At 52.2% G+C, this 279596-nt stretch overlaps 5 protein-coding genes and 1 long non-coding RNA gene across 27 annotated transcripts; 3 read left to right on the forward strand and 3 right to left on the reverse strand.

Annotated features, from left to right (window-relative positions):
- Window positions 1–4535: 4535 nt before the first annotated feature.
- On the reverse strand, window positions 4536–10500 carry ATP5MJ (ATP synthase membrane subunit j). Of its 7 annotated transcripts, none has more exons than XM_070249882.1 (6): window positions 10365–10481; window positions 9568–9686; window positions 8276–8352; window positions 6407–6530; window positions 5631–5654; window positions 4536–4931 (listed from the first exon to the last, which is right to left on the reverse strand). In XM_070249882.1, exons 2-6 carry the CDS (start codon window positions 9590–9592, stop codon window positions 4897–4899), a joined length of 285 nt encoding a protein of 94 aa, XP_070105983.1. In that variant the 5' UTR covers window positions 9593–9686; window positions 10365–10481; the 3' UTR covers window positions 4536–4896. The 7 variants fall into 7 exon arrangements, with proteins under 7 accessions (XP_070105983.1, XP_070105985.1, XP_070105982.1 ...); XM_070249884.1 differs by having other exon boundaries at window positions 8276–8377; window positions 10365–10417; XM_070249881.1 differs by having other exon boundaries at window positions 8276–8417; window positions 10365–10417.
- Window positions 10501–14656: 4156 nt separating this feature from the next.
- TDRD9 (tudor domain containing 9) lies at window positions 14657–134119 on the forward strand. Of its 5 annotated transcripts, none has more exons than XM_070249352.1 (36): window positions 14667–14969; window positions 33187–33293; window positions 39611–39708; window positions 41016–41237; window positions 41768–41890; window positions 45456–45536; window positions 48106–48270; window positions 53608–53711; window positions 69450–69514; window positions 72209–72263; window positions 72421–72505; window positions 73946–74003; window positions 77247–77351; window positions 81652–81749; window positions 82388–82519; window positions 83661–83826; window positions 83916–83979; window positions 84056–84119; window positions 84626–84670; window positions 85379–85432; window positions 91958–92074; window positions 93130–93237; window positions 95470–95570; window positions 98799–98972; window positions 101057–101168; window positions 102119–102331; window positions 102589–102678; window positions 103213–103473; window positions 104432–104587; window positions 105304–105374; window positions 106985–107094; window positions 107647–107743; window positions 114236–114374; window positions 123837–123955; window positions 132921–132993; window positions 133391–134119. In XM_070249352.1, exons 1-36 carry the CDS (start codon window positions 14758–14760, stop codon window positions 133487–133489), a joined length of 4143 nt encoding a protein of 1380 aa, XP_070105453.1. In that variant the 5' UTR covers window positions 14667–14757; the 3' UTR covers window positions 133490–134119. The 5 variants fall into 5 exon arrangements, with proteins under 5 accessions (XP_070105457.1, XP_070105453.1, XP_070105454.1 ...); XM_070249353.1 differs by having other exon boundaries at window positions 14694–14969; window positions 69453–69514; XM_070249354.1 differs by having other exon boundaries at window positions 14699–14969; window positions 39574–39708.
- Window positions 24595–26791, reverse strand: RD3L (RD3 like). The gene is made up of 4 exons (XM_070249357.1): window positions 26629–26791; window positions 26365–26471; window positions 25669–25974; window positions 24595–25303 (listed from the first exon to the last, which is right to left on the reverse strand). Exons 3-4 carry the CDS (start codon window positions 25965–25967, stop codon window positions 25003–25005), a joined length of 600 nt encoding a protein of 199 aa, XP_070105458.1. The 5' UTR covers window positions 25968–25974; window positions 26365–26471; window positions 26629–26791; the 3' UTR covers window positions 24595–25002.
- Window positions 134120–154071: 19952 nt separating the features above from the next.
- Window positions 154072–182539, forward strand: ASPG (asparaginase). 7 transcript variants are annotated; one of them, XM_023628513.2, is made up of 16 exons: window positions 154072–154499; window positions 161297–161405; window positions 162163–162274; window positions 164334–164459; window positions 165493–165576; window positions 166160–166286; window positions 170771–170883; window positions 173514–173696; window positions 173786–173899; window positions 174438–174554; window positions 175797–175892; window positions 176167–176330; window positions 178913–178999; window positions 181136–181235; window positions 181595–181675; window positions 181955–182539. In XM_023628513.2, the coding sequence occupies exons 1-16, from the start codon at window positions 154418–154420 to the stop codon at window positions 181964–181966; spliced, it is 1707 nt and encodes a 568-aa protein (XP_023484281.1). In that variant the 5' UTR covers window positions 154072–154417; the 3' UTR covers window positions 181967–182539. The 7 variants fall into 7 exon arrangements, 5 of the variants coding, with proteins under 5 accessions (XP_023484281.1, XP_023484280.1, XP_070105256.1 ...); XM_023628512.2 differs by having other exon boundaries at window positions 182309–182539; XM_070249156.1 differs by having other exon boundaries at window positions 154098–154499; window positions 161297–161411.
- Window positions 182540–184995: 2456 nt separating this feature from the next.
- Window positions 184996–186476, reverse strand: LOC111770479 (uncharacterized). The gene is made up of 3 exons (XR_002803759.2): window positions 186305–186476; window positions 185566–185714; window positions 184996–185205 (listed from the first exon to the last, which is right to left on the reverse strand). It is a non-coding gene; the product is annotated as an uncharacterized lncRNA (long non-coding RNA).
- A 15027-nt stretch (window positions 186477–201503) lies between these two features.
- Window positions 201504–247025, forward strand: KIF26A (kinesin family member 26A). 6 transcript variants are annotated; one of them, XM_070250295.1, is made up of 16 exons: window positions 201504–201721; window positions 204325–204570; window positions 217625–218059; window positions 225536–225726; window positions 232790–232979; window positions 237585–237797; window positions 238347–238440; window positions 238753–239015; window positions 239158–239341; window positions 239526–239688; window positions 240021–240183; window positions 240842–243716; window positions 244619–244824; window positions 244932–244952; window positions 245335–245485; window positions 245754–247025. In XM_070250295.1, the coding sequence occupies exons 1-16, from the start codon at window positions 201584–201586 to the stop codon at window positions 245933–245935; spliced, it is 5715 nt and encodes a 1904-aa protein (XP_070106396.1). In that variant the 5' UTR covers window positions 201504–201583; the 3' UTR covers window positions 245936–247025. The 6 variants fall into 6 exon arrangements, with proteins under 6 accessions (XP_070106396.1, XP_070106398.1, XP_070106399.1 ...); XM_023628515.2 differs by lacking the exon at window positions 201504–201721 and adding an exon at window positions 203753–203973; XM_070250297.1 differs by lacking the exon at window positions 244932–244952 and having other exon boundaries at window positions 201531–201721.
- The last annotated feature ends 32571 nt before the right edge of the window (window positions 247026–279596 follow it).

Here is a 279596-nt window from a genome sequence, read left to right on the forward strand (position 1 = left end):
AAGGCATGTCGGTGTCAGGCTGGTGCCAGCGGGGTTTGGTGAACTGTCCTGGGAACCTGGCATTGCTTAGGGTTATTCAGGCACTGAATAACACCCTCCCTGAAACACTCTTTTTTTGCATAGCGAAATCTACTTCTTCTGTGTGCTGGAGTGAGATTTGCCTTGTTGGATGTGGGATCTGGCGGCTGCCGCCCACCTTGTCCTAATGCGGGCAGCAGAGCTCCCAACACACTGAGTGTGGCTCAGGAGAGTGACATACCGCCATGGCCGTGGCTCCTCCCTGCAGCTGGGAGCTGTTTAATCCTTTGGCTTCTCCTTTGACGGTTTCTAGGACACTCAATGATCAAATGTTCAAATTTGTTTAACTATTTGAATGTTTCCTTTAAAATAACACATAAATTCAATTTTTTCAGCCCAACGGCATTCACCTACGATGCACTGGAAGTTTTTCGAATGGCAATATTCTACCTTTGCATTATGGAGAATATCTTTCATTAACATAAAGATGGCAGGAAAAGACCAAATATATGTCATTTGACAAAAAGACAGCAGACCAAGCTGACAGCACAGCAACACTTATAATCATGAACATTTCAGTTCGTAAGTTAGTGCCCCTAATTACAACGTGTGTTTTCTGACATTTTTCCCATCTGGACTTAGGCATTTGTTAACTCAGGCCTACACTCTCACTCTTCAAGGGGGAAACAAATGTAAGAGTTGGCCCTTTAGTCACTTCAGTGACAGCCCTAGTGGACAGCTTTCTCCTAGAGCAGTGATGAGACGGCCATCGCCGGACGCAGGGCCTGGGAGTGCGCGGAGACGTCTCGGGCCTCAATCCCTGGGGCTGCGCAGTGGCCGCTGCTCAAACAGCTGTTAGGATGTGGACAGAGCTTTCGATCGCATGGCTGGTTTTTTTTGTTTTAAAAAAACGTTCACTGGGAGAAGTTAAAACATGTGTGAAGGTAGAGAGCCTAGTGTGATGATGCCGGTGCAGCCATCACCAACGTCGACACATGGCAGCCAATCCCGCCTCCTCTACACCCTTGCTCCCCAGTCTAACTGGGTTGGTTACTCTCCGATGATGTATTTGAAAGCAAATCCTAGATATCATTTCACCCCACATACTTTTATCTGCATCTCTAAAACCAAAGATATTTTCTTCAATAACTACAAGGCCAATATTGTGGTAATTAACAAATTAACCTAATACAAGGAACAATTCTTTGCTATCAATTAACATCCAGTCCGTGGTCAAATTTCCCCAAATGAAGGAGAAACGCCTTTTTGCAACCGTTTGTCTGAATAAAGATCCAAGTTGGAGTCGGTTATTGAGCAGGTGCTGGCTGCTGATGCCCAGGTCTGATGCGTGCAGCACCCACCTGGCAGCGTCTGTAAGGCACAAACGCCCACTGCGGTGTGAGCTGTGAGCGCTGTGGTTATTTGCTCACAAGTCTGTTCTCTAGACTCTAAACTCCAGGAGGAAAGGGGCTGTGTGCTAACATCGCCATATCCTCAATGTTAATGTGTAGTCCCGGTGCAGGTGAAGAAGCTACTGGAAGCCAGACTGGAGAACACCAAGTCCAGGTCCCGATTCTGAAGCATACAATAGGATTATAAATCCTGGCTCTACCAGCTAACTAGCTTGTTCGGTAACCTGCTGGTTCTCCTCTAATGCAAGCTAACTGTGCTGCCTGGCCACCTACTTCTTCACCAGTGCAGCGGGGTGACAGTAGGAGCTCACAGGGTGTTGTGCAGGTTCAGTAAACGTGAGGCAGATGGACTGGGCCTGGCACTCCGGTGCTCAACCCCACGGAGAGCACGGGAACCACACCCTCCAAGCTCTCCAACTGGGGTGCACATGCCTGGGGTCTACAGTGACAGGAAGGAATGTGGTGGTTCCTCGCAGGGGCTGCCTGGAGGCTGAGTTAGAGCACATCATTTCAAGTTACACCTTCAGATGCGGCTGTGTTCTCTTCCCTCTGCCTTTCGGCTACTCCACAGTACTCTGAAAAACACCGCCCTGAGGAAGGACCGGGTGAGATGTGCGCACTTTAGGACTGAAGCGTCCCTGGGGTTCCTCCTGGAAACTGCTGTTCCCCGCTGTGGGCAAGGCCGCGGGGTCTGCTTCTGCAGCATGCCTTTCATCGTCGGCACCGTTCCCTAGTGCTCCTTTGAACGGGGGTCCCCTCTGTCCCCCAGAGCCCAGCATGGTTCCTGGCAGTCACCGCCTTAGCTGCATGTGACAATCTTTTGGGAGCATGCGCTGTCTCCACCTACAGGCCGCCTCAGGACATGACTAAGAGCCGTGCTGGCTCCCAGAGCCGTGAGGAACCGAATGTGCCAAGAGTAAGCAGGCTCTGGCTTGACATCGAAAGGCTGCTTTACGCTTTGAAACACACTGCCTCCGCTTAGGATTTCAGGGACAGAAAAACATTTTTTTTTTTTTAAAGATTTTATTTTTCCTTTTTCTCCCAAGCCCCCCGGTATACAGTTGTGTATTTTCAGCTGTGGGTCCTTCCAGTTGTGGCATGTGGGATGACACCTCAGCATAGCCTGATGAGTGGTGCCATGTCCGCGCCCAGGATTCGAACTAGTGAAACCCTGGGCTGCCGAAGTAGAGCTCATGAATGTAACCCCTTGGCCACAGGGCCAGCCCCCAGAAAACCTTTTTTTTTTTTTTTTGAGTAAGATTAGCTCTGAGCTAACTACTGCCAATCCTCCTCTTTTTGCTGAGGAAGACCTGAGCTAACATCCATGCCCATCTTCCTCTACTTTATATGTGGGATGCCTACCACAGCGTGGCTTTTGCCAAGCAGTACCATGTCCGCACCCAGGATCCGAACCAGAGAACCCTGGGCCACTGAGAAGAGGAATGTACGCATTTAACTGCTGCACCACTGGGGTGGCCCCCAGAAAACCATTTTTAAGGCATGGCTGATCCCTGACAAGACCTCCTGGGGGGTAAGGGGATCTGCCTATGTCTATCACTCCCTATACACAAACTGCTGCCTACAGCAGGCAGCCCGCCCAGACTGCTGTACCTTTCAGAGGAAACGCGCAAGCTGTGTAAGTTCCCCTCCACCCGCTCTGCACAAGGTGTGGTCTGGGCACCTGCAGACATGGGTGACAAGCCTCTTTTACAAAACAGTCTGTATTTACCCAGATGATCCTAACTGAAGGAACCCATAGGTTGTAAGGGGGATGCGCTGCTGGGCCACACTAGCCCCTCTATCCTCTCCAGGGGTCAGTGTCCTCCGTCCTCACCTTCTCTCTTTCTAGATGAGAGCTCAGACTCCGGGAGTCCAAGTCCCAGCCCTAGCACTGGCGAGGTGACCTTTGGGACATCACTGCCCCTCTTGGTGTTTCCTCTTCTCGAAAATGGGACTGTAGCTCCACTTCGTTCGGTTCTCAGGACTGAGTGCTGAGTCGCGCAGCAGAGCTGGCGCTGGGGCGCGCGGTGGGCGCGTGGGTGAACGCTGATGTAGTGGCCCTAAGGGTTGGAGGGCACTGTTCTTTATGGATCAGTGGTTTTCGAAGTGTGGTCCCTGGGCATCAGCATGTCTGGCAATTCGTGAGAAATACAAGTTCTCAGGCTCCTCCCCAGACCAGGGTAATTAGAAACCCTGGGCCCACGCGCCCTACTGACAGCCCTCCAGGAGATTCTGATGCACGCGCAAGTCTGAGAACAGATGTCCCAGAGGAATAACGTTTAAGATAACGGTCTTTCTGAACCACAGGATTGAGTCATCCTCTGGAGGCAGAACAGAACAAATGCTTAACAGAGAAAATGTGACTTCTGCGTTAGACGGAGCCCTCCCATTCCCCGGGTCCAACGCCAGCTTCCACTGTGGCTGTACGATGCTGTCATGCCAATTCCTTGCTGAGCCAACAACCGTGAGGCAGTGAGGCTGACAATGCAGGTTTTAACCCCCTTTTACAAAAGAAACCGAGGCTCAGAGACTCCACAATAAGTGGGAGTCATTTGTTGGACACTAACCATGAGCCAGATTCGACACTACATGCTGGAGACACAGACGAAAGACAGGGATGGTCTCTGGCCTTAAAAGGAGAGTAAGACGGCCAAAGACCAGGACCTGGGCCATCATTTCTACTCCACAGCTAGGCTCCCACTAACCTGCAGAGTACCAGATTTCAAACTGGACTCACTTCTACCCCATGTTTACTGCCTTAGAATCTTTTTTTAAATGCAATTCCAGGGATTTTGGTAATCGTCTTACATGGAGAAAAATATGTAGTATTTATTTGATATTAGCCGAACTAGAAGAACCATCAATTGATTTTTTATATTATATACTTTGTCTTATAAGCGACTTCTTGATAAAGGCTTCTCCCAGAGCTCATTGCACCCAGCATGTGATCGAATGCTGCCTTATTCTAAAGTATTTGACAGTAAGTTTCCAGACCCTTTCTTACTGATCTTCACAGTTACTATAAGTTAGAACTAAACAGTATCATCTCCATTTTCCGAAAGAGAAAATGGAGGCTGAGGGGTCGTGAGAGTAAGGAGCAGGATCACCTGTTTAACAACTATTTATTGAACATCAGAAGTTTGAGTGCCTGGGTCTGACCCCAACTCCCACGGCAATCGAGATATTTATCCTTCAGTTCCTCAGGTTTCCTGAGGGTGGACGGCTGTGAGACCTGACTGCACCCGCTGCGCTACAGAGCTCTACTCAGGGTACGACGCACACGCAGAGGAGCCGGGGGAAACCCAGGGCAGGCAGGGGTGCATCTCACAGGTACATTTATTCAGGCCTTGAGGAATCGGCACTCCTATAAGTGTACAGCGATGTTCCATGTGTTCATCTAACATAGCTTGTTGAAATTTACAGCCAGACTGACATTCCATCTGATGCGCACTCCAAGTAAAGCTGGTTAATGATGACCATGCGCAGGCACAGGACTCGAAGCTTTTGAAAGAGAAGCATAACATACATACAATTTAGGAAGGCAGGAAGCAGCAGATGTAGCTTGTTATCTAACAAGTCAGAAAGTGTATGGGACAATTTCCAATACTATGAAGAAGCATGGAGAGTCACTTCTATACGGAACGCCCAGCATGTTTACGGGTTTGTAAATCAACTCGAGCCCGTGACAGCTTCCCCACAGGGGCAGGGACGAAGGGGCGGGGAAGCGTCTCCTTCCCAGAGGCCAGGAGCCTGCCCTGGGTTTGAGTAGGACTCAAATGACTACAGTTTCACTGTCATTTGGGACACTGTGAAGAAACACCCAGCACTAGGGAATAAGTTTATGTGGTGCTTTCTCTCAAGATAGCCGACAGGGCAGCGCGGCTGCAGAGCTAACTGGCGCGTCCCCATCCAGGGCATCGGCTGCCTCTGATTAACCCATTCTTCTACTACTCCAGGAAGTTTTACTTGGCCGGAGGGGGTGAGCAATGGTTTTTAACATGCAGACTATAGGAAGCAGAACTTCAGAGTTCTAATTTCCAGCAGGCACAGTAAACATCATGTTCTGAAGGATTCCTGTTGCATCTTATGCATTTACTGAACCATGTGTCGGCTTCAATTCAGAACAGGAATACGCCTTGTCCTGAAAAGGTACGATGGTGGTTTTCCTTCCGCACCCATCTTAAGAAGCAAAAATCTTACCTTTCAAAGCTTTACTTCTTTTGTCTAAAATAAACGGAAAGAAAAAATGGTCATATCAATGCTTTACAAAAATGTTTTTAGTCAATTCATTGTTGAAATTAACATCCGGCTGAAAGGTTCACAGCTTAGGTAAAGCTGTTACGGGAAACTTCCGGAAAATAGGAGTTACTACAGCGTCCCATAGCCAAGAAGTCATAAAATTTACCAAAACTGTTCTACGAACAGTTAAATGGCCCTTCAGGGTCTGCAGGACTCTTGACATCCTCCTATAGCCCAAACTCCAGTCTTGCAGTTCCAAGTTTTCTCCTTTCCTTCCTCTGTGTACCCAATTGCTTATTAATACGTGATTGGGCCTCGTCTCTGCTCCACTAAGGGCCAAATGATCACCTTGCCCCGACTTCTATGATGAAAATATTTCAAACATCCAGAACAGTGGAAAAGGTACAGGAAAACACCATATACCGTGACACTTCACCCCTAATTATTTTAGCCTGCTTCTCTTTAAAACAAAGGACATCTCCGAGGCATTCAAATACCACGGTCACACCTAAGAAAATTCACAATTCCCTGATATCAAGGTCTTGTTCAAATTTCCCCAATAGTCCCCAAGTGTCTCTTATAGCCGGCGTGTAGTCCCCACATTTTAACAGAGGACCACCAAGGGTTTGATGTACACTCCGCTTAAGAACCACAGTTCCTTTACAATATGGATTCTGATTCCTTTTGAAAAGAATTTTCTTCCTGACCTCTAATGAATCAAACATAAAGACACTTACCAGCACTCCTGATTTTATAAACGATGAAGCCCATCAACCCCATTCCTGCCCAAATCTCCTGGTAAACTTGGGTATAGTAGGGCTTCATGGGGACCCAAACATTTTTGATAAGGCTTTGAAGCATCTGAAAAGGGACACAGTGATAAATATTAGCACGACGGCTGTGTTAAACCTAACTGGTAAGAGATTTCCATTTATTCATTAAGTTAAACCCTATTTCCCACCACCACTCAACAGGGAGCTGCTCTCTTGCCAGACCTGCTCCCCTGCAGCCATTCCTACATCCGCAGGTGGGCTCCTGCTCTCAGGAGCTCTTCAAGCTCCACACACCCCTCAACACCCCCTGACCTCGGCCATCCTGGCGCTCAAGTCACCTCCTTCTTGAAGCCCCAGAGCTCTCCCAGCCTGTGCCATCCTGAACCGTCATCGAAAGCTCCTCCTCTCTGATGGCTATCCTCCAAAGCTATGCCCAAAATCAGACACCACCTTTTTTTTTGCTGAGGAAGACTGGCCCTGAGCTAACATCTGTGCCAATCTCCCTCCACTTTATATGTGGGTTGCTGCCACAGATGCCTGACGAGTGGTGTAAGTCTGCACCTAGGGTTCTGAATCCACGAACCTGGGCCGCCAAAGTGGAGCATGCGGAACTTAACCACTACGCCATGGGGCTGGCCCCTACACACCACTTTCTAACTTTTAAATTGAAAAACTAGTATGTTTGCATCATCGTGTTAAGAACTGTTGGCATTCAAAGCTGAAACAGAGCACGGTCAAGGTACGGTGATTTCCCTATGAGACCAACACCCAGACCTGGGCACACGCTGATCAGCTGTATCTCAGTTATTTTTTCAATAAAATTTCAGCTTTATTGAGGTATAACCCACATATAAAATTGCAAGGTATTTAAAGTGTAGACCATGGTGCTGAGTTAATATACACGCACATGTGAAAGTATTTCCCCCATCTAATTAGGTAACATAGCCATCACCTCACATCTTTTGTTTAGTGAGAACTCTGAGTTCTATTCTCTTAGTAAATTTCAACTCTTCAATACAGTTATTAACTACAGTCACAATGTCTGACACGTATCTCAGTCTTGAAGTCCATGGCCAAACACAAAGCAGATAGCACAAGACAAGGTCACTTCATAAGAGCTGCAATGATGGCATAACTTGTTTAATTAACAGAAATATTCAACCAATTACTGGATTTGACTAGGAAAACCCATCAAATTCTGAACTGAAACAACTCACTTTTATGTGCAGGTCTCAAAGTAATACTGATTATGTTTACAATTTACTACGGACTCTGAAATTAGATTCGTTTCATTTTCATTTTAATAAGGTTTGTAACATCTGAAGTGCTCTATTAAACTACAGCCATTCAAACCACTGCCAGGGGTAACCAGATCTAAGAACTTTCCGTTTTACTTGAAAACATTACTTTGGCGTCAATTGTAATGCTGCCTCGTCCCCTCCCCACCAGAGCCTCGTCTATTGTTCCTTTCACATCTGCTTGGGCCACACAGAATTTTACTTCTCTTCAGTTTCTATGGTTTCCCATTACAGAAACCTGGCCTGTGCGACCACTATTCATTCAGCAAAGGTGAACCAAGTGTGTACTAGGTGCCGGGCACTGTTTCAGGAGCTGAGAAACTGGCTCCTAAAGAGAGGATATCTGGGAGAAAAGTGTCCTCAGCAGAGGCAACTTATGTGCCAAGACCCCGAGGCCAGAACGAGCTCAGAGCGGGGAGGACTGGGAAGGAGGCCACTGTGGCTGCCCAGACTCAAATCCTGGCTCTGCCACTTTCCAGCTCACTTAACTCCTCAGTTCCCTCATCTGTAAAACAGGGATAGAAACAGTACCCACCTCAAAGGGCCGCTGTGATGAGGATGAGGTGAGCTCCTCTGCATCAAGTATGCACAGCGTCTGCTGTCCTGCACTCACTGCTTGATACAGAAAACACCATGGCTGGGCCATGGGAGGGAAGACAGGCCAGCTCATTTAGGGCCTGGAGGCCACAGTAAAAACTTCAGCTTTTATTCTAAGAATGTCACGCAAACTTAACAGCATTCACGATGTGCTTTGCGTTATTTCCTGCACTTCTCCTTAACCCGTGTAGGGTGGGTACTTGGAGGAAGTTGCCCGAGACCAATAGCTGGATCTGAGTCACTCAGGCCCCTGCTCCAAGGTCTGGCTTCCAGCTCTTCTCAGGAGAGAACTTATGCAGGCTGAGGCATGGTCCTGAAGGCTCACCAGCCGCCCAGGTGTGACCCTGGAGGATGTGGCTGTGTCCTCCTCCTAGAACCTCTTGTAGGTATGTCTGCCCTCAGACTTCCTGTCCTCAGACTATACCAGGATGATCTGTCAGAGTACAAGCTTCCAAGAAACTACCAGCCCTGCCTTGAAAAGGTGTCTGAGAGTGGTCGACCAGACAGCAGCCAGAGAAGGCCTCTGGAGGTCCCGCATGGGAAGACTGCAGAGGCGCTGAGTGCCTTCCTCCCCTCTCTGTGCCCAGCAATGACTGGGGAGAAAGGAGGTCCAGAGGCCCAGTGGGGCTGGAAGCCTGGGAATCGGGGTTCCAACACCAGCTCTGCCCTGGACCGCGGGCAAGTCTGGAAGCTGTTGTTTCAGAGGTTTCCCTTGCTTGGAAACGGGGGTGCCTCCACCTGCCCTACAGGGCTCTCGATGGAATTCAAGGAGGAAACGTAAAGGACCCAGCCTGATGCGTGGTGTGGAATAAGAATTCAGTAAATGATCACACCAACAGCAGAAAGAAATGCTACAAACTCCCAGCTGATGGTCACAGTACTGAGCTACTGGGATTCTAAGAGGACCTAGGAAGATGCATTCACTCAGTGAGGCCAGGTAAGGGCGTCAGAGCAAGGCCAGAAAAGGATCTAGAGAGAAAAGAGCAAAATCAACTGGCAGGGTGAAGAGGAGCTAACAAGGGGCCAAAGCCACTTGAGTTATCTTGATATTTTGCTCAGGGCCCCGGCACCCCACACTGTCTCCTCACCTAAAGTGATCCTGGACTGCTACGTAGGGTCCTGCCAATACCTACCCTTTCCCCTCTGACTATCCTTTTGGCCAAGGTTGCCATACTTGGCTGGACAAGTGACATGTTCCCAATGTTAATAAATTCCTCCTGCTTCACCCACCTGAGTCCCCTCTGTCCAGCCACATTTCCCAGCTCTGTGTGTGGGGTTTCTCGCCCGCGTTCCTTCAAAGCCCCATCCTATTCAAAGGTCAAATGGGTGCCCAGTGCGTCCGTGTAAGTCTGCAAAGGTTTTGGCACATTACATTAACAGCAGACTATCCCCTGCCCTTACAGTGGAGATAGGGAACGTCTGCCCCGCTGAGCCCGAGGCCGGGATTCACAGGCTGAGTTCCATACAACTGCAGTCATCCCCTCTAATCCCGTTTTGGTCCCGTTTCCCCTCTCCCAAGGCCTCGCCATATGCACAGCATAACTTAGAGATCAAGCGTGTTGCAAGGGAACTTGAGGTATAGACGAGATACGGTGTTAAGCAGGGGGTGAGAGTTCTTGGTTTGGACGCTGGCTCCATCACTAACTGGCCGCGTAACCTCCGTTAGGGGACGGAACCTCACAGCCAAAGGAGCCCCTCATCAGAGGAGGACGATGGTGCAGGTGCGTTAGATGCATGAACGCAAAGGAAAAAGGGTAACGCGGCCGAGGCCCTACTTCCCACTGACAGCTGATGCCTGGACCGCCTCGCTTCGCAGTTCGGGGGCCGGGGCGGAAAGGCTCGCGTGGGAGGGGAAGGGGTCGCATCCAAGGTCAGCGGGGGCCGCGGTGGGGCCAGGAGGGTTCTCGCCCGCCGCCAGCTCTCCTGGCGGGGGCCAAGTTCACCCCACGACCCCTGCCGCCCCAGCCCCCCGCGTCCTGGCATCCCCGCGCTGAGCAGCTGGGGCCGAGCCGGCAGCCCCCACTCACCTCGGCGCAGGACCAACGGCTCAGGCCACCACAACCCGCACAGCCGACGACTCGGGAAGGTCACCTAGCGCGCAGGCGCCGCGCGGGGCCTGCCGGGAAGGCGGAAGGAGCGGCGGCACCCCAGCGCTTGCACGCCTCCAAGCCTGCGCCTGCGCACCACAGCGCCCCCAGCGGCCGCCCGCGTGTTGTCGGTGTGGACGCGGGCCGGGGAGGCCAGGCTGGCGGAGCGCCTGGGGAAGGGGTCGGGGAGGCGGCGTTGCGGGTGTGTGTCGTGATACGGCGACTAACCTTCCGGGTTTGTCCGGGACACGGGACTTTCAGTGCTGAAACCTGAAGGTCCTGGACGAAGCGGACCAGTTGGTCAACCTGAAAAAGGGGCCATTTTTGCTTGCTGTGTTAAAGGCCGAGCAGTCGAGTCTCCTGTCCCTGTGGTTTTCTTGCCGTTTCTCTTTGTATTGTCAACTTTTCGCTCTGCGTATTTTTATCCATCTGTTCTGTGCATAGTAATTCTACTCAATGGACAGTATGAAAACTTCTACAGGGGCTCCGGACGCTGGACCTAACAGACACTGACTTTAAAAATAACCGTGCTTAGTATGTGCAAGAAAATAAAAAATAAGACTGATAATTTAAGCAAAAAACTGGAAATTGTAAAAAACGAAACAAAATACCACTTAGCCGATTTGAGCTAAATAGAAATTGGATGGGTTTAGCAGCAGATTAAACAGATGAGTTACTGAATTGGAAGATAGGTTAGAGGAAACCATTCAGAAGCAGAGAGAGACAGAAGAGGAGATGAGAGAGGATACAGTCAGAAAGTCCATCATACATGTAATTGGAGCTTAGAAGGAAATGAGAGAGAGATGGGGCAGAAATATTCGAAGAGAGAATTGCTGACTGATAATTTTCCAAAAGTGATGGAAAACAAATCACACCGAAGATTTAAAAACCATTATAGAAACCAAGCAGGCAGCTAAGTGAAAATATACTAACACTTTGAAACCTCATAATAAAACCATAGAAAACTAAAGACAAATAGAAAATATTAACATAAATGCCAGTCTAGAAATCTATGCATACAGAAATTAGCATTCAGTAAAGAATGTGAAATGAAGACATTTCAGGTAACCTAAGATTGAGGAATAATCACCAGCAGATCTACAGTTAAAAAAAAATCAATGTTCATTATTCAGGCAGAAGGAAAGTGAGCTGAGAAGGAAGATGGGGATGCAGGAAGGAAGAGAAACGAACATAGTCCCGCTTCGAAGGGAAAAAAGCCTGGGATCAAATGAAGCTGCAGGCGCAACTTGAAACGCTTGCCATTTTAGGGTAATGGTTCTCAAAGTGTGCTTTGGGGGTTTCGAAGGCCCTCTGGGGGTCAAAACTATTTTTGTAGTAAGGGTAAGATGTTATTTTTCTTTTTAATTAGAATTGTCTCACAAGTGTACACTGGAGTTTTCCAGAGGCTGATGTGTCACGTCTCAACAGAATGAATATAGAAACAGATAGGAGAATGTAGCTGTCTTCTATTAAGGCAGACATTAAGAGATCTGTAAAATGAGAAAGTGTTACTCTTCTCACACACACAAATTTTGGAGGGTAAACACAGTAATTTCTCATAAAATATTCTCTTTAACACCAAATGGTTTTATTATTGATATTTTAAAATTAATAAACAAAATGTCTCAGTTGTAATCCCTAATAAAGTAGACATAACCCACATAAACAAAAGCTCTCTAGGATCTTCAGTAATTTTTAAGAGTGTAAAGGGGTCCTGTGATACGGACTGGGATTGAGAACCACTGTTTAAAAAGAATGTTTTAAACTTATAATGAGTTAGAAAACTGCTGAGGACAACAACAAGCATTTAAGAAATTTAAGAGCATCATTGTAAGCTATTTCAGGAGAAAGTTTCTGAACTTCAAACACAACTTGAGCTCAACAGAATTTTAATGGCTTTTAGTTGCTAATCCAAAAAATCCTATGAAAAACACATCTTTGAGGAAAACAAAATATTTAAAGAAAGGGCCACTCCAGCAGATTTATGCAAAGTGCAGAATGCTGCATTTTGTGGGTGAGAGGGTCAGGGAAGACATGAAGGTACTCTGGGCATGGCTTTTCGCACTTTATCAAGAGTGCTGCTTAATGGCATCAACATCGTATGTAATTGCTCTCAGCTGTTTGCTTTTCCTTTAGGTCTGCAGCTCTAGCTGCTCTGGGAATGCAAATACGCAAAATCTCCACCAAGGCCCGGGAGGCCTTTGGGGGCCTTTCCACATACTCTGGCCTAGATGTCTACAAGCCTATTAAGAACTGTCAATCTGTCTCTTTGAACAGGAATGCAAGATGACCTGGGCCAAGTGAGCATGGAGCATCAAGAGCTACTGAATCACATGAAGGGGGGCAAAGCCGTTCAGTGACACAGAATGTTAACTAACGTTAAGTCAGGAGAATGGCAAGTGATGAGAATAAACTTAGAAACTGAAGAAGCATCAAGACAGTGTCCTTAAACTGCAGTTAAAAACTCAAAACCCAACAGGACTGAGGGAGATAGTAACCCCAAAAGATCAAAGAACATACAAAAAGCCCTATGGAAAATATCGCGTGAGAGGAACCCTCTTCAGAAAAACAGCAACTTCCACTTAAAAACATCTTCATTGTGACATCAACAAAGGATGATAGCATGTGGGAACAGTAACGTTATTAGGAAACACAAACGTGAGTTCCAGAGTTGTGTCAAGTGGTTTCAATATATTTTGTGAAATTAAGAACATGTGCTAGCATTCACATAAGGTATGAAGCTGCAACATTTTCCAGTCAATGCTCAATGACATACTAAGAATCTCAATGACTTTATGATTACATTTTTTATTTATTGAAAAACAAATTCTTTTTCTCTGCCAAAAAATGTGTGTGTGAGGGGCACTTATGGAGGCTGCAGTATCTGGAAAATATGAGGTCCAGAACTCATAATACAAATTAGTGGTTTGGACAGGATTTGGACCTGGGACTCCTGGCTCAGTGCCTCGATCCCCGCCTCATTTTTTGTGAGGCACAAATAGCTCAACCCCCACCTAGTCTGACTTCTGTTCACACCGTTCTCAAGATGACCTCTTATTTGCCACTCTCCGGGCATTTTCCAGTCCTTAACTGGTTGGACTTCACAATGTTAGTCAGTGCGATGCTCCGGATGCCCTCTTCACATTCTTTCATAGGGCTCTTTCCAAGGAGCCCACACTGCACTGGGCACTGACCGCATGCTGGGGGGGGGGGGGGGGGTGGAGCAGGGAGTCATGCCACTCTTCTGATTCTCCCTGTTGCCTTCCTTCCTTTGTATACCTTGCTGTATTTTTTTTCCCCTCTGCCCTTTCTTTCAGGCTGTTTCCTAGGGTTCAGTCCTCCACTTCACTTTTCCAGAGCTGGGTGTGGACCATTTCAGCTGTTCTCAGGGTATTAACCACCATCCTTTTGCTGACGACCTCCACATCTGCACCTCTGGCTGCCTGTTTCCGTCCAGCTGTGTGTAGGACACTGCACCTGAGATGCAGGTTTAGGAAGGAGGAAGATGAATTCAGTTTAGTTGTCTGGCCCGGCAGAACTTCCTCCAGGCCCTCAACTCAGGCATTACGGTTACCTGCATCTCGACCACCTTCCCCTGTGACTGTCTCTCTGAGTCCTCCTTCACTGGGCTGGTTATCCTGCAGGTGTCCACTCAGGTGCCATTTTCTCCACGAAGGCGTCCCTGACCTCCTGGCTCTCCTCCCCCAAATTAGGTGCAAGGTGTTCCAGTCCAGCCGCCAGTCGTTTACCCCGACAACACAAACTCAAATCCCTCCTGTGCTTTGCCTTTCAAATGCCACGCCAAGGCCTGTCAGCACGGTACCCCGCCGCCCTGCGCTGCGATGGGCACACCGCAGGTGCTCACCAGATGCCCGTCCCTCGTCGGCTGAAGCGCCAAACCTCAGATGTAGCAGCTCTTAGAGAGGACAGAGAGACTCGAAGCCGTACTCTTGCACATCCAGGTACGCTGATGCCTCGGCCTGGCCGTGGAAGGCCGAGGGGCTCTGAGGGGCTCCTTTCGCTGACCAGGAACTGGGGCGGGATAAGACTCAGGATGTGCGCATGCAAGAGCAACACTGCCAGGCCTTGCTACCGCTGCTGCCCGCCTTGCGCTCCCGGCAGGCTTAGCGCGGAGGGGCGGGGCCGGCGGCATGAGGCCAGGTTGCGCAGACTCGTAGCGCGCTCTGATTGGAGGGCCTGGAGCGGGGGCGGGGCCGTGGGCACGCCGTCGCACGTCACGCCGTCGCACGTCACCCCGTCGCGTTCCAGTGGTCGCCTGTTCCCGCCGCTCTGAGGGCGGTTGGTTGAGGCGGCGCGACGCCCAGCCGTGAACATGCTGCGCAAGCTGACCGTGGACCAGATCAACGACTGGTTCACCATCGGCAAGACCGTGGCCAATGTGGAGCTGCTGGGCGCGCCGCCCGCCTTCCCGGCCGAGGCGGCCAGGGATGAGGCGCAGCGCAGGGCCGCGGGCCCCGGTGCCCACCCTGCGGCCCCCGGCTCGGCCCAGGCCCAGGCCCAGGCCCAGCGGGCGGTGTCCGGAAGGTAGGCGGTGGGGGCGAGGCCTGGGGCAGCTGCGGGGCCCGCACCACGAGAACTGGGCTGCCCTGAGACCCGGCTGGACCACGTTCCTGGACGTGGCCACCCTGGAGATGCCCGGCCATCCCAAAGCCGGCTGGCCACCAAACAAGCCCCATCCCGTGACCTGGACCACTTAACTTGGCCCCACCGGAAGCAGAGCCGCTCTGAGAGCTTGGTTCCGTTTTTAGGTTTTTTTAATTAATGGACTTTATTTTTTAGAGCAGTGTAAGTTTACAGAAAAATTGAGAGGGAAGTACAGAGTTTCATGTACCTCCTGCTCCCCCACCAGTTTCCCCTATTGTTAATGTCTTGCTTTAGTGTGGTACATTCGTTCCACCTGATGAACCAATATGGCTCATTATTATTAATAATAATAGTTGAGACTAGGGTTCGCGCTTGGTGTTGTACCGTCTGTGGGTGTGGACAGATGTGTAATGACGTGGGTCCACCATTAGTATCACACAGAGTAGTTTCACTGCCCTGAGAGTTCTCTGTGTCCTGCCTCTTCATCTTTTTCTTCCCCCAAACCCCCTGGCAACTACTGATCTTTTTATCATCTCTTTAGTTTTGCGTTTTCCAGAATGTCTTACGGTTGGAATTGAACGGTATGTAGCTTTTTCAGAATGGCTTCTTTCACTTAGTAATATGCAGTTAAGGTTCCTCCATGTCTTTTTGGGACTTGATAAAGCATTTCTTTTTAGTGCTGCGTACTATTCCGTTGTCTGGATTGACCACATTGTGTTTTATCCATTCACCAAGGATATCTTGGTGGCTTCCAAGTTTTGGCAGTTATGAAAAAAAGTTGCTGTAAACATTCCTGTGCAGGTTTTTGTGGGTTCGAAAGTTTCCAACTCCTTTGGGTAAATACCCAGGAGGATGAATGCTGGACATTTGTTCAGTTTTCTTGACATTCCTCCTCCCACTATTCTTTGCCTTAAGTAGCTGCTGTCAGTTAATCTTTTCACGTGATTTTGGTGGAAGTAAAAAGGCAAGAGGATGCCTTTTGTTTTTCGGAGACCTAGATCTGGTGAGTAGAAACACCTGCTGCCTGTAAAGCAGGCCTGTGCGGAAGTACCCACAGCTTGGAGTATCGGCATTGCTGCTTGGTCCTCCTCCCCCCAAGTTCCATACCCTCTACAGTTGAGAGGGTGGTTTTTGTTTTTCAGTTTTTTTAAGTTACTCTTTTTCGTTGGCCTCATCTGACCTAGTCGATGGGTTTGGAGTATAGGTCAGGTTTTCTTGGGCTGTTTCAAGCCTTTGTAGAGTCAAGCGCAACTTGGGATATTTGTTAAATTTGTTTCTTGGAGGCAGGGAGAGGACAAGGAGACCCTTGTGTAGCTCTAGAGTGGTTGTTTTGTTCATGTTTTGCACACTCTGTTTCCTTGAATTACTCTGGTGAATGATCTCGCGGCCACCTCCCCTCCTTACCTGCTTGCTCCCGAGACTTAACGGGCAGAACAGTGTTGCTTTTGAATAACTCGTTGTGGTACTGGAAGTAAATTATTATTGACCTTGTCAGACATGAAAAGTATAGATTTAAATGTCTTTTTAACTACGAAAGACCGGTTTTCTTTTTTTTTAAGGTTGGCACCTGAGCCAACAACTGTTGTCAATTTTCATCTTTTCTTCTTCTTCTTCTCCCCAAAGCCCCCAGTACATAGTTGTATATTCTAGTTGTGAGTGCCTTTGGTTGTGCTGTGTGGGACACCGCCTTGGCATGGCCTGATGAATGGTGCCATGTCCACGCCCACGATCTGAACTGGTGAAGCCCTGGGCCGCAGAAGTGGAGTGCATGAACTTAACCACTTCGCCACGGGGCCGGCCCCACTAAGGACCAGTTTTTAAAATTTCCAGTCCTTCATGGATGGAGACTTTTGTTAAATCAATGAAAATGAATTTCCAGGATAATGGAAAAAGACAAAATACAAGCCCTATTTTCAAAATTATTACAATCAACATATATAGAATTACTTTGTAAAATAGCCATAAATATTTCAACTTCTGTACTTAACAAGTGGCAGGCAAACAGTGTTATGTTTGCCTATCTGTGAGTCTGTGATTAGTAATTCCTGTGGAAGTACCTTCCTGGGCCCTTAACACCTGTATATCTGATGTCAGAGGTTCTAGCATGTAGTAGGCACTCGATTAAATACAGTCATGTGTCACATAATGATGTTTCGGTCAATGACAGACTGCATATATGGTGGTAGTCCCATAAGATTAGTACCATAGAGCCTAGGTGTGTAGTAGGCTATACCATCTAGGTTTGTGTATGTACACTCTATGATGTTTGCACAAGGACAAAATTGCCCGGCAAAGCATTTCTCGGAGTGTATCCCCATCGTTATGAGATGCATGACTGTATAGTTATGTTATTTAATCCCTGAGACAACCCTTTGAGGTTGACGGCATTATCTTGATGTTATAGATGAGGAAACAGACTTGGGTGGTAAAGTGACGTGCCCGCTTTCCTGTAATAAATGGTCATCTAGGTAGAATGACCCCCCAAGATGTCCTCTGGAACCTGTGAATATGTTATGTTACGTCGTGAAAGGGATTTTGCAGATCCTAAAATAGGGAGATTGCCTGGATTATCTAATTGAATAACATGAGCCCTCAGAAGTGGAGACCTTCTCTGACTGGTGTGAGGGATTTGAAACATGAGAAAGACTTGACTGGTCATTGCTAGAGGGGGCCACATGGAAAGCATGAGAAGGAATGTGGAAAGCTAAGAGCAAAAACTGGATCCCGGCTGACAGCTGGCAAGGAAATGGGGATGTCAGTCCTACAACTTCAAGGAACTGAATTTGGCCAACAACCTCTGGCCTCTGGCAGGGAATGCAGCTCTACTTAACACCTTGATTTGGGCCTTGTGTGACCCTAAGCAGAGGACCCAGCTGAGTCCATCTGGACTTCTGATTTAAAGAAACTATGAGATAATAAATTTGCATTTTACACTGGTGAACTTGTGGTAACTTGCTGTGGCAGCAACAGGAAACTAACACAGTGGGAGAGCTGGATTCAGATTTCGAGTGAGCTGACCATGCAGCATTGTCAGCCACAGTGCCTGCCACACGGCAGATGCTCAGATACTTGTTAAATGATGTCTTTCCAGTAAAGGAGAGTTTTGGGTGTGGTTTTGATGTTGGTGAGAAAACATTTGACATAGGGGAAGGCAGGCTTTACAGGCGTGGGATATCACATAGTGGAAACGTATTTGGGAGGACAGTCGCTCAGTGCTAAGATGAGCTTGCATTGAGTCGCTGGAATCCCATCTGTGAGAGTGTTGTTAAATTGGCTTAGTGAGTCATATGAGTAGTTACCACCTGCATTAAAAAAAGAAGAGAAATAGAAAATACCAGAGTGTATCGTGGGTGGTTCAGATGAGGATTGTTCTGTGAGACGGACGTGTGTCTGTGTGCTGAGTACAGAGTCACAGTGTGAGTTCCTTTGTGCTTGAGTTCCGGTTGTGAGAGGCTGGAGAGTACAGTTGTCCCTTGGTATCTGCAGGTTCCCCAGCTGTGGCTCTCCTGAGCATAGTACAGGGTTGAATCCGTGGATGTGGAAGCCGCGGATACAGAGGGCCGACTGTACTGGGAGTTGGGAGGGATTGGTGAAGTACAGGTGGGGAGTCGAATGGTTCGTAAGGTGTATTTTCAATGATGTTATGGATTTCCTCCTTGTTCTCCACACTATTTTACTCCTTTTGTTTGATTGTGGAGAATGCTTTCTTCTATCTTTACGTTCCTGTTTCTTCACCTTAGCATGTGATAAAGAAAAACTTAGCGGCGGTGTTAGGCCATTTTGAGCGTTTTCCTTCGGTGAAGCTTTCCTTTGGAATGCCGTCCACAGCCCTCCGCCTGTGGCTGGGGGCCTTGCAGCGCTCCCGCTGTCTTCTGCCAGTGTTTCTTTGCGCTTCTACGTGCACTCTCCTGTCTTCATAGCTCACGGGAACTCCTGGCTCCTGACAGTCTGGCTTCGTTCTCACTTTTGTGTCTTTGATCTCCAGCACCTGACAGTGTACTTTGTCCCAGAGAAACTTCACACACAAAGCTTTCAGGCTGCCGTTGTCTGCTGGCGCTTCACCTGGTGCCTTTCTTCTGAGTGTCACTTTTCCTTCTTGGTGAGTCTTGCTGTAAGGAGCATGCCTACTGTGGTGGGCGTTGTATTGGGTGACGTGGGCAGTACAACCAGTCTCAGTCCTCTTGACAGATGGGAAGTCCCATTTTATAGCTGGGAGAATCAGGGATCAGATAAGTTGAGAAACTTACTCCAGTCCACACATCTGTTTATGTTGGAAAATGGATGTGTTTAACTCCAAAGCATATTACTTTTTCCTTGTTGCCTTTCAGTATTTAGGCCTGGGGTACATGTTAGTGTATGGTTGTGTTACCCACTGAGGATTCCTATTTTCTATTTACCCACAAAGTCCATGGTTTGTTTGTTTGTTTGTTTGTTTTTGGTGAGGAAGATTGTCCCTGAGTTAACAGCTCTGCCAGTCTTCCTCTGTTTTGTATGTGGGATGCCACCACAGCATAGCTTGATCAAAATCAAACTCATTTTTAGCTCTGAACCTGGCATCTGAACCCTCGAGCCTTGGGCCACTGAAGCAGAGTGTATGAACTTAACCACTGTGCCACCGGGCTGGCCCCTAAGTCCATGTTTTTTAAAAACCTTTTTGTCTCTTTAACAAATTTAGTTATTAGGTAATTTTCCGATTAATTAAAAACATCTGACTTTCTCTTCTCTGTCTCCTCCCTGCACTGGAGTAGAGTGACTGAGAGGGGGATGGTCGATGAGGTCAGGGAGGGAATGGGGAGCTAGATCCAGAGTTCTGTCTTACACCTTGGTGGGAGCTCTGCTGCTTTGTCTGAGGCAGTGCGGGAGCCAGTGGGGTGCTTTGGGGTTTTGAGCGAGCTGTGGCATGATGTGACTTGCGGCTGTAACAGGATCACTGCTGTGTGGCATGGATTGAAGGGGGCCCAGGTAGGAACAGGGAGATCAGGCAAGAGTCTGTTGATGTCATCTGTGATATCAACTTTATGTGTCAACTTGGTAGCACCATGGTGTCCAGATATGTGGTCAAGCATTATTCTGGATGTTTCTGTGAAGGCGTTTTTTTGGATGAGATTAACATTTAAATTGGTGGATTGTGAGTAAAGCTGATTACCCCCCATAATGTGGGTGGGCCTCATGCAATTAGCTGAAGACTTAAACACCTACGACCTCCGCTGAGCAAGGAGGCCTTCTGCCCTTCTGCGTGCTGACTCCCTTTAGACTTGGACTGAAACTGCTGGCCTGCCCTGCAGCCTGTGAACTTGCACGTCTACGACTGCATGAGCTAATTCCTTAAAATTAGTCTCTCTCTCTCTCTCTCCACATCCTGTCGGTTCTGTTTCTCTGGAGAACCCTCAGTAATACATCATCCAAGCAAGAGAGGGGACAAGGGCTTAGGCCAGGATGGTAGCAGTGGAGGTGGTAAGCAGTGGTGCAATTTAGGATATGTTCCTAGGACAGAGTCGAGGACTTTGTAGCTGGATTGGATATGGAATATGAGGGGGGAAGCAATCATGGGTGACACCAAAGTTTTTGGCTGAGCATCTGGAAGGTGTTGCCATCAACCAAGAAAGGCAAGACTGCAGGAGGAACTAGTTTATGGGGGAATACCATGAGTTTGATTTTGAACATGTTAACTTTGAAATTCCTGTTAGACAACAGTAACTGTCGGCAGTCTGGAATTGAGGAAAGAAGTCTGGCTGGAGCCTAGGCATTTGTGAATTTAAGGTTCTCAGCCCGATGAGATGAGATCTCCCAGACTCTGGGTGATAGATCCCAGTGGGTGGATGCAGAGAGAGAAGAAGTCCAAGGACCCAGGCCTGGAGCACTTGGATGTTTAGAAGTTGATGAGGTGGAATGAGTCCTTTGAGACTGAGAATGGACAGCTGGAAGGATCAGAGGGAAACCAAGCACTGGCTTTAAGTTGTGAGCCCACTTAAAGTAAACACTTGTTTGCGTAATGTCCCGTATGTCATCTCTTAGTACTTGTATGGAATTGTTTTGTGTTGTTTTCCCCACCCAGGAACTTCTTGAGGGTGTTCAGTTTTATTCTCACAGAATCTCCACCTGGTAGTGCAGCACCCGGTGTGTGCTGGGAACGCAGATGGTTGTGTGGATGGATGGACTGCCTTAGTAGGTCTGCACTGTGTGTGCTTACAGTGTGCTGCGTCCTTACTCTAGGAGTGATGGGAGTTGCTTCCTCATCCACTCCTGCCTGATTGAACCATAAAATCTGCCTTACTCCTCTGACCATGGCTCATTTCCCTGAGGGGGGGTGTGTGTGTGTGTGTGAGTGTATACAGTTAATCCAGTAGAAATCAGAATATCCTGCCAACTGTACCATAAAATATTTCCAGAATAAGAGTGTGTGTCACTGTTTACACTGTCACTACCCTGGACTAAATAAACCACCATCGTCTCTTGCCAGGATTATCGCAAAAGCCTTCTATTTTGGTCTCCTGGCTTCCAGTGATTTATTCTAGCACCTAGAAGAATACCTGCGTGATGTAGATGCTCAGTTAATATTCGTTGAATGAACAAATTCTTGAGTAAACATTCATACCTAGGGTTCTTTGAGCACATATTTGTCTTTCTGTGGGATAGACGGCTGTTTGAACAAAATACAGGCTGTATTGTGGGCTGCTGAGCGTGCTCCATCTGGCGTCTGACTCATCTCCTGGTGCTCTGGCGCTGCCCCCGGTCACACTGGCATTTCCCTGTGTCCTGAAGATACCAAACTCATTTCCCCCTTGGGCTTGGGGCTTCTGCATCTACTCTTTCTTTTGCCTGGAGTGCCTGCCCTCTTTCTCCTCCCTCTGCCCTGTTTCCTCCTTTGCCTGACAGGCTCCATCCATCATTCGGGGCCCTGTGCAGATGTCTGCTCCTTGAAGAAGTCCCTGATGGCCTCGGCCTCCATGGCTACAGAAGTCCTCCCCCACCTTCTTTCCCAGTCTCTCTAGTCTATTTCAAGTTTTTTTCCTCCTCTAAAGCACTTTCACATGCCCCAGGTCTTGTCTATTAGTGATGTGTTTTGGCACCTCCTCCATCTCAAAGGGCTCAGAATGTTCTTAGGTTTCTGGCTTGTACAATTGGGTGAATTGGCAGTGTTGGCGTTTACTGAGATAGAAAACGCTAGTTGAAATGTTTGAAGAGTTAAACACTTTTTTTGTGTGTGTGTGTTGATTCCTTTGTTCCCTTGTGAATTTTATTTATCCTTTTAGAAAACAAACCTCTGTGACTGGTTTGGAGCATGTTGCTTTAAGTTGCCTCTGGGCATTGAGGAAGAGGTGTCAGGTGGGCAGTTGGCTCTGGTTTGGAGCTCAGAGGGTAAGTTGGGGCTGGAGGCCGTGCGGGGGCCTGACAGACTGATGTGAATCCCAGCTCTGCTGTTTACTGTCTCTGATATTGGGCCAGGCATTGAACAGGTCTGAGGCTGTTTGCTCATCTGTCAAATGGGAATAACATCACCTACTTTCAAGGTTAGGATTAAGTGAGAATATACATACAGTGTTTAGCCCAGTGCCTCGCATGTAGAAGAGTGACTTTCATGTTATTAAATGGATTGGGCTGGTTAATAATGCTAACTTTTGAGAGCTTACTATGTGTTAGGTATGCGGAATACTTTTACATGGATTAGTATATTTAATCTTTATTATTTCCTAGCCAAAACTTTTAGCTACTGTGCCAATACTGCTTTCTCTTTATAAAACATACCTGAAGCTTTCCTATTAGTCCTCTCCTCCGTCTGCACCCCCCTTTTATTTTTAACCCTCACTCCTTTGTCAACTTGAGGTACCGTAAACAGCCCATGTATAAAAGCATGGATCTCTTAATGTTCAGGAAGTTATTTGTGTTAAAACTTCTATTTGATTTGTAGATTTTCTAGATACAATTATAGTTTTAAATTATGTGCACTGATGCTGTCACAGGAAGCATGGTTATAGGTTATTGCCAAAAACAAAGTGAGAGGTAGAAGCTCAGAAGGAATGCTAAAACTCACTGTATTTTTCCACTCCCTTTTGAAGTCTGATTGTAGAGTTAACTGTCTTGTGGTGACCTAGAGTGGCCCAGGGTCACTTTCAGCCTGTGTTAGTGGGATGGCGTAACCGTCTACAGCTTCTTCAGTCAGTGGAAGCTTTCGGATAAGAGATACTTAGAAAAATTATCTTCTTCCCATCTGAACCGGGAGAATGGCCCTCCTTTGAAAGTGCTGTGGGCTTAGTCATTTCTTTTGTTCAGTAGCTATTTGAGGTGCCTTGGAGGGAGAATGAAATGTTTTCGGCCTCTTTCTGGTGTATATTTCCTGATATGCACGGCGAGGTTGCCAGTTGTAGTACTGCATTTCATAGACAGACTCCAAGTTCTGTTTAAAGCAAAAATTTTGTTCTCACCATTAAGGCAGTATTGAAACTCTTGTTCGCTACTTTCTATATCCACTGAACAATAACCAGTTATGTACTTTTGGGGACATTTATGTCTCTTACAAATAGTTTCCCTCTAAGAAATCTTACAGTGATTGAAGAAGCCATAGAGAGTTGTCATGAAAACTGAACAAAAAGGGAACAGGAATGAGAGGTGTCTTTTATTTTAGACCCACTTGGGGCCATGTTTCCGTTTACCTTGTCTCATTAAACCCTGGTTAGATTGACACCATTTATTACATGGTTAGGATTTAAGACCAAATTGAGGCCGGTTCAGAATTGTATAGAAGTTGGCGAAGAGGGCAGAGAAAAAATGAGTGAGAAGGGTCTTTTTTTTGAGTGTATATTTAGTTCCAATCTTGAATTTCTTTTTCCATTTTATTTTATTTTTTTTTTGAGAAAGATTAGCCCTGAGCTAACATCTGCCACCAGTCTTCCTCCTTTTTTGCTGAGGGAGACTGGCCCCGAGCTAACATCCGTGCCCATCTTCCTCTACTTTATAAGTGGGACGCCTGCCCCAGCATGGCTTGCCAAGTGGTGCCATGTCCACACCCGGGATCCGAACCGGCGAACCCCAGGCTGCCGAAGTGGAACGTGCCAACTTAACTGCTGTGCCACCCGGCCAGCCCCTCTTTTTCCTTCTTAGATGAAAAAAGCGCCCCCCAAATCGCCAAATATAAAGTTACAGACATTAGATTCTTTGGACTTACCTTTAAGAATGGTAAAGATTCTAGCACTTTATAATAAAAATAAATCTGACTAATGAATAGTTTCCTACTTTACTGAAATTATGGAATGTTGAATTTTATGTATTAAATATTTTGCTATTTTAAATGAACGTAATATCAGTTTAAATGATATGTGAGCACTGATTTTTTGTTTTTGAGTGGCAACTATAATGTTGTTAAACCAGTCCATTTCTTTTTACTGTTATAATATAGAGCTGCGTTTTTTATACTTTCCCTTATTTTTGGTTGAGATTAAGAGTGAATCTGAGCGTTGGGCTGAAATACCGCTTTACTTTCCAACTGCACATTATTTCCTCCTTTGCCGCTGTCTTCCCCTCCCCCTCCCCTTCTGAGAATGACTGATCTGGAGACGATTCAGTGTTATGTTGTAAAGATAAGATTCACATTAGTCACTTATTTTATTCTATATTTAGCTTTCTTTTAGAATAAAAGTCAGGGTTAATATCTAAATTTCATACAGAAGTTGTCAAATTTCATATTAAATAAAATGCCTTAGTTCCTGTGAGATGTGTTTGAGGTATAAGAAAACACTTCAAACCTTTTTTCAAAATATTTAGGAAACAGTTAAGAGCATACTGTTCAATGAAAACATTGCATTTTTAGAGAGGTTAAAAAAGGAACACTGTTTAAAACATAGGCTTCGTCCACGGGAATTCTAACTTCTGACCTTGCAACAAAGAGAAACATGAAGTCACATCACTTTTTCTTATCCTTAATGTTAAGAGTTCTGGTACTAACATGGTCATAAAAACTCCTCTGGTTATAAGTAACTTAACTTGATGGGTAATAGTATGGTAGGTTCCATATTCTGTGTGAGAACGTCGGGAACCTGTTCTTTGTGTTTTTGTCTACGTAACTTGAAATAGTGGGTATTTCCTCTTTGTCTGGACTCTTGGGGCTTTCACCTGGGGTCGGAGAACGAGCCGCGCAGGCTGTGCTCCGAGGCTCTTCCAAGCCCTCTTGCTGCTGCCCGCCTTTGTCCGTACTGCTTAGGAAGTCTTTCAGAACTTGCTTGAAGATGTAGACTATTTCCCATGGCAGTACATCATTTTCTGCCAAAACTTCTCGAAATCTAGAGGGAAAGCAGTAATGAGTATTGAATTCAGAAAGTTTCTTTTGTCATATCCCTTTATCTCCAAAGTATAGTTTATAAAATGTAATCATATAGTAGTTAACCACCTTTTGAGTAATCTGCACGTTGCTTTAAAGTTATGCTTCTAGTAAAGAACTTTTGAATGTGGTGTAAAAACATTTCCTAGCCAGTAAGATAACAACAGATATTTTTGTCCAGCTTCTCCTTAGGGATTTAGGTTGCTGGGGATTTGATACATGTGATTAAAGAATTTATATGATAGGATACAATTTCCAGTTTAAATGTATGGGGCGCTTAGACTTGACAGTAGCAAATATCACAAGAAGAGAACATAGTATTTTTACCTGCTGAGAATGGTTCCAGTTTGACAAGGCTGAACTTGTGAGCAAAGAGCTTCAAGTTGTCTTTGTTCAGAAGCTGGGATGGTCATGTGGGGATTCTGGTGGTTTCTCAGCCAGTTGTAATCCACACTTGTTTTTTTCACTTTTTGTTCATTTTCAATCTCTTGTATTAATCTCTCTCGCTCCTTTAGATGCCACTTCAATTCTCGAAGTAGAGTCTTTGTTACTACATCTGAGCCAGGATAGTGTGTGGGTTTGTAGGAATCGTATTTTGGCCATTTCATCCAGCTGAAAAGTGGCATTTTTAGCCTATGGAAATATTCTCACTTGTTTATTTGCATAAAATGTTATGGTTCTGATGAGCAAATATGTTTCTTTACAATAATTTTGCCAGAAAAGTGCATGAATTTTTCACTGGTTAGATATACTAGGTCAAAATAACATTAGAACATGGATTAAAGTCTTTTAATTTCTAACTAGGTCAGTGCCAAAAACCAAGCTTTGAAAATACTAAATAGCTAAGCAGAAATGAAATATACAAAGTCAGAGACAATCTACAGACTGAACATTTTCTGAAAATAACACTAACACTTGCTGTTAAAAGTTCTTAGGAGGCTTTAAAATATTAACATATAGGAAAGTGCTATCTACAAACGTACTTTTGACTTTTGTTTTGTACAGAAAAGGTTTAAAGCATACCTGTTATGTGGTTGGATCCGATGTCGTGATGTTTCCGAAGAGTTTACTTGAACTGGTGCTGAAGGTGTGTTTTACTCAGGCGTATCTTGTTCTCCTGGATGTGTCCCCTGTTGAAGGAATGAGCGTCCTTGTTTACCCACTGAAACTGTATTTGAAATAAATAACTTTCTATGTTAGGAATGAGGTTGTGATGTCTTCATTTGGAGAGAATTCTCATTAATTCACCTTGTAAGTAAGCTAGAAGAAATGACAAAAATAACTTACTATTTAATCTTCACAAATTATATAATAGTCTGCCTTTTGAATGTGGCTCTGTCTATTTGAAAAAGATGCCGGCAGCTACGAATTCTGGTCCTCAGTGCATTTAGACATCTCTTTGGTAATGAAATGAAGCACCACAGATGCGCTCCCAGCTGAGGTGAAGTCTGTCGCATGATGTGATGCTCTACTGTGCATAGCTGCGGGTCACAGTTTAGTGCTGTATTTTTATGCCTGTAGAGCTCTAAAAATAACCATGTTGCTTTTAGTCTTCAGCTTAACTTTCAGGCCGTTTAGAAGCCGGGTCACTGTCCCCTTTAATGAAAGCAGGAAAAATACATCAGATTTGACTCTTTGCAAAATATCCGTTCTGAGAACGCTTGTTATAATTGAGCAAAATAGACAATGCAGATATCAGTCATGTGTGAAGTATGTAGTAAATGTTGCATTCTGTACTCCTTTTGTTTTTCTTTCTAAATAATAGTTAAATTTGTATATTTAAGCAAGTTGTAATGCTAGAGGACGTTATATACGCTTAAGTAGATCAAGTTTAAAATATACTTTATAATCTCTTTAAAAAGATGGTGATAAGGCAATAAGAGATTAAGGTCAGAAAAAAATAGACATTGAGAACATACAAAGTTCAAAACAAAATCTTATAATTCATGATAGGAAATCATTTTAGTGTTTTCTTTTGGAGCTGAAGGTGAAATACTTATACGCACTATTTGGGCGAGTACTGCTGTGTGATGGTGTTTACTCTGCTAATTTTCTATTCATATGTTGTGTGTCTTCTACTCAAGAACAGACGGTCTTTACTCTTTAGTTCTGTGTTAAATGACTACATAGTGGTTTTTCCTTTTACTGTATAATATTTGTTTCTTCTATTACTTTTTCCTTCAAGTGAACTGTGAAGAACAGACATCGTTTACATCAGACCTGCATGTCATGCATGATAAAGAGTGACGTGTGTGGTCATCCTACAGCTCCTGTTACTTATGCGTTAGGAAAAGCCAGATGTCGGCATGCATTATCTTCAACTAGCAGGTTTTCATGTTACATTGTGGTTACTGCTATGAAAAGGAAGGGAGTAAAGTTTATCGTGACAGACCGTCCTCCCAGATTTTCTACTAAAGTTACGACGAATCCTGCTCCCTCTTCCTTTGAATTACCTCCTCAATATTGCTTTAATTTTTTAACTTTTTGCTCCTGAAATGGTAACAAAAATATCAGAAATAGATTGGATGTGGAACATAAACCGGCTTCCTGTTCCAGGCGCCTGCAGTCTTGCATTGTCTCCGATCCAGCTTCCCTCTTGCTCTCCTCAAGAGTCTGTCTGCTTTTTCAGCCAGTCCTGGCTGCCCCGACGCCTCCTGTGCTCCTCTCACCCTCAGCTTTGGTCACACTGACTCTGTCTTCTGAGGGGCTTATTTTCTCTCTTTTCCGTGTACCCACATTGTAGTTTTCTTTTTCAGGGCCCAGTGTAAACTCCAACTAATTTTTTTTTTTCTGTCTGAGGGAAAACATCACCTTGTTTTCCTTGGTCCTACTGTTCCTTTGAACTCTCTTGTTAAACATATGGAGAGACTACTCTGTGTTCCTCTTCTGTCTTCTTTCTCCCTGTTTTCTCATCTTTTCTGATTAGATTCTGCTCTGTCTTCCCCTGTAATTGCTCAGCGGATGTTTATGGACTGTGCCATGGCCCTGATGCTGGTTAGGGCCTGGGGATGCAGCCGTAAACAGGACAGTCCTGGTCTCTGCCCTCCTGGAGCCCACCTTCTAGTGGGAAAACAAGTACAAGTACACGAGTTGTCCAGTAACGTGGTCCTGGATCACCAGGCGTGGCATACTGTACTCCAGGCCTCCCCCAGTGAGATGCGGAGGTCAGGGAAGGCCTTTCTGGGTAGGGGATGTCCTTTAAGCGGAGACTTAAAGATCAATGAGCCGGCCACACAAAGAGCTTCTTGGAGGCAATCTCCCTCCTCCCCTTGACTCATTTAGCACCCAACTTGCCGTTGAGACTATTGCTAAAGTCTGACCCTCACAGAACTTTTCTTACCACCTCGGCTCACATTCAGTACACTGTCCTTTGATCTTATTAGTGTAAAGCAATTTTTCTGGTACTCAGGGTGTGCTATGTATATTAATATGTTTTATTTTTTCTGTCCTATTTACTGAGATTGTGAGATTGAAATAGAGCCCAAATATCATTCTCTGATTATGGTAGTTCTATACTGTGTAGATACAGAACATAAATGTTTGTAGGTCAAGATAAGGAAGGACCTTTGCATTAACCTTTCCTGTTTATCAGGGTGTAGCTGAGTTCACATTGGATTTTATTTATCAAACATTTTAGTGAGTCAAATAAATGAATTGTTTCTAATGAATTACAGTCTTATTAGGATATTTTGTGTAGAAGACATAAAGCTTAAACTATGAAACAATTAGGTCCATTTCTTTTCGGTCATTGTCACGGTTTTCCAGGCTACATCTTGTTAGTTGAATGAAATTTTTTTTTTGAGGAAGATTAGCCCTGAGCTAACATCTGCTGCCAATCCTCCTCTTTTTGCTGAGGAAGACTGGCCCTGAGCTAACATCCATGCCCGTCTTCCTCTGCTTTATATGTGGGATGCCTGCCACAGCATGGATGGCCTGCCAAACGGTGCCATGTCTGCACCTGGGATCCAAACCGGTGAACCCCAGGCTGTAGAGGGGGACCATGCGAACTTAACTGCTGCGCCACCGGGCCGGCCCCTGAATGAAATTTTATAAGACTTGAAGTGAAATAGGACTGTATCATTCATAATGTGTGTATGTAAAATTTTAAGATATGTAAGGAAGTACGTAAGATAATTTTGGAAAGATAAACTTTTGGAATTTTGAAGGGCAAGCTAAGGAGCCAGGCACAACTTTTACGTATTTACAGTCAGGGCCTTCTAGTATGGCACTCAGCAGCATTTCATTGCAATTTAAGGAAGATTTTTCATTGTGAGGAGATTAATATTCTTCTGTTTTTAATTCCTTAGCTACTGAATTACAAGTTCTGCATTGTTATTTGTGTGTGTGTGTGATTAAAGATGCAGTTAACATTTGAGGAGAAACTGTGATGTTAAATGTCTTTTACCAAATTATTTCCTCTTTAAAATATTTTAATTAAAGGACACTAATATATGTGCTTTTTAAAGTTAAAAATCACATTTCTGTTGGGTTGTTTATGTCTTACTGATTTATAGGATTTTTCAGTGTGCTCCTATGTTATGTACTGCAAATGTGTTCTTTCAAGTGACCACTGTTCTTGCTCTTTAACATTTATGACATTGTTTGCAAGTTTTAAATTATAATTCAGATAAGTTTATTGATATTTCCTTTCCCTTTTTTGTGCTCTTGTTTGAGAAGGCCTTCTCTGCTTCCAAGTTATAGTTACAGGAGAACGTTAGCTTTATAAGGCTTAAAAAATAAGTATCTGGGTGTTGGGTTGATTTGGAATTGGTTTGACATGGGTGTGAGATGTTGGGGATTGGGCTTGTTTTGTCCTCATTTTGGGTAGCCGGTGTCTAAAGTAAGTGGTCATTGCTGCACCCAGGAGATTTTCCTGGTTCTTCCAATGCTGAGTAATTGTGGTGTGTATCCTGGGCATTTTAAATACTATATTATGGGACTCTGAGTCTTGTTTAAATCCTGTGTAGAATGTAGCTGACCAGCTGTGTTCAGGCCGCAAGTTCCAGCCAGCCTTCTGTGGGCTGTGGTTTCAAGGTCCATTGGGTTTTAGAGCCTTTGTCGTGCCATCTGGATCTGTCCTCCACTGTGCCACCTAGTGGCCATTCTGTAGCTCAGGTCTCAAACTCTGTGATGGGCTGTCTGCAGTCAGTGCATGCCCACCCAGCCCAGGGGTGTGCCCAGCTATTCATAAATGGCTTAGGGTCTGTGATTTCCCAAGTGCTTTCCTGTCCTTGGGGCTTCCCCGTTTTGGTCCTCTGGCCAGAAGGCTGGGGCTTTATTGCCCTGCTCTGCCATGTACTTACTGCAATTGCATCCACGTGCATCCACACCCCAGGGCAAGCAGTGGGAAGATAGAGAAACAAAAGGCAGTAAGGGTTTGCCCCATCCTCTTAGAGAGGGAATTCCCCTCCTTCAGAGTCTGAGGCACCTGCTGTCCCTGGAACATGAGAGAATGGAGAAAAGAAAAAAAAAACCTGGAGACTGCCCCCGTTTTGAGCGTTTGGAATCCACTTTCCTGCTCCCCAGGGCACAACTAGAGCTGCTCCTGGGGTTGCTCTGTTTGTTGGCTCCTGCTTCTGCATTCTGCACTGTGGTGAGTTCGGGTCAAGGGATACCAGTTAAAAAGTGGTAAACTCGCTGCTGGTTTGGTGGGGTTCTGAATTCTCGTCTTCTTCCCCCAATCTACCTGTTGGCGTTTCCTTTTCAGAGTCATCAAATAGCTGCTGGTGCATGCTGTCCAGCGTTGACAGCTTCATTCTGTGGGAGACACAGGGTGCTGTGTGTTTACTTGATCTTACCAGAAACTGAAACTTTGGAATCATTCTCGACGACTCTTTTTCTGCTTTTTCATACCCAGGTCTAATACGTCAGCATATTCTGTGGGCTCCCCTTCACTGCTGCCTCTCCAGTCTAGGCCACATCTCTGGCCGTGGTTATTGTGGTGGTCTGTTAGGTGGTCTCCCTGCTTCTGCTGTGTCGGTGCCCCTGTCATCCCACCCTGCTTCACCTGGTCAGAGGGATCCTGTTAAAATAGGAGTCAGATATTGTTATTTCTCTCTCTGCTCAAAACTCATCTCAGAACAAAAGCCCACCTCCTCATAATTACCGCTGCCAGTCCTGCAGGACCCCACCCCGCCCTCCTCTGGAAACTCCGGCTCTTCCTCCTACCTCTAGGCAAACCCCCATCCTCTTCCTGCTCCCTCTCCTGCAGCCACATGGGCCTCCCACCTCTCCCTGGCGTACTCTTACCTCAGGGCTTCTGTTTTCCTGTGTTCTTGGTCAGGAGATCTTCCTGCTTACGCAACTGCATGGCCCTTCTCTTACTTTCTTCTGATCTTTGCTTGAATGTCACTTATCCTCCTATTAACATTGCAACCCTCCTCACCCCATCTCTTCTCCGGGTTCCATTTTCCTCTGTATACTTATGACTGTCTGACATACTCCATGTTTTACTGTGCTCCTCTCCCCAGCTAGACTGTCCACTCCCTGAGGACAGCCTGCCAACTGCTTTATCCCAAGTGCCTAGGACAGTGCCTGCATGGAGCCAGCCCTGAATTCTTAATGTGTTGAGTGAACTGATGAGTAAATGTCAGGTAAAGAGTAAACAGAAGAATGCTGATACAAGTATTAATATTAGGCAAAAGTAGACTTTTATAGAAATAGCATTTTATTAAAGTAAACCTCAAATTTCAAGAATTGTTATTATACATTCATTTTTCTGATAGCAGTGCATTTAAAGTAGACATTGGTAACAAAAAGATAGTTAATTATAATTGATAGGAAATTTTGCATATCACACTGCAGTTGTCTTTTTTCGTGTAATGTTATGGATATTTGTTTGTATTAGTGTGAATATAGCCATGGCATTCTTTAAGTGATATATATTAAGTAAAAGTTTGCTATAGTTTAGCTTGTCCCTCTGTCAGGCATTTTTTTCAGGTTTTAACTATTACAAATATTATGAAAAGATACCCTTCCTCCCTGGAATCCTTTATGCCCTTAGCCTGTTTTATTTTTCCTTTGTATCACTAATGAGTATCTTATATGTCTGTCTCCTTCACTAGAATGACGGTTTCCTAAGGGCCAAGACTTTGTTGGTTCACTGCTATCTCTGTGTCTGAGACAGTGCCTCTCATGTGCTCGGTGTTCAGTACGTATTTGCTGAATGAATGGACGCTTCTGCACGTGTCCTTGGTGTGCTTCCTTGTCTACGTGTGCAGATATTGCTCTAAGGAAGATACCGAGGGAGGAAGTGTTGGCTTGCAGGAGATGTATGTTTTAAGTTTTAATAGATACTGGCAGATTGCCCTTCAGAATAAATGGTTGTACCCATTTATCACCCTCTTCCTATAATCTAAAAATATTTGTTCTTTTTGCCGATTTGAAGGATGAAAAAATGATTTCTCATTTTAATTTGCATCGACTTGGTAACTATCTAAATTTGAACTTATTTTCATTTGTTTGTTGACTATTTGAATTTTTTCTTCTATGACAATGTAAAAGTAACTATTCAAGAATTCCTCTAAGGGGCCAGGCCGGTGGTGCAGCAGTTACGTGCACACGTTCTGCTTCGATGGCCCGGGGTTTGCCGGTACAGATCCCAGTGGACATGGCATCGCTTGGCACGCCATGCTGTGGTAGGCATCCCACGTATAAAGTAAAGGAAGATGAGCACGGATGTTAGCTCAGGACCAGTCTTCCTCAGCAAAAAGTGGAGGATTGGCAGCAGATGTTAGCTCAGGGCTTATCTTCCTCAAAAAAAAAAAAAAAAAAAGGATTCCTCTAGCACATGGGGATTTCTTGGCTTTTTGGAAACAATATACTAACTTTAAGTATTCTTTGCAGGCCACTTAGCCAAAAGAGCTCAGAAATGGAGTATATTAACAAATACAGACAGCTTGAAGTACAACAATTTGATATGTATGGCAGTGAACAGTCAACCAGTGGGCCAGGTAAACAAGTATTTGAATATCGTGAAATATGTGTGAGTTGTTCACATGTTAAAACACTGAATTCCTAGAAGTCTTCAAGAAATGTAATATTTTGGTCAATAAAGAATCCATACTGCTTGTTAACTCGGGACTGTTTTGGGGGGTGGTGAGTATATGATACGTTGTAAATTGCTCATTTTTTCTCTTTTAAATGTAGTTCCTGAATTGTCTGTTCTTTGGAAGACTAAGAATGGTTTCTTACTTTACTCTTAATTAGAACTACTTAAAATTTTTATTTAAAGAATCGTTATAGTTTTTTTAAACAATAAACATGTTAAAACAAAATTTTAAGCAATGTATAAATGTATAAAATGAAAGAGAAAAGGTCTTTGTTAACACCCCCCCACCAAGGGTGGCCTGTTCAAAATTCGGATCAGACTGGTTACCTTCTGTGAACGTGCAGTTTTGCTTTCCTGAGCTGATTCTTATTAGCATCAGGCCATATTCACGTAAGAGAAGTCACCGTTTGGTTTTTTGCTTTATAAAAGATTACATGTCACAGACTTCCTACTAATTCAGCCGAGAAGCTCTGCCTCCTGTCCTTCTGCCCTGAGTGCTATGCTCAGACTGAGGGGTAGAAGTTGGGGTTAGAGGAATACTTTTCTTTGTTAGCCTTTTTAAAAATTATGAAATACATTAATCCTTAGCCTTCTGGGGATTTATTTGGGCTTCTTGATGATACAGAATATTGATGTCTTTCATCAGTTCTGGAAAATTCTGAGCCATTAATCTGTACTCCACACTCTCATTTAGTTTTGTACTTTTCATTTTTTGTCACTATACTGTATTAAGGTTAATTTCTCTTTGTTTGTCTTTCACCTTAGAGTAAAAGCAGCATTGAGTTCTTTGCCTTCCTCCCTGTGTTCTTGCCTTTTATAGACTTCAGCCTCGTGTTTCCTCATTATCTCATCGACCCTTCAGTTCTTTTAAGATGATGTTTGCAGGGGCGGCTGGGTGGCACAGCAGTTAAGTTTGCATAGTCCGCTTCAGCGGCCCGGGATTTGCGGGTTTGGATCCCAGGTGTGGACCTACACACTGCTTATCAAGCCATGCTGTGGCAGGTGTCCCACATATAAAGTAGAGGAAGATGGGCATGGAAGTTAGCTCAGGGCTGATCTTCCTCAGCAAGAAGAGGAAGATTGGTGGCGGATGTTAGCTCAGGGCTAATCTTCCTCAAAAAAAAAAAAAAAAAAAAAGATGATGTTTGTATATTTCACCTAGCATCTTTGGTTGCCCTCAGGAGAAATATTTGTCTGAACAAACCAGTGCATTATTATCAGAAGTGATAGTTCAAAATGTGTGTGTCTTTGGTCCACTTTTTACTTATGCTAAGAAAGATACAAAGTTGTACATATAAGCATGTTTATTACCATTGTTGCTTATCTGTGGGAAGGCTTAGAAGTCTCTCAATGTCAGTAACAGAAGATTGGTGATTTTATCTGTATAGTGGAATACTCTGCAGCTTTAATAGAAGCATGAAATAGCCATATGGGTTATTGTGGAAGGACATCCATCATCTAATATTTCCGTTTGGGGAGGCATGTTAACTTTCACATGACAAATGATATAATCCTTCTTGTTACACCCGTATATACTGGCCCTGGGGCACGCACACAAACCCAGCGCACACCACCTGCTGGTCCTGGGGCATGCCATATGGAATTGCCACTGTTTGAAAGTAGCTGGATTACAAATGAATGCCTGCAATTCGAGATGTCTGCTCTTATAACTTTTGATTTGGATTCTCATTCGAAGCTGCTATTTTCTTTCTCTGGCCATAGCATCTTAGTATATTTGGAGCTTTTCACCAGGCAGTCACGTAAATTATAGCTTTGGCTGCAGTTGGAGGATTTATTCAGCAACCAGTATTTATCAAGGTGTGTGCCAGGGACTGCACGAGGCAGTGAGAATATGATAAGTGAGAGGACCTGGTCCCTTCTCATACAGAGATTATTGTTTAATCATGTAGCTACACAGAGAAGTACTTTTGGAGATAAATGTTCTGAAAGACAGCTTTCTGGGCCCTAAGACAAGGGTTTCTCACTTGAGCTGGGCTATCGGGAAAGTAACAGTGGAGCTTGGAGCTGAAGGATGAATAGAAGTTACCTAGGCAGTGTGGGATCGGGGTGGAGGGGGCGATGTGTGCATAGAGCCTGTGGTGGGAGAAAGCCTGGGTCTCCAGTCCTGGAAGAGGACCAGTATGCCGGGGAGTCTAGAGTCCGGGTGGGTGGGCCTGGGCAGGGTCACTTGTAGGCTGAATAATAGTGCCCCAAAGAGGTCCCAATCCTAATCCCCAGAGCCTCTGACTGTGTTCCCTTACGTGGTGAAAGGAACTTGCAGCTCTGAGTTAAAGAGCTTGTCCAGGTGGGCCCGGTACAATCACAGGGCTCTGCTAAGGGGGAGGCAGGAGGATCAGAGGTAGTAGTAGGGGACGTTAGTAGGTGACGTGACAACGGAAAACATAGGTTGGAGTGATATGAGAAAGGGGACATGAGCCAGGGAATGCAGGCCACTTCTAGAAACTGAAAAGATACAGATTCTTCCCTACAGAACCTTCCTCCGGAAGGAAGCAGCCGTGCCAACATCTTGATCTTAGCTCAGTGAGACTGATTTTGGACTTCTGACTTCCAGAACTGTAAAAGAATAGATGGATGTTGTTTTTAAGCCACTAAGTTTGTGGCAGTTTGTTACAGCAGTAATAGAAAACTAGCACAGTTGTATTGGTTGAGGCTGGATGAGTTAGAGGCATGAGCGGTAATGACCATGGGCCATAACTAAGAATTTTGGTCTTAATACTCAGAGCATTGGGAAACTTTAAATGTTCTATGTTTTTCTTGGGATGAATGTGAAGGGAGGAGAGGAATGTCATGTGATTAGATTGGTGTTTTGAGAAAACCGTTCTGTTCATACTGGAGGGAATGGATTGGGGGGTCAGAGCAGATTCGAGGAGAAGAGTTGGGAGGAGTCGCCCTAGTCTAGGCAAGACTTGATGCTGATGACTAGGGCAAGGCAGTGGAGCTGGGGAGGCGAGCCGGTCCGGGGACAGTCTTACAGGACCCGGTGATGTGTTGCGTATGGATGTGAGAGAGCAGGGGCCACGGGAGGCAGGGAGGTGCTTTGAAGTGCTTTTGGAGCACAGAAGAAGAGAGATGAGGTTATCACACGTGTGTGTGTGTATATCCACACACAGCTATTTCTGTTTCTATTAGAACCATGAGATCACGCTGATAACCGATTCCAATCCAGCACCTCAGGTTTCAACATGAACGTTGTTTTATCAGGTTATAAAATCCTTTGATTCAAAATACTTTCGATTTTGATATGATAGAGGTGCCATTTCATCTATATAAGTGTTTTTAAAAATTATTTCTAAATTTAAGTCCAAGAATGCACATTCAGTGAATTCCTATAGATTACATTAGGATCATTTTATATAGTTAAAGGTGAATCATTTAAGAAAAGTTGAGATTAATAGCATTTCCTAACAGCTTGAGCTGGTTCCAAATTGTGGACTCCTGCAGGGTTCTGTTGCTTTTGTATGACAATTTCGAATTTGTCCTGGGACCATGTCTTTGGGTTGTGATTAAATGCCACAGTGCTGCCTCCCTTTTGACTTGGTGATATTTTCAGTGGTTGCTTCCATCCTCCTTACAGCTTTTCTCCCAGTTTTAAGCGAATGGCCTCTGTGGAATATATAATAACTGAAAAGGGAAACATTCAAGTTGAGTTAATTTTGTATTCAGAATACCATCCTATACTTGGAGAAAATAATATACAATTATTTATTTTGAAGATTTAATTTTATGGTTAAATCAGTAATTAAACTTATTTTCTATAATGTATGGTCTCTAGATTTTAAGATAGAGAAATATTATGTTCTCCAGTTAAAATCCATTATATACTGTTTGGAACCCCAAACTGCTGAAATTTTTGGTTAGATTTTATATTTGGTTGATGGTAATATAGTGGGGTAGCTTAATGGAGAGAAAGTAGCATTTTTTTATGGTTTCCAGTTTTTTCCAGTTCATGTAAAATATTTTAACGGTAATAACTTAGGATAAAGAGATAACAGGAAAATAAAAATAGCAAATTTTGAGGTTGAGATATTTCTCATGTCACTTTTGGATTATACATTGCCATATGTAGTTTGTTGATTTGCCTTAAATTATCTCTTTTCTTTGAGAACTTAACCATGATGCTTTTCCAAGTCGCCTACCTTTGATTTTGCTGCTGATGCATAGATGAAAGAGCAGACGGCCGTGAACATCTCTCTGGTTTCCTGTCCTCCCTCTGGCGGTAGACATGGAGGCAGGACCCGATTTGTACTGGGTCTGCTTCACCAGTGACCTAAAAACGTCAGACTGTGTTTTGTGTTATGTGGAGGAAGGGCTAGGGTTTAGACAGTACAGTTAGGACTTTTGAAATTTTTTTCTTGTAAAATTTCTGTCTTTAAGTTGCAACCTTCAAAATGCATGTAATCAAGGAATGTAAGTCACATCAATGTTGTCAAAGTAACAGCTTGTTTAGCAGCACTGAACCTGGGCTTAAAGTCTCTCAGCAAAAAATACAGTTGCTCCTTTTGTATTTCTAAAGGAGTCTGTCACCTTCTCTCCCCTTTGCAGAGCTCCTCCCTGAGTCCCTCACTCCCTCTGTCCCCACTGCTTGTCCCTCCATCTCCCAGTGGTGTCCCCTGTCTGTCCTCACTCACAAGGCTGTGTGGATTCTCACCCCTTTCATGTATTATGTTGAAAAGGCCTATTATTGATTGATGAACCTACCAGCATCAAGAATGGGAAGGTATATGTTTGTTTTTTCCCCAGTTCATGTATATATTATCTCAGTTCTTATGTTTGTGGGCTGGCCTGCATACTCAACTACCTTTCGAAGTTCCGAATAATTTAATGAAATGTTGGAACCATGTGTAAGTTAGGAACTGTTCACACATTGAATATTGCTCAGACTCGATGTTTTGAAGGTAGTGTGGTTACTTTTAAGGACTCTGTAGCTGAGAATTCTTCTGGAAGGGCTGAGACTGGGAGTAAGTACAACAATTGGGGAAACAGGAAGGCATCAGTGATTGTGTGTGGTTTTTTTTTTAAAGGTGAAAGGAGTAGTGGAAGGAAAGTGAGATATGAGAATGGAAAGAAAAGGGCATGTTTGAGAGAGTTTGGCAGTCAGTAATGAGGTTGATTGGAAGATTAGAAAGCCGTTGAGGGCAGGACTTAGAGAACTTTCCCCCTAAGTCAGTGGCCACTGATGCTCTAGAAAGAACACTTATCCACAAAGAAGACACTTTTGCTTTGAGAGCTTAGAACACATCTGGCTCCTCTGTTTTTAAAATTCAGAATGAGTGCTGCACACCTTGATTAAAATATGGGAAAATAGCCATATTTTAATTATGTATTATTAGGCTAATTATAAAACTCAGAATATATGTACAGGAAAAAAGCAGGAAAGCACAAGTAAAGCTTGGATACGTGTGAATCAGGCAGGAAGGGATGACGGCAGAAATGGAGGGGAGGAGAGCTTAGGACAGGGGAGTGAGGGCTGGGAGGAAAAGGAAAGGTGGGGTGTTGGGGAGACACCTGGGGAGCAATGAGTTCAGTCCAACATGGAGAGAGGGAGGCTTAACAGCAGATTGACTTCGGAAGTACAAGTTATTTCCCAGGAGAAGTCTGCATCCCAGGAAGTTTGATGGTTTGTCAGTTTGTCAGGTGGTGACCAGAGGTCCAGAATTTGTAGCGTAGCTGGAGAGTAGCATGTCTATTTACAAGAGGACATTGAGTAGGTCAGACTGTCAGAGCGCCACGTCGTGCGTCGTTATGAGTAAAGTTGCCCATTTTTATGATACCCATAGTTCATAAGTTGTGTTTGGTTGTCTGCTACCAATTTATTTTAGCAGCAAGGAATGAACGCTTAACAAATTGATGCGTTCTATTGAAGTTTCAAATAAAAGTTTGTGCTTTAAGCTAACCATTTTAGTATCATTTTCAAGTGACAAGTACTGTGTTTTACAGGTCTTTTATCATAGAAGGTAGCGCTGAGCACATCCTTGATGGCTGTGAGGGAGGGATAAAAATGTGCTCAGCTTATATAAATTATTAAGAGTGGGTACAAAGCAAATTTTCTGCTTGCACTGTTAGCCTGTAGAATATATATTTTTGTATTTGTGTGTGTACATATATGTGCTATACATAGAGATTAGGTAGAACATTGGGTTACTTACCTTCTCTTTTTTCAGATAAGAAATAGCATTATATTGTTTTGTCTGAATCCAGGTCCAAGGCCACCTTTGGCTAAATTAAGCAATGTTACCTGCATCCCAGAGACAACTTATAAATATCCTGATTTGCCTATAAATCGATGTAAAGAAGAGGTAAAATTATTTTTGTCATAATGTAATTTTGCTCTTTGAATAAATACCCAAGGCCCAGCACTTTTGGCTGATAGGTCGACAGTGGTGAGGTGCCAGGTGAGCACACCAGGCGTGTGCAAGGCCCTGTGGCAGACGGTGGAGGGCGTACTGGGCACAGGAGGTGGTTGTATGCGTAACCACCTGGAGAGTCTTCCTTTGACTGGACTTCGTTTGTTCAGCCTTCCCCTGAGCTCGTCTCCTCACTCTGAGTGTGGTGTAGTCTTCCCTCCTGTAGAGGAACTGTGAGGACACCCCTGCTCCTTCCCCGGAGGGCACTATGGAAAGCAGCTCGTTGCCCAGTCTTTTTATAGAGAAACAATGTGCCTCAGCCCCGGGACTCCAGCATTCCGGGGGATTTTCTTTACGCTTTTGCTCGTTTTTCTGCCTAGTGGTTGATTTGGTCAATCATTGGTACATCATGTTATGAACAATGCTGGGCCAGATAAAGCAGCAGGATGATTACGTTTTCAATTATTTACATGTTATTAAACATTGTTAAAAGTAAGCACTGAAACTTTTATTAAATATACTAGTGGAAGAAGCAGTTACAGATAAAATAAAAACTGTAGATGTTTCAAATTTAATTTTTATTTTGCTTTAGATTAAATCACACAACTTTGTAGAATATGTATACTTTGTTAATTTTTAGAGACCAATATTCAAATTATTTTGTGTTCCCGGACCTTAGCAATAGCTAGAGAGATAAGAGCTTAAATACATTTAAGGTGGAGGTAGGGGAGTGTTGGGGAGGAATTGGATTGGAGTTTTAAAAATGCTCCATTCAGTCCGTAGGTGGGACAGTGGAAATTGTTTAAAAATGTGTCTGAAGAATTTCAAATGAAATTTAAAAACCAGTTGAGTGTAGTAGCAACTGTTTTTTCGTGTTTCTTAGGATTTCATGTGCAGTAGAATTATTTTAAAATTTCAAAATGATAGAAATTTAGACTTAGCCAGAGCTATAGAAATCTAGTTTGGTATTTTCATTTTTATAGATGAAGAAATTGAGACCTAGAGAGCTGAAGTTGGTGTGGTTTTTCCATAGTCATAACAGTTGTTTCATAGTGGTCAAATTGGTTTTAAACATAGCAACCCCACAGAACCTTCTTGCTCTCTTTTGTGATGTCAGATAGTTATTAATTTAACTTTTAAAGATGAAAGGAAAATAAGTCCTGAAAGTCTTCCTAAGATAAAGCTTCTAGTTCATAGGTAATACTTTATATCGTTGTTAATTTTGCAGCAATTTTGAAAGAATTGTTTTTAAATTCTAGGTTATTTCTTTGATAGAAAGTAATTCTGTGGTGATTATTCATGGTGCCACAGGGAGCGGTAAAAGTACTCAGCTCCCACAGTATATCTTGGATCATTACATTCAGCGCTCGGCCTACTGCAACATCGTGGTCACCCAGCCCCGGAAGATCGGGGCCAGCAGCATCGCCAGGTGGATTAGTAGAGAGCGCGCCTGGGCTCTGGGAGGCTTGGTGGGCTACCAGGTGAGACAGAGCGCACTCCTCTCTCTCCTTGTTGATTCTCTACTCTGTGTAAGGTGATGATGGGTTGTGATTATTTCTGCTGGAAATTAAAATGAAACCAGTTGCTTGTAGAGCAGAACTGTGACATGATTTTAAAAATAGTGAAACTCTGAATTTCTGGAAAATAACTTTAATTCCTTTCCCAGTTGAATAGGAAAGAAATGAGAATTCTCAGACTCATGGCTTTTATAATTTTGTTCTTCTGATTTTATTTTTTGTATGTAGATGTCTTTATACACAATTGTCTTAATGTAAAAATGATATAGGTAATATGACTAGAAAAGCCAAACTCTTCCCCTACACAAAAAAGGGAAGAAAAAAATCAGCTTAACTTCAGTTTTGATTTGGACCCTGTATTTTTTGATGTACAGTAATTTTTTATTTCCTTTCTTACCTCTATGATTAAATGGACATACCCTTTTTTGGTAGTTAAATGCGAGCCATTTAAACCTGAAAATTTTCTCCTTTCTCTTTTCCTTTACCAAATTTAGGTAGGGTTGGAGAAAATAGCAACGGGAGACACGAAGTTAATTTATATGACAGCTGGAGTCCTGCTTCAAAAACTCGTTAGTGCCAAGAGTTTGATGGAGTTCACCCATGTCTTCATTGATGAAGTTAGTATTTGTTATGCATGGCTCTGCTCTTATGTTTGTGTTCTCATTTCACAAGAGAATACAGTGCAAGTTACTGTGACTGTTCTTTACTTGTAAAGTGTCTTAGAGTACCTAGGGTCTGTATCTGCCTATTCTACTTATGAATGTTGATTTTCTGTTTTTATTCTTTGTCCTTGGTTCCAAAATGCGGGCAGGGAGGTTGAGGATTATGGGAAGATTCCTTGTTTAGAGCAGGCGTTGGCAGACTACAACCCTTAGGCCAAATTTGGCACCTGTTTTTGTAAATAAAGTTTTATTGGAACACGGTTTTGCTCATTTGTTTATGGTTGCTGCTGTGCTACAACAGAAGAGATGCGTAGTTGTGACAGAGACCATATGTTCTGCAAAGCTGGAAATATTTACTTTGTGGCCTTTTATAAAAGGCCTTCCATAGGAAAATTCTGCCAATCCCTGGTTTAGAGTATTAGCTACAGCAGACAGTTAATTTAATTAACTGTTTGGTTAATTTAATTGTCTGAGCTTTAATTGATGTGGGTATTTTCACTGCCTTACATGTACTTTCCGTCTAATAAAACAAGGACAATATCTTTAAAAAAACCCAATAAATATAAGATATTGATTTATTCACCTTTCAAAAAAGAAAACTCTAATAAAGTATTGTGAACCCCGTATTTGTGCCAGTCTTAGCTTTCCAAACTTTCCTCAGTCAGGATGGAATAGTTCATTGATTTTGCTTGTATTTTAAGCAAGAAGTTTTTGAGCTGGGGGGGTGTCGTGTTCAGACAACTTTCCCTGGAGTTTTGGAATGCCTCCACTCCAAACTCTTGAGTTTTAGACCTCATCAGTAACGATGCCTTGAGAGGTGTTACTTATTTCTCAAGGAATTAGAAACTTCAGCAAATAAATAGGATTTGTAGGAGGTTGTGAGATGGGGCTGGAGTGCCTGATAGGGGCTGAAATGAAACCATCTGGGCAGTGGTTTAGGGTAAGTTCTCTCCTCTCTCTTGACGTGTGTGTGGTCATTGGTAATACTGAGACATCCTGCAGGAAAGCTGAGTGGGTGCCTTTGCCATCTTGTGTACATTTACTTGGTTTTAAATTGCTGTGAGGGAGAGTAGAAGGTGGAAAAATGTTTTCTTGTTATTCTTCGCAAAATATGTGATGTACAGTATGGTTCAGAATTTTCTTTATGACTTGGCAATTTTGAGTGTCTTTAGATTAGGTAGAGAGGAAATGCAGATTTAGTAGGCAGTATACTCTCAGGTGGTGTTATGCAGTTCACAGTCAGTATCACTTATAGTGCCTGTTCCTGAGCGCTCCGGATAGGGTTCACCCCTGGCTGGTTTGCTCTGGAGCTCTCCCGCTGACGCCTCAGTTTATTTTCTGGTTATGTGGTCCTTCTGACTGGTCAAGTAGGCTTCCTTGCACACATACACGAGTGATGTGGACACACCCATCCACACTGCGTTCTTCCTGAAGCTACACCGTGATAGTTGAGCAAAAGTTGACTCCTCTCTGCAAGAGCGTGCCCTACGAGGGCGTGGTAGCTGGAAGAGAACTGTCTTGTCTCTGATTCAACTTCCTGCTCTCCCATGGTATCCCAGCACCTAGTAGGTGCTCTAGTCATTATTTGCTTGAGGAAGGAGTAGATTGGATATACCTGAAATTTTAGGTTTACAAACAATATGGTTCCTATTGTCTGGGATGATTTGAATTTCAAAAGAAATCTAACAGCGGAAGTTGAATATGGCCAGAAAGTTGAAAACGGAATGATAATGGTTTTAACTTCTTAGCTCTTGAAAAAGAATAAACTAGCTTCAGGTCAATGATTCATTCAATAAGCATTTCTCGAGTACCTGCCTCAGTAGGTGCTGGGGTTATAAAGACAGATGAGTTGCAGTTTCTTCTCTCAGCCATTTCCTGGGGAGACAGGTGCCTGCCGAGGTCGGTGTATTCATGTGCTACAGAGAGAGCCTGCTGGGATCCTGGAGATAGAGGGGCTGGTGGGGTCCTCAGGGCGGGACCAGGAGGCAGGGCCAACCTCGAGAACCAGGAACTGGGGAGAAGCTGGGTTGTGTAAAGTCTGAGGGTGGGGAGGGTGAGGTCTGAATGCTGAGGAGAAGTCACTTTGGGGTCTTCACTGAGGCAAGCTTTTATTTTTCTTCTTCAAGTCAGAGACAGGAGGTTTGTGCTGAGGAAGTGTAATGCAGTCTGGTGATAGAATGAATAAGAATTAGATTTATAATGCTGTCTGTTAGGATTTCCAGCCATTATCCATGAATGTTAAATACTTTTCAGCTACTAGTTTTTTCTCTTCTTTTCTCTCTCTTCCTTCCCTACACTTCTTCACTGGGAAGAGAGGAAGATGAGTAGGACCTGGAAAGGCATTGGTACAGAATAAATGATCAGGCCTTTCACAGTGAGAAGACCTCTCCCTCTTTCAAACTCAGTAGCTGATCTCTCCACTTTTTTTTTTTTGAGGAAGATTAGCCGTGGGCTAACATTTGCTGCCAATCCTCCCCTTTTTGCTGAGGAAGATTGGCCCTGAGCTAACATCCGTGCCCATCTTCCTTTACTTTATATGTGGGATGCCTGCCACCACAGCATGGCGTGCCAAGCGGTGCCATGTCCGCACCGGGGATCTGAACCAGTGAACCCTGGGCCACCAAAGCAGAAAGTGCACAATTAACCGCTGTGCCACAGGGCCGGCCCTGATCTCTCCACTTTGACAGAGAAGTGTCCCACAGTAGACTCTTACTGTCCCCTTGTGTGGTGAGGTATCCTGACGGAGTGGTAGAAAAGTAGCCCCATGTGCCTTAGCTGGCTCTGGGGCGGGGCAGGGTGGGGGAAGGTGGGGCCAGACTGGGGAGGCTGAGGGGGCTGGAGTCCTTGAGTCGACTGAGCCCGTGAGGTCTCTGAGGAGGGCTGTGAAGCTGTGCTCTCCCCGAATGCTCCTGCAGTCGTCCCTGTTGACCTCAGCTCCTAATCTAGTTCTGCTTTACCTGCTTTTGACTGATCCGGATCCGGCTTTAACGGGGCCAGCGCTGCCCACTCTTGGGGACTGCGGTCCTGTGTGTCCTGGAGCATGTGCTGCTCGGCCCAGCTTCCGCCCTATACTTATGTGCTGAAGTAACAGTGTAGCTGGAGACCGTGCAGAGGTGTGTGGTAGGCAAGGGGTAGGATTAGGAGGTTGGTCCCATGGTTCTTTGTGCTGGGGGCGGTGGGATGATTTTGGTTGTCACAGTGCCCAGGAGCACCACTGGCATTGAGTGGGCAGGGCCAAGGATACTAAACATTACTCTGCCCCAATGCCAGCAGGGTCCCAGAGAGAAGCACTGAGGGACAGTGACCACATGGCCTCTTATGTGCTCTTTGGTTTGTAGGCCAGTGTTCTTTGCTTCCTCTTAACCAGGAGTGATACTAGTCCCTGAGGAACTGCCTTTGGTGAGAGCTGCTTTGTCCCCAGTCTCCTAGGGGCAGCAGTACCCCCTTCCCTCTGCTCAGTCAGCAGTGACATGTGCGGTGCTTGATGCCATGTGGGGGCGCCCCCTTTTTTATTTTGTAGGTCCATGAGCGAACTGAAGAAATGGATTTCCTGCTGTTGGTAGTCCGCAAACTTTTAAGAACAAATTCACGTTTTGTGAAGGTAAATTTGATTTCATGAGTAACAGAAGTATTTATGGTTAAGATGTATTATTTAGTTTTGTTTCTCTTATTTTAACAGAAACAGTTGAAAGCAGTGACTCCTAAAATTTGCTGTCTTGTGTAGTGCTCCAGGTCTTGCTAGGAAGCTGGCTAAAGGACATTGTCTTAGGACCAGAGTATGGAATACTCTTTGGTTATTATGTTGCATTAAATTCTAAAATTTTCTCCAGGCTGCAGAAAATGATCTAATAATAGTTGACGCTAATGAAATGCTGGGTATTAGAGCACTGCTTTCCGTTGAGTCAGTACCTCAGTTTAAAGGCATGTGAATATCCCTGCAATCTGTTTTAGAAATAGCGCCAGAGCGCACTGAAGCCTGAGGCCGTCAGATGCACTGCTCTTTTAAAGACTTAGGTTATGAGTTGACTGAAAGTCTGTGGGAACGGTAAGTATTATTCCCATCTTATTTGAACAAAAAAGAAGGCATGAACTAGGCCAAAAGAGTGAAGGATTTTTAATAATTATGCAGTCAGCCCATAGCTGGGTCCGTCCCGCTTATGCTAACTAGAGGTCTTCCGGAAACAGCTTGACAACGGGTGGCAGTGATTGGGATGTGCATCGCATTATATAAAGGGATTGTGAGGATTTACTGGCAATGGAAAACAATTGCTTTCTATATCATAAAATATTTTGCCTTCAAGTGTTTCATGTATTTATTCATTTAGGGGAACCTTTTTTCTCCTCTCCCCTGCCCTCCAAGGTGAGAAACGTCACTTAAGAATGTTCGCATTCTTACCTGGTGGGCACTAAATACATAGAACCTGAAATTTGCAGTAAGTTGTCTTATTGCTTCGATGAGTGTAAAATGAATGAGAGAATTTGGCTATTTCATTTCTTTCTGGAATTTTAGCTTAAAGATAGCATTGAAGATTGTTCAACACATCAGGACCTTTCTTGTCATTTGAAGACTTTTCTTTTTTACTCTAAGATAATGGCTTGATTACGTGTTTTTTAGTGTTCAGTAGTAAAGAGAGTTAAGAGTGTTGGTGGATTCAGAAAAATCTACCACACTGCTGACAGTGGTGGTCAGGAATTTGTATCTATTGTAGCAGTGGTAGGAAATGGTTTGTCAGTTTCAGCATTTTCATGATTTATTAAAAAGTATATGAAGCAGAATATTTTCTAAATATAGAACCTTATATGGTATGTGTAGTTGGGCCAAGAAATTAGAAGTCCAGTTCTAGATGGTTTAGGAATAAGTTTTTTGAAACTCTCAAAATTTTTTTTTTTTATTATTACTTCTTTTTTAAAAAGAGGGCCACCGTCAGCAACTTAGATGCAGATGGGTCTTAAGGACCCCCTTCCTCTCCCCACCTAAACCTTTAAAGGTCCCTGGATCCGTGCCATCCCCCGGTGACCCTGCTGTCACTGCTGGCTGACTAGACTCAGCCCAGGCCCACCCTGACAAGCAAGTTTCTTGGGCAGACTGACAATTGTCTGTTTGGAGGAGAGGCTGAGGGCCGCCTGGGGGAGGGCACACGATGGCGAGGCTGGTAGCAAAGCTAAATCTTTGTTGCCTTCAGCAGTCCAGATTTGGCCGTACGTTTGCATGCTCCCTCAACAGAACAAAAGCCCTGCAGTTTTCTAGCCTCACTGGTCCCTAGAAGATAGTTTAGGATCATCTCCTGTGACGGGGTGTGCCCCATGGGGCCACTCTTACACCCCAAGTGGCTTCTCAGAGCCTTCCTTCAGGCATCTCATTCAAAGTGAGTTCTGATCAATATGGGTTTTACCATTTGTGTCTAACATTGAAGGGGAAAATACAGATATTTTGTTTATCCAATAACTGTACTGACAATGCCTATATTTTACTTTTCTGATAAGATTTACATTATAGAAATCCTAATTGCTGGATGCGGTGGGTGGTCAGCAGCCCGCAGATAGCCGTGTTCACCCTTTGCTTAGCATTCTGGAGACTGGTGGATGGTGCAGATCCTTCGTAATGCTGCTGCCTCCGCCAGGGCACATCTGCTGGGCTGTGGATGCTGCTGCTGGCATTCATGGCTGAGTTTCTTAAGAATATCATCCTATATTTGCTTTTTGGCAAAAGCGAACCCTGCAGTCAGTCCCTGAGCCTCCACTGGTCCACTCCGGTCTGGACTGGTTCCTCCCTGCTGCTGCACAGCTGTTGTCCTAGGATGGCTCCAGATTCCTGGCCTAGAGCCAGGCTTTTCTGGATCTCTTGTCTTTGTCTTTGCTGCTTTCCTCTCTCATTTTGCTGGAACACAATATCTAGTAACTTATTCTGTTTTCAGTTAGTTTTCTGGTGCCAAGTTTCTGTTTAGAGAAATGGTTATGACTTAGCTTTATTGGAGATAGGGAGTTTCTCGCTTGGTAAAATGATTGAAGAGAAATAGGAAAAGTTGTCATCTCTGAGCATGCTTTATACTGCAGTAATTTGTCTTACACTAGAGATTAAATCGATGTCTTCCATTGAAGTCTCAGAAGTTATTAAAGCAGTTATCATTATCATTATTTTGTTTATTTTAATGGTTTCTCTTATTCTGTAGGTAGTCCTGATGTCAGCCACCATCAATTGTAAAGATTTTGCAGATTACTTTGCTGTTCCTGTTCAGAACAAGATGAACCCTGCATATGTTTTTGAAGTGGAAGGAAAGCCCCATTCAATTGAAGAGTATTATCTCAACGATTTGGAGCATGTTCATCACAGCAGGGTATGTTGGAAGGCATCGTTTCTTTGATGGTGAACGTGCTTTTGTATTTGATGAAACCTGCATTCATTAGCTACAGTTGCCAGGCTCTACTGGAACTTGAAATCAGAACAGAGCGATGGTATGGATCAGGACTGGGGAAGAATAAGAGGAAGGAAGCTCCTGGGTTTATTGTTATGCTCTCTGAGCATCATGAAGACTCATGTTGTATGTCCCTGTGAAAAGACTGGGACTGGTTTCATACTTTGTTGATGCTGAAAAATAAAATGTGAGATTTTAGTCAGCTGTAAAATTGTAGATTCAGTTGGGGGTGGGAGGGAATTTTATTTTGATTAAATTTTCTGCTGTGAGTTGTATTGCTCTAAACTGAAGGAGGATTGTGTTGCGGTAACAGTGAAGAATGATGATAATATATTCTTATGAAAAGTCACAGTAGATTTAATATGGGTAATACATTTAGGGGATTTGAAAATCAGAAAGTATAAGCAGCTTTCTTCTCCTATACTCTCTCTGCCCAGCTCCCTCCCAACAAGAGGAAGCCATTATTGTTATGTCCTGCGTTATGTCCTATGGCTCTACAAGCAAGGAGGGATGTGCTGTGTCTCCTTCACAGACATGACGGCGTTCTGCATGCCCTTGCTTTTTTCACTTCCCTAGTCACTTCTTTTCATATCAGTATGTAGTTTCTTCATTCCCTTTTTAGAACTCATAACATTCCTTTGTGAGAATATACTATTTTTTTTTAATTGAACTCATCTCCACCTTTCTGGGCTTTTCTTCTGAAAAATTCTGCTACAGAGAAAAACTTTGCACATGTCCAAGTATGTCCTGTAGGCCGGGGTTTCTCAGCCTCAGCACTGTTGACATTTTGGGGCAGATAATTCTGTGTGCTGGGGGCAGTCCTGTCCACTGTAGGGTGTTTAGCAGCATCCTGGCCTCCACCCTCTAGATGCAAGTAGGGCTACCCTGCCCCCACTGTGACAGCCAGAAATGTTTCTAGACACCCCTGGGGAGTAAAACGCCCCTGTTGAAGAATCCTGTGTATGCCTTCCTAAATATAAGTTCCTGGCACCAGAGTCGCTGGGTCAGAGGATATATGCATTTGTCATTTTGATGGATGCTGCCAAATTGCTCTGTGTAGGAGTTTGACGTTTATTAAAAACATTTGTAATGTTAAAGTAAACAGTAGTCTCTGCTACAATGAGCTGGTTGAGTAGGTTTCACCTAACCTAAGAAGACATACTTTGTCAAATCTAATTATGTCGGGGGGCGGGGGTGGCCAGTGGTGCCCATGAAAAAGGAACACTTCTTTTTTTTACAACTTTTTAAGTGACAATATTTCAAAAGAACAGACAGTTGAAAGCATTTTGTAGAACACCCATATACCCATCACGTAGATTCCACAGTTAACACTTACTCTGTAGCATTTGGAAAAAACTGTTAGAACTAAGAAAGGAGCGCTGGCACATTGCTGTTCACTATCCTCCGTTTATTTGGATCTCACTGGTTTTCCCCCAGTGTCTTTCTTCTGCCCCAGGATCCCTCGTTGCTTTTAGTTGTCTTGTCTCCTTAGGCTCCTCTGGGCTGTGACGATTTCTCAGACTCCTCCTATTCTTGATGACTTTGACTGCAGGAGTACTGGTCAGGTATTTTGTAGGTTGCCCTACTATTGGAATTTTTCTCATGATTAGATTATGGGGGGGTTATGGATTTTGGGGAGGGAGACCACGGGGGTGAAGTGCTATCTTGTCTCAGGATTGGTGATGTTGCCCTTGATCTCTTGGCCAAGGTAGTCTTTGCTGTATGACATCACTCTCCTCTCCTTTTCTTTCGGTTTGTTTGTTGTCTGTCACCCCCCCCCCGCCCCCAAGATGTAACTAGGGTCAGGAGGGACATGTCTCTCCTTTTCTTACTGTCCTCTTTGGAAATGAGTCACTAAGTGCAGCCTGTATTCAGGGTGGAGGGGAGAGGGCACTTATTTATAACATTTAAAAATTTTGCATTTTCTGATCCACTTTGGAATGTGAGAATAATGATGGTTTACTAGTCTTCTCTTCAGCTGGCCAAAATCTCATTCATTCCTGGTGATATTTATTTTATGTTCTGTGTCAGAGCTCAGAAACCTTAGGTAATTCCTTGTGGATGTGTTGAGGAGTGGAGTCGGGCCTGGGCGTTTGCCCTTTGAGACCATGTGGTCAAGGTAGCCCAGCTTCTGGGCAGCCAAGGCCCCTTGCCATGCGTGGGTTATGTTCAGCAGGCTAAAGAGTACCTGGCGTTAGATTTTTTTTTTGCTGAGGAAGATTAGCCCTGAGCTAACATCTGTGCCAGACTTCCTCCTCTTAATATGTGGGTTGCCACCACAGCATGGTTGATGAACAGTGCCCCGGATCTGAACCTGCAAACCCCAGGCCGCCAAATCAGAACACGCTGAACGTAACCAGTGCACTATGGAGCCAGCCCCTGGTATTAGCATTATTTACCAAGTGTCCTGTCTTTGCTATCTTATAGGTGCTCAGTAAATATTTCAATGAATGAATACTCAAGGCTTAACTATGTATTAATTTTAAGACTACAAAAATAATGTATAGATCCTGTTATATGGTGTTTGGAATCAGAGGACCTTTGTTAAAATTCCAATTTTATTATTGTTATTATTATATGCTGTCATGTGACCTAAGCACACTACTCAGTGTTTCAAGGGAGAAGCATCCTTCCTTCTGTGGAGCATCAGCCTTCCCACCTGTGTTGTACACCCCTTCCCATCTTCTTAGGGGTGAGTTGCTGCTCCCCCACCTTCTTACCTTTAGTAGCTCCTTCTCCACTCTCCCTTTTTGTTCACATTTACATAGAACTGAGTCTCTCTTGTCTTAAAAAGCACCCGCCTTTTGTCCCATGTTTCTTAGCTTTTGCCAAACTCTTTCTGAATGCCACTGTCTTCTTTTCCACCTCCCACATACTCTTTATTCGTTGTAGTCTGGCTTCCACTGTGCTCACTCGGCTGAGACGGCATTGCCAGTGTCACTCCTGGTTATATCAAGAGCGCTCAGCCCTAACTGACCTGACCTCTCTGGAATGTTTGACACTGTTGGCCACTTTGATTTTCTTGAAACTCACCTTCCCTTGGGTCCCATGATGCCCTCCTGGTCTTTCTGTCACCAACTCTGGCTGTTCCTTTCACTGTCCTTTGAAGAGTCCTTTTCATCCTTTATTTTCAACTTTTTTAATAGCAAAAAAACCCATCTTTAGAAAAGTACTTAAAATGTAAGTGTGTGCTATGGTGAAATTGTGAACATCCATAATCTACAACCTAAGTCCAGAAGTAAAGCAGGCCCATCTCCCAGGACTCCCCCTGTGTTATTTTGGACCACATCCCTCCACCCTAGAGTGTGGCTTTCATGTAATCCTGTTTACTGTTTTGCTGTAGTCCATTTAAAGGAGATTTTGGAGGATGATGTGAGATGGGTTGAAATTCCATTTTTTTTCCCTCATTTGAATGCACCATTCATTTTCCCCACCATCTGCAGTACCCCTTCTCTCACTTGCTGCACGTATCTCTTATTCTCTTCTTGGGATGGACTGGCTAGCCTGGGCATGACTGTCTCATGGTCAAGGCAGACACGCAGTGTTCCAAGATCTCAGCTTGGCACAGAAACGCTGGCACTTCTGCCTCATTCTGTTGACAAAGTCATGGTCACTGAACACTATAGTGGTAGGAATGATAGAGTCACCCCTACTCTGCCTGTGTGAATAATAGCACTTCCCTCCACATTCCTGTCCCTGCCCCCTAGTTTGTTTTTTGTCAGAGCATTCCATGTGACATCGGACACTTTGACTTGTCTGCCTGTTTCTTTTCTCGGACCACACTGTGTTGTTCAGGAGAGCAGATGCCCTGTCTGTTGTGTTCCCTCGATTCCCGCACATGGAGGGGACAAGTTCAACAGCTGCATCAGTAGGCCATGACTGGTGTATTTCCTTTGTCACCTGTGTCAAGATTGGCTTAGAGAAAGCATAGTTATATTTGGTAGCTTAGCTGTGTGTCTAAGAAACAGTCTCTGGGCTTAGATTCTAGAATTCAGTGAAATTACTTGTGAGTTGATGATGTGGTTTTTCCATGGCTTGTTTGTTTGTAGGAAAACAATTCTGGATGGGTTTGGACGACAGTGTTGCAGTTTGTGAAAAGTATACCTTTTTTTCTATTTCTTTTTTGTACAATTGTGTTATGGTAAATATTGGTTATTGTTTAGATAAAGAGAGTTATTTAAGGTAAAGGTTGAAGATCAAGAAAGGATTTATTAAGCATGCTTCTGCAAAATTATTGGTTAAAGGGCAATTTGTCATATTTATATTAGTAGAATTGTAATAATAATGAAAATTGGATTATTTAAATACTAGCTGACTTAATTTACTCTATGTAAAAATTGGAAAAAAGTTTGTGTTTATGGCTAACTTCTCATCACTTGAAGGCTTCTTTTGTTGTGTCCTTCACAAAATCAAATGCTATGTCCTGCACACAGTACTTGGTAAGTAAAATTATTAAACAAAAAAGCCTTCTTACACTTAGTGAAAAAAGCCCAGTATGGATATAAGATAGATTTTATGGAAATTATGACATAACTGTCATGCTGGATATTGTAGAGATTCTTACATAGCAGTAGCCTCAGTCCCATGAAAGCCGTCAGCTCAGACCAGTAATTCTAAACTCAGGGGGAGTTTGCCCTTGTGCTTGAGCCCCAGCGTTCTGCAGAGGTGCTTGAAGGCAGTTCAAAGTGAACTGGGCTCAGTTTGGCTCTGTTTTAATACACAATTAAAGGTAGTCCTGTGACCCCCTAAACCTTGGCACATGGAACACCAGGTGGCAGTGTGGTAAACTGGCAGAGGCAGGAGGGATAGTGCCTTTCCCTGGTACTTGTGGTTTTCAAGACTGCTTCCCTCACAGGATCAACGTCACCGTCTGAGGGCTCTTTGAGGTGGCGGTTTGATGGAGAGGAAGAGCTGGATCTGGGATCGGGAACTCCTCCTGGTTCCAGAGACGTTGGGAGCCCCTCATTCTATGATTTCCTGCCAGGCATTTTACCTCTGACTGTGTGTTTGTACTCTACCTCCATCCTTGCTGCAGTCATGGCATCAGGGGAGGTGCTGGAACATTCCGTGTATGTTGGGTGCCTTGAGTAGTGCTTGACACTTAGCAGATGCTTAAATAGTGGCTACAAATGATATTATTTTTATTTGGGGTATTTATTACAGTGATGTACTAAAGGAGAGAATCACCCATTTAACCCCAGAATTTCTTTCGTAATTCTATTTTGGTATTCCAGCCTTTTTTTCTTTTCCTGTTTTTAGCTCTCTCCTCATCTCCTAGAGGAGCCGGTGATAACTAAGGATATATATGAAGTTGCTGTCTCCTTAATTCAGATGTTCGATGACTTGGATATGAAAGAGAGTGGGTAAGAGAAACTCCAACTGGCAATGTACTTTAACATATGTATGATTTAAAAAATATGTTATTCACTTTGAAACTTTGTAGTGTTTTTATAATATTGAGATATAATTGTAGATACTTTTTCAGTAGTCAGTGCATGTATTTTAAAATAAAGTTAATATCTTGTAAATTTTTTACTGGAATTTCCACTTTAAAGTAGTTGAAACCATGCCAGGTATAGTTTTAGGACTGACATTTTCTTTTTGAAGATTTTATTTTTCCTTTTTCTCCCCAAAGGCCCCCAGTACATAGTTGCATATTTATAGTTGTGTGTCCTTCTAGTTTTGGCATGTGGGACACCCCCCTCAGCATGGCTTGATGAGCGGTGCCATGTTTGCACCCAGGATCCAAACCAGTGAAATCCTGGGTCGCTGAAGCAGAGTGCATGAACTTAACCACTCAGCCATGGGGCTGGCCCCCTAGGACTGACAGTTTTGAGAGCCAAAACCACAGCCTGAGGATAGAATAGTTTTTCCACACATGCAGAAGTCATGTCACTCACAGTCCTGAGATAAAACTTAAAGGGCTGTGTTAGGAGCAACCGTGGAAAGCATTTCTTTGTCTTTCTTTCCATTTGCTAGAAAGATACACCCCCGACTCAGCAGTCTCCTGTTGTCATCCAGACATTCATTTGTTTAGCTGGTTCTGAAACCTGGAATGTATTTTCCCTTAGGAACAATTTTAGATTATGTGTGGTGAGTAGGGTCTATAATGTTAAAAAGATTATGCTGTATTATGAGCCTTTACTGTGCTTATTTTGCTACAGCTCCTAGATACAGTTTTCATATTGGGAGAACAAATGATGAGGATGTAGAGTCCGCCTCCTCACGGCAGCCAGAACTCCGTTGCTGGGACAGCTGTTCTCTTATAGGCCTGAGACGCACACACATCCTGGATTTCCCTTCTTTTAGTCACTAGTTGTGAAACGTACCTGAAGTGTAAAGTTACTCATTGTCTTATGTTCCTCCTGTACAATGCCTTGGAACAAGGTGCTGCATTCCAGTTCTGTGCTCCTTGCAGCTTACATGCAATTGTGTACTATCTTGGCTCTGTTTTTAAGCTCCCACAAATTTTTATTTTTCATATCATCAGTGTGCTTAGATTTACCCAATATATGTCATTTATTCATCATTCTATCTTACGTCTTAGGTTTTCCTTCTTAGATAATTTTTATTCTTTCTAAAGTATATCCTTCAAAAGTTTCTTTCAGAGTCTATTGGTAAATATTCTCAGTTTTTATTTAGCTGAAAATGTCTTTATTTCGCTCTCATTCTTGGAATACAGTTTTGTTAGGTACAAAATTTAGGTTGCAATTTAATTCTCTCCATACTTCTACTTTTTCTATGTTTTAATTTAAATAACTTGAGTGACATATAATTTACGTGTATTAAATGCACCCATATTTATCGTTCTTTCTATGTTTTGACAATGTGTTCCCATAATCTTCTGGCTTCTCATGCTGTGGTGAGAAGCCACCTTTTGGTCTAACTGTTCCTTGTGGGTAAGTCTGCCTTTTGCTCTGGCTGACTTTCTGCCAGATTCTCTGTCTTTGACCTTCTGGAGTTGGACTGCTGTGAGTAGGTGTGGATTTCTTTTTGTTGATCTTGCCCGAGATTCCTTGGCCTTAGGGATTCTGAACATTGGTATCCTTGTTGCTACCCAACAACCTCTCATTGATAGCTTTAGCATCCAGTTATTATCTTGTCTGAGTCAATTATTATGTTAGTGATGTTCTAATTTTATCATTTGTTCTTATTTATTCCCTGAGATTACTCTGTAAAGAGGAATTTTCCTTTTATTGCCTTGCCTCTTTTCTCCCCATCTCTCTCTCTTTCTTTTAAGGTCACAATGGACTCATGAGATTTTTTTTATTTTAAATAGAGTTTATTTTTTAAAGCAGTTTTAGATTCAAAGCAAAATTGAACTGAAAGAGTTCTCGTATACCCCCTCCTCTGCATATGCATAACCTCCCCTACTATCAATATCTTGCACCACAGTGGGACATTTGTTACAACTGAGGAACCTGCATTGACACATCATGATCACCCAGAGTCCATAGTTTGCATCAGGGTTCACTCTTGTGTGGACTTGGACAAATTTATAATAACATGTATCCACCATTGTTGTACCATACAGAGTAAGTTCATTGCCCTAAAAATCCTGTGCTGCATCTACTCATCCCTTCCTCTACTGTGCATTTAATGCATCCATGTCTTTTCAGGGCTTGATAGCTCATTTCTTTTTATCACTAAATAATATTCGATTGTGTGGACGTACCACAGTTTATCCATTCACCTACTGAAGGATGTCTTGGTTGCTTCTGAGTTTTGGCAATTGTGAATAAAGCCACTGTAAACATCCGTGTGCAGGTTATTGTGTGGTGGTAAGTTTTCAACTTCCTTGAGTAAGTACCAAGGAACATGATTGCTAGATCATATGGTAAGAGTTTGTTTAGTTTTGTAAGAAACTGCCAGACTGTCTTCCGAAGTGGTCGTACCATTTTGCATTCCCACCAGCAATGAATGGGAGTTCCTGCTGCACCACATTCTTGTCAGCATTTGGTGGTGTCAGGGTTCCAGATTTTGGCCATTCTAAAGGTTGTGTAGTGGTATCTCGTTTTAATTTGCATTTACCTAATGACGTGATATGTAGCATCTTTTCAGATGTTTGATTTCTGTATGTCTTCTTTGATGATGTGTCTGTTCAGGTCTTTTGCTCATTTTTTAAATTGGGTTGTTCATTTTCTTTTTGTTGAGGTTGTTTTTTTTTTAGGAAGATTGTCCCTGAGCTAACATCTGTGCCAGTCTTCCTCTTTTTTTTTTTTTTTTTTAAAGATTTTATTTTTCCTTTTTCTCCCCAAAGCATCCCCGGTATATAGTTGTATATTTTTAGTTGTGGGTCCTTCTAGTTGTGGCATGTGGGATGCTGCCTCAGCATGGCTTGATGAGCGGTGTCATGTCTGTGCCCAGGATCTGAACCGGTGAAACCCTGGGCTGCCAAAGCGGAGCATGCGAACTTCCTCTATTTTTGATGTGGGATGCTGCCAATGGCATGCCTTGATGAGTGGTGTGTAGGTCTGTGCCCAGGATCTGAACCTGCAAACCCCTGGGCCACCAAAGCAGACTGCGCGAACTCAACCACTGTGCCACCTGGCCAGCCCTGTCTTTTTGTTGAGTGTTAAGAGTTCTGTATATATTTTGAATGACAGTTTTTTATATCATATATGTCTTTTGCAAATGTTTTCTCTCAGTCTGTGGCTTGTTTTCTCATTCTCTTGAGACTCATGGATTTTTATTTATTTAAAATGTCAAAGTTAATTACAGTGTTCTTTTTTCATGATCAATTCTCCAAAGTTTGGCCACTGAGAACCTTTTTAAGCCGACTCTGTGTCCTTTGACATGACTCCCTCAGTCATAGTGCAATTACTTGCTTTCTGCTCAAGATGGTCCAAGCTATTTACCTTCTTTCTCTGTCCTAGATCAGGAACCGTCTGTTTCTACAAGGAACCAGATTCCTGTGGTGAAGAATGTTTTTAGAAATCAAGATCTGGACTCTGGGTGCACCCATTGCTACTGGAGTGTCATTGCTTCTAAGCCTTTTCAGTGGAAATAGCTGGAAATGTATTTTTAAAATACTATGAAGTCACGTTGAATTTCAGTTCAGATTTAACATTGTTTTTAACTTTCTTTCATACTTTTTAGTGCTTTTTCTTAAACACAGAATCTCTTGGTTGTTAAGAACATTATTTGTTTTCTCCATAATAATAAAATAAGTTTCAAAAGTATAATAGTGATATTCCTTCTAATATTATTATATTATTATATTATTATAATATAAAAGTATAATAGTGATATTCCTTCTAAAACTAACCCTACTGAGTGAATATAAACTTTCTTGGATGTTCCTTTTGTTCTTAGAATACATCCTACCTGATAGACAGTCAGGGAGATCTGTTTTCAGATGTTACTTGAAATAATCATTCTCTCTGCTTGGTATTTATTTTACCGCCAGGTTAACTTATTTATTAGCTACCTACTCAAAACATTGTAACGAATCAGATTTTAATTTGTTATTCTCTTTCTCTTTCCTAAGTCATTGTTTGCTTTTACGATAATTTTCTTTCTTCTGCTTTTTTGTTTTACTTCGTTATTGTTTTCTAACTTTTTTTTAATTTTTCTTTTTAAAGATTTTATTTTTCCTTTTTCTCCCAAAGCCCCCCAGTACATAGTTGTGTATTTTTAGTTGTGGGTCCTTCTAGTTGTGGCATGTGGGACACTGCACCAGCGTGGCCTGACAAGTGGTGCCATATCCGCACCCAGGATTTGAACCAGTGAAACCCTGGGCCACTGAAACAGAGCGTGCGAACCCAACCACTCGGCCATGTCGCCAGCCCCTCTAACTTTTTAAATTAAAAGTTTAATTATTTTATTTTCATCCTTTCGTTTTGTTGATATACATATTTAATCCATGATTTTTTATCTGGTCACTTTTGTGATTGTCCCATATATGTTGATATGTACTGTTTTTGTGATTATTTTTGAGACAGCCTAAATTTTGGCTTATGTTTCCCCTTTGACCCAAGAGTTTTTAATAGAGAAATTTAAATTTTCTCATAAAAGAGCCTTTAAACATTTTTTATTAATAATGTCAAGTTTGATGGAGTTATGATCATAAAATATTGTTTGTATTATTCTTTTTATTATTTTTTTATTGAGTTAATGATAGGTTACAATCTTGTGAAATTTCAATTGTACATTATTGTCTGTCACTCATGTTGTAGGTGCACCCCTTCACCCTTTGAGCCCACCCCCCACCCCACCTTTCCTCTGGTAGCCACTAATCTGTTCTCTTTGTCCACATGTTTAAATTCCTCATATGAGTGGAGTCATACAGAGATTGTCCTTCTCTATCTGGCTTATTTCACTTAACATAATTCCCTCAAGGTCCATCCATGTTGTTGCAAATGGGACGATTTTGTTTTTTTTTTTACGGCTGAGTAGTATTCCATTGTATGTATATACTATATCTTCTTTATGCAGTCATCTGTTGATGGGCACTTAGGTTGCTTCCACGTCTTGGCTATTGTAAACAATGCTGCAGGGAACATTGGGGTGCATGGGACTTTTGGAATTGCTGACTTCAAGCTCTTTGGATAGATACCCAGTAGTGGGATAGCTGGATCGTATGGTAGTTCTATTTTTAATTTTTTGAGGAATCTCCATACTGTTTTCCATAGTGGCTGCACCAGTTTGCATTCCCACCAGCAGTGTATGAGGGTTCCTTTTTCTCCACAACCTCTCCAACATTTGTTACTATTTGTTTCAGTTATTTTTGTCATTCTAATGGGTGTAAGGTGATATCTTAGTGTAGTTTTGATTTGCATTTCCCTGATGATCAGCGATGATGAACATCTTTTCATGTGCCTATTGGCCATCTGTATATCTTATTTGGAGAAATATCTGTTCATGTCTCCAGCCCATTTTTTTGATCGGGTTGTTTAATTTTTTGTTGTTGAGTTGTGTGAGTTCTTTATACATCATGGATATTAAGCCTTTGTCAGATGTATTACTTGCAAATATTTTATCCCAGTTAGTGGGTTGTTTTTCTGTTTCAATCCTGTTTTCATTTGCCTTGAAGAAGCTCTTTAGTCTGATGAAGTCCCATTTGTTTATTCTTTCTATTGTTTCCCTTGTCTGAGGAGACATGGTGTCCAAAAAGATCCTTTTAATACTGATGTCAAAGAGTGTACTGCCTACATTTTCTTCTAGAAGCCTTATGGTTTCAGGTCTCAGCTTTAGGTCTTTGATCCATTTTGAGTTTATTTTGGTGAATGGTGAAAAAGAATGGTCAATTTTCATTCTTTTCCATGTGGCTTTCCCGTTTTCCCAGCACCATTTGTTGAAAAGACTTTCTTTTCTCCATTGTATGCCCTCAGCTCCTTTGTCGAAGATTAGCTGTCCATAGATGTGTGGTTTTATTTCTGGACTTTCAATTCTGTTCCATTGATCTGTGCACCTGTTTTTGTACTAGTACCATGCTGTTTTGATTACTGTAGCTTTGTAGTATGTTTTGAAGTCAGGGATTGTGATACCTCCAGTTGTGTTCTTTTTTCTCAGGATTGCTTTAGCAATTCGGGGTATTTTGTTGCCCCATATGAATTTTAGGATTCTTTGTTCTATGATTCTGATTGGGATGGCATTGAATCTGTAGATTGCTTTAGGTAGTATGGACATTTTAACTGTGTTTATTCTTCCAATGCTTGTGCATGGAATGTCTTTCCATCTCTTTATGTTGTCGTCCATTTCTTTCAGAAAAGCCTTGTAATTTTCATTGTATAGGTCCTTCACCTCCTTAGTTAAATTCACCCCCGAGGTATTTTATTCTTTTTGTTGCGATTGTGAATGGTATTGTGTTCTTGAGTTCTTTTTCTGTTAGTTTGTTATTAGAGTATAGAAATGCTACTGATTTATGTAAATTGATTTTATACCCTGCAACTTTGCTGTAGTTGTTGATTACTTCTAAAAGTTTTCCAATGGGTTCTTTGTGGTTTTCTGTATGTAAGACCATGTCGTCTGCAAACAGCGAGAGTTTCACTTCTTCCCTCCCTATTTGGATTCCTTTTATTCCTTTCTCTTGCCTGATTGCTCTGGCCAGGACCTCCAGTACTATGTTAAATAAGAGTGGTGATAGAGGGCATCCTCGTCTTGTTCCTGTTCTCAGGGGGATGGTGCTCAGTTTTTGCCTGAGTATGATGTTGGCTGTGGGTTTGTCATATATGACCTTTATTGTGTTGAGGTAGTTTCCTTCTATGCCCATTTTGTTCAGAGTTTTTGTCATAAATGGCTGTTGGATCTTGTCAAATGCTTTCTCTGCATCTATTGAGATGATCATGTGGTTTTTATTCCTCACTTTGTTGATTGGTGGATCACGTTGATTGATTTGCAGATGTTGAACCATCCCTGTGTCCCTGGTATGAATCCCACTTGATCATGATGTATGATCCTTTTGATGAATTGCTGAATTCTGGTTGCCAAAATTTTGTTAAGAATTTTTGCATCTATGTTCATCAGCAGTATTGGCCTGTAGTTCTCCTTTTTTGTGCTGTCCTTGTCAGGTTTTGGTATCAGCATGATGTTGGCCTCATAGAATGTGTTAGGAAGTGTTCCATCCTCCCTAATTTTTTGGAATAGCTTGAAAAGGATAGGTATTAAATCCTCTCTGAAAGTTTGGTAGAATTCCCCAGGAAAGCCATCTGGTCTTGGGGTTTTATTCTTTGGGATGTTTTTGATTGCTGTTTCAATCTCTTTCCTTGTGACTGGTCTGTTCAAATTGTCTGCTTCTTCTTGAGTGAGCTTTGGGAGATTGTAGGAGTCTTAAGAATTTATCCATTTCCTCTAGGTTATCCATTTTGCTGGCATATAGTTTTTCGTAGTATTGTCTTATAATTGTTGTATTTCTCCAGTCTGTTATTTCTCCTCTTTCATTTCTGATTTTGTTTATTTGAGCTTTCTCCCTTTTTTTCTTTGTAAGTCTGGCTAGGGGTTTGTCAGTTTTATTTATCTTCTCAAAGAACCAGCTCTTTGTTTCATTGATCCTTTCTACTGCCTTATTTGTTTCAATAGCATTTATTTCTGCTCTGATTTTATTATTTCTCTCCTTCTGCTGACTTTGGGCTTTGTTTGTTCTTCTTTCTCTACTTCAGTTAGGTGTAGTTTAAGATTGCTGATTTGGGATTTTTCTTGTTTGTTAAGATGTGTCTGTATTGCGATGAATTTTCCTCTTAATACAGCTTTTGCTGTATCCCATATGAGTTGGTATGGCATGTTAGCATTTTCATTTGTCTCCAGGTATTTTTTTATTTCTTCTTTAATTTCTTCAATGATCCATTGCTTATTCAATAGCATATTGTTTAGTCTCCACATCCTTGTGCCTTTCTCAGCTTTTTTCTTGTAATTAATTTCTAGCCTTATAGCATTATGATCGGAGAAGATGCTTGTTATTATTTCAATTTTTTTAAATTTGTAGAGGCTTGCCTTGTTTCACAACATATGGTCTATCCTTGAGAATGTTCCATGTGTGCTTGAGAAGAATGTGTATTCTGCTGTTTTTGGATGGAGCATTCTGTATATGTCTATTAAGTCCAACTGTTTTAGCTTTTCATTTAGCTCCACTGTTTCTCTGTTGATTTTCTGTCTGGATGATCTGTCCATTGATGTGAGTGGGGTGTTGAGGTCTCCTACAATTATTGTGTTATTTTCGATATCTTCTTTTAGGTTTGTTAATAGTTGCTTTATGAACTTTGGTGCTCCTGTGTTGGGTGCATAGATATTTATAAGTGTTATTTCTTCTTGATGAAGTGTCCCTTTGATCATTATATATTGGCCCTCTATGTCTCTCTTTACCTGCCTTATCTTGAAGTCTGTTTTGTCTGATATAAGTGTTCCGACACCTGCTTTCTTTTGTTTGCTATTAGCTTGGAGTATTGTCCTCCACCCCTTCACTCTGAGCATGTGTTTGTCCTTGGGGCTGAGGTGTGTTTCCTGGAGGCAACAAATTGTTGGATCTTGTTCTTTAATCCATTTTGCCACTCTGTGTCTTTTTATTGGAGAGTTCAGTCTGTTTACATTGAGGGTGATTATTGATGCATGAGGGCTTAATGCTGTCATTCTGTCGCTTGTTATCCGGTTTTCCTCTGTTTCCTTTGTTTCTTGTCCTGTGTGTTTTAGTCTACACGTTGACTTCTGCAATTTCTTATGCTGGGTTTGTTAGATTTTTCCTTATTTATGTTGGCTACCCTGAGGTTTGTATTCAGAATCTCGTGTATAACATAGTCCATTTTCTGGTGGTCTCTTACTTCCTTAGCCTAGACTGTTTCAGTCCCTTTCCTCCTCCCCTTCTAAATTATTATTTTTATCTCTTATTCCAACTTGTGTTGTGAGTTTGTGGTTAGAGTGCTAAAATTGTCTTTGCTTTGGTGATTTCCTTCCCTTTATCCTAATGCTATAGTTGAATCTTTGCTATCCTGTTCAGATTCTATCTATTTGTCTCCCTACTCTGTGTTTTGTGACCCCTTACTCCCTTTTTTCTTTTTTCAGGTATGAGAGCCTTCTTGAGGATTTCTTGTAGTGGAGGTCTTGTGATTACAAAGTCCCTTACCTTTTGTTTGTCTGGAAAAGATTTAATTTCTTCCTCATATCTGAAGGCTATTTTTGCTGGATAGAGTATTGTAGGTTATTTTCTTCAGCCTTGCTGCCCTGCGTATTCTTTCTTTGTCATTCATTTTTGCCAATTTTACTACTATATGCCTTGCAGTACGTCTTTTTACATTGACAAATCTAGGAGATCTCAAAGCTTCCTCCACACACATTTCTCTCTCAATCCCTGGATTTGGGAAGTTCTCCTCTATTATTTCGTTGAGCACACTTTCTGCTCCATTTTCCTTTTCCACGCCCTCAGGAATTCCAATGATTTTTAAGTTGCATTTTCACATTGAGTCAGCTATTTCTCTGAGATTCTGTTCATTTTTTAAAATTCTTCATTCTCTTTCTTCCTCTTTCTGGAGCCATTCAGCCTGTCTGTCTTTGATTATTCTAATTTGCTCCTCTATGGTGTCTACATGGGCATTCAGGGAATACGTATTCTGTTTTATCTGATCCATTGTATTTTTTCATCTATAGTATTTCTGATTGGTTCTTTATAGTTTCAACCTCTTTTGTGAAGTAACTCCAGAACTCGTTGAGTTGTTTCCATACTTCCCTTTACCTCATTGAGTATTTTGATGATAGCTATTTTGAACTCATTTTCACTTAGTTTACCTATTTCCAAGTCCTCAGGACATACTTCTGTGTTTTTATTGTTTTCCTTTTGGACTGGAGCTTTTATAAATTGCTGGATGGTAGAGGTGCGGTTTTTGCACATGATGCTATTATTTGGTTGCAGTTACAGCCTGTTGCCACTAGATGGGGGCTGAGAGCCGCATGTTCTGAGCCCTCCGCCTTCAGCTGTGATGGCTGTGTGCAGCGCTGGTTGGGGGAGGTGGGGCACTTTCTCTTGCATGCAGACCTGGATTCGGATCAGCTCTGGCTCTCTGGTTTCCTGGGGCCCTGGCTTGATGGGGTCCCCGCACTTGGAAGCTTTCCCCTGTTAGAGGATTTCTACTACATGGGCAGTGGGAGACCTGGACAATCCCTGGATGCGTGGCCCCTCACCCGCTCCTTCCCTCCCCCACTGCAGCGATCCCAGTCTCTAGGGGACGGAGCGAAGTTCTCTCCTACCCCGTTCCAGATCCTCCAAGGGCGGCTCCAGCCTCTCTGCCGTCCGTTGTTTGGCTGCTGTGGATCTCCCACCATTTCTGTTAATAGGATTTTTTCCTTTGGTTGGAAAGCAATTGCTCTTTTTGGTTGTAATTTGGAGGGGAGAGAGTCCCAGGTGAGCTCACACCGCCATGTTGCTGATGTCACTCCCTGTTTGTATTATTTCTGCTTCATGGAACTTACCTGTTTTTTGTAATCTAACATATGATCAGTTGTTATGAATATTCTGTGTACACTTGAAATGACCATTTTCTATTATCAGAATGAAAAGTTTGACATACGGCCATAAGATGCACCCTATTGATTGTTGTTTAGATGTTTTGATTTATTTTTGACCATATGATTGGTCTTGAAATGAGAATAGTATGTTAAAGTCTCCTATTATTAACGAATTTCTATTTCTTCCTCCATCATAGGTGGTTTCTGCTTCCTGAAGAGGGCTGCTCCATTTTTCTGGTGTGTAGATGTTTCTGTCAGAGTGTTGCTGTGAACCATGGCCTGTGGCATTGTCTTCTGCCCTTCTTTGTCTTGCTTCCTGCTGTTGGTTCTAAATTCTGCTTTGTCATGTGTCAGGACTGCAGCACCTACTTTCTTTTATTTGTCTTTGCCTCCAAATCCTTTGCCACCCCTTTGTTTTCACTCTGTTCTGAGTTGCTGGGTTGTGTCTTTTGCATAGATAGACTTGATTTTGCTGTGTGAGCCAGTCATGTTTTTTTCTTTTGCTCACTGAGTTCAGCTGTCCATGTTTATTGATATGATTGATGCATTTAATCTCAGATATGTCATATTTGCTATGTGATCTTTCCTTTTCTTTTTTTAAATTCTTTCTTGGTATTCAGGAAGGTTTATAATTTTGTTTTAGTGGTTACTTTTAATACTTGTATATAAGGCCTATAGTCTTCTTTTCCCTTACATAGGCTTCTGATATTTGTTATCTTAAGAAAGTATTCTCTGACTTGCACCTATTACCTTTGTGGTTAACAAGGAACTCACTGCACTTGTCCCTAAGTTCTCTCCATTCTCCTTCCTTTTTCCCCCTCATTTTAAAATGCCTGTATTGAGATAAAATTCACACAGTGTACAATATACTCATTTAAAATGTACGATTCAGTAGTTTTTGGTATATTCACGTAGATGTGCAGCCCTCACCATAGGCAATTTTAAAACATTTTCATCTCCTCAGAAAGAAACATCGAACCCTTTAGCTATTACACCTTATCCTTCCTCTCACCCCCAGCCCTAAGAGACCACTGATCAACTCTCTGTCTCTCTAGATTTCCTTATTCTTAACTTTCATATGGATGGAGTTGTATAGTGTATGGTCTTTTGTGACTGACTTTTTCACTTATCATAAGTTTTCAAGATTCATCCATGTTCTAGCACATATCAGTACTTTATTCTTTTTTATAACTGAATAATACTCCATTGTATGGATATACCACATTTTGTTTATCCAATTGTCTGTTGATGGAGATTTAGATTGTTCCCTCCTTTTGGCTTTTATGAATAATGCTTCTGTGAACTTTTGTGTACAAGTGTCTATGTGGACATATGTTTTCATTTTTCTTGTGTATATACCTAGGAGTGGAATTGCTGGATCATACAGTAACTCTGGGTTCCATCATTTGAGGAACTGCCAGCTTGTTTTCCAGAGTATCTGCATCATTTTACATTCCCACCAGCAGCTTGTGAAGGTTCTAATTTCTCCACATCCTTGCCAGTACTGGTTAATATCTGACTGTTTGATTCTAGCCATCCTGGTGGGTGTGAAGTGGTATCACATTGTGGTTTTGATTTGCATTTCCCTGATGATTGATGATGTTGAGCATCTTTTTATGTGTTTATTGGCCATTTGTATATCCGCTTTAGAAACATGTTTCATATTTACTTATTTATATTTAGAGACATGAATCCTTTGTCCATTTTTAATTAGGTTATTTCTTCTGATTATTGAATTGTAAGAATTCTTTATATTTTCTAGATACAAGCCCCTTATCAGATATGTGATTTTCAAATATTTTCTCCCACTCTGCAGGTTGTCTTTTTACTTTCTTGATGGTGTGCTTTGAAGCACAAAAGTTATACTTTTGATAGAATCCAATTTGTCTATTTTTTCTTGTGTTGCTCATGCTTTGGTGTCATAGCTAAGAATCCACAACAAAATTCAAGGTCATGAAGATTTACCCCTATGTTTTCTTTTAAGAGTTTTATAGTTTTTACTCTTTCATTTAGGTCTTTGATCCATTTTGAGTTATTTATTTGTTTGCTGAGGAAGATTAGCCCTGAGCTAACATCTATTGCCAATCTTCCTCTTTTTTTGCTTGAGAAAGATAAGCCCTGAGTTAAGGTCTGTGCCTATATTCCTCTACTTTGTATGTGGACGCTGCCACAACACGGCTGACGAGAGTGGTGTAGGTCTGCACCCAGGATCCAGACCTGCAAACCTGGGATGCCAGAGTGGACCAAGTTCAACTTAACCACTGGGCCACAGGGCCAGCCCCCATTTTGAGTTAATTTTTGTGTGAGGGAAGGGTCCAACTTCATTCCGTAGCCTGTGTGCTATCCAGTTGTCCCAGCACTCCAGGTTGAAAGACTATTCTTTCTCCATTGGCTAGTGTTGGCACCCTTGTCGAAAATCAGTTGACCATAGATGTGTGAATTTATTTCTGCACTCAAGATTCTATTCTGTTGATCCATGTGTCTCTCCTTGTGCCAGTGCCGCACTGTCTTGATTACCATTACTTCAAAGTAATTGTGAAATTAGAAGTGTGAGTCCTCCTGACTTCATACTTTTTGCTTTGGCTGTTCTGAGTCTGTATATTTCAACGTGAATTTTAGAATCCGCTTGTCAATTTCCACAAAGAGTCCAGCTAGGGTTCTGAAAGGGCCTGGGTTGAGTCTGGGGGTCAGTTTGGGGGGTGTTGCCATCCCGATAATGTTAAGTCTTCCAATCCATCAATGTAGGATGCTTTTCTGTTTCTTTAGATTTTTTTTCAACAGTGCTTAGAAGTTTTTAGAGTATAAGTTTTGCATTTATCTTGTTAAATTTATTGCTGTGTTTTATTGTTTTTGATGCTATTGTGAATGAAATCACTAGTTTCATTTTCGGATTGTTCATTGCAGATGTGTATAGAAAAAACACTAGATTTTTGTAGATCGATCTTATATCCTACAACCTTACTGAGCTCATTTATTAGTTCTAGTAGGATTCCTTGAGATTTTCCATATACAAGAGCATCTCATTTATGAATAGAGCTAGTTTTCTTTCTTCCTTTTGAATCTGGATGCCTGTTATTCCCTTTTCTTACCTGTTTGCCCCACAGCCTCTAGTACAGTGTTGAATAGGAGAGACGAGAGTGGATACCCTTGTCTTGTTCCAGATCCCAGTTTCCCCATGAGTATGACATTCACTGCGGGCTCTTGTAGATGCCCTTCGTCAGGTGGAAGAAGTTCGCTTCCATTCCCAGTTTGTTGAGTGTCTTATTGTGAAAGACTGTTGGATTTTGTCGAATGCTTTTTCCACGTCCATTGAGACAGCTGTGTGATTTCTGTTCTAACTCTATTGATATGATGTGTTACATTAATTGATTTTTAGATGTTAAATCAATTTTGCGTCCCTGGGATAAATCCCACTTCATTGTGGTGTATAATTCTTTTGTATGTTGCTGCATTTGATTTGCTAGTATTTTGCTTAGGATTTTTGCATTCATATTCATAAGAAATATTGGTCTGTGGTTTTCTTGTTTATGTCTTTGATTTTGGAATCAGGGTGATACTGGCCTCCTAAAGTAAGTTGAGAAATGTTCTGTTTTTTGGGGGAGTTTGTGAAAAATTGATATTACTTCTTTGAATGTTTGTTGTAATTCAGTTATGAAGCCATTGAGGTCTGGGCTTTTTTTCTTTCTTTCTTTTGATGAGGAAGATTGGTCCTGAGCTGACTTCTGTGCCAGTCTTCCTCTGTTTTGTATGTGAGATGCCACAGCATGGCTTGACGAGTAGTGTGTAGGTCCATGCCTGGGATCTGAACCTGCAAACCCTGGGCTGCCAAAGTGGAGCACTCAAACTTAATCACTGTGCCACTGGGATGGCCTCTGGGCATTTTTTTATGGATAGTTTTAAAATTACTGGTTCAGTTGTCTTTTCTTGGGTCATATATCCATTTCATGTAAGCTGTCTCATTTGCTGGCATACAGTTGTTTATGGTATTCCTTGATAATCCTTTGTATTTCTCTATGGTCAATATTAATGTCCTCTCTTTCATTTCTGATTCTAGTAGTTTGAGTCTTCTCTCTTTTGCTCTTGGTCAGACTAGCTAAAGATTTGTCAGTTTTGTTGATCTTTTCAAAGAACCAAGTTTTGGTTTCATTGGTTTTTCTTTGTTGTTTTCCTTTCTCTGTTTCATTAATTTCCACCCTAATCTTTATTATTTCTTGGAAAAGCCAAGAAATAATCTAGGCTGTGCCTGGGAGCAGCAACTGCCAAGGAGGAGGAGGGGTGTAAAGGGTAGACTAGTAACTGCTCCTCAGGTGCTCCGTGCTCCCGGCTGTTTCTGTCATGGTCCTCTTGCCAAACGGACAATGCCCTATTTGTTTTCTGGTTTCCTGTGTCTCTGCAGCTAGAATGTAAGCTCCAGAGAGCAGGGACATTGTCTGTTTCATTACTGCCGTATCCGCCTGCACGGAGGAGGGCCTGGCACAGAGGAGGGCCCACAGTGCTCGGAGGAAGGAGAGTTCTGATCTCACACAAACTAAATAGCGTAGTGACAGCGGCAGGCGAGCAGATGATTTGAGATCTTGGTTTGTCAAAATGCTTTCTAATAATAGTTTGGACTCCTTAGAGTTTCGATTTTGCCTGTAATTTTTTTTTATTTATTTAAAAAAATTTTTTTGAGGAAGATCAGCCCTGAGCTACCAATCCTGCTGCCAATCCTCCTCCTTTTGCTGAGGAAGACTGGCCCTGAGCTAACATCCGTGCTCATCTTCCTCTACTTTATATGTGGGACGCCTACCACAGCATGGCTTGCCAAGTGGTGCCATGTCTACACCCGGGATTCGAACTGGCGAACCCCAGGCTGCCGGAGCAGGACGTGCAAACTTAACCACTGTGCCACCAGGCCTTCCCCTACCTGTAGTTATTTTAAATGTTTTGTATTCTGAGGTAGCGAGGTTTTATGAGTAATAATGGGAGTCAAGAGGCTTGGGGTCCCCTGAATGATCATGGGCCTTGGATAGTGTCCATCCTTGGGACTCTGTTTTCTTATGGGAAGAAAGGACGTTATGCTGGATGATCTGTAAGAGCCTTTCAGGGTCAGAAGCTGCAGTGTGAAGGTTCTGGAAGAAGAGAGGCTCTCTTAGCTTGATTGATATTTGTGCACTTCACGTTTTTGACAGGAAGAAGACCTGGTCAGGTGCCCAGTTTGTGTCAGAGCGGAGCAGCGTGTTGGTGTTTTTACCAGGTGAGTGTTGTACTTTTGTAACCTGGAATTATAATGCCCTGGACAGAGGCTGAGTCTTTGTCTAGCATAGGTTATGAAAAATGATATTTGCTGTTTGGGTTTATTCTTTCTAGACCCTAAGAATGTGAACAAATGTGATTTTCAGTTTGACTTCTTACTATAACTTTTACGTTACTTAAAGATTGATAATGAAGAGTTTAATTTTTTTGAAGGCAATCTTACCCTCTTCATAATTTTCAAGAAAAGACTTGACTTTGTTAAATTTGGTATTTCATGTATATGATTATAAATGGGAGGTAATTGGGGCCGGCCCCGTGGCTGAGTGGTTAAGTTTGCGCGCTCCACTTTGGCGTCCCAGGGTTTGTCTGGTTCGGATCCTGGGCGCAGACGTGGCACTGCTCGTCAGGCCTTGCTGAGGTGGTGTCCCACATGCCACAACTAGAAGGATCCACAACTGGAAAAAAAAATACAACTATGTACTGGAGGGATTTGGGGAGAAAAAGCAGGGGAAAAAAAAAAAGATTGGCAACAGTTGTTAGCTCAGGTGCCAGTTTTAAAAAAATAAAAAAATAAAAATTTTAAAAAAGTGAGATAATTGTCATAAATCTATTTTTAAAGCTTATTTAATAATATTAAATATTATTAAGTAATAGTGTTGTTATTATAATACCACAAGAATCATCAGAGTCCTCGAGTTCCTTTCTCACTGTTTGAGAAAATAGGCTCTTAAAATACTGGAAAAGATTAATTTACGTTAAATTGTTCTTTTTCTGAATGATTTTTTTGATGTTTTAAAAATCAAGTGGTATAGCTTAATGAAACATTATGACAGTACAAGTGTTTTTTGTTATTGGAAGGTAATATATGGAGCATGTGAGTGTTTGTGCTAATACTAATGGAGAACAAAAGGCATGAATAAGAATGTAACACATGAGTTTAACACTTTGATCATATTGTGCTTAGGTTGATATTGGTTAGTTTTGTATGCAGAAAACAACCATTCGCTGACAGTGGGGTGGAATTCCATTTGCCCCAATAAATATTTATCAAAAACTACTGTGCGCATGATGCCATATTAAGGAAAAAAGGACCAAAGCAGAGCTGTGGTGATACTAGCTCAAGGAGATACCTAAAATGAGATAAATCCTTTTTAAGTGCTAAACATTGCCCAGGTAAAATATGTGTAAGTGATATTTTACCGTGCAGTTTGTCTTTCTGTTATGTGCTTGTGTGAATTCAAGTTTGTTGTGTGTTTATTTCAGTAGGGGAGCTTTTGGGAATGGTTCTGTCTTAGTTTTCTAGGGCTGCTGTAACAAAGTGCTATGAACTGGAAGGCTTAGAACAACAGAAATGTGTTTTCTCACTGTTCTGGAGGCTAGAAGTTCAAAAGCCTGGTGTCAGCAGGGCCATGCTCCCTCTGTGGCTCTGGGGAGAGCCCTTCTTTGCCTCTTCCTGCCTTCTGGTGGTGGCCGTCAAGTTTTGGCCTTTCTTGGCTTGTGGCTGCATCACTTCCATCTCTGCCTCCATCATTACACACATTCTCTGTGCGTGTGTCTGTCTGTCTTCCCTTCTTCTTTAAAGGACACTGGTCCTATTAGATTAAAGGCCCATTCTGCTCCTGTGTGACCTCATCTTAACTGATGATGTCTGCAGTGACACTGTAAATAAAGTCACATTCTGAGTTACTGGGGTTAGGACTTCAACATCTTTTTGGGGGACACAGTTCAACCCATAACAGGTTCAAATACTGATGATTCAGGATGAGGCAAAGGCACTGCAAGCTTTCTATATCAATAAGCATTTTTTAAACCTAATGAAAAAAATTTAGCATATCTGTGTGACCAATACTTTCTTTTTCCTTTCTTTTTTTCTTCCCTGAGCTAACGTATGTGCCAGTTTTCCTCTGCTTTGCATGTGGGATGCTGCCATAGCATGGCTTGATGAGTGGTGTGTAGGTCCATGCCCAGGATCCAAACCCATGAACCCTGGGCCGCTGAAGTGGAGCAAGCGAACTTAACCACTATGCCACATGGCTGGCCCCTGTGACCAACACTTTTTATTTTTATTTATTTATTTATTTATTTATTTATTTTTTGGTGAGGAAGATTGGCCCTGAGCTAACATCTGTGGCCAATCTTACCCTTTTTGCTTGAGGAAGATTTCCCTGAGCTAACCTCTGTGCCAGTCTTCCTTCATTTTGTATGTGGGATGCTGCCACTGCATGGCTTGAGTGGTGCATAGGTCCATGCCCAGGATCTGAACCGGTGAACCCTGGGCTGCTGAAGTGAAATGTTTGAACTTAACCACTACGCCACTGGCCTGACCAATACTTTTTAAATGTTATTTTTTGGTTGTCAAATTTTGCATGCTCATTGTAGGAAATTTGGAAAATCAATGGGAAAAAAAGAGAAATGTAAAGTTACTCATGGCCACATTCACAGGCAGTCCCTGTTGTGGAGAGGAGAACTGACGCTGGAAGAATGTGGCTTTTCTCATGTTTCTGAGTTCCTAATGGTCAGTGTCATGGTACATGTTTACTTGTAATTCTGATATGCTTAGGTGAAGAGGATAAAAACATCAAATAAAATGAGTCGATAGGGCCTTTGGAAAAGATGTCATCTTAATTTAAAGGTTGCTTTTAGCAATAAATACAAATAAATCTATTTTTCCCCTCCATTGTTTTTTCTTCCCTAGGTCTAGGTGAAATAAACTATATGCATGAACTTCTCACAAACATGGTTCACAAAAGGTGTGTTTAAAATGATACAGCTAATTTTTCACTTATAAACCATTGTATGTTTCTGCCTTAAATAGTTTTAATTATCTCAATGAGCACTCACTCGTTTTTGTAAGTTCTCAGTATGTTTGTCCTTTATGGGTGTTTTACTTCATTAATCTGTTTCTAGGTTACAGGTCTATCCACTCCATTCCAGTGTGACTTTGGAGGAACAGAATAATGTGTTTTTAAGCCCGGTGCCTGGATACAGAAAGGTAGGAGAGCTGGGAGCAAGTTCTGAGCACTTTGGTTCACTTTCCTTCGAGACTTTTCTAATTAAAATGCTAACAATTCAGCTTATTTCTCCATGTATTCTGTAGCCAGTGGTTAGGCACCTAAACAAATGCTTGCCTGATGAGCCAGGTGTGTTATTTAGTTTTGTCTTTTATTCTGTAAATCAGTTTGCTCAGGTTTTATAATTTCCTCCACTTCAGGGCATTGTTGCAAGTGGATTTCAGTCCCTTTAACTCTGGCATTTCTCAAAGCACGGGGTTGTTCTAGTGTCCCTGGCCCGGCTCTGGAGACTGTGGCTAGGACCCACTTTCTTATTCCTGGTTTAGGAGGATTTCTTTAATCTCAGGTTGTACAGGAGCGATGGTATTGTCTTATCACAACTCTTCTGGAGCTGCTTGAGATGATCAGGGACCCCGAGTGTGCACCCCAGACCCCTGATTTCACTGAGAGTATTCCGAATCTCCAGGGGCAGCCAAGACCTTGCAGATCTCCCAGGGCAATGCCAGGCTACAGTGGAATTCCTCTGGACTTTAGCCTGGTTGTGCTTTTTGCTGCTGGTTAATTCCAGGACCCCCCTGAAACTACCCTGTCTGAGCTCAGGGAGACCCGTCTTTGCTGTTTCTTGCCTGTTCGTTTAAGCACCTGCTGTGTTGCACGTGCCTGTTTTTTTGTACATCAGGGGCTTCCTGTGGACCCCTGAGAGTCCACCAGGGAGAGGATGTCACTTGACACCGAGATGTAGGAGTTAAGAGCGTGCATGTGGAACTGGACAGGCGACTTAGGTCTCTGTCACCTGTAGTTGTGTGACTTTGAGCAAATGACTTTTCTAAGAATTTTATCATTTGAGAGTTGAATCAGTAGGTACTGTGCAGAGTGGTTAGGAAGCTTAATTATGGTGGTAGATGTCCGTACTTAAGTTGTAGCAGGGCTCCAGTGCCTGACGTGAAGTAGGTGTCCAAGGAAGGGCCGATAGTGCTACAGACGAGAGCTGGGCTCTGTGGGCTACCTGGTTCACGCCGGGAGCAGTTCTCAGCATTTTACGCTTGTTAACTCATACGATCTTCACAACAGCCCTGTTAGGATAGTTTGTTATGACCTCTATTTTACATGTGATAAAAATGAGGTCAGTACTTGGCCCCAGGTCCCACCCTGGTGTGGAGCAGGGTGGGATCCCAGCAAGCTTGGCTGGTGAGCCCAGGCTGCACTGCCTCCTCCTCAGGACCCTCCTGCCCCAGGACCCAGGACCCATGATCAGTTGTGACTTGTGTAAAGAATGAAACGACTGATTTCAAAGTTTGAGGCCAGTATTTACATTAAGAAACTTTTGAATAATTTTTGAGTTTGAGGTTTGTTTTTTAACTTTGCCTAATAATTTCCAGAATATAGTAAGAATATCAGGTTCTTTTTTTGATGTTTGATAGATTATTCTGTCCACCAACATTGCAGAGAGTTCTGTCACAGTTCCAGATGTCAAATATGGTAAGATGCCTCTCTGTTTTCCTCACCACATAAACTGTAGCATTTGTAGATGTATCTTCCCCTCCGGAATTGTTCTCCCCTCTCTTCCCCATCTCTCTCCTGTTTTGGAATAGAGAGTTTAGCAAAGTGGGTTCCTAGGCTTTCTCTTTTGCGTGTAGGTTTCCTTTTCTTCCTCTCAGCACACCACGTCACAGGGCAGCCCTCGGGCCAAGGTTGCTGTCAGGAAGTGTTGGGGGCACTTCAAGGGAGCTTGTGGGCAGGAGAGCTTTGGGGCTGCCCCAGGTGGAGTTCTGTGACTGGAGGGAGGCAGATAGCGGGGGGGGCAGCGTGGGGAATCTGTGTTAGGGAAGGTGGTTCAGAAGGATACCACGTCAACTCAGGAGGGAAGCCACTGCACCCTGGTCTGGGCTTCTATATGTGTGTCCTTTGTGATTGCTTTGTGAGATTGCTGTAGTGAGTTTTCTGAATTCACTAATTCCTATTTGTGCCAGGCACTGTTCTCAATGCTAGGAGTACAGTGTTGAATAAGACAAGGCCCCGTCCTCATGGTGACAACCTTCCGGTGGGAGACAGACAATTGGGTAAAAAAAAGTGTAATTTCTGGTAGAGAGAAATGTTATATAGGAAAATAAATCAGAGAAAGGGGTTTCCGTTACTAGGAAAAACGATCTTTTAGATAGGGTGATGTTTGAACAAGACTTGAGTGAGGAGTGAGCCACGGAGAGGTGTGGTTCCGGCAGAGGGAAGGGCTTTGAGGAGCAGCAAGGAGGCCGTGTGGCTGGCTGGGTAAACCAGGGGAAATGATGGTTAGTGTTTGCCTTTGTGCCAGGGAGTGTTCTCGGTGCCAGGGAAATAGCAGTAAACCCATCAGTCTTTGTTCTCATAACCCATGCAGCAGTGGGTTTTTGAAAGATAGACAATAAATAAGATAAATAAAAATATGTAATAAGTTATGGCATGGCTAAGAGAAGAAAGCAGGGGACTGTGGGTAGGGAGTGTTAGGGAAGGGCACCCGAAGAGATGGAGCTTCGTCTGTGGTCGGGGGAGTGAGTCACGCGCACATCTGGAGGAAGCCCTTCTGTGGAAGGAACAGAAAGTGCAGAGTCCCTAAGGCAAGAGCACAAACCAGCGAGGAGGCCAGGGGGCTGGGTGGGTGAGCAGAGGAGGCAGTTGCTTGGCAGGAAGCCAGGGAGGCAGGGCCTCCAGGGCATTGTAGACTCTGGCTTGGACTGTGTCCGATGGCGGACTCTTAGAGAGCTTTGAGACGGGAGTGATGGAACCCAGTGTTCATTCAACAGAATCACTCAGGGAAGAGACCAAAATGAGGCAAAGGGGAGAAGAAGGTGATGAGTTAGGAGGCTGTCACGGTAATTTGGGCAGGGATGGACGGTGGCTTAGAACAGGATGGTAGTGGCGGGAGAAATAAGGGTTTCAGTTTCTGGATAGAGTCTACAGGCGGAGCCCATGGGGATTGTCTGAGGAATCTGGTACAGGGATTGTGAGAGGCATATCAAGGTTGACTCCCAGGACGTGTGGCCTGAGAACTGGAAGAATGGAGTCCCCTGTGAGATGGTGAAGACGGGGGTGGGGTGGGAGCAGGGCAGATGAAGAGCTTGGATTTGGACGTGGAAGTTTGAGACACCAGCTAGATGTCCAGGGGGAGATGTTGAGGGTGCAGTTGGCTGTGTGAGCCTGGAGGCCAGGGCAGAGGAGCAACCTGGAGTGGTCAGTGGATGACAGAGCTCTGCAGTGAGTGCACGCAGGGAAGGCAGTTCTGCTGTTTAAAGTTGGGAGATAAAGAGGAGCTGCAGAGGGGCAGCCAATGAAGTCCTAGAAAACAAATTAGAAAGCATTTTGTGGAGGATGGGGTGAACAAGTATGTCATGCTGATGTTAAGTCAAGTTTGAGGAAGCCTGAAAACTGGCCGTGGGAATTAGCAACATCGACATCATCAGTGACCTTGACAAGAGCAGTTTTGGTGAGGCAAAGCCTGCTTGGAATGGGTTCCAGAAGGAATAGGAGAGCAGTTGGAGACAGTGAAGTCAGACAACACTCTTAAGGCTTTTGTTGTAAGGGGGAGCAGAGAAATGGGGCAGTAGCCGAAGGGAAGGTGGGGCCAAGAGAGCATTTTTCCCGGACAGGAGACCCAACAGCACTTTTGTTGAGTGATGGGAAGGGTGCAGAGAGGATGATGCAGGAGAGCAGGCCTGATTGCTGCAGCCTTGTCCTTGGGAAGGAGAGAGGGGGTGTGACAGAGGGTGCCAGGAGAGGGGTTGGCAAGGGAGTTCAAGGTACATGCAAGAAGTGATTAAAATGATGGATCATGGACCTGTGGTTTGGTCAGGAGGGAAGTGAGGCTGTGGGGCGAAGTGGTGAGGGGCAGTTAGCAGGTCCTAAGATGGACAGATTGTAGGTCCATCTGTAGAGATTAAGGATTGCTGGGGTAGGTTACCAGACAGGGAGACGGACGCTTGAATTGAGAGGGAGGAGGGGTTGCTGCCACTGGTAATGACAGTGTCCGGTATGGAAGGAGATGGTGACACAGGGTGGAAGAGGAGATCATTGGAGGAGAGGAGTTCATGGAACTGAGAGCCTGGATGTTGCCAGCATTGTTTTCGTGGGTTCTGAAATTACCCACAAAATTATGGTGTTGGAGAGCATCAGAGGGCTGGGGAGCCAGGAAGGAGGGGGTGCTCATGGTGGCCTAGTTAGTGAGCAGGAGGTTTTCCAGGAGGGAAGTGGCAGTGAGGAGCCAGGCGGACGCCTGCTCCTCCTTCAGGCTCAGTGTGGGAGGTTTGCACCCCCGCCTGCAGAACGCAGCCTGCTTTCCCTGTCAGGATGGGGGGACGTGTCCAGAGAAGAGCTGCAGGGGCTGCTGTCATCTGGGTTTTACAAAGGAGGACACTGCAGCACCAAGAAACTGAGCAGCTCCCCCACCCCGGGGTTGTATCCCAGTGATGATCCTCCTATGGGTGCAGTCAGATGGGCTCTTCTTATGACATGTCAGATCTTACAGGGAATACCTTCTTTACACCCAAAGACTCCGGTCCTTAGAAGAAACAATGTGACCACAGCCTCCCTGTCCTGGGCAGTAAGGAATGGCCAGTGCATTTCCAGAGGCTTCTGTGTGTGCACTGATTCTAAAGGCTGCATGTTTCGTATTGTTTTATCACTATGCCTTGTGATTATTACTCAATGATTTCTTGTTAGCATGGTGTTTACATTCCTTTTTTTAAATGACAGTTATAGATTTTTGTTTGACTAGAACTCTGGTTTGTGATGAAGATACAAATTATCAGAGTCTGCGATTGAGTTGGGCCTCTAAAACCAGTTGTAATCAGAGAAAAGGTAAGGCATTTGTGTTCCAGCATGAGAATGAGTCAGTGGCACATTCCAATGTCTTTTTAAAATTTTTGTGTTTTTGTGTTTTTACTCTTATTCAGATATTTCGTTTATTGGCACCAGTTTTAAGTTTTAAGCAACATCATCTCATATTATTAGATTCTCCATTTAAATCCATGGTTCTCTCATCTATTGAATTAGGTGACAATCTTTGTACATATGGATAAGCCTCCTATCATCTCAACACTATCATTTTTCACAACGAATTTAAAAAATTTTTGGTGAATAGTTATGGAAGCGAAGTGGATCACTTTATTAATTTTTGATAATGTTTCCTCTGACTTCTCTCCAAATTTCGGTAGGGTTATTTTTCCTAAACTGGCTCCATGGAGGGTACAGCATCTGCTGCGAGCTGCACATGTTGTTTCAGTGGGGAGACGGAGGCATGGAGCCGTTTGTCGGGCTGGGGGCTTTGGCCACAGTGGAGGGGCAGTCATGACATACTCAGTCACTTGTCAGGGACTGGCTCCAGGGGACGGTGTTCTTGGTGTGGACGAGACGTGGCTTGTGCTTTGTTAGAGAACCTTTTGGGGAGTTTGGGTGAAGGACCATTCCAAGAACACCTGTTGGGCAGTAAAGCTGCTGCATCCGAAATAGGATAAAGGCAGCATTCCATGGCTGCTTCCCACGTGCCAGGCGCAGATCTGAGTACGGTTCGTGCACTCCCTCATTTAGTCCTCAGCACCACCCTGTGAGGCAGAGCACTGGTAATAGCCTCATTTTTCAATCCTGTAGCCAAGATTCGGAGAAGTGACCTGCTCAGCTAGTACTGGAAAGTGAGACTGGGGTTGGAATCCAGAAATCTGGCTACAGGCCACATTCTTTATTTTTTTGTGTGTGAGGAAGATTGTCGCTGAGCTAACATCTGTTGCCAGTCTTCCTCTTTTTGCTTGAGGAAGATTGTTGCTGAACTAACATCTGTGCCAGTCTTCCCCTATGTTATGTGGGACGCTGCCACAGCGTGGCTTGACCAGTGGTGCTAAGTCCATGCCTGGGATCCAAACCTGCAAACTCTGGGCCACTGAAGCGGAGCATGCAAACTTAACCACTGTGCCACTGGCCCAGCACCCTGCGTTCTTAACCACTTTACTCTCTTCCTCTCTTGAAATGAATTCCTAGAGAGGGATTAAGAGAGAATGACTAAGTGGTTATTAAAACATGGTCGTGAAGAGCTTCTCATCACTTTGGAAGAACCTTATGTTGAGTTATTATGTTATAAAGTTGAGTGAAAAAAGGATATTAAACTGTAATCACCTCACTGTGTTTAACCTTCCCCACCCAAAAAACCCTGCAAAATCAAAAACTATGCTTAGAAAAAATGATGAGAAATAAATTTTTGAAAATATTAAATGTGATGTCTTTGGGTCAGTCTTGAGGTTATAGTAGTTTCATCCTTTGTCAGTGTTTTTGAATGCTCAAATATCTGTAATAGAAAAATCTTCTCCTACAGGAAGTTGCGAAAGTAGTCGTACTTAGAGTCCCTCAAACCCTTAGCCGGTGTCCCCCAGCTTGTCAGTGGTGACATCTTAGGTAACCATAGTACAGTGTCAGAACCACCAGTTGACGTCAGTACAATACATAGACCACAGACCTTGATCACTTTCACAGTTTCTCACACGCTCCTGTGTGTGTTTCTGTGCAGTTTGATCCCTTGTGTAGCTTGACGTAACCACCACGATCAGAATACAGAACTGGTCCACCGCCTCGAAGGAACTGCCTGGTGCTGCCCCTTTGTAGTCATATCACTCCCCCAAAACTGCTCTCTCTGTCAACAGCTAATCTGTCCTTCATAGTTTTGTCGTTTTGAGAATGTTGTACAAATGGAATGATAAAGCGTGCAGCCTTTTGAGATGGGCTTTCTTCACTCGGCATGAGTCCTTGAGAGCCGTCCAAGTGTCACTAGTTCCTTCCTTTTTGTTGCTGAATCCCATTGTACCATTCACCTGTTGAAGGACATTTGAGTTGTTTCTAGTTGTTGGTGATTACGAATAAAACCACTGTGAATATTGATATACAGATATTTCATTTCTTTGGGATAAAAGCCCAGGAAGGCAATTGCTGGGTGCTATGGTAAGTATATGCTTAGTTTTATAAGAAACTGCCCCAGACTGTTTCCATGGTGGCTGTACCATTTTATGCTCATACTAGCAACGTATGCGATCCCTTTGCTCCACACCCTTGCCAGCATTTGGTGTTACCGCTGTTTGTTACTTTACCCATTCTAAAAGTATATAATAATATCTCATTGTGATTTTAACTGGCATTTTCTTAATAGCTACTGAGATTGAATATCCTTTCCTGTGCTTTTTTGCCATCTGTATCTCTTCAGTGAGATGTCTGTTCAGTCTTTTGTCCTTTTTGTAACTGGATTGTTTGTATTTTTACGTGAGTTTTGAGAGTTTGTATAACCTAGATACTACTCCTTTGTTAGATATGTGGTTTGCAAATATTGTCTCCTAGTCTGTAGATTGTCTTTTCATTCTCTTAACAGTCTTTCATAGAGAAAAAGTTGTAAATTTTGATGAGGTCTGATTTATCAGTTTTTCCTTTTGTGGTTCGTGCTTTTGGTGTCATATGTGAGAACTCTTCACCTAGCCCTGGGTTGAAAAGATTTTTCTCCTGTGTTTTCTTCAAAAAAAGGTTCATAGCTTTGTTTTGCATTTACGTCAGTGGTGTGTTTGAATTACTTTTTGTAGAAGGTGTGAGGTTTGGATCGAGGTTCATTTCTTTGCCTGTAGATGTCCAGTTGGTTCAGCACCATTGTACCCCTTCCACTGAGTGGCTTCTCTGCCTTTGTGAAACATCACTTGACTACACGTGGGCAGGTCTGTTTCTGGGTTCTTTATTATGTTCTGTCATCTACATGTCTTTCCTTCCCCCAACACCACATTTTCTGGATTACTACATAATAAGACTTACCATAGAACAGACTGAGTCCTCTCACTTTCCTCTTCATTTTCAAGATTGTTTTAGCTATTCTACTGTGCCTTTCCATAGACGTTTTGGAATAAGCTTGTCTGTTTCTACAAAAAGTCTCCCTGTGATTTTGATGGGAACCGTGTTCAACCTGTGGATCAGTTTGTGGAGAACTGATCCTTTGCCGTGTTGTCTTCCGATCCTGAACACAGTATGTGTCTCCGTTTATTTGGGCTGTCTTTGATTTCTTTAATCAGCTTTGTGTTGTTTTCAGCATACAGATCCTGTGCATGTTTTGTTGGATTTACCCCCAAGTATTTAATTTTATTTGGAGTGATTGTAAATCACATTGCATTTTAAATTTCGGTTTCCACATCTTCGTTACTAGTATGTAGAAATGTGATTGATTTTTGTGTGTTGATCTTGCATCCTGTGACTGCTGAATTCACTAATTAGTTCTAGGAGTTGTTTTTGGTTTTGTTTTTTGTCCTTACTTTGGGATTTTCTACTTAGACAGTCCTGTCATTTGCAGATAAGGTGGGGGATGGTGGTGGAGGAAGGGGGGCGGGGGTGGAAGGGAGCAGGAGCCCAGACTCCACAGGTGGGGAAGGAAACACTTCCCTGGGCTGCCTCGTTTTTTCAAAGCTGTCTGTTTATTAAGGACACCCCCTGTCCCCCACTCTCTCTCCTTAGGAGATCGTATCACGTTTGCGGTAAAGGAGTTTCTACTCCACAAGCGATACAGCCCTAAGAGAAGGACTGTTTATATGCTGGTCTCCATGGACCAGGCCTGGTTCTGAGCTCTTTGCATGTAATTACTCCTTTAGTACATACTTTAGTAGGAAGCAGCTGTCTTGAAGGATGTCTTTGCAGAGGCATTAGGGTGGACAGAAGCGGTGAAAAGCTTAGGAGGCTATGACAGCCTCCTGCACGTCTCACTGCACAGCTATTTTCCTGGGGACCGCAGCTTCTTTTGGCGACTTCAGTACTTTTGTTTGGTGACCTCAATGATTTTACTAGTATGAACTATACATTTGCAGGAAATGTGTGGTATTTAAAATGTTTTAATTTTCATTGCATTTTGGGGCCAAGGTTATTTTCTTTAGAAATACCCGTTGGATTTAATACTATAGATCACTGAGTAGATGTCAGCACTTAATCTGTATGTATGAGATGACTTCTAACATTAATTCTAAAGGTTTTACTGACCTGGTCTGGTAGAAGATAATGAAAGTTTTTCTTAATATTTAATGGTTATTCTTAAATAAATCTTTATGCTAATATTAAAGTAATTAATGCCAGATGCTGTTTGAACGTTTCTCCTTTGAAGGCCGTGCTGGACGAGTGTCTAAAGGTTACTGTTATAGACTGATACACAAGGATTTCTGGGACAACTCCATTCCTGACCATGTGGTTCCGGAGATGTTGGTAATACACTCTGGTCATTTTCAAAGTTTATTTTTCATAGACAAGAGTTTTACTGAACAGTCTAAGTAATACAGTTTTAAGTGTTATGTGATTTTGATTCCAGAAAGATCATTGTGTGACCAAATTAGTCTTTAGCCACAGTAGCAGTATTAAGCACGTACCCTTTATTAAGCACCAGGTACTCTACCGGGGGCTCCCCACACATTTTAAGTGTTTCCTGAGAGCAGTGCTTCCTGGTGTCTCTTGGCTCCGTAATAGGATGGTCCTTAAATGCTGCTGCTCTCTGTTTCCTTTTATGAGTCATAATTGTGGATCTGGCTTTTCTGTCCTCTTTCTCTCTCCCCTTCTTTCTCTCCCTCCTGTTTCTGCCCTCTCTTTCTCTCCTTTCTCCCTTGTCCGCTCTTCGCTGCTTCATCTTTCTCTTCTTTCCTCTCTCCCCAGTCTCTCTCCCCCTTCTCTCTCCCCCTTCTCTCTCTCTCTCTCCTTTCTCCTTCTCTTCCTCTTTCTCAATCCTCTAGTTTTCTTCCTCTTTCTCTCCTCCTCTTTTCTGCTTCTCTCTCTCTAAAGTACTGCTCATGGGAATGGGTTAATTGATTTAGTTATTTTATTATTTCTAAATTTAAGTTTTGTTCTTTCAGCGTTGTCCATTAGGAAGCACAATATTGAAAGTGAAGTTACTTGACATGGGCGAACCAAGAGCTCTGTTGGCCACTGCCCTTTCTCCGCCTAGTCTGAGTGACATTGAACGTACCATCCTTCTACTAAAGGAGGTAGGCCTGTCTGATATTTTCCAGTATTGGCAAAAGCCAAGATTTTTTGGGTAAATTTTAAAACTTTTAAAATGTGGGTATCTTTAAGGTATTTTGACTGTTGTAAATGATCAGCATTTGCTTGAAAAAGCATGTATAATTATGACTAAGTGTTGATTCCAGAGTCCATACATGTTGTTTATACCAGCTTTGTTAGCTGTCTTGCTGAAACTTCTGCTCTCTCACGTCTGCATTGCTTCTCCCCATGCCACCTCCCTTCCCCGCTTGCTGTTTGTTGGCACAGTTGAGCAGCGCTGGGATGAGAAACAGCATCAATATACTTAATGGTTATTCTTAAATATATCTTTATGCGAATGTTAAAGTAGTTAGTGCCAGATGGTGTTTGATTGTTTCTCCTTGGAAGGCGGTGCTGGACTACTGTCTGAAGTGTGCTGTTCTGGGACGACTCCACCCTGAGCATGTTCTCCTGCTGTTGCTCCCTCAGTCTTCTCCTCACTTTCCCTTGAATGCTGTTCCTCACCCTCATTCTAGCTTTTTCCTTTTGTTGCTGGAAACTCTGCTCTGCCTACTTTGAATTCTACACCCGACTTGTGCTCGGCTCCTGCTATTTGCAGCCAGTGCCTGGCACACGCTGCATCCTGGTCTACATACTGTTGGTTGGGGTGATGGACCTTCTGCTTCTGCCCTTGAGATTGGGGTGCCTCGTGTTTTACCTTTATTTTGACACCTGCGTGGGTTTCCTCGAAATACACTTTGTCAGGTTAAGGAAGTTTTTTTCCATACACAGTTTAGTACATTTTGTTGTGAGTGACCATCGTGGTATTGCAGTTGGATCTTTGGTTTAGTATTGCGCATGCCGTATTTGTTATTGTGAGTTAAGTAGACCTTTGTGGAGGTATCTTTGAGGGTTATCTACAGTAGCATCATTTTTAAAAAATACTAGAATGTGTTTTAAAATCCCAAAAAGCAAATTAAAAAAAATTTTTTGGTAGCATCAATCTTTCATAAGTCGACTTAGATGTCTTTTAGAACTTTAGTCACCAAAATTTGGTCTTCATTTCCTCTATTAGACTCCCTGATTTAAGGGAAAAAAGAGTTGAATAAATCAGCACTTGCTAATAGTACCATTTATTTTCTAAAGGTTGGAGCACTTGCAGTGAGCGGGCAGAGAGAAGATGAAAACCCCCATGATGGTGAACTGACCTTCTTAGGAAGAGTTTTAGCCCAGCTTCCTGTTAATCAGCAGCTTGGCAAACTCATCGTCCTCGGACATGTGTTTGGATGTCTAGATGAATGTCTGATCATAGGTAAGTGCGACAACAAAGAAAGAGCAGTGGAAAGCTGTGGTAATGCCCCTCTGATAATCTCACGTTCTCTTCTTTTTTTCTGTTGTTAGCTGCAGCTCTTTCTTTGAAGAATTTTTTTGCAATGCCTTTTAGGCAGCATCTCGATGGATATAGGTATTTAACATTCATATTTTAAAAAGTCACTTTATTTTAATGGTAGTGAGTGACACTCTTTGTTATCTGTTTATAGGAACAAGGTGAATTTCTCTGGCAATAGTAAGAGTGACTGTATTGCACTTATTGAGGCATTTAAAGTAAGTTTTCTCCGTGCCAGCTACGAATGCAGCTACCGCAGATTGTTAGTACAGTTTCGTACCATACACCTTTCTCTAGGGAAAGTATTGTTAGGGTAATTGACGTCCAACATCAAATAAACTGTGTTGGAATGAGTAGATGGGGGTGGGAGTCCAGTTTTATGAAGTTGATTGAAAAACTTGAATTTGTAAATTTTCTGTGGCAAAATGTGTTGAAATTGGACTTAAAAAATTTAGTTAGCGGGGCTGGCCCCGTGTCCGAGTGGTTAAGTTCGTGCCCTCCGCTGTAGGCGGTTCGAATCCTGGGCCCGGACATGGCACTGCTCATCAGACCATGCTGAGGTAGCGTCCCACATGCCACAACTAGAAGGACCCACAACGAAGAATATACAACTATGTACCGGGGGGCTTTGGGGAGAAAAAGGAAAAAAAAATAAAATCTTTAAAAAAAAAAAAATTTAGTTAGCCAGTGAAGTCTTTTGACACTCTGGGTCATTTGTTTTTAGACTTGGCAGACCTGCAGACAGAGAGGAGAGCTGCGGCATCCAAAGGTTGGTTAGCTGTTTCTAGACGCTGCGGGAAGATTCCCGAGGCTTCTCCAGCAGCCTGATTGTGGCGTGTGGAACATGATAGCGCTAAGCCTGAGCTGAGGGCCCTGCAGACAGTCCTCAAAGGACTGCCCTCAGAGAGTGGCAGGCCATAACAGTGATGGGCTAGTCCTTGGCAACGGCTTGCATGCCTGCCTTTTGCTGTAGTCGCTTTCCAGAGCCCACTCCCCGGGTCTGCTGCTTGTACAGCCTTGCGTAGTGTGGTCCTCCTGTAGCGTCAGAGCCTGTCCAGCCGGGAGTGCTCAGTGCCTGTGCAGATGTGCCTGCAGGTGTTGGTTCAAAACTGAGAACCCTGAAGCCTCTGCTTTTCCTGTTTTTGGCTAAGTTGTAGATAATATTATGGGCTTAAAAGAACTCAACCTGTTAGCCTTAATTTTTTTTTGGTCAGATTTTGTTGTTGTTCTAAACTGATTGGCTTCAAAAGACTGCTGATAGGTCTGTGTGTTTAAATGTGCCGTGCCTAGATGCATTCTTAAAATAACTGTGAGTTACCCATTAAAGCTACCTTTTAAACAGTCAGCCATTTTATTTTTCTTGCTGGTATATATTGTTTTGATATATATTTTTGGGTGAGATATATATATTATAGTAGCCAAATTAGCTCTGAATTGTTCCATTAATATTGAATATTATACTTTTATGTATTTAAAGGATGAGCTTGACTGGGGATGGTTAAATTACATTCAAATCAAGAGAATTAGAGAGGTAAGTTGTAAATTCTTTGGATGCAAATAGAGATGACTTATGAAATGTTTATCAAGCACCAACAATACACAGGGTAGTAATGAGTATTACAATAAGTACATCTTCCACTTCCAGCTTTAGTAGAATTTATATATTTATAATATTATTTATATAATGATTTATAAATGTATTTATAGTTTATGATATATGATACATAAACATAATTTATATTATGTATAATTATATATTTTAATATAATATATAATTATATACAATTTTAACTAATATTCTTTTTTTAATTGAGGTAACATTGATTTATAACATTGTATAAATTTTATCATTATATTTCACCTTCTGTACAGATGACGTCATATTCACCACCAAAAGTCTAGCTGCCATTTGTCATCATACATATGTACCCCATTACCCCCTTTGCCCTCCCCCATCCCCTTCCCCTCTGGTAACCACCAGTCTGTTCTCTGTATGTATATGTGTGTTTGTTTATCTTCCACATATGAGTGAAATCATACGGTGTTTGTCTGCCTCTGTCTGACTTATCTTGCTTAGCATAGTACCCTCAAGGACCATCTATGTTGTTGCAAATGGCAAAATTTTGTCTTTTTTTTATGGCTGAGTAGAATTCCGTTACATACACCACATCTTCTTTATCCATTCATCCATTGATGGGCATTTAGGTTGTTTCCAAGTCTTGGCTATTGTGAATAATGCTGCAGTGAACATAGGGGTGCATAGATCTTTTCAAATTAGTATTTTCATGTTCTTTGGATAAGCACCCAGCAGTGGAATTGCTGGATCTTATGGTAGTCCTTTTCTTTTTTTTTTGCTGAGGAAGATTAGCCCTGAGCTAACATCTGCTGCCAATCCTCCTCTTTTTGCTGAGGAAGACTGGGCCTGAGCTCACATCTGTGCCCATCTTCCTCTGCTTTATATGTGGGACACCTACCACAGCATGGCTGGCCAGGCGGTGCCATGTCTACACCGGGGATCTGAACTGGTGAACTCTGGGCCGCTGAAGCAGAATGTGCGCACTTAACTGCTGCACCACTGGGCCAGCCCCCACAACTGATTTTTGTGTGTTCATTTTATACCCTGAAACTTTGCTGTATTTGTTAATTATTTCTAATAATTTTTTGGTGGATTCTTTAGGATTTTCTATATATAAAATCATGTCATCTGCAAATAGTAACAGTTTCACTTCTTCCTTTCCAATTTGGATCCCTTTTATTTGTTTTTCTTGCCTAGTTGCTCTGGCTAGGGCTTCCAGTACTGTGTTGAATAAGAGGGGTCAGAGTGGGCATCTTCACTTGTTCCTGTTCTTAGAGGAATAGCTTTCAGTTTTGCACCATTGAATATGATGTTAGCTGTGGTTTTGTCTTATATGGTCTTTATTATGTTGAGGCACTTTCCTTCTATACCTATTTTATTGAGAGTTTTTATTATAAATGGATGCTGAGTCTTATTAAATGCTTTCTCTGCTTGTATTAAGATGATCATGTGATTTTTATTCTTCATTTTGTTAATATGGTGCATGGTGTTGATTGATTTGTGGATGTTGATCCATCCTTGCATCCCTGGAATAAATCTCACTTGTTGTAGTGTATGCTCCTTTTAATATATTGTATTTTTTTTTAAGGTTTTATTTTTCCTTTTTCTCCCCAAAGCCCCCTGGTACCTAGTTGTGTATTTTTAGTTGTGGGTCCTTCTAGTTGTGGCATGTGGGATGATGCCTCAGCGTGGCTTGATGAGTGGTGCCATGTCTGCACCCAGGATCCGAACTGGCGAAACCCTGGGCCGCCAAAGAGGAGCGTGAGAACTTAACTACTTGGCCACGGGGCCAGCCCCTATTGTTGTATTTGATTTGCTAGTATTTTGTTGAGGATTTTTGCATCTGTGTTCATCAGTGATATTGGCCTGTGATTTTTTGAGTGTGTCATCCTTGTCTGGTTTTGGTATCAGGGTAATGTTGGCTTCATAAAATGAGTTAGGGAGTGTTCCCTCCTGTTTAATTTTTTGGAAAAGTTTGAGAAGGATAGGTATTAAATCTTCTTTGAATGCTGTTTGAATGTTTAGAATTCACCAGAGAAGCCATCTGGTTCTCCAGTGTTGTTTTTTGGGAGGTTTTTGGTTACTGTTTCAATCTCCTTACTAGTGATGGATCTATTCAGATTCTCTATTTCTTCTTGATTCAGTTTTGGAAGATTGTATGATTCTAGGAATTTTATCTGTTTCTTGTAGGTTATCCACTTTGTTGGTGTATAGCTTCTCATAGTATTCTGTTACAATCCTTTGTATTTTGGTGGTATGCATTGTAATTTCTCCGGTTTCATTTCTGATTTTGTTTATTCAAGCCTTCTTTTTTTTTTTTTTCTTAGTCTGGCTAAGGTTTTGTCAATTTTGCTTCTCGTTTCAAAGAACTAGCTCTTAGTTTCATTGATCCTTTTTACTGTCTTTTTAGTCTCTATTTTATTTATTTCCATTGATTTTTATTATTTCCTTCCTTCTGCTGATTTTGGGCTTCATTTGTTCTTCTCTTTCTATTTCCTTTAGGTGTATTTTTAGGTTGTTTGAGATTTTTCTTGTTTCTTAGGGTAGGCTTGTATTACTATAAACTTCCCTCTTAGTATTGCTTTTGCTCCATCCCTTAGATTTTGGTATGTTGTGTTTTCATTTTCATTTGTCTCCAGGTATTATTTAATTTCTCCTTTGATTTCTTCATTGATCCAACAGTTGTTCAGTAGCATGTTGTTTAGTCTCCACATATTTGTGACTTTTCCAGCCTTCTTCTTGTAGTTGATTTCTAGTTTCATACCATTGTTGTCAGAAAAGATGCTTCATATGATTTCAGTCTTCTTAAATTTATTGAGACTTGTTTTGTTTCCCAATATATGGTCTGTCTTTGAGAATGTTCCATGTGCACTTGAGAAGAATGTGTATTCTGCTGCTTTTGGATGGAATATTCTATTTATATCTATTAAGTTTGTCTGGTTTCGTGTTTCATTTAAGGCCTGTGCTTCCTTGTTGACGTTCTGTTGGGTGGTCCATCCGTTGATGTGAGTGGAGTGTTGAAAAGTCCCCTGCTGTTACTGTGTTGCTGTCCATTTCTTCTTTAGGCTCTTAATAATTACTTTATATACTTTGCTCCTATGGTAGGTGCCTATATTAATACATGTTATGTCTTCTTGATGGATTGTCCCCTTTATCATTGTATAATGTCTATCTTTGTCTCTTATCTTTTCTGTCTTGAAGTCTATTTTGTCTGATATGAGTATGGCTACACCTGCTGTCTTTTGGTTGCCATTAGCTTGGAGTATGGTCTTCCATGCCTTCACCCTGAGCCTGTGTTTGTCTTTAGAGCTGAGATGGGTCTCCTGGAGGCAGCATATTTTTGGGTCTTTTGATTTAATCCATCCTGCCACACTGTGTCTTTTCTTCTTAAGTGGCATATGCAGGAAGGACTTTCTTTTTTTTTTTTTGCAGGGCAAGATTCACCCTAAGCTACCATCTGTTGCCAGTTTTCCTCTGTTTTTTTCCTTCTTTTACCCCGGTGTCCCTGCCGCCCCCCCCGCCCCCGGCCAAAGCCCCAGTACATAGTTGTGTATAGTTCTAAGTTCTGGTTCACGAGTGGCGTGGTTCTGCACCCAGGAACTGAACGTGGGCCACCAAAGTGCAGCGCGCTGAACTTTAACTGGTAGGCCATCAGGGCTGACTCCACTCTGTGTCTTTTGATTGGTGAAATCAATGCATTTACATTTAGGATGATTATTGGTATATGAGGGCTTAATACTGCCATTTTATCTTTTGTTTTCTGGTTGCTTTGTATTTCTCTTGTTCCTTTTTCCTTGTGTTTCTGTCTGCCATTTCACTTTGGTGGGTTTCTGTGATATGTTTCTCGGTTTCCTCTTTTTTTTTTTTTTAAATGTTTTTTCACTCTGCTCTGAGTTTCTGTTTTGTGGTTGCTGTGTGGTTTATATAAAACGTCTCATAGGTGAGATAGTCTTTTTTCTGCTGATAGCCCGTTATCTCCATTTGCCTGTGCAGATTCCTCTCCCCTTCTGTGTTTCTGTTGTCACCAGTTATCTCTTTTTGTATTGTGGATTCATTACCAAATTGACGTGGCTGTATTTATTTTAATGTTTCCTTTCCTTTTAACCTTTATGTTATAATTAAGTGTATACTATCCTGTTCTGATACAGATTTACAATTTCCTGATTCTGTCTATCTGTTTATCACCTCGCTCAAAGCTTTGTATGCCTTTGCCTTTTTGTTTCAGATAGGAGAGCTCCTTTCAACATATCTTGTAAGGCAGGTCTATATTTATATATTTATGGTTTCAAAAGTGATCACATCATCTTCTCATTCTGAATATTGTGTACTTGTATTCTCTCTTTGGTTCTTGATTATATTTGTGTTCGGGGGGTCCCAAGACCACCTTTAGGTTCAGTGATTGACTAGGATTCACAGAATTCAGAAAAGCTGTTATGCTCCTGGTTATGGTTTATACAGCTAAAGGATACAGATTACAGTTAACAAGGGAAAAGGTACGTGAGAGAGGTGCAGAAGAGACAGGGTGTAAGCTTTCACCTTGTCTCCTCCCAGTGGAGTCTAACAGGTGCGAAGAATTCCCCCAGCAACGATGTGTGACAGCAGGCGTGAAGTATTGCCAGGCAGGAGGCTTACCCAAGCCTTGGTGTCAGAGTTTTATTGAGGGTTGGTTACATAGTCAGGGGTACATGTGTGGCTGACCTTAGTCACTTAGTTTTAACCCCTCCAGAGGTCACATCAATATTGCATGGCCCGAGGCCCCCACCATACGTAGATCACATTGCCACCATAAGCTATTTCTCATGACCAAGGCCTCAGGTAAACAAAGACACTCTTATGATTCAAGATATTCCAAGGGCTTAGAGGTGACCTTCCAGAAATCAAATCTTTCTTTGAAAGGTGCAGGGTGTGGACAGCCCAGGCCTGCTGAATTAGTCTTTTACTGCATGATTTGCAAGATGCTTAATCTGTTTTATTTTATTTTCAGAGAACTTACTCTTGGTTTGATTTGTTATTTTACTGTGTAGGTGTTTTTTTTCGGGGGGGGGGGGAATTGATTGAGTTTTGCTTTTTCCTATTAATTTAGTTCTTCTCTGTCTCTTGGTTTACTTTTTTAGTCTTGCTGAGATGAGAATTTAATTCATTAATACTTTAAATCTTTTAAATAAAGGCATTTAAAGCTGTGAATTTTCTTGTGTGTACAGTTTGGGCCACATCCCATTGATTTTTGACGTGTAGGGATCTCGTTGTTATCCCTGTCTGTAACTTTTTTTTACTGTTGGTTTCCTCCTTGACTCGAGAGTTTTTTGTTTTCTTTTTTTTTTTTTGGAGGAAGATTAGCCCTGAGCTAACTACTGCCAGTCCTCCTCCTTTTTGCTGAGGAAGCCTGGCCCTGAGCTAACATCTGTGCCCATCTTCCTCTACTTTATATATGGGACGCCTACCACAGCATGGCATGCCAAGTGGTGCCATGTCTGCACCCGGGATCCGAACCAGTGAACCCCGGGCTGCTGAGAAGGGGAACATGCAAACTTAACCGCTGTACCACCGGGCCAGCCCCTCGAGAGTTTTTTGGAAGAGTATTTGAGTTCTCAGGTAGAAAGAAATATTTTTGGATAACTTGTTTTGTTGTTAATTTCTAATTATATCTCATTTTGGTCAGAGAAAGTGACTTACATAATTTTAAATTGATTTCTGATTAGAGAACTTATCTGGACCAAAGTCTTATAAAAAAGATAGCAGTCATATGGAAATGAATAGGCTAATGTGCCCGTGGACTGGGCCCTTCCTTCCCTGTCCCCAGGCTTTTCTGTCCTCCTCACAGGGCCTGGCTGTTAAGGTTTTCTGTCCTTCCAGTTCTTTTTACTTGTGTTTTTCCAGTTATGTTCACCTGTGGTTTGTGTGGTTTTTTACTTTTTGTAATTTATTGAGATAATTTTGTGGTAAGTTAATTTATGATGAGTTCATAGGTATTTGGAATGTGTATTCTCATGTGTGTGTACATTTGAAGTTGGGTATTCTGTGTGAATGATTTTTATTGCAACTGGGTGTTTGTTTTGTTCAGGGCGACTGTTTATCCTAACGTCATTTGGCTTATTTTTAATCACAAAAGCAGTACATGTTCCTGGCAGAGGTTTTGGAAGTGTTTAAAGGACTTAAGGCAAAGGATGTGGTCATGGTCACCTCTTCTGATACCCATAGGTGATTGTGGTGGGTGTTTGCGGGGCTTTCAACAGGGGTCGTTGTGTGTTTATAAATTGGGATCATGAAGCGTATACGGTTTTGTGTCCTGGTATTTTCTGTTAGTATTGTATTGAGCATCCTTTCCATTCTTTATTAATTTTTAATAGATGATTCTTAATAGCTGCTGTGTTTCATCCCATAGATGTATTAATACTTTTCCCATTGTGCACTTGTTTTCCAATGTTTTCACTATTTGAATAACATGTGTTTTGAGACATCGTATTTCAATGTTTTTCTTAGGTGGCTGAATTGTATGAAGAATTGAAGAATAGAATCTCACAGTTCAACATGCATGTTGATTCTCGACGGCCTGTCATGGGCCAAGAGTATATCTATAAGCAGAGATTCATCCTTCAGGTGTGTGGGAGTTTCCTGGATATCTTTTCCTGGTTTTTCTGCTTATTAGGTCTTGTGGTTGAGAAAGTAATTACTCCTCCTTTCTGATACAAATCGTGCCTCAAAGGAGATTTTAAGTCCACAATGTTCATATTGCTTTTGGGAACCAGGAAAAACTCAAGTTTTGCATAGTTTAGGTTTTCCGTGTCATTGAGTTGATGATCCAGACCTGTTTCTATTCTCCAGAGGAGTGTTCCTCTAGGGTACCAACTGTTATTACTGCTTCAGGAGAAGTTCTTTTGTTTTAGCTTTTAGGAAAATAAAAATACTCTTAATGTTATTCAATGTATGTAGCTATTCCTTTACACTGAAAATATTATTTTAAATTTGGGGTCATTTAACATGATCAGATTAGCTTGTTGGATAGAACCTTAGAGGAATTGTGTGAGGGAAGTGTAGCCTGAAAGGTGGCTAATGCTTCCGATGTAGGGGTTCAGAGGAGGATTGGGTTCTAGGTAGTTGCCTGCAAACTGGGTGATGCTGGAAAACGGAGTGTTTTTCTGGGTGTCAGGTTGCTTTCAGTCTGGGAGAGTTTCAGATGGGTGTATTTGTATTGAAGAGGAGACTTTGCAGAGTGCTTTTTAGAAGTGAATGTCGGATGAGGGCCTGCTGCTCCAGATCTGAGTGTCCAAACTGGAATTTTACCTAGGTATCTGGGAAAGTGCCTGACGCATAGAAGTAAGTATGTTGGGGAGAAGGCAGAAAAAGTTGGCCAACCTCTGGGGCTGTGTGTGTATTATCATCTGTATCCTTGTTCAACTCACCACTGTTTCCTAAACCTCATTTTGAGAAGTACTCAAGCTCCTTTGAAGAAAGACCATGTATAAAGTGTTTCTATTATGGTGAAATAACCAGAATTGTGACTTTCTGCTTGATTGGTAACAGGTGTGTTTTTTTTCCGTAAGCTCTTTGTTTTACATTATAGATGTCATATCCGTCTTGGATGAGATAGAATATTGGTGAGACAAACTGATAAAATAATGCTGTTACTTTATGAAAATAAGTTTCTCTTCCAGGTTGTACTGGCAGGTGCTTTTTATCCAAACTACTTTACTTTTGGGCCACCTGATGAAGAGATGGCGGTGAGGGAGCTGGCCGGCAAAGACCCGAAGACGACCGTCGTGGTAGGTGGAGAGGAGCAGCAGCCCTCCCTGGGGAGGGAGGGGCCCTGCTTTTCAAATGGAGGTTCAATTCTGTGTGCTAACAGATTTTGTTTCTCCTGTTGTTTCTTTTTTTTTAGTACCAAGTGGATTTTTCCCTGAAAGCAAATATTGTGGCTTCTTTGCCCTTTTCATGTGCATCTTTTTGCTCCTCAGTCTTGCTTCCTTTTGTAGACCCAGCCTTAAAAGAAAGTTATGTGTTCATGGCTAATGCTGACTGATCATGTGCCATTTTGAAGGATTTAAGGCCCTTCTCCATAAGTTTAAGAACATTTAGTTAACAACTTCATTTTACATGAAGTAAAATATTATTGGTTGGCAACTTAGTGCTGCGATTTAAACTGTGGTCCCCAGTCTTGAATGCCCAACAGAATTCCCTTGAGAGTGTTTGTTTATTTTTATATTCAGATTTGAGAGCTCCATGCCACAGAATCTGAACTAGAAGGTATGGGCTGGTGATTAGCATTTAAGTAGCGTGTGCTTTGGGAGAATCTGATAGCAGCCACAGGCACTGACCAGATCACCCTCCACGGACCGTTTGTTTAGCTCTGAGCACATGATAACCTCAGGATATGTAGCTGGAATAAAGCCTTTGGGAATTGGACTTTCGTTGGACTCTTGGGTTCATGATTCGCCTACATCATTTTTTTCTTTTTTTGAGGAAGATTAGCCCTGAGCTAACTGCTGCCAATCCTCCTCTTTTTGCTGAGGAAGACTGGCCCTGAGCTAACATCTGTGCCCATCTTCCTCTGCTTTATATGTGGGATGCCTACCACAGCATGGTGTGCCAAGCAGTGCCATGTCCACACCCAGGGTCTGAACCGGTGCGCCCCGGGCCGCCGAAGTGGAACGTGCGCCACCGGGCTGGCCCCTCGCCTGCATCTTAGTAAAGGGAATGTGAAGCCCTTGGCAAAGTTCCTGGCATACAGTGATACATACTCAGTGATTGCCAGCTTTTATTCCTGTTATTGTTGCCATCACCACTATTACTGAAGAAATAAAGAGTTCTCAAGGAGAGGGTCACAGGTTGCTAGAGCTTTATAGAGTTCTTTGAAGAGCGCTAGAAGGGGTCTGTGCTCACGCTGGGGAAGACAGACAGCTGAGATGAGTTTATACCTAGGGAAGGAATCTTAATTTACAAGGTGGTCATTAGCTTTTTGTCCTGTTTGAGAAGTGTGGCTGGGCCCCTGCTCTTGTTGATCATGGGGTGGACCAAGCTTGTTTGGTCGGCTCCCTCTCCCCCTCTGTGGTGTTCTCCCCTCGTGTGCACTAGGGCAGAGCCTGCAGGACGCCTCCTGAGACCTGGAGCTGTGCTGGCCTCCTTCAACCACCAGCCGGCCTGTTCCCCGTGCTCTCTGGGGGCTAAAAGTTACCTACTGTGTGCATTATAAAAACGAAGTGATGGCTAGTATTTACTTAGCGCTTGTCTGAGAGGGCCTTTAAGTCCTTTTTAGTCATTCTTCTGTGGGCTAACCATTTGAGTTGGGGGTTTGTCACATCCTTATTTCATGACATGGCAGTTGAGTCCTAGGATAGTTCCGTAACTTGCCTAAGACTTTATAAGACAGGATTTGAACTTAGACCTGAGTCCACAGCCCCGGCTTTTCCAGGCACCTTTCGTGGAACTGTGGTGGGCTCTGAGCTAACAGGACCTGCCGCACGGCAGGGGACTCCAGGTTTCCTGCCAGCGCCAGAGCCTGGAACACTACTCGCCCTAAGAGAAGGGGGAGCGCTCCAAGGGTTAGGCGAGATCTGCCCCAGCTCCACTGGGGTTGGCTTCTGGCTCTGGTGATGAGGAGATCCTCCCCTTCTAACGAAGAGCACGTTTTCCTTTAAAGTCCTCATTATTCCATAAGTAGAAGTGCTGTGTTTTAAAAAGATGTATTTATCAGCTTGATTATTTTAAGGTAAAATAAAAAGAAACAAATCTTAATTTTTCTGTAATAGACTTTTGAAGTGTTTTAACAGGGGAAGAATTAGCCTTTATTTAACATATATTTATTATTGAAACTTAGTTATAATTGAGTAATTAGTCATTAAATACACTGATCTAGAGTCTGTATCTTAGAGTTACTGAAGATAGTAAACCATGTTATTGTGAACTAAAATAATGTGTAGCAGCTTTAAGCTTAGAACATTATAACCATTTTGTTAGTTCCTGTGTCTGCTCTAATTAATACCATGTCATGTTTACAGTTGAAACACATTCCTCCCTATGGATTTCTCTACTATAAACAACTGCAGTCTCTCTTTAGACAATGTGGTCAAGTCAAATCCATTGTATTTGATGGTTCAAAGTAAGTACTATATTTGTGTAATCAACTGCAATTATGAAAGAGCCATAACGTTTTTAATGTGTACAGGAGCCAATTCTTAAAACTGAGTGCGTGTGGAAGTGGTTCTTCATATGGGCTGCTACAGACAGCTCTTGATGTAGCTTTGCTTTATCTTGTCAGTAGCAATTTATCTTCTCTTTCAACCATGTGACCTCCTAAAGGAACTAACCTGTGTGGTCCGCGGTCTAATGCCAGGAAGCTTTCGTAAGGTAATGTGGTCCTAGGGTTGATGCTCTGAAAGTGCACTTCACTTTAAAGCGTCTGTCCCTAGATTTCCATGGTGAATGCTAGTAATGTGTTACTTTGTAGGCCATAAAAATGCCCTAAAATAGTTTATCTGCCTCTAATTATTTAGAACTTATATGTTCTAAATATTTTTGGAAGACAAATACTTCAAAAACTCAATTATATTTGACCTTATTTTAGTTGCAGATAAGGAACAAATGGCATGTTTTGGAGTATCGCTTTGAGTTTTTATTTCCAAGAGGGAATGTTTATGCACAGAAAAGACTGTATAATTTTTAAATTGATTTTTGAGTTTTTAAATTAGAAATTTTTTCGTGTTCTATAAATTTTATTTACAAAGCTTTGTAAATCTAGTAAATAAAAACTTCTACTTTTTCTTTGATTAATGTTTAATAACTGAAGTTGAACATATTAAATTCGTTTTCAGTTTGGATTAATTCTTTCAAACGTTTTAAGTTCTTTTCTATGATTAATATATTGGTTTTCTTTGTAAGCTTGTAAATGCCTCACGTGGCAAATTCATAACCCTAACAAGAAATCTTTCTAAGTACTTTAACAGCTGTTAACAGATTTAGCTAATGAGTCTTACTGTGTCTCAAGTTTTCTTAAATACTCTAATACAAACTGCAGACAGTCATAACTGTGAAGTCACTGTCCAACCATGGGACCACACAGCCAGCTGTTTTCTTGATGGTTGGAAGTCGTTTGCCCTGGCTGGGTTCCAGTTGTGCAGAGATGTTCTCATGACTGATCTGAGTGGCTGGCTGGCTGGGCTCTCACTCAGGCTGCAGCAGCGTCTCTCACTAATCTTTACTCTTGGAGTGGAGTCTGTGTTCCATATTCTTCCTGTCTGGGACCTCTTTCTAGATATTTTAATTATATTTTACTCAATTCCTTGTATTTCTGGCTTTTTGGTGACAATATCAATGTCATGCCTATTACTTGGGGGAAGTAACAGTGTTCTTCTGGTTCTTCTGGTACCACTTCTTGTGTGTCAAATCTTTAAAGGCAAAGAAAGAATGACATAAAATAGTACCTGAAAGAGTAAAGCTGTATTCTCCTGGGGCTCAAGCAGGGCCCACTTGAGTGTGGAGCTGTGTGGGGTGCGGAGGGTACACGGTGAGCAGCTTTCAGCTTAGTGGTAGGGCTGAGAGTAGAATTGGTTCCACACACATTTGCCTGTCATGAAATATCATGGGAGGGGCCCAGGTGGTCCGAAGAAGTCATTTTCTCTGAGGCTCAGAAGAGGAGCAGGAACGTTCGCTTGGAACTTGCCAGGAGGTGTCTGAGGTGGGTCTTGGAGAGTAGGAGGCCTGGGGCACGTGGAGGAGGCAGGTGGGGCAGGATGGGGGTGAGCCGAGCGGTAACTGTGGAAAGCGTAGGTGTGTGCAAGGTGCAGCCGGAAGCCGTTTTGCTGAGAGCTGGCTTTTGTGTGAGGTTGAGTCTGTTTTGAGGGAGGTCAGGCGCTGTCTTTTGGATGGTCCATTGTAGCCAACTGATGAGCGTGAGCGTGAATAGATGGGCGTTTGGAGACCTCTGAGTGTGCTAAGCTGAACTGTGTTTTGTGGAATGTAATCAGGGAATGTTGAAGAGAGGAAGACATCCAGAGTCTTCACAGTTGTTCAAACCAGGTAATAAGATGTGAACCAGGATGGTGATGTTTGAAGTGCAAAGGAGGCAACCTGTGGGAGAGGAGATCTCCTGGGTTTGGCTGTTGATTGCATTTGGAGGACAGAGAGAGAGGAACTGAAGAGGGTCAGGTCTTCCAGCCTGGGTGTTGATGAGGATGGGGCTACCAGGAGCAGACGCTGAGGCAGGGGGACGGGGGGGTCAAGGCAATAGTGGGTGGGCAGGGAATGTCACAGGCTTGGCTGTGGAGATGTCCAGTTGTAAACAACTCATGGAAGATTAGAATCTGGAAATGTGGTCTGGAGTTTAGAAGAGATTATTTCTAGGGAGAGACTTAGGAGGCCTCTAGAGACAGACAATAGAAATGGAGGTGAGTAAGTCAGGCAGAGGATAGAAGGGAAGCGCGTATGTTTAGTAGTGAGTTTACCAAGAGGTACGGGGTGTGGAGGGGAGACGAGGGCAGGCAGTCAGTGCACTAGGAGAGAGGAGGAGAGTGCTCCAGGAGGCAGCAGCGTGAAGCCAAAGGAGGGGTGCAGACTGAGCAGGCTGCTCCCTTCCTCGTGCTAGGAGGTGATTCTATACACACTTGATGCTCTTCATCAGCTCAGTATTCTTCCAGATCACTCAGAATCACACATTTTCCTGACAGTAGCTGGAGGGATCTTATGTCTGTTGGCAAGAGTGTGATGTTCGACCTAGGAGCATTCTGACATTCATGTACAAATGAATCTAAACTCAGTGCTTTTTTCCTTTGTCCCAGGAGGTGTCTGGCAGGCACCCTGCCTGCTGCTTGATCCTCATCCCGCTAGAGAAAGGGGTGGGATGAGACTCGGAGATGTGGGAGGGTGGGGTGCTCATCAGCGCGAGTGGGTAATAAACCTGATGGTTTTCTTGAAGGGAGAAGACAAAGATCGCTGTACTACTTATTTGTGTGGTTTTCTCTGTTTATTTTACAATAAAATAGAAAAGAACCCTGAAACTAAAAGACTGTCATTCTCTTCTAATTATGAGAATTAAGATTTCTTAGCTGAAAATTGCATTTGGACTCAGTGTTTGTTCTGCCTTATACTGCGTAATACATCGGGTGATACTGGGTTTTAGTCTAGTGATATGTCCTGGTGACTTTTAGATCTCTTAAGTGAGTAATCTTTACTTAAATAAGTACGTCTTGATTGATAATAGAATAAAGAGTTACTGACATTTTGAGGAGAGTTGTAACTGAAAGTTCCTCTCTGATCTTGAGGGATTACTATGCACTGAGCTCTTTTCTTGGACGCCTGATAAGTGTATGTTTTGTTTACGTCTGTGGAGCAGAGCCTTTGTGGAGTTTGCACGGAATCCGACAGAGAGGTTTAAAACTCTTCCTGCGGTGTACATGGCAATTAAGATGTCGCAGCTGAAGGTTTCCCTGGAGCTCAGCGTCCACTCTGCAGAGGAGATTGAAGGGAAGGTGCAAGGAGGGACTGTGTCAAAGCTCAGGAACACGAGGTATCCTCAGAAGGCAAGGCTCTGTTCACCCCCGTTCACATTTTCAAATATTATTTTTAAATGACTCTTTAACCTTGCTAAGTTCACATTAAAAGCACTGGCTTCGTAGCCAGCTAGAGGTGCCTTGAATCCTGGTTTCATTGTCTAGCCGTGTGTCCTTGGGCATATTACTTGACCTCTCTGAACCTCATTGCTTTTCATCTGTTTGATAGATGTGACACCTGTGGTACAGGCTGTTGGGAGGACTGGGTGGAACCATTTATGTAATTTTCAGTTTAAATAGTGGGGATCAAACCTGTTATTTGTTTCCTTTCTTCGTCTTTACAGTCGCACGTTTTCTCTTTTTAAGCAAAGTGGAATATTCTTTGACCTCAGCAGAGCAGACCGTGGGACAAAATGGAGATGCAGTTGAGAGCGCCCGGTTGCTTGCAGCACAAGCCACCCCTTCCTTGTTGAGCGGGGTCTTTGCCTCCACCCTCGTTTGACAGGAGGGCTGGGCTGCCTGAGGCCTGCTCGGCCCAGAGTAGTGCACTCATCACTTGGCAGCTGCCACCAAGCGCGTGGATTTTCTCCTCTTGGATGGAATTAAATCACTCTTCAGTATTTGTAACAGATTCCTTTGCCTTTTGGTCATATTCTCACAGTACCTTATGTGGGAATTCTCATTTATTATTGGTAATCTTTTTACATGAGGAACTTGACAGGAATTTGAGGACTTGGCGAGGGAGGGGAAATATGTCCCGTCTGCTACATCCAGTGTGGGAGGTTTTGATTCTGCGAGTGTGGGAGTGCAGTGGGCTCGGTCTGTAGCACAGAGAAGACCTGTCCTGCTGGGTGGTGTGAAGCAGCAAAAGATTCAACAGAGTACATTTAAAAGATCAAAGTGGCTTTATCGAACAATTCATGAATCGGGCTGCATCTCCTCTTAGCAGCTAGAAAGGAGCTCCATCGAGCTGCAGAAAGGAAAGGTTTTTAAAGGCAGGGCGCAGAAAAAAGGAAATCATTAGCAAAGAATGTGTTGCTCTAGGCAAGCTTGCCCCTGTAAGGGCAGATGACCTCCTAGTGCTGACCAGGAAATTTAGGTTGGCTGGTTGAAGGTCCCGTCCTGGGAGGATGAGGCTGCAGTTAGGTTAGGTCTGAAGTTTTGGTGGAGCTTGGCATAAGAGATTCCATTTTGGGCCTCTTGTCTCTTTTTTTTTTTTGAGGAAGATTAGCCCTGACCTAACTGCTGCCAATCCTCCTCTTTTTGCTGGGGAAGACTGGCCCTGAGCTAACATCCGTGCCCATCTTCCTCTACTTTATATGTGAGACGCCTACCACAGCATGGCTTGCCAAGCGGTACCACATCCGCACCCGGGATCCAAACCGGCGAACCCTGGGCTGCTGAAGCGGAACGTGTGCACTTAACCGCTGTGCCACCGGGCCAGGCCCCTCTTTTTTTAACAGTAGCTTCGCCTGAGTCAGTCTTATTTAATAAATGGATCTGAAAATTGGAAAGAGAGTTAGATCAGGGTCTCTCTAATAATGCTTCCTCTTCATTTTAGAATAAAAGTATTCGGAAAGGCTACTTTTATTTTTTATCAAATTTTTATTTCATATCCTTGAAATTTAGCATTTAGTATCTTATTCCTTTAAGAAATGAATAATATTTCTTGGGTTTATTAGAAAATCGTGTGTGTTTTCTAACAACATTGAACCAGGCATGGATTCTTGTAATTTTCTGAGAGTCAAAGCCACTCACTTCTGAAACCACAAGTTATGAAACATTGCAGGCCCTAGTTCACAGTTTATACCTTGAAATTAGATCTTCTGTGAGAGTCTTGACCTTTAGAATATTTCTGAAGGGCAGTGTGTAACTGTCAGAGTGCATACCCCCTCCAGGGTAGCTCAGGAAGCCACCAGAAACTCAAGTTTCAGATGAAATCAAATTCATTTTCTCTGACTTAAGGATTTTATTAAATGTTCTTTTTTTGTAGAAACAGTGGAATAGTTCAGGGAATAACTTCACATACATAAACATGTTTTCTTTGTAACACTTGACACTTGACTTTTATTGTCTTTTTTTTAAAAATCGTGTTAACTAGGGTGAATGTGGACTTCCAAAAGCAGACAGTAGACGCTCTGCAAGTCTCATTGGACACATCAGACAGACCTCGGACGACCACAGACCTCCTTTTAACAATCGACGTTACAGAGGTAAGGATGGTGTGACTGAGTCACGAGAGCTCTTCTCTCTTCTCAAGTTAGAATTGTCGTATCGTGTACGTGAAATAATACACATACACAGACACACACGCACGTGCACGCACACAGCCTGTGCACCTTAGTAACCTAGTAATTGTGGGTGAGCTTGAATTACCGTACTTGTTAAATTGGTACGTTGCTGTGATACCAAATGAAACGCAATGTTCATTCTGGAATGAAAGTTTAATTTTTAAAATGTCAGGCACATTTAAATGCTAAAAAATCAATTTTAGCGACAAGATACATGTAAAAATATTAATTGGTATAATGATATGTACTGTATAATTCAGTTTATGTCAACAAACCGGCATTGGCACCATTATTCTTTAGGGTATGGTTTTTACTTCTTTAAAATATCAATTAAAATACGTACATGCTTCCTGGTAAAACTGTGGCTACAGTTCTCTGGAAGATTTCACACAGAAACCTACATTCCAGGCAGACTGGAAAGCTCGAGTAGTGTGGGCTGTGGTAGTCTCATGGCAGCTGCCCAGTGGGACCCTTTGCGATGGGATGACCACTCTCCCATTCCTGCCATTTGCCCCTGTTCTTCCAGTGGGCTGTGCATTCACACCACACCTGCAGGCTCTGTGGGGGTGGCTGTCACCTTGGGACTAGTCAGAGATGAGATGGTCCTGCTCTTCCAGGCCCTCCCAGAGCCTTCGGTGCTTTGGTATGCTAGCGAACCTCATACCTTCAAGAGAGGGATGTGTTGCACACGTTTCCTCACCTTAATTGACCAGGGACACCCCTCCTTTTTTCCTCATAAACCCTGTTAAAAACTTGTGGAATAAAGTTTGTGGAATGTGGTAGGGACAGTATGTCAGCCCTCCAGTTTGAGCTTATGTTCCTCTTTACAGAAATCCTTCCAAGATTTCATCTGTGCCCCTCTTCTTTTTCAGGTGGTTGAAGTGGGACACTTTTGGGGATATAGGATTGATGAAAAGAACTCAGAGATTCTGAGAAAGCTGACTGCTGAAATAAACCGACTGAAATTGGTTCCCCTGCCCGTTCACCCACACCCAGACTTGGTCTGTCTGGCTCCTTTCTCTGAATTTGATAGAGAAAGCTACTTTAGAGCTCAAATCCTTTATGTTTCTGGGAATTCTGCTGAGGTATGTTTTCTGAAACAAATCACTTAAAGGGAAATGAGGCAAATTTAGAGCAGTTATGGAAAGTCTTTTCTAATTTGAAGTGGAAATTAAGTATAAAATAATTACAGTTAGAAAAGTAGTCTACTAGAAAACGTGGATTCAAGCTCAGGCCACTAAGAATCCCACGACCACAGAACTAGTGTGGATCCTGGTGTTGCTGATGGCTGGCAGGCCCCAGGGCTGGCCCTGTGTTGACGTGGCTCTTTCTCATCCTCCAGGTCTTCTTTGTAGACTATGGTAACAGAGCGCACGTGGAGCTGGCTCTTCTGATGGAGATTCCCTGTCAGCTTCTTGAACTTCCGTTTCAGGTAAGGTAGAGGAATGTCTAAAGCTAGAAAGGATTCTGGAGGTCACCCTACAGGTTGGGGACCAAGGCCCAGAGAAGGGACTTGTTTTGTCACACTACCCAAATTTAGTTTCTGCTTTTTCCAAAATATATATTGCCATAGATATTTTTGCCAATATTGTTTTTGGAGTGAGTTATAAAATATATGGAGGGTTTCACACTTAGAAAAAAAAATTAGTTGTTTTAATTCAGCAGTATTTTCTGATACAGTTTCTAAGATTTCTGGTTATGTTAAAACCATACAGAATTTTTGAGGCCTGGAGACATTCACACACACCCTTTCTGTCAATATGAGAACAGTCTAAAAGTTATTCTAAACTTTTGTTGTTGAAAAGCAAAACCAATGAAGTCCTCACTTACCCCGAAGTTGTTTTTAGTACGATTTTTGTGAGAACACTGGTGAAGATGTGTGGACAGGGTCATTTTTCAGTGGTGTTTGGGATGAGTGTTTCAGTTGTTTGTAAAACTGGTTCAGCCATGCTCTTCTGTCCCGTAGGCTTTGGAATTTAAGATTTGCAAAATGCGCCCGTCTGCGAAGTCTCTGGTGTGTGGCGAGCACTGGAGCGGTGCGGCCAGCAGGCGGTTTGTCTCCCTGGTGAGCGGCTGCACTCTCCTCGTGAAGGTCTTCTCTGTTGTGCACAATGTCCTGCACGTGGATGTGTATCGGTACTCGGGGGTCCAGGACACCATCAGCATAAGAGATGTCCTCATCAAGGAGGGCTATGCCGAGCTCGCGGAGGAGTCCTTTGAGTCGAAAGTATGTCCTTTTGTCCTTATTGTTGGAGCATGTGTGGCTGTGTGTGTGTGTGTGTGTGTGTGTGTGTGTGTGTGTGCACACGTGTGCGTGAGAGGGAGAGAGAGAGAATGAGAGGAAAGGGGAGCACTTTTTTCCTCTCTCAGGATATTGAGGGATAAATAGCTGGATAGTGTTCAGTATCTGTGTATTAAGATCTGTGGTTCCATTTTAAATGTCTTCTAGGTTTCTTGAGACTAAATTATGGTGACTGAGTGTTGTTTTTGTTGGTTTCCTATTGTTAAGCTATTTTTTTCCTTCTTGGAATGAAAATTAGTTGTCAAAATGTTCTCTATTTGAGGAGTTTTTTTTTAAATGGATCCCAAGATTTATTTCCCTAATGAAGGTTATTTATAAAATATTTGCTTCAAGTATTTCAAACATTTCAAAATGTCTTTCAACTGTTTCTTTCAAAATCAGTTCTGAAGCTATTTTTCTCGATCTGGAGGTTTCAGAGATGCCACTTTTGAGCTGATGTGGAAGGCCGTTTATTTTCCTGCTGTGATTTCTGCTGGGGATGAGGAGGGCTGGGATTGGGGAAGGACAAGCCAGCAGCAAAATGTTAGCCGGAGAACTGGTGGCGTTTGTATTCCACGTGGGAAAAACGCTTTCAGGAATTCTGGTACTATTCCCAATGTGAAGCCAAAATCTTGTATACAAAAAATTCTTTTTAAAAATATTTCTCACTCTTTTCAGTTCTCTGATGGCTGAAAGGTAGTAAAGGCTAGTGAACTGAGCCTTTAATGAATCCTGTCTTCCTTCTTTTCTTGTACATGATAAAATTATCTGCTGACACCTTAGTGACCTAGAGATCAGCTGAGAATAAGGTCATGCCTATGAAATACTTTGATCAGTTTGGAATAAAGTGCTTTTAATGCAATATTTTTCTTTTAGCAAAACAAACTTTTCTTATTTTGTTCAGCAAAGCCATGAAGTTCTCAAGAGTCTCTTTTCCAAATCAGTAGAAAATGTGACAGACATCTCTGTGCCATCGCCTGTGAAAGATGACGAAAAGTACCTGATCCGGATTTTGTTGGAGAGCTTTTCTTCTAATAAGCTGGGTACCCCAAACTGCAAGGTAATTTTTAAGAGTTGTTTTAAAATACAATTCAAAACTTAAAATCGTTTATATGCTGAATTGTAGTCATGATGGTTTTTCTTTCCTAGTTTTTAATGCTGTTTCTGTCTCACAATGGAGCCTGTATGAATAAGAGAAAAACCTGGGGTTTAGTGCAGAGAAATGCTTTGACTAGTTCTTTTTTTTAAGCCAGCCTTTCCAAAGGCTACCTGTGCTTGTTTATCAGAGTAAAGGAAACAGTATCCTAACCCTGGATTCCTCCTGCTGAGGGTTTCAGCCCACCCGATGGGCGTTGGAGTCGGGGCTGCTGCCTGCCTGGACAAGAGGGCTGGCTGGGGTATCCCTCCTGACTGGGGCCTCTACTTCCACTGTCCCAGCCTTTGCCCTTTGTTCTCAGGCCTGTTCACCGGGGCGCTCTGCTGCAGTGAAGAGGGTAACACTTCTATTAAACTGTTTCGTAGTTTCCTTTTTGGGCCAAAGCCTTTCTTAAGTTATATATATTGAGGAATGTTAATGAAACCATTGGAGGAATCAGTTGTATCTCGGAAAAATACCTTCTTTAAGGCACTTTTTCCCCCACTGAATCATGAAAATGTTATGACTAAGATGTAGCTTTTTTCTTTTTTTTTAAATATGAACTGACTTTTGGATTTTTAAAATGTATGTTAAGTGGTATCTTTTTTATTGGTAACATTCTGTGTATTTTGTGTGTACAGGCAATACTTCATGGGCCTTTTAACCCTTATGAACTGAAGTGTCATAGTTTGACCAGAATATCCAAGTTCAGGTATGAGACCTAAGTTTTCCATGACATTGTTTTCCCTCTACTCCTCTATTCATTTACAGAAATGAATCTATCTTTATTTATATCTAAACTGTTGGAGTATGTTACCTTTTCTAACTTCTAATTTCTCTCCTAGCTCCAAATCTGAGGTACTCTCTTTCTCTCTATCAAAGCCATTCCATGTAAGACATTTTTGAGTATCTTCCATCAGAGACTTCATTTCTTATTATAATTGTTATTCATTCTGAAAATCTGTGAATGCCCACTGTGTTCTGGGCACAGTGTATTTTTGAGGGGAACAATAGGGAACAAAATGCAGTCAGTGTTCTCCCCAAAATCGTGGGTTCAGTGGTGGGGGTACATAAACGAAAACTGGCAATTACAAGATGAGTTGACGAGGGTCTTGATAGGGGCCATAGAACATTATCGAAGCATCTAGGAGGGGCCCCTGACCATACTCAGAAGGCCGTGGAGGTTTTCCAGAGAAATCTGAGACCTGAAGGATACAGAGGAGTTAGCCAAGGTACAGGTGTTGGGGAGGGAGGGTGCAGGCTAGGCGGGAGGCTCCAGCAGCGTGCATAGAGACCTGAATTTCAGAGTTTGCACTTCTGAATGTGTAGTGGGACTGGAGAGTTGGGGGGTGGGGGAATCAGAGGGCACTGCAGAGCTCCTGCAGATGAGGGTGAGCTTCACAAGCCATGTTGTAGACTTCATCCTACGACAGCCGGAAAGCCGTATTATGTGTGTTTCAAAATGATCACTTCGGCTGCAAGGTAAACCCTGGCTTCTCAAAGTGTCCTCTAGGACCAGCAGCATAGGCATCCCCTGGGAGCTTGTTAGAAAGGTGGAGCTCAAACCCCACCCAGACTTTTTGCGTGAGAGTCTGCGTTTTCACAAGATCTCCAGGTGATCTGTATGCACTTTAAAGTTTGTGGACCCCCTGCATGATGAATGCATTGGATTTTGGAGTAGAAGGATCCTCAGTAGGAGCATACTTCTGAGGCTGGGCACTGCTGTAATGCAGGGTGGGAACATTAGGACTGTGCTCAGTCCGTGGCAGGAGGTATAGAAATGGACAGTTTTACGAGAGCTTTCGGGTGTGGATTCAACAGGCTAGTGCTTGATGAGAGTCAATGATGTGGAAAGAGGAAGAGTGGAGGATGCCCTTGCTTGGGCTGTTGCAGAGCCTCTTCTGAGAGGTGAAAGAGGAGGGGGGCAGTGGACCATGCCAAGTTTCCTCTGGACATGCCATGGACGGCCTGCCTGGGATGTGGCCGTTACAGGTCCGGAGCCTGGGATAGAGCATCTGGGATAGAGGTGGAGATTTGAGTGTTAGCATGTGGGTGGTACTAGAAGCCAGGGAATGTTTGGGATGACATGGGAGAAAGTGGAGGAGAGGAGTGGAGGACCAGCTCCAGGACTCCAGCGTGGAGAGGCGGTGGTCTGGGATGAAAAGAGGAGTCACAAAGGAGTTTGGGATGGTAAATACACTTCACCTGTTGGTCATCGCACTGCTTGTGACTGTGTCTTTGAAATATATTAGTTTTGGATTGGGCACAATACATTGCTTAGTCGGTGGATCAGCAGCCATCTCCTGACGACTCCCCTTTCAGATGTGTTTGGATTGAGAAGGAGAGCATCAACTCTGTCATCATCAGCGACACCCCTGAAGATCTTCACCAGAGAATGCTGGTTGCAGCTTCCCTTTCAGTCAATGCAACTGGTGAGTGGAGGGCTCTGTTCCTTCATCATTTGCTCTTCTTTCCCTTGGCTTCGGTTACGAGGAATGATTTATCCTATAATTAGTGAACAAATTTGTGCTTCTGTGCTATATTTTTAGGCTATTTTCTGAGTATATTGGCTGATGCAACTTTAAGAATTGGAACATTCTCACCTTTCCTTTTACACACGGCTGTGGGTATTGATCCCTTGCTCATTCATTCATTCCATCATGCTTGGCTACAAGGAGAACAAATCCAAGTTCTTGGCCCTGGGATAAACCTGGTAGCCTGATGAGGACAAAAATAAGAAAAGAGTAACCAAATAAAAGTCATCCCCAGATAGGATAAAGGCTTAAGCCTCTAATAAGGCTTCTATCTGTAGGGTGCTGTGGGCGCAGAACCAGGGAGCTCTTCACTGTTGGGGTGTGTGGGGGGACAGGCTCAACAGAGGAGGGGATGCCTGAGGATGAGAAGGAATTTGCTAGGAGGGAGTGACGTTCTGCTCAGTGTGAATTACGTGCCTAACGTTGCCTTTTGATATGACTGTCTAACAGGGTCTACTATGCTGCTGAGAGAGACCTCTCTGATGCCTCACATCCCTGGCCTCCCGGCTCTTCTCAGCATGCTCTTTGCACCGGTGATGGAGTTAAGGTATGGGTGCGGCCGTTCGTTTTGTCCATAGGCTTTTGTAAATGAGAAGTCTGTGGGAGAAACGGCTGCCTCCCCCTGGTCCTTCTGGAGAGAAGGCATTTACAGAAAAGCTGACCGTGGCACGTCTGGCTGCTTGTTGGTCCTTCCCTGTGCTTCGGTGTGGTTAAAGCAGCCTTTATTAGCGTTGTCGATATGCCCATACTTGGACTTATTTCAGAGAGTAGCTCGGAGAGCTTGTAGAGCTACGTACAGTATCACATGGCAACCGGAGCTAAAAGTGGGACGTAGGAAATAAAAAGTGGAGCTGGGAGTAAGGCTCAAAGCAAATATCGTGATGACGCGCGTTCTATTGTTAATGGACTCTGAAGGTAATTCTCAGTTTTCTAGCAACCAGTTGTCCACAGGAAACCTGTCAGTCCCACTTACGATGGTAGCTATGAGGTAAGAAGACCGATTGCTCAGCAGATTGTAGCTCTTTTTGGTGCCAGGATCCAGCGGGAATGTCTCCTAGAGACTTTAGTAAAGAGAGCTGTGTAATAGAGTGAGCAGAGCTCTTGAAAACATCCTCACAGTTGGGGTGAAGCTTATGGTGTATGTCTGCTCTTCATATGGTGCTTGTTTGAACAGTAGGGTTTGCAGAATATTTATTGTGAGTGAAGCATGAGTAGGCCTTAGCAGAGGGGTGGGGGCTAGAAAAGAAATAAGGTTTGTCTGTAGGAGCCCGCATTCTGGTGGGCAACTTGGAAATGGTCAGTACAGATACTGCAGTGGGGCCTTCTCGCCCTTGAGGAGTCACGGGGTAGGGTGGTCTTTTCAGTCTGTGGGTAGGGTGGGGCTGGGGAGGGCTGATGGGCCTAGGGCGTTGAGTTTGGTTACAGCAGCTGAAAGGACCCTGCTGTTTACTCAGTCCTCTCTGCCATTAAACCTATTCAGAATCTACTCTCGCAATCTCAAATATTTAGTGCTTTTTCTCAGTTTTACAAATAATTGTGTATGTTCTTTTTTCCCCCACTAAAAATATATGCTACTTAGAAAAATCTGGAAAAAGCTGAATGGAAAAAAATTAACTTGATCATTTTTAACCATTTGGTATACTTATTTTCAGTGTTCTTATATGTATATATATGCATTTTATTTTATTTCTAGATCCTTTTCCACAAATATAAGCAATTTCATATTATTATGACATCTTTGTAAATATCCACTTTAATAATTGCATCATATACTACTGAGTGAACATAAATGGCTTTTAAAATGTTGGAATTTGGCTTCTAATTTTGCAATAATGATGTGATAAATATCTCTATGGGAATAAAGGTATCTTCGAAGTGAGTCCTCATGGGGGAGACAGGTGTGTAGAAACAGTGCATTGCATGTGATTATCTAGTAAGAAAATATCCATGCAGAGGCAGGGAAATGACTTAGTCAATACATAAACGTATGACTTCCCCTCTAATTGCTTCTAATATTCTTGCCTCTTTAACTAGACCAAGCTCCTGCTTCAACTCTTTTCTTTTGAATGTGAGCTTTTTGAGGATGAGTAATAAACAGTGTATTATTTTTAAATCTCCAGAGTGCAAGTGGTTATGTCGTAGACATTCAAGAAATGCTGAAATAATTGGTATTTAAAATACCATCTTTCTAGAAAAAAAAATAAGCCTAATAGGAGAGGGTTATATATAAACAGTACATAGTGCTTTGTACATAGCTGATATTTTATGTTCATTCTGTTGAATTTAGTTTGAATAGGGTAGTTTATGAGACAGCTTCACTGAAGCTAGTTGTCTTTGAATCTGTAGGCTCAGCTGAGTGATCACCAGCGGGGAAGATGGAGCCTGGTGGATTTTCATCCAAAGTCTACTTTTTGTCAGTGGTATGAGGTTTTTTTTGAGTCAGTAGCAACCAGTTTTGAGAAACTTTGGAAGACGAAAGAGGTGTTTGATCTGGGGCTAGCACCTTCCTTTTGCCCCAAATGCTCGGTCTCCTGCGGCTCTTCAGAGCAGACCTGGCCTTGGGGACTGTCACTGTCTCAGGTGTGCTCCCAGAGTGGGCTGTCCTTGTGAGCCCAGCTCCCCTTCCACCTGTGACCCGCCTTCCTCGTGTCCGCCTGCGTGGGAACTGCTGTGCTGCTGGTGCAGCACGCCTCAGCAGGCGCCTGGCTGCTGCTCTAGAGAGGCTGGCCCAGGGCCACTCTCACAAATGAAGCCTGCAGTCTCTGGGCCACTTAGGTCCTCTAGGTCTGTCACGATCCAGTCACAATTGATGGCAACTTGAAGACTAAAAGGTAATTTTTTGCCATCTCCATTGCACCTTTGTGCAATGGTAGGAGGAAAGGAAGATAAATGAAGAATTAAAATATTACATTTTGTTTCAGTTTACAGAGGAAAAGGAGGTCTGTGCTACCCTCCACTAGTAAGTAGAGAGATATAAAGAGAGGCCGCTGTCCCCTTTCTTGCTCCTGGTCATGACTGACCCAGCTGCTATTTATGACTCCCTCTGTTCTTCCTGCCACATCGCTGTGCTTTCAGCCAGCCCCGCCGTGAGTCAGGGTAACCACCGACCTTGGCGGTTCTGCTATCAAATAAGGGCACTGGGTGTCCTTTCATCTTTGCCAAGGAGCTGACCTTTCACGCATCTGACCCAGATGTACTTTGCCTTTCTTGCTGCCCCCCCTTCTCAGGTTGGAGCAGTCTTTGGTGTCGCTGCTGGTTCAGTGGACTCATTATTTAGTACCTGATGGTAATGTTCTTTCCTGGGTGAGTGAAATGCTCCATAGTCGCAGAGCCTGGCATCTCCAGGTTGGGCAGCAGAAATCTGAGAACAAGTTGTTAATGGGTGCAATGGTGAGAATGCGCCCTTCCCTCCTCTCCTTGGTTCTTGGAGGCAGATGCTGCAGCCGTTGGGGAGATGCACTGCGTGTTGTCAGGGTTGGAGGTTAAGTCATGTTCCAGCCTTGAGAGGTAGTGCTTCCAAGCAGGCCACCAGGGAGGTGGAATCTTTCAAAACAACAAAAAATCCTATCAGGTGAAACTGTTAAAAATTAAATGAGAGTGGATTGAAGGGGGGGCTTTCAGTTTGTTACTGTTTGTTACAGCCACTGTGGCTGCATAACACATCACCCCAAATAGCTCTTTCTTATGCTGTGGGTGAGGAACTCAGACAGGGCACGTGAGGGGCAGCTGTCTCGGCTCACGGCGTCTGGGTCTTCAGCTGGAAGACTTGAAGGCTGGTGGGTGGAAATCGTGCCTCAGCTCCTTTGCCCACATATCTGGTGGTTGATTCTGGCTGGAGGCTGGAGGCCTCAGTTTCTCCTCATGAGGGCCTCCCCATGTGGTCTCTGTGTGGGCAGGTTTGGGCTTCCTTACACCATTGTGGCTGGGCACCAAAGGTCACTGTCCTGAGAGACAGCCAGGTGGAAGCTGAGTCACCTTGTATGACCAGCCTCAGAAGTCGTATGTTGTGAGATTTGCCATGGTCACAGTCCCACCCAGGCTCAAGGTGTGGGGTTACATACCCCACTTCCCACTGGAAAGTGTCCACTCCCCATTGCAGGAACCGCTACTGATGTCACCACCTTTGGAAGATACAATCTGCCATGCTCTGTATACTGACTTATTGTTTGAATTGTTCACAGTGTATTAATGTACTTTTTTGTAATTAAAAAAAATCTTGATCTATACCCCATAGTTTTAAGAAACTTCAAAAAATTTGAGAATAAAGCAAAGGTGCCTCTTAAGTATTAGAAGTGTGAGTTGAGGAGAATGTATGTTAAGAAAGGGACACTCTCAAGTCTGGTGGGTAGGCTGTGGCAGTGGACAGACCTGGATTTGTGCTCCAACCCTGCCACCTGCCACCCCACCTTGGGCAGGGTTTCCAACTTCTGAGGTTGCTCCAGCTGTCAAAAAAGGCTCTTTTTTTTTTTTTTTTTTTTTTTTTTTTAAGATTTTATTCTTTCTTTTTCTCCCCAAAGCCCCCCGGTACATAGTTGTGTATTTTCAGTTGTGAGTCCTTCTAGTTGTGGCATGTGGGACACTGCCCCAGCATGGCCCAATGAGCAGTGCCATGTCCGCGCCCAGGACCCAAACTGGCGAAACCCTGGGCCGCTGCAGCAAAGCGCGCAAACCCAACCACTTGGCCACGGGGCCGGCCCCCAGAAAGGGCTGTCTTGATCTCACAGGGTCGTTGAAGGGATTCAGTGAGATGGGCAACGCTCAGCACGCCCCCTGAAGTGTGGCAAGCCCCCCACAGCTGTTGACTGCTCTAATCCTGATAGAAGGCCTGCTCCAGTTGCCCCTGGCGGCACTGATGGGAAGAGGGAAGAGTCAGAAAGTGCTTCACAGAAAGTAGCCTAAGCAGGATTTGGAAATGTCGCTGGACGTTTAACACTTTGCAGATTAATACAATGCACATTACAGAATATTTAACAGCACTTTTTTATATAGAAGTTTCAGATTGACTAACATTTAACTTTTAAGGAAATATATTTCCTTGTTTGGCTCACATAGGGAGTTCTAGAATATTAGCTTGCAATAGAAGTTCCTCTTCTATTGTATTTATTTTCTATAACATAATTGTCTGGAGAGGTTGCCTTTCCAAACATAGCAGGAGTCAGCTTATCTAGACTTCGGCTTCGTAGGCAGGTTGTTTCAGAACGAAGTCCATGTGCAGCCGTCCTCTGGGTGGAGGATGCTCTCCTTTGTTCCTCCCAGGAGTTTTGCGCTTTTTAGTTTGAGTCTAAAATATGCATTATACAGGAAGTAAAACTATTCCTCTGGCCCTGTTCACTGTTTCTTAGGTTCACATAAATATTTAGGATCCCTAGAAAAGAATTAAACCGAGTGCTTTGGTTACCTTTGTTGATTTAAGATTCAGAGCAGGTGAGCAAAGAGTTACTACCCCAGTGTGGGTCAGTTCAAGGCTGAATCTTTTAGGACCGTCCTTGTCGAGGTATATGTGTTATCACACGTGAGCCGTTTTAAGTCTCATAGCAAGTGTCAGTAAGACGGGGTAACGTGAGGTTTTATTAACATTGATGAGGAAGTAGCTATTCCTCTTAATTTTGGTGACCCCTCATTATTACTTATGTTTTGGAAAGGTTTTATATAGTTTGAAATAGTAATAAATTATATTCTACTAAAAATAATGTAGGGAGCTAACTATTTGAAGAAGCATTTTGGTGACTGTTTTGAACAGCACATTCTCAGCACTTAATTTCTAAGTCTGCATTCTGGGTCTCTCTCCTCTGAGTTTACTTAAGGTGGGATTCTCTTTCATTTTCATTAAAGTGAAGAAGTGTGTGCGTTTGTACGGGTGTATGTATATTGTTAGCACTAAGAGGAAAACTCTGTTTTTGCCTAGATTATTTTCATTAAAGCTTTATTGATCTAGATAATGGGAAAAGGTCTGAGTTGATTGAACCAAAGAAAATTAGCAAAACATTTTTAAAGGTATTAAATATTAATGTCTGTTCACTCATTTTATAATAATTTGTTGAGTGTATTTATGGGCTGCAGTACTGACATTTAACTAATGCCTGGAACACTAGAAGGAGCCTCGTGAGCGGAGGGCTCTGGAGGGCTTGGTGGGGCTGGAAGGGTTCCTGCTGGAGGCGCCTGAGCTCCTTAGACTGGAGAGAGGCCTGTAGGAGCTCCAGAGAGGCTGGAGCCTGGAGCCTGGCTGGGGAGGGAGAAAGTGGCTTGAGAGGACGTGGAGGAGCTAAGCATAGACTGGGTTGCACTGTGGCTTCTGGTGTTCAAAATGCAACAGGAAACCACTAGAAGCCCTTAAGCAAGGAAGTAAGATGACTGACTTTGTTTTGAAAACCTAAAACTGTCTGCTATATGGAAAAGAGATTGGAAGAAGCAGGAGTAGATGTGGGGAAAATTGGTCAGGAAGTGATTGCGTGAGTCTTGGTAAGAAGTGACGATGGTTTGGACCAGGCTGGTGGCAGTAGAGATGGAGAGAACTGACAGATTTAGGAAACTGAGAGATGGAGAGACCTGACACGGTGGTGGTTGGAGGGGAGTGGTGAGTTTTTGGTAAAATAGGAATATAACGCTTTATGTTATAAGTGTGTACAGTTGTTTTAGGATGGAAAGGTGGAACAAACAAGCTTTTACTGGGTGCTAGGCTTCTTTTGTGTATAACCTTTTCTCTAGAAATCTCACTAATAAGAATTTAACCCATGGAAAGAATTCAAAGGTAGGGAAAAAACTGTATTTGGTAAAATATTCTTTATGTTATCTTATTTGCTGTGGTAAGAATTAGAAACCTAAATAATGGATTAATAAAAACCTTTAGTTTACTGTCGTTACAACTGTACGTTCTCTGTTATTTCTAATATAAATCTGGAAGAGAAAATGTAAAAATGAAATTAGTTGCTGTACCAGAGTTGGCAGAACTTAGGATGATTTTATTGACCATTTCCTTTAACATTAAAACAGTGGGTTAACAATTTTGAAATATTAACTCTTCTCAAAACTTTTCACATAGGGTTGATCGGGATGGAAAATGCTATACTGGAGTCCTTTGTGGTTTGGGCTGGAATCCAAGTACAGGGGCCCCTGTACTGCCAGAGCATGACATTGAGCTAGCGTTTGATGTTCAGTTCAGCGTGGAGGATATCGTAGAGGTAAGACTGACGTGTTTATTATAGTGTAATAGCTATTTCTCCCTCTTGTTTGGCCTGTACGCCCATTAACCATGAGTGCAGTGTCTGGCACAGTGCTTTAAATACAAACATCCGCTTCTGGTCCTGGAGGTGCTCGCTCACCCTTAACATACCTATTTTCCTGACCTCTCCTGTGCAGAGTAGCTTCATGATAGAGGTAATGCTCTCTGAATTTCTTACTTGGTATCTCCTGGCACAGTGAGCCTTTCTGGCGATGGAACAAAGCACCAGGGCAGTGGGACTGCTGTGGGTCTCTGTCCAGATCTCCTTCCAAGTTCGTGTTGGGAAACAAGGAAACAAAGTCCTGCCCCTCCTCCTCCTTGTCATAGGCACAGGTCTTGCTGAGCTGACGGGTGCAAATGTGGCTCTGCGGGGCAGTGCCTGCACTGGCCTGGGGTTGGGGGGGTAAGTGTTTAGAGACTTTTGAATCGAATTTGGGCTTCTATTTTGTATGCTTTTCTTTTTACATTTCATTGTTCTTGTAATTCAGTTTTATTGCATTTTACAAAGTAAGAAACAAAACTGGTCCTTCACTACATATAGTTTGAGAAGCACTGCTCTGGAGTACTTGAATCCTTTCTCTTTTCAGCAGTTCATGAAATAGTTGAGGTTAGCGTAACGCATTGAGGCAAGTGGGGTAGAGGGCACTGAGGTGAGCCGGGGGGCTTCTCCTTACCCCCAGGGCCTGGTGCTCAAAGTTCTCTACATCTTGTTTTGTTGATTTAACTGCTCTTTCACATCAAGGGGCTTTGGGGCTTAAAAATAGTCCTTAGATCACAAACCTAGAAGGAAATACAGGAGAAAATCTGTATCACCTCGGGTTTGGCATTGAGTTTGTAGATGCAACACCAAAAGCACATCTGTGAGAGGAAAAAAATCAGTAAGTTGGACTTTATCAAAATTAAAAATTTTGCTCTGCAAAAGACCATATTAAGAGATGAAAAGACAAGTTGCACACTAGGAGCAAATATTTTCGAATCATATCAGATAAAGGAGTTTTATTCATAATATATAAAGAACTCTTAAAACTCAATAATAAAGCAAACAACTAAATTGAAATATAGATGGCAATAAACAAATGAAAAGATTCTCACATCATATGTCATTAGGAAAATGCAAATTAAGACCACAATGACATACCTCTAGACACCTGTTAGAGTGGCTAAAATCCAAAAACCTGACGATAACCAATGCTGGCAAGGATGTGGAGCAACAGGAACTCTATTCATTGCTGCTGGGAATGCAGACTGGAACTACTATTTTGGAAGACAAGATTCTTAAAAGATAAACGTATACCTACCATAAGATCAGCAATCCCACTTTTAAGTATTTATAAGAGATTTGACAACTTATATCCATAAAAAACCTGTGTTTGAATGTTGGTTGCAGTGTTCCTAATTCATATTTGTTAAAAACTGGAAGCAATCAAGATGCCCTTCAACAGGGGAGTGGATAAACAAACTGTGGTATAGCCATACAGTGGAATACTCCTCAGTAATAAAGAGGAACAAGAAGTTGATTCATGCAGCAATATGAATGAATCTTAAATGCTGTTACTAAGTGAGAGAAGCCAGGACTCAGGGGCTCCATATCGTGTGATTCTATTCATAGGACATTCTGGAAGAGGCCAAACTACAAGGACAGAAAACAGATTAGTGGTTACTGGGGGTGGAGGAGTGATTGACTCCAAAGGGCCCCTTGTGGATTTGAGAGTGAAGGAGCCGCTCTGTGGTGCTGTGGTGGTAGATGCACAACTCTGTGCCTTTGTCAAAATCCATAGACTGCCCCTCATCAGAAAGTGGAACTCTTATGTGTGTGATCAAAATGCGCACACCAACCAGGATGCAGGGATAGTTGCACTAAAGGAGTGAGGGCAAAAGGAGCTTTGGAAAACAGTGTTTTGACTGGAAACAGGCTACAGTCAAAAAGAAAGTGCAAAGGCACCCCTCCCCCTGCTTGGCACTCCAGCTCTGCGTTTGCCCAGACCGCTGCACAGAGAGAAAAGGAGCTAGCAGCTGGGGGGAGCACACAGGTAAAGGCACCCCACCCACCTGCGCAGTGCTCCAGCTCAGCCATTGGCCAGAGTGCTGCACAGGCAGAGAAGGAGTCAGCAGCTGGAGCTAGGGAGCCACAGACCACGGTGGGCTCAGAATACACAGTGCCTGACCCCCAGCCAGTGGTGGCAGGTGGAAACTGCAACCAGATACTGTCACTATGTGGAGGCAAAAATCCACGCTGTCAAGCAGTATAAAAAATATATTAAATCTCCAGACCAGAAGGAAAATGACAAGTACCCAGAAATCAACCCTGAAGGCCCAGAAATTCATAACCTAAATGACAGAGAATTCAAAATAGCTAGCATAAAAAAACTCAACAAGTTAAAAATACAGAAAGACAGTTCAATGAAATCATGAGTTTCTTCACAAAAGAGATTGAAACTGTAAAGAAGAACCAGTCGGAACTATTGGAGATGAAAAACACAATGGATGAGATAAAGAAAAATCTGGATTCCCTAAACAATAGAGCTGATATTATGGGGGACCTAACTAACAATTTAGGGGACAGAAATATAGACATGCTTCAGATGGAGAAGGGGAGAGAGCTAAGACTAAAAAGAAATGAAGAAATTCTCTGAGAAATACCCAACTCCATTAGGAAATGCAACATAAGGATTATGGGTATTCCAGAGGGAGAAGAGAAAGAGACTGGAGCAGAAAGTTTGTTCAAAGAAATAATAGCGGAGAACTTCCCAAACCTGGGGAAGGAGCTGGAAATACAAGTGGAAGAAGCCAATAGATCTCCTGACCACATCAGTGTAAAAAAGACCTTCTCAAAGGCATATGGTAGTGAAGTGGGCAGAAGTCAACGACAAAGAAAAAATATTAAGGGCAGCAAGGCAGGTGAAAATAACTTACAAAGGAACCCCTATTAGGCTTTCAATGGATTTCTGAGCAGAAACCTTACAGGCTAGGAGAGAGTGCAATGATATATTCAAAATTCTGAAAGACAAAACTTTTCAGCCAAGAATACTATATCCAGTGAAAATATCCTTCATATATGACAGAGAAATAAAAACTTGCCCAGATAAACAAAAGCTAAGGGAGTTCATTGCCACAAGATCCCTGCCCCTACAAGAAATCCTCAACAAGGCCCTTATACCTGAAAAAAAAAAATAGGAAAGGGGCTACAAAGCTCTGAGCAAGGATAGGTAGGCAAGAATCAGGAAATTGCAGCTCTCTATCAGAACAGGTGAGTAGGCACTTAACTATCACATTAAAGATAAAGGGAAGGAAAACACCAAAATAAATATCATCTCGTCATTTTAACTACAAACTCACAATATAAGATGCAATAAGATATGGCAATAATAACTTAGAAGGGGAAGAGGTAAGGGGTGGAATTGGCTTAGTCTAAGGAAATAAGAGGCCATCAGAAAATAGACTATCGCATCTACAAGATTTTTTTATACAAACCTAATGGTAATCACTAAAAAAATAATTAGAACTGAGACATAAATAATAAACAAGGAGAAAACTAAGATCATCACAGAAAACTATCTAACTGAATTGGTAATCTGAAATACACAGGACGAGAAACAAAGGAAATGCAGAAGAACCAGAAAATGAGTGATAAGATGGCAGCATTAAGCCCTCATTTATCAATAATCACTCTGAATGTAAATAGATTGAATTTTCCAGTCAAACGACAGAGTGGCAGGGCGGATTAAAAGGCAAGACTGAACAATATGCTGCCTCTAGGAGGCACATTTCAGCTCCAAAGACAAACTCAGGCTCAGGGTGAAGGGATGGAAGACAATACGCTAAGCAAATGGCAACCAAAAGAAAGCAGGTGTTGCCATACTTGTATCAGACAAGATAGAATTCAAGGTAAAACAGGTAAAGAGAGACAAAGAGGGGGGCAGTATATAGTGATAAAAGGGACACTCCATAAAGAAGACATAACACTTATAAATATCTGTGCACTGAACACAGGAGCACCAAAGTACATAAAGCAACTATTAACAAACCTGAAAGGAGATATTAACAACAACACAGTAATAGTAGGGGACCTTAACACCCCACTTACATCAATGGATAGATCATCTAGACAAAAAATCAACAAGGATATAGTGGAATTAAATGAAAAAGTAGACCAGATGGACTTTATAGATGTATGTAAAACACTCTATCCAAAACCAGCGGAATACACATTCTTCTCAAGTGTGCAAGGAACATTCTCAAGGATAGACCATATGCTGGGAAACAAGGCAAGCCTCAATAAATCTAAGAAGATTGAAATCCTATCAAGCATCTTTCCCAACCATAATGCTATGAAACTAGAAATCAACTACAAGAAAAAAGCTGGGAAAGGGACATGGATGTGGAGACTAAACAAGATGCTACTGAACAAGCAGAGGATCATTGAAGAAAGTAAAGGAGAAATAAAAAAATATCTGGAAACAAATGAAAAGGGAAACACACCATACCAACTCATAGGGGACGCAGCAAAAGCAGTCCAAAGAGGGAAATTTATAGCAGAACAGGCCCATGTTAACAAACAAGAAAAATCTCAGATAAGCAATCTTAAACTACACCTAACAGAATTAGAAGAACAAACAAAGCCCAAACTCAGCAGAAGGAAGAAAATAATAAAAATTAGGCCAGGAATAGATGAAATTGAAACAAAAAAGATGGTAGAAAGGATCAGTGAAACAAAGAGCTGGTTCTTTGAGACAAGGATCAATGAAACAAAGAGCTGGTTCTTTGAGACAATAAACAACATTGACAAACCCTTAGTCAGACTCAGTAAGAAAAAAAAAGAGAAGGCTCAAATAAATAAAATTAGAAACGAAAGAGGAGAAATTACAACAGATATCACAGAAATACAAAAGATTATACTATGACTATATGCCAATAAATTGGACAATCTAGAAGAAATGGATGAATTCTTAGACTCTTACAAGCTCCCAAAAGTGAGTCAAGAAGAAATAGAGAATCTGAATAGACCAATCACAAGTAAAGAGATTGAAGCAGTAATCAAAAACCTCCCCCAAAATAAAAGTCCAAGACCAGGCAGCTTCTCTGGAGAATTCTACTAAACATTCAAAGAAGATTTATTACTTATCCTTCTCAAAGTATTCCAAAAAATTGAGGAAGATGGAACACTTCCTAACACGTTCTATGAGGCCAATATCATGCTGATACTAAAGCAGACAAGGACAACACAAAGGAAAATTACAGGCCAATATCACTGATGAACATAGATGCACAAATCCTCAACAAAATATTGGCAAACCAAATACAGCAATACATTAAAAAGATCATACACCATGATCAAGTAGGATTTATACCAGGGACACAGGGATGGTTCAACATCTGCAAATCAATCAATGTGATACACCACATTAACAAAATGAGGAACAAAACCCACATCATCACCTCAGTAGGTGCAGAGAAAGCATTTGACAAGATCCAACATGCATTTATGATAAAAACTCTCAATAAATGGGTATAGAAGGAAAGAACCTCAACATAATAAAGGCCATAAATGACAAACCCACAGCCAACGTCATACTCAGTGGGGAAAAACTGAAAGCCATTCCTCTGAGAACAGGAACAAGACAAGAATGCCCATTCTCACCACTCTTATTCAACATAGTACTAGAGGTGTTGGCCAGAGCAATTCGGCAAGAAAGAGAAATCAAAGGAATCCAAATAGGCAATGAAGAAGTGAAATTCTCACTGTTTGCAGATGCCATGACTTTAAATATAGGAAACCCTAAAGAATCCATGGAAAACTATTAGAAATAATCGACAACTACAGCAAAGTTGCAGGGTATAAAATCAACTTACAAAAATCAGTTGCGTTTCTGTACTCTAATAATGAGCTAACAGAAAAAGAACTCAAGAACACAATCCCATTTACAATCACAACAAAAAGAATGAAATATCTAGGGATAAATTTAACAAAGGAGATGAAAGACCTGAACAATGAAAACTATAAGACATTACTGAAAGAAATTGATGATGACATAAAGAAATGGAATGGTATTTTATGCACATGGATTGAAAGAATAAACATAGTTAAAACGTCCCTACTACCTAAAGCAATCTACAGATTCAGTGCAATCCCAATCAGAATGCCAATGATATTCTTCATGGAAATATAACAAAGAATCCTAAAATTCATATGGGGCAACAGAAGACTCCAAATAGCTAAGGCAATCCTGAGGAAAAAGAACAAAGCTGGAGGCACCACAATCCCTCACTTCAAAATATACTACAAAGCCATATGATCAAAACAGCATGGTACTGGCACAAAAACAGGCACACAGATCAATGAAACAGAATTGAAAGCCCAGACATAAAACCACACTTCCACGGACAGCTAATCTTTGACAGAGGAGCCAAGAAGATACAATGGAGAAAGGAAAGCCTCTTCAATGAATGGTGTTGGGAAAACTAGTCAGCCATATGCAGAAGAATGAAAGTAGATCATTATCTTTCTCCACACACAAAAATAGACTCAAAATGGATCAAAGACTTAAGTAAGACCTGAAACCATAAAGCTTCCAGAAGAAAATATAGGCAGGACACTCTTTGACATTGGTCTTAAAGGGATCTTTTCAAATACCATATCTACTCAGACAAGAGAAACAAAAGAAAAAATAAACAAGTGGGACTTCTTGAGACTAAAAAGCTTCTGCAAGGCAATGGAAACCAAGATCAAGGTGAAAGGACAACCCACCAACTGGGAGAAAATATTTGCAAATCATGTATCCGACAAGGGGTTAATCTCCATAATATATAAAGAACTCACACAACTCAACAACAAAAAACCAAACAACCCGATCAAAAAGTGGGCAGAGGATATGAAGAGACATTTTTCCAAAGAAGAGATACAGTTGGCCAACAGGCACATGAAAAGAGGTTTCACATCACTAATCACAGGGAGATGCAAATCAAAACTGCAGTGAGATATCACCTTACAGCTGTGAGAATGGCTATAATCACCAAGACATAAAATAACAAATGTTAGGGAGATTGTGGAGAAAAGGGAACCCTCGTACACTGCTGGTGGGAATGCAAACTGGTGCAGCCACTATGGAATACAGTATGGACATTTCTCAAAAAGTTAAAAATAGAAATACCATGTGACCCAGGTATTCCACTACTGAGTAGTTATCCAAAGAACTTGAAAGGAACAATTCAAAGAGACTTCTGCACCCCTATGTTCATTGCAGCATTATTCACAATAGCCAAGATGTGGAAGCAACCCAAGTGCCCAGTGACTGATGACTGGATGAAGATGTGGTATATATATATACAATGGACTACTACTCAGCCATTAAAAAAAGACAGAATCGTCCCATTATGCAACAACATGGATGGACCTTAAGGGTATTATGTAAACTGAAATAAGCCAGACAGAGAAATACAAACACCGTATTTCATTCATTCATATATGGAAGATTAACATGTGGACAAAGAGAACAGGTTAGTGGTTACCGGGGGAAGGGGGTTGAGGGGTGGGCAAAAGGGGTGAAGGGGCACATTTATATGGTGACTGACACATAATGTACAACTGAAATTTCACAGTGTTATATGACCTCAATATAAATATATATATCAATATAAATAAATATTATGACCTCAATAAAAAAAAAGAAAAAGTGCATATAAACGCTGTGCTCTGCTTGGTAAAGTTGTTTCTCATGGAGTACAAGTTGATTCTGAGCCTGCTGTATGCATTACTGGGGCTGGACAAATTGGTAATGCATGTGGGAGCCAGGTTTCTTAGTGTTGGACGGGGGACTTGCAGACAAGCAGAAAAGGAAGGCTGGGATGCACCCTGGCTACAAGGGTAGTCAGAGATGCCAGTCAGTGTGAGTTCATGTGCACCTAAGACATGCACAGGTGGGTGGATGAATGTCTGTGGTGAGCTCACACACATACATAGATTACCTAGCCCTGTGAGGGCCTGGAAACAGCGACCCCTGTGGCCAGTGCCGAGATTGCGGTTTTTGATAGAATTGTCCGATAAATGGAACTAGGGCTCCTTGTAGAAATGGCTTTTTCTAGGCTTGGGGCAGGCAGCGAAAATACAGGATAAGCCTAGAGCTGCGTGTAGTGCCAGAAAGTAAGGAAGTGCTCAAAACACCAAAGGATGGGGGCATGGCAAAGGGATGCAGGAGCCAACTGAAAGAGCTCCCACTGGCCAAAAACAGGCAACAAAATAAATATGTAGTAAAATAATTATCCATGTGGCCATAAGGGTATAGATAAATGATTGAATAAACAAATGAGGAAAAGGGACAAATCTCCTGTACAGAAGAATTCCCAGTAGTACCTGTATCTCCCCTCCAGGAGGTGGAGCTTGGTCTGCCTCTCCCAGCGCCCCCGCTTTGAGGTGGACTGGGCTAGTGACACAGCAGGAGAGCGAAGAGGGAGACTTTGCAGTGGGAAGCCTGGCAGACGCCGTCTCAGCTAAGCGCTCAAGGCCAGCCTCACCGGGGGTCTGCATGGTGATGGCGCGCACCCTGCTACGATGAGCTGAGAAGGGCACCCCCGTCTGTGGGCTTCCCCACAGACCCGTCACCCCAGTCTAATCATGAGAAAAATGTCACATGAGCCAAATTGGGGGACATCCCACAAAATATCCGAGCAGAACTCCTCAGAACTGTCCAGGCCTTGAAAACAGGACGAGGCTGAGAAACTGTCCTCGAGCAGAGGAGACCTGGGGGACAGGATGGCAGGCAGTGTGGCCCCCTGAATTGGATTCTGGGACAGAAAGAGGACATGAGTGGGAAAACTGGTCAAATCCAAGTCGAGCCTGGATTTAGTTAATAGCAATGCCCCCAAGGCAGTTTCTTAGTTGTGACAAATGCACCATGGAAATGTGAGGTGCTAGCGATGGGGGGACTGGGCGAGAGATGGGTGTACTTGACTGTCTGTTGTATCTTGGCAGCTCTCCTGTAAATCTCAAATTATTCAAAGTAGAAAGTTTATTAAAAAACTCTGACAAAGGCTGGTAACAAAACGTGGCCTGTCGTACCTCTGCTCCTCAGGCTTCCATAGAGATGTGACAGACAGAATGAGCATCAATAGGATACAAGCACATTTTGAGCTGTGTAACCCCGGGGGTTAAACCATGTTAAATTTTAAGATAGAAGTTTAAAAAGTGTGCTTATACTAAAAAAATCTGAACCTTTCTTGCTGATTTTTAATTTTTTTCTTTTATTATTGTTTGTTGAATGATGATAGCATTTATTGATGCTGTGTTGTTTTAATCATTTGTTCCAGAAACCATGTTGATGATAGTCATAAGACTATGAGCTCTGAATGCTTGTGAATTATTTAAATGTGGAATGTAATTCAGTTACAGTAGAACCGTGTGAGTATTTATGTTGCCATTTATTTACAGATTAATATTCTCAGGGCTGCTATTAACAAGCTAGTATGTGATGGACCAAATGGATCGAAGTATCTTGGGCCAGAAAGAATTGCACAGTTACAGGATAACGCTCGTCAGAAACTTTTAGGGTGAGTTGTATAATGTCATATGGACTTCTTTCCTTCTTTCATCTTCCTTAGCTGTCTTTTAAAGGTATGCTCTTTTCCTTTCTTTCTTTCTTTTTTTTTTTGGCAAGGAAGATTGGCGCTGAGCTGACATCTGTTGTCCATCTTCCTCTTTTTCATTTTTTTCTCCCCAAAGCCCCAGTATATAGTTGTATATCCTAGTTGTAAGTCATTCTAGTTCTTCTCTGTGGGACGCTGCCACAGCATGGCTTGATGAGCAGTGTGTAGGTCTGCACCCAGGATCCAAACTGGCAAACCCTGGGCCACTGAAGTGGGGCATCCGAACTTAACCACTCGGCCGTGGGGCCGGCCCCTCCTTAGCTGTCTTGATTGTGAATGTTTTAGATTGTTTAGGAGATATGATAGATCGATCATCTGAAGTGGAGTTCCAGTACTGGAGACAGCATCTACAAGGTACCAGAACGTGGGCACCAGCTTACTCTGGAGAGCAGCCACCTTTGTCCTGTGTCAGTCAGTATCCAGGCAGGAAATAGTGGGCACAATCAAATTGGGTAATTTGAGAAAAATGTAATAAAAGGACCCTTTCAAACAGCACAGACAAGGCATAGGAAAACCGCAATGGGTACTGCAGTGCCCACTTTTAGCAGTGCGTATCTTGGGTGCCAGGGGAGAGGGTGGGGCTTGGAGACTGAGAGGCTGTGTGCAGAGGACCACCTTAGAGGAGGCCAGCCCTCTGTTGAGCCTCTCCCAGGAAAGGAGGTCTGGGGGTAAGCATCCGACCTCTCCCTTCATCCCTCTCACCACTTGCTAGACTCCCCCTTGGCCAAACCCAACCAGAATCCTGAGGGCAAGGGCCACTATTGGTGAGGCCCGTGAGCCCGAGTCAGCCCAGATGGCCTAGAGGAGGCTGAGGAGATCGGGCAGTGGTTGTGGAGGAGCAAACAGAAGGCTCCTGGCACATCCAGTCCTGCATTCCTGTCCCAGGCAGCCCTCCCTAGCTAGTGGCCAGTCCTTCCTTGCTGGAGACAGTGCTGTGCTGCTGGGAGTTGAATTGTCTAAGAACAGGTGACACTTGATGCCATGGTGACTTTCTGCTCCTTCTCATGGACATTTTGGGTGGATTTCTTTTAGTTTTACCAGCACTTTAAAAAAGGTATTAAATATTCAAAGCTGCCTTAGTAATTGTGAGAAAGGCTAATTTTAGTTTTCTCTCTTCACTTTTTTACATAAAAATATTTTTACGTAAACTTTGTGTTGAAGTTGAACGTACACAAAGTGCATTTTCACAAAGTGGACGTGCTTCAGGGGCCCAGCACCCAGATGAGAAACAATGTTGTTAAACGTTAGGAATTCTGGTCAGACTGACAGAAATCCACCCAAAATGACTATGGAAGGAGCGGAAGGTCACCGTGATATCAGATGCCACTGGTTCTCGCACAGCTGGACTCCCAGCAGCACAGGCGCGGTCTCCGGCAAGGAAGGACCCGCGAGCCCACGCTCCTTTGCTTCTCCTTGCGGCAGCCGTCGCTCTTCTTCTGCCCCGGCCGGAGGCGCTGTGTCCTGACATGGCCATGGATAGGTGGGGTTTTCTAGTAACAATTCAATGATTTTAGTAAATTTGTAGAGTTGTGCTAACCATCGCCACAACTAAGTTTTACAACATTTCTATCACCCCCAAAAGTTCACTCAAATATTTTAAAACTGAGTTGTGGTGATGGTTACACAACTCTATAAGTTTACTAAAATTATTGAATTGTATACTTAAAATTGATTAATTTTATAGTATATAAATTGTACCTCAATAAAGCTGTTTTTAAAAACATAAGTTCTTCCTGCCCATTTGTAAGAAACTCCTGTTCCCACCCCTAGCCCCAGGCAATCGCTGCTCTGCTTCCTGTCTCTATAGATTTGCTTTCTCTGAAAATTTTATATGAATGGAATCATGTTGAAAAATTTTTTTTAAAATCTGGCTTCTTTCAGTTAGTAATATGTTTGAGGTTCATCCATGTTGTAACATCATTTTTTATTACTGAATACTATTCTGTACATGCTACATTTTTTAATCCATTCACCAGTTGATGAAATATTTGGATTGCTTCCCGTATTTGGCTGTTATGAATAGTGCTACTAAAAATAGTCTTGTAAAGTTTTTGTGTGAACATATATTTTCATCTCTCTTGGGTAGATAACTAGGGCTGGAACTGATAGTTTGCATGGTAAGTTTGTATTAATTATTTAAGAAAATTAAAAGTATTTTGTAAAGTGACTACCATGTTACGTTCCCACTGGCAATGCATGATGGTTCCAGGTTCTCCACATCCTTGTCAGCACTTGGCATTGTCAGTATATTTTTTATTGTAGTCAATGTAGTGGAGGTATTGTAGTACCTCATTGTCATTTTAATTTGCATTTCCTTAATGACTAACGATATAGAGCATCTTTTTTGTTTTTCTTTTTGCTGAGGAAGATTTGCCCTGAGCTAACATCTGTTCCAGTTTCCCTCTATTTTTCAGTATGTGGGCTGCCAGCACAGCATGGCTGCCAACAGAGCAATATAGGTCCGTGCCTGGGAACCAAACCTGGGCTGCCGAAGCAGAGTGTGCTGAACTTAACCACTAGGCCACAGAGCTGACCCTAGAGCCTCTTTTTATATCCTTATTAACCAATCCTATACCTTTTTTTGTGAAGTATCTGTTCAAATCTTTTGCCCGTTTTTTAATTGGGTTCATTGATTATTGTCTTGTTGAATTGTAGAAATTCTTTTTTTTTTTTTTTTTTGAGGAAGATTAGCCCTGAACTAACTGCTGCCAATCCTCCTTTTTTCGCTGAGGAAGACTGGCCCTGAGCTAACATCCATGCCCATCTTCCTCTACTTTATATGTGGGATGCCTACCACAGCATGGCATGCCAAGCGGTGCCATGTCCGCACCCAGGATCCGAACCAGTGAGCTCCAGGCCTCCGAGAAGCAGAACGTGTGCGCTTAACCGCTGTGCCACTGGGCTGGCCCCAGAATTGTGGAAATGCTTTATAAATTCTAACTAAAAGTCTCATTAGATATGTAGTTTGCAGATATTTTCCCCATTGTCTTTTCATTTTCTTAATGGTGTGTTCTGAAGAACACAAGTTTTTAATTTTGATGAGGTCTACTTTATCTTTTTTTTTTTTAATGGATTATACTTTTGGTGTTATATCTGGAAAACTTTGCTAAATCCAAGGTCACCAAAGTTTTCTCCTCTAACTCTTATGTTTACTTCTTATGTTTAGGTCTTTGATCTATTTTGAGGTGTTTGTGTGTGGTGTGAGATATGAGAGTCTAAGTTCAGTTTTTCACGTGTGAATATCCAGTTGTTACAACACCATTTGCTGAAATGCTCTCTTTTCCCCATTGAATTGCCTTGGCACCTGTCAAAAGTCAACTGGCCCTGATGTAAAGGTTTATTTCTGGACTTCTTATGTTGTTCTGTTGATTTTATATCTGTCTTTATGCCAGTACTATACTGTATTGATTGCTGTAGCTTTCTAGTAAGTCTTGAAATCGGGAGTGTTAGTCCTCATATTTTGTTCTTCCTTTTCAAAACTGTTTTTGCTATTCTAGATCCTTTTCCTTTTCATATAAATTTTAAGATAAGCCAGTCTGTTCTACAACAAGCCTTGCTGGAATTGTGAATAGGGATTGTGTAGATCAATTTGAGGAGAATTGCCATCTTAACAATATTGATTTGTCCAGTCCATGAAGATGGAGTGTCTATTAGATATCCTTTAATTTTCCTAACACGTTTTTATAGTTTTCAGTGTGCAGGTCATGCACCTTTGTTAAACTATTTTTAAGTATTTTAATCTTTTTCATGCTATTGTGAATGAAATTCACATGAACACAATTGATTTTTTTTATATATATATTTTTTTGAGGAGGATTAGCCCTGAGCTAACATCTGCTGCCAATCCTCCTCTTTTTGCTTAGGAAGACTGGCCCTGAGCTAACATCCATGCCCATCTTCCTCTACTCTATATGAGGGATGCCTGCCTCAGCATGGCTTGACAAGCAGTGCATAGGTCCACACCTGGGATCTGAACTGGGGAACCCCAGGCCACCGGAGTGGAGCATGCAAACTTAACCGCTGTGCCACCGGGCCGGCCCTGAACAATTGATTTTTACATATTGATCCTTTATCCTGTGACCATGTTAAACCCGTTTATTAGTCCTGATACTTTTTGTAGATTCTTTAGAATTTCCTACATACAGGATCGTACCTGTGAGTAAAGACAGTGTTACTTCTTCCTTTCCCATTTGTGTGCTCACCATCTGTTTTTCTGGTTTTGTTACACTGGCTAGAAGCCTGAGTACAGTGTTGCATAGCAGTGGTGAGAGCAGACGTCTTTGCCCTGTTCCCAGTTTTAGGGAGGAAGTGTTCATTTGTTCACTACGAAGTGCATTAGCTGCAGGGTTCTCCTTGAGGCTCTCTGTTGGGTTGAAGAAGCTCCTTTCCATTCCTAGTCTGCTGGAACCTCCTATCAGGAAAGGATGTTGTGTTCTGCCATGTGCGTTTTCTGTGAGATAATTGTGGGGTTTTTTCCTTTTATTCATATGTAATGTATTGATTACGTTTTGCATATTAAAACTAGCCTTGTATTCCTGGGATGAATTCCACATGGTGTGTAATCCTTTTTATAAATTTGTGGATTGTTTGTTACATACTTTTGTTAAGGATTTTTTTCCTCTGTGGTCATGAGGGTTATTGATTGTAGTTTTCTCGTGGTAGCTTTGTCTGATTTGGTATCAGGGTAATCCTGGCTTCATAGAATGAGTTGGTAAGTATTTCCTGCTACTGTATTTTTCTGGAAGAGTTTGTATAGGATTGGTATTATTTCTTCTTTAAATATTTGATGGAATTTACCAATAAAGCCATCTGAGCTTGGACTTTTCTTTGCGGGGAAATTTTTAATTACTAATTCAATTTCTTGTGTTTTAGGTCTAATCGGATTTTCTGTTTCTTTTTTTGGTTTTTTGTTTTTTTTTGCTGGGGAAGATTTGCCCTGAGCTAACATCTGTGCCAGTTTTCCCCTATTTTGTATGTGGGTTGCTGCCACAGCATGGCCACCAACAAGTGATAGAGGTCTGTACCCAGGAACCAAACCTGGGCCACTGAAGTGGAGTGCGCTGAACTTAACCATTAGACCACGGGGCTGGTCCCAGGATTTTCTATTTCTTTTTAGATGGTTTTGATAACTTGTGTCTTTCTAGGAATTTGCTCATTTCATTTAAATCGGCTAGTTTATTGGTATAAAGTTGTTCAGAATCTTCTTTGATAATCCTCTTATTTTCTGTACAGTTGATAGTTATGTCCTTTTGTTTCTGATTTTGATAAAGTGTGCCTTCTCTCTTTTTACTTGGTTAGCCTAGCAAAAGTTTCTCAATTTTGTTGATCTCTTCAAAGAACTAACTTTTAGTTTCATTGATTTTTTTTCCCCCAAGGGTTTTCTTTCTTTGTTTCTTTCTTTCTTCTTTTTTGTTTTTGGTGAGGAAGATTGGCCCTGAGCTAACATCTGTGCCAGTCTTCCTCTATTTTGTATGTGGTGTGTTTCCACAGCATAGCTTGATGGGCAGTGTGTAGGTCTGTGCCCAGGATCAGAACCCGTGTACCCTGGGCTGCTGAAGTGGAGTGTGTGAATTCAATGTTTCATTGATGATCACTCGCACAATTATTATTCTCTTACTTCTGATTACTTTGGGTTTAATTTGCACTTTTTCTAGTTTCATAGTGTAGAAGCTTTGGTGGTTGTTTTGAGACCTTCTTTTCTCTCACAGGCATTTAAAGTTATGAATTTCCCTGCATTGCTGTTTTGGCTACATCTCATACTTTTTGATCTCTTGTATTTTCATTTTCAATCTTTTCAAAATATTCTTTAGTTTCCCCTGTGGTTTCTTCTTTGACCGGTGGGTTATTTAGAAGTATGTTATTTAATTTTCAAATATTTGGGGATTTTCCAATCTTTCTTTATGTTGTTGATGTTTATTTCTGTGTAGTCACTATACATACTTCGAATGATTTCAGTCTTTTAAAATGTAGGGAGACTTGTTCTGTGGCCTAGCATACAGGCTTTCCTGAAGAGCGTTCCATGTTCATTTGGAAAAGATGTGTGTCTGCTGCTCTTGGTGGGGTGTTCTGCAGTCTTGGTCAGATGAAGCTGGTGGATGGTGTTGTTTGAGTATTCTCTCTCCTTGCTGGTTTTCTCTCTAGTTCTAGGAATATCGAAAGTGGGTTATTGCAATCTCTAGCTGTAATATTTCAATTGTTTCTTCTTTTAAGTCTGTGAGCTTTTCTTTTATGTCTTTTGGGGCTCTTTTGTTAGATACGTGTACATTTATAATTGTTGTATCTTCCTGATGTATTGGCCCTTTTGTCATTATGAAGTGTCTCTTTATCTCTAGTAATGTTTTTTAAAGTCTCTTTTTTATTTATTTTTTATTTTTTAATTTTTTTCCTTTTTCTCCCCAAATCCGCCCAGTACATAGTTGTATATTCTTCGTTGTGGGTCCTTCTAGTTGTGGCATGTGGGACGCTGCCTCAGTGTGGTTTGATGAGCAGTGCCATGTCCGCGCCCAGGATTCGAACCAACGAAACACCAGGCCGCCTGCAGTGGAGTGCGCGAACTTAACCACTCGGCCATGGGGCCAGCCCCTAAAGTCTCTTTTTTCTAATATTAATATAGCTACTCCAGCTCTCTTTGGTTCCTGTTTGCATGGCATATCTTTTTCTACCCTTTTACTTAGAACCTGTTTGCATCTTTGACTTTCCTCAAATGTTTTTTTCTGTCCCGTGTCTGCTCTCCTCTCCTTTGAGATTCCCATTTCATGTGTGTTTGTACACTCAATGTTGTGACACTGGTCTCTGAGGCTCTGGTCATTTTTCTTCAGACTTTTTTCTCTCTGTTTTTCAGACCATTTAATTTCTGTTGATGTGTCCTTAAGTTTCCTGGTTATTCTGCCATCTCAAACCTGCAGATGTTGGTCTGCTGTAAGGAATTTTCCATTTCAGTTGTTGTACTTTTCAACTCTAGATTTTCTATTTGGTTCTTTTGTATAATTAAAAATTTTTTTTGTAGGGAAAGATTGGCCCTGAGCTAACATCTGTTGCCAATCTTCCTCTTTTTTTTCCCCTCCCCAAAGCCCCAGTACATGGTTGTTATCTGCTAGTTGTGAGTCCTTTTGGTTTTTCTATGTGAGCCGCTGCCACAGCATGGCGACTGACAGATGGGTGGTGTGGTTGCATGACTGGGAAGCAAACCCAGCTGCTGAAGTGGTGAGAGCACTGAACTTCAGCCTCTGGGCCGTCAGGGCTGGCTCTGTAGTCTCACATTTTTATTGAGATTATCTTTGAGTCTCTATCACGTTGTCCTTTATTTCTTTAAAGGTGGTTTGCTTGAATTCTTTGTACGTACTTACAGTGGCTGCTCTGAAGTCTTTGTGTGCTAAACCCTCATCTGGGTCCACTCAGTCAGTTTCCCTTGACTGCTCTTTTTTCCTAAGTATGGGTCACACATTACTGTTTATTTGCAAAATCTCTCTTAATTTTTTTTGCTCAAAATCGGGCATGTTAGATAATGTAGTATAAGAAAACAACAGTTTGATTTCCCCCTGCAGAATTCTGCAGGATTCTGTAGGATCTATTTCCCACAATGTTGTGAGGCCACTGATACCTGGCTTCTGGGTTTTTTTAGTTCTCCTTTGCGTTTTTCAGCCTGGCTTGCTAGGGTTTGTCCTTGTGTCTGCATTGCTTAGTGCTCAGCCAGTGATTAGTCAGAAGTTGTGCTTAAGTACCTAAGCTGTTAAGGCGTCTGCCCTCTGCCAGTGGATCTGGGTGTGGGTCAGGTAGTGCATCCAAAGTCCAGGCAATTTTGAACTCTTCCCTGGCTTTTAGTTTTTGCCAGGGCTTTCTTGTGCATACACGCCACCTCCCAGTCAGCTCGGGCCGTGGGGCTGGCTTGGGTCGGTCATTTTTGCACGTGTGTTTAGCCTTCCAGTCAGCTAGGGAGTGTGTGGAGAGCCTGGCTTGCCCTCTGTGGCACTTTCATTTCCAGGATCTCCCTCTCAGGTTTCTGGATTGTCTGCCGGTCTGCTGCTGGCCCTGAGCAAGACCATGACCTAAGGCTGGCACAGCTTTGGGCTCTCTCCATCTATTTCCTCCTCAGTTTGCTCTTTTTACTACAGTGCTGCCAGGCATGAGGTTTTTCACCCTCTGCTCCAAATCAAGTAAGCTCAACCTGGCAGTGAGGATGCTGGTTTTCATGGCCAGCTCAGCCTTGGCAACACCAGGGTGCCAGTGTGAGCTAGTGGGTGGGCGTGGGTGGTGGGTGGGAGTAGCCCCAGGCAAGAACTCCACAGACTCCGCTGCTTTTCCCTGGAGTTCAGCAGTTTTTTGTGAATGGATTCTTCTCAACTTTTTTGCTTTTGCTTAATTTACAGAGCTTTCAAATGTTTGTGGGATTTTTTGACAATTTTATCCAGTTTTTAGTTGTTTTTTTGGGGGAGGGGCAAGAATATTTGCAGACCTCTTTAGTCTCTCATTGCTGGAATTCTCTCTCTGCCTTTTTAAGCTGATGATATTTCCAACTTGTCCTGGCTGGTTAAGAGTAGATGATATAAAACATCCTGTCACACTTCGTAGAACTTGACTGGTAATGCAGCGACGTGGTCATGGAGCAACCTCCACTGGTTGTTGAGGGAACAGAGAACAAGGGCCGTTCCTGCACATATGCTGCTCTCCTTTCTTTTTCTATTTTTGAAAGTGCAGTGGATTAAAATACTCTCTGATCATAACTGCATAAATTTTGACCTTTTCAAAACTTGTAGTTATAATTCTGAGGGAAAGTCTATAGAATTTAAATCTTTTAAAATAAATCGTGGTAGTGTTTTCAATTACTAACATATAATTAAGATGACTTAAATTCTCTTTTTTTGTATTTTAGTTTGTTCTGTCAGTTGAAACCGAGAGAGAGAATTGTTCCTAATTGGCATGAAAAGCCATATGAGTGGAATCAGGTGAGTGAGAAATAGGATGCCATGTGAGCAGCCTCCACCAGGCTGAGGGGAATGGACCACTCGATGGACTCAGGGCTCCAGCGCAAGAGTTGGTGGAGGATGCTGAGAGCACAAAGAGACCAGAGGCGAAGTGGACCGTTCTGTTGCTTAACAGGGCGATGTCACAGACCAGACCAGTATCTGCACTGTACTGGGTAGTATACTGCATGTCACGCCTTGGTGAAAAGTCAGAGAAGCAGTCTGTAAATATTTCTGCAAAACTAAAAGAATACTTTCTGCCATCTTATATGTCTGTATATATGTGTGTGCAATTTTATTTATTCATTTTATGAGTTTTACTTTATGTCTGGAAAAGCCCCATTGCAGAGCCTGACTGGTCTTTTTGTCTGCCTGTTAGGTTGACCCGAAGCTGGTCATGGAGCAGGCTGACCGGGAGAGCAGCAGAGGGAACACCTTTCTCTACCAGCTTCACAAGCTCATCGTCCTCAGTACCTAGGGTGCGGGCAGGCTGTCCCCCTGCCCCTGCTGGAGGAAGCTGCGGAGAGCAGGGCTAAAGGCTCCCCGCAGCCCGACTCCTCTGCATCTGAGCGCTACAGTCTTTGCCCACTGCACATGGTGGTCTTCTCCATCCTGTGTCCTTTTCTCTTTGGGTGATGGCTGGAGAGTGGTGTTTCTGTTAAAGGGGAAAGGGTTGGAAAGTCTAGTCTTTTCCAGAAACAGAAAATCAATGTATTAAACATCTTCTTAAAAATTGTTCTGACGGAAGATTTCGTTTGGAAAAAGAACCGTGTTTTGGTTTAAATTTATTAAGGTGAATAGAAGTAGCTCATCTTAGATGTAAGGTTCAGGGTGGCTTGTGTGCTCTGTTACAGTGATTTAAAGCTGGGGCACAGGAAAACCAGGGCTCCCTGTTTTACCACAAGGGAGAAGTCGTGTCTTTTTCAAAACCATGTGGTATGTTCTAATTTTTTTTCCATGAGGAAAAATACCTAATTTTGGTAAAACTAACTTCAGTTTTGTATATCTTAGATTTTTACTTATGTTACAATTCTTAGTCCACATTTTGGAAATGAGAGAGATTACCTGGCAACTATATCTATATTAAAACATAAAAGCATTAGACTAAGTTTCTGTTTCTGACAGTTTTTAGAGGAGATTAAAATGTATTTTATTCTAAAAAATCTGAGTTTATGAAAATGATAAAGGGATATAGGCCTCTTTTTAAAAGTCAACTCCTGTCACAGGATTTCATCAGAAAAACAGAGCCACTGTAAATATAGCAATAAAAGATATCTGAGTTAGCTCTTCCACGAGTGTGAGAGAAGCTGACGTGAAGGTCTGGAAGGGGCATGTTGAAGGATGGGAGAAATGCTCCACCTCAGCCGACTGTCCCAGGCGGACAATGTGCAGGTTGTGAGAAAACATGAGAAGCACATGTCTTTGGTCACCAGTGTGGGGTCATGAGCAGGAGCTCGTGCAGAGGAGTGGAAAACATCTGGGAGGGCTTCTGTTACCTGGGGCCCAACCAGGCGCTGTGCCGGGCCTCTCTTGGTCAGCGGGCTGGCAGTCAGGAAGCCCGCTGGAGGCCGAGTATGCCGGGCAGCACTGTGTGTGTCTGTCGTTGTTGCTGTTATGTTGCCTGTTTCACTTGTGCCCCCTGGTCTTGCTCAGCTTCTCCTTGGGCCAGCTCTGAGTGAAAGCATTCGAGGTGGGGGATCTGGGGAAGGCCCTCCTGGCCTTAGACAGGAGGTGGTGCTGCCAAGTCGCAGCACACAGTCCTTGGTGATGCCCAAGAGCAGCCAAAGTTGTGTTGAGCTTTCAGGTTATGATCGGCCTGCCTGTTCAGAGGGATGTCTGTGAGGAGCAGCGGGCCGTGCTGACTCTGCCATTGGCCCTTTGCTTTCCCAGAGTGAGTAGTTAGTCCACGGTCGGCAGCGAGCATGGTGGGGGTTAGTGGTGCAGCAGGGCAGTCCTAGGGGTTGAGCACTCTTTCTGCCTGTTTTTTAATCAAAGTTACAGGAATGGTTAAAAAATTAAATAGTAACCTTTTAACAAAAGGTTGTTAAAAACAAAAAAAAAGGAAATCCAGCTCCTTGATTTCTCGTTAACTCTCAAAACCATTCTAACTCTTACCACTTTTTTTCTGGAATTGCCTCTATCTTACATAGCATTTTACTAAGTAAATTACACTTTTTCATGATGTCCACTTTGGTCATTATTTAATTGCTGCTGTAATACATGAAGATCGAGCTCTTTCCATCATTCTCTACCTCCCTTTCCTCATTTCTTAGTATAGTTACATCAGTGTTGCTGGTCAAATCATGCGTCAGTCTTTATAACATTGACTTTGTAAATATTTTCTGCAAAACCAGGTAGTGTACTTTATTGCATCTCCTTCCTTATATAACTTTAATTTAGAGGGTAATTGCCTTGTTTTTCACGTGTTTAATTTCTCTATTCACATATTTTTAAGTTATTTGTGTTCTTAGTCAGTATACATGTGCGTGATATGAAATGACGAAATTTTAGAGTGTGTAGTAAATATCTGCCTGAGCCCCATCCTCTGCCACCAAGTTCTCTTCAGAGGCAGTCGTCGTGTCTTCATTTGTGCATTCATTCAGCGGGTGTTTACTGGGCATGGACTGTGCCCCAGGCACTGCTGTGGACACTGAAGCTCAGCTGGAAACAAAATGTGCCGGGCTTCCTGTGGTCCTGGAGCTGACGGTAGACTGGTGGAGACAGTGATAGACAACCTATCAGGCGGCCGTCAGAGCTACGAAGTCTGTTAGAGCAAGTAAACGAGAGAGCCACAGTGTGCGCTCTCTTCTATAAAGGGCCCGGCAGTACCAGTTTGAGGCTTTGTGGGCCATATGGTGTCGGCTTGCTGCTAGCCATCTCTGCAGGTGTAGCTCCGAAGTCTCCAGAGACAGTACAGAAACAGATGAGTGAGTCTGTGTTCCTGCAGAACTTTGTTTGCAGAAACACTGTCAGGCCGTGGGGTGTAGTTTGCTGACCCTGCAGTAGAGGGCAGGTGCAGGGGGGTGATGCTGTCCTCCAGAGGGCGGTCAAGGAGAGCCTTTCTGATGAGGGCACAGCAACTAGGGACCTGATCAGGCATGTGTGCCCTAATCTGGGGAAAAGGTGTCCCGGGCAGAGGAAAACGTGCCAAGACCCTGAGGAGGAAGCTTCCTGGTGTGTGTGGGGAGCAGCCGGGAGACCTCTGTAGCTGGGGCGAGAATGGTCAGGAGGTGACATTAGAGAGAAGCCAGGGCCAAGGCTGTGGGGCAGATTTTGTCGTTTACTCTGAGTGAGGTGGAGGCCTCTTGGAGGGATCCGAGCACAAGTATCATGCCTTGACTGACTCTTTGAGAAAGACCATCCTGGCTGCTGCGTGAGGCACTGGGTGAGACCACTGCAGGTAGGGCCCAGGGAGAGAGACTGGCACTGGGAGTAGGTGGCAGAGTGGGGTGTGTGCCGGAGCGGGAGGCACTGGCGCTGGGAGTAGGCGGCAGGCTAGGGTGTGTGCCGGAGTAGAACCGGCTCGAGGACGGGGATCAGATTTGATAAATCCAAGATGAAGAGAGTTCTCAGGGGACCAGGGTAGTGGGCTGAATGGTGGTCCCCAAGAACCAATGTCCATGTCCTAACCCGCAGGGCCCCCTATCAATGTGACCCTGTTTGGGAAAAGGGTCTTTGCAGGTGTGATTAAGTTAAGGATCTCAAGATGAGGAGATCATCCTGGCTTTAGGGTAAGCCCTAAAGCCAATAACAAGTGTCCTCATAAGAGACACTCAGAAGACAGAGGACAAAAGCTCATGTGAAGATGGAGGCAGATAGTGGAGTGATGTGGCCACAAGCTAAGCAGGCCTGGAGCCACTGGAGCCTGGAAGATGCAGGAAGGATTCTCCTCTTGAGCCTTAGGAGGCAGCTAGGTCCTGCTGACACCTTGATTCTGGACTTCCGGCCTCTGAACTGAGAGAGAGTAACTTTCTGTTGCTTTAGGCCCCTCAGTTTGTGGTGCTTTGTTATGGCTGCCACAGAAAGCTTATCCGACCAGTGTTTTTGTATCCCTCCAGAGGTGGTCTCTTCCTATATATGGGCACAGATTCAGTTTATTTTCACAAGTGGTTGCGTACCATGTATGCTGATGTGTACATTAATTTTTTCACTTACTATTTGCTGTGGGTCATATTTCTAAATTGTTACACAGAGTTGCCTCATTCTTTTCAAGTGCTTCATGGTATATGATTTTTGTTGATGCTTCACAATTGACTTAACTATTCCCTCACGATGGATGTTTGGACAGTTTCTGTCCATATGCAGTGTTACAGTGAATGTCCTTGTACATATGTATGATCTATTATAGAATAAAGTCCTAGAATTAGCCTTGCTGGGTCAAAAGGTATTTAGTAAATAGCTCAATTAACAGACACCGCCATGTGCTCTCCATCGGGGTTGTGGTGGTTTCTGTCCACTCCCACTAGCAATGCATGAGTGCTGTGTCCCCACACTCCTGCCCTTGCTGCGAGAGGAAGATGTTTGATGTCTGTGAGGCACCGTCTGTCAGGCAGGGGTTGTAGTTTCGTGTCTCTCACGGGCGAGGCTGACCGTCTTTATACACTAGGGGCCGTTGGTTTTTCCTTTTATGTGAACTGGTCAGATCTTTTGCCAGGCTTTCTTTGTGTTATATCTTATTTCTTATTTGTTTTTAAGAACTAATTTTGTAGTAAGGAGTCAGTCTTTCCTGAACTGTTAAATATTTTGCCCTTTGTCTTTTGACTTTATCATGTTTTCTCTTTGCCATATAAAATTTATCTTTTTATTTATGTAGTCAAATTTTTTAATGCCTTTTAATGCCTTCTAAAAAGGTGCCCCCTAGTTTGAGCTTATTATGAATATCTGCTATGTTTCCTTCTAGTCGTCCAATGATTTCAGTTTGTGAATCAACTTTAGTGAGGTAAAATTTACATGAAATAAACTGCACCCATTTTAAGTGTCCAGTTTGACAGATGTATACACTCACGAGACCACCACCAAAGTTAAGATAACTAACGTTTCCGTCACCTGCGGAAGTTCTATGTAGTCCTCTGTGTCAGCTCCCCAGCACCACCGCGGACCAAGGTCACCACCCAGCTGCCTTGTCACTTGAGAACTGAGTTTCTCACGGCTGTCGTTTTGGGCCAGGTGCTTTTGGTCGTGGGAGGCGATCTCGTGCTTTGTAGGGTGTCCAGCACCTTCCTGGCTTCTTCCCACCAGATGTCGGTAACTGTGTCCAGGATTTTCGCTGTAAGAATCTTTGCCTCAGACGTTGTCACTGTACGGCTAACTGGCCGTAGAAGCAACTTTGCTGAAAAAGAGAAAATACCTGGGTGGTTGACAGTTTTGGTTTCCTTTGGTTGCAAATGGTTTTCATTTGGTTCATTTGGTTACAAATATGCATCCTAATATTTGGATGAAACTGATACCTCTCTTAATGAAAGAAGATATTTTAGCAAAAAAAGGAAAAGTGTAATGCCCAACAAGGAGACGAAGCAACAAGCCAAAAAAAAGAAAAACCTATACTACTCTGAACGAAAGACTTGGAAGACAAAGTGCTCGGGTAACAATCCACAAAATCAGTTCTTTGCACACTATTGCCATGAATCTACACACATTTAAATATTAAAATATTTGTATTAAAGTATTTTGTATTTTCATTTTTTTGCAGTCAGGTCTTTTTAATGCTGTTATTCATTTTTCATGTTTCGGTATGAAAACCCTTTGTAACCAAATGAAACCATCATAAAACCAAAACTGTCAACCAGTTGTTTTATCTTTTATAGCAAAATTACTTTGTGGACAGTTGTGGGCAAAACTGCGTGTGGCAAAGATTCAGCGAAAATCCCTAGAACCGTGAGTAACATCCTTCTCCAGTTGTGACAACCAAAAATGTCTCCAGACGTCACACTGGCTGGGAACCACTGCTGTAGAGCAGGGCTGCCCTTTCTGGAACTTCGGGCAGTGGGCTCGTTCAGGGTTTACCCTGTGTGTCTGGATTCCGTCCTCAGCGTGTTTCTGAGGTCTCTCCATGCTACTGTGTTTAGCAGTTGGTTCCTTGTTACACATTTTATTGATCTACTTACCTGTTGATGGTTATTTGGCTTGTTTTCAGGTTTGAGTTAATTATGAATAAAGTGGCAATTAGTGTATTTTAAATTCACAAACACTTTGTCAAAATGGTGTCAGAATGGCCCAGTAGAAATTTTGGAGTCAGAATGCCTTGTAGCTGGAGTTTCCTCCCCAGTCTCTGACTGCAGCCTCCTCTTTCACCATCTCCCTGTGGCTGCATTTCTTTTCCTCAGGTGTGTGTCACCTCAGCACTCTGCTGCCTCAGTATCCGCGGGCGGGCAGGCCCTCCAGGCCGCCTGGACGCACTTTGGCCACCCTGTCACTGCCGCACCATGCAGTCCGGGCGCGGCCCCAAGGGGCTGCTTCTCGTCATTTCCTGACCACTTCACGGTTCTCTCCTTGCACCCACGCTTCCTTCTGCTTGGACTAACTTCTCCCCTTGCTTGCCCCCTTAGTGACATCAGCCTTGTCCTCTCTCACACCCCCTAAAGGCATCCCTTCTATTGCAAAGTTGTCCGTAAGTCTCTGGACAGAATTAAAGGTCCTTTTTTCTGTGTCCTCATGTTTGCTTTATACTGCCAGGATTAAACAGTTTATTTATTCCACAAGCATTTTTGGATTGCCTTTTTGGGGTTTATAGTCCGATTACCCAGCCCCTCAGTAAGTGCTAAGCATCCTAAGAGAGTTTTCACATTGTGTTATAGGTCTCTCAAGGGTAGAATCTATATTCTGTTAATTTCTGATTCTGAAGTACCTGACAGCCAGTTAATATTCAAATACGTTGGAATAGAATCCGTGAAAGCTTGGGGAGGCAGTTGTCTGCGGGGGAGGTTCCGCCCGCGTCCCTCAGGAGAGGAGAGACTCTGGGGAGCCCCATGTTTGCAGGAGCGGAAAGGAGCCCAGAATGCATGAAAGCCGGGGGCACAGCCAGGCCACGAAGGTGGTCTCCCTACCCCAGTCTCGCAGTAAGACCACCCGATGGCCCTCAACCGTGTGCCTCACGCCAGTGCCTCCAAGCAGCTGGCAAAGCCACCTCCTCTGTCACAGGGCTCGTTGCTATGGAGATGTCAGAGTGCTGTATTCAGATGTAAAAGCGACTTGTTAAATGTAAAATGGATTACTGAATTACAGGAGTTCACAGTGACTGAGAAGTGCAGAAATAAATTATCATCAACCTAAGTAATTTTAGAAAAAGGTGACTTTCTAAACAGTTGAGTAGGTACTGGGTGGCAGGTACAGGATGCTAGAGGTAGAAGTAAGGAGGCTTTCTGCTAGAAGGGCTCACAGTTAGTGGGGAGACAGACCCCTGGAAGGAAGGAGGTGTGTGCTGTCACGAGGCAGACGGAGCCAAGGGGCTCTGAGGGGCCTGGCCTCCACCTTGCGAAGCGGGCACGACACAGCGTTTCCTGTGGTTTCCTCAGAGACCTGACGTTTCTGCTGAGCTTTCAAGAAAGATGGAGAAGCGGGTGATACAAGTGGTTGGGGCAGGGAGAGGGCGTTGTAGCCCTTCTGAAGAACTGTATGAAGATGATCAGACAGCCTGCACGTTTGGAGGACTAAATAGTCAGGAAGGCTGGGATGTAGGATCGAAGGGGAGAATTAGCACGAGAGGAAACTGAACAAGCAGAGAGTGTTTAATGCTTTTTGTCTGCCCTGCGATGCCTCTCCCACCCGGTTCTGAGAATTGCTGGTACTGAACACCCCCATGCTGCTGCTGCTCCCATGCTGTCGGTATAGTGGATCGCACGTTGGTCTAGAAGGAGGCGCCTGTCTTTACCTGGACCAGAGCACCCTTCAGGTCTCTAAATGGGAAGGTGGGGTATCAGGCCACTTCCTCTCAAGTGGCCGCAACCAGAAGGCCTGAAGCTCTGGAGCCGTGTTCTCTGCTGTAGGGAGAAGGCTGGCCTGCTGCTGGAGTGACAGCTGAAGCTACTGTGCCCAGAGCAGCAGGCACAGGAGGAGCAGGGGCGCTTGGGGGACATTTGAGTCCTTGGGTCCAGCCAGTGTCCTGCCCCTGGGTTCTGTGACATTGTCCAGGAGCCTGATAATAAATTCTGCTTTCTGTGTAAGCTGGTCAGGTTGGGTTTCTATGGCCAGGTCACAAAGGAGCATGGTGTTTTATAATGAAGGCTGTGCCTGGTGAATGAAGGATTTTAAGCAGGGCAATGACATGCTCACATTTGAACTTTAGATTGTTCTGGCTTGAAGGTGATGGATAGATGGGAACGCATAGGAGTAGGTGATGAGACCAAAGCTGGGAGAACAGATTCTCTGGGAGGAGGAGGGCCTTTTAGGAGTGAGGCAAGCAGCGACCTGGCCTGGCTTCTGGCAGTGGGGCTGGTGAGGGAGAGAGGAGTTTTCAGAGCCCTAAAGGCAGTAGACTTGACAGGGCTAGCTGACTGACTAGAAGTGAGCGATGAGCAGTCTTCTGGGATGACCTCTAGGGCTTCAGTTAGATAACTGGGTCGGTGGTGACGTCCTTTGCCAGGAAAATAAGAGCAGATTTGGTGGAGCGGGGGAAGGTGTGGATTTGAGCCTGCAGTACCCACGGGGTCGTGGAGTAAAGATGTGTGGGAAGCTGTGAAATGTCTGGGTGGGGGAGGGTCTGGCTGCTGCAGTTTACAGATGGTGGCCGGACTATTTTGCTTTTTTCACTTGTTCCGCGTATAAGCCCTGCAGACTTTAATTTCCGGAACACATCCGAAATTCCGTTGTGTCACCATCTCCGTGGCCAGCATCCTGGCCACCAGCATCTTTGACCCTGTAGCTTCCTAATTGATTTCTCCACACCTTCTGTTCCTCCTCCCCTCCTGTCCACTCTACATACAGCATTCTTTCTTTTAAAAATACGGATCAGCTCATAAAAGTGTCCCACGAGTCTCATGGGGCGTGGGGGTGGGGATTCTAAAGTTGCGTCTCACTGTGTTGGGGTTCGGGGGAAGGAAGTGTCTCAGTGTGGGAAACCCTTGGCAACAGTCTTCACGTGACAGCTGTGACCACGAGAGCAGCGAAGGCAAAGGGAGCCCTGAATCAGAACCTCCAAAAGGGGACGCAGAGTCACAGCTTGAGCACGCCTGACACAGGGAAGAGGAGCAATAAGAAACAACCCACGCGGGAGAAGTGATACACGTGAAGGTGAGGGTTGTGAGACCCAGCGTATCGGTCATTACGTGACAGCTCGTCAGATAGGGCTGCAGTCACTGACGTGGCTCTGCTGGCCACGAGAACACACACAGTGAGAACAGTCAAAAATAAAGGCCAGCTGAAGACATTGGAGAAACGCCAACAGAAAGAAAGCGGAGCTGTGCTTGTAGCATCAGACAAGGTGAAGTTTAAGGTCAAGAGCTCTGAATAAAGAGGAATGTTATTTAATGTCAAAGGCAAAATTATATGTTATGAACACGTGTGCACTGAGCGGCATAGTGATGACATATTGTAAGCAAAAAGCTTTCAGAAACACAGGGATAAATACGATGTTGACTGGTAGTCTGGGTACAGCTTTGTTCACTTCTGAGAGTTCTCACTGACTGATTAGGACACAGGGACTAAATAATGTAATCAATAAAGCTGATCATCTGTGTATAGGAGCCAACATTCCTCTAGTTAAAACTATCCTTTTCTTCTTATGTTTGTGAGATGTTTATAAAAGTAGATCATGTACTTGACCACAAAGAAACAGTTTTTAAATGGGATTTTAAAGGCCACGGTTTTTGGTCACATAGTCCATTAAAATTGGACGTAAATAATAGAAAGGAGGTCCCCTCCTTTCCAAGATTTAACTACTTGGAAATTAGAAAACAAAATTCTCCTAGATAACTGTTGGATCAAAGAGGGAATTAAAAGAATAAATATTAACTACAAAGAAGGCAATGAAAAAATACTACACATGTGGAATGCTCAGACTGAAAAAGGAACTAAGTCTAAGAAATTAGACAAAGAAAAACAATTGCTAGGAAGAGAAATGTATTAAAGATATAAAATCAAGAAAAAAAATTAATCAGGATAAATAAAGCCAAAAGCTTGTTCCTTTAAAATGATAATCAAAAGTCTGATTAAAAGAAAAAACAAGAAAGAGTGAAAGGCTAAATGGGATAAAATTCCACCAGTAGAAAACAGTCTAGCCTCAGCTGGGTTCCCAGCTTTTAGAGGACAGATCATTTAAATTCTGTATAACTTCCCCAAACCACGAGAATGAGTGCCTGCAGTTCATTTTAAGAAGCTAGCTCCCAAGTGTGATGTCAAGATCTGGTGACAATAGTATCAGTAGTGGAAAAGTGCATACTATAGGTGGAAAAACTAAATTGTTAGTGAGGAGAGTCCAGTGGTGTTCAGAAAAGTAACTGACAGAGCAGGGCCTGTTCCAGGAATGTAAGAGCAGGTTCCTATCAAGAACTATCAAGCAAGTCCAACCAATACAGCAGGAGAATTCTATGATTCTAGTCAATGGATGCTGAAAGGGCATTGCATGCAGTTTAGCATCCATTCCTAAATTAAAAGAAACAATGAAGTGAAATAGAAACAGGAGAGAGCTACAGGCAGCTCTTCCTTTCCACTGTCGGTGAGGACCGTAAAATGACCGCGAGCTGAAACTATGCAAAGCGATCTTAATGAGCAGAACTGAGTTGTACCTTCAAAGTATTTTGTCAAAACAGTAAAAAACACTTTCAGTTATAAATATATAGAATAACGAGAATAGTAAAACTTACTTACTACACTGTAATTTAAAACAGAAGCGTTGAGAACTGAAGTGTTTGTAGAGAAGTTAGTGGTAATTTGAACGGTGCTTGTCTCTTCTCATTATATAACATGCTCTGGAATGAGCATCTTTCTCTGCCTGGGTGAATTGTCACAGTCCTTCCTAAGTTTGGATCCATTTCCAACATTTTATATATTTTACATGCTTCTTTAAGTATAAATTTTACATTTCAATGCTGTGAAATCTGAGAGATCTTTTAACATGAAGGTTTTTGTTGGCATCCCCTCCTCGCAGTGTCTTCACGCTTCTCATCACAACCTCTTTCCTCCTTTGTGTCGACCAGTCTCTCTCACCAGCTTCCTCTGGCGGCACACGTGAGTCCCTGGAACGGGGCTGGATGCACGTTCCCTCCAGCGCCTCTTTCTTCTGTGACTCTACTACTGTTCAATTTGGATTTCACTTCCAGGTTGTGACTTTTTGTTCCTTTGCTGCACTTTCACCTTTATTGGCCAATTCTCTTTCAAGTATCCGTTTTTTTAAATGTTATGAGTTTCTCACTGGGAGAGAAGGAGGCAGCACAGCTACAACTTTGCTGTCTGTATGTAAATTGAATAACAGATGCTCAGTGACCAGTGACGGATGGACTTGGAAAGAAATGACATGATTGGTCCCCAGTTGTGATGGACATCTGTTATTTACATAGTGATTGGTGGAGCGAGGAGCTCACAGTTTGTGCTTTATGCAGTTAATCACTGTTCATTCACTGTGGTGACTGATATTTGAACTGTGGTGTTGGGAGACTGGTGTTACTTAAAAGTAATGAAAACCAAAAATCAACAGTAAATGTCCTCTTAAATGGCAAAACATTAAGGCCGTGTCAGTTAAATTAGGAAGTGGGCAGGGGTGTCCACTGTCACTTATTTAACAATGACTTGATGCTTCTAGCAAATGCAATAAGACTAGAGAGATGAGATGACATTAGACAAGAAGAGAGAAAGCTCTTTTTGCTGATGTGATGTCTGCCTGTGTGTTGGGCTCACCAAGGCCATTTCCAGGTTTGGTAATTGGCTAGAAGGACTCGCGGGACTCAGCATGTGGCTGTACTCACAGCTGAGATTTAGTACAGCAAAGGGATACAAAATAACATCAACAAAGGCAGCAGGCACATGGGGCGAAGTCCAGAAAAACCAGGTGTGACCTTGCAAGAGTCCCCTCCCCGTGAAGTCACACAGGATGTGTTTAATGTGTCCAGCACCCAGTGACCACGACAGTGTGAAGTGGTGTCTCCCAGGGCAGCTCGCCACAGTCTCAGTGCCCGAGGGAATTTTTTTGGAGGCTGGTCACATGGGCACCCTCTGCCTAACATGTACCCAAATTCTAGACTCCCAGTTCTGCATAAACCACACTGTCTCTGCAAACAGTTGAGGCGCAGTGAGCCACTCTCATCAGTTAGGGGATGGTGGGAGCCCTCCTGAACGCAAGCCCCCAGGTGCCAGCCGAAGCCGGCCTTGCAAGCGGGCCTTCTGAGGAGCCCAGTGTTGGGCCTGCTGCGGGAACTCTGCTGCGCGACCTAGAAGACACTGCTATGAGAAGAGACTTTGGTAAGGTGTCTAAATACGCTAAAGACACAAACGTCACCAGCTTTTCCCACTAAGGCAATAAGAACCCAGAGAACATCCCATGTTATATGGTGAAAAAAATGTTTCAGAATAAAGGTATTGGCCCGGTGCCCATATGAAGAAAACTGAGGTCTTATTGAAAGATATACACAGAATCTGAACAGTTGAGAAAGCATACTTGGGAAGATTTTACACCAATAAAAATGTCAAGTTGTTATATAAATAGCTACAATTCCAATTATAATCCCAATCAGGTATCTTTTTGGAATTGGATAAAAATGTCTTAAAGTTTATATGGATGAATAAATGCCCAAGGATGGAATCCCACTGTGGGTATAGGGGAACCCTTATTAACCTAGATTGGAAAACCAGAAACTGCGCAAGAAGATACAAACATGTTACTGTGCATTAAAAACTTGATATGGCAAAGGATACCGTAGCCAACTAATGGATAGATTGGAAGAAATGTTTGTGATGTAGATGACAAAGGGCTAATATATACCATACAGAAACGTTTTAAAAAATTGTCAGGAAAGAGCAACGATCAAACAGAAAAACAGGACCATTAATATGAATAGATGGTCCACAGAAGAGCAAATCCTAGTGGCCAAGAACCATGAAAATGCTCAAATTCCTTAGTAGTAAGGGAGGTAGAAATCAGTGAGCCTTGTGCTCATAGACTAGCTGGCGGGATTTTAAAAGGAGCTGTATCATTTGTTGTTGATGGGGAGGTGGAGGGAAAAATAACATATATTGCTGGTAAAATATGAAGTGTTTTAGCTTCTTTGGAAATCAACCTGGCAACATCTGTGAAAACTGAAAATAGGCCTCCCCTTCGACTTGGATATGTGAGGAAGGCTGTACAGTGTAATGGCCGAATCTGGAAGCAGTGACTGTCCATCAAAGGGGAGTGGCTACGGAAAGTATGGCTATCGACATCCAGAAATAGGGTGCAGCTGTCTGGAGAGTGAGTTGAGAGTTATAGCTGTTAACCTGAAGGGGTTTCCACAAAGTATGGTGAGGGGAACAGAAAGGTGAAGAAATGTGCTTAACATCTCATTTAAAAACTCAGTAATTGGAAACCCCATGTACATGTGCATGTATATGTATAAGTGTGTATACATGCTTATGTGTGTCTGGATGGAATTCAGAGCACAGAGAAAAAGGTGGAAGGTTACATTCTAAATAATGGCCTCCGTCATCTGGCATGAGAGCTGTGGTAAGTAAGGGCCCTTTTCTTTTAGATTTCTTCCTGCTTCTTTCCTGAAACACAGACCTGATGACTGGAGCTTTAGCAGCCATATTCAGCCTTGAGAAGACCTTGATAATGGAAGCCACCCACAGACAATGGCAGAATCTGGGTTCCTGTCAACCCTGGAGCTGGAGCCATCCCACTAGGCCTGAACTACCTATCTTCAGACTTCTTTTATTGGAGAGAGAAATTAACTTTTTAAATCCTCTTTTACTTTTGGTCTGTGTTACAAGCAGCCAGACATAGTTCCTGTCTGATACAGTATATCCTTAAAAAACCCCTTAAAAAGTAAAAGAAAACACAATCAACAAAGTGCTAAATTGCAGAATGAGAATTAAAAATCATGAGAAGAGACGAAGGCAGACGGATGTGTCTTAGATTAAGTGTGCTCATGGATATTTGCTTCCAGCCTGTTTATTCAGACTTGCCTGGATTCGGAGTAACTCTTAACCACATGCTCACTCGCTGAGACGTCCAGGCTTCCTTTTAGAAGCAGAGATGGTATCTAAACCATCAGAATTCAAGTAAGTAAATATTATTAAGCCTTTTCTCTCTCTACCAAGAAGTTACCCCTCTGCTTTAAGCGATACCAGAGTGCATCTGACCCAGGCCCTGACAGCAAGCCGAGGCTCACTCAGCCCGGGGCCCAGCAGCGAGAGAGTGTGATTAAATACCGCGTCAGGAAGCAGGGCCCTGCTCTCAGGCGCCTTCTAGATTAGTCTCTGGATTTGCTTTTGTATTGGAATAATCTTAGAACATTAACTTAAAGATTTTTAAGCAAAAAAGGAAAATGTCATTATCACCTCAGAGAAGTAGTATAACGTCGAAAGACAGGCAAATACTCTAGTGGAATGATAAGTTAGGCTGTGCTTTTGAAGACCTGTAAGTAGAAAGTGGCATATCCTCTCTTACATAATATTTTCTTGCTTAAATTCCATTTAATAGTCAGCTAATACTTGTGTTTCAGCAAACCAGTTCTAGTTCAGGGAACATTTCTTTTCCTCATCACTTGAGTGTCCGTGAGAGTGACAGCACTGCCATCTAGCCCATTTCTCTGAGAACTGTAGGTTTGTCAGCAGCTGTTACTCAACAGGCAAAACTTGAAGCTTTTCTAATTACCAGCTTGCAAACTATTAATAGTGGGGAATGCTTCATAAATGAAAAAAAGTTGGAAATATTGATGAGAAATTGACAAGCAGAACTTCTTCCAACTTTGTGGAAGTATTTTTATAAACAATTTGGAGGGTTATATAAGGTTTGTTGTCTGTATGTTATTGATTGTTTAGGTTTATTGTAAAATAACTTTTGATTTGGATAATATAAAAGTAAAGGGAATCACCAGGTCTTTCTATGTTCTTGCCCCCTTTTTTCATATAGCTCTAAATCAGAGGTTCTTTTTTTCCCTTTTAACATTCTTCGAGTTGTAATTTACACACAGGGAAGTGGACAGATCTGAACTATATAGTTCAGTGAGTTCTGATGAATTCACACGCCCGTGCAATCACACCTCTGTTAAGAGAACGGAATATCTCCGTCACCACAGAAAGTTCCCACGTGCCGTTCTGATCTCTTCCACTGCAGATTAGTTTTGGCTGTTGTAGAAGTCCAGGTAAAGGAATCCTGCGGCACGTTTTCTTTTGTGTCAGGCTGCTTTTTGCTCAACGTGATGTTTTTGAGGTTCATTCATGTTGTATAAATCAATAGTTTGCTCTTTTATTCTCCATTGTATAAATATACCGATTTCTTTATCTGTTCTCCTACTCGTGGGCATGTGAACTGTTTTCAGTTTGGGCCCATTACGAATACAGCTGCTATGAACAAGTCTTCATAGGTGAATGTTTTCATTTTTCTTGGGTAAATACATAAGAGTGGTGGGATTACCAAATTTTCCAAAGTGATTATAATTTCCACTCTGCTTGTGGGAGCCTTTCCCTCCAAGCCCCCATCCACCCTTCTTTGCTGTCCTTCCTCATGCTGGAGCTGGCCCCGTAAGCGCTCTCCTTTCCCAGCTGGCGCTGTGTCAGGCCTTGCCGATAGAGGGCTCCGGAGGGCCGCCGCAGGAGAAGGGGTCCCCTCTTCCTGCTTCTGGGGCTTTTCTGCCGGCTGGTGGCTTCCCAGCAAATCTCACCAGTGAGCGGTTTCCTGCCCGCCAGTCGCAGCCCTTGTGCCGCAGGCCATCCAGCGGCCTCAGCCTCACCCTCTCCTGAGAGGTCTGAGTCTGGTGTGTGGTGGTGGAGGAGGGTCTCTTCCAAGCTTGTTCCTTCCTGGGGTGCTGCCCTCAGCCCTGCAGGCAGTGGCTGCTCCACACCTTCTCTTCCTGCACCCTTTAGAATCCTGTTCACCCTGCTTAGTAGTTACGCTCCTTCACTAGTTAACCATTCTTTCTACTAAATTTTACAGGTGTCTTCCTCTGTGAAGGATCTGTTCAAGTCTCGTGTCTCATTTTGGGAGGTTGTTTGTATTTTTAGTATTGAGTTGTAGGAGTTCTTTGTTTATTCAGGATAGAAGTCCTTTGTCAGATATGTTTTGTGAATATTTTCTCCTAATCTGTCCTTGCCTATTTTATTGTGGTAAAAAAACCATAATATTTACCGTCTTAATTCTTTTTAAGTGTTAAGTATATTTACATGGTTGTGAAACAGATCTCCAGAACTTTTTCATCTTGCAAGTCTGAAACTCCGTCCCATTAAACACTTAACTCCCTGTTCCCCCTCCCCCACCACTCACTATTCTACTTTCTGTCTCTCTGAATTTGTCTACTCTAGGGACCCCATATAAGTGGAACCATACAGTATTTGTCTTCTTGTGACTGGCTTATTTCACTTAGCGTTGTGTCCTCGGGGTGCATGCATGTGACAGGATTTCCTTCCTTTTTAAGGCTGCATACTATTCCACTGTATGGATATACCGCACTTTGTTGATCCACTCATCCATCAAGAACACTGGGTTGCCTCCCGCTCTTGGCTGTTGTGGATAGTGCTGCTCTGAGCGTGGGGTGCAAATACCTCTTCCAGACCTGCCTTTGAATTCTTTTGGAGACGCACCTAGAAGTGGGGTTGATGGGTTATATGGTATTTCTAGTTTTAATTTTTTGAGGAATCTCCCTACTGTTTTCCATAGAGGCTGTACCATTTTACAGATCCGCCACAAGTGCACGGGGTTCCAAGTTCTCCGTAGTCTCACCAACATTTGCTGTTCTGATAGTAGTCAACCTAGAGGGTGTAAGGCGATATCTGATTGTGGTTTTGATTTGCATCTCTCTGATGATTAGTGGTGTTGAGTATCCTTTCATACATTTATTGCCCATTTGTATATAATCTTTGGAGAAATGTGTATTCAAGTTCTTTGCCAATTTTTTGAGTTATTTCATTTTTTTATTGTTGAGTTGCAGGAGTTCTGTCTACATTCTGGATATTAACTCCTTATCAGATATGATTTGCAAATATTTTCTCTGATTTCATAGATTGCTTTTTCACTCTGTTCATTGTGTCCTTTGATGCACGAAAGTTTCTAAGGTTGATGTCGTCCCATTTGTCTATTTTTGCTTTTGTTGCCTCTGCTTTTGGTGTCATTTCCAGGAAATCACTGCCACATCCAGTGGCATGAAGCTCTTCCTCTGTGTTTTCTTCTAGGAGTTTTATAGTTTTAGGTTTTATGTTTAGTCTTTAATCCATTTTGAGTTGGTTTTTGTATATGGTCTGTTCATTTTTTAACAGTGGTGTTTAGATAAATAGCAGTTGGGGTTTTGATGAAGTTTATTTTAATTTTAATATTTTTATGATTAGTGCCTTGAGTTTCCTCCCTGAGAAATCTTTGCCTGACCCCAGCTCACAAAGAAATTCTTCTGTGTTTTCTTCTAGAAACTTTATAGTTTTAGCATTTGTATTTGGGTTTATGACCCATATCAAATTAACTCCTGTGTGGTGAGATAAGTGTTGAGGCTATTTTTTCCTTGTGAATGTCCAGTTGTTGATTAGTTGCAGACGTCCCTGTCCCATTGGAAGGTGCGGGGACTTGGTGACGCCTCATCGGGCTCCCCTCGGGAGTGACGGATGTGCCCCTCCAGCTGCCAGGGGGCTGCTGGCATGGCCCTCAGTTGTCAGTCCTCTTGGGGGTTTTTCTTGCAGAAAAAGCACTGCCACACTTGCGCTGCTCTGGGGTGGGCTCTCTGCTTGGCATGGAGGGAATGGCGCTCGCAAGGGTGTGGGCCAGAAGTGAGAAAGGGAAGAGGCGTTAGGGATCCCTGGGGGCCCAGGAAGCAATGCTCCCCTGAACAATTTGGGAAACAAAACTGATCAAGGGGAGGGGGTGGGGGCTGAGCTTGATGAGAACTGATGGGCCTATCCAGGTCCTCTGGACTCACCTCTGGGCCTGGGCACCACTGGCAAGGCCTATCCAGTGGAGGAGCCTTGGTGGATCTTGGGATAGCTCTCTGCCCTGAGGGATCCTAACCACAGGCAGGAAGCCACTCCCTGTGGGAAAAGCCTTTCCTCCAGCATCAGGGAGCCCAGGGGAAAATATGAAGTGCTCTGGAGTGGGGCGTTTGCCCCTCTGCTCCATGGCAGGAGGTCAGGTCGGCCAGGGCCTCCATCTTGCTCAGCGCATGGCCCCTGCCTGCCCCACTTGGTGTGTGCACGCCCTGCCTCCCACCTGGGCTCTCCTGACTTCTGCCATTTTCCTGCCTCTATGGCTGGGCTGCTGGGCTCAGGCTGGGCCTCAGTTTCCCTGCTCCTGGGCGACCTTGTTGTTGCCATGACTTTAAACGTCACCCCTGCGCTGATGACCCCAGAACATGTAACTGTCATTTCCTCTGGGCTCTCCAGGTGGCATCTCAGACATAATGCTCCCAACACGCCTCGCCTCCCCCCTGCCTGGCCCTAACTTTTGTCTTTGCCTCACACCCAAGCTTCAAATGCGTTGCCAATATGACCACCTCTCACTGTCACCCATTCCCTGAACCCTGCCCCTCGGCCCCCAGCGACGCTCTTATCCCTCTGTCTGTCCTCTCCATACAGCAGGCAGAGTTTAAGACAAACCAGCCTGTCCTCTGGGGGATGACAGTCACGTTGAGGGTTAAATCCAAAGTGCTGACCTGGCCCCACAGCCCGGTAGCCAGCTTCCCCTCCCTCTGAGTGACCCGCCCCGCCCCGTCAACCTCCTGGGGGTTGGGCTGACTCACTGAGCTGTTCCTGCCTGGGGCTGGGCACCTGCCTTCCTCTGCCTGGCACGATCTCCCTCTCTCTGTTTAGGCTCTGTTCATGTCAGCCCTTCAAAGTGACCTTCCCTCACCACCCTGTCAGAAACGGTGCCATCTGTCACTCTTCTCCCTTCTTGATCCTCACAGCACTTGTCACCAGCAGGCGCCGGGGGAGGGAGTGTCTGTTGCAGCAGCAGCACCACCCTGCCCTAGCAGGTGAGCTCCAGGGGGACGGGGCCGAGTCCCCAGCGCCTAGAGAGGCACCCGGACCCAGCAGGCACTTACGCACGTATCCCGTAAATGGTTAAGTGAGAATGTGGTAGACAGAGGCAGCCGTAAGCAAAAATGCAATCAAAGCAGGACAGGAAAGAGCATGGCAGAGCAGCTGAGCTGCCTAAAGACCGGCTGGCATCTGCAGGCGACACCAAGTCCACCCTTGGTTCTCGCACAATTTGACAGCAAAACCTGGTGTGGCTCCCGCACCCCTGGAAGAGAAGCCACTGTTTGGATGTCACCAGAAAAGGCCTGCCCCAGCCCCAGCTGTGTCTCCTGGGACTTAGGGTGGCCCGTGGGTTGTTAAGGGATGGCTTTCCACAAGGGTGAATTCTGGCTCATACTGAGGAGCTCCCTTACCCCACCAGGAGGGGCCCAGACAGGTGTTAGCGAAGCAGGCTCGGCAAGCTAAGGAGTCAAAAGAAAGCTTTCTTGGACTCTCAAGGTCTGGCAGTAGTGCTCTTTTATTCAGAGAATAGCATGGAGTAGCACGGGGACAGGACCCATGGGCAGTGAAGAGCTGCAATGTGTTGAGGGTTAGGGCTAAATTTATAAGGCAAGGGAGGGGAGTTATTTCTTTACAAGACAAAGGAAAGATCATGAAAAAAATCATTAAAATGGTGTCAGTGCAGGTGGGGTCTGGTTACTGGGTGGTCCTATAGCTTTGGATAGGAGTCAGGTCGGATCAGGTCAGGACGTCCTGTGCTTCCCGGAGGATCATATGGATCAGTATGTAGGGTGGGACGCCTTGGGCTTCTCTCCCTGGGGCAGCCCTGATCCTCATCATTAGGACCCCCTCAGAGGAGAAGCCCAGGGACAGACACAGTTATGGAGCAGGAATGGTGACATGAACATGTGGAGGGAGGAAACACTGGCTTTCCGGGGGGGATGGGGCGTTGACCTGTGTCCCTCTCAGATTCGCCTGTTGACGCCCTGATGGCAGCACATCAGCATAGCGTGGGGACAGGGCCTTGAGAGGGGCAGGTTAAAACCTGGCACCGGGTGGGGCCTAATCCACTCTGACTGCTGTCATGAGAGGAAATCTGGGAACTCACAGAGACGTGCAAAGCGACCCGTGCACACAGGAAAGGCTGTCTGCACGCGAGCAGGGAGAGAGCCCTCAGGAGGACCCAGCCCTGCCCACAGCCTGGCCTCCAACTTCCAGCGTCCAGGACCAGAGAGAGTAAAGGTTGTTGAAGCCGCCCCCCCCCACCCCGCCATCTTTTGTTGTGGCAGCGGAGCAGACTAATACACTGACTAATTCCACCCTCTGGATAGGATTCATTTGCTTGTGTGTAGACGAGAGTTACTTCTGCATTGTTGTCAGTTGTCAGAATAACTTCTGTGGAATCAGAATCAGACGGGGAAGGGCTCTTTCCAGAAACAGGCACACAGTTTTCCACCGAAGAGCATCGTGGTCGCCACGTGGTCAGGGTGCAGCCTTAGTGCTAGAGCCGAGGGTGGGGGCGGTGGGGTGTAAATCCACTCGCCATCAAGCCTGCAGCTCCATCCTGTGGTACCCTGCTCCCGGCTGCCCTTCCCTCGTGGCCTGTGGGAGTGTGTGTGTGTGTGTGGGGGGGGCGCTCCAGCCCTGGAGGGGCCCCTCTGGCCCTTCTCGACCGTGTGTGGTGGGTGGCCCGCGGCCTCTGCCTGCCCCGGGCCACCCCAAGGAGTAGACACTGAGGGCGTGGTCAACAGTACTGGCATTGCTGGAGCACTAGGTTCTGTGGGGGCTGTCCGGTCGGAGAGGCGGCCCCCACTCCGCGTTGGGGGTCCTTTGGCACCACCGTTTGGGAGGCACATGGCCTCTGCGCCCCACGTCACAGCAACTCAAACACCCAGGGCGGAAGCAGTGTGAGAAATCAGATCGCGCGGGGCAGCTCAGGACACGCCCCGCCCCGCCCCGCCCCGCCCCGCCCCGCCCCGCCCCGTGTCGCTGGACAGGCCCCGCCCACCCCCAACCGCCGCATGCCCCGGTGCTGGGAAAGGTCTGGTTCCCGGTCGAGCATCCCCTGGCCCCCAGGCAGCTGCCTCTGCACCCCATAGGACAGCTCCCGGCGTCGCGCAAAGGCACTGCCCCTAGCAGGTGGACCCCCGCCCCTCCCCCGGGGGCCCCGCCCTCTACATCCTCCCCCGCAGGCCCCGCCCTCCGCGGGCTGCCCCCGGCGCTCCCCGCTGCCTCCCCTCAGTGCCCCGCGGTCACCCCAGGTCCCCCGCGTCTCCACGGTGCCCCCAGTGCCCCGAGTCCCCCAGTCCCCTCGGGTCCCTTGGTCCCGGGCATGGCTCGCGCGACGGAGCCCGAGCGGCGGCTCCTGGCCGTCTACACCGGCGGCACCATCGGAATGCGGAGCGAGCGTGGCGGTGAGTGGGCGCCTTCGCCAGGGCAGAGGCGGCCTCCGAGGTTGAGGGCGGGAGGGGAGTCGTCCTCTGCGGTGTGGCCTTTCTGAGGGGCCTCTTGCACCCGGGGAGAGGAGGGAGCAGGACGGCGCGACCTCACCTTGACCGGCTGCTCCGGGTCAGCGCCCCTGGGTCGCAGCCTCTGCCCTCTGTTGCAGCCGGCACCCCTCGGGGCCAGCACCTACACCCGTGGTATGTGGGGCCAGGAGCACCCCGAGCCTCTGTCTGACCGCCTCCCGGGGCAAACAGGCTGGTGGGCCGGTGTTTAGAGGCTGCGAGGCCCCTCACCAGGGACCCCTGAGCAGCTGTAACAGCATCCCCTCCATTCCCCTTGGTCGTCTTTCCTGGTCTCCTGCTTGGCAGTCCGGTGTCTGCCACCCTTGGAGACGTGTTCAGGTGCAGGAGGTGGCTTTGAAGAGTCAGGCATTTTGTTTTCTCTGCCTGTGGCATTGGCCTGACTCCAGCCAGCACGTGGTGAGGCCTGGCCGGGGCACCATGCTCTGCAGGCTGCCCAGACAGGGTGGCCCCAGCCTGGGCTGAGCACCTTCAGGGAGGGACCCGGTTTGGGGAGCCTGAGGCTTGCAGGGGTGGGAAGAGGACTGCTTCACAGAGCATCCAGAGTGTTCCAGCATTCCTGGGAGTATGAGAACTTGCATGTACCTTCTGCAAAGGCCCCTCTGGGTTCTGTGGCCTGTGGGGCGCCCCCTCTCCCAGGTGGGCCAGGACAAACCCTCAGCCTCCTTGAACCTCTTTTCCACTCTTCTGCTGTCGAGAACGAACTCTGCCTAAGGAGTCCCATTTCCCATGGACGCTGGTCCTTCTCCTACACACTCCTACTCCCAGCTGCCCTCCCCTGCCAGCTGCCACTCCTTGCTGCCCCAGGGCCTCCCTCCACCACTCTGAGCCCCAGGCCCTGTCCTGTCTGGAGCTCACACCTGGGGCAGCCCCACACCTCGTCCCGGAGTGTCCTCCCACTCAGACCCTCTCCCGGTTCCTATTCTGGGGCCTTACCAGAGCCACCGGCCCCAGGCCTGGGCCCTCCCTCAGACCAACTCTGGCTCCTGCCCCTCCCCCTGCCTCCCCACCCACACCAGGCAAACATTCTCCTTTGCCCTTGTTGTCCTTGGGCCACTTCCGCATCCCTCCCTCCCTCCCCACCTCTCCTGGTCACTCCTTTCCACTGAAGCAGCTATTCAGATGCCACTGGTACTTTCTTGGTGGCCCCAACAGCTGCTTTTCGGTTCTCTGTCCCTGTTACTCCACCTGTGACACTCGATGGTCAATTCAGCCCCAGGACTCAGACCCCCATGGAGCCCTGTCCACACCCCCTGCAACTGCTCCTCCCTAGGCTTCGGGGAGCCTGCCCTCTGCTGCTGTGCCCTCCGCCTCTCCGATCTGTCGTGTCTCGGGCTGGTGAACGCCTGAAAATGCTGGCCGGCCCCACATGGCCCTCCACCAGCAGGGCACTGCAGTGTCCCCCAGCTTGGCCCTCGCAGCATTAAACCAGCAGCGGCCCCACCATTAAGGAGAGACACAGAGGCAGTGTGCCTAGGAGATGCAGGTTGTCGGCCCTTGAGAGGGCCCGGGCCCAGCATGTGTGGGCCCCCAGGGAGGGCTTCCCCAAGGGCACTAGGGCTGCTGGACACAGGCGGAGAGAGGGGAGCTGCCCCTGAGCAGGCTGGCCCGAAGACTCTGTCTGGGGTCCTGTCCCACCTCTGACCCTGCCCCTCCAGGCCTGGTACATGGCCAACTGTGATTCTGTTGAGGTCACACATAGTTCTCCAGGGGCTGGGTTGCAGGGACAAGGTGGACTCTGGCCATCATCCCACCTGCACGGTGTTGTCCCCACCACCCCCGGGCCCTGTGGGCTTGCAGCAAGCCTTGTGGCTCACTGTCACAGGGGCTGCATTTCCCAAAGAGGCTGCAAAGTCACACGACTGGAAGGTGAACCAGAGACCTGTCACTAGGAAGATGGGGTGTGGTGGGGTTGATTTCCAGACAGGGGCGAGTCTTCCAAGATCCCCTGGAGCTGCTCTGGGTGCTAGGGTCTTCAGGCCCCGGTGACGGTGAGGTCAGCAGGTGCCTACTCACTCTCGGAAACCAGCTCAGAGTAGCTGGCCTGTCCCAGCCGGTGAGGACACCAGTCCTCTGAGCCATGGCAGAGGTGTCATCTTGGAGGAGGCAGCTCCCTTCCCAACCATCTGGTGGGGCTCCTTGTCCACTGGGAGTGTGGCAGCGCCTCCTGGCTCCTTGCTGAGGGCTCTGCTTCTGGAAGGAACCAGCCGCTCAGCACCAGGCCTTTGTGGGACCCCAGCCGGCCATCAGCGTCCCCACTGTGGCTGCCCACCTTTCCCCACTTTGGGAAGTCTTCAGGAAGCCGTGGGTTAAGCCCTAGAGGGTGGAGGAGGAAGAGACATGAGATCTGGTCTGTCTGTCCCCCAGAAGAGGAGCAGCTAGGGAGCTGGGGTGCCAGGCATGTGACCGCTGACCCCGAGGGACACCAGAGAGGTGACTGATGCTATCCTTCTTCAGGGACACACAGGCTGTGTTGACTTCTCTGCGTCCAGGGACGAGGGCAGCCCCCAGGCCAGAGTGAGATGGGGCCAGACGGAGGAGCTAGGCTTAGGAGCCAGGGCCCGTGCTCTGAGGACCTCGGGGAGCCCCTGCCCATCCTCTGCCAGCCCAGCAGGGCTTGGTGAACTCGGCACTCTGGGCCCTGCCTGCCCCTGAGTCCAGTTGATGGGCGTCAATGATTAACTCGCCTGGCCCTGCTGACGTGGGCCCTGGCCCGTGAGGTGGTGAGAGGCGCCCGGCCTCAGCAAAGCTGTTGGGGTTGACGCTGTTGAGAGCGTTTCTGCGCCTGCTGGTAAACAGTGGCCTGCAGGGCACATGGCCACACATCTGAGCCCTGCTAAAGGTCAGGACGGCCAGGGGAGGGCAGAGATGGTGGAAGCTAGGAACACCGGTTGGCCCATCCCTTCTCTGAGTTCATCAAAGATGTCATAGGTCAAGGGGCATCACGAATCCACAAACAGCTGATCACCCTGATCCCAAGGCTGAGCAGCATCCCGGCCGCCTGCCATGCGGCTGAGGACCCCAGAGGCTCGGTGCGTCAAATTGTGGCCCTCACCTGCTTGCCCCCCGCCTGAGCGTCCCTCATGAGCCGGCTCCTTGCAGGCATGGCAGGTGCTCCTGGCAGCTGAGCCTTGTTGGTTAGGGTGACATCCACAGCTTCTTGGTGTAGGAAGCATGGCGTCTGTGCCCCCGGCCTGGACCCCCTTCCTGAACATAGCTCCACACGCTCTCAGTTCTCATTTACAGCCTTGGCTGTAGGCAGTTCCCGGGACCCGCTGTCCTAGGCGGCAGCCGTCCCTCACAGGTGAGTGTGTTGACAGGAACCAAGAGTGCCCGGCTGGCAGTGCACTCGGCCGCCTGCCTGTGAGGCCCAGGGACGAGGCCCAGGCACGGTGGGTCTGGCTTTGCAGGGTCTGAAGCCTTGGGGCGCCCGCGTTAAGAAAAATAATACAATTTACAAAATCACAGGTATGAAAACGGATATTTATTTAGAATAGTGAAGAAAGTCACGACGAATGACAGATTTAAAAAACCAAGAATATCACAAAACCTAGAAGAATATTTTGTTCATTACCTTCCTGACGCTCCCTCAGAGCTCTTTCCCCACCGTTTTTGGCTGCATTTTCCGCACTCTCTCCGTATGACGACACATTGGGAGTATTTGCACAGAGAGAAGAGAATAGAAGGAGAGTTTAGTTTTTTCTTGGGCTGGTTTTGCCCATGCTACCCCCTCACTCCGCGAGGAGGGACACCAGGGTCCCGGTCTTGTGGGGCCCTGCCCTTCCCGCCACACTGCACCGTGGGACGTCCCTGGGAGCCGTTGCCACCATCGGCCTGCTATAGCCCAGCTATGGGTGGAGGTGACTGAGCATGTCACAAGCTTGTCCCACGAAACCCAAACCAAGTGGATCCCTGCTTCTCCTGCCCCACAAGTGGATCCCCAGGTTTGTTCCTGTGGCTGCTGGAGCAAATGACCGCAAACTGGGCGGGCCAAAGTAACAGAAACACATCCTCTCGCTTTCCGGAGGCAGCAGCCTGGCATGGCGGCAGAGGCTCCCTCCTCCCTCTGCGCGGCTCGTGGCCGCGTCGCTCCAGCCTTTGCGGCCAGCCTCTGCAGGTGTGTCTCTGCTCTGTCCTTACGTGGCCTTCTCTTCCATGTGTCGGATCTCCCTCCTCCTTCTAAGCACACTTGGGATGGTGTTTAGGGCCCACTCGAATAATCCAGGATCATCACCTCATCTCAGAACCCTTCACTTAATCACACCTGCAAAGACTTTGCATTTCAAGTCACCCTCAAGGTCCCGGGGATCAAGACGTGGACGTGGTTGAGGGCCGGTTTTCAGCCCCGCCGCACATGGGCGGCCAGCGCTGGGTGGCCAGATGGCTCTGAGCCTTCCTCCACACCCCGGGTCTGAAGTTTGGTCTTTGATGCTGGTCGGGCCAGTGACTCCAGACCTTTGTGGAGGCAGGTGTGTGTCCTGCTCATGCTTCGAATGTCTTGGTGGGGTGGCCGGGCTAGCAGTCATTCACCAATGTCCTCTGTCTACTGAGCCCAGTCTGCGTGGTGTTTCCGTAGGCAGCCACACTCCTGCAGCACACCTGTAGGGGGCCCTACGGGGTGGGGGCGGGGCGGGTTGGGGGAGGGGAGGAGTTGTTCAAAATGCTCCCCCTTGGATCTCCTTCTCTGACTGGGGAGATGGTGCCACAAACATCTACAAGCATCCACGGGGCCAGCGCAGCTGTGCTGGCAGGGGGCTGATGGGGGCCTGGCGGGGGACTTGGAGCTGGGACCTGGGAGTTAGCAGGTGGACATATGGAGGGGGGCGTTTGGGGCGGGGAGAGGGCCTGAGCGACCAGCTGTGGGTGAGGAACGCGGTCTTGCCGTCCCTGGAGTCTGGGCTTCTGCCCTGTGGATGCCGCTTGATACAAAGGGTGCCGCTTCAGTTCACTGCTGGAAAGCGATACAGTGGCAGAGGGTGGGGGCCGGGAAGCAAGCCGTGCAGGAGCTGCGGGGCAGGACGGGGGTGGCGCAGGAGGGACATTTGGGGCTGGCTGGGGGGTCAGGGCCTGATGCTGAGCGGCTGACCTCCAGGAAAGGAGCGTGTGGGCAGATTCACATTTGGGGAGAGAACCCAGCCCCCAGCGTGGTGAGGGGGACAGGCTCACGGTGGCCTAAGGAACGACTGAGGGACAGGGGTGTCCTCACGGGGGAGGCGGGTGGGCATTTGGGCTCCTTAAACGGAAGAGAGGAGGCAGAATCGAGGTCGGAGAGACTCACAGCATGAGGACTCGACCCGCCATTGCTGGCACTGAAGACAGAGCGAGGGGCCCTGAGCCTAGGACTGTGGGCACCTCTAGAAGGCGAGAAAGATCGCTGGGGGATGGGCAGTGAGGAAACAGTCACATGTACATGGAGCTGAGCTCTGCCAACAACCGAGGGAGCCTGGACCCGGATTCTGCCCCCGCACCTCCAGCAGGATCACAGGCCTGCTGACACCTGGACCCACCGACCTCTCCCCTCCAGGGCTGTGAGATGAGAGAGGATGCTGTCGTAGCAGCTGAGCGCGGGGTGATTTCTTATGCAGCAGTGGGAGGCCAGTACACCCAGCAGAGGGTGATGGCTGGGGACAAGATCGTGGCCCTGGAGTGACCACTGACCCTGGTCCTGAAAGTCTTATGTGTTTCAGCCAAGGATGCTTCTCGAGGGGGGGCCCTGTTGTCCTCACTGCTGGGTCCCGGTTCCCAGCACAGCCAAGCACACAGGAGGCGTGAACGTGTCCAGAGAAGTTAGCTGACCTGCCCAAGGTCACAGTGCTCGTAGGGAGCAGCGTGGGACAAAAGGCCAGAACTCCGTTGCAGCAATCCTTCTGGGAACCTGTCTGAGGGGTTGTCTGTTTTCCAGGAAACACACCTGTGACCTTTTAGGGTTTTCTTAGAACACGGCATCATTTCTGCTGAGGGTCTCCTTAGATGTGTGTTTCTAGGACAGGGAGGCTGCAGGCAGAGGGCCTGGACTGGCCCTGGAGGGGTCACACACAGTCCAGAGATGGAGCAGGGGCAGCCAGGGTGTGTGTGGGAAGGGCACCGGGGCTGGACATTAAGCGGGGCTTCCTGGAGGTGGTTCGCTGAGCTGGGGTGAAGTACCTGCCTGGGGTGGGGTGGGTGGCGAGGGGCAGAGGCTTCCAGGCAGAGCCAATCGTGTGTCTGCAGGCAGGAGTGAGTGTGGGCTTTTTGGGAGTGGGGGAGGCAGAGTGGGTGCATGTGGCGAGTTGTGAGAAAGAGGCCAGAGAGGGCCACGGCCCCTGAGCCTCGGCTGGGGGTGTGGGCTCACCTGGAGATGGGGTGGTAGCTGAGGCAGGAGCAGCTGGCCGAGCCCCTGGGGGAGAGCAGCAGTCGGCACTGGCTCCCAGGGAGGAGGCCATCTCCTCCAGACACGGGTCGGCTGCCCATCCTCGCCAGGGGCCCGTGACAGCTGCAGGCCTGTCCGCCAACCCTCTGACTCCCTGAGGGCCAGAGCCCACCTGGTTCAGCCTTGGTCCTGAACCCCTGCCCCCTACCCAGGGCCTGGCCCCCAGCACGTGCCCCGGTAAATGCCCCAGTGAGGAGGGAGGGGCCGGCGGCTGTGGGAGCTGGTGGTGGTGGCTGCCGGCTTCTGACCCCATACTCCCCCTGGACTCTGCTTGCAGTGCTCATCCCAGGGAGGGGCCTGGCCGATGTCCTGAGGACACTGCCCATGTTCCACGATGAGGAGCACGCCCGGGCCTGTGACCTCCCTGAGGACACCCTGGTGCTGCCGTGAGTGTGAGCTCCTCCAGGGTCCCGGGCAGGGATGACAGCCAGCTGTCGTGGGGGAGGGCTATCCCGAGAGTGGGCGGCACCTGCTGGGTCTGTGGAGCAGGCTGTGGTTTCTCAGTGCTTCCATGGCGAGCCACATGCAGGAAGCCGTCACTGAGGTACTCTCACACTTTCGTGGCTTTGGAACTGACAAACAGCCCCCTTTCAAGCAAGCATCAGACTCCCACCACCTCGGGGCTGCAGGCCTCGGCCCTGGCCCCTCAGGGACCCACACCCATCAAGAGGCAGGTGCTGGCCCCACGTGGCCTCTCCCTCCCGGCAGCGTGACGGTCCCTCCATTGCTCAGCTCTCAGCCCAGGCTGCCGGGTGCCCTTCACAGCTGACGGGCTGAGCAGGGAGTCGCCCTCCTGGTCACTGACCTTCCTCCTGCCCGCGATCCTCCTCCCAGGGTCGGCTCCTGGCCCGTCCAGGGCTCGGCCCAGCCTCCCTCTCAGAGCTGGTTGTGGGAAGGTGATGCCACTCGGGAGCAGCCCCATCCTGGCCCATCCTTGGTCCCTCCTGGGGGCCACGGTCCCTGTTCCTGGGGACTCCAAATGGGAGGGAGGCCAGGCCCTGTACTCGGGATGCAGAGAGCTTGTGGATGTGCGGGACCCATGGACACACGTCTTGCGTGCAGGGGCCTGGCTGGGCGGAGGGAAACAGAGCCGGCCAAGGGAGGAGGGGGCAGAGTGGGAGCCCGCCGTTCTGTCTCTCCCAGGCCCGCCAGCCCAGAACAGAGGGTCATCTACACAGTGCTGGAGTGCCAGCCCCTCTTCGACTCCAGTGACATGACCATCACTGAGTGGGTTCAGATTGCCCAGATCATTGAGGTACCTGGGGCATGTGGGCGGGGCCAGGAGTACTGGGGCAGGGCTATTTGGGGGCGGGGCTGGGCTACTGGGCCCGCCTGTGAGTGGGAGCGTGGCTTGGGGGGTGGGGCTGTGAGTGGGGGTGGGGCAGGCAGGGCCAACACCTCAGAAGCATCCTCCTCCTCTGGTATGTGGTGGGGTCTGACTGCTGGGGCCTGAGACGTGAGACCACCAGGGAAAGTCAGCTTCAGGAAAGTGCCGGGCCCTCGGGTCACACCTCAGCTGTAAGGCTCCTGGGGCCCTTTCCTTGTGCAAGCAGAGGTGGGCAGTGAGGGTGGTGTCCACTTTCCCGGTGAGGAAATGGCCCGGCCGGCCATCCTGGTTTGTTCCTACAATTGGTTTGTACCAGTTAGTATCCTGGGCTGAGATGCACAACACTTCCCCCCGATTGACGAGCACCATGCCTGGCCCACTCCCCTTTGTCCACCCTAGGCCCCCCCTGGAGACAAGGTCTTAGTGGATGTAGGGCCTATAAAAGGGTGCAGAACCCCGCGGGTCTCGAGGTTACAGTATCAAGTGTGGACACCTTTTGTGTGGTCAGAGCCACCCCCTCCCTCAGCTTTCCTCTCTGTTGGGTCCCACCCACCATCGCCAGCCCCTGCTCCTGCACAAGCCTGGCCCTGGTCCCCGAGTTACCTCCACTGCCTCCTCCCACCCAGGTGGGGGCCCTCCCATCCTCCAGGCCCCTTTCTCACCTGCCTCTCTCAAGAAACCCTTCTCCCCAGAGGCTTATCACACCGGCTTCCCCTTCCCTGGCAGCCGGGGGCTAGCCCCAGTGACATGCTTGTCTCCTCCTGGAGGAGAACAGTGGGTCCTCATCCCTCTTCCCTGTGAGTGTCCAGCACAGTGTGTGGCCCTGGGCCTGCCCCTTATGTCTCTGAATGGGGCCACCGGCTGCCAGTGGGCATGTCTGCAGCCATGGTTTGGGGAAGTCTTCCTGGTTTGTGGAAGCACTGTCCTCCAGTTGGGGTCTGACCACTTTGCTGAGTGCCTGGGACTGCTGTCCTGGCTGCAGTGTCCAGTCAGCCACTCGCAAGGAGCCTTTGGAGCCCTGGTGGCCCTGCCTATGGCAGTGCTGCGTGTGGCCAGCAGAGGGAGCCCCAGCCTGCCACACAGCTCAGCTCCTGTGCAGCCGCTGGCCAGCCTGGCCTGGTCTTTCACTGGGCCACAAGGGATGGTGCCCTCAGGATGGCCCCTTCAGGAGGGACTGGGTCCTTTGGACCCCAGAACTGTGCCCCCTGAAACCATAGCCTGGGCCAGCAGCCCACCAAGGCCCAGCCTTGGCTGTGCTCTAGGAGGTAGTGGAGGGAGGATGTCCCTGCAGAGCTGGCCGGCATGCCTGGGAGGCCTTCTGGCTTTGCTGTGCCTGGAAGGACCCTTCCCCATGTTTGCCCCTTAGCATCCTGCCTGCCTGCCCAGGTCTGGCTCCAGGCAGCCTCCCAGGTCACCGCCGGCTCCCAGCACTGGCTGTGCCTCGTGCCCATCGCTTGTGTCCACACCTGGCCCTTCTACTGGATCTCGAGGCTCGCGGGATTGTCCTCCTGCAGCCCCCTGCTGCCCTGGAGGCAGCAGTCACTCAGCAAGGAGCTCTCCAGGGGCATGGAGCTGAGTTCTGGCATGGTCCTCCAACTGACCAGTGTGGGAGACACTGGCCAGAAGCCTAGGGGGCACCTGCCTATCCTCGGGGAATGTCCAGAGACCCCGAGACCCGTGTTCTCTCATGCACTGAGGGGTGTGATGGGGGGACCCCCAGCGCCGTGGACCCACACAAGGGTCAGGGAAGGAAGCCGTCCTGGGGGCAGGGGAGCTTGGGGGCCCGGGGTCCTGGCAGTGGTTTGCTTTCCAGAGAGGGCCTTCCTGGCCAGCAGTGACCAGGGTCCCACTGGCACCTCCCCCGAGTCCCTTTTGCTGCATATGGGGCCCTTTCCTTCCTCTTCCTGGTGGGTTGGGGGGTCTGTTCCCAGGAGGAGGCCAGCGGTGGTGAGGGCCCGGCCTGCCTGAGCTTGCGCCCCTCCCACAGAGACACTATGAGCAGTACCATGGCTTTGTGGTCATCCACGGCACCGACACCATGGCCTTCGCTGCGTCCGTGCTCTCCTTTGTGCTGGAAAACCTGCAGAAAACAGTCGTCCTCACTGGTGCCCAGGTGACCTCCCAGCCCGGGGCCCGAGGCTCTGTGGTTACTGAGGCAGCAGGCCGGTCAGCGCTGCTGCGCCCCAGGCGAGGCCCCAGGCTTCTTGCTCAGCCCTGTGGCTCCCAGGGCAGTTCTTGCTCCACCTGTGCCTGCTGGCCAGTGCTGGTCAGCGCCCTGGGCCTTGCTGGTGCCAGCCCTACCACCTGGGGTGGGTCCACGGTCTGCCGTCGGCTTCATGGAGCTGCCCTGGCTTTGTTCCTCTCATCATTCTTCCCACTGGGGTCCCCACTGCTGCCATTGTCAGGGACCTGGGTGCATGCCACCTCCTCCTCTCTCTCCCTGACCCTGCGCAACCCCTAAAGCCAAGGCAGGTGGAATGTTCTAGAAAAATGCAGGATTTGAGGGGAGGTGGCAGAGCAAGTCTGGGCCTCCCTCAGGGCCTGCATCAGAGGCTGACTTGGGGTCCCTGCTGCCTGCGGTGGCTTTGCAAGAGCAGCTGCAAAAGTGCAAACCCCCATGGCCACTGAGATCCTCGCCAGGGGGCAGAGGCCAAGGGCTTCACGTGGGAAGCCAGTGCTGTGTCCCTTTGAAGGGTTCCTGGTGGAAGCTCAGAAAGCTCCAGGGAAGTCTTTCCAGGCCTGCCAGGTGCCCACTGGCTGCCTGCCCTGCTCTGTCTCTCTGGTCCCCAGCAGGTGTCACAGTGGGACTGCCCACTCGGGGGAGGCCCAGGGCCTCATCACACACCACTGGCTGCTGAGCATCTCTCACCCAGAGCTTGCACGAGAGGGATGGGGCTCAGGCTGACCCTGGCTCTTCCCAGACCCTTGTGGGCCCTGGGGTGTGGGACCACGTGCAGGCCTCTCCCAAGAGATGAAGGAAGAGATGAAGCTGTCTGAGTGGCCTGTCCCCACAGATCCCTGACTCCCAGCTGCCCACCAGCCCAAGCCTGCCCCAGCCCCTCTCTCAGACCCCTGCCTGGGGGCTCCTCGGCTGGGCCCTCCAGTGCTGCCCGAGCCCCAGCCCCTCTCTGCTGCCTCTCCCCCAGGTGCCCATCCATGCCCTGTGGAACGACGGCCGCGAGAACCTGCTGGGGGCCCTGCTCATGGCCGGCCAGTACGTGATCCCTGAGGTGCGCCCCCTCCTCCCTGGCGTGGTGGGCAGGGGCTTGGCCAGTCGGTCCAGGGCCCAGGGCGAGTGGTGGAGTCTGCATGCTCCCAAGGAACCCAGGCGAGTGGCTTGTGGGTGTGGCACTCAGGTGGGACATGCAGTTGAGGGGTCAGGCAGGGTTTCAGAGATCCATCTTTCTCCTGATGAGTGAAATCCACCACCACCGAGATCAGAGAACAGAGAAAGCAGAAGGAACAGTCCGCTGCATTTCACTCCCCAGAGACGTCGCTGTTACCAGTGTGGCATATTGTTTTCCACATTATATCGTGGGGCGGGGTCTCTGCACCCTTGGGCAGAGTTCCCCAGGGGCTCCCTGAGAAGCAGGGGTGGGCAGAGGGCACGTGGGATGGGCGGGGTCGTGGGACCCTCATGTGACCAGCTCCCTGCCCAGCGCTCCCCAGGCCCCTGCAAGGAGGTTGCCTGGGGCTCGGCGGGAGCAGCTCCAATGCAATGGGTCGGGGTGCCCCACTGATGGCAGGGGAGAAGCTGGAGGAGGGCAGGGGCTCCCCAGAGCTGAGCCACCCTCTCCCCACCCCCTCTTGCAGGTCTGCCTGTTCTTCCAGAATCAGCTGTTTCGGGGCAACCGAGTGACCAAGGTGGACGCGCGTAGGTTCGCGGCCTTCTGCTCCCCAAACCTGCCTCCTCTGGCCATCGTGGGCCCTGATGTCACAAGTGAGCAGGCCCAGCTTGTGAGGGCGCCTGCCCTGGGTCGTGCAGGCTGCTGTGGGGAAAGCTTGCTTGGGGCTGGGGCTGCTCCCCTGAATCGGGAGAGCACAGCGCCCCCTTCTGCCCTGGACTGTATGCCGAGAAGCTGGGGGCTGCTTGGAGCTGGTGGGCTGCATGGGCCACTGAGGTGGGAGGCCCCAGGAGGTAACCCCTGCTCAGAGCCAGGGGATCAGCCCCTCATGTGTCCCCTGGCCACATGGCCTTGAGCCCAGGAGTCTCTCTCAGGACCATCTGTGGCTCTGCCATACCTCTCAGTGCCCCTGGGATATGGTTCCTGTGGTGTGACCTTGTCCCTGGGACTTGCAGGAGAGTCTCTCTGTTCCCTGGGCCTGGCAGGCAGGCCAGCCTCCCTCGCGGGGCTGACCGACGTCTCCAGGAGGTTGTGTGTCCTGAGACCTCCCCACTGCCCCCCTGTGCTTTGGGTGTAGCAGCTGCCGCTGGCCTTGTTCAGCACCTGCTGCGGGGCCCCGTCTGACCAGGGCTGTCCTAATGGCCACATGATATCACTTTCAGCCCACAGTTTCTCCACCCCGATGTCCACCTTCCTGTGGTGTCGCCAGCCATCTCCTGGCCCCACACTGGGTCTGTGGAGGGCACGGCCAGCCCCTCTGACTCCCACCCAGCACCCTGGATGCCCTCCCCGGGGCAGGCAGGAGAAGCTCTGCCTGCGACATGGATGCTCTGCAGTGGCCTTGCCGTCTGGCCCCTGGTGTCTAAGGACAGCCCCCACGCTTGCCCTGTGTCTCTTCCTGATGGAGCTGGGGGTCCTGGGGCTGGTTTTGGGCCTGGGCCGCTGTCCCCACCCCACCAGCTGTGGGCTCTTGTCCCAGGGGCCCTTCTGGGCGGCTCGGGGCCTGGCAGAGCACCTTCCTCCAGGGCCGTCAGGGCCCTTGAAACCTTGCTCACCGCATGCACGGAGGGGCCGGGCGCTTCTGCAGGACCCTGCGGGACAAGCAGCCCTTCTCGTTGGGTTGCCTGACTGCAGCGTCTGGAGGCCGGAGGTGGCCCCCCTTGCCCACTCAGGCTTATGCCTGGGCCTGGGCTGAGGCGGGGCCTGGGAGAGCCTGGAGGGGGCAGTCGCGGAGGGCTGGCACAGGAGGAACCTTGGGAGTTCCCTGGTACAGCAGCAGCCCCCTGCTCCCTACCATGAGGAGGAGCAGATCAAGACCCAGGGAGCAGTGGGCTGTGAGTGGCCAGGGCCTTGACCTCCCAGGGGCAGGGGCTTCCTGGAATGTCCCGACACAGGCAGGGACCCTCGGAGCTCCAGGGCCAGGCTAGGAGGGCCGGTGATGGGGGCGGGGAGCAGGGAGGGCTCTGGGGCTTCTGGCCGGGGCATGGAGCTGTCTGTGGAGAGTAGGTGAAGGGAACGGGCCCTTTCCTGGGGTGGGCGGGCTGGTCATGTAACTCTGCAAGCCCCCAGTGCCTTTGGGTCCCAACAGGACACGCAGGTGCGGGAATCCAGGTGTGGCGACTGGCAGAAACTGCTGGCTGCCCTGGCCCCTCTGCCAGGTGGTTGTGGGGCGGCAGCAGCCAGGGCAGGAGACCAGAGGGCAGAAACAGGGAGAGACGGGAAGGGCCACATGGGGAGTGTGGGCTGAGCCCTGAGCCCTAACTCCCGTTCCGGTGGTCTTTCCCTGCACCCTCCTCCTTCTACCCACCCAGATTGCCCGGATGTTCTCCAGGGGTTGTAGGGCCCAGAACACATTGGTGCATCCAAGGTGTGTGCAGCACACCCAGGGCTCCGGGGCCAGACAGGGGTCTACTTGCTCGCTGAGTGCCAGAGCAGTCAGGAAGGCTTCCTGGCGGAGGCAGCACATGTGCTGCTGGTGGTAGATGGATCTTCTCCCTTGCTATGGTGGGTGGTGGCACTCAGCCCCTCCTGGCCTGATGCTGGCCACTGAGGAAGGAAGGAATGGGCAGGAAGGAGCTAGTGGCCACTCTGCAGGCCTGCCTCCCCCGCAGGGACGGAGTCCCTGCTTATCTGGGGCTCAGGAGTGGAGCTTCCAGGGACACAGGCTGCTGGCAGGCGTAGAGGAGCTCCCTCTGGATCCCGGGGCCCCCTCCTGTGCCTTGCCAAGCCCAGGCAGGCCTTGGGGCACAGGGCACATGGTGTGGGCTGGGCCCAGTGGTTCGGTGGGCCTGGGGCTGAGGCTGGCCCCAAGGGGAGACGCTGCTCTTTGTTCCCCAGGCTCCTGACCCCACCAGGATGGTGTCCTGCTGGCCAGGGCGCTGTGCGGTGTGTGAGAACCTGGAGCCCCGCCTGCCCCAGCCCCGCTGTCAGGCCTGGGCAGTTCCAGCACCTGGTGTTAAGAAACACCTGGCTTCGCCCAGGTGTGGCCGGCAAGACCCCTGGGGAGGGGGCCATGGGGGCCGAGGGACGCCTGGGCTGTACCCCAATCCAGGCAGAGCCAGGATGGCAGCAGTCAGCGCCCTCTCGGGGGGCCTCTTGGTGCATTTTCACTTCCCTCTGCGAGGCCGTCACAGCCCAGGCGCTTGGGGCTCAGGAGGCAACGCTGGGCCGCACGAGGAGGGGTGTGCGGAGGCGCTGGGGCCCTGGCCCTGCTGGCCCTGCCCCTCCAGAGGGACCAAGGCTTGCGTGGTCCAGCCAGGCCCCCGGGAGACCCACCTCCTCTCTGTGTGGGAGCCCCAGCCCTGGGGCGAGGGCAGCTCTGAGGGGGTCGGACCACTGGGCTCTGGCCGGCCCTGCCCCTCTGGCTGTGGGGCCACACGGCCCTGGGGTCGTTCTGTGCACAAGGGCTGGGCTGCGTCGGCCCTGGGGCGGCTCAGGCACCTGCAGTGGCTGTCAGGGGGCCGAGTTGGGCGCTTGCCTGGCCACGCAAGCCTGGTGCTGCACTTGCTGCTGTCCCTCCTCCCTCGGCCCCTCTGGGCGTGGGGACGGCTGTCCCCTGGCCTCCAGCGGGCCTGTGCAGGAGGACGTGGGTTCCATGTGCCCTCAGGAGGATGAGCGACTGCACGGGGGCAGTCTTTGTCTCCGTAAACCCCCCTCTGCAGCCATAACTCTTGGGTGGTGGCGGCACCCCTGCCTGCCGCCGTCTTATCTGCTCGCCCAGCTGGGGCGCACGGCCCTAAATTAAAGGACGCCTCTTCTGCTGATGGATGCTGCCGCCGCCCGCGGGGGCGTCTTGGGGCCTCAGCCTGGCTCTCTCCCTCCCGCCGCCCATCCCCCAGCACCCCCACGTCTCCCCTCCTCCCCGACGCATCGTGAGAGGGCAGCATGTGTCCGGAATGTTCCTTGGCTTATTATCCCTTGTGAACTGCTCTGGCAGAAATAGCAGGAGGCACTCAGGCTCCGTGGGGGGTAGGGAAGAGCCCCGGGCGGGGGTCCTGGAGTCCCCACTCCTCTCCTGGCTCTGCACCTGGCTCTCTGGGCAGCCTGGGGCAAGGCCCTCCCCACTCTGAGCCTTGGTTCCCCTGACTGCACTTGGGGCTCCCTCCCTGGCGCCTGCCGCCTGGGCCCGGCTCTGGCAGTGGGCAGTGCCAATGGGGGACACCAACACCAGCCTCCACCCTGCTCAGAGCCACTGTGCTGCCAACGGGCTGAGAGAGCAGGGCCTGTGCTTTGCTCCTAAGGGTTCAAAGGCCGGCCTGCTGCCCCGCCCTCTGCCCCCTGCCCGGGGTGGGGTGGGGAGGCTAGGAGGCCTCTCCTGGCTCCGTCCTGGCAGAGCAGTGGCCTTCAGACCCGTGGGGAGACTGTCCCTCTGGGGTGCTCCCATGCATGGCGGGCTTCGGGGGTACTGACCTGAATATCTCCTCTCTGCTTTCCCCAGGGCCGGGGGTCCGTCGTTGCCCCAGGCGTGGGGAGAGGGTGGACACACCTTGGGCCTCTGAGACTTGGGGGGGAAATCACATGGAGGCTTTCTTTCCCCAAAGAGGAGGGGTCCAGAAGACGGTCATTCGCTCGTTGACTCGCTGGGCCGTGGGTGCGGTGGGTGCCCAGTGAGGGGTGGGCGAGGCTGGCTGGTCAGAGGACGCAGCCCCAGCTTCTCCTGGGATCCAGGACAACACACTACTTGTGGTTTCACAGCTGTGTCACATCTGTGGCGCTTCTTAACCTTTGCCCATGCTGTTCCCTCTGCCTGGAATGCCCTTCCTCCTCCTTCCCCTACACACTCCTATACAGCCTGCCGGGCTCTGTTGGGCCTCTGTCCCCATGGAGCCCTCCTTGCCCCCGAGCCCTGTGCCCGCCTGGCGCAGGCTGTGGCTGTGCTGGCTGCATGAGCGAGCGAGGGCTGACAGGGTCTGCCTTGGGAGTGGAGGCAGGACAGGAGGTGCGGGTGGCCATGCAAAGGCTCGAGGCTCTGAAGACGCCAGAGGGAGGCTGGGCAGCACAGCAGGAGCTGGAGGAACTGGGCTGAGGTCTTGGCTGGCTGCTGGCTTGAGGTCCACACTCAGTCCCTCTGTCCCCACAGTCAACCAGGAGCTGGTGCGCAAGGTCCGAGGGATGGAGAGGCTGGTGGTGCACAGCAGCATGGAGCATGACGTGGGCCTGCTGCGTCTCTACCCCGGGATCCCCGCTGCCCTGGTAGGTGCATACCTGCCAGCCCTCAGCACCCCTCTGCGGCTCCCACACCCCCTGTGGCTCCCCAGTGCCTGCACCAGCCAGTTCGACCCCCACCCTCTGCCTTCCCCTCCTGTCTCCTCCTGCACTTGTCCTTCCTTCCATCACCCAAGGCCCGCCTCAGGCTTCGGGGCCCAGTCTCACCGTATTTGCGCCATGTGCTTGTCCTTGCAACGCCCGTGGACTCACGACGCCTGCACCGGCAGTTCCTCTGGGGCTGACGGGGCATGACCCCAGGACTCTGCTCTTTCTGTGGCTGTTCTGCGGGTCTCTGTCTGCGCCCCGGCTGTCGACCCCTCAGCCACCAGCTGTCATTGAGGCAGCCACAGCGCCTGCCTCTGTCCTGCCTTGCCAGTTGGACTCAGAGGCCATGCAGCCCATTGGATGGAGGATCTCTGAGCTAGAGGTGCCTCTGGGCTGTGCTAGAGCAGGCGAGGGGGTCATGCTGGCCTTGGAGGCACCGCCAGGCTGCAGAGAGGTGGGGCGGCTGGCAACACAGCCCAGAACACACCTGCTTTGGTACTGTGATCAACTGGGCACTGCAGCCCCCTCCTCTGTCTGGACCAATGTGGCTTCGCTGGTGCGCCCCCATACACAGTGTAGCCCAGTCGGGTGGCAGGAGGGCATGGCCGGGGCACCAGTCCCAGCCTCCAGGACTCAGCACCAGGCTGCCCCTAGCCTCCAGGCCGCAGTCTGTGAAGGAGTACCTATTGCCCTCCCAGGGCACTGGCGACAGATGGAGTGAGCTGTGCTCCGCATGTTCCCTCTGACCATCATGGGGCCGGGCACAGGCCAGGTGTTCCACACTATTTGGTGAGTGACTGAGATGTGACCAGGTATGGCCTGTGGACGGCTGATTGGGGAAGACGGGCCTTATTCTTCAACCAAATGGGGACGGCCTTACCAGGGATTGGCCCAGAGATTGTCCTGGACACTGTTCCTGGGAGCCAGGGCAGGAGCCACACGCACCTGGGACCCCAGCTCCCCTGCAGAGGAAAAGGGCCCGCCCAGGCGTCTTTGCCCCTCTGCCATCCCGCCGTCGCTTGTCCTCTGAGGCTCTCTGTCACTCACGGGCTGAGGGTCCACGATGGCCTTTTCTCTCCGGGCCCCTCCCAAGGGCGGAGACCCTCAGTGTAGGAGGTGGGTCCTTGAGGGCACTGAGGCTGGGCCCTGTGGCCTCCCTGGGTCATGGCAGCCCCACGATGATGGCTCACGGGCGGGCGTTGCGATGGGACCGGGACGAGTGTATCCGAGGCTCCCTCCACTGAGGGCTGGTCTTCAGGTGAGGGTTGTCCCAGGAGCTGACGCTGGTGGCGGGGGCTGTTGGACAGGGAGCAGGCGCACACGGCTCTCACCACCAGGTGGGGCCTGGCCTGTGTGGGTGGGTCTCACATTTTACAATAGCCAGAGGTCGCTGCTCAAGGCTGCCGTGCTAAGTGGGGCTGAGCTGCACATTATCTTTCCGGGAACATCCTGCCAGCCTGTGAAGTCTTTCTAGAACACGCTGTAGCCACAGGAATATGGAGCCGCTGAGCTGGCTCCGCAGCCCCGTTCTCCCCCCGCACAGAGCTGGGCAGGGCTTGGGCAAAGCACAGGACCTTTGCTGGCTTTGCTTGCTGGGCTGCTGGGCTGGTAGTCGCCGTTCTCCCTGGCCCCTTGGACTGTCTGGGCAGGGCCTGGTGGTGGTGAGCACCGGCCTGCAGCAGGTCCTGTGTCCATTCTCCCCGCTCCTGGGTGTCTGCCAGGGACAGGCGTGCCTTGCCCTCTGGCCTCCACCTGGAGAGGCAGAGGGAGCTGAACTTGGCAATTCCGAGGCTCTGGCGGGGGACACACCAGACAGGTGGATGTGCCTACCTGCACGGAAGTGTTGTCCCCCAGGCCAGCGGCTCAGCCCTTGGGGTCCCACCTGTGTGGCAGATTAAGGGACAGACATGGTAGCCAGCCCCGGGGCCTCTGGGCTGCGCCCACCAGCACCTAGCACAGGGTGAAGCTGAGCTGGGAAACAGGTGTCCCCACAGCAGGGCCTCCATGGGTACCATCCTTGTGCGAGGTGGACCCAAGACCCTGTCCACTGTCTTCTGAGCAGAGCCTTGCAGCCTCTTGGGATGGTGGGGGGCGGCCCAGCCCATGGGGAGCCCTGCCTGTGTGTCTAGCTGCAGGGCGCTTTCCCCACATCCCGGCCTGCTGGGAGCATCCCTGCTGTGTGTCAGACGGGGCAGGGCTGTGGGCAATGGGGGGCCTGGGGGGGGGAGGCGTGGTGGAGCAGCCTGGCCCTGGTGGGGCCTCACCCAGTGAGGCCTCTGACTGCCTTGTCTGCTCCTTTCCAGCTGGCTCCCCCTGACCTCTGACCTATTTCACAGTGTCCTGATTATCGCCACGCCAACCATGGCCTCAGACACTTGAAAGGGGACAGGGCGTCGGTCCCTTTGGGAGGATGTGGTGGGGAGCTCTCCATGTGGACCGTGGCCATCCTGGGAGGGCAGCGGGCGCCCCGTGCTGCTTCTGGCTGCGCCTGGAAGGTGCAGGACAAGGCTGTTGGTTCCTGTGGCTGGAGCAGGAGGCAAACGCCCTCACGGTCCCCTCCTGGCCCGCAGGTCCGGGCCTTCCTGCAGCACCCCCTGAAGGGCGTGGTCATGGAGACCTTCGGCTCCGGGAACGGACCCACCAAACCTGACCTGCTGCAGGAGCTGCGGGCGGCGACGGAGCGAGGCCTCCTCATCGTCAACTGCACCCACTGCCTGCAGGGCGCCGTGACATCGGACTATGCAGCCGGCATGGTGGGCGTGGGGAAACCAAGGCCTGGGGAGGGAGCGAGCTGGGCTGTGACCCCTGCACCCCATTTTCCACACATGCCCCCTTCCCCCAGGCCATGGCGGGAGCCGGCATAGTCTCAGGCTTTGACATGACGTCGGAGGCTGCTCTGGCCAAGCTGTCCTATGTGCTGGGCCAGCCGGGGCTGAGCCTGGAGGGCAGGAAGGAGGTGAGCCCCTCGGAATGGGGGTGTGACTCGGCCAGACAGTGGGGCCCAGTCCAGAGGATGTGTTCCTGGGTTTGAGAAGTGGCAGGAAAGTGAGGGGCTCCCCATGGTGGGGAAGGGCCAGCCCTAGGGCCCGCGCCCCCTCACCCCTTGCTGACCGCAAGTCCAGGCACTGTCCATCCTTTCACCTGCTTGGGGACCCTCAGGTCTGGCTCTGGCTGAGGGTCCCCAAACTGCTTCCAGGATATCCCCTCCTCCCCACCGCTTCCCAGATGGGCCTCAGACACAGCCAGCCCCAGGCCCTCGGGCTGGCAAAGGCCACTGGGGCCTTGGGAAACCCTGAGCTAGTGGGGCCGGAGGGTAGGACTGGCCTGGTATGGGACCTGGCCGGGACCAAGCTCGGGCCTGAGGAATGGAGCTCGAATGGAGGCGTTTCAGGCCCAGGGCAGTGCTCACCCTGTGCCTGGGGGCCTGGCCCGTGTGGTTGGTCTGGGCTGCTGGGTCCTGAGCTGGCCTGGCTCTCCCTGTGCTGCTCCCCCAGCTGCTGGCCAGGGACCTCCGGGGGGAGATGACGCTGCCCGCGGTGGATGAGCGCCGGCCCTCTCTGCAGCGCAGTGTGCTGGGGCATGGGGTCGCCCAGCTCCTTCGTCAGAGCCAGGTACTGCCCCGTGTGGGCCGAGCAGCATGGGGAAGCCCCAGAGGGATGGCCAGGCACCAGCCATGGCCATTGTCACTCCAGTGCACAAGCGGAAAACCACCAGGCATGGCCTGGTTCTGGCCCAGGCGGAGGGCTGGGGTCCCCAGTGGGAGGGTTTGCAGGGATGGGTGGTACAGTGCTGAAAGGGACCAGGGCGAGTTAGGGGGGCTCTGCCACCTGCAGACAGTGGGCAGAACATGGCCCAGGAAGGGGCCGAGGACTTGCTTTAGGGTCTGGGGCCTGGGATTCAGGCTGGGCCAGGTCTGCAGGGGTGACTGGGGCCTCCCGGTGCCCCACCACATGCCCACCCGGCCTCTGGACGAGGCGTCCAGACCTGGCATGGGAGCTTGGCAGGTGACAGGGAGCACTGCATCCCAGTGCTCCCCAGGGTCACGTCATATGCCTCAGTTTCCCCTCCGCAGAGCAGGGTGGGGACAGACCTGTCTTGGAGAGCCTCGGCGGTGTTAACTGCTGCTTGGCGGGGGTGGGTGAAGGTCAGATGAAAGAGGCCGGGTGTGTGTAGCCTGTCATTAGGGAGGCTGCGTCGGGCCTTAATGACTGGAGGGACACGGGTTGGCTGGCAGCACTTGGTGATCAGGCCCGGCTGTGCGTGGGCTGGGCCAGGTGTGGGGCGGCCTGTGGGGCCTCCTGGCACCTTGGGGAGCTCCTAGACCACCTGTCCCTTTCCCGGCGCTGGGGGCAGGTGGCTCTGCGGGGACCATGCGGACGTGTGGAGCAGGGCCCTTCTCTCCAGGGTGGGCCGGGCTCCCCTTCCCACAGTCCCCCAGGACGCTGCCTTGTTCTGAGTCTGCACCTGCATCCTCGCAGGCGGTAGAGACAGACGAGGAAATGGATCTCAGAGGGTGGGTGGGTGGCAGGCCCTGGTCACACAGCTGGTGAGGACGGAGCCAGATGGTGGCCTCGTGTCCTCAGCTTTGCTCCCGGGGGTGCTGGTCCTGGGGGGGCCTCTGGGTGGGCCTCAGATGTGACACTCACACTCTTTCTTTCCCCATGTTGTGACTAAGGAGGTGGCCCCACTCCTATCCTGGACCCACTGCCAGTGCAGTGTCGAGGCAGGGTTCCCAGGGCCCCAGGCCCTGTCTCCTGTGTAAGGGGATGCTGCTCCTCACTCTGCCTGCTCCCAGGGGGACTGAGGACCCTCGGGACAGGCACAGTCTCAGGGAGCCGCCACCCCCAATGCAGGGGGCCGATGCTGTGCGGGACACCCTCATGCCCAGCCTGGCCTGTGCTGGGGCCCGTGCCGGCGACCTGGAGGCCCTGCAGGCGCTGGTGGAGCTGGTAAGCCCTCCCCCCACCTCGGGTACCGGCCCCAGCCGCGCCAGGCCCCGGAGGTGGGGTGCTGGCTAGCTGCGGGCAGGCCAGCCTTTCCCTGGGCCCACTAGCCGCCTGTGCCCTGGCCTGCTGGGCTGTGCAATCAGCTGGTGGGGCCTCACTGAAGCTGAGGGGGCCACCGTGGCTGTGCCAGGCCCCCTGCTCGGGGTGCCCCCCGACCCTCCCTGTCCCCTCCCCCTGGCCTTGCCCACCCTCCCCTCAGTGGGTGACGTGCCCTCAGGGCAGTGACCTAAGCCTGGAGGACTGCAGTGGTCAAACTCCACTGCACGCAGCTGCCCGTGGGGGCCACGTGGAGGTGCTCGCCATGCTGCTGCAGAGAGGGGTGAACGTCAACGCCCGGGACCAGGACGGCCTCACTCCCCTGCTGCTGGCTGTGAGGGGCAGGTACTCTGGGGGCCCGGCCCCAGGCGGATGTGTGGGCAGGGGTGCCACAGGAGGCGGGCCTGGATAGAGCTGGCTCAGAGAGGGCTGCCGGTTTGCCTGTGGTCACACAGCTTTCTCCGGCACAGCTGGGTGGGGCCAAGGACACCTGCTTCCCAGAACCTCGCCCACTTCCAGCCTGGGCCCCTGGTACTGGCAGTGACCAGGCGGGGTGTGAACAGGGCCCAGATAGGGAGGACTGACTCTGGGCAGGTGATCGGGGAGGTCTTCCTGGAGGAGGTGAATTCCAAGTGGAGCCAGGCAGGCCCAGTAAGACCCTGGCACAGAGTTTCTAGAAAACAAAAACACAGAGGAAGCATGTTCCCCAAGTTGTCTATGCACACCTGTGGGGCTGGGGGTGGAGCAGGGGGAGAAGAGCCTGGCCCAACACCGGGATGGGGCAGGTAGAAAGCAGGTTACCCGGAGCCAGACACCGGGCTGAGACGAGCACAGGTGCTCTCAGGGGGCAGGCTCAGCCTTCACAGTAGTGGAAGGGGGCCCCCCCAACTGGCCCCACCCAACAAACCCTGGCTTTTAAAAATGGGGGTGTATCGGGGGCTGCCTAGGTGGGTACTTACAGAGCCAGGCTCTTGCTGAGGCCCCGAGGCCCGGAGCAGCCGGTGTGGGCACTTGATGTCCAGTCTCCTTCTGGGAGGGGGCGAGGACACGGGTGGAGAGGCGGGAGGCATTGGGGGCTGCAGATTGCAGGGGTGTTTGTATGAGGGTCATTGTTGAAGGAAAACACGCCCGAGAGAGTGGTCACCAACAAGGAGCCAGGGTCACAGGACATCCTCCCTGAGCCCTGCGCAGCTCTGACTCTTTGCCCCTGTGGTCAGGCAGGCAGGGCACAGGGCCTGGGCAGGTGGCCAGCACAAGGCAGGAGGAGTGGGCACCGGGCCTGGGGTGCCCGTGTGTCCTCTGCTGGGGCGATGGGGTCTCCTGGTCCTCCCCAGGCCCACCTGGCATCTCTCCGAGGGTTGGGCCCTGGATGCTCTGAGCATGGTCTTAACTCCATGGGGTGGGCAAGAGGTGGGCTTGGGGGGGCCTCGGCCTGGCAGGGGGTGGGGGCGGGTCCCTCTGGGGTCTCTGCCCCCCTCATCCGTGGCGAAGCCCGGGGCGGGATCAGATCCAGAGTGCACCTATGCGTGTGCACACGTAAGCGTGTGTGTTTCTGAGGCGGCCCCCGCTGTGGCTCTTCATCCTTGGTGGTCTTACCGTTTCCAAATGCAGAGCTGATCTGGGCATGGTGGCTGCCGCAGCTCCCAGACCCTGCTTCTCCTCGGGATTTCTCTCTAGGGGGCCCTTGGCTTGCAGAAACCCAGTTATTTCTGGGCGGTGCTCATGAGTCTCATGGATGGAAGCAAACACTGTCTGAGCCCGGGGTCGCCAGACTGTCAGGGCCAAGTCCTGGGCGCCCTCCCCAGCTGTGAGCCTGGTGCAGGGGTGTTGGGGTAGTGCCTTCCTTCCCAGGCTCCTGGGAGCATCCAGAGGCGCTCAGAACAGGCCTAGTGGTGGACGGAGGGTGAGGGGCTGCGTGGGGGGCGTGCCCCTGGCACCCAGGCTGGGGTGATCTGGCTGGAGAGTCCAGGCTGCGCGTCCCTGGGTGTGGGCAGGCAGCGTGATGAGCTCACCCCATCCCAGTCCCGCCCCCTCATCCCTCCGGCTGTCACAACACCGCCTTCCCCAAACCGGTCTCCCTGCCTCACTCCCGGCCTGGCCCTGCTGGGCCTTGGGGTGGTGGAGGGGAGGGGCTGCCTTGCCCCAGAGGGCTCTTGGGGACTGGTGGTGGGCAAGGCCTGGGGGGCCATACCCTCCTCCCCAGGCTCCCTAAAAGCGGGGTGATCATGCAATTTATGGTACATCCCAGTGCTGCAGGGGAAGGGGGCGCCGGGTTAGCGATTATGCTGTGCAGGCCAGAGTCCCCTCTGCAGCAGGCTGGGCAGCCTCAGGCCTCTGCGTGTTCTGTTCCTTGGCCTTGCCCCGCCCCCACCCCAGGAGGTCCCCCCCCCCCCCCACCACGGACTGCTCCCCGCAGCGGGCGACTCCAGGCTTGGCTCAGGCCAGGCACCTCTGGACACCTGCAGACATCAGGGCCCTGCTCTGGGCCACCAGCCTGACCCCACTGTTCACGTTTGTCTGCTGGTATCTCATCCCCACTCCACCCCCAAGGGCAGAATCCTGGCCTGTTGACTCAGTTTCCCAGACCTAGTCCTGGCTGGGAGCTCATTGGCAGTTGTGGGGCAGTGGGGCTGCCAGCTTGGTGTTGAGACTCCTTCAGGGCTGGCTGTCTCCAGGCACCCACAGGAGTACCTCGGGGCCCCAGCATGTGCCGGGGAGACCACTGTGGGGCCTTGATGCAGACAGAGGAGATGCTTAGCCAGGTTCGACGGATGCCCCTCAGTGTGGCCGGGTGCTGGGAACTGGCGGGGAGCGGCCCTGGTCTGGGGTGGTGGGTTCTTGGTCCCGTGCACAGGTCACGAGGCCCTGCTGGTGTCTGAGTAGAGACTGCCCAGGGCAGATGGCCACCATGCTCTTTCTCATGGCAGGCATCAGGGTGTCATCGAGCTGCTGCGGGCAGCTGGGGCCTGTCTGTCCCCCGAGGAGCTGGAGGACACAGGGACTGAGCTGTGCAGGTGAGGGGCACAGGCACCTCTGTGTTTCCCAGACTTGGGGCCCGGGCTCCAGGAGGGAAGCTGGCCTGCAGGGAGGAACGGTTGGCTGGGATGGGGCCTTCAGAGGAGGGGAGACCACCCTGCACTTGGTCTGCAGCTGGGGGTCATTCCTGGCAGAGAGAACAGTCCAGCAAAGGGGTGTGTGTGTGCATGTGTGTATCTGTGTGCATGCATGTGTGTGGGCTTGAGGGCTGTAGAGAGGTCACATGGGAGAGGGTGGAGTGTTGGCTGGGGGAGGCCTGGGCTGCATCTGGGGAGGTTAGAGTGGATGGGGTGGGAGCAGGGGACCCCTCTCCAGGCCTGGTGACACGTCTTGAGAGTCTCCATCCTCCCCAGTGGAGGCCTCAGGTGAGGCCTGGTCCCATCAAAGGGCAAAGTGACCACAGGCCCAGCAGCTGTCCTGCCCCAGTGCCCGGCAGCCAGTTGCCAACATGATTCTGACCTCACTGCTGCCCTGAGTGGCCACCAAGGCAGGCCTGGGGAGACTGAGGCACAGGGGGCTTGGGGCCCTGGAGGTCCCCAAGGAGGATGCTGGCAATGGCCAGGGCCCACTCAGCTCCTTCCCCCGTCCCCTGGGACCCCCTCCCTGGGGTGCCTCTGACACCCGCACCTGGTGACTCAGTGCTGCCCGCCAGCTCCTCCTGTGTGCAGCCTGGGCTGCCCATGGGCAGGGTCTGAGAGCCACGGGGGAGGGAGGCAGGGAGGGGCTGGGGCGGAGAGTGGAGGAAGGCAGGCCAGGGTGCTGGTGGTAGCCAGGGTTGGGGTCTGCGTCCCTGGAAGTCAGAGTCCCCAGGCCTGGGCAGTGTGTGACAGCGGTGGTCTCTCAGGCTGACTGGGAGTGAGCGGTGGGTGAGCTGCCTGCTCAGAAGGAAGAGGACCTGGAGCTCTGGCCCCCTCTTCCCCACCAGCCAGCTTCTCCCCCACCCCCATGCCTTGGTCCCAGTAAGGCCTCGGCCCCTCCTGCCATGAGTGTCAGTGTCCCAGGGGGACAAATCCTGCTGGCCGACCCATCCCCCGCCCTTCTCAGCAATGACAGGGGTAAGGTGAACTCTCAGATATGAGGGGTGGAGGGCCCAGGAAGGCAGAGGCCTGTCTACAACCACTGGGGTGACTGGGCTGCATCCCAAGTGGGCCTTGTTTGCTCCATTGACCGATGGGGAAACTGAGGCAAAGAGGGGCGGTGACAGCCAGGTCTCACCGACAGCACTAGCACCTTTGTCCAGGCCTCCACTTGGGAGTGGGCTGGTCCAACCTGAGCTGCTTGATTGGACTTGGGGGCCCTCGGCTGGCCCTTCCCAGGGGCGAGTGTGCGTGGGAGGCCTGGGGCAGGTCTGGGAGGAGCTGGTGGTGCCATCCAGCATGATTCACCCCAGAAATTACCCAGCGTCACTGTGGGGGCTGCTGCTTCTCCTTGTGATCAGGAGGGAGTCACTAGGGCCCCTTTGGGGGGGCAGCCCTTCCCCCCCTGGCCCCCCCAGCCCTGGTCAGCACATCTGGCATGGGCCCTTTCCCTCCTGGTCCCTGGAGGGGCAGTGAGCTCCTTTGAGAGGGGCCGGAGGGTGAGGGGGACCCCGGTGAGGGCCTGGGAGGTGCTCTGCTCACCATCTTCACCGTCTTCTCCAGGGCGGGCTGGCCGGGGGCCCCTCTCCCAGCCAGGACCCCCATGCAGCCTGCTGGGCCCAGGCCCCTCAACCCTGGCCCTCCTGTGTATCCCTCTTTGAACCACTGGGCTGCCTCAGACTTTCTTCCTGCCTCTGTGGACCCCACCTAGGGAGAGCTATGTTGTGAAATATGAAGCTGGCATGTGGCACTCAGCAGGCAGGGGTATGTGTGCGTGTGCAGCTGTGTGCGTGTGCATGTGCCCACGTGTGTACCTGCATGTGCATGTGTGCGCCCTTGACCTGAGTCACAGTCACTCCACCAGTGAAACCAGGCTGCCAGCCTGCCCCAGCAATTCCTGCCCTCCTGCCCTGGCCTGGCTGCGGCTAGCTCAGCTGTGCGGGGCTGGTGCTGTGAAAGTGCCCCAGGCAGGCAGGTGGGCAGGGGGACTGGCGTCCAGCAGGCCCTGATGGCTCCCTCCCTTGCTCCCTCTCCCAGGTTGGCATCCAGGGGGGACTGCGAAGGCCTAAGGGCGTGGTGGCAGGCAGGGGCAGACCTGGGACGGCCAGGCTATGACGGGCGCAGCGCCTTGCTCATTGTGAGTGCCACCAGTACCCCCGCTGCTCTTTCTAAGGCCACCTCCTCCAGGAAGGTCCCCCTGACAGTTCCACCGCTCCATCTCCCCTGCCCCTCCCCAAACACCCACCTCCTCTCCTGGTGGATAGGCTTCACATGAGGGGGCTGTGCAGGGCTGTCCCCCTTCCTCTCCCAGGCCCCTCCCAGGGCCCAGAGCTGTGGGGACCTGGAGAGCAGAAGAGACACGGGGCCCTGCGTTCATGGGCAGGAGGAGCCGGGTGGGAGGGCGTCCTGGTGGGCAGGGGATGGGGGGAGCTGTCCAGGGCCAGGCTGCCGGTCAGCATCCCTGAGGCAGCCCCTACCCTGTGCTCCCTCCCACAGGCGGAAGCAGCTGGGGACCTGGAAGTGGTGACGGTTCTGCAGAGCCTCCAGGGTGGGGTTGGTGCCCAGGCCCTGGGTCCAGTAAGTGCCCCCAAACCCAGGCAGGGCTGACGGTTCTCCCATAGGGCTCCCAGCCCTGTGGCTGGACCCTGGCTTGAGGAATGTGTCCAAGGGGTGGTCCTGGGGATGGAGCTGGAGGCTGAGAGGGGTCGAAGTCAGTCGAGCCTGCAGAGCCCCTCCTGTGGCCGGGCACACACAGTGCAGGGGGGAGCTGACAAGTGGCCGGAGGGAGATAGGAGCGCTCAGGGAGAGCTTCCTAGGCAGAGCCCACCTCAGACCTCCTGTATTCTGTGCTGTCAGGCCACCCCGTGACACACCCTACCACAGCACTGGAGGCCCAGCCATGGCCAAGAAGTTCCTCGAGCCTGGAGGGGACCTCCAATCTCTCCCCTGCACCCCAGGACCCACTGGGCTGGGTGCTCCTGCCTGCCCTCCAGACTGAGTGGCCCAGGCCCCCAGCTGACACCTCCACCCCCTACTCCGTCATCTGGCCCTCCAGAAGACTCTCAAGGCCGGCTGGGTTTGCCCCGGTCCTCGGGTCCCTCCGCTGCGGAAGGCTGGGCCCCACCGCACAGGTGCCCGGCTTGTCTGTCCACCAGGCCCCCGTGCGCTACCTGGGCCTCCACTCAATCTCAGGAGACCTCTCATTGTCAGGAAGTGCTGCCTGCTGTCTAACCGGAAGCTGTCCTGGTGCAGCGTAAGCCAGACCTTCCTGCTGTGACCTGCTGCAGGGATCGCAGGTGCCCCCCACCCACACCCCCCATGGCTCTGACCAGGATGTGCCCCTGCTGCTGGGACGCTTCCTCTTCTGTTTCTGAGAAGCCTAAAGGTCTTTGTTGGGCAGAGTGGCAATAAAGTCCCTCTGGGGACCACTCCCTCACCAAAGCCTGGCTCCAGTGGGTCTGTTTGGGTCCCGGACTCTGGGTCAAAGGGAGGTGTCTTCAGCACCCTGGGGGGGAGGGGCTCCCAGCCAGTTCTTCCAGAGGCAGCATGAGTGTGAGTGTGAGCCAGGCCCAGTGGGGGCGGGGCGGGCAAGCTGTCCCCTCCCCCCACTTTCCTGCCTCCTGGCCTTTGCTCAGGCTGTTCTCTCCTCCAGACAACCTCTGCCCCATCTCCTCTTCTCCAAATCCTTCTCATTCTTGAAGCTTGGAGTCACCTCCTCCAGGCAGCCCCCGACCCGCAGCTGCTGCTGCCTAACTCTCCTCGAGCAGACAATCTCTCTGGTCCTCACTGTCCCTCTCGGTCACTGTCTGGTTTTCACAGGGGCCTCTGCAGTATGCCAGCCCCTCAGCATGCTTCATTTCAGCCCCTGCCCTGCCTGCAGCCCCTCACCCACTCCCCGTTACGAGCCAGGCCCATCTAGGCCACTGCATGGGGGGCAGGGAAGGGGTGACCTGTGCTGGCCCTGGTTGCAACAGCCTGGGTGGGTGGGCGGGTGGGGGCTGGCCCTGCTGTGGGCAGGTGTGTGATGGGCAGGCCCGGGTCCAGTGGGTGTGGCTCTCTAAGGCCAGTGGGCAGCCGCATGCTTTGTCAGAAGCCCGTCTGGGAATGACATCAGGTGTTTGGACCCCCGGCCAGTTCCTTGTCCAAACGGTGAGCAGTCCAGTGGGGCAAGGGCACGTGCCAGGCTCAGGCCCACCTGGCGACACTGGGCCTGGCTGGCCATGGCCTTCCCTCCTGCTCACAGTCCCTGAAACCCCCCTACTGGGCAGAAGGAGCTGTGGGGGCTGCCTCCCCCGGGGCCCCCACCACCTCGGTGCCTCCCTAACTGCCCACATGAGGATTCCCATCCGTTTGTCCATTGGGCCCTGGGCTGGGGGCTCAGGAGAGAGCAGCCTGAGGGCATGTGCCCTGTAGATATTGGGCAAAAGTGTGACCCCAAGAGCTTGTCTTTGGCATCCACTGTGCAGCTGGGGCCTCTCCTAGGTGGGCCGGGCTGGAGGCGGCTCCACCCGCACCTGCAGGCTTCTCAGCCTGGTTCCCAGGCCCGGGCTGGCACCTTGGCTGGCAGCCTTCCAGATTCTCGCCCAGACACGGGTGTGCCTGGGCCTTGCACAACCAGGTAATGCCACATAAGCATGGCAAGTCTTGGGGAACCTTTGCCCCACACCCTGATGAGTGGGGGCCCATGAGTGGGGGGTGCAGAGGCTCACGAGCCAGGATCCCCTGCTGTTGCTAGTGGGCTGGGACCCTCAGAAGGCCATAGGGGAGGCAATGGGAGTCGGACAAATGCCCAATGGAGGCGAGGAGGGATAAGGCCACCTCTCGGGTCCCACGGCAGATCACTGCACCTCCCTGTCCTCTCCGGGGCTCCCTCATACAGCAGCTCACAGGAGGCACCCACCCCCTTCAGCTCGGCTCCCGAGGGACTGGAGAAGGCCAGAGTCTGTCACTCATGGCCACGCCACACTCGTCACTTCTCCCAGGCCCCGTGGAGCCCCAGGTTGTGAAAGCCGCAGGTGGCTCCTGTTACCCGAGGTGGCAGCACCCTCCCAGAGCGGGTGCCAACCTGCCGGTGTAGCATGCCCGCTGTCTCCTGAGTGGCCCGTGGACAGCACATGCTGAGCTGGTTTCCCCAGGTGGGTCACTGATGGCCGAGGAGAAGCTTCCGCCAGCCAGACAGGTGGGGGCAGCTCCCCACCAGGGCTGGGCTCCTCCACGTGCTTGTGGGACACAGAGCCCTACCGTGAGCAGCTTCTGGGCTGGGCACGCGTCTCTGAACGCTCTGGCAAGTCGCGGGCACATGTTTAGGGGTCATTTTGTGTTCCTTGGGGAGAGGCCAGCCTGGCCCGGTAAGTTAGCTCCTCGGAGAGTCAGAGTAGCACCAGGGGAGCGAAAGGGCTGCTGGGCTCCCAGGCGCACCGCACCATGTGAGAGGGAGCAGCCGCAGATGACAGTGCTGGAGGCTCACTTTCTGCCTGTGCTGGCTTGTCGTCCGCTACACCCCTGAGAGGGTGTTGCTTCATCTTCCTTCTCATGTCACAGAGGAGGAAGCTCAGGCCCAGGGCTGTGCTCCGGGTTCCACGCTGGCACATGGCGGAGCTGGACTGTGAGCCTGCCTGGCACGAGGGCAGCCTCCTCCCCTCTGAAAGGCAGTGCCACTGGGAGACATGGCATGGGGCTGGCATGGGACAGGGGAGCCAGGCTTGGCACAGCGAGTGCTGGATAAGCGCGGGGGAGTCCCCTGAGCCCCACGGGGTCTCGGGGGGAGCAGACTCCGCAGAGGAGAGCTGCATGGCCCACACCCAGTAATTTCCCTCTGGATGAGGCCTCCAGCCCATCTCAAATCACCAGGACCTCAGGGTTATCTCAGAAAACATCTCCACATTTAGGCAGCTATCTACCTTTTCCCAGCATTTTCATCATAAAATCAGACTTCCCAGACAGGGCCCCCCAGGGCTCCCCCACCCACAGCTACAGGGAACTCGATTTCTCTTTCGTGATAGGAAGTTCCCCTTCTGGTCACACCTTGATACCTCCTGCTGCAATTGGGAGCCACAGGTGCTTGTGCTTGTCACCTTCCTCCCCTGTGTCACCAGTCCCCTCTGATGCTGGAGATAGTGACAGTGTGTAAGGACGGGTCTGCCCTGGATTGGGCTGGACCAGGGCTTAGAATCGGGGACAGGAGAGGTGGGTTCTTCTGGCCTCCATGGTGGTGGTGGTGGTGGTGAGGAGGAGGAATTCCCAAGTTCCTCTTCTGGGTCACACACCTCTGTGTCCCTCAGATGTGTCCCTCTGCCCCCGCACTTGACCTCACACACAGACTCTCTGGCCTACAGACTCAGCAGAGATGCCGGGTGTGGAGTCCCAGCTCCACCACTGAGAACTGTTTAACCTCCGAGAAATCACTGCCCCTCTCTATGCCTCAGTTTCCCCAACTGCAAAATGGAAATAAAACCTTTGCTACTCACTAATCAGGGTGGTGGTGAGAGGGAGCCACATGTGGCATGTGTGGACATGCCTGGGGGGGTCCATCACAACCTGGCAGCTGCGTCCTGGCCTGGGACCAACCTGAGGTTCTGAGCCGAGAGGACACTGGTCTTCTGCTGGCCGGGCGTGCCTGTGGGGCTGCCTTGGACTTAGCTGAAGGATTATGACTACCCGGTTGTCCACCCCCATGCGGCTGCACCAGGGGCTCAAGAAGTGGGCTGAGGACTTTAGGGGCCACACTCCTCCAAAGTTTCTTTCCTCAAGCTTGAAGCCCCCACTAGCCCCCATTTGCCCCAAGCAGGCAGCTGCCTGTAACAGAGTCCCCGAGCCTCCCTAGTCAGGCCCCAACATCCCCAGGTGACTAAGAGGGGAGGCCAGTGTGCCTGGGGGTGTGTGTGGTGGGGGGGGGCAGGGCTCTGGCCCTGCTTGGAGGAGAGGGTGGCAGGGTGGGCACCCCCAGTGTGCAGAGTAAGGGGTCAGGATGGGCTCCCAATGTGGGCCCTAGTGGGAAGTGTGGGGCGCTGCCCTCCTCAACCTCCGAGAAGAACCAGAAACTTGCTGGGAGCGTTCGCTCCCTCCCTCTAGTTTCACTTTCTCTTTATCCCCCCTTCCCCCCTCCCACGAAGTTCCCTTTGAAGTGAGAGGGACGGGGATGGGCGTGACCAGCCCCCACCCATAGACGGAACCGGGGCCTGGGCTCTTGCCGGCTCTGGTCCTCACCTGCCGGGGCCGCCCTGGGCACCAGCTCGGCCAGTGTCACACCCCCTTTCCGCAGTGAGTCTGGGCGCCGGGTCCCAGGCGAGACAGTGCGGGTGCGGCCCCCAGGGGCTCCCAGGCTGTGCGCCCGAGGCGGGGGCGCCGGGCGGGGCCGGGAGGCCGGTGAGTCAGGGCCACCCCCGCGCGGGCGCGCCGAGCAGGTACTGGGGCCCCGGACGACCCGCCGCGCGACCAGCCGGCCCGGGAGCCGCCTGGCCCGGAAAAACCGGTCGGGCCGGCGCAGCGCGGGCGCATTCCGGTGGCGGGGGAGGGCGGCCCCACCGCTTAAAAGGCGCCGCGGCGCTGGCCGCCGCCGCACGGACGCAGCCGCCGGGCCACGCGGGGCCGCGGGCCGTCTGCGCTCGCGGGGGCTCGGCGGGCGCGGCGCGGGCTGGGCCGGGCCGGGGCCGGCGGCCGCGCTCCCCCTGCGCCAGGCCGGGGCGTCCGGGGGCCGCGGGGCGCACGGCCGGACGGCGAGCGGAGCGCAGGGCAGGGCTCCCCGGCGGCGGCTTTCTCTCCACAGCGCGGCGGAGCGCGGACGCGCGCCGGGTCCAGTGGTTCTTAACAGTTCAACAGTTCTGTAGCGCAATTGTGAAATGTTTAGGACCACTAGACCCGGCGGGCCTGGCTGCGGCGGCGACAGCGACAGCGACCGCGACCGGGCGTCCCGCGCGCGGCCCGGGGTGAGGGCGAGGGTCAGGGACGCGCCGGGGACCGCCTGGGAGGAGCCCTCGGCCGCGGCTCCGCGCCCTCCAGTCCGGCCGAGCCGCCCGCGAGCCGCCGGGAGGTGGCCGGCCGTGGCGGCGTCCAGCGCGGAGACCCGCTGCGGTGCGGGCGCGCCGGGCCGGCCCACGCTCCTGGAGCCTTGCCGGCCTGGAGACGCCACCGCCGCCCTCCTGCACCCGAGGGCCCCCACCCTTCTCGAAACTCCGCCGAATTCCCAGCCGGGACCTGGCGGGGCCCCGCGGGGAGAAGGAGCGCTCCTTGCCCCGCTTCCCGGGAGCTGGAGCGGCGGGCGCCGCGCCCTCCGGAGAGGAGCTCGTCGGTTTGGCGGCGGCTCGCGGGCAGAGAGCCTGGGCTGGACAGCGGGGGCCTTCCCTTCACAGAGGGCCCGGGGCGGGGGGCGAGCGCAGGGGCCCATGAGAGCCTGTGGAATGAACGAAGGACCCGAGGGCAGAAGCTGCCGGAGGGGAGAAAGCGGTGCGGCCACGCCCTCGGCAGTGGAGACGGGCCCGCAGCCCTGGAAACCGGACGTCCTGGGCCAGAGGGTCCCTCCTGGGGCCTCAGGACCCCCTGCGAAGCGCGTCCTGCGAGCGCTCGCCCGCGGGAGAGACCTTGTGGGAGGTGGTGGGAGCCTGTGTGTGAAGGCCTGGGAGGGGCTGGCCTTGGGAGGGGCTCAGCAAAGGGTCCTTCCATGCCACCTCCCTCAGGCAGGTCGCTTCTGCCTGGGAGATGAGGCTGACCTGCCCCGAGCCTGCCTAGCCTGACGGTCTGGCCACACCCTCTGGGCAGAAGAGGGTTACCCTCAGGTCCCTGCCTCCGTGACCCAGTGTTTAGGGGGGTGCAGAGCAGCCTGGGTGGCGGGTCAGACAGGCCTGGGTTTGAGGCCCACTAGGGCACTGCCCACCTGGGCGGCCTTGGGCCAGTCCCCTGCCCTCTCTGAGCCCCACCTGCACATAGGCGTGGCAGGGGATGCCCCTCCCCTCCCCCTGCTGTGAGGACAGAGAAGTAATGTGGAGGGCTGTGCTGGGAGAGCCGTGACTGCAGGAGGACCTGGCCCCGGCCCAGGCTGTGGCCCCCTGGCAGCCCACAGGGAGGGGGTCATGATCCTGGGAGAAGGGTCCACCCTCAGGCCAGCACCTTCCCCCTTTGCCCAGCAAACTCCACTGCGGCCGCTTCTCGGGTCTATGGTGCTCTGAGGGGTAGCAACGATGCTGCCCCAGACCCCCACGGCCACTTGGTGGCGATTTCATTCTACAGGGTTCTCCCTGCTCCATCTGCCGGGTCCCTCAGCAGCTCAGTAAGAGGGGCTCCCCTCCTGGGGCTCAGGTGGGGGCATATGGGGTGCTCCCTATTCTGCAGCTGGGAATCATTTGGTAGGGTGTGAATATATACATTACAGATTGATGGAAGTGGAGGTGTGTTCCAAAGCTTCTCCGTGTCCGGGGGCTGGCTGGCCTTTCTTTCTCCCCCCAGGCCTTGTTGTAGTCTTTCCCACCTCCTTCCGACCCCAGAGGAATAGAAATGAAGATAGTTGGGGTGGGGCGTGGCCAGGTCCCCATCCTGGGCTCGGCTTCCGGCCTCAGCCCTCCCCCTGGCGCTTTGGTCTTCCAGCAAGTCCCCAGAACCTGCCATCAGCCTTCTCTTAGCCGGGGAAGGGACAGCTCTAGGACCCAGCAGACCCTGCCACCTACCTGCGCCAGTCCCCTCAAGGAGCCAGGCTGTGGAGAAGACTTGGTCCCTGGGGCCCCAGTTGCAACTGGCTTCTGCCTGCTTCCAGCCTTACCCATTCTGGTCCCCTGGCTGGCCGTGACCCATGCCTGGCCGGAGGCTCTGGCCACGGGGAGGAGCAGGGTTGGAGAGCTTAGGGGTTGGAGTGATGGAGGACCCTCTCTTCACCCTCTCTCCTCATCCTGGCACAGACTGAGGTCAATTGTGGGTTCAAATCCCAGCCCTGTCGCCCATAAGCGAGTCCTTGGCCAGCCCTGCATCCTCAGAGCACCCATTTCTTCCTCTGCAAAGAGGAGTGGTGGTTCCGACCTCACAGGGCTTCCTGGAGGGTCCACTGAGAGGATGCTGCCAAACTCCCAGAGTGCCATGGGGCAGAGCTGGAGCTTGTCCCGGGACAGTGTTACCTCATGGTGGGAGGGTGGGTGTGGGGAAGGCCCCAGCTTAATCTGGTCCTCCTGCACAGGTGGCAATGGGATGGGGTCTCACAACAGGGTCCCTTGGTCCCTGGGGTCCAGGAGGGCAGGTAGCTCCTACTCTGCAGTGACAAGCCCTGCCTTTCCCTACGCTGCCCCCTGACTCCCAGCCTCTCCCCTCTCCACCTGCTCACCCCAGCACAGGATGCCAAGGGTCCCCAGTACCCATTCTCTTCAGTAGTGGAAGCCCTGTGTGTTAGCTGGGCATGTGGCCCCCTAGGCTGCTAGCGTGGGGCCCTGCCCAGTGTGGGCAGCAAGGGCAGCCGTGACTTCAGGCCTGACCCTGGGGGACACTGTCTGCCCCTGCTTCCTCTTTCCCTTTTCAGGCGGAACTAGGCCACTGTGCTGCTGAGCCTGCTCTGGCTGTGCAGATGGAGGGCCACTCCGGTTTGCCTGGGTTTCTGGTTTTAGCGCTGAAAGCCCCGTGTCCTAGGAGCACCCTCTGTGCCAGGGGCAAACTGGGGCAGTTCGTCACCCTGCCCTGGACCAGCTCGGGGAACACACTGCCTTAGCGCCTTGGACCATTTACCAGCTTGTCTTTTTCACAAGAGAAATAAACCTATCTTTTTAAAGGTGCTGTTATTTTGGTCTCTATTAAAGTCTCTGAACCAGTACTCTGAGTGAGCGGTTCCAGTCGCTGGGAGGGCTGGCGAAGAGCACTGGGGCTCTGGGAGCAGAGTGGGCTGGGGATCTGTGTCTCTATCGCGCTCTGGCTGGTTGTGATGGAACCCGAGGCTGAGAACCGCTGTCTTAGGTAGCAGACCTCAGCAAGAGGAAAAGAGTTAGAAGACAGGGAGGCACAGCCTCGAACCTGTGGCTTTCAGGGATGTCCTGGGCTTGTGATCCCCAGGGCAGCGGAGCCCAGAACAGAAACTGCCTGACTGTCAGCCCCTGTGTCCCCCCGCATCCCTGCTCGAGCCCCTACTGCACGGACAGCCCTCTGGGGCTCGGGCCAGGCTACCTCCCCTTCTTCCACTTTGAAGGGTTCAGTTAAATTGGGACCACCTGGAAAACCCCAGGTACTCGCCCTGTCTTAAGATCAGCTGCTTGGCAACCTTAATTGCATGTGCCACCTTAATTCCCTTTTGCCATATAATGTAACTGATGACAACAATGATAATGCAAAAAAATGATAAGGTAAAACCGAGATATCTGCATAAAATCTTATCAGCTGGCACCAGCAATCGTGTGAGCACACACGAGAGTGAGATTCCACATGCCTTTGCTGTTGCGAATGACCATAGAGAGGGAAGGACAGGGGACTCTTCCTTACTTTCCCCACACCCTCGGTGACCTGGTGAGCCCTGTGAGAAAACAGCTCTGTCCCCTCTGGGTGCCCTCTGGGGCCAGCTGTGCCTGGCTCTCTGATCATCTGCTGTGGTTCTGAGAGGCTGCAGGGGCGGGGGTGGGGGACATGGGTGGCAGAGGACACGTCCATGAAATCTTTCCTTGAGCCCTCCACTATTTGGGCATCAGCCTTCTCTCTATTTTTTTTTTCGGTTTATAGAGGTATAGTTGACATATTGTAAGGTGAACATATTTAAAGGTACAATTGAGACTTTTTTTGTGTGAGGAAGACTGTCCCTGAGCTAACATCTGTTGCCAATCTTCCTCTTTTTGCTTGAGGAAGATTGTCACTGAGCTAACATCTGTGCCACTCTTCCTGCATTTTGTATGTGGGATGCTGCCACAGTGTGGCTTGATGAGCAGTGCTAGGTCTGCGCCTGGGATCCGAACTGGCGAACCCTGGGCTGCCGAAGCGGAGCATGTGGACTTAACCACTACACTACTGAGCCGGCCCCCAATTGATGACTTTCGATGTGCGCGTACATCCATGAAGCCATCGCACGATCAAGATAACCAGCAGACCCCCCACCCCAATGGGGTTCACTTGGCCTTGAGATACGTTCCTCTTTTCCCCACCCCCAGAGTTTTCTGTATTGGAAGGTTTTCAACTGCAAATTCAATATCTTTGATAGATATAGGACTATTCAGGATATCTATTTCTTCTTGAGTTAGTTTTAGTAGCTTGCATCTTTCAAGGAGTTTGTTTACTTAGTCTAACTTGTCACATTGTATAAAGTTACGTGTAATACTTCATTATTATCCTTTTAACATTTGTAGAGTCTGTGGCAATATCCCATCTCTTATTCTTAGTATTGGTGATTTGTGTTTTCTCTCTTTTTTCCTGATCAGCCTGGCTAGAGGTTTATAATTCCTATTGATCATCTGAAAGAACCAGCTTTTGATTTGATTAATTTTCTCTATTATTTTTCTGTTTTCTGTGTCATTGATTTCCAGTCTGATCTCTGTCATTTCCCTTCTTCTCCTAACTTTGGGTTTTATTTATTTTGCTTTTCTGCTTTCTGCTTTTTTGTGTGTGTGTATGAGGAAGATTGGCCTTGAACTAATATCTGGGCCAATCTTCCTCTATTTTTTTGTATGTGGGATGCCACCACAGCATGGCTTGATGAGCAGTGTGTAGGTCTGTGCCCGGGATCCAAACTCGTGAACCCTGGGCTCCTGAAGTGGAGCCGTAAACTTAACCACTACGCCATTGGGCTAGCCCCAACTTTTCTGGTTTCTTAAGGTCAGGTGTCTACTGGCCACTTGAGATTGTCCCAAGTTCTGCTCATTGTTTATAGTCTTGTTTTCTCTGTGTTTCTATTTCTTTCTAAAGAATTTCTTTTTCTGCAGTGCCTAATTTGCTATTAATCCCATCAGTGTAATTTTCATCCTGGACATTATATTTGATTGGGTCTGTTTTATATTAAGAAAGTTTCCGTATTTCTACTTAATGTATTCAAGCTGTCCTAAATCTTCCTGAACATATGATAAAATATAGTTATGAAATAGTTTTCATGTTCTTATGTACTAATTTTATCATCTGCATCATTTCTGGGTCTGTTTCTATTGACTGATTTTTCTCTGTGTTGTGCAGTTTTCTGTTTCTTTGCATGCCTAGTAATCTTTGATTGGTTGCCAAACATTGTGACTTTGACATGGTTGGGCGCTGGGTAATTTTGCATCCTATAAATATCTGTGGGCCTTGTTCTGGGACATGGTTAAGCTACTTTTAGAGAGTTTGATTGTTTTGAGGATTGCTAAAGCTTTCTTAGGCAGGACCAGTTCAATTTTTATTCTATTTTATTCTATTTCCCCAGCAATGAGGCAATCCTTGTGAGTGGTCTACCCCAGGCCTTGTGCATGACGAGGCTTATTCTTTGGTTGTGGGAACACACACCATTCCCAGCATGTTTTTTTAAAAAAGTTTTTTAAAATTATGGGAAAAAATATATAACATAAAATGTACTCTTTTAACCATTTTTAAGTGTACGGTTCTGTGGCATTAAGCACACTCACATTGCTGTGCAACCATCACCACCATCCATCACCAGAACTCTGTTCATTTGGCAAAACTGGAACTCTGTCCCCATTGGACAGCAACTCTTCCTTGCCCCTCCCCCAGGCCCTGGCACCCGGCATTCTACTTTCTGTCTCTGTGGATTTGACTCCTGTGGGGCCTCATGTGCGTGGAACCAGACAGGATTTGTCCTTTTGTGACTAGTTCACTTCACTCAGCGTCACGTCCTGCAGGTTCATCCATGCTGTAGCATTTGTCAGAATTTCCTTCCTTTTTAAGGCTGAACAATATTCCATTGTGTGGTTGGACTGGTTTGTTTATCCTTTCATCCATCCGTGGACACTGGGGTTGCTCCCACTGTTTGGCTGCTGTGAGTAATGCTGCTGTGAATGTGGGTGTGCACAGTATGAAATGCAGACAGCTTCCATCCTCTCCCCGGGCAGCTCCCCCTCTAGCCTCAGGGAGTTTCCTTCCTTTGTGGGTGATCTGCCTTCAGCTAAAGACTCCAGGCGACCCTTGGTGGAGCTCCAGAGCCGTGGTCTGTGCAGCTCTCTTCTCTCCGATGTCACCCTGTGGCCTCGAGCAGCCTCAGCTTCACCAGACTGTCTCCTGTGTGCAGGGACACCTGAGAGCTGCTCTGGGCTCCTGCTCCCTGTGCTGAGCCTGTCACCTCTCTCCAGGCAGGAGGCTGGGAAATCACGGGGCTCACCTTATTTGTGTCCTTTCTCCTGTCCTGCCCCATTTCCAATGTCTGTGAACTGTTGTTTCATATACATTGTCCCTTTTAAGTTATTTCTGGTGGGAGTGTGAATCTGGTCCCTGTCCCTCTGTCTTGGCCCATGGTGAAAACCCTCCCCTCTCCTCATTACCCTGTGATCCCTGTGTCCTACCTCCGCCTGTGCACTGTGGCTGCTCTTCTGCCACGGGCCTCTCCTGGAGGCATTTCTGGCACCCTCAGGCACACCGGTGCTGTTATAGATAGACCCTGGTGGTCTCCGGCGTGCCCTCATCTGGAGCTAGACCTCTGCTGGACTCCTCATGCCCACCCCCGATGTTGGATGCTCCCGGGGGCTCAGATGTACCAGCTGGCTCAGGGGTGGGGCATGTGGTCCTCCATCAGCACCAGCCTAAGTCCTCATATAGCACTTCACAGGCACACAGGACTTCCCTGAAGGCCTGGGTCAGCAGAAGTGCCACACAGGGATGGCTGCCTCTGGGAGTGCCTCCTGGGTGATGTCTAAGTGGCAGAGCCAGCCCAGTCCCTGCAGAGGGACCTCTCCAGGCACCTTCTCCCCCTCCCTCAAGACTCATCCACCAGCCTGCCTTTAGCTCCGAGCCAAATCTCACCCCACTCGCCCTCATGCCTGAAGAGTATTTTGGGAAGACACACAGGCCAAGGTGATGCCCCATGGCCGAGGCGACATTTGGTCATACGTTTTGCAAAAGTCTGGCTTGTTTAGTCTTTGCTTGCTCTTGTTTTGTATAGTTCCACAGACAGCCATGTAAGGATTTCATTTTCCTTGGAGCCTTTGGACCCCTAGCCCTTTGGTGGTGATATTATCGTCCTCAGTTGCTTTCTTTGTAATTTCCATTGGGATTTTCTCCAGAATTATGTTTTTATTTTCACCTACATTTCTAAACTGAACAAATAATTTCTTTTAAGAATTAAATTTAAACATGGATATAATTTAAAAAGTCAAACAATAATTATAAACTTGCTAAGAAAACCAGGAGCCTCCTGCCCTAAATAGTCCCACCCCAGGTTAGCATGTGTGATCACAGCTCCTTTCTAGGACAGCTTAACAATTTTTTTTTTAGGTGAGGAAGATTGACCCTGAACTAACATCTGCGCCAATCTTCCTCTATTTTCTATGTGGGATGCCGCCACAGCATGGCTTGATGAGCAGTGTGTAGGTCCATGCCCAGGATCTGAACCTGCGAACCCCGGGCTACAGAAGTGGAGGCTCGAACTTAACCACTACACCACCGGGCTGGCCCCAGCTTAAGAATTTTTTTTAAAAAAGAATTGCCTCATTTTTTTACTTGCATAGTTTTCTATGTAACTTTGAATAACTCCGTGCTCTTTGATGGAAGTTTAAATCTCTTCTAAATGTCTTCAGATACATTCAGTAATCTGCTTCCTGCCTCCCTCCCCCTCCCCCTTCTCTCTCCTCCAGGCCTCCCTGTAGAGCGCTCTGGATGCATGCCCAAACATGGACTGCTTACGACTCAGCTGACACCTGTGAACCCCCATCCCCATCACCCTGAAGCGCGCTTTATCTCCCTCCCGGGTTGGGTGGTCTTTCCTGACCCCTCGGCTTCTTTTCCTTGGTTTATTCCCTGTTTGGGGGAAGCCCGTCTACCAGGAGCTTCAAGAAAGGGAACATACAAGGCTGCGTTTTCCGCTTAGTCCTGCTTCATGCTCACTTGAGTTCCGTGGGTGTGAATTCCAGGGCACCCTTTCTCCGGGGGATTCTGGGAATTTGCTCAGTTGTCTTCCAGCTTCATCGTTACTTGGAGAAGCTGGACGCCAGTCTTCTTGAGGGACCTGTGAACTCCTCCCCACCTCGAGCTTTCAGATTCTTCCATCTGTTCCTGGTGCCGTTTTGAAATTTCGCAAATATGTTGATCTTCCCCGCCCCTGTTTTGTGTGAAGCTTTCAAGTCCTTAGTTCTGGATTTTTTTTTTTTTTTTTTTGCATTATTTCCCCACCCATATTTTTTCTGTTCTCTTTTTCTGGAACTCTTGTTATTCAGAAATTGAACTTCCTGCTTTAGTCTTGTCATTTTTTCCTTCTCTGTTGTTTTCTCTTTTTCCTCTACTTTCTGGGGGTTTTTCTTGACTTCGTCTTTCAACCTATCTTTTGAATTTGATTTCCGTGGTCATATTTTTATTTTCCAAGGGGTTTTATTATTGTTCTCTGAAGGGCGTCTGTACTCAAGTTCATGGAAGTCAGCATCTTCCATTCGGCCTCTGAGGACCCCCTACGGCCATGCCCAGGAGCAGTGTGGGGAGCCCCATCCGGAGTCTGCAGGGAGGGTGCTTCCTGAGCGCACGGCGGTTCCTGACATGGTCAGGGGTGCTGCCTGGACCCGGGGTCTGGGGGAGGGCCTCCCTCAGCGCACCCATTTTTATTGATTCAGCACACCAGCTTGTGCTGCTTTCATTCTCTACGTGGTACCTCAGTGCTGTGCACTCCTGTGTGAGCTGTCTTACATGCACGCACTCAGGCAGCCTGTGTTCATGAGGCCACCTCCATGCCTGGCCCTGGTCCCTGCAGACCCACAGCTGGGCTGGCCTCGCCCACCCTGCAGAAGTGGGGGTGTTTTCTAGGGGAGATTCACCCGGAAGGGCTCCTCAGGAAGCTGCAGGCCATTTCTGGCACCCTGGCAGGGCTGTGACGCAGCTGCACTGAGGGCTGTGCCGAAGTTTTCCATATTGCACCCTCAGGCAAGCTGCCTGGGGAGCCCAGGACTCCTGCCCCCCATGTGTCCCTCTGCCCAGGTTGCTGCCTGTCCTTGAGCCAGAGGCTGAGCCCAGGCCTTCGAGGTGCAGAGGAGAGGGAGCAGGAACGGAGGGGAGAAGGAAGCCAAGGGTGTGGGGTAGGCGGGCTGAGGCCTGTGGGATGGGTGGGAGGACCGAGGGAGGCTCCTGGAGGGGATGCTATGGGGCCTCTTGGCGGCGCTCTCACGCTCAGTGTCAGGCGAGCCCCCGGCCTCTCCTATCTGCATAGGAGGGAAACTGAATGAGGTGACCTCTTAGTTTTCCTCTAACCGGGACTGGCCAAGGCACGCCATCTGCTGGCCATTCCACATGTGGCTGCGTAAACACAGGAGATGGGCTCCCCAGAGTCCTGACTGGTCCTGTCTGAGTCCATCAACCTAGGGAGTCGGGAGGCAGGATCTGCTCCTGCTCCCTGTCCACCTTCCTGACTGGCCGCCTGTCTTCCTTAAACATTCACTGCCCCCCAGGAGTGCTCAGCCTGAGCTGAGCTCTGGGCATCCAAAGATGATTCTGATCTCTGCCCTGGAGGGGCGCAGGAATGTACCAGACACAGCAGGAGTACCACACTGGGGGACTAGTTCTGCTAAGGGCTGGGAGCCTTCCTGGAAGAGGAGGTGTCTGAGTTTGACCTGAAGTTGGAGCTGACCGGGCAAAGAGGACAGGAGGCCTGCCAGGGCTTGGGTGTTGGGGGCACGGAGAGAAGGTGAGACAACCGGATCCTCGAGTAGGAGGGGCGGGGGGAGCTGAGCCCAGAGAGGAGGAGATCCAGGCTGGGGGCCTTGCAGGCTGGCTGAGGGACTGCCACTTTAGGTGGGGCAGTCACTGAAGGACTCACAATTTCTACCAGGGGCTGGGAGCCTCGGCCGGCTGGGCTGGAGGGCCAGAGTGCTCCCTGTTGCAGGGAGGGCACTGGCTGGGAGGTTGTGGGGGTCCCTCAGTGCCACGTCCATTTCCTCTCAGGAGCTGGGAAGGTGCAGGTAGACCAGCAATGCTTCCATCTGGGCCAGGAAGTGTCCTCAGGCTGGTCAACCTGGCCGACCTAGGGTCAAGTCATCCTGGGGGCTGGGTCTGGCACTGCAGCCTTGTTCTGCAGGGGTAGGAGGGAGGAGCCAGTCTGGGGCCAGCAAGGAGGCCAGAGCAGAGATCCAGGCTGGGGCTGGGATGGCGGGGCCTGGGCCAGGGATGGGGGGCCAGAGCCCCCCTCCAATGGGCATTCACGCAGGAACTGGGAACGAAAACGTGCCTGGGGTCCACCCATGCCTTTAGTCTTCAACAGATAGTCTTCAACCAGTGGGTATCTGCTCGTGCCAGGTACTGGGGACACAGCTGGAATTCTAGTGGGGAAGATGGACAACGGAGAAGACAAATAAGTAACATTTATAGTGAGTTCATGATAGGTGCTCCGGAGCAAGACTAAAGCCGTGGAGGGCTGTGGGTGTTGGGAGGGTTGAGGTTCTAGGTAAGGTGGGTGGGGAAGACTTTGCTGAGAAGATGACGTTCCAGAAAAGAGGGGGAGAGCCGCATGGATGTCTGGGGTACAGCACCCCTGCAGGAGGAACAGCAGGAGTGAGCCCCTGAGCGGCTGTGTTGGGGTGCTGCAGGACAGCCAGGAGCCAGGGGATTCTGGGAGCAGAGGTCTGAGCAGAGGCTGTGCAATCTCGCTCACCTTCTTAAAGGCTCCCCCGGCTGCTGTGTTGAGACCAGCCCAGGGGGCGGCAGTGGTCGCAGAGCCTCCAGCTAGGGGCTCTGCAGTAACCATGATGGTGGCCGAGATGGGGCATGGGCAGTGCTGGCTGTGAAAAGTGGCCTAGACATACCACAAGGTAGTGGGAACAAGAGGTCCTGACCGATAGGACGTGGGGGCGGTGAGAGCAGGCAGGAGTCAAAGGCCGACTCCAGGGTGATTGAGTTGAGTGAATGAACGAGCAAATGAATGGTGGAAAGCCCAACACCCCAGGGGACCCCGTCTCCCACTCACTTCCCCAGCCCATCTCCACCTGACGAGGGGCTGCGTGCCCAGCGCCAGCCCCTCTGCCGGCGCTGGCCGAGGTGCTGAAACCGCCGCGCCTGCTGCGGGCCCAGTGCTCTGGTCGCGGGGCTCCTCTTGGCGTGGGGTGTCGGGCTGGCGTGGGCATTGCGCAGGAGCGGGTGGTGGGGCCGGCCCAGTGACCAGTGAGGGTCCTAGTTCTACAGGGAGCTGGTCTGACTCTGCCAATCTCTCTCTCTCTTTACCTGACAAACCCTCATCCCACAGCCCACAGAGGGGCTGACCGTCCTCTGCTCCTGCTTCTGTCCCCAGGCTGGGAGCTCCCAGGGCAGGGCCCCGTCCTGCCCTCCAGGGCTGTGCTCCTGAGGCCAAGCCCTCGGGGCAAAGGAGGTGAGGAGGCAACAAGACACAGGGATTACCAGCCCAGACTCCCCATCCAGACTGCCTGTGATGAATTCTGGCGAGTTACTTCACCACTCTGTGCCTCAGTTTCCGTACCTGTAAAACGGGGATTACAATAATGCCCTCTCCTGTGAGGGTCTGAGAATTAAATGAGTGAATATTGTTGAGCAAGTAAAGCAGAGCCTGGTCCATAGTAGATGCCAGCGTTTGCTAACCCAGCAGATAGGACAACCCTCCCTCTAGCACTCAGATGCCCCTGAAGGAGGACTCTGCAGTGACCACAGTCTTGGTGGTCCTGCCCTGCACCGAGCTGGGCTTCTCTTGTGGACACAGCCGGGCTGTCATCTCTGGCTGCTCTCCTGAGGCATCCTTCCCCCACCCCAGACATGAGACCAGCCCCAGGGGGGTACTGAGCGGGGAGCCTGGTGAGCTGAGTAGGTGCAGGGAAGCATTGAGCTTCCCAAGACCCCATTGAGATGGGGAGGAAGGCCCTTCCACTCTTGGAGGGGATGGAGGGTCTGTTCCATGCTGAGTTAGGCACGCTAACACTTCCTGGTCTATTTATTAAATGCTAAAAGCCACGGTTACACATCCCCCAAGAGTTAAAGCCACACAGAGGGATAGAAAGTGGAAGCAGAAGCCCCTCCCTGAGCCCACCCTCTGCTCTCCCCAGAGGCAGCAACTCTCGCCCGTCTCTGCGTCTCACCCGGGAAAGGTCCAGGCCTTCGTGGGCATAAATATTGTCCAGAAATACAACCCTGACTGTGCTGCATGCGGTGTCTGGGGCATCTTTCCCAGAGTCCCCAGTTTTAACCTGGATCCACTGTCCCTGAGCATCAAGTGCTGGGACTTGCTGTCCACTTCCCGACTGGTCCAGTTTCCACCATCGTGGAGACTGCTGCCAGGTGTTCATTCCGGAGTGCACCATGGGAGCGTGTCGGGTGCCTTCCCAGTTCTCAAATTGCTGGCTAAAAGGACTTGGCCTCTTCTTGTAAAGCCTGGCTGGGGAGGGCTGGAGACCACCCACGGGGGCTTGGGCCCAGGAGGGACTGGTCTGCGAGTGGAGATTGTGGGATGGTGGGCTCAGGGCTCCCCACATCTGGTGCAGGAATCTGACTGCTCCAGCTGAGTGTCCTCCTGCCTTCCTGAAATATTGCCACGTGGGGTCTGATTGGAAGCTAAGTCCAGCAATTAATTCCGTCAGGGCTCCGCTCAATTGCAGAGGGTTTTCTGTTTTGCTCCCTTGGCCTAGATTTCCCTGGGGACAGCTGTGACCGGCCGCCAAGTGCTTGGTAAATTAAATGTTAAAAAAATCTCCATGATGACTTTAATCAATCCATTGAGATGGCAGGCGGCCTCCTCCCAGAAGAGTCTGGTCCACTGGAGGGAGCTCCCCCAGGCTCAGGGTCTGGGGGGGGGGGGGGGTGGGAGGGTAGGACAGTCCTCCCCAGTGCCTGCCCATGGGGGAGGGAGGAAGGTGGGAGGTCCCTGGGGTGTCCTCCTGGAGTCCAGAGGAGGAGGCTGAGGAGGGGGAGTGGGGGGCTCTGGCCCCCCATATGGTTTGCCCTGATTTCTGCCTCAAACCAGGGGTGCCTGTGGGAACAGGGAGGGAGGCAGCTCCTCCAGGGGTCTCTCTCCTGACCCGAGGCCTGGGGGGCGCCAGAGCAGTGGTAATTGGCGGCCGTATGGCCGCAGATAAGGTGTTCATGGCTGCTCACGATGGACGCTGGGTGCAGTTGGTGGAGACAATGTCCTCCAGTTGTCGCCCGCCTCGGGGGAATCTGGGGAGGAACTCAGTGAGCAGCAGGGTCTCTCAGCCAGCCAGGAAGTCGGGGGTAGGGAGATTCCACGGCCCTTCCTCGGGGGCAGAGAGAGCGCCCGGCGGCCCAGCCCCCCACCCCAGCCAAGCTGTCACATCGTGCCGTCTGCGCACTGGAGCCCCTGAAAGGGCCCAGAGCTGACCTCCAGGCTCTGCTTCGGTCTCCTTCTCCCCCAGCCTGCTTATCATCCAGGTCCCGTTCAAGGCCATCTCTCCTGGCAGTGTTCCCCGACCCTCCTCCCCTGTTAACTCCCAAAGAACTTCCCAGTGGGCCTGGGTTACATGGGCGACCCTGTCTCCCTGCTCGACCCTTCCTAGGCAGACGTCTCGCCGGCGCAGCCTGCGCCTCTAGGGGGCGCCCGGCAGCATACGAGGCTGGGGGCCGCGCACAGTAGGCGCGAGCGATCCCGGCCCGAATTTGTGTCTGGGCGGAGCCCCCCGCTCCCCCGAGCGCCCAGCCACGCACTCTGACAGTAATTTGGTCCGGCCTGGCGACTAGCAGGAATCCTTCAGCCCGCAGGGAGTTCCGGGAGCGGCCTGAGAGGTCCGGGTGAGGGGCAGAGAAGGCTGCTGCTGGCAGCGGAATCGGGTCCCGCTGCCGGCGCTCTGGGGTCCTAGCCGGGCGGGCCTTACCTACGGGCCGAGGCTGGGGTGACGGATGGGGGCTTCCGGGCAGCAGCCTCAGACAGGGGCGCTCTGGAGCATGGGCAGAGTAGGGAGCGCAAGGTCACCGGGGTACCTACAGGTCTTCAGGGACTGGGACCCCAAGGCGCAGAGTCCCTTTGACGGATTGGAGGGGGAGGGGCTGCGATGTGCCCCCTGACGGAAGAGGTTTGGGGGACCCCGGCTCAGCACCGCCGCCCCCTTCCTGTGCTCCCGGCAGGAGGCGCACGACGCAGTGGGGTGCGGTCTCTGGCCGGGTCCTGGCGCCCCCACCCTCCACCCGACAGCGGCCGGGGCCCCAGTCCCCCGCCCCTCCTCCTCGTGTCCGTGCGTCTGGCTCGCCGCCCGGGCGGAGGGGGCGCTGTCGGCGCGGGCGGGCGGGGCCGGGGCGCGGGGGCGCGCGGCGCGGAGCGAGCGCAGGGGCCGCGGGCGCGGGCCGCCGAGGGCTGGGGGCTTGGCGGGCGGCCCTGCGCCGTGCCGGGCGCGGCGGCGGCGGGCGCGCGGCCAGTGAGCGCGCGGGCGGGGAGGCGGCGGCGGCGGCGGGAGGAGCTCGGGGCCGCTCCCCGCGCTCCGCTCCTCCATGGCGCTGCCCGGGCCGCCCGAGCCGCCCCGCGGCGCGCCCCGCAAGGCGCCCAGCCTGCTGGAGATGGGGGCGCTGTGCCTGGACTCGGAGATCATCCTGGGCTTCACCAGCCACCTCCTGAGGCGGCGAGCCAAGGTGAGGGCCGGGCGGCGGGACCCGGCTGGCGGCAGAGGCGCTGTCCCGCGACTTTGCGGTGCGGTTCCGGCGGTTCCGGGTGCGGCGCCGGGAAGGAGGCAGCAGGTCCCGAGCAGCATCCCGCAGGCCGGCTCGGGGACTCGCTGCTGCACTTTCCCCCATTAGTGCCGTCTCCATCTCCCTCTTTCCTCCAGGCTGCGTCCTGAGCCGGAGGCAGTCAGCTAGGGCGGAGAGCGCAGCGCAGGGACTCTGCAGGGGTGGGCGAGGCGGGGGGTCGGGGATCTCGCGGCTAATCCCGAGTCCCTGAGGTGACTCCAGGTCCCGCGTGCACCTTCAGTATCCGTGGGGCTGTGTACCGGCCCGTAGGGTGTGAGCGTGTGAGTCCTGAAGCGCCGCAGCTGTGCGGACGACCGAAGTTGCGGGTGTGGCCGGCCACCGGCGTAGGACCAGGGCTCCCGGCGTCGGTGTGTTTCTCTGGGAGTGTATGTAGGGAGTGTGTGCGCGCGTGTGTATGTGGTATAGAGCCGCGCTTCCCGGGGCCCGGGTATGTGTCCCAGGGCAGGTGAGGGGCGTGGGGCGGTGGTGTCTGCAGGCAATGGGGGGAGGTGTCCCGCGGTACCTAGATCCAGATGGGGGCTTACGCGCGTTTTCCATCGGAGGCTGCGATGAGATAGGAGAGGGGAAGAGCTTCGGGTCCCCGGGCCGGGTGGAAAGGGATCGCAGAGTGAGAATAGGGAGCCCCAGCCACTTTATCTTCCCCCGCCCCCAGGCCCTGGTCATAAATGACTCGGAAAGCCGGGAGGGGGTGATCCACCCCTCTTTTTTGGGGAGTGTGCGCGTCCAAGTAAAAGGGGGGGGCGGGTAAAACGTAATGAAGGAGGGGTCCCTTTACGGGGCTCAGGAGAGGCAGGGAGCGGCTCGAATCTGTGTGAGGGTCTCATTGTGCGCGCGGGGAGCCGCGGGCCGGAGTCTCCGCCCGGACCACGGCCCGCCAACCGCCCCTGCTCTGGGTGGGCTCCTCCCGGTCCCCGGAGCGCGCATCCTCGCCCGGGACGCGTGGCGCGGGGTCTGTCTGGAGACTCGGCACCGCGGGTGCGCAGCGGCCAGCAGGGGGCGCTCGCGTCATGGGAAGCCGGGCGGCCTCGCCCGCCGAGCCCGACCCGGGGTTGCGGGCTGACCCGGGGTTGTGGGCCGACCCGGAGCCTGGACCCCGAGCCGCCTGCTGCCTCAGATAGCGGCGATTCTTAGGGCCGGGCTGGAGCGGGAGCAACTGGTCGCCGGAGAGGGGGTGCGACCTCCCAGCCGGAGACAAACAGGCAATTAATTCCGGAGCTAAGTTCCCATCTGCCAGGCCGGCTGACAACAGGTCCGCGCACACCCCCAGGGCCAGCCGCGCCACCCCTTCTCGCTTCCCGGGCGCACAGCGCGCACACCCACCTTCGTGCACTCGCGTTGCTGCAAAGACACTCGTGCCGCTCGCAGACACACCTAGACACAGATACCCTGGCGCGGGAACTGCACGTTCCGAGGCGCAGACTGCGGCGACACTCACCCACGCGCGGTTAGACCCAAGGGGTGGCCGGCGACACGCGGGGCGCACTGTATTTGCAGGAAAAAGCGACTAGGAGTCTGGGGACTAGGGTTCAGCCCCTTCCTCGCCCCACCTCTCTGTGTGACCTGGGATGAGACCTTCCCCTCCGCGGTCTCAGTTTTCTCGCCTGTAAAGTGAGGAGTGGGTTGGTGCCTCCCGGGAGACGCGCAGACTCTGGTGTCCCGGGAGAGGAGCAAAAAGGCGCATGCGCGCGCGTGTACTAAGTATCTCACTGTGGCCCCCAGCGCCCCTGCCCGGGCTGGGACTCGCCGAACAGGTCGGGGTCTTTGGAGTGGGAGGGGCCGCGCGGCGAAGTAGGACCCCATCCCCCACGCACTGCCGAGCGGAGGCCCAGGGCGGAGCCGGGCGGGACAGCCCTCCCGGAGCCCCACCCCACCGGCCCCGCCCCGGCGCCCCGGCCCCGCCCCGGCCCCGCCCTCGCCTCCCGAGCGCGCCCGCCGCCGCCACCGCGCGCTCTCCGTCACTCGCCTGAGCTGCGAACTTCGGAGCGGCCGGCCTGGCCATGGGGGCGCCCCCGGGCCGGATCACGTAGCCGCGGCGTCCCCGGAGAGCCCGCGCGGCCCCGAAGCACCCGCCTAGCCCTTCCTGCATCTCGGCCATGGGCGGCCGCGGCGCCCCTCTGTGCGCGGCACAACCCGCGGTACGCGCGGCCGGGCCCCGAGAGGGAGGCGGGCGGCAGGGGGCCGGCGGGAGCCACGGGACGGAGCCCGGGACGCCGAGGATGGTCGCGGGGTGCGCGGCGCCTCCTGGGGGCCGGGCCTGGAGCGGAGTGCTGGACGCGCGGGGCCTCCTGCTGGGAGGGACCCTGGTCCGGACTCCCGGGATGGAAGCAGAGGGTGGGCGGCGGGTTCGCGCCAGCGCTCTTAACTTTGTCGAATGCGTCACTCGGGGGCTGGGACGCGCTGAGATCTGGAGTCACTGGAGCTGGGTCCCGGGTGGCGCCTCCCAGCGGCTCCGGCTCACCGTCCCCTTCCGCCCCCATCCCCCGCAGGTGGCCGAGGGCGGCCCGGCCCGCGAGCCGCTGCAGCTGCTGGAGGTGTCCCCCCGCAAGAGGCTGCCCGCCGGGCCCGAGCAGGACCCATGCGGCAGCCGCCCTGCGCCCGAGGGCGCCGGGGCCGGCGCAGAGCAGGGCCACTCGACCGGCGGAGGCGGCTGGTGCCGCCACTGCCACACGAAGCTCGCCGAGCTCAAGCGACAGGCGTGGAAGCTGGTCAGCGGGCCCGGAACACCCCTCCGGGTAAGTGACGCTTCCTCGGGCTGGCCCCTCGGGGCAGGGCCCATGCTGGAACTTGGGAGAGCTTGGGGCCCGGAGCGGGGTGAGGTTCCACCGAGTGTTTTTACACATCTTTTCCCCTCTCTGCGCCTCAGTTTCCCCTTCTGTAACGCGGCGTGTGTAAGTGAGGATAGTTTATCCTAAAAGCATCCCGCGGTCTGATGGGGGGGGGGGGTTGGGCGGGCGTATCTCAGCGGAGCCACAGATGTCCCACAGCTGGAACCACAGGCTGTGTTTGGGAGGGGGAGGGGAGAGAGGGCGATGGCAGGGACTCCACCCAGGGCGGGACACCTCCTGCCCTGCCAGCTGCAAGAGGTTACTTGGTGCGTTGTCGCCCTTGGGGCACCTGGGCCCCCAGCCAGGTGCCTGGAAATTGCACACCTGGGGCAGGAGGGCTTGGAGGACCAGAGGGTGGGCCTGCTGCTGTGGGGGGAGCCCTGCCTGCACCCTCCCAGCGTCGTGGATGAGAGCTGTGTGTGGGACACAGCCTCGGGCTCTGCCACCTTTGGCAGTGGCCACCCATCTGGGAACTGAGTGGCTGGGCCCCTGGGTCCCCCAGCTCCAGACCCAGCTGCCAAGGTGTTTGCCAGGGGAGGGGGCTCTGCTGGATTCTCTAGCCAATGGGCTCGCCTGGTCTTGGAAGGAGCTGGGACCATTGTTCAAGGAACAATGCGCCCTGGAAGTTTGCAAAGCCTGGGAAGGTGGGGGTCTCCAGAGGAAGCCCTTCCCGCCTGACCTTCAGTCTTTTTGAAAGCGTTCCTGGGAAGTCCGCAGAATCCCATTGAATCTAAATATAGTTCTTCAAGGAGGCCATGTTGTCTGGGGGCAGGGGGCGACCCTGGGTTCCTGGGGTCCCACGGTGTTCCCTGTCTAGGGCAGGGCAGTGGGGTGGGGAGGGAGGTAAGTATGGTTTCTGTCCTGGGCACCCTCTCTGCAGCCAGGGAGGGGGCACCTGTGTCTTGTCCTGGGGTGGGGCTGGATCCTTGTGCAGCTGCTGCTCTGAGCAAGGTGCAGCCTTGCCAAACTCTGGGCTCAGGTCGGCCTGAATCTGGCTGAAGAGACACCAGAGGACCTTCAGGGCCCCTGGAGAGAGGGACTGGGGACAGACTGCTGGGGACCTGTCAGAGCTATAGGGTCATCTTGCTACCCCATTAGGAGAAACTGAGGCCAGAGAGAGGAAGGGCTTTAGTGACTGAGCTAGGCTTTGCCTGGTGGCAGTGGGCATGTGGCCGGGCATCCTGGTGGAGAGAGCTGCAGGTGGATTCGGGGTATCTTGTCTGGGGGTCTCCGTGGTCTCTTCCTGCAGAGGGCTCATCAAGGAAGCCCCCCCGGGCCACCAGAGCCCTCACCTCCCTCCTCCCTCGGCCTCCCCTGAGTTTGGCATTTGACACTGGGTACACCTCTGTGCCAGGTGGGGCTCACCCCGTCCCTGGCCGTCCCTGGCCCCCAGTGGCCTGCTCACCTCGCAGCCCCGGGTCCCGGGCTTTGTTCCTGCTCTGCACCCCGCTGTGTTCCTCGTTTGTCAGTTGGGGGTGGGTTCTAGGGGCCATGCCGAGAGTGCTGTCCCACCTGTAGGGTGCTGTGCCCCAGAGAGAGAAGGCCCCAGTGTCCACTCTTTCTCCAGAGAGGATGGAAACAGGGCCCAGGGGGACTTCAGGCCCTTAGGCTGAGCTGCCCAGGTGACGTCACATGGGGGGGCTGGGCCTGGGACCCTGGCACGGTGGTGGGTGTCGTTGTCCTGTGCCACCCAGGCTGTCCCCAGCGTCCTGGCTGGCTCGCGCCCTGCAGCCTCGCCGGGACCTGTGTGTGCTGCTGCCTCTGCTTCGGGTTAGGGAGGGAGAGCTTTGTGGGGCAGCCAGGGGCCCTGTGTGTGACCGGCCGTGGGTGAGCCCCAGTGGGTCCTCCTTGGAATGTGGCCCATGGTCCAGGCACAGGGCTCTGCTCTAGGCCAACAGGGCCCTGGAACCCCCATTGGTGTCTGGGATTTCCCTGGGGGCCCGTTCTCGTCTTCATCCTGAGGAGATGAGTTTCACGAGGACAGCGCTTCACGGTTTATGGAGAACTTAGCCTGCATCACCTCACCTGGTCTCCCCCTTGAATCTAGGACAGCCTGGCCCGGAGGTGGCCCCCCGGGCTCCCATGGCTGGGGGTCGGGGGGAGCTGGGACCCCGGCCTGGCCATCACAGGCCCTCTCCTCGGGGGTCCCTGCCTGGTCTCAGGCTTGAGAGGGTCCAGGGACAGTTGTCCTTCAGCCTTGGTCACCCCATCCTCTGCTCTTGGCGTCCCTGCCAGGGCTTGCCCCCAGCTGGCTCCTCGCCCACCCTCCTGCCAGAAGACAGCTCCCGCTGTGGGACCTCAGGCAGTTCTGTTGTGAACTTGTGGCTCGGTTTCCCCTCTGTACTGGGGCCACCTTTGTACCCATTTCACAGGTGTGTGGAGCAGTGCCCGGCATGGGGTGGCTCTCACATCTCAGCCCATGTTGCTTTTGCTGGGGTGCTGGCTCCAGAGTCCCTCTGTGCCCGGGTCTTGGGTGCTCTCAGGGGTTGGGCACAGTGGTCGTGGCCCTGACCTGGGGTCAGGTGACCTGGGTATAAGGCTGTGTGTTCTCTTTTCCCTGGCCTGCCTCGGTTTCCCCATGTGGGCACAGAGAGTGACTGTGGTCCCCAATGAGGGACAAGATCGTGCCCTCCCCCCTTTCTGAGCCCCAGTGGCCCTGGGGCTTGGGGAGGGGACATGCTCAGCCTGCCCAGGTTGGAGTCCAGGAGACTGTCCCATCTGAACTGAGAAGGGCAGTGGGCCTGCGTGTGGAGGGGGTACCGGGCCGGGGCCTCCCTGTCAGGAGCCCCTCGCTGGGGCCCCCATGCCACCTTCTGCTCTCACCAGGATCCTCGGGTCTGGTCTGTGGGTGAGCCCTTCAGGCCCCCTGTGTGGCCTGGAGCCATGCCCTCCGGCCTGTCTTTCTGTGGCCTCACGGGCCCCTCCTCTCTCGGGCCCTGCTACAGACGCACGCCCCCCTCCTCCCCAGACCCCCTGCCGGCTCCCCACTCTGCTCTGCGCCCCCTCCCCGGTGCCCCCTGCCTCTGAGAAGTCTGTGCTGGGGGCTCGCAGTGCGTCCCGTGCAGGGGCCACAGCTGGGCCTTCCTCTTCCGCCACCCCTGCATGCCCCCCAGCTTAGTACTGGCCGCTCTGTCCTCCTCGTCCCCCGAGACAGCCCTCCCAGCCTGTATCCTCACTGGCCACCAAGTTCCTGGGGACCCCTTTCATCATCTCCCCAGCCCCGCCCCGCCCCTGATGCCTGCCCACCGGCAGCCGCCCCCCGGGGCAGCCCCGAAAGCCCCATTCTCTCCCTCCATCCCGCGGGGTTTTGTCACAGCACCCCTCTTGCACAGCCCCAGCCCCCGGCCCTCCCATGCTCATTCGGCAGACCGCAGCCGGAGCCTCCCAGTGCCCCAGGTCCCTGTGCCCGTGCAGCTGACGGTGGCCCAGGGCCTCAGGCCGCACTGGCTGGGCCTCGCTTTGAGTTCCTGGCACAGAGCTCCCGTGGCCCTTCCAGTGCGTGGAGCCGCCCCTCCCGTTCCCCAGGCTTCCCCTCCCCCACATGGCCACCCCTCTCCAGGAGGCCACCCCTGCTGCTACCTGGCCCCACCCTTTCTCAACCGTTTCCACGTGCCTCTGCCCCTGTGTGGGCTCTGTGTTCACTGTGCCACCCCCAGGCCGGGAGCTCTGCTAGGGCAGGCACAGGGTCCAGGTCACCCTCAAGCATTTGTTGAATGACTGAATGACCAGACTTTTCCTCCCACACCCCGCTGTGTGCACCCCAAGGGCTGCTGGGCCAGATTCTGGCTCCCCCCCTATAGAGGGTGGTCCCCCTTGCAGCAGTGGGGGCAGGGATCCTGCCTGAGGGTCTGTTCCAGCTGCCACCCAGATGCGTCACATGGAGGTGACGACTGCTCTGGAGACCCCACGACATTCGACATGTCAGTATTGGTGCTGAATTGATTAGCACCCCCTTGGGGCAAGGTGATCAATTCTCATTTAGCTCTTGCAAATCTCTTGCTCACCGGGGCAGGGCAGGGCTCTCGTCTCCTTTACCCCTTGTGAGGTCCAGAACCGCTGCTGAGGACCGCTGCCCTCCCGCATGGCCCAGGCCTTCCTTCATGTTTTCCACCAAGTTGGACCAGTCTGAAGGCCGCCAGGGAGGCCCTGGGCTCTTGTCCCCTGCACAGCTCAGGGTGACTTGACCAGGCTCCTAGAGCTGGGGGCCTGCCCACCGTCCTGCCTCTCTCTGGGGCCTGGCTCCTGAGTGGCCGTCCTGCCAGCCCTCCATTCCCCTGTCATTCCCCCAGGAAGCCTTCCCAGCCCCCTGCATGCTGGGGGCATGCTCTGTCTCCACAGCCCCCAGCTCCGATTGCACTGGTGTGCGATGGTGGGGTCTTGAGTCTGTTGTCCACATGGGGCTATGGTCCTGGGAGGGCGGGGGCTGAGCCCAGCTGGTGTCAGACGGTTGCTGCCTAGGGTCACAGCCCCTGGACCTCCACCTCCCATGGTGTTTGGAGCCTGGCCTGAGCTGCACCCGCGTCTGGGGCCCCCCGCCCCTGTGCCAGGGCTGCGGTGTCTGCCTCGGGGCTCCGCAGGGTGGGGCGCCTGGCGTCAGCAGTGTTCCCCAGCTGAGCCAGGTGTTGGCAGGCTGCAGAGGCAGCCAAGGAGGTGTGAGAGGGGCGGGCGCTCCCTGGGGCTGGCTGCCAGGCAGTCTCCCAGCTGGCAGGGGACCCGATGACTCAGCTGGGAAGGGATCAGTCCGTGGGGCTTGAAGGCTCCCAGGCCACTGGGGGACCGAGCCCGGGTCAGACCTTGCCTCGCCAGGCAGCCTCTGCGAGACCTTGGCTGGCCCCTCCCCACTGGGGCTGGCTCCCTCCTCCCTAGATGGACGGTGGTCTGGCCAGTGTCACTTGCTGTCCCTGGGGACTTCCTTTGGTCCAGTGATGGAATGATGGGCTCCTTGTGCCTCTCTCCTCTCCCTGCTGGTCTGGGGTTTGTGGGATGAGGCTGGGCAGTGGGGGGTGGGAGCGAGCCTAAGGGTTGTGAGCTGCTGCCCTCTGAACATCGGCCTGAGGCAGAGATGGAGCACTGGGGGTGGCCGGGGGACGGCGCTGCATGTCCTTGGTGGGAGCTGTGTGTCTTGTGGGAGGGAGCTGGGGGGGAGTCCAGCTGTGGTCAGAGCTGGGCTGAGCAGGGACGTGAGTTGTGGTGGCTGGCCTCGCTTCCTCTCTGCTGAGAGGTGGAGGGTCAGGGAGGAAGGCATGCTGCATGTCACCCTTGTGCCTTGGGCTGCCCAAAGCCTTGCTGGGGAGCTTGTGATGGTTTGGAAGGGGTTAAGGGAATGAATGGGTTTTGGGCCTTCTCAAGGCTCCCTTGAGTGTCCTGAAAGGATCTCATATTTGGGAGTCACGAGAGCTAGTTCTCATCTTAAAGAGCAAGGAAAGTCTAGTTTCCTTTTTTCCTTTGCCTGCCAGGAGGCTCACAGCAAATGTACTCTTCAGCTTCTGCCAACCGCACGGGCCCTTCCTCACATGTCTTGTGGGAACTGATCATTCCCATTTGTTCTAATGTGGCTGTCTCTAGTTGTGTGGTTTTGCTTTTAATTTATGCTGGGTAGTTCCTGGAAGGCACCACATAGTTTTTGTGCAAGAAGGTGTGGGGTATGGGTAAATAAATAGAATAAATGCGTTGAGTGTTCTCTTGGCGTATCTGGCCTCTTGTCAGCTTGCCTGCTCCACAGGAACAGGGAGCCTGTGTGGTGGAGGGGAGTGGTAGTTGAGGCCAGGCTGTCCCCTGTCAGGTTCCTGGTGACAGCCAGGCCTGGTGGCCAGGCCTGTGGGAGCCACTCCCTCGTTGTCTGCCCCGAGCTCTGAGCTCTGGGTTCCCGGGGGCTGAGGAGACCCCCTCCTGGGCGGAAGGGGAGCCTGGGGCATGGACGGTGCTGCCTGGGCCTCCCCTGCAGGGCCCCGGCTTCCCCATCTGTGGACAGGGCTGTGGGCTGAGCATCCCTCTTGCTGCCCGTGGTTAAGGGGCACTTTCACCTCTGGTGTTGTGTTTTGTGGCTGGGGTGGCCTGAGGGCTGTCTGCAGGGTTGCTGGTGCTCCCTGGCCTGGTCCCTGTCCCCCTGGCAGCATCCCAGGCTTGGGCTGTGGGGGCTGGGCTGGGGCGGGATGGGTGGGCTGAGCCGGGGCCCCCAGCTGACAGATTTATGGTTCTGCGCGGCCCGGCCTGGGGCGACTCTGTGTCCGCCGTGTCCGCCCTCGGATGGCTGTTCCTGCACCACCTTGTGTGTTCACCCCTGACCCGTGCGATGGATGCTGGCCCGCGCCACGGCCTGTTTCCGGGTGGAGCGTGCCGGCCGCTGGCCCTGCCTAGTGCCCTGCTCGGGGGCGTGGGCTGCAGGGTCCGCCCCCCACAAACGTCCCATCCTGGCCTGCCCTGTTCCCGTCCTCTCCTTTACAGCCTTGGCGCAAGGCCACAGCCCAGCTCTGCCTCCTGGAAACCCCACCAGCCCCACCAGCTTGGCCTGTCCAAAATCCAAGGGTTGTCTGCAGACCACCTGGACTTGGCCCACTCGGTGGCTGCCCTTAGCTCAGCCACAGGCCCTCCTGATCTTGTCCCTGGGCTCTGTCGCCTCGGCCCCCATCCCTTCGGCTCCTCTCACACTCTGAGCTCCCACTCTGCTGCCCAAGCTATGCGGCATGAGCCAAGTGTTTTAGGGTCTCTGAGCCTCAGTCTACAAAGGGGGCATGCTCATGGTAGCCAGCGAGTGAGGTGTTCCCAGTGGGGTGGGGGTCTGGAGGTGGGTCGCCCTGGAGCTCTGAGGGGACTTACCCAGCCAGCGCAGGGGGCTGGCGGGAGGCCCCGGGGTGCCTGGCGGTGGTGTGTCTGGCTGTTGGATCTCGAGACGATACCGGGGACCCCTCCTGCCTGGCGTCTGTCTTCTCTGCTGTCTCACTGATGACGGAGGTCGCTGGGTTTGTGCTGTGGGATGGGCTGCCCCTGTGGGGGGGGCACCCCTCCCCTCTCAGGAGCCCCTGAGGCCTGGCGAGGGAAGGAGCCTCGAGTGGGTCTCCGGGGTGGGCAGCAGAGCCTGACATTTGTCCCTGCAGTTCTCTGGCCTGCCTGGCCTCCGGGGTCATGTTGCAGGAAGAGGAGCCAGGAGCTGGGAGCCGAGAGGGACGGTACCAGCAGCCAGTCAGCAGGCCTCCGAGCAATTACTCACTCAACCCCACCACCCACCATAGCGGGGGCAAGAAATAGCCAGCACAGGGGTGTGAGTGACTTGCCCAAGGCCACTGTCCCAGGCTTCTCTCCCTCCAAGGTTTGTGCTCTTAACCAAAGTGCTATGGCCACAGGAGAGGGGGCTCTAGAAAGGGGCATCCAGGAGGGCCTCCTGGAGGAGGTGGCATTTGATCTTGGTTAGAATTAGACCCACAGAGATGGGCTGAGGGTCTCCAGGGGGAAGGAGTATCAAAAGCTCCATGATGGGGATGCCTGGAGCACACATGGAAACTGTGTCACAGGTGCCAGGTAGGGTGACAAGGGGAAGCCAGGATGAGATCAAAGGTCTGGAGGTGGGTGGAGTGGAGTTGCACTCCAGCCCTGGAGCAGAGCTCGGGCCTGGGGCGTCCTGGGAAGTCCTTTGGTAAAGATCTGCAGCCCTGGCTCTCACGGCAGCTTGTTGAAGGGGACTGGTGGTCGGGGCCAGACCTGGGGTCACCTGCACGCAGAGGTGCCCAGCAGAGAGGGTACCTGGCCCATCTTGGGGGGGGGGGCGGGGACCCTGTTTGGCTTCTGCACTTGTCCCTTTCCAGCTGGGCCACCTGGGTTGGCGCCAGCCTCCCTGGGCTCAGAGCTCTCTCAAGGGGCACCCGGGAGCCCTGGCATCGGCCCGGTGCGTGGTGTGTGGGTCCCCCACCCTGGCAGTGAGCGTCTGCTGCAGCCCTGGAGGACGCTCTGTGCCCCGTTCTTCAGATGAGGACACTGAGGCTGTGGGGGCTGCAGCCTGCACCGTGGAGTTGGACTGAAAACCATGTCTGGGTGGGCTCCAGGCCCCCGAAGCATGTGGAGTGCCTCCTCTGAGCAGCGAGTGTCCTGCCAGGCTGGCCTCTCTGCTACCCCCACCTAGCGGAGGCCGTCCTGCCGGCCTGGCCTTAGACCCCAGGGCCCCCCACCCTTGTGTGGCATTGGGCGGAGGACAGGGGAGGCCATTGAGGGAGGAGGGCTCAATGAACCAGTGTGTGCCCCACGCTGCCCAGCTGGCTGGCGCCTGGCACGGGGCCTTGGGGACGGGTGCCGGTCAGTGCTGGCTGGGCTGGGCTGCACCCCCTGCTCCCCATCCTCCCCAGCAGAGGAGGGAGGCCTGAGTCAGCCCGGGGGGCTGGAGTGGTCTCCAGGGTCCTGGCTGGTGGATGAGGGTGGGTCCAGCTCGGGGGTCCCCAGGGCTTCCCGCTGGCCCCAGCGGACGCTGATGGTCGGGGCCTTGGGCTGGGAATCAAGCCCCTGATGTGGTGCCTGGCGGGTAGGAGGGGCCTGGGGTGGCCAAGGTATGGCCACCATGGCCGCAGCGGTTTCCAGGCTGGAAAATGCACCCCCGACCCCTGGCCCCCGTCCCGCCAGGCTGCACGCGACATCGGAATGTCCTCGAGAGCAGAGCCTGAGAGGGCAGCGCCGCCCGGCAGCCGGGGGTCCCTTCCTGGACCTGTTGTCAACTCCGGAAATGGTGGCTGCACAGGGCCGCGGCCCAGCACGCTGTTTGTAGAGGGAAGGGAGGACGGGCAGAGGGGCTGTGGCCTGCCAGGACCCCCACCCGGCCACTCCTCTGCTTGAGCCCTGGTCCTGTTTGTGCCCCGACGGCCCTGCCAGTGGGTGTGGGTGCTGGTGCCCCCTTTTTAAAGACGGGGTGATGGGGGCTCAGAGGGGGTCGTCTCAGCCCTGATGTCTGGGGGCTTCTCCGAATTGGGGAGCAGAACCCGTGCCGGTCCTCCCCCTCTCACGGTGGCCTCAGCCGCGGTGGGGGTGTCTCTCAGCTCCTGTCCTGCCCCCTGGGTGGGCCTGGCTGGCCCTGCCTGCGGGACTTCGTCCCTCGAGAAGTCCCTCAGGTTTCCCATGCGGGAGCAAAGGGGAGGATTGTTAAAGCTGCATGGAGACCCCAGGAATGGGAGGAAGGGAAGGTCATCATTTGAAAGGGAGGGTGCTCCCTAGAACCCGGCGGTGATGGGCAGGTGGTACACACACTAAACTGAGTCAAATGAAGAAAAACAGTTTCCAAATGCAGGTGAAGAACCTGTTACTTAGACCGTAAAGAGGAGATCGAAAGTCCCATTTTGCAGCGGGCTGATTACTGTCTGTCTGAAGGTGCTGGGCGCGGCCTGGAGGGGTGGGTGATAGGCCATGGGCTGGTGGGGGCTTTCAGGGGTTAAAATTCCTGCAGTTGGGGCTGTGACCCTCAGGGGCTTGGGCCTATGGGAGAGGAGACCTGGCCTGGGCGTGGGGTGGGTGCCCCCCAGTGCTGAGGTCTGAGGACTGGTGGCTGTGCCTGGAAGGCCCAGGGTGGATGCTGAAAAGGGAGGTGGGCTGGGCTGGTGGGGGCCTCCCAGGGGGCACAGGTGCTTTGGGAGATGCTGTCCTCCCCTCCCCTTCTGGGGTCCCAGGGTGTCCATCCTGGGAGTGCCAGTGCCAGCCCCCCAGAGAAGTCCCGCTCCCTGGGGCCCTGATCACTGCACTGGGGTGCTGGGGGCAGGGAGCCGGGCTCTCTCGGCCTGTCCCGCCCAAACCTTGCCGCTTGGGCAGAGTGGAGAGGTCTTGGTCCCTCCGGTGTGGGATGTGTGGCTCTGAGTGACCCAACATGCAGTGAGTGTCCCCGGCTGCCCAGCAGCAAACCCTCCCGGGCCCGCGGCCCAGCCTGGAGCTGGTGGCCTGTCTGAGGGGCTGGGGGCCCGGTGGGCTCTCGCCCCAGTAGGATCTCTGTGCAGTCACCCCAGGCAGCTCTCCTCCTCTCTGGCCTCTGCCACCTTGTGTGTGTGACATGAGACAAAGATTGGAGAGAGGGCCCCTGCCCCATGCCAGGAGCCCCCTGCAGCCCAGGGTATCAGCTGGGCCCTCTGCAGTGATGATGGCGAGGGTCCCCTGAGAGGTGTGCCTGGCTCCTAGAGCTGGAGAGGGGTGCTTGGCCCCAAAGTGGGCTTTGGCTGTGGGGCAGGGCCTGGGTGTGTCTGGGCTGGGCCTCTGGGGGGAGAGCCGGGGTCCTGCTGGGGGAAGGGCTGGGCAGGACGGGGCCTCCTTGGGCTGCAAGCACATGAGCCATGGGCTCTGGGCTTGCCGAGCAGGTGACCAGGCAGTCCTGGGCTTGCCTCCCCTGAGGCTGGTGCTTGAACCGGGTGCCCCACCCAGGCCCAGAGCAGACCCTGTGGTCCCCACCTGTGGGGGGGATGGTCAGTGAGGCCTGGGTGGGGCTAGGGCCTGCCTGACAGCGGCATCTGAATTCCTGATGACACAGCTGGGGGGCCTGGGCAGGGGCGGCTGGGGGGTGCTGCTCTGGCTTCCTGTGCCCCACCCCCACGCCTGGCCGGCCTTGGTGGGGTCTGGCACATGCTCAGGCCAGTTAGCAGCCCCCCAGCTTCCGGCTTTCCTTCCTGCTTCCTCCTCTGCAGGCCATGGAGGGGGTGCCAGCGGCTCCCCCAGAGGCCTGAGGTCCCTAAGACAGGCAGAGGCCCTGGAACAATGGGCTACTGGCCCTGGGGGTGGTGGGGGCTGGGCTGGGGGCCCTCGGGGCTGGGCCGCCTTTCAAGTCGGGTTAATGGCTCTAGCAGGCGGCGCTTCCTTCCCCTCACACCAGCCCACCATTAGCAGCCTCCCGCTGAGTGGAAAAACCAGAGTAATCAGAGTGGGGGCCTGGAAACAGGCGGAGTGACAGTGATGGAGCCTGGCCCTGTCTGAGCCCAGCCTGGTCTGGATTCCACTCATGGCCTGTGTGCCACCCCAAGGCGGGGCTACCTCGGCGTTTCCACCGGCCGCCTCCTGCTCTGCAGGGCTCCCCATGCTGCCTCGGTGCATTTCCTGAAGGGGAGCAGGAGGGGGTGGGGGTGTCCGCTAATTGGGACCAGACTCACGGGGCACTTCAGAGGCTCTGGGGCCCTCCAGCCCCCAGCCTGAGCAACTCCAGGCCTTCCAGAGTGGCCCATAAATCAGGCAGGTGGTCAGTGGCCTGGCCGGGGTCGCTCTTTCACTGGGCCCTGTCTGCCTGGGGGGGCGAGGAGAGCAGCTCTGTGGCTGAGAGCTTACATTGCAGGGAGCGTAGTGGGGTCTGGGGATGCAGGAGCAGAGCAATCGCCGGCTTATGCTGGACCAGCAGGGTGTCCCCTCACAGCGAGGCCACCCTGCCACAGCTGTCACCCACTGGAGCCCTCCCGGGCATCTGTGGGTACAGGTCGGGCCAGCCACAGGTAAGGCTTGGGTTGGGTGAAGGAGGTACCCCCGGGGCATGGTGGCCTCAGCGTCCTCATCTGAGGAGTGGTTGTTTGGGGAGGACATCGTCCCTTTTGTGGCCAACAGGGCGGTTGGACTGGAGCCAGGCCTTGCCTAGAATCCCTTGGGGGCTGGTGGCAAGCCGGCGAGCAGGGAATGGCCTGTGGCCGGGGAGGGAGGAAGGCCCCGGCTCTGCGGGTTTGTGCCAGGTCCAGGCTGGTGGCAGGGCGGAGGGGTGAGGCCTGGGAGTTGACCGGCTGGCTGAAGTGGAGACTTAGGCCTGCCTTTGGGGTTTGCTCTGTCGGGGTGGCACTGGGAAGGTCCTGGGTGGTGGCGGCATAGCCAGGCTGGGCCAGTGCTCTGTCCGGGGGCAGCTGTGGCCAGGCACCTGTAGTTGGACTCGCCCCTTGGGAAAGGGATGAGGATGCCAAGGGGCCGGCCTGGCTTGGACCCTGACCCCTACAGGACCGCCCCGGGGAGGCACCGAGGCAGAGCCTGGTGGAGAGGTCTGGGGCTAGGCGATGGGCTCCGGCAATATGACCCTTGATAGCTTCCCTCCAGTGTGGTTCCTTCTGAGGACTGGCTCCCTCCTCCTCCCCCTCCTTCCACAGGTGTCATCTCCTCCAGGAAGCCCTCCTTGACTTCCAGGCTAGGCAAGCGCCCCCTCTGGGCTCCCCTGACTCCTGTTCTTAGCCCTGTTTGGACACCAGCCTCATGGTTAGGGAGACCCATGTGTCCCCACCCAATGCAGGGCAGGGTGGACTGGGCTGCGGGGGAAGCCACCAAGCAGCACAGACCCCTGGGCCAACCCCTGCCTGTGATGGAGTGTGGTGGGCGTCGAGCCTTGCCTCCTGCCTCCCTGCTGGCCTGTGCGGGCGCCTCTGTGTTCTCGCTGACCTGGGACTTGCAGGCTTGCCCCTGCAGGTTTGCTCGCACGTCCTGACCTCTGGCGGCACATTTACAGCAGGACTGCATTTCGCTCTCCTCTGGATCCTGCCCAGGGCTGGAGCCTCTGCAAAGGCAGGGAGAGGGTCTGCAGCCCCCGAGCCCCGCCTCGACAGGAGTTGAGCCAGGGGGCCCTCGTGGCTCTGGAATAGGTGCTGCTTTCAACTGGCGCCCTGGGGCTCTGACTGCACCCAGCCTTGCCGTGGAAGGGCTCCGGGCTGGGGTGGCACTGTCCCGGCCTGCCGCCTCCGGGATGCTCCTTGACCGCACAGCTCTGCTGCTTGTGGGCTGGTTGTCGGGGAGCACAGATGCCTCGTTAGCCATGAGCGGGCGTGGTGATGACGGTGGGAGAGGGTAGGCAGTTGTCCAGGGCACCGCGGGCCTCACTATTAAGCTCTGATAATTATTTTCCTGCTGAACGCATGTAGACGAAACTGTCCGCGGCTTATTAATCTGTTATGGATTATGTGGCGGCCTCAGCATGAGCTGGCCTGGCACCGTGGAGGTAAGGAGTGGGTGGCAGGTCCTGGTGCCCAGGCACTGACCTCTGTCCCTTGTCCCCCAGGACCCTTGCCTCTCTGCTCTGCTTCTTGACAAGCTGCCAGCGTGCCGCTCGGAGGCCGAGCGCCGCTGTGACGTCTGTGCCACGCACCTGAACCAGCTCACACGGGAGGCCTTGCGGCTGCTACAGACACCTACCGGCCGCGAGGACTCCGACGCCCCTCATGGAGGCCCCGGCCTTGTGTCCCCCAGCCCCGGCACGATGACCAGCCCGAAGGATGCACCAGTGCCGGCAGGCCCAGCAGGGAGGCAGCCAGGCCGAGCAGGGCAGGACAGGAGGAAGGGGCTGGCCTGGCCATCCGGGCCCAGCGTCCAGGTGTCGGTGGCACCTGCTGGCCTGGGTGGAGCACTGAGCACGGTCACCATCCAGGCCCAGCAGTGCCTGGAGGGCATGTGGAGCGTCTCGAGGGTCAACAGCTTCCTGCCGCCATCATGCCTGGTGAGTGCTCTGGGCAGGGTGGGCTCCTGGCCTCTTGGGACCACTGGGTAGGGCTATTGGCAGCTGGGTCAGAACTGAGTTTCCTCCTCGGGGTCCCTGTCCACATCTTGCCATACTCCGTGGTGCCAGGCTCAGTGGGAGCCCTGCAGCATGGCTCCCCTAAAGCAAGGGGGCTGAGGACATTGGGGGAGGCCTGACATTCCTAAGGCCCATGTCAAGTCCTCCTGCAAGCTGCTGGTGGGCAGGGTCCTCCTGCGTCCCCTGGAGCATCCCTTCCACATAGCGCCAGCACACGTGGTTGTGGACAGTTTGGCCACTCTTGCTTCCAAGACCACATGTGGCAAGGTGGGCTGACGGAAGGGCCCCGTGTGTTCCTGGGACGAGATCAGACCCTCTTCCTTGGGTTTTGGGGGTGGAGGGATCATCAGTGGTCCCTCCCCCTCCAGGGTCTCTTGTCATGCCGGCTGCCCTGAGGGGCATGGCCTGAGCAACGCAGACCTGCCCTGTGGACAGCTGACACAGGGAACCTAGGGTGTAGGGTGAGGCCCTCAAGTGGCGGAAGGTCTGAGCCCTCTCCCACACAGGGCCTGGTCTCTCAGGAGCTGCCTCTCTTCCGCTGACTGCAGAGTGCCCCCTCACCAAAAGATCCCTCTCCTCAGGCTGACCAGATTGTCACCTACAGCAGTGGCCATGGCTTCTGTGGAACCAACTCTGGGTACCAGTGGGTGCTGTGGTTGCCATCGACCTGGACCGTATGTCCTCAGAGAGAGCCCCATGCCAGCATCAGCCCCACAGTCTGAGGTGGAGCCAGCTCTGGAGGGGGACCTGGGGGCCTGGCCACTTTTCCATGGCCACAGAGCTTTGCTGGTGGGGTCTCTCCCAAGTGTCCTTTGTATCCCCCAGTTTTCCATGTAGGAGAAGGAGTACCAGGATGAGACATCAGGAGAGGGTGGGTTGTTGGGTCAGAGGTTTCCTGGGACACTGGAGGGAGTAGGTCTGGGTTTGGGGAGCACATGGAGTTACCTGTGCTGGGGGCTGGCTTGGGGGGGGCCTTTCCCCAGGAGGCACTGGCTGCTCTGCCCAAGCCCTGCGTGACTAGGGGGATACATTTTCCTGAGGATGCCATGCCCTCAGCTGCACCCATCTGCTTCGTTGAGGACTGAAACTGACGACCCAGCAGTGTTCAGCATAGGGGTTCACCAGGCAAATAAAGTAGGAAGGATCCTCCAAGCAAAGGGAGCAGTCTATGTGGAGGCCTGGAGGTGTGAAGCATGAGGCTTCTCTGGAGATATGAAGCACCCAGGCCTCCCTGGAGGTGCAAAGTATCCAGGCCTCCCTGGAGGTGTGAAGCGTGAGGCCTCCCTGGAGATGTGAAGTATCTAGGTCTTCCTGGATGTGCAAACCATGAGGTCTCCCCGGAGGTGTGAAGCACCCAGGCCTCCCTGGAGATTTGAAGTATCTAGGCCTCCCTGGAGGTGTGAAGCATGGGACCTCCCTGGAGGTGTGAAGCATGGAAGTCTTATCAGGAGATAGGGCTGGAGGTGATGGGGAGGGCACAGGTGGGGGCAGGGGATTAGGTCAGGTGGGACTAAGTGATGGCACCTCACAGATGTGTGTAGTGACACGGAGAATCGCCCCCGTCTCACCTACCCCCCGGAACTCCAGTGGCAGAGAGATCAATGAATGGCTGTGAAAGCTGTTTTTGCTTGATATGTTTTCCATTTGCTACAGAGCTGGCTGCACCAGCTTGCCCAGCGAGTGTCTCTGAAATAGAGTGGTGGGCAGACATCTCCTGCGGTCTCTGTGTAGCCCCATGAGGCTGTAGGGGACAGAGGCACAGGGAGGGCCCCCAGCTGCTAGAGCAGTTCCATACAATCCCGATGTGGGACAGACCCCAGCCCTGCCCCCACTTCTGGGCTTGCTGTCCCTTCTGAGGTCAGTGAGATGGCACTGACTGGACGTTACCACCTCTAGAGTGGCCTTTGATGAGATCTTGTCCTTGCTGGGAGCTGGCGCCACTGACCTACTGGTAGGGCTGGTCCTTCCAAGGCCTCCCTGTCCTTGGGGCCTCCCTGGCCCTTGGCAGCTTGGGGACAGGGTGCACTGGGGTCACATGGGAAGAATATCTGGAACCAAGCTGACCTCCGGTTGGTGTGATGCTGCCCCCTGGACGTGGCCTGGCTGCTCTTGACTCTTCCATTGATTAAGTCCCTGGGTGTGGCCTTGAAGACGGAGGCCAGCCCCTGCTGTGTGTTCCCTGGGGCCCCCGGGCCTGAGAGCTTGGCTCCCCAGGGTTAATGTGCTGGGGGCAGCACTGAGGTGGGGAGGCCACCCAGGAGAGCTGGGCAGCTTCTGGAGGAGGTGGCATGGTGCTGGACCCGAAGGGATGTATGAGCTATGGTGGGGCAGCGGAGGCTGCTGGGCATAGCTAGACGGCTCCTTACCTGAGGAGCTGAGCACGCGTCTTCCAGGGGGGCCTCGAACACCAGGTGGAGAGAGGGGTCGGCCTTGGCCCAGGGAGAGCCTGAGGCCGAGCAGGGGAGCGAGCTGCCGTGGGAGCCGGTGAGGTTGGGGGTGACTAGCCGGCTCAGAGGGACTTTCTCCCCGCAGGCTGGGGGCAAAGGGGCCTCTCTCCTCCTCTCTCTCCCTCCCGTCTCCCCACTGCTGGCCTGGCCGTAGCCGTGTCTGACCTGAAGTTCAGCGTGGCAGATGTTGGCCGTCTCTGCCTTTGTTAGTTGGCGGCCAGCGCACCATGAAACGTGGGCGTTTAAGGCCCCGACGCTGTTTTATGTGCACACTGATTGCATTCGGGGTGGGCGGGAATGGATTCATAATTAGACAATGGTCCTGGTGATCAATAGTGAAATTACTGGAACCATAAATAGGGCTTTAGGACTCAGATGAGGTAACTGCCCCTGAACCAGGGCATCGATCATCGGAGGTGGCCCTGGAAGGTTAAAATATTGCGTGTGGGACTCTGGACTTAAATACTTCTGGAGAGTCGCCTTGTGAATCCCGGCCACGACCCATCCATGGCCCCGGCGCGAATGTGGGTCTGGCGTGTGGGGTGGGCCGGGCTGTAGCTGCCTCTGTTCTGGGGTGCAGAGAGGAGGGGCTGGAGCGGCAGGGGATGCTGGAGGAGGATGCCAGCCCTGCCACGGGGACGGTCTTTGCAGGGGGAGGCGAGCTTCCCAGAGCCCGGAACACGCCGAGTGCTGTGGCTAGGAGCCTGCCCCATGGCCCTGCTGGGGTCTTGCTGTGGGTGTGGCTGCTGGTGAGCCCCGAGTCCCGATGGAGCAGCCCTCAGCCAGCCTCGCCAGGCTGTAATCAGACCCCTGGCTCACACCGTGTCCTGGAACACAGGCTCCGCCCTCTCTGGGTCCCGTCACCTCCACAGTGTCCAGAGATGCTTCGCTGCTCTGGGGGTTGCCCAGCGGGATGGCCCAGCAGCTCGTTCCAGACGACATTGGGTAGAGGCAGCTCTGCTCCCGTGGAAGACAGAGGCTGCCTGTGGGGGCTCTGGGCCCGTCACCCACCCGGCTGCCCTGGGGCCACCCCATCCCCGGCCCTGGCCTGCTCCAGCCAGGCTGCCAGGGCCTGGGGCATGGCCATGAACTGTGGCGTGTCTCCCGGCTGCTGACAGAGTGCCCCTCAGATGCTCACGGGCACCTGCACTCATCATACAGCCAGACGCCATGGGACTGAGGCTCAGGCCTCCTGGCCCCACGGAAGGCTAGAGGTAGCACAGTGGACACGCCCGGCGGGGGCGGCCGAGGGCGAGGCTGAGTGACACGAGTGAACAGCGCTGCTGCCTCGGATCCAGGCCAGCAGAGCCTTGCAAACCTTCCTGAGTCCAGTGGACATGGGTCAGGCCTCCCTGGGGTCCTGGGGCTCACAATCCGGGGAGGAACCCCGGAACAGAAGATTCCCAGCTGGCCGTGGGGGCTGGGGCAGTGGAGGCCTGGCATGGATGGGGAGGCTGGAGGGCTTCCCGGAGGAGGTGCTGTCCACCACTTTGATGTGCAAAGTAGGAGGTGAGGTCATCTTGGTGGAGGCCTGGGAGGAGCAGAGTTTCCCTTTGTCCATGGAGGTTGAGGGGCACCAGCTTGAGGGGGTTGCTCTTGCTGCCCCTGTGCCAGCCTGCTTGCCTCCCCCCCGCACCCCCACCCCCCGCCAGGAGCCCTGGCAGGGACAGTGTGGGGAGTTTTGGCTGAGTTCTGGCCTGGCTCTCTGACCTGACCCACGGCCCGTGCCCGTCTCTGGGCGTGGAGGTTAGACAGGATGGCCCCTCTTCCACAGAGCAGCTGCTTCTGTGACGGGGGAGCGGGACAGGGCACCTGCAGGGGGTAGGACGTCCCCAGCCTGGGACCCTCTGGGTGACTAGGCTTTGAGGGGGCAGGCGGGTCTGCCCCACACTGAGGCCCTGGTGCCTGGCACGCGCCCACTGAGCGATGCTGCTGTGCCCCCTGCAGGGTTGAGACTGTGTCTGGAAGATCCAGCCCCGGCTGCCCCATAGCCCCCTGCCCTGCTGCCCTCCCCACCTTTCCACACGAAACAGCCCAGTAAGGAGGTCATCCTGAGCAGCTGGCGAACGCTGTCCTCTGGGCCTGAATCTTGTAGACGGAGAGTCCAGGCCTGGAGATGCCTAAGAAACGGCTTAGTTTGGCATTTCCCTGCTCTGCTCCATGGAGCCCGGCCCCCGGCAGCACCCTCTGAGCCAGTCCGCGCGGCTGCCGGGCGCCTTCGGCTGGCCGGGTCCTGCCGCTGAGGGTCTGGACGGCCGCCGGGCCGGGCTCTCTCACGCTCTCCTCTCTTCACGCTTTTCTTTCGTTGCTGTTCTGGCACCTCCATCACGTTTTCTGTTTGGCCGCCCCCCACCCCTTGCCCCTTTTCTTCTGTCCCCATGTTGTGGTCTCCCCCTCGCCGCCCTCCCCTCTGCCCCCCGGCTTCTTTTGGCATGCTCGGGCTCTGCTTCTGGCAGGAATCGGCCGTGGCCGTGCCACCGGCCCCGGCAGCTCGTGGGACCCTGGAGTCGAGGTGTGTGCGGGACTCCCGAGACAGGTCAGTGTGGGGCTGAGCTGGCCGCGGGCTCACCAGTGGGCTTCTGTGTTGCCGGGTGGTGCCAGGATGTCCTGGCTGGAGGTGGAGAGGCTGGCATGAGATGGCGGAGTGGCTCGGGCTCTGTGGGAGTGAGTGGAGGGGCGTGGGGGGCCGTGGGGCAGCGTCTGCCCCCGCTGTGACCCCCACTGTGACCCCCGCTGTCCAGGGCGCCTCCTTGAACACTGTGGTTGGCCCTGGCCTGGGCTGCTTGGTGTGGACCCCAAGGCAGAGCCCTCACAGGGCTGGTTGGAGCTGATGGGGGTGCCAGGGGTGCTACAGGTGGTGCCATCCTGCCCTGGCCCCCTGGAGCTCCTGACCCTGGGCTGCTGGCCACGACACGGTGGCGCTCAGCCAAACCCAGCCTTGCTCTGAGGAGCTCAGGTCCTGGTGGTCGACATGGGCGTGATGTAACTTTACAATCAATTCTTTCCTACACGACTCTCATCAACAAAGGAATTCAGATCTATCCTGGGTAGCACATATGTTAAGTGTTAAAAAGGGAAGTCACCTTCGAGATGGAGGACAGTGACATACCACGTGCACATCATCCCTGGGATGGACATCCAGGTGGTCAGGGAGCCCTGGGCGTCCTGGCATCCTTCACTCATTTGCCTTGAGCTTCTGCAGCCACCTGGAAAAGGAGCAGCTTCCAGTTCTCATTGCCCAGGCCTAGGCCGGGCCGACCTTCCTTCCGGACTGTTCTCTGTGAGCTGGTGCCCCCTCTGTTCCGTGGCCTCATTTTCCTCAGGTGTAGGGCCTGCCTCCCGGCCGTGGGCTCCATCTGTCTCGCGTCTGTGTCCCCGCCAGGCCGTGTGCTCCTGGAAGACAGATTATGGAACACCTCCCGTGTGCTGGGCGAGGTGCTAGACACAGGGACGTGGGTGTGTAGGCACCCTCCGGGGGCCTGCTGATTCCCAGCATGCTCTAGGTGCTCGTGAAAGCTGGTGGAATGGGAGGATACGGTGCTTATGGTTGAGCATGGCCCCATTACTCTGTGGATTAGGAGCACTAGACAGACTGGGGGAGGCCGAGGAGAGGTCCGAGGGCTGGGGGAGGCCGGGGCAGGCACCTGGGATGGCTGCAGGGAGTGACCTGGAGAAGGAGAGGGCTGGCCAGGCTGGGTTCTAAGGGGTACATAGGAGTTCCTGCCCTATAGGCAGAGGCAAGACAGGTGACAGGGTGTGGTATGCTGGCACAATGCCGAGTGAGAGCTTGGGCTGTCCAGGTTCACTCTTATCTGCTCCTGACCTGTCCTTCTCGCAGCCCTGGGGGAATAGCCGGTGCCCTGGGGGCTGAGTGGCGGCATTTGGCTTCCATCCAGCCTGAGGTTTGGGGCTCTCTGTGAACTTCCTTTGTCCACATGGTTTTGCTGTGTCCCATCAGGGGTTCGAAGCTGACCATGGGCTGGGTGGGGTGAGACTCCTGGCTGGGGTCAGGAGGGATGCTGCCCCAAGCATTACTTGGGAGACCCCAAGGACACTGGGCCCTCCAGAGAGTGGCTGCCGCTTGGGTACCTTGCCCATAAGGTCACCAGAGAGGCCCGTGGCCTCTCAGCGCGGGGACCCCAGTCCTCTGCCAGGCCAGTCACAGAGGACGCCTCTGACAGTGGCTGTGGGCAGTACTCGGGACCGGGTGGAGCCAGGGGCCGCAGGGACTGGGCAGTAGTCGGGAGCTGTGAAGGCTGGGGACCGGGGGCCCTTGGGGAAGGAGATGGGACTGGGGTGGCTGGGCTGAGGCGGGCCGCTTCCCCCGCCTGCCAGGAGCCACTCACCCCTCCAGGGCTGGGTCTGGCCTTGGGGTCCAGGGCCCGACACGTGCACATAAATGTAATATACTGTGGCCGGATCTTGAGTTTCCCGGCGCCGTCCTGGGGAACATTTAATTACATTTGTGCTTCATTACGAGGCTGTCTCCCTTTCTGGAATTTATTTTAGCTAATTAGCTGGAAATGCCAGAGTAGTATTTCAGATGACGGGGACATCATCCATTGTCATGCACAGGACACTTAGTGCTCGTGACAAATATTTATCGTGGGGTCTTCTCTAATTATGCCTCTGGGTGCTCCCAGACGGATGGTCTTGGGGTATGGGACACAGGGGTCCCTGTCCATCTGTCCTGACCACTGAGGTCACTGCATTTCTGGGACTCGGTAGGGTAGGGGCTGGAAGGTCAGGGCGTTGGGTGGGCACCTGTATCCACCTCTCCTGCACGGGGCCGTGCCGGGCAGACCGCCTACACACCCTGAGCGGGCAGGGCGCTGCGAGTGCGGGCCCCAGGGAGTGTGCTGGGCTGGGGGTACGCAGGTCTGCCTCCCCGCCCCGCGGGGCCTGGGGCGGTGGACATCTGTTCCTTATTCGGGCCCCCTCTCCCCTCCAGGCTGAAGCGGCGGTGGCTGCCGTGGCGGTGGCAGACACGGTCCGAGACGGCCCCCCCACTATTGGCCCAGACGGCGTGTCAAAGACGTGGGGCCGCGGTGGGGCCTGCACAGCGGCCCTGGTCACCCCAGCCCCAGGTGCCCCGGCGGGGGGCTCCACAGGCCCGTCAGCCGCGGCCTCCTTCTTCAGCAGGTACGTCCTCTGGGGGCTTCTCAACAGGGCTGGGCCTGGCCCAGGGGCAGTGTGGACAGCGTGGACAAGAACAGTAGGGGGTGCCGAGGACCTTGGCTCCTGGCCCCGATGACCTGCGAACCTTCCCTGGGAGAGCATGTCCTTGCTGCTGCTGAGCCGAGCGGAAGGGAGCTGTGCTGTGGGGGTTGCTGCTGCTGGGCAGCTCACAGCTGGTGGGCCAGCTGGCCTCCCACCACATCCACGGCAGCGTGTGCTGGAGGCCTCTCGCCCTAGGGGTGGGATGCAGCCAAGGACAGGGTTTGAACCCAGCCTCTGCCCTTTCTGAGCTGCACAACCTCGGGCAAGTCACATAACCTCTCTGTGCTTGGTTACCTATCATATGGCGCTCTCAGAGTTGCTGTGAGGTGCAGTGGGCTGATGTCCGTGAAACACTGAGAAGGGTTTGTCCAGCACAAGGAAGCTCAACCGTGGGTGTCCTGGGGCCTAGCTCGGGCCAGCGCGCTGGGGCCATAGAGCTGACACAGGCCTCAGGGCAGCTCCCCTGCAGTTGGGGACCACGAGGGTGGAACGGGGCTGAGGGAGTGCCCCTGGGTGTTGGAGGAGCCTGGGGTGAACTGGGGGAGGGGTCCTGGAGGGCAGGCTGCACCCAGACCCCCTGTTGCCCTCCCCTCCCCAGTGGCTGTTGGCACATTCCGCAGTGATGGCTGTGCTTACGTTATTCCGTCCAGCTGCACGTCGGCCAGGAGCCCAGTGCGTCCCTGTCCCAGCCTGAGCTCAGGGCGTGGGGGTGGCTGGAGCCCTGGGTTTGCCGTCCCCAGGATGCCTCGCTGTGGCCCCACAGGCACCAGGGCCTGGTGAGGATGGGGCCTGTCAGGCAGGGGCACTGCGTGGCAGAGCTGCGGAGCGGGGAAGGGGAGTATGGGCGCAGGGGTCTCTTCTGGCCCCAGCTGGTCAGGAGCAGCCACCCCTCAGCCCATCGGGGCAGGGCCCGGGTTCTGCAGACCCAGCTGAGCCTCTGTGAGGACTGAATTACAGGATGGAACGGCGAGAATGGCATGCCCCGTGGAGGCTCACCGTCCCATTGGCAGTCCCAGCGCCCGGGCGCTAAGCTTATCCGTGCATCTGCAGGGGTGGGGTGGGGCGGGAGCAGGGCACCAAGCAGAGAGGGTGTGGGGGCGGACCTCATGGCCTGATCAGGAAGTGATGGGGGCATGCGATGGGGGTGCTGGGACATTGTTGGGGCCCTGGGCTGGTGAATACTGCACCGTGTTGGAGTGCAGCACGGCCTGCCACCCTGCTTAGGGGCGGAGAGCCCGGCTGGGACCCTCAGGAGCCCCCGTGTCGGGGAGAGAGGGGCCAACCTCTGCAGCTGGGCCTGTCCCTCCCGTTAGTGTTAGTGTCCGCCCCTTGGGGCTCTCAGCAGCCGCCCCCTCATCAGGCCGACCTTCTGAATAGTTAGATCAGCTTCAGGGGCCTGCGATCTGGGGCCACTCTGGCTCATTAGCGACCCTGTGGCCCGGCAGAGCGCATGGCGGCTGCCTTTTGTCTCCAGCAGAGCAGGGCTGCCGCTGACCTTGGGAAGTTACCATAGAAACTGGCTGGGGCTGGGGCCAGGGGGAGGCCGGTTCTCCGAGGGGGTGCGCTGCCGGCTGCCATTACTTCCGGCCTGTCGGCCACCCCGAGGATACCCTGAATGAACGGCAGCGGCTTCTTGAAGGCTTGCGGGCCACGTTGGGGGCGGGCGTCCTGGTTGGAAACATGGCCCTGAGCTTGTGCCTGACTCGGGCTGGAGACCCCCTCCTCTTGGGGCTGTAGCACCCTGAACCGCGGGCGAGATGGGGTGCTCCTCAGCCCTACACGCACTCCTTTGTTTTGTTGGTGGGGGGCTGCGGTTCAGAGAGAAAGGGCTTGTCCAGAGTCCCCAAGAGACGTGGAGCTGTGGGGGCCTGAGGCACGAGCTGGGCTGTGCTCTGTGCTCCCACCTCTACCCCTCACTGGGGATCTGGAGGCCAGAGCTGACCCCAGCCCATCCCTGTCCCTTGGAAATTTCCAGCTAGTCAAGGCGGGGTGTCTGGAGGCCGCCTTTGATGGCAGCTTAGAATCTGCGAAGGGGCTGAACAGAGTGCTGTCCACAGTGCTGTGGGCCACCGAGGTGGGCTGTGAGGGTTGAGTAGGAGTCTGGCGTTTGCCGAGTGGAGGCAGAAGGGGGTGGGGGGTGAGGAGTTTGGGTTCTCCGTTGGTCCAGCACTCCCTGCGGCCGGCACTCTTCTGGGGCCTCCCTGGGTCCTATCAGCGACCTCTGAGCTCCTTGCCTCTGAGCAGGAAGCCGAGGTGGGGGTGGTTCCTGGGTGCCCAGGGTTTCCCTAACGCTGCCGGGGCATTGGGCACAGGGATGGGGCCCGGCGGCCACGGCTGTGGCTGAGCTCAGCGCGCCCACCCCAGCACAGTTCTGCAAAGGCTGGCTGCAGGGGCTGCGCCTTTAATTCCGTTTTCTCCCGAGGCTATGGTGACCTTGACTCCCCTTCCTGAGCCCTCCCCTCCCCTCCCCTCCTCAGCAGCCTGCCCTCTTCCCAGATGCCTCCATTAGCGCTCTCTCCTGCCCGCCCTTCTGGGTCTTTCCGGGGGGTCACCTGCTGGACTCTGAGTCCAGATGCCTTGAGGAGAGCTGCTGGGAGTCTCCTCGGCGGGCGGAGGGCAGGGGAGTGGTGTGGTTCCCTTGGGACCAAGACACCCCACTGCACTCCGAGGTACCCCGCCCCGTTGCAGCCTCAGTGGAAGCCCCTACTCCTTGGCTGCATGGACGCCTGCCCCTGGAACGTCAGGCCTGGCGCCCAGCAGGGATCTGGAACTAGAGTAGGGGCTGCCCAGAGTCACATGGGCACTCTGGCTGGGCCCCCAGCGCGGGGGGCTCTGCAGAGAGGCCTCCCCACCTGCAGGTGGGGCTGAGGGAGCCTGCAGCCCCTGTGTGAAGTTCCCAGGGGACACGGGAAATGCTGGCCATGGTGGGGGTCAGGGGTCAGGGCTCCTGGGACCTTGGTCCCTGGTCTCAGGGGTCTAAGGCCCCCTTATCGGCCCTGGGCCCCCAACAGGCAGATCCTGGGGGGTCTCAGGGCCTGTGGGGGACACTTCCTGGGTGAATGTGGGGCAGGGGCATGAGGCACGGCTGGGTCCACCAGCCTCATCACGGCCCAGTTAGAGAGCCCTGGCTTGGCCCTAACTGACCCCCACACACTTCCGAACAGTCCCGTCTGTCTCCTCCGGGTAATTAAGGGTCTCGCCGTTAAGGCCAACTGCCTGTGAAATTGCCTTCTTGTTTGGAAGAGGCAATTTTTCTTTGTAAAAAAGCAAAATATTTCCTTTGCCGTTTACATGAATCAATGACCAGTGCCGATGAGCCGGGAAAGGCCTCCGGGGTTGCGGTGAGAGAGCTGGTGGCTCAGAGGGCTGTCCCCGGAACCCGTTCACTCACTCCCTCACTCATGCTCATGCTGTGTCCTGAGCATCCCGTCTTCCAGGTCTGGGCTGGGCCAACACCTGCCCTCCAGAGCCCCCATCTGGTGAGGACACCGCTGGGTGCGCCGGTGCCTCAGGGCGGGGAGTGGTTCCTCTAGTAGCAGGAGGCACAGGGTCTGGGGAAGCCCAGCTTGGGGACATCAGGGTGGGCTTCCTGGAGGAAGCATCCTCTGAGGATGAGGAGGGCTATGTGCACTGGTGAAGTTCCTGCTTTTCTAAGTCTTCCCTTGAGAGCCAGGCTCCTCCGACTTCCCCACACCCTCCTTGCGTGTCTCACCTCGCAGCGTTCCTCATCCCAGCGGGTCCTGCCTTGAGCCCCTCCCCAGCCATGCAGTGGGCACTCGTGGTCCTGAGCGAGGCACCCGTGTGTTCTCTTAGCCTCTGTGAGGCCTGGCATCGCTACCCGCCACCCCGCTATCTTCACCCTCACTGCTCAGAAACTGGGTCTGTGCCCCCGGAAGACTGGGGCCCTCGAGGAGGGCAGGCCCGTCCCCCAAGGCCACCCCCCACCCTGGACCATGCAAGCTGAGCTGCAGGTGTCAAGCGGCTGCAGGTTTGTCCCAGTTTCCCAGGGCCTGGCTGTCATCAAAGGAGAGAGTGCCCACCCGGGGCCTTGCTAACTCGCAGGGACGTGCCTTTGAGTCACACCCGGTGAGGCGAGCCTGGGTGAGCAGGGACCCCTCGGGCTGGGTGGGCTGGGCCAGCGCAGCTTCTTGGCTCCCATCCCCTGGGGGCAGACTGCGGGCCAGGGAGGGAGGCTGGGGCGGCCCTGAGTGAGGTCAGATCACAGCGCAGAGACGCCTGGCCACTAACATTACAGACTTCAGGGGCGGGCAGGACGTCAGAGGGTGCCGGCCCAGCCTCTGTCCAGGCGGGACCTGGGTGTGGCCCGTGGAGAGGACACCTCCCTGTGCTCCACTGCTGGGCTCTGAGGGTGACCCGGGTGGGGCTGAGGTCAGTGCTGCACGCCCCTGGCCCCTGAGAGGATCGAGGAGCACGCAGGGTTGTCCATGGCCTTGTGAGTGTGACCCATCAGGGGAAGCCCTGCCCTCTGGCCGTGGCCTCTGTAGGTCGGAGGTTCCAGCCTGATGTGGCTGCGGCCTCCCACTGCGCCTCACTCATTGGCCATGGGTCCTCCTTGGCCATTACATCCCCTTGAAGCTTGGGGGAGTGGGTTCAGGATGCCAGCCTCAGTTTCCCCAGCTGATCCTGCCTGACCTAGAGCAGGGCAGGGAGCCGGCTGTGCGTGGGCGGGCACGGCTCAGCCATGGCCACCTGCTGACCCATCCCATCAGCTTGAGGGCCCCGTGGATGCCCTCCAGTGCAGGCTGGTGCCAGGGGTCCCTGTGTCTTGCCCTTTCCTGAACTCCTGGGGACAGGCACCAATGTACCATTTACAGATGGGAAATGAGTCCATGGGGCCTCCTTGACTTTTACTGGCACAACCCAGGTCTGTGGGCCCCGCTCGCCCTTCCCCAGCCCACCCCGCCCCGCCCAGGTGGGCCTCACCCCTCACCTGTGGAGCTCCACCCTCCCCGTGGTCCCAGCCCTGGGGGCAGTGCCAGGCAGGAGGGGTGAGGCTGCTGCTGCTTCCTGCGGGGCGGGAGGAGTCAGGAGGTGAGGCTCTGATGAAATGGCCCTGGACTCTCCTGGTCCCTGCCCACATCTCCCTGGTCCCCACTACTGGCCCAAAATGGTCACACTGCAGTTTAGGTTGGCCCCTGCCAGTTGCCACTTGCCCCTCGCCCCTCTGGCCTCTGCACCCTGGCCTCTTGCCTGCCCTGATTTGCTACTTGATCCTCTGGCAGAGGGGAACCGGGACCCCTCTGTGCAGGGACATTTCCAGGTTTATGAACACGTGGGCTCAGGCAGGTCTTGGGGTAACGTGCACGACGCCCCGTGTGGTCAGAGGGTCCTAGACATGCAGGCCCTGCCCAGGGGGCGGACACCACCGCTGCCCGCTGCCCGCTTGTGGCTGGAGAACCAAGCCCCGACTGCGGGCTGCCCACGCCCTGTTGGCTGGGCTGCTCCGGACAGCTCGTGGGCTCCACTCACAGTCCCTCGCCCCCTGCCCTGCCTGGGCGCACGCCAGCGCCGGCGCCACCGCTCTATTAAGGATCCACCACGCATCGTAGATTACTTTTATTTTCTGCGATGACACCTCACTAGGAGGAAAGCCGTCCCTGGGGTCTCTTAAAAGACAACTGCTATTAAAGATGAGAGGAGTTAGCGAAATGCCGGCGGTCGGTCTCTTGAGTGAGCAGGAGGCGGGCTCAGGGGCTGTGAGGCTGGGTGTGCTGGCCCTTGCCCTGTGGTCCCTTTGAGGAGGACAAACAGACAGAGAGGCTGGGGGCTTCGGGAGGAGGCCGGGTGCTGTAGGACGCAGGAGAGAGAGGGAGGCGTGGGGAGGGGCCGCCTGGGCCCAGTGCGCAGGTTGTTCTGTCCCCGAGCCCAGCTCACGGCCGGGCCTTGGGCCCCTTTCACCAGGGGCTCTGCCACCTGAAGGGGGCACTGAGGCCCAGGCCGTCTGGGCACTGGGGGTGTGTCCTTTCACATCTCAGTCACCAGCTGTCACCTGCTGGAGGCATGGGGAGGGTGCAGGGTGGCCCTGGTGGCCCACAGTCCAGGGTAGGGGCTCTGGGGGGTGCGTGCTGGGCCAACTCTGGAGGGCTGGGGGCCCTGCGTGAGGGTCAGTGGCAGCCAAGGCCGGGAGTGTGCTGGGCCCGCAGTGTGTGTGTGTGTGTGTGTACATGTGCATGTGTCGAGGGTCCAGAACAGTGGTGTTCTCAAAGGTACTCCAGAACCCCCTTGCTGAATTTAAAGCGCAGGTGGCCTGGGGCAGACTGTGGGTCTGCAGGTTCCGGGGGCGGTGGGGCCACATTCTCAGGGCTCCAGCGCCAGGCTCAGGAGGGGGGAAGAAGGGGGGTCGGTCAGGGCTTCACTGGAGGCGCCTCACTGGGCCAGGGGGCCGCGGGGGGCCGAGGCGGAGGCAGCAGGGGTGGCATCTCCAGTAGGCCCCGGGGCCTTGGTGAGGGCATCGAGGTGTGGGGAGGGGACTGGACAATCCAGGCTTTGAGTGTCTCCCGAGTGGTGGCATGTGCTGGGGGCCTTGAACGCGTGTGCTCATCAGGGCTGCACTTGAGGGCCTCCGGGGTCATGTCCTCCCACATTAGAGATGGGAAACTGAGGCACAGACAAAGTCGGCGTGCCCGGGTCACACAGCCTGTGAGTGGCTGACCCCAGCCCACGCCGTCCTGGCGCTGCAGCAGCTGCTGGCTTGATGCAGGGCTGCTGGAGGTTGGCGGGAAGAGGATGTCTTCAGCGCAGGGTTCGGGGAGGTGCATGGGGGCCTGTGTCTGCCCATCTGTCACCTGGCCAGGCCCCCACTGGGCAGAGCCGCCAGGGACCAGATGTGGTGGCCTCAGCCCCAGGGCCCCTACTTGGCTGGGGGAGAAATTGAAGTGTGGGCTGGGCAGCAGCCTTTAGGGCCGGATGGGTGACAGGGACAGCTCTGTGCATCCCCACCGCCCACCTCTCCTTCCCTCCCCAGGGCCGCCCAGAAGCTCAGCCTAGCCTCCAAGCGCAAGAAGCCCCACCCGCCACCAGCCCCCGCCACCCGCGGTGCCTCCACCTACCCCACGGATTTCAGTGGGGTCCTGCAGCTGTGGCCGCCCCCTGCACCCCCCTGCCTGCTTAGGGCTGCCTCCAAGGCCAAGGACAACCCCAGCAGTATCGGAAAGGTAGGCCCAGCCCTGATTTAGGGGTGAGCCCGGAAGAGGATGCGTGAGGCTAGGGTGTCTGAGCAGGTGTGGGGAGGGGGTACGGGAGGTGGGGGGATCCTGCTTCCTTCTCCAGGGTGGACAAGGGTGGTCAGCGGCGGTACAGATGGGGAGACTGAGGCCCAGGCCCCCCTTGATGGCTCAAGGTGGCAGCAGGGAGCCTGGGAGACTGTGATGGGGCTACAGGAAACAGGTGGGGGTCCCAGGGGCATGTGCTGGTCTCAGTGTGGGGCGGGAGAGCCAGGACTTCCTGGACTAGGGGTCGGGGTCTGACCCCAGGAGTCCCCTTGCCTCATCTCTGTTGGGGTGCTGCCCTCAGATGGGGCTGCTGGGCAGGGGTGGGACCCCTTGGCTCTCCAGAGTCCAGGCAGATCCCAGCCGCAGCCCGCCAGGGGCAAAAGGGGAACGTGTGTGGTGGCTGATTGAGGGCCCCACCTCAGTTCAGATGGGGAATCTGAGGCCCAGAGTGGGGAAGGGCCTTGACTGGTCACAGAACAGTCTGGCCGGCTCCTGGCCCCCCCGGCTGTGACCCCTGGGCTCGTGTGGTCTTTCGCTGAGCCTGGGTTTCTGTCCTGGCCCATCTGAGTTGCTTGTGACCGTGTCCCAACCTGATCAGGGCCCTGTGTGTGTGGGATCTGTGTGAACACTCGGGCTTGTGATCCCCTTTTATGAGGTGGGCTCTCTGTGCCCACTGAAGGTGGAGAGACTGAGGCACAGTGATTGGGCCTGGCAGCAGGGCCACTAGCTGTGGGGTGAGGATTGGACCCTGACCCTCACGTGCACTCCAGTGCTTTTCCCCACCTCTGTCCACTCTGCTGTCTGCTGGCCCTTCCCAGGGGCCCCCCTGAGATGGTGGGGTTGGGGTAGCCCTGGCCTGCCACCCACCCAGGTGCAGGCCCAGCCTCTCCAGCTCCTGGAGGCTCAGGCCTGCAGAGGCTATGGGATGGCTCCCTGCTCCCCGGGCTCAGCCTGCCCTGTGTCTGCCCCCTGCCCCTGCCCAGCCCAGGACTTGCCTCAGGGGGCTTCCACTCCCAGTGGCTGGATCTGGAGAGGGGTCTGATGCCTTTGCAGAGGGTCTCCTGCCCCCTCCCCTAGCCACTGCACAGGCCCCCACCCCAGCCCTCCGGCCACACGTTCTGAAGGTCAGTCCCTCTATCTGGGACCTCCCCCTCCTCAGCACAGTGAGCGCCTGCTTGACCTTCCAGACGTGGCCTGGCCGGGCACGCTCTCCGTCACCCCCACCAGGGGTCTCTTGGGCTCTCCCACCCTGACACGGAGACCCTTGTTGCCCTTGACAAGCCACACGCACACATGGCATCAGTGTCCCCTGGGAGCTGCTAGAGTGGGGACTCTCATCCCCGCCGGGCTGTGGGTGTGGAAGTGCCGAGCTGGTGAGAGGACGCTGCACCCTGCACAGAGCCTGGCCCTGAGCTGGGCGTGGTCGCTCGCCTGTCTGTACCACCTGGGCTTCTCCGTCTGCAGACGGGGTGCAGCGTGGGAATAGTACCTGCCTCTCCGGTGGGCACTGGATGGGTAAGGAGCGTCGTGGCGCGGACCCCTGTTTTCTTATTGTGATTCTTGGGGCACCAGCCCGCCTCCACCTCCTCCTCCTGAGGCCAGGCTCCCCTAGGGGTTCCGGGGCGGGGGCTCCTCTCTCCTCCGCCACCAATGCTCTCACTGCCCACCCCAGTGCCCCCTCCCCACTCCTGCGAATGTTATTTGCACGAATGTCACATAGTCAGAAATGCCTCCTGAAAAGCATTTACTATTGTCACAGAAAAGAAGTTAGATGACGCTCCGTTCCTGACATTAATGTGCTACTTAAGATAATTCATCATCTTGCGGTGTTAAAAAAGACGTCCCTTTCGCGGTGGGCGCAGAGCGGCGCCCCTCCCCCCTCACTCTTAGGCATCGAAGCCCTTTTTTATGCAAAATGGGTTTTTTCCCTACCTGGCAGCTATTCAGCAGGGCTTTGTAATATCCGAACGTTTAGGGGAGACTTGCCGTGTTCTTCTTGTTCAAAGACCCTGTCACTTCCTGCAGTAATGGCAAGATTCTCCCAGACAATGGCCTGTGTGTTTAGCCAGGATGGGGCGAGTGGGGCAGGCTGGATGGCTGATGTCCCCTTGGGGGGCCTGCTCTGTCCTCTCCCCGCTGGGCAGTGTGGGTCCCCAGTGGGGACTAATATCACAGACCATCAGCGGCTTGGCGGCGTTTCCTGCAAGAGCCTCACCGCAGGCTTCTGGGGCCCCCTCCGCCCCGGGCAGCCTCTCTAATCTGCAGAACCCATTTGGCTCCTGAAGTGGCCAGGAGTTCATGCTGAAAAAAAATTGCCAAAAATTACCGGGAAGTGCACATTTTCGTCTGCTTGGCAGCCGCGTTTGGAAATCAAATAGTTTTGTTCATGTCGTCGGGGAATAAAGGAATCGATTCTCGCCTGATGGAGCCCAGGTTCGGAGGAGTGCAATAGAAAAGTGTTTCTTTACGAGGCAGCTCCCGGGAGAACCGTACACTCCTCCTCGGGAGCGATTTTGCATGTCAATTTGCTGCGTGCCGATGGGGAGGAGATGGCGCCTCGCGCACTGCCCACCGTAAACCAATTTTGCCGGCGTTATGTATCTGCCACTTACAATTAAATCCGTGAAAAATATTGGCTCTGAGATGAGTCTGGTAATTTGATTTACACTGTAGTGGAGAAATCGGAGATTTCATCGGAGAGCGGCCGTTGGTGTCCTCCAGCAGAAACTGGAGTCCGGTGCCTTCTCCCAGGAGGGGCCCTGATTCAGGGTGGCTTGCCTGGGTCAGAGCCTGTCCCCGGCCCCCCGTGGCCAGGCACAAGATGTGTTCCGGGGGCTCATTCTCCGTGCGGCTTGCTCGGGGCTCTTGGGTCTTGGTTCCCGGCCCACCTCCCTCCTGAGCCTTCTGTTCCATCAAGGGCATTGGAGCTGGTGGTCCAGCCCAGGAAAGCCGAGTCTTCTGGAGCCGCACGTGTCGGGGCATGCCTTGGCACCTGTTCTTCTGCTTTGGGGACACACTGGAGCAGAGGCTGCCTGGGCACCTGCTGGCCCCTGAGCTCACGCTGCCCTGCTCTGTTCCCCCCACCTCTGCCCCCCATGCTGGCCTCAGTTTCTCCTCGGCTCCCAGGCCACGGATTTCAGAATTCAGGTCTCTTCCAGTAGGATTATCATTTCCTCCTCCTCCATGTGTTATTCTAATAGGATTTCCACTGTTTTCTGCTGACCTGGGATCCTGCCGGGACACAGGGTGTTGAAAGTTTGGCTTCCAGCAGCTCTGGGTTGGAAGCACCAGACCCCCAGCTTCTCCCCCAGGGTGTCATCACTGGCCTCAGGCTGGGCCCCCTTTTGTGCATTTGTTCCTTCATGTCCAGGCTCCTGCTGCCTCCCCTCCGGGGCCGGGGATGGGAGGGAGGGGCTCCCTGGAGGAGGTGTGGCTGCGCAGAGATGTCTGGGGGGCTGGGGCGTGGGGCACTCTTCCCTCCTCTCTTAGCTGGGAGTGAACCGCGCTGCAGGGCCTGGGCATCCCCCCGCCATGGCTCATAGACGCCCTAGTCGTCTGTCCTCGGAGCTGCACTTTACAGTTGACAGAGCCCGGCCGGTGGACTCAGGAGTTGGGGGGCCACAGGGAAGGCTGGGCTCTGCGGCAGCCCCTTCCCTCCCCATCAGGGGTGGGGAATGTGCCGCAGAGGAGCCTGTGGCCTGGGGCTCTGAGGAGGGCCCTGCTGGGGCGGGGGGCCACAGCGCCTCCCTTTCCGGGGCGCCTGGGTCTCGCTGCCCGTGCTGCCTGTCCTACTCTCTCCCTTTTTCCTCCGCCCTCAGGTTGGGAGTTTGGGGTTCAGGAGACCCACTCTCAGGCCGTGTGACTCGGGCAAGACAGTCAACCTCTCTGAGCATGTTTCCTTCCTCCTCAGGCTGGCGGGGGTCAGGGGGGTTGCCTTGATGGCCGCTCCACCCTGGGAAGCTGGCAGAGCCGTGGGTGCATGTGTTGGGGGTGATTCCCCTCTCGAAGGCTCTGTGCCTTTGGGTTCGGCTCCCTTGGTGCCCAGCTCTGCCTGAGAGTCAGCAAGGAGGTGTGGGGGACCCCGGGGACCCCACGTCCAGGGCTGGTGGGGTACAGCCCCTAGGCTTCCGTCTCTCTGCTCACGGGGGTGTCCAGGCCAGCTCCCCTGTCCTGTCTTCTCTGTCCCGTCCCCTGTCCTGTCTTCTGTCCTGTCCTCCTCTCTTCTGTCTGTCCTGTTCTCTGTCTTGTCCTCTGTCCTGTCCCCCATCCTGTCCTCGCCCTGTGTTCACTGTGGCCCTGCCCCTCCTCCTGTGCTGACTTGCTCTGCACCCTGCCAGCCTCTCCTCAGGGGTGCAGCCTCTCCCTGCCTTACTGACCTCACACGGGATCCGCTCGGGCCCGAGCTGGGGCGCGGGCGTGCGCATTCCTGCGGTGTGGACCCGTGCTGGGGCCTGGCCCGCTGTCCCAACTCGTGCGAGGCTTCTCCTGCCCTGTAATTAGCGGCTGGCGGGGCGGCTGCTCAGCTGCCCGCTCCTGCCGCCTCCCCAGGTGAAGGTCATGCTGCGGATCTGGCCAGCGCAGGGGGCCCAGCGCTCGGCCGAGTCCACGTCCTTCCTGAAGGTGGACCCGCGGAAGAAGCAGGTCACCCTCTATGACCCGGCTGCTGGGCCCGTGGGCAGCGCGGGCCCACGCCGCGCCGCCACCACTGCGGTTCCCAAGATGTTTGCCTTTGATGCCGTCTTCCCCCAAGACTCGGAGCAGGTGAGGGCAGTGGGTGGCCTGTGGGGGCCTGTGCTGGCTTCTTGCACCCAGGGAGGAGGGGGGAGGCAGGCGGGAGGAGCAGGCGCAGGAGGGTCCAAGCGGCTTGGACAGGCCCGCTAGTCTCCTCTCTCCGCTGTCCCTACCCGGCTCCTGGCCTGTTGCGCAGGCCTGGGAAGCGCCCCAGCTTTCGGAGACCCCCTCTGCGGGAGCTTTCTGAGCAGTGGGTGTGTGTGAGCCCTGGATGCTTCCCTGTGCATGCCTTGACCATGCTTGTGGTGTGGTCTGTGTCCCGAGTGTGTCCACGATGGCAGGGGGACTTCCGCGTGTGCACATGGGCGCTGCGTGTGCGTGTCTGGTCGATTCATGCTGTGTGTGTGGTGTGTGTCTGTGTGCATGTGGAGAACACTGTGTCCTTGGTCCTGTGTGTGTCAGCCTGGTCACCCTGTGAGCTGGCTGCCTGCGTGATGGGGACAGACAGACATGGCAGGAGGCTGGGTGGTGGCCCCCTTGACCCTGGCACCTGCCTGACTCTCTGTGCCCCTCCCCCAGGCTGAGGTCTGCTCTGGGACAGTGGCCGATGTGCTCCAGTCGGTGGTCAGTGGGGCTGATGGCTGCATTTTTTCCTTCGGCCACACAAACCTTGGTAAGCACCCCCCCCATCGTCCCCTCTCTGCAGTCGCTGGGCCCCATTTCCAGGTGGGGAAGGGGGATATGGCATGTCCTGTGTGGGTAGTGGGTGGGCATGTGGGGTGGGGGGCTCGTGGAGAGGAAGCCAAAACCATGCAGGCCTGGAAGGCAGGGACCTTGGACCAGATCAGAGGAGGCCCCTTGGGTCTCAGTGGCCCCAGGTTGGCCCTGAGGACTCTGAACAGGACCAGGCAGGTGGCTGCCAGGTCTGGCTGGGCTCTGGTCAAGGTGAGTGTGGGGTGGACCCTGACTGCCCGTGTGCCCCCAGGCAAGTCGTACACCATGATTGGAAAGGACAGCTCGCCCCAGAGCCTGGGCGTCGTGCCCTGCGCCATCTCCTGGCTCTTCCGGCTCATTGATGAGCGCAAGGAGAAGACGGGCACCCGCTTCTCGGTTCGTGTCTCAGCCGTGGAGGTGTGCGGCCGGGACCAGAGCCTACGGGACCTGCTGGCCGAGGTGGCCTCTGGCAGCCTCCAGGACGCCCCGTCTCCGGGCGTGTACCTGCGGGAGGACCCTGTGTGTGGGGCACAGGTACACCACACCACTGCCACCCAGTGTGGGGAACAGGGGTCGGCGGCCTTGGGAGGCTGCGAGGGTGGCCTCGGGAAGGCAGGCAGCGGGGTTGCGGCTCAGCCTGGAGCCACTAAGGTGCTGTCCCTCCACCCGTCCCCAGCTCCAGAACCAGAGCGAGCTGCGGGTGCCCACAGCCGAGAAGGCGGCCTTCTACCTGGACGCTGCCCTCGCGGCCCGCAGTGCCAGCCGGGCTGGCTGCAGCGAGGACGCCCGGCGCAGTTCGCACATGCTCTTCACGCTGCACGTCTACCAGTACCGCATGGAGAAGTGCGGCCGGGGAGGGAGTAGGTGTCGACCTGCCTGCCTGGCGCCCTGTTGGGGGGGACGTGCATGCTGGCCGGGGGTCAGGCCCGCCCTCTGTCCCAGCAGGACTGTGCCCTGGGGGCTCCCGCCTGGGCAGCATGGGCCGTGGGGGAGGCTCTGGGTGCCCTGGGGCCGCACCCTCACCTGCCTGCTCTGTGGTTTCAGTGTCTGGAGGCCGTAGCCGCCTGCACCTCATCGACCTGGGCAGCTGTGAGGGGGTGCCTGGCAGGGGTGGGGAGGCCCCCGGGGGCCCCCTGTGCCTGTCCCTGTCGGCTTTGGGCAGTGTCATCTTGGCCCTGGTCGGTGGAGCCAAGCACGTGCCCTACAGGTGAGTGGTGGGCTCTGAGGCGGGCACTGGCCAGGTGGCCCCTGGGGAGCCTGCCAAATGCACGTCAGGCATGTCTGGTACACGTGTGGCCTCTGAGCTCCTCAATTCTTGGTTCCTTCATTGCCTGACAGGCCTCACTGCCTGAGGGCTGCCTGGGGGTTCTGGCAGCCAGGGCGCAGGGGACAGAGGTGGGCCAGACCCGACCCTGCAGCTCCAGGCCCTGCCCTGGGCGGGTGAGAGGCCTGTCTGCCTCCCTCCAGCCCTGCAGTCCCCGACGCCCAGCCTCCCGCCCTGGCTGGGCCTTGGCTGCTGAGCTCCCACTCGACCCCCAGGGAGCACAGGCTCACCATGCTGCTGCGGGAGTCCCTGGCCACCAACAGCTGCCGTGCCACCATGATCGCCCACGTCTCGGACGCGCCAGCCCACCACACCGAGACGCTCAGCACGCTGCAGCTGGCCGCCCGCGTCCACCGCCTGCGCAGGAAGAAGGTCAAGGTGGGTTCATCTCCCACCTGCCCCTCCCCGCCCGAGGGCCCCCAGGGTCTCATGTCCTCCTCGGGCCCCTGCCCAGCATGGTGGGGGAGCCGGGCAGCCAGCCCTGCTCAGACTCCCTGTGTACCCTGGGGTGACCTGGCTGTGCCCACATGGCCCTGCCCGGAGGAGGCAGGGAGCTGCACCCAGGTGTCCCGGATGCCCGAGCAGAACTGGAGCTGCTTGTGAGGGGGTCTTGTGGTTGCCCGGTCTCTGTCTGCCTGGCCCAGGGGTGGATGTGCCGTCAGGATGGCCTGTGACCCTCTTGGGCTTGGTTTCCTGGCGCCAACCAGCAGAACACTCCCTGGGCAGCCTCAGTGGGGTGGAGTTGGGGTGCCTTGGGGTCAGGTGCACCTGGGTCTCAGTGCTGGACTTGCAGTGAGGGGCCATGCATCTGTGGTGCACGTTCTCTCTTCCCTGTGAGTCAGCTTAGCGCTGTTTCCTTGGCAAGTTGGCCAGAAGGTTTGCTTCTGTTCAGCGCCGCTCCAGCACTTGGTGGGACGTGGTGTGTGACTGCTGTCATCGTTTCCTTCCCTGGAGTGTGGCGTGTGCGGCTGCGGGTGTGGGGGAGGAGGAGGTGGGTGGGGGGCTGGCTGCTCACTGGGGCCTGCTCTGCCCCCAGTACGCGTCAAGCTCCTCAGGCGGGGACAGCTCCTGCGAGGAAGGCCGTGTCCGCCGCCCTCCGCACCTGCGACCCTTCCACCCCCGTGCCCTGGCCCCGGACCCCGACCGCCTGGCCTCCAGCTCGCCTGGCGATCCCGACTACTCATCCAGCAGCGAGCAGTCCTGCGACACAGTCATCTACGTGGGGCCCGGTGGGGCAGCGCTGTCAGACCGCGAGCTCACCGACAGTGAGGGTCCACCTGACTTCGTGCCCATCATCCCTGCGCTGAGCCGCCGCCGGCCCTCCGAGGGCCCCCGCGATGCCGACCACTTCCGCTGCAGCACCTTTGCGGAGCTGCAGGAGCGGCTGGAGTGCATTGATGGCAGCGAGGGGCCCTCAGGAGCCCTGGGCGGCACCGATGGCACCCAGGCCAGCCCGGGCCGCGGGGCCAGGAAGGCCTCGCCGCCTGAGGCTGAAGCCCCCAGGAAGGCCGTGGGCTCCCCGCTGGCCGCCAGCACGCCTCGAAACAGCCCCGGCCTAGACACCCACCGTGGCGTCCCAGAACCTTCTAAGGCTGGCAGTGACCTGAGGGAGGACGGCAGCACCAGGCCTGAGCTGCCTGTGCCAGACAAGGCCATGGGGAGTGGAGACAGGAGGCCGCTGCCCAGCCCGGCCCCTCCACCACCTCGGCAGCTGGAAGCTGGCAGAGGCCCAGAGGAGCCTGGGGGAGGGGGCACCGAAGGCGTGGTACGGACGCCCCCCGTGGGCATGAGCGGGCAGGCGGGATGCCCCTGCCCATCAGCACGTGGCCGCTGTCTGGAGCGGGGGCTACTGACCACCACGGTGACCTTGCAGCAGCCGGTGGAGCTCAACGGCGAAGATGAGCTGGTGTTCACAGTGGTGGAAGAGCTGTCCCTGGGTGGGCTTGCTGGCCCCGGGCGCCCTGCCAGCCTGGCCAGCTTCGGCAGCGACTGCTCCCTGCAGGCCCTGGCCTCGGGTTCGAGGCCGGTCAGCATCATCAGCAGCATCAATGATGAGTTTGACGCGTACACCTCCCAAGCCACAGGCGGGCCCCTGGAGGGAGCGGGCTGGGCTGGCAGCAGTCACGGCTCCTCCATCAGCTCCTGGCTCAGCGAGGTCAGCGTCTGCACGGCCGACAGCCGCGGCCCCACTCCGCAGCCTCCCTCGCGGACCAGCCCAGACCCTTTCAGCCCTGACTTGCCAGCAGGGTCCGACCCTCTGGGCCCCCTGATCCTGGATAGCTCGCTAGAGGATGGCAGCTTTCGGTTCTCGGAGCGTGACAGACCAGAAAGTCCTGGCCCAGCCCGGAGTCCTCGTCCTGGGGACACAGCTGCAGCAGCCGCTGCTCGATCTGGCAGGGAGCCCCAGGCCATGTCTTCACGGGCAGCAGCCCCAGCACAAACTATCCACTCCAGCCTTCCCCGGAAACCGAGGACTACCTCAGTGGCCAATCGTGCGGGCTGTGCTCGCCTGGCCCCCAGCCCGCCTGGCCCCGGAGGGCTATTCGAGGACCCCTGGCTGCTCCGAGCAGACGAATGTGGCCCACTCCAGGTGGCCTCTGCCAGCAGGGCCCCCAGTCCGGCCCCGATGCTGGCTTGTGCCCGGAGGGTGGTGGACGGCTGTGAGGTGGCAGCCAGGGTGGCCCACAGACCAGAGGCCGTGGCTCAGATCCCACCACTGCTGCGGAGGGGGGCCACCACCTTGGGTGTGACCACACCTACTGCATCCTGCGGGGACTCCCTGGTGGAGGCAGTGGCCTGCTTGGGCAGTCCAAAGGCCACCCCCAGTAGCAAAAAGAGCGTGACTCCCAAGGGGAGCCTCTTCCTGAGGCCTGGTGGGGTGGCCCCCCCGGCCCCGCCTGTCCGCAAGTCCAGCCTGGAGCACAAGAACAGCCCGGTGCTGGCCCCTCCCCAGGCTGCGGGCCTGACTCGGGCTGGGGCCGCGGCCCTCCTCCGAGGGGAGGAGGATTCCAGGCCCAGCAGTCGCGCCGACCACTCCATCCCCAGGGCCACATCCAGCCTAAAGGCCCGGGCTAGCAAGGCAGAGGCATCATATCGTCCTGCCACCCACGGGTCTCTGGAGCGCTGTGAAGGCCTGGCGCACGGCAGCAGCAAGGCCAGGGAAGCCCCTGGGAGGCCAGTCCGGGCCGTGCCCAGGTTGGGTGTACCGCCCACCAGCCCCACGCCCGGACCTGCTCCTGCCTGTAGGGGCAGCCTGGCTAAGGGCGTGGGGGCTCCTAAGCCCCCAGCCAGCGGGGGCAAGGGCAGAAACCTAGTGGCCAGCGGGTCGAGGGCTCTGGGAGCTTCGGTGAAGCCACTAGCCCCTGTAGCGGGCAGGACCCCTGGCGGCCCTGTGACAGGTCCCAGGGTGGCCCCACGGGTGGCGCCTGGCGTCGCAGCCAAGGCCAGCCGGGGCACCATTATGGGCACCAAGCAGGCACTCCGGGCCGCCCACAGCCGTGTCAACGAGCTGGCGGCCAGTGGGGCCCCCAGCAGAGGCAGCCCCTCGTGGGGCTCGGCTGACTCGGATAGTGGCAATGACAGTGGCGTGAACGTGGGCGAGGAGCGGCCGCGTGCAGGCCCGGCGCTGCCTTCCCCCTACAGCAAGGTGACCGCCCCGCGGCGGCCCCAGCGCTACAGCAGTGGCCATGGCAGCGACAACAGCAGCGTGCTGAGTGGGGAGCTGCCACCTGCCATGGGCCGTACTGCCCTATTCTACCACAGCGGGGGCAGCAGTGGCTACGAGAGCATGATGCGCGACAGCGAGGCCACTGGCAGCGCCTCCTCTGCCCCCGACTCCATGAGTGACAGCGGTGCTGCCTCTCCAGGGGCCCGCGCCCGCAGCCTCAAGTCTCCCAAGAAGAGGGCCACAGGTGGGTGTGGCACCAGCCCTTCTTGGGCACGGCACTCTACAGTTTATAAGTCTGGGGGTCTTGACAGCCGGGCACCACCTTTATCCACCCCAGATATGTATAGCCCTTAACAGTTTTATAAACACGCCTGGGACTTTTCAGTGTATACATGTGCACAGCCATCTACAGTTTATAAACACGTGCAGTATGTGCCCTTTTCTGATCCCCACACTGCCCCAGAGGCTGATCCCCATTCCTGTCAGAGCCTGCTGGCAAGGGCGGGCCTGTGCAGATCCCCCTGGTGGGGCATGGGGAGCTGGGAGAGGCCTTGGGTCGGGCGAGAGCTCCAAGCCTCATGCTCCCCCAGGCTAGTGCCCAGCTGCCTGGAAGCCCCCCATAGGGCTGCTCCTGCCTCCATCCCTGGACCCTCTGTTTCTGGGGATCCAGGTGGAGTAGGCCAGTTTCTCACGCTGTGTGTGGTTGGGGGGATTCGGCCACTGGCTGATGCACAGGAGGGGCAGGCACACCCTGGAGGCCAAGCTAGGGTGGGAAAGCAGGAGGCCCACGTGGGGCCAGTGAGAGCCTGTGGGTCTGGCTCAGGAGGCTGTCCCGGGGCAGTGTGAGTAGCAGAGTGTTGGGAGTTAGGACATGGTGTGACCAGTTAGGGTGTCGGTGGGCTGTTTCCAGGGGAGGGCTGACCGTGTAGGGCAGCTGGGTGGTTGTCCAGGAGACAGGTGGCCTGTAGGAGCTGGGGACCGAAAGTCCGTCTGCTCCACGAGGCAGGGGTGGTGGGGCCCCAGGCTGGGCACTAGGCTGAGGATTTCCGGATTGAGTCCCATGCTCTCTCCCCATCAGGGCCCTAGCTGGGGCCTGGGGCCTGGGGCTCGTCGCTGGTCTCCAGAGTGCCCGACTGTCTGTTCCAGGTCTGCAGCGGAGACGGCTAATCCCAGCCCCGCTGCCCGACGCTGCTGCCCTGGGCCGCAAGCCCAGCCTCCCTGGGCAGTGGGTGGACCTGCCCCCGCCCCTGGCCGGCTCGCTGAAGGAGCCCTTCGAGATCAAGGTGTATGAGATTGACGATGTGGAACGCCTGCAGCGGCACCGCCTGCCCCCGCGGGAGGACCCAGCGGAGGTCAGGGCCGGCCGAGGGCTGGGGGCGGGAGGCTCTGGGATGGCAGGGTGGGCCCCTGGGCTTGCGCTGGGCAGCCTGCTGACCTCGTCTTCCCCTGTTGTCCACAGCCCTCCCAGGATGTGGAGAAGGTAGGAACCAGCCCTGCCCAGCCCTGAACCCATGGTGGGGCCCATGCTCCCCTTGGGCAGAGAGTAGGTGGCTGGAGGGGTCCTAAGACCACTTTTTTGGTCCCATGGAGTTGCACTGGGTGGAGGGTTCCCACAGCCATGCCCACCCGTCCTGGGCGCAGGTTCCAGACGGGCACTGGCAGGCTGCTTTGGGGACACCTGTGGCGAGCCCCCCTGTGGGGTCCCAGGTCCATTCTTGTCCACCTTTGAGGCCCCACTGTGCGCCTCCCAGGTCTGGAGGGTGGAGGGAAGCCCCTGGCCCAGGCCGGGGGTGCTGGGATCCCCTAGGGAGTGGGTGGTCCTTTGTGCCTGAGCCCACCCCTCTTCTTACCCCGCTGCCCAGGGCCTGGTATGTGTCAGTGCGAAGCTGCGGCTGGCCGAGCGCAGGCAGCAGCGGCTGCGCGAGGTGCAGGCCAAGCACGGACACCTCTGTGAGGAGCTGGCCGAGACCCAGGGCCGGCTGATGGTGGAACCCGGCCGCTGGCTGGAGCAGTGTGAGTCCACCCTCCACTGGCTGGAGCAGTGAGACCCCCACCCAGGGGAGGCACAGGCTTACCGGACCCCAGATCCCTCCGCCTACCCTCTGTGCACCCCAAGGCCAGCCACTTCCGTCCCAGAGCTCAGCTGATCTCCTTAACACATGGCGGGGCCCTTCCCTTCACCACCACCCAGACAGGGACCCAGAAGCTGGGAGGGGAGAGAAGCATTTCCTTAGCCCTGAAGGGACCACTGGGCTGACCCAGCTCTGCTGTCCTTCCCCAGTCGAGGTGGATCCAGAGCTGGAGCCAGAGTCGGCCGAGTACCTGGTGGCCCTGGAGCGTGCCACAGCCGCCCTGGAGCAGTGTGTGAACCTGTGCAAGGCCCATGTCATGATGGTCACCTGCTTCGACATCAGCGTCACCACCCCTGCGGCTACCCCTGGGCCGCAGGAGGTGGACGTCTGAGGCTGGGCACCGGGACTTGGGGGAGGGGGCGTGCAGGGCTGCGAGGACGGGACATGGACGGAGCGAGGATGTGGTAGGGGTTGGAGGGATGAGGATGCGGAGGGTCCCGTGTGGGACCCAGAGTCTCAGAGATGATGGAGGTCGTGTGAGGGAGGAGAGGGGCCGGCAGAGTGGCTTGGACAGAGGAAGTGGAGTGTGCACGAGACGGGGACACTGTCGCCACCCAGACAGCAACGCAAGTGCCTTTAATCTCGATTGGACTTCTCTCCTTTTTGCATTTGGTGCTAAGGACTCAAGACACCAGCAGACAGTGTGCTCGGGGCCGGGCCTGGCGGTGGCTGTGCCGTCCGCCGCCGGCTGGAGCCAGCCGTGTTGGATCTGATCTCGCCTTCTTTACAGCCACGCAGTGTCATGTAGCAGCCGGCCTGGGCTCCCCAGGCCTCGATGTTAGGATTCAGGATTACTTTTCCTTTTCCGCTGTTTCCTCTCTGCAGGGCCCAGCTTGGTGGTCTCCGGACGCCCGGTCGCATGTAGTTCTCTGCAGATCGCGCCAGCGGGGTCTCCCGGGCGGGTTGGCCGACCTGCCCTTCCTGAGGACCCACTCTGTCCTGAGAGGGGGCAGCGCCCAAGGGCTGAGCCGCGGGCACACGGCTCCTTTTTCCACGGCAGGAATTCTTACCAAAACCACAAGCAAAAAAGAAAACAAACCAACACACACGACCTGGGGTGGGTAGGGGTTTTGTAAGGTTCTGTTAGGGTCTTATTTTTATATTGTTTTGCCTATCCATGTGGTATTTGCAGTGGGAATTTGAAGACAAATGATCTATGTTTTTACGGTTTTCTATGGAAGGTGTCCTTCAGGCCGCGCTCTTTCTGGGGGGTGCCCTGGGCAGGGTGGGGATGCTTGGAGGGCACTTCTTGCCAAATGCAGACCAGGGGTGAGCCTGTCGAGGTGGGGGGCTTTCCCAGCATGACGGGCTCTGTTTTCTGACCGTCATGCATTTTCTAGGGGCGTCCAAACCTTTGTACAAATGTGTAGATAACATGTTGGTACAGCTTTTCTTTGTGAATAAAAGATGCACCAATTGTTCATGTGACTCCTGAGTTGACTGAGCACGCCATCCACTGAGGGTCCGGGGGCGAGGGGGCTGCAGGGCATTGGAAAGAGGTGTCCACAGAATTCCATGGCTTCGTGGACAGCGAGGGACTTGCCTCTGCTCACATACCCTGCAGGGACCCGCCTTCCAGGCGAGGGGAGCGACCGTGGGAGCAGGTGCCTCCTGCAGGGCTGGGGTTCAAACCTGCATTTCCTCTCTGTCCCCCTTGCTGAGCCACTCTGTTGAGTTGTCAGTTCTGTGGGTCCCGAGGCTGAGGCAGGGGAGCGAGGGCTGGACTAGGGGGAAACAGCATTTTCTGGTGGGCTCCTGGCCCCCTCCGCAGAGGTTATGTTAGCTGGGGAAATCGAGGCAGGGGTGATGGCAACCCCTCAGGAGACTCTTGGTCTCCCTCCTTTGCCCCCTGCCTGCCTTTCCAGGAGGCAGGTGAGCAGACACCTGTGGGCACAGCAAGGCACAGGACCCTGGACCTGGCGGGCGCCCCGACCCAGCACAGCAGGCCCCTTTTGGGGGCTGGGCTCGGGGGTTTGTCCCTGGAGGACTGGGCCCTGGCTCTGTTGACTCCAGAGCCCCTGAACCCTTTGTGGGAGACAGGGCCCACTGGGCTCATCCCCGACTGTCCCTCACCTTGTGTTGGTGGGCTCCTGGTCTCAGTGGGTCCCTTGTACTGAGCGTGTCCCAAGCTGAACCAATTAGCTCCTCTGTCCAGGCGCCAGTGCCCCCACCCCCATTCTCCAAAGGCTGTGTCTGGGCGCCCTCCACACCATGCACCTTTCTGCTCCCCTCAGGCTGCTCCAGCCGATGCTCAAACCATGGTCCTGGCCTGGGCAACCTCCGGTGCTGCCCCATCCTGCCCCTGCCCCAGGCTCTGGTGTAGGTACCATGGTGCCTCCCAGCCGGCTGGGCCCTCACAGCCCCTCTGCCTGGGATTCACCCTCAGGGAGTCTGTGGGGGCTCCTCCTTGGTGGCCTCGCTGCCCTGGGCTCCTTCCACCTGGCACCACCTTGTGTGGTCTCTGCCTCTCTCCCAGCCTCGATGGGGCCCCTCAGGGATGTGGGGGTGCCTGAGTCATTGCTACACCCCCTACATTGGGCACAGTGCTGAGCCCCAGTGAGGCCTCGGGGGGCACTTGCTGAATGAATGAATGAAGAAATGAAGGAGGCTTCTTCTCAAGGGGGTTTCCAGCTGGAGGGAGAAGCAGACCCAAGACTGACAGCATTTAGCGGTTTGCAGAACGCCTCCCTGGACCCTTCCTGTCGTCCTAGAACAGGCCCGGGCCTTTGCGAGGCCGTGTGGCCCCCACGGCTCAGGTCACAGGGCCGTCCACCTCGAGCCATCTGCCCTCGGTGCCTCCTCGCTTTCTGCTGCCGATGCACTTGGACCCCCAGCCCCTGGGATTGGGTCACACGTCACCGGGAGGCATCGGGGGCCCAGAACCCCAACCCGCTCTCCCCTTCTGTTCTGAGGCCAGATCTGGTTCCCGCAGGAACCCAGTCAGAGGCCACCCAAGCCCACTTCTCTGTCTGAATTTGAGGGGATCTGGGGGTTTGGGGTGGGTGTGACAGGACTTGAGGCGGGATGGGGAGATAGAGCCTTTCAGGACCTAATATTTGGGGGGGGGACCTAAGAGGTCCGGCTGGCCCACGGCTCCCATGAGCTGGTCCCGCTGGCCATTACCTGGAGTCTGACCTAGCTATGTAGAGCTGCTGGCCCGACCCAGGAGCCCCCGCCTCTGTCCTGAGGCCAGGGTGGTGCTGGGGTCCAGGTGGGGTCACGGGAGGCTGGGGGAGGCCTGCCTGTGAGCCCCAGGTCTACTGTGGGGGCTGTGCTCTTGCTCCCAGCATGCCCTGCACCGTCTCACCTGGCTGCAGGGGGTGGGTGGGGCATGGGGTGTGCTGGGTGGGTCCCCTCTCCTGCAGAGAACACTCTGTTCCTTCCCCTGCCCCTTTGGTCGCTGGAGGGGCCCAGAACTTGCGTCTCGCTGAGGGGGCCCCTCCCGCCCCAGCGCCGTCCTGGCTGGGGATGGCTGACCTTCGGGGCCACCAGTGGAGCCCACTTCCCACAGTCCAGGGGAGGCTGGGGGAGGGCGGCGCCTGCCTTTCTGGACGGGAACCCTCTGTCCTGGGGCCAGCCTAGGAGCCTGCGGCTGCCTTTCATGTGGGACATCAAAGCCCTCAGCCCTGTCATTACAGGCTGGGAACTCAGCTAGGGAGCAGCTGCGGGACGAGACGCCCATTTTATGGATGGGAAAGGTGCCGCCACCCGGGACCCAGCTCTCTGACCAAAGCTGAGGCAGCCCTGATTAACGCCGCCTGAGAGGGGTCAGTGGGATCCTGCTTATCCGATACTTGGGGAAACTGAGGCCCAAGTGGGCAAGGTCAGGGAGAGAGGGGTTCTGGTGGAGGACCAAGATCAGCCAAGCCTGGGGGTGGAGGTGATGGCCCCCGGGAGCCTGTGGGAGGAGGCTGGGGCACCTGCCTGGACCGTGCGGGGACAGGGGCATGAGCCCGCCCAGGCGGCGTCTCTCACGGCCTCCTCGGCTGGCCTGGCACCGGGCCAGCCTGCTCCCTGGGGCGAGGTGCCCGGCTGACTCACCCTGCAAGTCCAGGCCTGCTTCACCCGTCCTGCCCGCCCCAGCCCTGGGCACCAGGTGGCCACATGGGGAGGCGGGGCCAGGTAGGGGTCAGGCTGGGCTGGGTGACTGTAGCTGGGGGCTTATGGCGGCCAGCGGTGGCTGAGAACAGGCTGGAGCCAGGGTGCATGGGCAGGCAGGTGGCGAGGGAGCTGAGCACCTGGGCTGCAGGGTCCCCAGGAGCTGCCCCGTCCACCTGGCTCCCAGGTGCCAGGCCAGGCCTGAGGCCCCCAGGGGGTGCCACTCCTGGGTTCAGCATCCTGCCCCCTCCTTCCTGGGCCTTATCTGGGCAAAGGGGTGTGACGACCCCGCCCAGGTTTTCAGGTGCCTGAGAGCAGCCTGGAGATGCAAGAGGAGCATTTGGCCCTCTGAGCCTCCTCTGTGGTCACTGTCATGCAGGTGGTGGGAGTGATTCACAGCAGTGACCTTGGGGAGGGTGACATGGGGGTCATGTGGTGACAGTGGTGGAGATGGTGGCAGCAGACGCAGGTGGGCCTGGCATACAGCTGGTGCCTCCTGAGCCGGAGGCACAGTGCCCTTCTTGTGCCTTGGGTCCTTCCCGTAGGGCCACCTGTCTCCTGGGCTCAGGCCCCGGTGAAGCCAGCCGTAGGGGCTTATCCCCTCCTGATGTGTGTCCCCCTGGGAAATGGGGGTGTGGTTAGCAGCCTCTGTGGGACTCCCACTGGGCCCTGTGGCCAGGTGAGGGTGGCCTGGGGAGCCTGAGGTGACAGGTCCCAAATAAAGAGGAGGGGGTCATCACTTAGTGACAGGCCTGTCCTGCCTGCCCCTCAGGGCACCTGGCACTGTTCCGTGGTCTGGGCCTTAGTTTCCTTCTCTGTCCATGTTATAGTTGGCGAGTGAGTTCACAGCTGGGTGTTGACCCCACCCCCGGCTCCCACCTCCAGTGCCAAACCCTGGCACACCTCTGGGTGCACGATGCCATCTTGGGGTGCATGGCCAGTCTTGGGGTGCACAACACTGGCTCGGGGCTCCGGCCCCATGTCCCAAGGGAGTCTGAGTCTCCCCAGTGGGACCTCCCTGCAGCCCTAGGCGGGGAGGGCTTGTCTCCGGGGTGGAGACCCCACTGCTTGCTCCACTCCTGGGGCAGGAGTGAGGGGATGGAGCAGCGCCCCCCCCAGCCTGGTGCCTGGGAGCCCTGGGGGCTGGGGCTCGGCCCTAGAGTCTGCTGCCAGCAAACAGGAAGCTCGAGGGTGATTTCTCCCTCCTGATATTGTGTTTACTGAGGCGGGATCCAGGCCCCATTTCCACACAGGAAACCCGGGAGGCTGGGAGGGGGCCGGCAAGGAATTCCCCAGGCCGGCCAAGAAGCTGGGCTTCCTGTGGTCGGCCTGTAGTGTGGGGTGGGGGTGGGGTGGGGACAGCCAAGAGCCCGGAGAGGCCCCTCCCAACTCAGAACTCAGGGCTGGGTGGCCCTGGGAGTCCTCGAGCCCTCACTGCATGTTGTGGCTGGGGACACTGAGGGCCAGACCCAGGGACTATCTCCCTATCAGACAGGGACAGGGCCTCGGGGCATTATGTGTCCCCCTCCCCAGAGTCCAGCACAGCCTGGCACAGGGGGTAGGTGTGAGCACAGGGACATTTGAGATCTCAGGGGAGGGGCCTTCTGGGAGGCATGGAGCAGAGGGTGTGGCCAGGTGGAAGCCAGGGCGGGGCCTCTATAGGTGGGTGTGTACCTGGAGCATGCCCTGTGGGCCCTGTGGCCATGCCCATAGCCCTGCCTGAGGGTCACTAGCCTCCAGGCTCAGCTCCAGCCTGGAGCAGCCAGAGGGTCCTCCCCAAATGCCCTTCTAAGTCGCCCCATCCCATTAACACCCACAAGTGCCTCCCCAGCCTTCTAAACAAAGGTTGGCTTCTTAGCCAGGCCTGGACGCCTTTCGTGAAGGTGTGTCTTCCTCCCTCTCTCCTCCCTCCCTCCTTCTCTCCTCCATCCTCCCTTCATCCCCCTCCCCTCCCCTCTCCCCAACTCCCTTCCCTCTTCCCTCTCTTTCACCTCTTGAAACACCCCCCACAGAGACAAGGACACAGTTTCATTATGCACGCTCCACCCAGCGGCATCAAACCTCAGCCTTCTCCTAAATGTATTTGTTTCAGAATCATCGTTTTAAAATAAGCTTCATCTTGGATTTGCAGAAAAATTCTGAAGCTTGTACAGAGCGGTCCATCTACCCCACACCCCGTTTCCCCATATTCACATCTTACACAACGTGGTGTGTGGGCTACGTTCATTATAACTAGTGAGCGGTATTGATGTGTTATCAATTATTAACTAAAGTCCATACTTTATTCAGATTCCCCTGATGTCCTTTTTCTGGTCCAGGGTCCCACCCAGGACACCACCCCGAAGGGCGGGGCACCCACCTAAAGCTGTTGGGAGCATCCTACAAGAGGGATCTGCCCCCTTTCCCATTTATTCACTGTGCCATCGCCTGTTTCTTGTGGATATTTATTTTATACTTTGGGTTCTAGTCCAATACCACTTAATTTGTTACTAAAATCATCCAGCTTTGGTGGGTGGGAGCCCTTGCCCTGGGCCAGAACCATTTTGAAGTCCTGGATGCTTGCGGGGAGGCCCTGCACCCTCCCGGGCAGACTTGGTCCCCCTGGCCTGGCCTGACTGTCCTGCTGACTCTCTATGAGTGGCCTCACACTGTTCCTCCAGGCTCCGCTCAACACCCTGTGCGTGTGGGCCTTGGTCATCAGTGCTGGGAGGTGCTGACTCTCTGAAATGACAGCTGTGGGGGCTGAGGCCCTGGGGCACTGCTGTCTCAGAGCATCCAGGTCGGGGGACACGGTCGGCCTTGACCCTCTCCTGGGCCTCCCTGGGCGAGGGCAGCTCCTGAGGGCAGGAACTGATGGTCAGGGAGCCCCCCACCTCTGAGCAGCCCTGGAGGCCCGGGAGACTGGAGTGGTCATGGGGCCCTTGGTGGCTGCCTGAGGCTGGCTGGGTCCCCTCCACGGCTACCGCTGGGGCCGGATTCTGGGCCTCACAGTGAACTCAGTGGCTGACCATGGGAGAGGGCATGCTGGTGGTGGCCTGCTGGCTGGAGGATGCGGGGCTGATGCCAGTTTCATTGCTGCTGTGACCTGGCGACTGGCCTGGCCCTGGGGCTGGAGAAGGGCAGTGATGTCTCAGAGAAGCCACAGGGAGGCTCCAGGGTGAGGTCACCCCATCCCCTCCTTCAGGCTGTGGTCACTTGGGGAAGGAGAGATCAGCTGGGACATGCCGCCCACCGGGGCAGCCAGGCCTCCCCTCCTCAGTCAGCAGGTCTGCCCCGCTCCCTCTGCCGTAGCCCCCACCTGCGACCAGGGGGAAAGCGCCCATCCCCTCCTCCGGCTCCTGCTTTTCTCAGCCATTTGGGAAAACATGTCTGGGTTAGCAAGATGACTTTACCTGTCCTCTGAGGAGGACCCACATGCCCAAGGAGAGAAAAGTCCCGAGTTGGGGCCGCTGGTGACACAGGTACCCCCTAAGGAAGCCCTGCACAGCTGGGGGGCAGGGACCAGGGCTTCCAGGCATAAGGGGGGATGGGCTGGACCCCTGGGGCGGGGACGGATGCTGCACTGCGAGTCCTGGGCAAGTCCCCTCCGTGCCTCGATTTCCCCTGCTGTAGAAGGTGCTGCCTGGCTGTGTCTGAGTTGGCCCTAGACATGGGACACAGGTCTCTATGGTTTGGAATAAATCTCTTTTTCCAGCGGCAGAGACATCGGGCTGTATTTCTTGCAGCCTCGGTGGCTGTCTGCGGAAGCTGATCTGCCTGGCAGAGGGTTGATGTTCTAAATCCAGCGACCAGCGCTGATTTGTGGGCCTGCTCGTGCTGGCGCGGGGCTTACCGGCATCTTTACGAGGCAGGACGAGCCTCAGTTGAGAAATCGGGACGGGATGGGGGTGATCTATAGCTCGACTGCCCCTGCCCGCCCGTCCACCATCACACCGTGTCCCCCGACTGCCCTGCCTGCCCGTCCACCATCACACCGTGTCCCCCGACTGCCCTGCCTGCCCGTCCACCATCACACCGTGTCCCCCGACTGCCCTGCCTGCCCGTCCACCATCACACCGTGTCCCCCGACTGCCCTGCCTGCCCGTCCACCATCACACCGTGTCCCCCGACTGCCCTGCCTGCCCGTCCACCATCACACCGTGTCCACCATCACACCATGTCCCCCGACTGCCCTGCCTGCCCGTCCACCATTACACCGTGTCCCCCGACTGCCCTGCCTGCCCGTCCACCATCACACCATGTCCCCCAGCCGCCCTGCCTGCCCGTCCACCATCACACCATGTCCCCCAGCCGCCCTGCCTGCCCGTCCACCATCACACCATGTCCCCCAGCCGCCCTGCCTGCCCGTCCACCATCACACCATGTCCCCCAGCCGCCCTGCCTGCCCGTCCACCATCACACCATGTCCACCATCACACCATGTCCCCCGACTGCCCTGCCTGCCCGTCCACCATCACACCCTGTCCCCCAACTGCCCTGCCTGCCCGTCCACCATCACACCATGTCCCCCGACTGCCCTGCCTGCCCGTCCACCATCACACCGTGTCCCCCGACTGCCCTGCCTGCCCGTCCACCATCACACCGTGTCCCCCAGCCGCCCTGCCTGCCCGTCCACCATCACACCGTGTCCCCCAGCCGCCCTGCCTGCCCGTCCACCATCACACCGTGTCCCCCAGCCGCCCTGCCTGCCCATCCACCATCACACCATGTCCCCCGACTGCCCTGCCTGCCCGTCCACCATCACACCATGTCCCCCGACTGCCCTGCCTGCCCGTCCACCATCACACCGTGTCCCCCAGCCGCCCTGCCCGCCCGTCCACCATCACACTGTCTCCTGCGCTGGGCTTGGATCAGCTGTGATCGGGGCCCTGGGATGAAGACGAGAAGGTGTTCGTGCTTGCTCCAGGAGCCTTGAAATTGAGCTTCAGAAAGGAGTTTTCATGGGAGCCAGTCTTTGGTGGGGACTTTCCGAGCCCCTGTGTCCACCCTGAGCTGTGCTGGGCCGAGGGGCACAGGCAAGGGGGATCCAGGTCTGCTGCAGGGAACCGAGGCTTCCTGGGGACGGGAGGTGACGCCTCTGAGCTGAGGCGGTGGGGGCTTGTGGGTGCAGGCCTGGAGGGCGGATAAGGGAGCAGGGCACTGACACTGAGCTTCTGAAGACAGCCGACAGAGCGTCGTGTCAAACCAAGCCCTGCACCAACTGCCGGGGGCCGACTCCCAGCTCTGCCGCCTGGGGTTTTGCCATCTCTAAGTCAGGGCAGACGATGCGCTCGTGTGTGTCTCACCTGTGCGTGTACGCGTGTGCTCAGTGAGCGCCACCCTCTGCTGTTCCGATGTCAGTGCAGCCTGCCCTCAAAGCAAGGCTCCCCCAGGGGGGCATTTCGGTGTCGCTCCAGTCCCACAAGACCCACTGCGTCTTTCCCAGGAGCAAAGGTCCCAGCTCCAGTTTCTGGAGGCTCATCTTTGGATGATTGGGTTTGCCCAGAAGTAGGCACAAGTCTAATGAAGTGCCGCCCGGGCGCTGGTCCTACAGGGGTGAGTGGGAGCCGAGGGGGAGGAGCGGAGGGCAGAGGGGAGGGCAGGCACTAGAGGCAGGGGTGGTGGCTTGAACATGGGGGTCAGCTTCTCATGAGGGCCCCTCGGATCTCCCGAAGGGCAGGCAGGGGCAGCCCACACGTGGAGAAGAGGCTGCCTTGTGATGGGAAGCTGACCCGCCTGGGGCCCTCTAGGGCACTGCTCGGGGCCCACACTTGGTATTTGTGTCCTGTTGGTCATCACGTGTGGGTGACTGTCCCCGCCAGCACACGTTTGGAATCCTCTGAGCCTTGACGCCCTGTCTCACCAACCCCTCCTTGAGCTCCACTGAAGCCCTTTGCCTTGGACCCCCCCAAGAACCTCAGCCCCATTGACCACCAGGTGGCCATCTGCCGGGACGGGCTTCAGGGAAGACCCCTGACTGGGGCCGGCTCTGCCCCTAAGCCTGCTGGCCACCCCTGACTTCAAGACCGTCCTCTGCCTGCACACGTGGCCCAGCTCTGGGATCCTGGTCCCCGAACCGCCTGCAGAGCCCCTGCTCTTACCTTTGAGTGAACGTCTTTCTGGCTCAGTGTGAGGCTTTCCTCGGAGGGATCCAGGCTCAGCCAACACACTCACCTGCTGAGCTGGTCAGAAAAGGCCAGTCACACACATGCTGGCGAGCTCCCCTTCTGCGGCCAAGAAGCACAGTGCTGCCCCAAGTGCAGAGCAGGACAGAGCCAGGCGCGAGGCCGGATTCCTGCACTTACTGCCAGGGGATGCTGGGGGGTGACTCCACCTCCCCGAGCCTCAGTCTCTCCACCGGGAAAGTGAGGAGCACAGCTAGCCTGTCCTCAGGGTGGCAGTGAGGGGGACGCGAGCGTGTGCTCAGCCACGCGTACTCCCTTCCGGAGCATCCTTCCGAGGTCCAGCAGCTCCCGCCGTGCAGGGGCTTCAGTTCAGGCAGTCGTGGGCTAGCATCCCTGTCTCCCACAGCGGCTTCTGGGCTTGGATTTCTGGGGCTTTCTGGGGGTTTCCGGGGCTTTCTGGAGGCTGGGCAGGACTGACCCTTTCGGGGACGTGCGCCTAGATGTTCACATCTCTCTGCAGCCGGTGCCCTCAAGCCTCTGGAACAACCGCACTGGTTCACTCAGAGGGGCACCAGGCAGCGGGAACCGGGGATTTCCCAGGGATGGAATGTTCTGGGCTCTGCCATGCACTGGAGGGATGCTGACATGGTGCCACTGGGCCGAGGATGCCCCCAGGGCCTGGCAAGCTCCCACTGGGGTCTCCCCTCCGCAGGCCCTTTGAGCCTGCAAACCCTGCTGTGAGGGAGACCTCAGAATTACACCTCCCAGACCCCTGGCTCTGGGGGCACCTCAGAGTGGCTGAGCTGGGTGGTCCAGGCAGGCCGCCCCTTCCCTGAGTTCCAGGCACTAGAGAACATCGCATTGCCCCGTCTCTCTGCTGCGGCCCCTGGCTCGCTCGCTGTGCTCTGGCCCTTAGAGACAAAAGCATGTCCTCCCAAGCAGACAGGAGGGGATCGGGGATCTGGGAGGCCGCGGCCCCGGAGGAGTGTCCTGGGACATGTGAGCGGGTTGGTGTCTCCGCATGGCCTGGGAGAGCAAGGCTGGGCCTCACTCAGCCGTCTCTGGGCTCCCAGCTGGGAGGGTGCCTGTGTGAGCCGAGGGTGGGCCCTTGCACACACAGGTCCTTATTTCCTTACAGACACCACGGTGGCCCAAGAGCCTGCCCCGAAGACCCCCAGTCAGCTCTTCCCATGGGAGTGGCCGAGGGCCTGGGTGGAGGTGGCTCCCCTGGGCTGGAGGCTGTGACAGGAACCAGGGGGTCCTGGGGACAGTTCCAGGGGGGTGCCAGGTGCCCCTGCCTGACTCTGAGCCCTTGGGGGGATGGTCAAGGCACAGCCAGTCCCATGGCAGGGCCGGACTGGGGCCCGGGGTCTGGGCGAGGAGGTGTCTGGCTGGCAGAGCGGGAGGCCGTGCGTCCTTGTGACTACTGATCCCACATTACGCTGATCTGATGGGAGGATTGAGTCCCAGGGGACACCCGTGTCAGGCCATGCAATTTGTTAATAAGCCACAGAGGACAGATCTCGGCTGAAGCACGCCTCCCTAGGAGGCCAGATTCATTACTTGGTGTGCACGTACACACACACATATGCATGCAAACACATGCACACGCACGCACACACACACGCAGGGTCTCAGCCCCAAGGCTCTGTGCTTGTCACGTCGAAGTCTTGGAATCCCGGTGTGGGCAGATTCTTTTCCCTAGTCCCCCCACCCCCAGTTCTTTCTGGCGAGTCTGTGGGGAGCAGAGGACCCTGGCCTTGGGTGCCACAGATTTGGGCTCAAAGAGCGAATCTACCCACCGAGCCCTGGGGGTGCATGGGGGGGACGCTGAGCCAGAGCCCCCGTCTTGGCCTCTTTCCCCACCTCCCCGGTCCTGGTGGGACAGTCCACTCAGCAGTGAGCATGTGACATGTGAGCAGAAGACAGGCAGGCAGTTCTGGGTGTCGCATACATGGCTTGCTGGACACCTGGTGCTGTTGGGATGAAGAGTCCAGACTCTAGACCAGCAGGGCCGCAGGAGGCCCCGGTGGGCTCTGTGGTCTACAGAGGTCAGTGGCCTAGCTGTGCCCCCCTACCAGCCTCCCTGCTGGGTCACATGGGGGTCTTTCAGTGTATTTACAAGTCCACACTGGCTGATGGCATCTGAGCAGGTCCTGGGCTGGGTGGGCCAAGGGCTTCAGCTGGGCTTCTGTGGTCTCCAAGAGGCCAGCCTCTGCAGTGGGGGTGGGCACGGCCCCGTGGCAGGTGCGGAGGTCCAGGCTCCCGGCAGTCAAAGTTGAGGTGCTGAGGCTCTGCAGGGGACCCTGCCTTTCTGGAGTCCCCCAGCGGCTGGGCAGAGCAGGGGTCTGAGAGGCTGTAGGGGATGGGCATGGGAGGAGGCGGCGCTCGGGCCCCAGACGGCCCGGGGTGAGGGCAGCGTTCTGGCAGGCTGGGTGGACAATGTTTTGGGGGCATTTACCTTTTAAAATTGTCTATTTTCTCTTCCTTTGTTCTTCCAGAAGTGTTCCTCCCTGGAGCCCCTGAGGCTCTGAGGGCCGAGAGGCGCCCGGCTCTGGAGAGCACAGGTGAGGTCTGGCCTCGGGCGGGTCAGCCTGTCCCAGCGCCCTGCTGGCGGCGCCCGAGGTCAGCACTCAGCTGGGTGATGCTGGCTCTCCTTGTTTTAGGCCTGGGTTATCTCTGGAGAAAAAAAAGCCATTCTTGGCTGAGGTCCCTGTTCATCCTTCATCCTCAGGGCTGCAGGCCCACTGTGTGCCCAGCCCTGGGAGCCATGAGCCGGGCAGCAGACACAGTGGGAAGGGACGGCAAGGAAGACAGAAACCAAGTCACTAAGTGGTCCTGATGTGACAGGAGATGCGAAGGTGGCCGACTAGGCAGGACCAGAAGGAAACACTGAGAGCAGCCAGCGGGGGGCTGCCATTCTCAGGAGCAGCACGGCCAGGCCAGCTGTCCGCAGGTGACGCATGGTGGGCCAGCCCAAGGTCCCCGCCCCTAGTTCCTGCTCCTTTCCTGGGCCAGTGGGGCAGAGTGGCTGAGTCTGGACAGCCTCCTTCAGCAAAGAGAGGGGAAACTGAGGTGTGGGATAGTGGAGGGGACTGCTGAGGTCTCCCAGGCAGTTAGAGCGGCCGGGACTGGCCCCCGGGGCCCCCAGGTCTCCATCACTACCCTTCCTATCCCGCCCTCCTGTCTGTGTCCTCTCACTGTCACTCTTTGTCCTTCACTGACCAGCTCTGTCCCTGATCTGTTTAGTGCTCCTCATAAGCCACTGTCACCTGCCCCAGCCCCTGGGTGCCATCAGCCCTCCCTGGGTGCCATCAGCAAGGACCAGGGACATTGATGTATCTGTTTTTTGGGACTGGCCCTGGCATTTAGAGCACAAGGTGGCCTCTCCCCAGGAGGCCCCCTTTCAGTCCCTCTGCACGGAGGACGGAGGCAGGGCCCTGGAGAGGAGTGAGAGGGGTGGGGGCAGCCTGGCTCAGGCTGCCTCTCTCGTCGCCTTCTCAGAACCAGCCTCCTCCTGCCACAGCTGTCTGGGGGGCTCGGGCCTCCTTGCCTCCTCCAGACCCTCATCAGAGCCCCCTCCTGATGTGGGGGTTCGGGCAGTGCCAGAGTGTCTCCTGCCCCGAGACTGGCAGGCCCTCTGTGTCCCCCGCCCCAGTGCTGGGGTCCGGACAGGCTGCCTGCAGGGAGGAAGGTGGTAGGTGAGGTCTGGGTGAGGCACGAGTGAGGGGGCCCTTCCTTTGAGTGGGTGATGGAATCTTCCAGAAGATTTTCATGTGCTCCAGGCCTTCATCCCAAGCTCTGCTCAAGCGGCCAACTGCTGTCCCAGCAGCTCCTCCGGGGGCCCTGGGGCCTGCGCTCTGACCTGCGGTACTGAGGCCGTCCCCCTCTGGTGTTGGGGCTCGGTGCCTGTGAGGGTCTGGGGCTCTGGGGTCTCAGGGTCTGTGATCTGGGTGGGAAGATTCAGGAATCAGAGGATTTGAGGATCCGAGGGTCTAGCTCAGGGCCTCGGGCTGCCTTGGATTCTCCCTCGAAGGAACCTGCAGTGAGAACAAGGATTTTCTTTCAGAAGCTTCTATGGGGCAATGTTGTCCATGGGCTGGCACCCAGCCAGGCCCTGCCAGGGGAAGGCGGGCCTGGAGCGGCCGTGGCCTCCCCGTCTGGAGTCCTGGGCACACTGGCCCGGACGCTCAAGGGCCTCCCCAAAGGCAGTGGGCCAGGCCTGGGGGGCAGCAGGTGCAGGGCTCACAGGAGGGGTGGCAAGGGAGCTGCCGGGGTGGAATGCGGGCGGACTGGCAGCATGGGGGGCGGCGCGCTGAGAACTGCGCAGTCCCGGGGGTGCTCAGGGCCCCCCTTGTGTTGATGCTCAGCTGTGGCCACCTTGGAATCCTCAATTCCTGGCCCCGGTGGAGTCAGGCTCCACCTGCTCCCTGCTCCCTGCTGGGAGCCGGCGGCCCCTGGAGTTGGGCGCTGATCCCCAGCCCCGCCGTTCTGCCTCCTCTCCCCCTCCCCTGCCACTGAGCCAGGCCCAGAGGCTGATAGACCAAATGCTGGGGGCATTCTGAGGGGTGGGTTTCTGTCCCAGATGTCTCATCAAAAACTGCTGTGTGACCTAGGACAGCCCCTTGACCTCTCTGTTCATTACCATCCTCCGTGGTGAAATGAGAACACTGACTCTTGACCTTTCTGCCTCAGAGTGAGCTCTGATCTGTGACCTCAGCCCGCTAGGCCTCGGTTTTCCCATCAGAGACCTGAGGACCCCTAGACAGCGGGGTGGAGGGCTCTGAGCAGAGCAGGCCAGCAGGTGAGGGGCTGAGGCGGGAAGCTCGCCCTGCAGAAGGTGGCCCTGGGCCAGGCGCCCCCTGACACCTCCTTCTGAGAGAGCCCCCTGGGAGGTCAGAGGCCTGGTCGCCGCACTGGAGCGGGAACAGGCGCACCCCCACCAGTGAGAGGCCGAGAGCTGCTGTTGGCTTAACAGCAAACGCGGAGCGAGGTGGCCATTGGCATGATTTCCCGCAGCAGGGGTGGCAGGCCACTTCTCTGTCTGGGAATCCTTCTGCCTGCCAGGCCCCACTGCCCAGGGCCCAGCAGGCTTTGCCTCCAGCCACGGGGGCTCGGAGACTTGTCCAGGGTCACAGGGACACAGGGTCAGGCAGTGACTGGCCCAGTCAAACTCTCCGTATGCAAAATCCGACCAGCCGTGACCCCAGGCACGCTCTGAATCTCTCTGTGCCGCCATTTGCTTATCTGGAAAACAGGGACACTTATTCATACCCACCTTGCAAGGTTTCAGAAAGGGTCGAACATCGATGAAGGGTGTGTGTCTGCGTGTCTGTGTGTGCACGTGTGGGTGGTGTGTGTGTTTGCACGGGTGCACAGGCAGTGCTGGAGCTGGGAGGCCCCCCATGGGGGCAGGGGTGCTGGGCTGGGTCCCGCTGTGGTGCTGCTCTGGGGTGACTGTGGGTGATTGACAGGCCCCTGGATCCAGCGTTGGGGCCAGTGGCCCTGGCCTGGGGGCCACACGCTTGGTCGCACCTGGCCCTGAGGTGCAGGCGGAGATGCAGAACACTGGGAGGGTGGCAGAGGGCCCCTCGTGCTCACCATGGGCTCAGCCCCTGGGCCCCTGAGACCTGCCCGTCCCAAGGGTCTCAGCCTGGCAGCCTTGTGTCCTGTTTCTTCCATGATCCCCAGGGTGCCTTTGTTCCCAGCCAGAGGACCTGGCCCCAGGCAGACGGCTACAGGAAGGGCCTGGGCTGGGGGGCTGCTCTTGGGGAGGGGAGTGGGGCAGCAGGCAGATGCTGGCTACTGCGGTGGGCCAGGGGGACTGAGAGGCAGGGGGAGGGGGAAGGGGCTGGGGTCTGGTGGATGGGGTTTCTCCTCCCACTGGAGTGCATGGGGAGCCGTCCAACTGTGAGCTGTGGGGGGTGGGGAGAGAGCCTTGCCCCTGTGTGTTCCTGGCCCCCTTCTCCAGGAAGCCCCCTGGGCCCCAGTCTGGCCTAGGACCTGTCTGCCCCCCTTCCTGCCTGACCTTTGGGGGCTGCACTTGTTCTGTGCCCCTGAGGGTCTCACCCAGAGCCAGGGGCTGGGGCTGGGATGCCCCCCACCCTGGCTGGCTGGTGCTGGCTCTCCCCCCTGGCCCCTGTGCTGTGAGTCGGGTGAGGGGGGCCCCCATGCTTGTGAGCTTATAAGGGCGGCCTCGAGCTGTGGGTGCCAATCTATGGGGTGTGAACGCAGAGCTGGAGCCAGCGATTCGACTTGCAAATGGCCTTGCATGCAGCCCCAGAGTGGGAGCCAGCCGGGGTGAGACCCCAGCCTTGCTCACAGGGACTTCACTCCAGTGCAAGGCTGGGGAAACTGAGGCGGGGTGGGGGGCGCCTTGCACAGGGTCGCCTGGCCTTCCCTCCCTCACGTGGAGGTCACCATAGGCGCTCTCTTTGTGCAGGTGAAGGCAGGCCACGTGGGCGCCACTCCACCTGGCGTCTGAGCCCCTCCTCTGCCGCCTCCCCTCCTCCCTGGATGGCCCTCAGCCCCCTGTGGGTGTCCTTGCTCTGTCCCTTTGGTGGCTCTCCTCTTCCTCCACTGTCCCGGGGCCACCTTGCTCCCACCCTATGGCTTCACGTCCCCTCTAGACAGCAGGGCCCTCAGATCTGTGATCCCCTCGGCAGCCGCCCTTTGCCCTCGAGCTCCCCAGACTCACGGGATCAAACCCAGCGCTCCGTCTTCCCCTCGAACCCGTTCACGGCGCCCCACAACCCGTGTGAGAGCTCTGCCCGCTTCCCAGGGCCTCGTATGCCCGGGATCCTGCCTCCCCAACCATCCCCGCCCAACCTGGCCCCACACCACACTCAGACCCGGCCGTGGCCCTCAGCCCTCGGCCCGGCAGGGGAGGACCCAGTCTCTCTGTCCTGGGATGGGGGAGTGGGAGGGGGGCGTCTCTCAGCAACACTCAGGCCAGAGGGTCCTCTTTGCTCACAACTCAGCATTTCGCTTAAAACGATGAAGAACATCTATTTCTCATGAAACCTCGTCTGCTCTTTTCAGTCTGTTTGTGGTGTTTGCTGTCTGGTTGCTGTGTTGTTTCCGGACGCAGCCTGGTGCACAGTCCAGGAGCGGATGTCGTGGCCCATCCGACGTGTTCCTCGTGGATGTACCTGAGGGTCTTCTGCTCTTTTAAAGGAACAAGTATTCGTGTAGGATTCTCAGTTGCTCAGTTCAGCCCCAGGAGGCCTCTGCCCAAGGGGGACCACACATCCCATGCAGGGAGTGGTCAAGGTCGGGTGAAGGTGAGGGGCTGGGGCAGCCTCCGTGGAGATCCCGCCTCCGCCCCACAAGCCCAGTCAGCTCAGGGTGAGACTGTGCCGTCCTGGCGCTGGCACCCGTGTCGCCAATGCCCAGGCTGAGCGCCCGCGGGTCCCAGCAGCAAGACTGACTACAGTTTGTTAGGTGACCTACGGTCTGATAGGCGATCTCGGCCAGGAATGAGGGCAGAGAGTGTGTGTGGGGGACTCAGAGGAAGGGAGAGCCTTCCACCCGGGCAGGCTTCCTGGAAAAGGAGGTGCTTAGTGGGACCCTGGAGGACAGGGAGGACCAGACAGGCAAGGTGAGGGTCCTCCTGGCAGAAGGGACAGCTGGGCAAAGGGGTGGAAGGTGTACTTGTAGGGCACGTGCACAGCGAGGCGAGCAATTTAGTTCCACTGCTCCCTCTGCTGTCAGGGGAGGGGAGGCCCATCGGGAGTGGTCAGGCTGAGGATGGGCCTAAGGGATAAAGCAGCGTGCTGGCCACCTCCCTCGTTGTTCTCAGATGGGGATCCAAGAACAGGAGCCTTCACTGAGCACCTGAGACCTCATTCGGTCCTCGAAGCATCCCTGTGCCACGGGTCCGGGTCTCTCCATCGACCATCCTGTGTGTGTGGACCCTCCACAGGGGACGGGGCCCAGCACAGAACTTAGCGCCTGGGTGTGGCCTCGCCCACAGCCGTGCTGGTTTGGGAGTCTTGGCGAGGCGTGAGCCCGGGACTGCAGGCTTGCCAACACTGTTTTGGGAACCTGTTTAGTCTGAGATGCTTCAGATGGTCCAAGGGGCCCACAGACAGCTCTGGAAGGCAGCTCTGGGCCGCGACACGGAATCTGTCCACGCGTTCTTTCATGCCAGGGAGGGGTGGAGGGGAACCCGTGCTGGGACCTGCTCCTCCTGGCCAGCAAGAGCCAGCTGCTGAGTGTTCAGGGCTTTGGTGAGCCAGTGTGAAGCACCCTTGTCCTTAGATAACGTGGAATGAAACCCTTTCCATCCTCACAGTGATCTGAAAAGCTAACGGGAGAGCCAGCCCGGCCGTGGTCTGCAGCACCGCCGCTGAGCGAGGCTCCTGTCTCATGAGTAAAATTTGCACGAGGGCGAGGGATCGTCCAACAGTGGGTCACACATCAGACTGAACGACGATGAGTTTGCCAGGAAGTCAGCAGCCTGGGAAGGGGCTGCACTTGTCACGTCGCTGGCGCGGCAGCCGTGGGGTTGGCCATGGAAACTCAGGTGGGGCGGAGTCACCCAGAGCCTGCCGTGGGAATCAGGGCCGGGTGTGCTCACAATGGAGAGTAGGGAGTACTTTCTTGCTATGTGTAAATTGTGCGTGCACACCCTTTATAGCGCTGAAATTGATGATAAACTGCGTCGCTGTACATATGCAGTGCTGTTTCCTGAGAGAGCTGGTTTTGACCGTTTACCAGCACGCTGCAGGGCAGGCTGGAGGGGGTTGCTTCTTAGGGTGGGAGAGAGCATCCGGGTAGGGAAAGAGAGATGAGATGGGGAGGGTGATGGTTAAGTTAGGGACAGAGCTTGCCAAGCAGAGGGGCCAAGACATGGAGAGGAGAAGGCGGCTTTGGTGTGGCGTGGTGGGGACGGAGGGCGGGGAGCAGGGCCCCAGGGAAGGGGTCCGCAGTGTGGGGCTGCTCTAGAGGCTTAGACTGCCTTTCTGAAACGGAGGGTCGCTCATTCCCAAAGCATCGCTCCATCCAATTTCCCTCCAGGCCATTTCTGTCGATCCCTCGTCCTTTGTCTTGACAGGTAGCAGCCACCGGCCCGTTTATTAGACCCCGCACCCAGCCAGGCTGCCTGCCCGCCCTCAGCCCGCCTTTGCCTGTCCCTGTGCTGACAGGTGTCCCCGCTGAGCACGAGTTAGGAGTCGGACGTCTGGTGTGAGGGATGCAGACGTGATGAAACACTAATGCGCTTGTCAATCAGGGCCAGGAAGTTGGCAGTGCTCTCTGGGGGGTAGCTACCTGACGGCTCCGGGGATCAGACAGGCCCTGCTTGCCTGAAGCAGGGAACCCCAAGGGCAAGAAGGGTGGGTGAGGGGTCACTGCCTCCTGCTGACCCCAGGAGCCTGTTGCACCAACAGACACCTGAACCACAAATGGACAGAGAGCCAGGGTTGGGCGGGGACTGTGCTGTGAGGCTTGTGGCAAGCCCCTTCCCTGTGTGGCCTCGCTGCCCCCCTGGATGAGGTGGGGCCTGGGGTGCTGGCCTTGAGGGCTGCTCCATCTTTGCCTTCTGTGATGCTGGGAGAAACTGCAACGTCAGAACTTTGGGCTCCACCTGTCATTTCAATACGGTGAGAGGGAGTGGAATCGCTGTTCCAGTGACCCACTTCCACCTGTCCACTCACTCATTCACTCATTCATTCATTCATTTGGTAAACATCTATTGAATACCAGGAAGTAGCACAGGTACGGTCCTTGCCCTCCTGGACCTCCTCTCCCCATAGCCCACCTACTCATCTATCCAGCCATCTTTCCTTCTCATTCTGTCCACCATTCACCAATACTCCAATCTGTGCACTGTCCCCTCGTTCCTTAACGCTCAGCTAAGTGTCCAGCTGTCTACAGTCTATTTTCCACATCCTCACCTGTCTATTTAGCCATCCACTTGTCCACTCATCCATCCACCCATCATCCTTCCACCCACCCACCCATCATCCATCCATCCACCCACCTACCCATCATCCACCCATCCATCCACCCATCATCCATCCTCCCACCCACCCACCCATCATCCATCCATACATCCACCCACCCATCATCCATTCATCTACCCACCCACCCATCACCCATCCATCCATCCACTCATCCATCTACCACTCATCTACCCACCCACTCATCCATCCCTCCACCTACCACCCACCCACTCATCCAACAGCAATTAGGGCTACTTGGTGCTGGTCCCAGGGCTGGGGTAGGGGCATAGATATGAGGTAGACATGGTCCCTGCCCTTGGAGACACCTCAATCTGCACGAGAGGCATTTGTAGGAAGTGTGTTTGAAGGGTCTGTGCAAATCCGAAGGTGTTCAGGCCACTTGGTTCTCAGTGGAGTTGGGGCTGGGCTCTGGAAGACTCGTACTGCAGGGGAGATGCAGTGGGGGGCACAGCTCCCCTGCGGGGCGCTGGCTCTGTGGTCTCCTGTATTGTCAGTTGAGGCTGCATTTGAGAGGGTCGGTCCTGGCCCACACCCACGTGCCTGCCATCCAGCCCAGGGGACACTGAGGGTTTGGAGAGGCCCTTAGAAACTGGGAGTCAGGCCAGAGAGGGGAGGGCCATACCCAAGGTCACCCGGTGAGCCCAGGCCCCTGTACCATCTTCTGCCCTTAATGCCTATTGCTGGCTGCCACTTTCCATTCCAAGAGGTGTCCCTGGTCCCAAAAGGGCCTAAAGTGGTGGCTGTGCCCTGGGCTCCCTGCCAGTCCTCCAGGGCTGGCGTGTTGTCTGCTCCCTCTGCCCCCACTGCAGAGCCATGCACGGGGGCTGAACTCTGGAAGTGGCCAGGTCCTCTGAAGAGGAGGGACTGTGTTGGCTCTGCCTCCCACGGCCAGGCTCTGCCACCTGGTATGTGACCTCGGGCAAGTCTCCCTGCCTCCCTGAGGCTCAGTTTCCTCATCTGTAGAACGGGGATGGGAATCCTGAATCTATGTGCACAGAGCCCCAGGCTCCCTGGAGCTGACCTGGTGGGTGGGGGGTTTTGTGTGTGTTTGTGTGTGGCACAGAAGGGCCACTGGGGGACTTGGAGAGGTGCAGGAGGCCTGGGCACTGTGGCTTAGTGAGCCACTCTCGGGGGCCTCGGGAACTCTCTTCTGCTCCCCAGACTTGCAGGATTCAAACTAGAGGTTTTCTCTGCAAGTGGTGTGGGCTGTGATGTGGTCACACTCGTGCCTGTGGACTCGGATGGGGCCGGGGTCTGAGCTGAAGACGTCAGATCGGGAAACTTCACCAAGAAGAAAACAGCATCAGGAGCAGCCATGGATGCAGAACCAGCAATCCCCGAATCCCACAGAACACAGAGCCCAGAGGCATCCGCTCTGCTGTCCAGGCAAGGGCACTGAGGTTCCTGGCAGAGAAGACGAGCCCAGGGTCCCATGGCTGGCAGGTGGTCGAGCCTCTGGCTGTGCTTCTCGTGGCCGCGACATGCTGTCCTCCTGAGCCGCCCTGTCCGGGCTGGGCCGGCCCGGTCCTGGGCATCATGGGTGCAGGGCGGTCAGGTGGACATGGCCTGGCCGCAGGCTGAGCTGGTCTGGGTGCAGGGAGCCTGGCCCGGCACCAGCTGCTGGCTACCTGACTAACCAGCGCAGGATGCTGGGGAAAAGGAGCCGAAACTTTGTGCCATCTGTCTCGGGTGATTTGCTGGGAAGCGGACGTGTAACTGCGTCCTGAATCATGTCGGGGGTGTTACACACGGATCGCGGACAGACTTGTTCCTAAATTATCTTTTATGATCGCCAGCGAATCCGCGGGTCGCGGGCATTTATACCCAAACCCGGCCGTTATTTGTGGCGGCAGACGCGGCGTTAATTATTGACGCGCCAGCCCACCTCCGCGCCACCTCCAGTTAAAATTCATGGTCCAGCCACTCTGCAAATATTGATTCTGACCCTAGTTGATGTTTTCCCCTTAACATTATTATAATGAGGGATAAAAATCAAATTGCCTTCACTGAAACTCAATCACTCTTCTGTGCCAGGCCCCATCGATCTTTCTTTCCCCAGGTTTTGCCATAAATTATTCTATTCAATTAAGTAAACTCACACATAATGGCATTTTGCAAACTGAATAATTTATTGACTGTGTTTGGCAAAAGGCTGGTTTGGGGTGGGCCAGAGGAGGGAGGGGATTTGGTCCCCGGCTGATAGAGGCCCATCTGGGTAGGGGCTCTCGGGGCTGCCTGGGCCTCCCTGACGGCCTCCTGGGCGGTGGGGGCGGGCAGGACATGGAGCAGTGACAGAGAGGTCCCTGGGGAAGTTTTGGGGAGGACGGCGGGACCTGAGTGGGTTCAGGAGGTGAGGGAAGGGAGCAGGGCGCTTCAGGCCCGGAGTGAGGAGCTGGTGGTTGTCCGCCTGCCTTTCTGCCCCCTGCCCTGCCTCGGCCTCAAGCCTTGCTTCTGGGTCCCGAAATCTGTGTTAACTTGCTCAGTGCTGCGGGAACAAAGTCCCAGACCGTGGGCATTCAATAGCAGACACTTAGTGTCTCCCTGTCCTGTGGGCTGGAAATCCAGGGTCCAGGTGTTGGCAGGACTGGTTCTTCCTGAGGCCTCCGTCCTCGGCTTGAGTGTGGCTGGCCTCCCACTGTGTTCTCCTGTGGTCATCCCTCTGCGTGTGCGTCCCTGGCATCTCTGTTTTCTCTTCTTATAAGGACACCAGTCAGAGTGGCTTAGGACCCACTCTAACGGCCTCATTTTAACCTAATCACCTCTTTAAACACCTATCCCCAAACAGTCACATTCTGAGGTGCTGGGGGTCAGGGCTTCAGTGTGTGAATTTGGGGGGCACAACTCAGCCCATACCAGCCTCTTTGTGGCCAGCTTGGCCCTTTGACCAGCCTTTGGTGTCCAGGTTCAGCTGGCTTCTTTCAGTCTCCTCAGCTGCCTCTGCAGGGGAGACTGTGGGAAGGGTCCCACTGCATCCCCAGGCGCCTGGCTGCCCTCACCCCTCCACCTCTGCTCATTCAGCCTGTGCCCCAACCTCCAGCATCTTCTCTGTCCCAGGCCTCGGATGGGGTTGTCCCTGGCCTTGGGCCCCACAGTCTAAGGAGGAGGAGGAGGTGTGCATATATCCCTGGTCACTCTGCAGGGCATGGATGGAGGACCACGGGGCAGGGCCCTGGGCTCATGGGAAGCAACCCCCACAATCCCTCACTCCCGACGCCCAGACAATTCTTCTCAGTCATCTGCACAGCCCAACATACCACTGTGTCCCACTGTGTCCTGGGACCACCCGGGGCACAGCAGCTTCACCCGTGCCCTTGTCCTCATCCTGTGCTTGGTACCCTGCCTCCACCTTCAGCTGGTCCTACTGCTTAAACTCCACACCCAGGTTTCCAACTGCCCCTGCTGTGGCCCCCGGGACACCCTGGGGCCTCTACTTCAACACAGGCCAAAGAGAACTCCCCACTGCCCCCAGCCTGCCCTGCCTTGCACCTGTGCCCCCAGAGCCAGAGGAGGGGCTGCCCTCATCCCTAGTCCAGGCCAGGAAGCTGGGTCACCCCAGTGCCTCCTTCTCCAACCCCCTGTCACCCTCATGCCCCCGGGTGGTGCCAGGCTGGTGGAGGCTCTGGCTCTGGGCTGGGGCAGGGCAGCGGTCAGCCCTGGCCAGGCCTAATGCCACCCTGTCCAGGGGCCCGGCTCCCAGCTCCTGGGCTTGTCTCTCAGCCTCAGTTTCTTGTCCTTGAGATAGGAATAGCGGTCCCCTTCTCAGGATGCTGAGGCCAAGCCGGTGAGGAACCACCCTGAGACACAGAAAGTGCTGGTGGGTGTGAGGAGGGGTGGCGTGGGGACGGGCTGGCACCCCATCTAGGCAGTGGGTGGGGTGGGGAGTGCACAAAACGCAGCAGGGAGGAGCTAACCTTGGCCTGGGAGGTGCCCTCCCTGACCCCTATTTCCCACCCGGAGAGTCCAGCCCCCATGAGACAGATGATGAGGCCAGAGAGGGCAAGACCCCCTGCCGGCTGGAGGGGCTCACACAGCCCTGATGTTCTTGGCCTGGGTGGGCTGGGGGGCTCAGGGATGGGGGTAATTGCTGTTAATTGCTCCTGGACCCAGCCGCCCAGGAAGGCCGTTAGCGCTAATCGCAGAGGTAATGAGTCTGTGGAGGGCGACTCTCTGAGGCAGCAAAGGGTCCCCACGCAGGCTGAGGCCCGCCGAGCCGGGCCCCTGGGCGAGGGAGTGATGGGCGAGTCTTGGGGGAGGGCCGGGAGACGTGAGGGGTGCACCGAGGCCTGGGCCCCCTCCAGAACCCGGGCCGCAGAGCCTTTGCTGAGGACTAACCTCAAGTTCACGGGCACGGAGAGCCCTGACCCTGCACTCACAGTGGAGCCCATGGTGTCCCGGACGCTCAAGCCACAGCAGCTGGTGGACGGTGGGCGACAAGCCTTCCCCCTCCTGCAGGGCGGCCAGGCTGGAGCAGGCGGGAGCTCCCCATGGGGCAGTGGGGCCCCCACTCTGGTCAGGCCAGCCTCCAGCCCTCGGCCTCACGCGCTGGTGGGCGTGGGGCTCAGGTGGCCGAGGGGGCTCGGGGAGCCCCGCGAGCTTCCCGTGTGTAAGCAGCACATCGCACACCATAAGCCGCTCGGGCTGCGAGATGTTTGTGAAACGCTAATTATATAAACACCGGGCCCACTGGAGCCACGCTTCTCTAGAGCAGCAAACACCGGGACAGCTACCGGAGTGAAGCTGCCCCTTGCCGGGGTGGGGGGGGTGCCACGTGGGGCCTGGGAACAGCGGCCACAAGGTGGGTGAGGGTGTCCACCTGCTGGCGGATGCTGGCTGCTCTGGACCTGTCTTCATTCCTCGACAGAGTCAGCTCTAAGGGACTTCCTCCTTGGCCCTGTGGCAGCCAGTGACCACCTTCACCCCCCCCACCCTCCCACCCCCTCCTGACAGGGGCCTGGAGTTGAGCCAAGGGACACACTGGCCACCAGTGACACTCACCCAGGGGGAGAGGTGCAGGGGGTCGTTTTGGGGTGTGCCGAGTGTGACTGGTGTGTGTGTGGCCTTCCACCTTCAGACCCCTGTGTGGCCCCAGCCTGGTGGCCTGGGATGATGGGGACACATAGGTATCCCCATCATCGCTTGTGTTGCCAGCCTCACTGCTGGTCGAGAGAGCTCTCTGTCCTCTGGGTTCAGGGCTGGCCGCGGACCTGCCATCCCCACAAGCTCCACCAGGGCAGGGTGAGGCCGCCGGCCCTGAGGCTCTGCCTCCTGGAGTTCCTGCTGGTCAGCCGGGACCCAGCCAGGGTCAGCCCTCCGCCCAGACAGCCTGTCGCAGGGAAGTCATTCTATCTTTGTTTAAGGCGCCCCGGCCAGTGCAGACGTGACGCTGTTATACACACAACTGTGGCTCCTGATGGCTCATTGTGTGAAGGAGGCAGAGGCAAAAGGCCAGGAGAAGGGGCTCTGTCTGCCCCAAGTCCTGAATCCTGGAGGACAAAGACCTCGGGGATCAGGAGGGACACCAGGCAGCAGACCCGTGGAGTCAGCCCTGGACTGCGCCCGCTCGCCTTTGTTTCTGTGTTGTTTGGACTGTGAGCTGTTTTGAAAAAGATGAAAAGAATTTAAGTGTAAAGGATCGCACCCAAATATTTGATTTTTAAAATAAGATTTCATTTCTAATGCCCAGTACCAGCTCCACTTATCTAGGACGCGGGCAGAGGCAGGTGGACGGGCTCAGCCCTCAGGCTGTCACTCAGACCCGTGGTTTAGACCCAGCTGCAGCAAACGTCCGCCTGGTTTCTGACCAGAAGCCACAGGTGGGCAGAGGTGTGGAGGAGGGGCACAGTTAGGGGTGGAGTGGGGGGTGATGTGGTTGGAAGGGACAGCCACAGGAGCGTGAGATGACCAGGAAATCTGCTAATCAGTGAGGGCAGCCGGACCCCCGGGTCCCTGTGTATCCTGGCTGCCCGAACTCTCAAGGTCACCGCCAGGACATCACACAAAAGAGCGTGTATCCACTGCTCTCTGTGCAAGCCGAACAGTGGGCGTGGTTATAAAGAGCTCTTATTTCCATCCAAGATACTTCCAACCCGAGAGCTCAGCTCTGGCACCTAACTGGAAAATTTGCATTTGGAGAGCTTCTCAGCGAGGATGCCAGAGGGAGGGGAGGCGAGCGTGTGCACCAAATACACACTCCGTCCTTCATTAACTCAATCACTCAACGAACAACAGCCCACGCCAGCTCATCCTAAGGGCTTTACAAGAGCAAATGCGTCCTGTCTCCTCCGATGAAGGAAGGTGGCACTGTGGGGTGGCCTCTCCCTGCATCCCCAGCCTGCTCTGCCTCATGGGGACCAAGATGAGCTCCAGTCAGCTCGACGTCCCCAGGCGGCGTCTGCCCATCCTGCAGCCAGGAGATCCTACAGGCACTGCTGAGGATGGGGGAGGGGAGGCAGAGGAGAGGGGCTCGGGTCCTGCTGGGTGATGGTGGGGCATGTGTCAGACGAGTGAGGATGCAGGCTGAGAGCCCTGGGGGGGCCATTGGGTGGGAGACGCTGCCGCTGCTGGAGTAGCTGAGAGGTGTGGGATGGAGTCTGGGCCAGGGGTAAGGAGGGCTCTGACATCATCCTGAATGACCTCCTTGTTGCTCAGAGGGGGAAACTGAGGCCAGAGGAGAGAGACCAAGTCACTCTCAGGCAGAGCTGGGCCAGGTCTGGGTCACCTGGCTCACAGGCTATCCCACTGTTCCACCATGCCTGCTGCAGGCTCACCACACCACCGATGTCTGGGGCCAGGGAAGACCACCCCGCAGTCCCAGCGATGACAGCATGATGAGTACTATGATCCTGGAGGAGTGAACTATGGGGTCTACTTGGGAGTCAGGCCTGGAAGGCTGCTTGGAGGAGGCAGCATCTGATCTGAGTCCCTCCAGAAGAATGGAAGGGGGCAGGCCCTCTGGATGGAGGGACCTGCAGGTGGGAAGGCAGGAGGTGGGTGGAACCTGGTGTGTTGGGGCCGGAGAGGCAGTGCCATGGGGCAGGAGAGAGGACGGCCAGGCTGGAGGGAGACAAGGCAGGGTAGGGAGGGCCCTATCAGCCCTGAGGTGAGCCAGGGCAGGATATCTGGTCTGGACTGAGGGTGAAAAGGGCGGGCTGGCTGCAGAGGGTGTGACCTCGGGTGGGTGGATGTGCAAACGCGGGTGAGCCTGCCGTGGACCTAGTGGCACTGTGATGAGAGAAGTAGCTGGTTGGGGAGCGTTTTCGGGGTGCAACCGACCTGGCCTGGTGATGTGGGAGAGGAGGAGGGACTTAGGCGCCATTCCCGGTTCTGGGCTGGCCTGGGTGGAAGGCAGGGGCTTCCAGCATGGAGATCCGGCAGAGGCGCAGCTGGCTGAGGGGCAGACGGGGCCTCAGGGAGGGCGTGTTGGATTGAGGGTGGCTGTGGACACCTGTGGAGACAGGTGGCCCAGAGGCAGTGGGCCTGTGGAGTCAGGGCCCAGAAGGTGGGCATGGGGTTGTGGGCATGGGAGAGGCTGGCCCGTGGGCAGAGCAAGGTTTAGGGTTCCCCTGAAGACATAATACAAGCCTCTGAAATTGTCTCCTCGTCTTTGCATCTTAGGAGAAGGGGAGAAGGACCAATGGGCTGGACTGCAGCCATCTGTCGGGTGTAATCAGGCTGGATATCTGCCCACGGGGTTCCAGGGCTGTGGGCAGAGGGCCGCGGCAGACGGGCTGGCCCCCACGTCACACGCTCCCCTCCTGGGCAGGTGGCTGGCCTGTGGGTCGGCGTGCCAGCCTCCACATCCTACTGGGTAGCTCCAGAGCGCTCATCTGCGTCTCTCCTGTGCCTGAGGCTCAGAAGACGGCCCCCAGGCGACCCCAGGATGGACTTCCAGGGCAAAGGATTAAGTTGTTCATGGCAATTGAACCCCAGTGAAGCCATTAAGTGAATTTTACTGGTGGATCAATTGCCTAATGGCTTCAGGGCTGGCCTGTGGCTGGCCCTCTTTCTTCTCATCATGCTCCCCCCTGCGCCTCCCCCTACTGGGGTCCCCTGGCTCTGTCTGGTTTCTGTTCTACTTCGGAGGCAGCTATCCTGAGGGGGGTGCCACCTGGGCGCTGATTCAGGGGAATCTCTTGGCCGGAAATATTATTAAAGAAAAATGGGTCTTGGACCATCTTTTGGTTTTTCCATTAAATCCTGTTCGTTTCCATTTCATGAAATGGTTTTCTAATCCTATTTGCGACATGCCTGTAAGCCACAGATAAAAACGGGGCATTTGCATCCGGGGAAGTGAATGGTGTCGAGAGGCGCTCCTCCCGAAAGATAATATTAGGTTCCTTGATGCCCTCACACTCCTGGAGCTTAAAATTTTTATACGGAGGTTTAAATATTCAAAACCAGGTAGGGCTTTCCCGCTTCTGCTGACTATTAGAGACACATTACATTTAAAAGAGATTTAATTTGTCAGATTGTCGTGAGCATTAATGGAGGATAAATTACGTGTGCAAAGGGGAACGTGTTGCCTTTGTCTCGCCGTGTGGGGCTGTCCGGGGTTAGCAAAGGGAACAATTAATAGTTTAATATCTCACACTCTGTCCACACTCTCTCCATCTGCACCAGGACCATCAATTACCTCTGGGGGCGCCTTATTTGGAGAGCACCAGCAATGCTGCCCACAGAACTGCCAGGCAAGGCAGGGGGCTCTGGGGTGTTCAGCCGCCCCCCCTACCCCATGTGGAGACTCTCGAGGGAGGGGACAGGGGGAGGCTGGGCCTGAGCATCCAGCCAGGGCTGTCTCTTATGCGTCCTGGCAAGCAGAACAACCAACTCGGAGTGCCAGCCGTGTGTGTGTGTGTGCACGTGTGCGTGTGCATGCGTGTGCCCGGGAAGGGCTCTGCTCTCAGTTGGCCTGAGTGGGTAGGCCCTTCGGGGGCCAGTGTGTTTGTCCTCCGGGAACGTGGAGGAGGCCAGTGTATTCCCAAGGCAACTCCGTTGAGCGAGGCAGCAGTGCGTCCCCGTGGGAGGACTCAGCCGGATGACGGTTGGAGTGGAGGTTCCTGGAAGGGCTCAGATCGCTGTTCAGAGTGTTCAGTACGGCCTCCAGCAGAAGGGCTTGGGGGCACCAGGCGGGGTGGAGGCAGCAGGGAGCCCTGATGGGGGCCCTGGACAGTGAGGGGGCGGCCGAGGAATGGCTCAGGGACCCTTAAAGAGATGGCTGGGCCCTGTGGGAAGAGGGAGCCAGGGAGTCCTGGGCTTCTGACTGGGAAACCGGGAGCCAGCTGCCCCCTGGGGGGCCTGGAGCAGAGACCGGAGCTCCTTGGAGCCCGGGCTGGGGCTTCTCCTTTTGGGTGCCCCTTGTCTTCTCCTGTTTTAGTCAAAGTGGAGTCTGGGACAAGGGCCCTTATGCCGTCTTGTGCAGCATCCTTGGCAGGTGTCAGGGACATACGTGCTGCAGGTCAGGGAGGGGGCCTTGGTCTCCCCACAGATGGTGCGATAGTGGGTGCTCAGTGTCCAGGACATCTGTGGAGCCACTGAAACCCCCCACCCGCCCGGGGGAGGACGGGCAAAGCGTGTATCCACCCTGCCCGCCATTTGTCAGAGGGGGCTCCAGGGGGTGCTGACCGCCCTCCACTTCTGGAACAATGGACGAGGCCGCCAGGGTCTGCAGTGCACAGATGCCCTCGCAGGGTCCTGAGCCCCGAGTCCTAGGCCCACCGTAGACCCTCCCGCTTTAGAGCAGGGGGGATGGGAGGCCCCAGCCCCTGGCTCATACTCCCCCCTCCACCTGCGCCCATGTAAGTGGCCCTGGGGACTGGTCCTGTCCTGGGCCTGCCAATTAGAGCCTCTTAGCGGAGGCCTGGCTCAGCCCAGGCACCTGGGCACCCTTTAGGAACGGGGATGAGGATTAGGGGGTCCAAGCCCAGCCTGATCTTTGTCGGGGGATCAGCCAGTGGGTGTTTTGTGTCCTGGCAGCAGGCCTGTCTGTCCATGGAGCCTCCGTTACAGCCCCCATTGGGAAGGCAGCCATGTGTGTGTGGCAGTCCTGGGCCTTTGCTCTTGGAGGAGCCCCCCATGCTCCCTGGCTGTACCTCCGGCTGGAGTCTGAGCCTGAGCCCTGCCCTGGGAAGCCACAGAAAAACCATGGTGCAGAGGAGGGTGTGGCCAGGGCCCAGGGCCCGTGCTGGTGCCCTGTCCTGGTGGCTCAGGGGCCCTGAGCTGCCAGGAGGCCTGGGCAGAAGCTGCTGCTCCGAGGCTGGCGCCTCTGATGAGCTGGTACTTGAAGGACCGTTAACTCAACTGGATGTGCTGGGCTGGGGCTTCTCCCATCAGGTTTTATGACCTGAGTGTCCTAGTGGGGAGCTGCTGAGGTTGTGGCTGTGGGTGCTAAAGGCAGGAGGTGCCCTCTGAGCCCTGGCCCGGAGGCTAGAGGGACCTGGGGCCCCAGGGGGCCTGGCAGGGGTGGAAGGAGGGCCTGCCCTCGATTCCACCTCAGCCATGTCTCAGGAGCTCTGCGCCCCATGCCTCAGCCCCCTGCACCCTGAAGACAGCGTGTTGCAGGGAGGGCCCAACTGGGAGGCCCCAGCCCTCCTCCGTCCTCTCCTGCGTGGCCTTGGTTGTCACTGAACCCCCGGGCTGGGGCCACCCTCAGAGGAGCAGGATGGAGGAGGCCTGAGGCCCCTCACATGTCTGGCTGGGCGCTGTGGGCCCCCAGGAGCTGAGAGCTGAGAGAAGCCCAGTGGGCTGCAGAGGGACGAGTGAGGGACGAGCAGGCCTGGGCTGGCTCACTGGACAGAGCCCTTGGGGCCTCGCTGACCCCAGGTCCCCCAGCCGGGCTGGAGCACGCGTGCGTGTGCCTGTGCATGTGTGAGTGTATGTATGCAGGCCCGTGTGTGTATGCGGGCACATGTGTGTGTGTATGCCAGCACGTATGCGTATGTGACCTCTACTGCAGCCCCCGCCCGCTGCCGGCTTTCTCCTCTGAACTGGGCCCCTGAGTTCTTTCTTCTCCCAGGAAGAGTCACAAACCAGCTGTCGCCACATTTCTCCTCTAAACTGGCTTCCTCTGCTGCTTCCTCCCTCAGCCCTGCTCTCTCCCCGGCTGCTAAATATTGATTTAGAATATTCTCTGGGAGGTGTGGAGCCTTAGAAAGGCTGGGGGTGGGCTGTGGAGAGGGCACAGCTCTCTCAGACTCCTGCTTGGCGGCTCCCCCGGGACCCCGAGGCCGGGACGTGTGCCCGCCCCGCACACGCACGCCCGCCTTATGCCGAGCCGGTGGCATAGTTGGCCCTGGTCCAGCGGGCAGCGGGCACATGGTGGCGAACAGGAGCCGGGCAGGTGTGGGTTTTATGGGGAGAGCTTTGGGGTCCTCCTCCTGCTGTGTTCCCACCGACGGGGAGATTCCCGTGAGCCAGGTGAACACCGAGCGGCTTGGCTGCCCGCCGACCGTTAAGGGCCTTATTTGCATCCACCACGGCCCGGCGCCGGCTTGGCCCTTCCAATGGGTGTCCTGGGGGTGCTTGGGGCCCCCCATGGGGAAGCAGACTGCCACAGTCTTGGTTGCTCCCGCTTCCATCAAACCAGCCTGTCGGGTCTTTTATGCGGCGGCATTGGGTCTAGCTAATGACTTCAGAGGGGTGTTTGTGCCTGGGGTGTGCATGTGAGCTGAATGAACGGACAGACGGCGGATGATGGTTGAACGGTGCACACAGCCGCCTCCCAGTTCAGGACACACCAACACTGTCCCTCCTGCAGACAGGAGATGGGGAAGACACCCCGTGGGCTGGACCCTGTGTGGGGGACTAGCGAGACCAGGAAACCGGGGGTACCTGGGCTCACGGATACAGGGTGCAGCATGGAGGATGCTGGTAGCAGGGAGAGAGTGAGACAGGCCCGGCATGAGAGGCACCAGAGCGATTTGTAGAGAGAGGAAGGAGAGGTTGCTTCCATCTAGGAGAATGAGGCACGCCTGCAGGAGGTGGGTGTGTGCTTCAGTCTCTCCCATTCTCAGCTCCCTTGCTGGCCTCACATAGAGGCTGCTGGATTCTCTATCCTGTCGGCACCCCCTGCTTGAGCTCCAGCTCTCTGGGCCCCTGCGCCCCACCCACACCTGGCTTTCCCACTGGTTGCTGAGCTCTCATTTGTAGTCAGTCCAAAGCCATCAGAGGGAGGTGGAGGCTGCTGGAGGCAAGGTATTTGGGGTCCTCAGGACCCACACCACCAACAGTGGGTCAGGCGATAGCGCAGGGCATGGCGTGCCAGGGTGTGGCTGTGCGTCGCCGGTTCTCCTTGGTCCCCTTTGCTCCGCCCCATGGGGTGCTAAGCAGGAGAGTTGCTGAGACGACGGAGCATGGTGCATTGAAGCTGGTTTCAGAGGACAGTTCGTGACAGAAGGAGGCTGTGGGCTCACTCTGCAGGTCTGTCTCATGGGGGCAGAGCAGTGAGAGGGCGTGAAGGAGAGGCTTTCTGTCACCGGGAGGGAGTCCTTCGGCTAGTCTGCCACCCCTCCATACCACCCACACATCCTTCCTTCCTTCCTTCATTCCATCCTTCCATCCTTCCATCCTCCTTCTTTCACGCCATTGACACATCCATTGATTCATTGATCCAGCCATCCATTCTCTGTCTGTCCACAACCTACCCTTCCTTCCGTGGATCCACTGACCCATCCATCGATCCTCCATTCATCGATTCCTCCCTGCCTTCCTCCCTCCCTTCCATCTTTCCTTCCAGTCATCACCTCTTCCAACACAATTGTGCCCAGTTTGGCCATAGCCTGTGGGGTCACACAATCAGGCCATTATGGTCCAGGACAGAGGCCAGGAGGATCAAGAGAAGACCCCACTGCAGCCTGGGGCCCGGGGAGGGCACCCCGGGAGCATGCGGTAATGACGGGGCCAAGTGCTTTGGGGTTAATAGGCAGTAAACCCGGACAGGGCATTCTGGGGTGAGGGCATCTGGAAGGGAAGTGAGCAGTGTCAGGGAGGTTGAGGAGGTGTGGGGGAAGGTTGGCCCTGTGCTGGATGTCCCCTTAGTGGGGGGAAGGCCAGCCACATTTGCTGCTCCTTGGTTGGGGGCCGGCAGATCCTGGGCACGTCCAGCCTCTGGACTCAGCATGGAGCTGGCTCCCCTCTAGTGTGGCAGGTGCACCTGTCCCGTGTTTGCATAGCTCCGTGCTCTGAGATGAAACCTCTCAGTGCTCCTCGGAGCACAGTTGATGATGTGATTGCATCCGCTTTATTGGTAAAGAAGCTGGCTCTGGGCAGATGCCCCTTGCAGCCACCAGAGGTGGCACTGGCTCTGAAACCCACCCAGCTGGTCATGGGCTGGTGTCGTGAGTGTCATGGGCGTTACTGAATAGTTTAAGGGGCTCTGACCTCCATGGGGGCTGGCTCAGCAAGCCTTTCCCTGCAGCCCCTGGGCCTGGCGACCCCTCTTCTCCTGCTGGGACTTCACTAGTCTCATGGTTACGGGGTCCCCTGGTGAGGGCTGGCAGGCTATGTGTCTCGCAGCACTTGCCCACCCCCCAGCTTTGTTCACCTTCTCGGTCCTTCTGTCTCTTGTCCTGTTTCTTATTCATCCTGAGAGGACGGAGGGTGCGTGCTCTTACTGCTGTCCAGGAAGGACAGAGCCCGGGGCAGAGAGAGACAGCTTCCGGCTGGTGTTCTGTGGACGCCTGTGCACACGCACAGGAGGAGCAGGGGACGAGGATTGAGGGCTGCAGGTGCTATTTTCAGGCTGGTGGCAAGGTGGTGGGAGGAAAAGCCACCCCCAGTCCCAGCTTTGTGTGTGTAGAGGGTTCAGGGAGCTGGCTGGGATGAGAGG

This window comes from Equus caballus, chromosome 24 (genome assembly GCF_041296265.1).
Source record: "Equus caballus isolate H_3958 breed thoroughbred chromosome 24, TB-T2T, whole genome shotgun sequence".
NCBI classification, from domain to species: domain Eukaryota; kingdom Metazoa; phylum Chordata; class Mammalia; order Perissodactyla; family Equidae; genus Equus; species Equus caballus.

Coding starts and splice junctions, on each gene's coding strand:
- ATP5MJ (XM_070249881.1), bottom strand. CDS start 8,410: ATGAGCTGGCCTGTCTTCCCTCCCATGGCCCAGCCATGGTGTTTTCTG. Junction 6,531..8,275: donor CATCACAGCGGCCCTTTGAG/GTGGGTACTGTT, acceptor GTCCCTTTTCAG/ATGCTTCAAAGCCTTATCAA. Junction 4,932..5,630: donor AAGAAGTAAAGCTTTGAAAG/GTAAGATTTTTG, acceptor CTCTTTCAAAAG/CTTCGAGTCCTGTGCCTGCG.
- RD3L (XM_070249357.1), bottom strand. CDS start 25,967: ATGCCACTTTTCAGCTGGATGAAATGGCCAAAATACGATTCCTACAAA. Junction 25,304..25,668: donor ACTGGAACCATTCTCAGCAG/GTAAAAATACTA, acceptor CTTTCCCTCTAG/ATTTCGAGAAGTTTTGGCAG.
- ASPG (XM_023628512.2), top strand. CDS start 154,418: ATGGCTCGCGCGACGGAGCCCGAGCGGCGGCTCCTGGCCGTCTACACC. Junction 173,697..173,785: donor CGGACTATGCAGCCGGCATG/GTGGGCGTGGGG, acceptor CCCTTCCCCCAG/GCCATGGCGGGAGCCGGCAT. Junction 181,236..181,594: donor GGCGCAGCGCCTTGCTCATT/GTGAGTGCCACC, acceptor TCCCTCCCACAG/GCGGAAGCAGCTGGGGACCT.
- TDRD9 (XM_070249352.1), top strand. CDS start 14,758: ATGCTGCGCAAGCTGACCGTGGACCAGATCAACGACTGGTTCACCATC. Junction 85,433..91,957: donor AAATCAAGAGAATTAGAGAG/GTAAGTTGTAAA, acceptor TGTTTTTCTTAG/GTGGCTGAATTGTATGAAGA. Junction 98,973..101,056: donor TCAAAGCTCAGGAACACGAG/GTATCCTCAGAA, acceptor CGTGTTAACTAG/GGTGAATGTGGACTTCCAAA.
- KIF26A (XM_070250295.1), top strand. CDS start 201,584: ATGGCGCTGCCCGGGCCGCCCGAGCCGCCCCGCGGCGCGCCCCGCAAG. Junction 240,184..240,841: donor TGCGCAGGAAGAAGGTCAAG/GTGGGTTCATCT, acceptor CTCTGCCCCCAG/TACGCGTCAAGCTCCTCAGG. Junction 244,953..245,334: donor CCTCCCAGGATGTGGAGAAG/GTAGGAACCAGC, acceptor CCCGCTGCCCAG/GGCCTGGTATGTGTCAGTGC.